The 288,358-nt window shown below is 41.1% G+C and overlaps 8 protein-coding genes and 1 long non-coding RNA gene across 13 annotated transcripts; 7 read left to right on the top strand and 2 right to left on the bottom strand.

Annotated features, from left to right (window-relative positions):
• Positions 1-4,358: 4,358 nt before the first annotated feature.
• Positions 4,359-14,539, top strand: LOC122671104. The gene is made up of 18 exons (XM_043868204.1): positions 4,359-4,573; positions 5,106-5,277; positions 5,365-5,414; positions 6,183-6,483; positions 7,039-7,227; positions 7,325-7,507; positions 7,659-7,901; positions 9,053-9,206; positions 9,296-9,358; positions 11,268-11,399; positions 12,043-12,128; positions 12,225-12,275; positions 12,375-12,455; positions 12,607-12,651; positions 12,961-13,016; positions 13,679-13,754; positions 13,859-13,999; positions 14,099-14,539. Exons 1-17 carry the CDS (start codon positions 4,389-4,391, stop codon positions 13,952-13,954), a joined length of 2,163 nt encoding a protein of 720 aa, XP_043724139.1. The 5' UTR covers positions 4,359-4,388; the 3' UTR covers positions 13,955-13,999; positions 14,099-14,539.
• A 1,415-nt stretch (positions 14,540-15,954) lies between these two features.
• LOC122670741 (chromophore lyase CRL, chloroplastic-like) lies at positions 15,955-22,276 on the bottom strand. The gene is made up of 9 exons (XM_043867717.1): positions 21,980-22,276; positions 21,823-21,872; positions 21,204-21,261; positions 21,075-21,110; positions 19,689-19,739; positions 19,115-19,207; positions 16,535-16,639; positions 16,308-16,400; positions 15,955-16,194 (listed from the first exon to the last, which is right to left on the bottom strand). Exons 1-9 carry the CDS (start codon positions 22,142-22,144, stop codon positions 16,048-16,050), a joined length of 798 nt encoding a protein of 265 aa, XP_043723652.1. The 5' UTR covers positions 22,145-22,276; the 3' UTR covers positions 15,955-16,047.
• Positions 22,277-30,449: 8,173 nt separating this feature from the next.
• Positions 30,450-56,562, top strand: LOC122671595. 4 transcript variants are annotated; one of them, XM_043868902.1, is made up of 10 exons: positions 30,450-30,655; positions 31,564-31,664; positions 48,170-48,608; positions 48,692-48,828; positions 49,361-49,474; positions 49,587-49,670; positions 53,189-53,333; positions 53,940-54,100; positions 54,604-54,733; positions 54,878-56,562. In XM_043868902.1, the coding sequence occupies exons 3-10, from the start codon at positions 48,288-48,290 to the stop codon at positions 56,186-56,188; spliced, it is 2,403 nt and encodes an 800-aa protein (XP_043724837.1). In that variant the 5' UTR covers positions 30,450-30,655; positions 31,564-31,664; positions 48,170-48,287; the 3' UTR covers positions 56,189-56,562. The 4 variants fall into 4 exon arrangements, with proteins under 4 accessions (XP_043724837.1, XP_043724839.1, XP_043724838.1 ...); XM_043868904.1 differs by lacking the exon at positions 31,564-31,664; XM_043868903.1 differs by lacking the exon at positions 30,450-30,655 and having other exon boundaries at positions 31,450-31,664.
• Positions 33,657-50,522, bottom strand: LOC122671596. The gene is made up of 3 exons (XR_006334368.1): positions 50,511-50,522; positions 47,175-47,180; positions 33,657-33,750 (listed from the first exon to the last, which is right to left on the bottom strand). It is a non-coding gene; the product is annotated as an uncharacterized LOC122671596 (long non-coding RNA).
• A 7,480-nt stretch (positions 56,563-64,042) lies between the features above and the next one.
• Positions 64,043-66,901, top strand: LOC122671103 (indole-3-acetic acid-amido synthetase GH3.17-like). The gene is made up of 4 exons (XM_043868203.1): positions 64,043-64,491; positions 64,601-64,702; positions 64,925-65,790; positions 66,237-66,901. Exons 1-4 carry the CDS (start codon positions 64,196-64,198, stop codon positions 66,899-66,901), a joined length of 1,929 nt encoding a protein of 642 aa, XP_043724138.1. The 5' UTR covers positions 64,043-64,195.
• A 13,728-nt stretch (positions 66,902-80,629) lies between these two features.
• On the top strand, positions 80,630-85,162 carry LOC122672911 (probable receptor-like protein kinase At5g18500). Its single transcript, XM_043870415.1, has 9 exons — positions 80,630-80,907; positions 81,735-81,955; positions 82,086-82,324; positions 82,812-82,938; positions 83,332-83,403; positions 83,615-83,801; positions 84,164-84,296; positions 84,628-84,912; positions 84,954-85,162. The coding sequence occupies exons 2-8, from the start codon at positions 81,802-81,804 to the stop codon at positions 84,889-84,891; spliced, it is 1,176 nt and encodes a 391-aa protein (XP_043726350.1). The 5' UTR covers positions 80,630-80,907; positions 81,735-81,801; the 3' UTR covers positions 84,892-84,912; positions 84,954-85,162.
• Positions 85,163-87,003: 1,841 nt separating this feature from the next.
• Positions 87,004-120,472, top strand: LOC122670861. The gene is made up of 4 exons (XM_043867872.1): positions 87,004-88,271; positions 90,806-91,377; positions 91,479-91,698; positions 119,068-120,472. The coding sequence occupies exons 1-4, from the start codon at positions 87,030-87,032 to the stop codon at positions 120,406-120,408; spliced, it is 3,375 nt and encodes a 1,124-aa protein (XP_043723807.1). The 5' UTR covers positions 87,004-87,029; the 3' UTR covers positions 120,409-120,472.
• A 2,217-nt stretch (positions 120,473-122,689) lies between these two features.
• Positions 122,690-125,820, top strand: LOC122670864 (succinate dehydrogenase assembly factor 2, mitochondrial-like). Its single transcript, XM_043867875.1, has 5 exons — positions 122,690-122,863; positions 122,968-123,063; positions 123,227-123,353; positions 125,349-125,417; positions 125,509-125,820. Exons 1-5 carry the CDS (start codon positions 122,760-122,762, stop codon positions 125,653-125,655), a joined length of 543 nt encoding a protein of 180 aa, XP_043723810.1. The 5' UTR covers positions 122,690-122,759; the 3' UTR covers positions 125,656-125,820.
• Positions 124,698-286,462, top strand: LOC122670862. Of its 2 annotated transcripts, XM_043867873.1 has the most exons (13): positions 124,698-124,829; positions 130,787-130,919; positions 134,987-135,040; positions 163,964-164,110; positions 185,970-186,023; positions 212,709-213,047; positions 225,434-225,607; positions 273,618-274,022; positions 276,768-276,860; positions 276,964-277,107; positions 279,609-279,716; positions 286,233-286,284; positions 286,361-286,462. In XM_043867873.1, exons 2-13 carry the CDS (start codon positions 130,794-130,796, stop codon positions 286,390-286,392), a joined length of 1,728 nt encoding a protein of 575 aa, XP_043723808.1. In that variant the 5' UTR covers positions 124,698-124,829; positions 130,787-130,793; the 3' UTR covers positions 286,393-286,462. The 2 variants fall into 2 exon arrangements, with proteins under 2 accessions (XP_043723808.1, XP_043723809.1); XM_043867874.1 differs by lacking the exon at positions 225,434-225,607.
• Positions 286,463-288,358: the final 1,896 nt, after the last annotated feature.

Below are 288,358 nucleotides of genomic sequence, written 5' to 3'. Positions count from 1 at the left end.
TTTTATTATTTATTAAAAATAATTTCAAGGGGGATCAATTTCATCAGAAATTAATTACTTAATCATGAGAAATTTTGTATTTTTTTCCCATTGTAATTTTTTTTTTTATTTGTTTATAATGATTGATTTCAGGAAAAACAGTTTCATTGATTGAGCATGCAACTCATATACTCATGTAAAAACATTATAAATTTTTGGAATTTGAAACAAAATAAAACTAGAGAACATGGTTTTGGTGCATGGTATGGGAACGGGTATCGACAACCCGCAAAACTGATACGATACTATACTGAAATGGTTTCGACCTGGATCAGCTGTATTAGACAAAAATATCCTTGAATTTCCTTTAAAAAAAACAAAATTTCTGAGCATTTTACACCTTGTCCGCACCATGCTACCGATACGGTATCGGCACGATATCGATATCGATGACTAACAAAACCGATACGGACGATACGATACCGATACTTAGAACCATGCTAGAGAAGAACTAAACCAAGGAAATGAGTATAAATTTAATAATCTTGTTGTATAAAAAGTATGAGACCCTGTGGTTATGCTTCATTTCTTACCAAAATAAATCATTGATTAATCATTAGTCTTAATAAAACTAAAATGTCTCTGTCATCCTCCCTGCTACCTCTTCTAATTAATATGAAATGAATTACTACTCATCCTCCTTCTATCCTAATCTTGCTTCTAGTAACAATAAAGCTCTTTGCAATATTATTATCAAGGTACTTCAAAGACTTTTCAATATGGGTTTGGTAACTTAATTGCATATTCTTATTATGTTTAGAGTCTAAAATGACTTTTTATAAAGTGGAGACATGGAGGACTCTCTCTCTCTCTCTCTCTCTCTCTCTCTTCCATTAATATTATGCCATCTAACCCTCAGCCAAGGTATAAACTATAATTGGTCAATAAAACAGACAATACTGAAAGAAGTATGGCCAAATATTTGACATGTGGCATACATGGTGTTCTCTTTCCATCAAAATGATATGGATTTAGAAAGTCTTTGGCTCCTTAATAGTTTTTCTTTTAGAGGGGGAGGAGATGTTTATCTTCATATTTTTTTTTGAGAGAAGGAGAAAGTTCTAAGTTGTGGTCTCTTGGGTTTGATTAGTGTTTAAAGAATGAGGTATTAGAGTTTAATTAATTCTTAATCCCGATTATAAATGCGGAGGGTAAATGATTCCGTTTGCATGATTGCTACCTTATATTTTTTGTGTGGTTAAGGATTCTCTGAAGAGAATATAGATCAATAGAATTTAAAACATTTGAAAACAATTGTAGACATGAGATCATCTCCAACGATATTAGATAAAAAAAGTTTGGGAAAATTACATGATTAGTTACTTTTGGGTTTTTATTTACAAAACTGTTCACCCTATGTTTGAGTTAATAAAAATAGACAAAAACAAGTTTAGTTTTACAAAATTAGACAAAACAGTGACTCTCCTTCCTTCCTCCGCAGTTTCCCTCTGAAAAAATCTCTTTTTTTTTTTTCCTCTGTTACTTGGGGTAGCAGAGAATGGCGGTGGCTGGGACAAGGGTAGGGTTGCAGGGAACGGAGGATGCCTGGTTGAGAAGGCAATGATAGGGGTAAAAATGTCTAAAAAAGTAAATGTGGGAGGGAGAGACAGTATTTTGTCCAGTTTTGTAAACCTTAACTTGTTTTTGTCTATTTTTGTTAACTCAAACATAGGGTGGATAGTTTTGTAAATGAAAACCCAAAAATAACTAATCATGTAATTTTCCCAAAAAGTTTTGGAGTGATATTCTCTGTGCTGGAGCATAGCCTACGCCCAGATGCATGAGCCTACCATTCAAGGGGGTAGGGTGGTCATTTTACCTACCCCATGTGTCTGGGCGTAGCCTGCAACACCGGCACAAAAAACATTTTCCCAAAAGTTTTTTTCTAGCAAGTTTCTTGATTGACTTCACTAGAAAGGAATCCTTAGTTAACAGACATATTTTTGTCATATGGCAAACTCTAAAAAGGTGTATCTAATGCACAAAGCTTCTGCCATTGCAAGGATTGGGGAATGTCATAATATGTGTAGCGTTACCTCTGCTTTGCAAAAAGATTATTTTCATAGATTCAATCCATGATCACTTGATCACAATGGAGCAACCTAGTCATTGCACTAAAGTCCACCCTCAACATATGGCAAACTCTATGAGGCTGAAATTTGGTGAACAAAGTCCCCAAGTTTCTTGACCACATCTAAGGTTTCAATTTAGGTAGAATTTATTTAGCAAAATGAAGCAATTGAAAATTTCTGAAGTACTTAAGAGATGCATGGATCATGAAGGGACATTTATGAACATTTGTGGGAAAGTAAATAATTGAATTTGAATATAAATTTGAAAATAACCAATCGGAACTATATTCCTTAAGCATTGAAATCAGAATTTCAAATCTTCCACGTGTCACATATATGTTTCAAAATCAGGAATTTTTTTTATTTTAATTTTCCAACAAAGGGTTTTTCGGGGGCGGAGAGAAATCAGAGAATATATATCTCCCACTATTTGCCTCTCCCTCACGCTGTTTAATCTTAATACAAAATATTATTTAAGATTTTGGGTACTGAAAAATAATCTTAAAGCATTAATTAATTAAAAAAATAAAGTGTACTGGTTTAAGTTTTTTTTTTTTTTTTTTTTTAATTTATTTTATTAAAATATAATATAAAATTTTCGAAGTCATCACAATCAGCAAATGAAAAAATAATATAATAAAAAAAGATTATAAAATAGGATAAGAGTATTTTTCAGCCATGGTTGGTGAGAGAAATTCCTTCTCTAAAAACTTTTTCCGTTGAAACATATGGAGATTTAAACTGGAGTGGAGAGACGTATTTCTCTGTTGATGCTTTGGAATCTTCTTCCATGATACTACATCATTTATAGACATCATCATAAATATATTTAGGGAGAATGTTCTCTCTCTGTCGTAGCACAGGCTGCGCCTAAGCATATGAGCCTGCCACTCAGGGGGTAAGGTGGTCATTGTGCCCACCCCGATGTGCCTGGGTGCAGACTGTGTTACGGCACAGAGAACATCACCCCATATATTTATTTATATAGACATAATCAAAATAATTTATCCATTAATGATACGAAATTACGAGCCATATCATTCTCGGCATAAAATGAAACATAACTAGGGGCAGACGACATGATCATTGCGCCCCCATAAAAAGGTGGAATTTCTAGGGGCGAATGGCGAGCCATCATTTCACCCACCCTGTGTCTAGGCACAGGGCTACGTACTTCACGTATCCAAGTAGTATTCCCTATCCTTAAAAAATATATTAGGTGAAAATTGAACGAATCAAAATCGAGGATCGAATCGATATGTGCCGATTTCGATTTAGATTGAATAGAAACCAGTCCCAAAACCTTCGAATTGACCCGTCAAATCTGGAAAAACAAAACCAGCAATCTGATCACAAAAACCCTAGAAATCAACCACTCTAGATTGTCCAGAATCGGGATCGGTCACAGTAGATTTTGATTATTGAAACAGTGATCCCCTACTTGAGTGAGATTTTTTTTTCCCACTTTCTTCAAAAAGAGAAGATATGCTTAAAATATCATTTTATAGAATAATTAATTCATCTTCTTGTCATTTGAAAGAAATCCACCACTCCAATTGGTCTTTTTCAAAAAAAAAAAAAAACATGAGATGAGAAATTACCGTTTCATTAAAATGTCGAGTAGTTATTACCGAAATCAATTTAATTATGCTTCTAGTTTAATTACGAGAAAAAGATTGTTACACCGCCCGTTGCAGCTTCCCTCTTCTACCAATGAGGGAAATTACGCATCTGACCAAAAAATAATAAGGGAAACCACGTGAGAATGATGTGAGAGGATCAACCAACCCACCACCTGTTGTCCCATTGTTGCCATTCATAAGGTAAGAAAGGGGTATTTATGTAGACAAAAGGGACAGTCATATATAGTTAACTAGTTGTACACTCATCCGGGTAATCTTTTACCCTTTAATTTTAGTGTTTTACAGTTTTTATGTTGCTGGGGTTAATTACACAGTGAAGTTAGGAGGGATAGAGATGTCTTTTGAAAATTTAATGACAGCTAAAGTCTATAATCCCCAAATACCCAATATGGCCAAATCCATGCCGAATTGTCCGAAATGTGCGTCGTTTGTTTCTGACACCAACCCCTACCATACCAAATCTTCAATTTCCAATTTTGAAACAAAGAAAGCTGCCTTTCTTCTACTTCTTCTTCCCCTCCACGATCCATTTATTTATATAAAACCCTAAAGTGCCATCACTTCTTACATTCTCAATCGATCAAATAAAATTTTCCCTTGCGTTTCTCTCTTTCGCCCTTTTCCTTTGGTTCCCATGGCTTCCATTTCAAAGTTTCCAACCACCACTTTGGCTTCTTATTCTTCTTCCTCCTCTCGCAGCTTCAGATCTTCCGAACCGAGACCTCTGGTTTGTTTCTCCGCCTCATCCACGGTTAACAAAGGTTTCTCCTCCTTCAAGCTATCCATTCGAAGGAATAATGTTCATGACCGATCCTTGATGTAATTTCTGCTACTTTTCTCCTTTCTCTCTCTCTCTCTCTCTCTCTCCTGTTATCTAGTCCGGAAGTTTCTTCATGACTGGTCCTTGGTGTTTATAAGTGTTGCATGTTTTCCTCTTTGATTTTTTGCGATCAAGATTTGAGGGTTCTCCTTTTTTTTTTTTTCTCTATTTCTTCTTCTTCATCTGTCATTTGCTCTGTTTTATCTAGTTTTATCGCATACCCAATTGCATGTCGTATTTACAGTGCTCACTGCGCATCAATTTTTTATTCTTTAATCGCACACTTCTCCTTCGCTACTTATTATTGCAGTAAGGAAATAGGATTAGCAAACCATTTTCTTCATGAAGATCTATGTGATGTGTAATACTAGGGCTGCGACATCCTTTAGTATTGGTATTTTCTGTTTCTTCATGAAATAAAGAGTACAATTAGATCTAGTGTTGGCATGCTATTACTGCTGTTTTCCTTTTCTTCTGATGTGTCTCTGGCATTTTGTTCCTTATTTTCACTCGAGTAATTTCCTACCACAGTGTTAGGTGCTCCCAACTAGATGGAAACGTTGCCCAGACCAAGAGAACCGTTCTTCATGATCTCTACGAGAAGGAAGGGCAGAGTCCTTGGTACGATAATCTCTGCCGTCCTGTCACAGATTTGTTGCCTCTGATTGCAAGCGGGGTTAGAGGAGTCACCAGCAACCCAGCGGTAAGTATTTCTCACCTTCTTTAGGAGCTGTTTGCATTCATCCCTTTGCAGTTCAGTATGACAATAGTTCAATGAATCTCATTTCAGATCTTCCAGAAAGCGATATCATCGTCAAGCGCTTACAATGAGCAGTTCAGGTAGTGTCAATAATTTTTCATACAAGAAAAATGTAACAACCTGGTTAATTGCACATTTCCTTCTTTGTAAACCAGAGGTTGTCTAAGCGGGTCGTGGCTTCACTTGCCACGGTGAAACCTGCTACGTCTGACCATTTACGTATTCATTGTAGAAGGATGATTCAGAATCAATGAAAGTTGGCACATAGCCATTAAATATTCTAGATATAACGTGGAAGCGAGCAGAAAAAGGAAATTGTGTTGTCCCTTACTTTCTTGTCATGCCTTGGACTTGCTTGCATGAACCTCAGAGCCCCCTGGTACAATCCTCTTGAGGCATTTGGACCCGGGATAACAACAACTTGGTGTTGGGACTTGGGAGTGGTCCTCAACAAGCATACTGACAAAGGGGAGAATTAAGTGCGTGGGTTTAGAGAACTCACTTGACTGGACTGTTTAGGGTCCATTTGGTTAGAAGTGAAGTGAATGAAAGTGAAGTAAAATCAACAAATTTTCTTAGTTGATCTGATTTTATTTCAATTCACTTAACAAATGGAATTTTATTCAACCTTACTAATTATTATTTGATGGTCATTCAATCGAATTTTGTATTTGATCACTTCGCTTCTAAACATATGGGACCTCTCTCTACATTTCTGGACTTAACTCCAAGCTATGAGTGTAGTCTCTTCAATCCCTTCCCCCACCCCTGCGGATAAGGAAAAGTGGGGGAACTCTGCCAAGCTGTTTCCATTATTTTTGTGGCTGAGCTTGATCTGGATTCTGCAGTGAACTTATAAAAGCGGGAAAAGACATTGAAGCTGCATACTGGGAACTTGTAATCAAGGACATTCAAGATGCATGCAAGCTCTTTGAGCCAATCTATGATCAAACAGATGCAGCCGATGGCTATGTGTCTGTTGAAGTTTCTCCAATGCTAGCTGATGATATGGAAGGTACTGTAGAGGCTGCAAAATGGCTTCATAAGGTGGTTGACCGTCGTAATGTGTACATAAAGATCCCTGCAACTGCAGCATGCGTCCCTTCCATAAAGGAAGTTATTTCACTTGGTATAAGTGTCAATGTAACTGTAAGTTCCTTTCTCCATATGCTGCTCTTTTACATAAATTTCCAACTGAACTAACATAAGGGATTGTCCTGATTTTATGGCCTTAATAGATTATATAATCAACTGGTGGTTAATAGTCTTGTAATTTGTGGGCTCCCTTCTATGTGTTTCATCACCTCCAATCGAATGCAACATACGGGATTGTCCTGATTTTATGGCCTTAATAGATCATATAATCAAGTGGTGGTTATCAATTTGTGGGCTTCCTTCTATGTGTTTCATCACCTCCAGTGGAATGCAACATATTTGGAGGGGGGAGGGGGGAGGGGGGAGGGGGGGAGGGAGAGGGGTGGTTAAAGACTGTTATTCTCCTGAATTTCTGCTGCTGTTGCATTCAGCCAGTTATATTCTAGCAGCAGCAGTGGTCAAAATTTACTTCTAGCAGCTGAAAGTTCCGTATGACTAGTACCATTCACATGTGCTTCAAGATCTAGATAAAGTTGTGTTAGTGTCCTGGAAGTGAAGTCTATACTGGAAGGATCTCTGACTGTTCTTCTTGCTTGTTCCATTGTACAGCTCATATTCTCCCTTGCAAGATATGAAGCAGTAATTGATGCTTATTTGGATGGGTTAGAAGCTTCTGGGTTGAGTGACCTCTCCAAAGTTACGAGTGTCGCTTCTTTCTTTGTCAGTCGGGTAGACACCCTTGTTGACAAGAAGCTGGAGAAAAATGGAATTCCTGAGGCTCTTAATCTCCGAGGGAAGGTAAGTTAAGGCATGTGTCTAGAATTACTGTTTGAAAGGGGATGAGCATTGCACAACAGGGTTTTCTTATTTGTTTAATTGTTTTGGCGTATTGTAGGCTGCAGTAGCTCAGGCAGCGTTGGCCTACCAGCTCTACCAGAAGAAATTCTCTGGTCCAAGATGGGAGGCTTTGGAGAAGAAAGGTGCCAAGAAGCAGAGGGTGCTTTGGGCCTCAACCAGTGTCAAGAATCCAGCATATCCTGATACCTTATATGTTGCTCCTCTCATTGGACCAGATAGTGTAAGTTCTCATTTATTTACTAAAAACAGATTAGAGTGATGAAATAATACAGTGGAGTAGAATTTGTTTTAGAAAGGAAGTTATGACCTGCTAAAACCTAACCTGCTGAGGAAATTGTGGATCTCTTATGGCTGTTCCTACATTGTCTCAGGTCTCAACCATGCCTGACCAAGCACTCCAAGCATTCATCGACCATGGTGCTGTCTCAAGGACAATCGACTCGAACGTGTCAGAGGCTGAAGGCATCTACAGTGCACTTGAGAAATTGGGAATTGACTGGAACGAGGTTGGGACCCAACTTGAACTTGAAGGTGTGGATTCTTTCAAGAAGAGCTTCGAGAGCCTACTTGGTACCTTACAAGAGAAAGTAAACACCCTTAAGTTGGTCGCACTGTAAGCCCAGTTGGCTTCGTCACAAGATCTCCTCTCTCTTTTTTTTGGTTGGGATGTCAGGAAAACTTAAAATAAATATTGCTTGATCACTCCTATTGTAGATAATCTGTCTGTTAGTACCGTTTAAAGGTTATTATTGTGTTTCATCGAGTGCCTAAGCTATAGTGTATTCTATCTTAAATATTCGAATTCGTTGGTTGAAAGTGTTTTATCTCATATGATTATATGAATATTCTCTCAGTGTAGAGCTAAAAAGAAAGACATGAATGCATCACGAGGCATAATAATTTATAGATCTGTGAGGTTGGCATTTTCTTAGAATCTCTCCTGGAGCCTGATTTCGTGCCTTCTTCCCTCCTCCATCGCAATTGAAACTCAGTGTATACAATCTGAAATATTGCACCAAATCAAGTTTGGGACTTGGGGGGCGGGATAGCAGGGAAGAATATAGAACAAAAATACTATAACCTTCATATATGAGTCAGCATTATAATCCAATCAGCTGTGAGGGAGAGACGGATATTTTCATTCCCCTACTTTGCAACAGAGAAGAGAGGGTGGTGGAGATGATTGATGAAGCAGAGTTTGGAGCGGCGGAAGAAGTTGGAAGATGCGAGAGAGTGGACCTCGTGAATGGAGGCGCGGGCTGCTGCAAGCCTTATCGATCTTACGCATTAATTAATGCCCACCTCCGACTCCGAGCCATGGTTGGCTGGTTGTCTGTGTGTGTTTATATGTGCGTGTGGTGTTGAGTTCCTCCATCTCACAAGTCACACTCGTCTCCCTCTCCTTATCTCGATTTGCCAAAGGAACTAAATGACCAATACACTCTACAGTGGAATGACAGTAATACCCTCAGCATACAGTAAAATTACAAAATCCCCACGCTTACGCTCCATTCCTGAGCTGCTTTAGAGCGTCCCTCTCTTCAACGCTTTAGGCAACAACTACCACTGTAATTTCCTACTAATCTCCACTACTCATTGTCTCATTGTAACAATGCTACTTGGCTTGCTACTTAATTGATTCTTCTTTAGGGAGAGAGGAAAGGGTTCTTGGGGAAGTACTGTTAAGAAAAAACAATTGAACGAGAGACACAGAGAGAGTTCAATTATCCAGCGCTCGGCTGAAGGCCGCAACAACCTCGGCTAGCATGTCTCCATTGTCTCCGAATTGGCATGTCGGCCCAAGGCTACCGGCAAATCGTTTCGCCCTCAGATCATCCTTTTTTTCACCATCGCTCCATCTCGTGCTTCCTCCTCCTCCTTACCAACCCATCTCCTCTGCTGCGCCAAAATTCTCTACGATTGACAGCAGGTTTTCTTCTTCTTATTACTTGTCTTTCTTGTTTATGCATATGGTTCATCGGTCTGCATCCTGAAAAATATTTGTTTTCGTGTAGGTATTCTTACAATAATAGAACCCATTTTAAGAAGTCACCTGATAATTCCTGTCCAGGTAATATCACAAAATCTCTTCCTTGCACTACTCTATTGAATTAGGCTATTTCTTTCCTGGTTCTTGTTGTTCTTCAGTTATATCTAAGATGGAATTGACCTTCCCTCAAGTGCAGTTGGATTATGGACACGGCACATAGTATTTCTGAGTTTCTTGTCTTAATTGATTCTCTGTGCTCTTCATGATTGTCTTTTATTGCACATTACTAATATCATTATTATCTGAGTGGGCGGTCAGGTGCAATACCCAAATCCAGACTGAGAGTCCCTCTTGGTCTCTTCCTTGCAATTATCTGTTGCGTTGATTTGCTGAAGAGGAACATTCTTCTTTCCTTCCTTTCTTGCCCTGGTTCCTGCTGTTTTCTTTCTTTTGTTAAGATAAACAGAGAATAAGAATATATGAACGCCCATACGAAATTCAGGCTTACGAGCCTTACATAGCTAAATGCCTTGTGGATATTTAACCCCCCCCCCCCCCCCCCCCCCCAAAAAAAAAAAAAAAGATTCCAAATGTCAAACAGCTGAAACTCCTCTTGCAGCAAAGCCAAATTGTGAGACAAGGTTTTGGAGGGTGAACTCCTTGATTGATCTACCCAATAGGAGATTAATTTGGGCAATAATCAAGCTTCCTTGCGACAGTTATAGTAACAGTGTGGTAGTGGATTCCCGCACAGGGCCTCTGTGAGATTTTTTATTTTTTAATTGATTTTCTCTGAAGTAAAACACAATTTTCAGTTACAACCATAAGCATTATGGACTGCACACTATAGTTTCTGTTCCTTTTGTTTTGCATTTACTTTCTTATCATGGTTCCTTCATAAAATTCATGTAACGGGAAGATTTTAAAGCAAAATCTTGTTCTTTTTGTACTGGTTTTACCTAAAATTTTCCTTGTATGTGGTCTTTACCTGAAATGCCTCTATATGAGTAGGTATTCCCCAAATTTCTGCAGGGCTACAGAATGAATAAATCCTAACATGTTAAAACAGGAGTTTGGATGACAGCAGATTTGTTCGACTAATTTTCTCTGTTGTGATAAGAAAGGGGGGGGGGTGGAATTCAGTAATTGTTCAATTTTAAGAGAGCTGTATACTTGTTTTCCAAATAAGTAGAGTCTTTATTCTTCTTCACAAATTATATAGAAGATCTATTTGTTAATAGGTAGGACATTTCTTTCTATCCCTTTGAACTTCATCCCTCACCATTGCTCAGTGATTATTAAATGACCAATTATCCAGCCAAATGCAGACAACATGCTACTTCTTTCATCGTCAAATATTTGGTTATTGCTTTCACTTGCACACCCTAGCATGTTGTGATTGGAGCCTGCAAGAGTATGTACCGCTTTTCTCCAGACTCCAAACTCCAAACGTAGGGTTCAACTGGATAACAATATCTCTTCTATATCTCCCAGAAGGATCCATCATACCTCAACTAATGTAAAGTAGTTTCATAGTACTTGAACAAGCTGCAGTTTATAGATATCACTTCTTAACCGTTCCATCATATTTTTTTTTCTTGGTCATAAATTATTAACCATTTTCATATGTTTTTTGGTCATAAAACTCTTGTTTAATTATATGAATCAGTGTTTTAGTTTCCGTGTGGACATCACCTGGTCATTAAAATCTTATTAATTTCACAGTCAATGAAAAGGGTAGGTTTGAGCCTGTACCTGGACTCCATACTCAAACAGAGCCTGACTCACAATGTTTTGTTTCATTCACAATATGTTGGTTCACATGGACGCTTTTATGCAGAACTCCATAAATGCATGGTTCAAAGTGTTTTGAAAGGCTTGAAGGTTGGATTAATTGAGTATCTGTGGTTGGCCATTGGTAGTAAGGTGGAATTTTTAGGTATCTGCAGGATAAATTTATCTCTGGATTTTCCATTTATTGGTTTTATAGGTAAAAATGGCTCCATTTCTAGAAATGCTTTTGAGAGAAGAGAAGTATTATTCTCTACAGTCGGGTTTCTAGCAGCAGCCATATGTGATGCTTTAAAGGATGGAATAGCTGTAGCATCTGAATTTGCTGACAGTAAGTTGCAACCTTACTTTCTTCTAATGTTCAATATTATTTGTGGTTGATGTCTCAAGTGACTTTCCTATTTCCTTTACTGTACATGCATGCCTCTGTGCTACTGTTGCAGTCTATGGTAACAGGGGTAACACTTGACATGTTTCATCCCCATTCCAATCTTCCTGCATAAGGGGAAGTGGCAATATTTGGGTGATACAAGAAATGGTGGTTGTTTATATTGTCTACATTATGTGTATTCCATCTGGACTAGTTAAATTGATGCAACCTCTTGTATATCTAGATCCAGTAGGATGTATTCTATCTGCCCAACCAATCCGCCACTTTTCACAATCTATAGGTACCCTACCCTGGTTCCAAACCTGTTTGACTTGGAAATTGGGATTCTTAAATCACCAAAATTTTCCATTAGGGCATCTGGAGCCAAAACATTATCATATACTCATCATGATTCAGGTAGGTTAACTCTAGAACTACAATGTTGATTATGTTCTAGTGGTCTTAGGCGTAGTAAAAAATATAACATTGTTATTAATGTTAAGGTGTCAAGGACTAACATTGACGCAGCATTTGTTCATCAGTGATTGTTATTAATGTTTAAGGTGTCAAGGACTTTAACATTGATACCGCATTTGTTCATCAGTGCCAGCACTTCGAGGGAAGGATTATGGGAAGACAAAAATGCGGTACCCAGACTACGCAGAAACAGAATCAGGTCTCCAGTACAAGGTCAACTATCCAAAAAAATGTTGTCAGTATCTATTTTAACAACAGAACTATATTTTGGTTGAGGAGTTCTAAATTTGGAATTTAAAAAGGATGCAGGACTTGCGAGTAGGCAGTGGCCCAACGCCAAAGATGGGGGAAACAGTTGTGGTAGGGCAGTGACTGATATATTCTACCTTAGTCTGATGTTTCCCCTTGTTGTATGAGGAGAAAAATCCTAAGCATACTCTCCCTATAAATGCATGCAAGGTCGACTGGGATGGTTATACCATAGGATACTACGGCCGAATCTTTGAAGCACGAAACAAGACAAAGGGTGGTTCTTTTGAGGTATTACAAGTTCCACAATTCTGATTCCTTCAATTCGGTTCTTTTGCTTGCACTTATCCACCTTTCTCAGTTGTTGAGCGTTATACATTTTCATCATCATTTGGTTCAACTCCTATGCTTTTTGAATAATATATATGGTGTTAACACACAGGGTGATGATAAAGACTTCTTCAAATTTACACTTGGATCTCAACAGGTAAGAGTTTTTCCTCTCTGCCCATTCTTTTTCTCTGTTTCATCCAACCATGGAGCTCTTGTTATGCTGACGGTTGTGAAAGGCTCTAACCTTGTGTATTTGGAAGGTTTGTATTTTTATAATGTGTGATAGGTCAGATCATGGAATCAGTATCTTGTGCTTTTTAATTTCTCAGGAGCTACAGTTTGCATAGTTATTACTGTGTGTGTTATCCTCGTTTCATTTATGCAGTACATTCCATCTGTCAATGGAATTTGATTGGACAGTGGAAATACTGTTTCCTAATACAGCTGCTTAATTCTTGAATAGGTAATTCCTGCTTTTGAGGAAGCTATTTCAGGCATGACTATTGGTGGCATTAGAAGGTGATACATTGTGCCTTTCTATATACTCCCTCCCCCTTTATTCTTTTTTATGTTTGAGGGCAAAAAGGTTTTATTATTGTATAATTACAGCAATGTATGCATATAAAATGCTATACAAGAGCCAAAAAGAAAACTGTAGTTGGCCACAAAAAAGGAAGGACATATCTCTCACCACAAACCATTGATGAATGATATGTCTCCATTAACTACCAGATCCCGGTCAACTCTAATCTACAAAAAGTAGGTGTGGCGTTACCCTCGGCCGGCAGATGTTGTTTGAATAAAGGGACGGAGGATGTTGATCACCTTTTCATAAGCCATTGAAAGGCCTTTGGAAAACTATCCAATCTCAAAAAAAAATAGTAGCTTTATCTTATTTCATGACAAGCCTTCCTTTGATAGGAATAATATGTGGCCTATTTCGAAGTTCGAACCTTCAAAATATGTATATAATCGAAACACACGAAAATATATGTTTACATCTCTCTTTGCTCACTGCTCTTAAATAGTTCTGATAGTGTTTCTTGTCATACAACTGTGTACATGCCATGACAATCAGGATAACAGTATTGAAATGGATATGTAAATACATAACATGAACATAAAACTCTAAAGAGCCTGTTTTCCGATACACAATTCACAGTCATTTCATGGTGATGCAGGATCATAGTTCCCCCAGAATTGGGATATCCAGAGAATGACTTCAACAAAAGTGGCCCAAGACCGACGACATTTTCTGTACTTATTACTTTATTTTATTGATCCTTTTCTTTCCTAGTTATATTCCAAAAGTTTTAAAAAAATAATAAAAATAAAAAATCAATTCATCATCTGTTCAACAGGGTCAAAGAGCATTAGATTTTGTGCTAAGGAACCAAGGATTGATTGACAAGACTTTGTTGTTTGATATTGAACTCCTCAAAATCGTTCAAGACTGATCACCATCAAGTTCACTTGCCTTGAGGAGATTGCTTCTAATCTTGGTTCATTTTCAGCTCTGTTTGGAAAATCATCTTTATTTCAATTGAGAAAGATTAGCTCCCTTGTTTAGTTCATCAATATGTTGATCTTCCTCTGTGCAGGGCTTGAGGCATAAGGATCCACTAAGTGCTAGTCCATTTACACCTAAACCATAGGAACACTGGGTGATTCATGCAACTCGAAAAGGTGCATTTTGGTTTTGCTCAAATCTCAAAGTGATGACCGTAAGTTTTCTGTTTCACATCAAGAGGCAACAGATGTCCATGTCTCTGTGTCTCCGGGCAAGCAGCACGCAAGAAAGAGGCTCAACAGCACGACATTGTTTCATTCATGTGGCAAGAGAGGAAAACTTGGAACACTACCCCATCAGAATGCCAAAAAACAAGTGCTTACTATTTGTTTTACTTTGGAACCACTTCAAAAAAAGTTTTATATAATTATGTCAGCATTCTCTCTCTCTTTGAATCATAGTTGCGGAGATCTCTTGTAGATTTCACAACATGCTTAAAATTCGATCGGTCATAGATTGATTGTTTATCTTATGGATCAGTAGCAGCAGATGAAACGTGAACTTGAAGAATTGACTTCTTGTTGGTTTTTCATACAATGTTTTTCTGTTATCAACAAACCTAAAACCCCTGAACTAGGGAACGAGTGGTTGAATTGAGTTATATTAGTTACTATTTCTCCCGCCAGCCACAAGTTGTGAATTGAGAGAAAGATTGAACAAAACTTGCAGAATCAGGTATCTATCATTCTGTTGCTCCAGAATATTAATTTGTTTAAGATTGGAAGTAAAATGATTATGGTCACAAATACATGTCTATTGTATTTCATCAGACGCCTCAAATTTTTGTCTCATAAGATAGAAGAGGTGATTCTTCGTTCCATTCAGTGGATAAGGGGTAGATGTCATAGAGCATAATTTCATGGCAAAACAGAGTAGGAACAATCATGATCTCTGAAAGATGCCTTTTACGTAAACCATGCCTTTCTCGCTGAGCTGAAGAGTTCCTCATCTGCTTGACCTGCTGACCATCTCCCTGAACGATGATCTTGTATAGGTACCCGTAGTTGTTGACCATCATCTTCACCTTGATCTTCTCCTTTCTTGAAGCTCACTTCCAGTGGTATACTTCTCTGCACAGCAAGAAAGGTTCTTCAGTCATATATATGGTTTATGACTGCAAGTGCAAGGTGCAAGACTAACAGAGTTTTGTAAAATTCAGGGGGAGAGAAGAGGGAAGCTTCGCTTACGCTAATGGGCTTAAGATGGTGCACCATCTATCTCCCACTTTAGGAATGGTTATAGTGAGAACAAGCACAACGCTTGCCAGGCTGATGCAAGTGCAGAACGTCAGCAATGTGGCTTGGCCCTACTTGGAACATCATCCCCACAAACGTAATAGAAGAAGGAAGATGGAATTTCAATTTCACTACATATTTACATCCTATTGATCAGATAGTCCCAAAATTGAAGAGAATTATCAAATATAAGGATGAAGAAAATCCAATAATTGAAGTCTAACATCCGAGGTGGATTTGTGGCCTAATTGTCAATACTGGATTTTCTTGCCGCTATAGTTTATCAACGTAAAGATAAAGAAAATCCACAAATCCAACCAGTTTCTGAGCCAAAATTACAACGGAAATAAATTATCTTTTTATTGATAGATTTCTTCAAATTTTATATTTTAAGTTGGACAGACACCATTACTGGATTCTGTGTCTTTATATTGATAAATTACGAAATCAAGCCAGTTTTGCTGGCCAAATTACGACGGCAACAGCTCCAGCATGTAGGATTGAGCCGCCTGAGTGCGGTTTAAGTTTTCCAGACAACGTTTCTTCACCATTGTATGATTCCGGATTCACAGAACAGTAAGCTGTTGAATTAGACACATCGATCAGAGGGCAGGAGAGTTTTTTCTAGCTTGAGTGAAAATGGTACTGAGGGAGTGAGGAAAAAGATGATGCTTTATAGAGAAATAATATATCTATCCTAAAAAATACTTCAAATTTACATGGCAAATGTAGCATCTACAAGTTATCATTCTTGATCTTGCACGACAAACGAACCCTCTATCCTTTGCTCCATGGAAGCTGGTGAGGAAGAGAAATTTAGAGCATACATATCGCTGAAACTCGAGGAAGGTGCAGGTTTGAACTCGTATGGGCCTCCCTTCACTCCCCAAACCTGTTTAACATGATACAATGGGAAAGGAAATATTAATTCAACTTTGAATCCAAAAGAAAGGGGAGTAGGGAGAAAAGAAAAGATAAACCAATGCTTGAGCAATCAAATCTAACTTGATTTCCATCATCTTCATAGCCCCTGTCCAAAGTCTGTATTTCGCCATTCTTCAGGACTGAAAGCTCAGATGTGCAATATGTCGCACCATTCTGTAGAAAGATATATATATATATATATATATATATATTTAGCAAAGACCAAATCTTGTTAGATGGAAATATTTCAGAAGTTCAAACAACAGACGCAATGTCAAGTCCAACTGGCAGCAAAGACGAAAGTTTACCCATGAATTTGGGAAGCCACCTGGTGGAGTTGAACCCTCATATAAACAGCGCTTTCCACGTTCACAGCGCTTGAGATAAATAGTTGTCAAATGTTCAGCAATGTCCTACATGTGATATAGGAAATGTAAGTATAAAACCCTTGAAACTCCATCTCAAAAGTAATTTCTAAAACAATGAATGCAAATATTTTGCAGAAAATTTTGATTATGAACATGAAAAGACTCTCAGAAGCAAAGTCAGCTGACTTCTCATAAGCAATACCCGAGGGGTGGCAATAGGTCATGTTTAGTCGCATTCCCATCATGTCAATCTTGAATTACCTCAGCCCTACCCAGACCCATTTCTTAACGGTCTCAAACATATCCCAGCAGTAGCACTACCATTTTGTTAACAGGTCATGCTTTGTGTCAACCCAAAACAGCATCTAGTTTTATGTCTGATTAGTGCCAGGCATGTTAGATTCATCATTCATGTCATAGACTTGTTTGACGTAAATTAGAATCAAAATTTCTCCATAAAAATGAAAACAAGAAGTCTTGAACTCCAAGCCTAATGCACAGATATACATGACTAAAACCACAAAGCTACACATTGTCGCAATTGCCACATGGCCGATCCAGACCTTGACCTGTCTAACAGTCGCAATTGCCACATCATCATGCCGAATGGCAGAACTGGAAGGCCATCAAGCAAGGTTTCCTAGTCGGGACGGTGTATGAAATATGAACCTAAACAAAAGTTAAACCTGTGCAGTGCCTAGATTAGAAGAAATGGCAATAATGCAACATCAATGAAGCAACTCGAATTGAGCTTGATTCACCTTGAACGATTTAACAATTAACATTGATCCTCATGATTAAGAGTAAGGTGACTGCCTCACTGACTCAGCAGTTGGCTGATTGCCATATTGGGGTGGTAGCTAGTCTAGGCATTGTGAAAATTTTGAAGTACTGCCTCAACATGAGCGTGTTGTTTCTTAATGTCTTCGATGAAGTCAAGAAAAGAAAATATAAAACAAAATAATCAGTAGATAACTCCAAATTATGCCTAAGAAAAACTCAATCAGCATATTAAGCAACAACAAAATGCAAAATGCAACAAAAATTTTGTAAGAAGAATTCAAGGCATCAAATGTCCTAAGAAGATAAATGACAAATAAAAATGGCACCCACTAACTAAACCCTAAACACATGGTACATCGGGAGTTTTGCCTTGCGTATTTTCGTTGAAAGATTGAGGTTTGCCTTGGATGATTCTAGGTGTATAAAAGAAACGCTCGTATATCTGATGTACATCCACCTTTGGCATGCAAAAGAAATACCCTTATACTATTGCCGACAAAAAGGGTGAAGACGGTACAACAAGATTTATCAGGTAACAAACAGTATGAGAGATTTTATTATTTACAACATGGAAAGACAGTGAGATTGGCGCAGAATGGACATACACTCATCAAGGTTGATTTGATTCACGTCATGAGGAAGACAAACAAATGATAACATGACATAGATAAACTATGCAATAAAAGCATGGAAACCCTAGACCATAATTTTACTGAAAAAAATATCACGATAGAGATGGGGAGGATTAGTTCAACATGGAGAAACAAGAACCAAGATGTGGTTGAGGGCAAAGAGAAAATTTTAAATCTTTCATGAGCAAGGGGATCTGATACAGGTTCCTGGATTTTTTTATTTTTTACGGGGAGGGGGAGGGGAATTCCCACTTAGTGATCATTTAGTGATTTGGTTTTAAAACACTGGAATCATTGGCAAAAGATAGCACCTTCACACGATTACAGAAGTGAATTAAATACATGGACCCTCATCAGGAAACAAGTCCCAATTCGCTTGCTCTGATTCTCTGCTTTAGATGGATAGCAACATAGACAAAAATAAAGCATCTATTGCTCTGTTATACTCACCAAACACCATAGCAATTCTCCAATTATTCCCCAACAGAAAATTGTAGATGTCGAAGTTTGACTTTGTAGCCATTATCACTGGAAAATATGTGGAGTTAACGAATATTTATGGCTTTGCTTATTACCAAAGGTTGCACTTCATCATGATCGTTTTTTTCTTAGACAGGAGGCAGCAGTTCCAACATAGACTACTCCAGAAACTCATCCATAACTAACAGGGCTCAGTGGAGAAAAGAGGGTGACATAGTTAAGTCAATGTGTTTTTGTTTTTTTTTTTTTTGGGGGAGGGGGGGGAGAGAGTACAAGTATTTGAAATGGCACAGGTGATAAGAAAAAGACAGACGTCTGGATAACATAACATAGGTTCACCCCCCCAGGTTCTCACAGACATCCTTATGACCTTATGTCCTTGTGCACGTAACCTTGGTTCTTTGATCCAACTACCATCTGAGCATTGAACCCCAAGCAAGTTTTGAGTATAAGATAGAATTTTCTCGAAACCCAAACTATAATTTGCCACAGAGATTGCACAGAAACTTCCAAATAAGTTTGTCGTGGAAGTTACTATCCGGACATCCTTCAACCACGCAACTAGCAGACTTCAATTCATGGCATCTTGGTTAATTAAAAATATGAGTCGAAGGTGCAGTATTACCCCAATAACTTCTTCAGGCAGTGGGCGCTGGTCCTTTGGCCTATCACAGAAGTTTTTGTACTCCTCTGCATCTCTAATGGCATATGAGCTAAGCTATTCAAGTGAAAAAAGTTGGAGGTTGCAATCAGTAGAGAACATTATACAATTTCCTCTGCAAACAACCGAAAATAAGCTCAACATATAACCAAAAAATAATAACACATTTTGAATTTCCAACTCCCTTTCCCCTCCCAAGTCCCAACAATCGAAAGAAAAATAGAAGAGAAAAGAAAAGAAAGAAGTTCCATGAACAATCCAAGTTAAAGAGTATTTGGCATTAGTTGGTTAAAAAAACAGAATATTTCAGGTCCAAAACAAAGCAATCTCAACAAATACAACAATTATTAATGATCGTTCACCGATAAAACAGTCTATAATGACAAAAGCACCAAATTTTCAACTTGAAATTGGGCATGCAACACCATCACAAAAGGCAACAGATTGAGGAAATTCCAAATAACAAAGGAAAAATTTGTAACACAATAGAACCCTGATTCTTAGTAGAATTAAATCATGAAAAATGATTGAATCCCACCTCAACGTCACATTTCATCTCTTTTGGACAAGGCTTCACCATAGAAAATCGCTGCCAAAAGGATTAAAAAAGAAAGTTGTTAGAATACTCTTTTGACTTTTTGTCCAACAAGAAGAAAAGAGAGGGGGGTAGAATTCTCTTCAAACTGCAAAACAAAACTACACCTGAAATCACAAAGGGTGCATTTGGATCCAGTATATTTAAGTATGGGAAAAGGAGTTGACGGCTGGAATTCCAATTTTGTTTGTTTGGATCTCCTAAAATTCTGTCGGTTGTGATATCCTAACAACCACAATATGCTGGTTTTTGGTCATTATAAAACTCAAGGGGGACTGTGTTTTCTCTTTTCAATTCCCAAAGCACCAGAGAAGCACATCAAAATACAAGTCCATTTGCCATCTTGATAACTAATCAACTAATTCACCCACCACTCTCTGCCTCCACTTCTTTATCTCCTGCATAACAGGTTAAGTATGGGAAAAGGAATTGATGGCTGGAAAATTACAATTTGTTTGTTTGGATCTCATAAAATTCTGTCATTTGTGATATCTTAAAAATCCAAAATATGCTGGTTTTTGGTCATTAGAAAACTCAAGGGGCACGGTGTTTTCTCTTTTCAATTCCCAAAGCACCCGAGAAGCACATCAAATACAATCCCATTTGCCATCTTGATAACTAATCAATTAATTCACCCACCTCTCTCTCTCTCAAGCATGAGATCAATGTTCAATATACTCTACACACTCAATCAGCCAAAAGGGAAGGCTTGTTTCACCAAGTGAAAGCAGTTAAGGAAATGCCAACAAAGCTACCACTGCTTGTACAACTTAAGCAAACTTCCCCATTCTCTGGATGCCTGTATTCTTTTTCTTCTTCATCTTCTCCTCCTCGTTTGGGTTGGATAAAGATGGAATTTTTATTTTTGGACAAAGAGAATTTTATTCAAAAAGGTCTGAGGAGAAACTCCTCAATTTGAAGAGAGGGAAATTTCAAAAGAAAAGGTAGACTTCTTTGCTAGAATTACATATTAGAATAGACAATTCTTTAGAGATTTGAATATCCATGATCCAAATGCATCCTAAAGTAAAATCAGAGAGCACCACTCATGTTCTTCTATATAAAAACATCCAAACATAGCCCCTCTTACATAATATGATATGTTTAAGGTTATCCTCTTAACAGTAGCTGATCAAAACAAACAGAAATTTGAAGGAAAAACAGGTAACTACACGACCCATGCAGCCCCCAAGAAGGAGGATTGCTCTGGACACCCTCTCAATAAACACTAGATAAATTTATGCATAGGCAAGGTGTTCCATATGCAACAATTGGGGTTGGGGGAGAATGTAAAGAATGTTGGATGGAATATTTAACCAACTACCATACCTGCCGAAAGGGCTTCTGAGGAGTTCTCCAAAATGCCTGCCATCAGAAACAATTCCCCTTCAAAATTATATACTTGTTTGCCCATCACAATGATGTAACAACAATGAATGGATGGGCAGTTACACTCACTTGTTCCAAATATAAGACCTTTGAACCGTCCATCTCGGCTGCTGGGCATGTAAGCATTCTGCGAGAGAAAGATCTTGGCTTTCAGTAAAGAGATTAATCTAGACAAAGTAGCCTCTTCAAATTGGGCAAATTGAAGAAATTTATCCGCCACTACAGTTTACAGAGATAGTTGCCGTGACAGTTTGAAATAACTTCATCATTTATTTACATAATTATACAGGTAAAGGCATAGCCAAATCAAAATTTCTTCTTCCAATGGAAGCCATTCTTTTCCCCTTCCAAACTAAGGCAGAAAAAGCATGCAAACACACTTCAATGAACGTTAACACTATATGGCTAGCAGTTACAGTTCCAAGTTCCAACCCAATTAGAATTTCAATCATGTAACTCTAGCAATTATGAACTAAATTAATAAATAAACAAACTCTCAGAAGTTGGAATATCTGTGCGTTAACGCTTTCAAATGTAAGAAGAAGCAAATCAGATGTCCACCGTCTCATAGTCTTATCGTCGATTAGAATATTACTGATTTCAGATGCAAATATAAGAAACCAACAAGCACTCAATCAGAAGTAAATTTGGAACTTAAAAACGTGGAGATTAACTAATTAATGTATACCTCAAATTGAAGTAATTATCTGGATCCCTGGAAGCTTGATCCCGAGAGAACTACAAAACCAGAAGGAAGTGGAGAAGGGTCGGATTGGGAACAGAACAGAATTGCTGCAAGTAAAAGGAAAACGAAAGAAAGAAAGACAGAGAGGGTGTGGATTTACCTTCTCACCGCTGAGGGAATCGGCGACAATTCGAGCATGATCCCATCTAGTGGTGGACTTGTTTAGTCTATTGAGTAGAAGTGCACCTCCAAGCAATACTAGCGTTTTGACAACCAAACCCCGGGCTCGGCTCCACCCTTGAGAATCCGAGCCTTCGCCCGTCATGATAGTCCACTAAGAATGACAGAAACTGGGGAAAGCAGCAGATGAAGATGAAGATTGAAGGACCCAACTTAGGGCCATCCCACTTCAAATCTCTGATATCTCTGGTCTGTCTGTGATTCTCAGAGTATCGCTAAGAGGGTTCTTTCAAATCTCAACAAAAGATCGTATGGGTTTTGTCGAATGAGAAGGAGGTGGAGGCTAGCACAGGATTGAGCAGAAGACGGTGAAAGACGATTCGAAGAGAGAAGGGGGATGGGGGGTTGTTGATTGACTCAGTTGGATTGGACTGATATCTCCATTGCAGCTTTGCAGGATGATTATGGCTAATTCGTTTTTACTGCTACCTTCATAAACCCTCCATTAGTTCAAATGACTTCAATTGCCAACTCAATTACACTGCGAATCTTTTTTTTTTTTAAAAAACAAAAACGATGCAATTGCAATCGTTGGTTTGGTTTGTGCATTATATGTGTGGGTGTGGGTGTTGTGTTTCGTCCTTTCCATTTTGTATTTTTCCTTCTTTTTTTTTTTTTTCTTTTCTTCAGGTGATGTTGCCCTCATCCCTTCCCTCTCTTAATTTTTTTTGTGGTAGAAACGTTGGTTTTTGAGGTAGGCAGGATTGGGCTTTCACTTCAAGATTTTAGGTTTTTTTTTATTTTTTGATAAAAAGCAAAAAAGATAAGATTAATCAGCAGAGGGTACAGAACTTAGAATACAAGCATTCTTAGCCAAGTTCTTAGCTATTGCTATACAAAGGCAACCCGTAGTAAACCTAAACTGTATATTTTGAGATCTATCAAATATATACATAAAGTGGTGGAACAAGGTCCAAGGCCATTGGCATTTGGTAGGAGATGGAAGGGCTTGGGTGACTCATTCCTCATCACACCAAACTTCTTTAATCTCCAATCCAATATAGGCAGCATGGTTCAACCCCTTACGCAAAGCAAAACAGTAATTAGCCAAGTCAGTAGTAAGTTGTGTTTTTCCTGCATCAAAAAATCTAAACGTGCCATGCACCAAAATAAGATAGGACCAGCCAGCCTCAAATAGTCCGGAATCAGTGAACCCTGCACATATTAAGATTTTAGGTTTTAAAACCTGATATCCAACAAGATTAGCCACCATCGATTCCTGACTCTTAGTCCATGAGAAATGCTTCTTTCTCCAACAGTTTTGAGGGTTTGTTGGTCTGTATAAGTTCCATGCATATGCACTGAAATGAGTTTAGGAATGGGGGTGCTTTTTTTTAACAATTGGGAATGGGATCAGTGAAATGGCCGATTCTGATCGAAATTGTCTGACACCAATCCTGATTTCTACCGATCTTAATCGTTATAGCATGGATCAAATCGGATTAGGCCGATTCCTAGTAAGGGTGTCAAAACCTAGTATGAACCGTTAAGACCGATCGAAATCGATAGAAAAAGCCCGGACCAAACCGAACCGATCCTTATTGGATTGGTTTTGGGCTGGAGTATTGCAAGACAGGCTGAAAATTGGACCGCACCAGACCGATCGATAACAAATCGAAAACCGAACCAAATGAAACTGATAAAAAAACATAGAGTATAAGGTTATGAATAGGTAGATTGATTACCCATTGATTTCAATATTAGTGAACAATTTTCTGATTGTAAGGGGAATTGTTACAAATAATTGAGCATGAGGTTGAAAAAAAGGCAATTGATTTGTAACCATGCTTCTTCCATTGATCTCCTTGTTTACTACACAAAATTAGTTGGTTATCCAAAATGATTTGATAGTAGGGTTCTTTTTGTGATTTCAATATTAATTATCTTCTCAGTGATTTTTCATTGATTTCAATTTTAATTACCTTCTCCTTACAATTAATGATAAATAACTATATGATTTGTAAAAATGATTTCGCTACAAACCCTATTTATCCATTGATTTGAATATTAATTATCTTCTTTACCAAAAAAAAAAAATATTAATTATCTTCTATTCTTCCCCATATAATTTATTCTTCTTTGTTTGAATTACAACATGAATTGATGAACATATCAAACCATTTTTCTTATTTGGGAAGGTGAATTGAAGTGTTTTTATTGAATCTTTCCTCACTACAAATTATGAATTTAAGATTTCATTGTGGCTCAAACCCGAAAGCAAACCGATCTAAACCGGTATTAACTCAATATTGAAAATACGAAATAAACCGAAACCGCACCGGACCGAAATCGAAAACCGAAGTTTCTTAACGGTTTGGTTTTGGTCTCACCATTTCGAGACCAAAACTGAGCTGAAACTACCGTTTGACACCCCTAATTCCTAGTCATTTTCTTTGTATTTCAACTTTGAATCGGATTGATTCTCAAGTAATTTCCAATTCCTGAGCAATTTTATTTTCACCCACAAAATAGCTTAGATTCGATTGGATCAGGCAAATTCAGGCCAATTCCAATCCGATTTGAACCCCAGTTATGGTTTTTAAAACGTTGTACCTTGTGCCCCAATCACTTGAAGATTTGAAGACTCTTTCAAAATTCGGAAATGGATAGGTTGAATTGGCTGGTTCAGATCGGAATAGGCCATGGCTGACGCTGATTATGGGCATTTTAGAGCGGACGATTCTATGGTTTTTAGACCGGATCGTTATTTTTTCAAATCTGAAGGGGCTAATTCTAGGGGTTTGGGGGACCAATTCTAACTGATCTGGGGAACCAACTCTACTCTGATTCCAAAGTTTAAAATCCTTGTATAAGAGTGTCTGTTTAGAGGTTCACCTCTATGAATCTACCTAGAGATACAATCAGTTGGGCCCGGCTGGGCTGGGTGGCGGTGGTCTTCAATCCTTAGCCCATGCCCAGTCTATTCAGACTCTAATTGTATTAAATTATATTTACTTAAATAATCATTATACTCTTAACTTACCACTCATCCTAAAATCAGGTATTCAAAAAAGTGGAGTCGAGACCAAAATAAGACAAAAAAACCTATATTCATATCTATAGGCTGGGCCTGGCTTGACTGCTCAACCTTGTCAAAGCCCATAGGCTGAAAAAACCAGCCTTGACCCTTAAATTTTGGAGGCCTTTTTGGCCATGCTTGTACCCCTAAATCTACCAAAATATTGCATTGGCTACATGATTTGTCGGGTTAATTTTAAAAATTCATGAAATCATATGCATAGAATTGTCTGTCCATGCAACTTTTGGGTTATGGGAGGTGTTTAAAACACTAGATTTGGATTAGCCTAGACCAATCTGGACCGGCCTTGGGAATCGATGTTTTAATACCATTTAGGGTTTTTCCGTATAAGGATCCCGATCGATCAAAATCAAGATCAACTCTCAGTTGATTCCAATCTCGATTCTTGATACCCCAGCTATAGGATATCCAATTAATAACAACCCATTCCATTGGTTGGACAGTAACATTAGTAGTTAAGCACATTGCCTTGTTATTTATAAGACCACATAGACGATATGCGCCCACATCTGATTTTTCGAGTCTCATGACAAATTTAGGGAAAAAGAACTTTGTCCGGGAGCATGGCTCATGTGCCCGAACATAGCATGGGGTGAAATGACCGCCCCACCCCCCATGAAAGGCGAAACTTTCACCCCTGTTGATGCTTGCCCACACACTCTCATTGGCCCTCCGTGCTGGTGTAGGATCCATGCTCCAGGACTGAGAACGTATCCCCCACAAATTTATTACATTCTTGGGAAAAGATTCTTCAACTGAGAAGGTACTCTATGTCTGTGTGTGTGTGGAACCGGTTCCTCTCCAACGCGCATCGGACGGTTGGGCGCACCCAGCATGCATTCCAGTAAGCTATATGTGCTGGAGAGGATTTGGTTCCCTCTCCTCCTCATAAGAAATGACCTTGCTACCTTCTTATGTACGAAGTTGTTCCCTTGCACCTCATTGGTGCTCTCCTCTATGTCACTTGCTCATAACCCCCTTCCGATATTCTAAAACAAAAAATTACATGTGAAGTAATATGATTTTTTTTCTTCTTCTTTATAAAGAATAAAAGAGGAAGTTTTCCTCCACCCATATAGGGACGATTAACCCACCATCCTAGGGTTCACAAACCCTTATACGATTTTAGTATGTTCCCAAAATACCCTCTTGATGCCCTCTCCCGTCCTGTAGTCAATGGGATCCCATTCACCATAGGTGGAAGAAAACTTGGTCCAAGAATAAATGTATTGTTTTTTTTTTAGCTTATAAAATGGTAAAAAAAATTGCATATTGTAGCAAAATCCATACATGTTTTGAAACTAAAATATCATAGATCTAAGGAAAAATCTTGTCATATTTCTGATACCAATTTATAACGCATATGTCGATTCCAACCAATTCTCAATCAAAATCAATGGAAGCCAATCTTGCGTCCAATTTCATGTTTTTCCTTGCCTCAACGTATTTCTTATCCATCATTTATATTTGTGTAAGTACTGTGGTCCTCTTCATGACGAGGTTTCCGCAGCCTCATTAGCGACAAATGATAGTATGGATAATATTCTCAATGTATGAGAATGGCATCAGGGGATTGGGGTCATACATTAAAATATATTAAAACAATGTGAAATGAAATCGCCACCTAGGGTTAGGGCCTAGGACCCAATAAGTCTAGCCCTCGTCTGAACAGAGTCGAGGAGACTCTACATGGTCTGACCAGAGGTTTGGGTAAGTAGTCAGGTTACGAGAGTGGGAAGGTGTTAGGCACCCACCTCGCCCGGATAAACCGGTCTTTCTACTAGATGCGTGTTTTCGAATATTCTCCCTTAATAATATATCTTATACTAACATGCAAGGCTAAGTTATGATGTACTAATCATGATAAATAAAGAAAAATCATTTTATATGTACACTAAAGCGAATTACTTTAATTGTTTACATTATGCCAAAAATAATAAGAAAGAAAGAGACAAATACCTGTCAAGAAATACAAAAAAATAATGAGAATCCACCAAGTATAAAATATGTGATGTCCCATAACTCAGGTAGAGACGGACAATTAGCTTGCCTCTCTCTTGTCGGACAGAGCAAGGACTATACGAGATGGGTTTCGTTACTCAGACTTCAGGCAGAGTAACGACTGTATAAGGGATTCTAGTTATCTGTATGCAGACAGAATAACGGCTGTGAAGGGGGTTTTTCGTTATCCGTACATTGATGGGACAACGAAGTTGCGGAATAAGAACCGCTCTTTACTCGAGTGGTTAATCGAAGGATCTATCCATACCTTTGGAGTCTCGCTCCAACAGACGCTCAAGAGGGAGAGAATCAGGGGGGAAAAAGGGGTAAAAAATGAGTTGGGAGGGTCTCTCTGCCCGAAAAACTCTGAAATGATGGGAGGGAGACCTTCCTATTTATAGGGGGGAGTGCCCCACAGCCTGGCCCGGATAGGTCCTCCACGGCGCCGTAGGCGACTTCAGTAGGCTGACTTCGAAAACCCTCGCGACGTCGTGGCTCCCTACACCCTTGCCGTGGGGGACCTCCACGGTGCCGTGCAACACTGTCCACGGTGCTGTGGATAGTGTGGTCCCCCTCTTTTCACCTTTTGGGTCCAAATGGGCCATTTTTGGGGTTCAGGGTGTGTCTGGGCCCATGGGCTTGGTCTTTTGGGGTTTTTGTCTCCCTTCTGACTCTTCAGAAAATTTTCTGTCCCTCCTTCAGCGTTTGGTAAAAGGGTCTTATAAGTCATTTTAGGGATGTTAGGGTGATTTGGTTTAGATGTAGGGACAAGAGTCATTCTTGAGAGAGATACCGATGTCTGTCCGTGTCTTGTTGTCATCATCGCCGGGGGGTGATAAAATTCAGTATCTACAACTTGATGAGGTTAAGGTATACGTCTCATGATATTGTTCGCTTTGGGCTGCCTTGAAGCTAGTTTAATGTCGCCCTCATGTTTTGTAAGGCCTCATGAGGGAGTGAGGACTCTAATCCTTATATGGACCACAGTCTTCCCTTCATTCATTGACGTGGAACTATCTTAGTTGTCCTTGTGGCTAATTTTTATTCACAATAGAGGCTCCTAGTGAATGGAAGAATGTGTTGCTATTTTTACCAGCTTAAGCAGGGGAAGTTAGCTTAATGTCGCCCCCACGGTTTTAAAAGGCCTCATGAGGCAATGAGGACTCCAATCCTTATATGGACCACGGTATTCCCTTCACTCATCAATGTGGGACTATCTTAGTCACCCTTGAGGCTAATTTTACCCACAACCGAGACCCCTCAGTGAAGAGACAAGTGTGTTACTATTTTTATCAGCTTGAGAAGTAGTTCCCACAGACAACACCAATGATGAGGTCAGGGAATACGTCTCATGATATAGATCCGCTCTGGACTACACGCCAAAGCTAGGTTAATGTTGTTCCCACGGTTTTAAAAGGCCTCATGAGGGAATGATGACTCCAATCCTTATATGGACCACGGTCTTCCCTTCACTCACCGATGTGGGATTATCTTAGTTGCCCCTGAGGCTAATTTTTACCCAAAACAATACCATTCCACTTTTGTCCCTATGTCTTTGTTGCATCAAGGGTCGTTTTTGTGGTGCCTCTCTCAACTTCAGAGGTTGGGCATTAGTTTCACAATTTAAATTCTATCTATGAAACATGAAATTTGATGAGATATTTGAGAATCTTAGGGAAAACTATGCAATCAAACATGACTATGAGGGTATTTTCCTAACTACAACACCCCACTTAAGTGTGGTTTGAAAACACAGATATTGAGATACATATTTAATGTATGAGATACATCATCATACATTATACATAATTATTATACATATGTATTATTATTATTATTATTATTAAATAATGTACGCAGTCTTACATTCTGCTTTTGCAAAGAGGTTATTTTCAGACTCGAACCCATGACCAGTTGGTCACAATGGAGTAAGGGTGTCAATGTGTACCGAGTATCGAGTACCGAAATCATTGTTGAACCGAATAAATTGGTACGGTAACGGTATGGGCCATAATATTAGTGAAAATACATCATACCGAACCAATACCATATTAAATCAGTATGAGCAAATGTGCAGTGTACTGAACCGAAACCATATCGATTGACATCCTTACAATGGACCAACCTTACCGTTGGATCGATGAAAGCCTGCTCTCACAAATTGCTCCCACTACTACTTATTAAATTAAACATCTGAATCCAATATATATATATATTTTTTGGTAAATAATCCAAATATTGAGATACATGTGTAGCTTATTATATAATATATAAGATACAAATATAATATATACTGAGATATATAATATATAGTTATTATACATGTGTATTATCGATTTGGTTCGGGAATAGGTAATTTGGTATGGTTCATACCAAACAGTTTTACCTTATATATTGAATCGTATCAAGGAAGATTTCTTTTCTAGATACCGAAACCCGATCGAGTCTTTTTCGATTTGATTCGATACGATTTTAATCGGTCAGTTTCGATACTGATATTCAGTTTCAGTTTAAAATGACACCCTTAATCTCTTCTCCCTCATTGGAAATAACATCTTTACCCCCAAAAGGGGAGAGATAGACCATCCAGGCAAAGAACACTCCTCCCACCCCCTCATTGTTTAAATTAAGAACAAACTTACTTGTAGATATGCTTATGATTTCTTTGAAAACATACTATAATCTTCTGGATTTAAAACATCAAAAAATAAAGAAAAATAGCAATTAATTAAACCTCATACTATCAAAATAATTAACACTTTTTGGTAGAATTTTGAGAATGATTAACTAGAGAAGAAGCATTAACCTTATTTCCTTCAATGAAACCAAGAAGTGATTTATTAACTAGATTGGGGGTGAAATGGAAATTCGGAAGTTGGCTTTTTTAGGGTAAAACTAGTATTCTAAATTTCTAACTAAACTGAAGAGCTATAGATGATATCTTTGGTTCTAGCTAAACTCAAGATAATTAATTTAATGTTAATCCATATTAATTATTATATTGTTTAATAAATTTTTTTTTTGGTTGAAAAATATTGTTTAATACTAGTTTTAATGAATATGATTTTGTTTTTTATCCAAGGAATTAATACTTTTTTATTTTTGATAAGAAAGAATTAATACTGACCTGATGGAAGGAAAGTGATTCGGAAAACACGATGGTTCGGGAGTAAACGCCCAATTAACCGTCGGATTAAAATCGGCATCGTCCTAATCAGGTAGACATTAAACCTTTAGATTCCAATCCAATGATTCAAATAGCGTTCTCATGTAAGGTAACTTTTTGCTTCTGCGCTAGAGTCTGATCTTTCCTTCTAAGTCTCCATGTCCTTTCGTTCTTTCTTTTCTCTTCTGTCACCTGTGTCGAAAGAAACGGATAAAACGGAAACCATATCAGTCGTTACATGCAACAGAGACTCCCTCTCTCCCTTCCCATTATTTAATTTCCATCGCAAGTTTCTTGTTTCCCACCCCTGGTTCTCTGTGCGAGTTCTTCTCATGCGTTCCATGATTCGATTATGTGACACTCTTGAGGAGCAATTGAATATGTTGCAGGTACTAACCTTGTTGTTTTGCATCACTGGGATTTCTAGGGTTGTAGTTCTTGGACTCCGTTCTTGTTTCTCTCTCTCAATTTACTTCTGCTGGTTGTTTTCTCTATTAGTGTTTCCTTTTCGTTTGGGTTTAATGCATGGATGGGATTTATTTCTTATTTATGTTTTGTATTTTTTCCATACGAGCTTTAGCTTTGTTTTTGAATAAGCTTCTTCTTGTTTCTTGGCTACTTCTTCTCGAACACTGAGAATTTGGAATCTTTGAGGAGCGTATTCGAGTACGCTCGGAATCGATTGAGCTCTCTTGTGGTGGCCTTAGTATATATTTCTCTTACTGTTTTTATCCGAGCTCTGTGGTACTAATGTAGTCGGCACTTTGGGTTACGAACGCATATGTTCATGTCAGGGAAACCATGATTAAAGCCACTGTTGTTGCTATAATCCTTCTTGGAATTTCTGTGAGACCAGTTTTTGTCAATTCCCAATGTTGTTTAGTTTTGTAAAGTTCGACTTCCACCTTTTTCAGTTTGGCAAGCCTTGAAGTTTTGATTGTGCAATCCTGTGTACCAGTTCCAGCCCACTAATTCATTAACCACGTACTAGTTGCCACCAAGAGAAGGAACAGCTTGTGTTCGTTTGGGTTGATTTAGGGTTGTAGCTGTAGGTTTTTTTTTTATAACGGTGAGGGGGAGGGGGTTTGGTTTCAGCCCAAAAGGGAGGGAAAAATAAAAAGGGGCAGAAATCCTACGTTTGAGATTGAATGTGGTCTGGTGGAAATTAAGAAAGATGTGCTTGCATCAGTTTTGACCTTTACTTTGATTTTTGTTCATGCTTTATGTTTTGTTACAAACTGTTCTTTTTACTAGTTCCTATCTTGCTTTAGACTTATTGATATGTTGGACTAATCAGATAATACTTCGCGAGTGGGAAAACCTTAGGCAACTATTTGGGAGAGAGTAGTAGTAATCGGCAAACTTCTCATGGATGGATTCACTAATTTCCTTGAAATGGTAACTTTCTTTACACTACTAACTGTCATATTATTTAGGACTGGATTGGATTTGGTAAGAAATTATGCATAAAGAACATCCACTCTTTTTTGGCAGTTTATGGCAACTTTTGTCAAAACTGGGGCTTATTTACTTCCATCATGAGGAGCTTTATTGGCTCATATCCATTCCAAATGTCAATGGTTGATTTCATTTGCTTGGTTTGGATGTTACTGCTCTTATTCACATTTACTGTATCCAATTAGACCAGCCAATTAATTGTTTTTTTTTTGGTTTCTGTATATCTATTCATATTTTTATTCTCCTAACTATAAACTCATGGTCTATTTCTTATTTTCTCTTTGTGAATTAAAAAAAAACAAAAATGTGGTTTGGCTTTGAATAGATATGAATGGCAAAACAAGTTCAATACAGCCAACCCCATTTAGATAGGAAAAAGCATAGTTGAGTATGAAGTTAAAATTTTGTCTATTTCCTATTTTTTCCTCACAAAGAGAAGATTTTAGTATGGTTATTCAACTTTTAAATTATTAATTAAGTTAAATGCACTGACCCTTTGCTACTTCTGATGTTCTTGTATTTTTCTTATGATTCTTATCTGCTTTGCTGAAATTTTCTGTACTTAAAGAGCATGGAATGGATATACTCATTGGGAGATGTGAATTAAGTGTCTTTCGAAGAATGAACAAAACTTTAGGCGTTGAAGCATGGTTATGAATGATTGAGTTGGACTCTCTAATTAGAGTTTGAATTTGTGAGCGGGGGAGACAAAAAGGATGGCTTTGGGAAATCGCCAATGAACTGTACTATATGCTCTTATAGAAAGGCATGAACAAATGTAGAAGCGTCAACTATGGAACTTGCAATGTGCAGTAAATGTTAACTTATGTGATATAAGCAAGGTTCTAAAACTCGGGTTTCGACTAGGTTTCGACCAGCTAGAAACCGAGTTTGTCTCGGTTTCGACCATATCTCGATCGAAACCTGGGACTTTCTCCAGGCTAACTCGAACTTTGGTTTCGAGGCCTAGAAGTTGTTTTTTTGCCCTGATTCTTGTTGTGCTGCCTAATTTTGACATTTTAAACCCAATCCAAGCATTAGTTTCATATATAGAACACTAAAAGTAATACTTGTGGTTTTGATCCAAGTTTGATACTGTATATTGTTCTTGGACATGTATCAAATAAGGTTTGACTAGAACATAACTCCTTCAATACAAACAAATCCAAGATTTCTTAAATCTGATTTATAATGAAGGTGTTATGTTTTGGTCAAACTTAATTTGGTGTACTCGAATGTTGTTTAAAATCGCTCTAAATGAAAATATTTTTTAGACATCAAAACAAATGAATATTTTACCGCACTTTTGGTTTTTAACAATGTTTTATCATATTAAGACTTATGAAGTGTTTAGATTTGAGAAAAACCCTAGCATTAGAAAGTTGAAAATTTCACCTACCGTCGAAAATCTAGTTTTTGTTTTTGAACTGGGGGGTTGACTTTTTTATCCTTTTGGAATTTTATTTTTTAACTATTTTTATTGGATTCAAATAGGGGGTATTTTCTTATTTATGAATAATATCTTAAGTAAATTGAATGATTTTAGGCATAAATAAGTGTCTGGCCTGGATTCTGGCATATATAAGTGCCTGTCCTAGTTTCCAACCATGTTTCCTCAAGTTTTGATGGGGATAAGTGACACTTATATAGGTATTCAGGTCGAAACTACGGAAATATGGTCGAAACATGTTGAAACCATCGAGTTCTGGTCGAAACCCTGGATTTTTTAAAATCACTCTTCAACTCATCTCTGAAACCTGTGAAACCGAGTTAACTCGATGATTTCGACAGGTTTCGGTCGAGTTCTTCTTCCATGGATATAAGTTATGCCCCCTCCCCCAAGATAAAAAAATGTACCAAGCGTTACTCAGTAATCTGTGGAGTGTCACAATCAGAGTCTGATTGGACGTATTTGCCACCGTCAGGTACTCAGATGGATACTTTGCCCAGTTTGAAAGTCCATACAACATGTATTGACATGTCTATCTGTAAAATTTATTTTTGCATCTGAGGGGAGAGTTGAGGTCTGTGGTGAAGAATAAAAAAAGAGTCACTTTTTAGAGAACTGGGTGCTAGCTTTGTGGGTCTATGTCCTTAATCAAATGAATTGTATCAATATTCTTTTGATGAATACTATTACCACTTAAAATTGTCTTGTATATAGCATCTGAGTTCTAATATCTGTTACTAGTTTTGGAGAGAAAGGAGAAGAAAAGAAAAAATAAACTGTAGGGAATTGGCGTGGTAGCTAGGTTGGACTACTTTCCTCTTGGCTATTTACTTTGAATCTTCTTGTAATTACCAAATTCATATGTAATGGATGTGGGATGATTCTAAGTTTCATTGAGTGAGTTAGGATCAAGCACATATAATGTAGAATAGCTAGGCTACAACCAATTCTACAGGAGGATCATAAACTCTTTAATAAAGAACAGCATCCAAAGGGTATTTTGAGGCTTTCTTGAATCAAGCAACTATGGTAGCATGAAATCTTCTATTGAATGAATGAATCCCAGCAGTAGTTTGGAACCTCAGTTGATCTCAAATTTGCAGGGAAATAAAAACCAGAATGGAAACAAAGAAGGAAATAGAAAATAGAGAAGAAGGATAGGATTGGATCGAGTATCCTATCGTATATATGCCAAAAGCTCCAGAGCTGATGGAACGGGTTAAATCAAGTCCTTTAACCTCTTCTATACTAGTCTGGCCCAATCTAGTGCCCATACACTAGATCAAGCCCCATTAGGCACATAACAGACCACCACACTTCCGCAGCTGTTGTCCTCGATGGCTCTCACTCTACACAACCCTCACTCTAGTGGTAGGTAGCCCTTCCCAAGTGGCTCCACTGTGCCCCAGGGTATCTCACCCTTTCAAGGCATCTCACCTCTCAACTGAATCACACAGCTTCATGAAAAAAACTTCTAACATTCATTATCTCAATCATCTGCTAATGGCTATTTATTTACAAATATATTTAAAGAAAACCCAATAAAAGTCCTAATCTATCTAGGAAATTAGATCTAACTAACCTTCTAATTACAGATTACAAATAAGCTAACTAATAAAACCAAAATAGAAACAAATCCCAATAGAAACCTAGCTAATAAAAGTAATAATTACAGCTGTAAGAGTCTTCCACATATTGGCAATTGAGTATTCAATTTGCATTCAATCTCCACCAGCTGTCATAGTCCCACTCGAACCTGGAATTAATCTTTTCTTTAATCTTTACCGCTAGGAATTTATCTTCTAGACTAATCTTCTCACAGCTGGCCATGAGGCCCACATGAAGTGGAGTTACCTCTGAAAAATATCCTCCTACAAATCAGCAATCTTGATTGCAATTAAATCTCCCAAATGTAACTGATTGACTCTTACTTTATTTCTGGAAATAAATCCCCTTTTATGCTGCTGGACGATATCCTCTTCAAATCTGGAAATATGCTAACTCAAAATCTATTTAAATCTGAAGATAATCTGGAACCAAATTCTAAATATCATATACAATTGGTCATATAATCGCGGGTATATAGATTTTTTTTATCTAACAATTTTCATTAGTGGTATAAGGGTCCTAAGCAATGTCTTTTGTGAAGCGACCCACAACTGCACCTCCTTTATGTTAGGGGGGGCACTCAAATGGAACTTCAATTGAATGCGGGTATCCAATCCCGCCGCTGAGTTATACCCCTTTCCTGCCCCCATCAAGAAATAGAGAAACTCAATGCCACTATTCCTGAACAACTTGGAGCCGAGCCTTCTTTTCGCACTATTACGGATATGGAAATAATGGGGAAAATGGGATTCAATTGTCAACTGCTCCTAGCGGAAATCTTCCCCAATTATGCTGTACGATAGGGGGGATGAACCTGGACAGGTTCTTGCTCATTCCTTTTGATATGCTCCTCAAAATTAGAAATCTGGTCCGCTGGAACGTGCTCCAGCCTCCATAAAACCAACCAAGAACCAGGCCACATCAGACCAGGCTGTCTCCCACAGCAATTCTGGAGTGGTTTTTGGGGCCTTGTTCCGGTGGCTACACCTGTGATCTACATCAACATAGTTCAAGAGATTGGAGAGTATCAAACTTAGGAATTCAGCCACAGATGGTCATGCTGTTTTATGTGGAGGTTTGGAATGGAACTGGTATCTTGTGGAGGACATTCATTGAGTATGATGAATATGGCTATTAAAATATATGGGAAAGCCTTCTAGTCATAGGTAGCCATTGTCTGGTGCTCTATAAAGTCATATGACGTAACATTTGGAGACTTTCAAACAACAAATCAGTGTATAGATGGGTGTTGGAACCAATATGAAATTCTGGAAGACAAATTGTGCGGAATCAGTCTCTTACGATTACCTTTCCTGTTGTATTCAGTTTAGCTTCTGAGAAAGGGGCTTTGCTGGCACAGGATATGGAGTCTGCCTGAGTTGGTTATCATGTAGATGGGGTTTAATCATGAGCATGAATCTTTACTGTGAGTTTGAAATTTACCAGCTTGGGTCAGTATTGGTATGGGTGAAGTTGACAGTTGGGTTTGGAACTTCTGTAGACCAGGAGATGTTTACAAATAAGTCTCAATTTGAAGTTGCTTCTCTTTTGGTCTATGTTGCGTTATGCTGCATGAGGCGCTTAGTCATTTCTTATCTGGCTTGAGGCTAAAGCAAAGAGATTGATTTGACAACATGGTTTGAGGTCTCACCGAGATCTCGCGGTTTTTATCTCGTGAGATCTTGGTTTTTATCTCTTTTTTTTTTTGTGTTACCGAGTCAAAACCTCAGGTGAGGTAGGGAATCAATAAGGTATCAGTTGAAATTTCGGCATCTTGCCGAGATTTCGGTCCAAAATCTTGTCTTGGTTGAAACTGTTACCATCCACTTGATATAAACACCTCAACTCGACAAGACTTCGAAATTTCGACTAGTCTCATCTGTCTCGGTGGGTTTTGACTGTGAATGCACAACCCCCCCCCCCCAAAATGCTGATTTTTTGATCAAATCTTACACAACCAAGCTTGGAACAAGTGGATTTTAAAAAAACTAAGGTTTTACTTGAATTATAGAAATTTCATTCCTATTTCTTATTTAAGTTGTTTTACTTGAATTATACGTGTTCTAAGTAAAGATTGTATTTAATTGTTTAAATCACTATACATATACAGCGTACACTACCAACCTAGGGTCCTTAGTCAAACTACCATTTTGGGTGTGATTTTTAAAAAACTAAGGGTTCCACCATGTTTATAGGGCCTAAAATAGACTGTCCTGCAAGTTTCATGACCTAATTAGGTCATATGGCCACCGAAACCAAGGGACGAAATTTGACATAAAAAATGCACCAACTTGGCCGACATCTCGCCAAGTTACCGAGACAACTTGGTTTTTTGGTTGACCGAAACCAGCCCAGACCTCAAACCTTGTTTGACAAGGCCCATTTTGATAAAGCTTGAGGAAGAGCTTATAAGAGAGAATTCTAAAGTAGGGTTTTAGAATCAACAAGATTCAGGAAAGCAACCAATAAACCTCCAAATAAAGGCTAAAGCCACGATGGTAGCAAGAAATACCATGGTACTAACTTGTGGTGTGAATCAATCCAACACCACCAAGGCTGTTGCACTAAAACAATAATATGACTTAGAGCTTGAAACAGAAAACTTTACTAGACAGAAAGATCTTATAGTACTGACTTCTTTATAATAATAGCATAACTTGGGGCCGTTGCTTGGTGGGATGGTAAAGGCTTAGGTTGCTAGTGTGAAGATGCAGGTTTGAGTCAAGGGTGATAACTCTGTAAAAATTGATGAAGTTAAGACCGGGGGACCAGTCCACCCTTCCAAAAAACCTTGCTAAATCGGGAATGTGGACTGGTACCAAGATTAGTCCTAGACAAGCGGATTGGATTTTAATAAACAACATGGTAACAATGAAAATAGGCCTTTCTTTTGTAAGATTATATGTCAAATGTCTGAACCAAAACATGTCATTGGTATTGGGATTGTCTCCTTTAATTTCACTTTCTTGATTGCTCGAGTGAAATAGATCCTTGACATAGTTTCTTCTTCTTCGCAACTCTTTATGTTTCACTACCTTTGTAGTGGGAAGAGGCTGCTTGTGTTACTTAACAGTATTGAACTCTGTTGGGCATGTGTAATTTATAAATTTTTTTGTAAGTGTGTCAATTTCCTACTTAAACATAATAATTATTTGTTAACAGGTTTTTCATTTTTTGAAATAAAATAATGTCGATTTTATACAACTCAACTCAGCCTTGTGCCCAACGAAATGGGGTTGGCTACAGGGAACATTTTTCTGCAATCATCTTTATTCAAAGCCTACTTTATAATTCATTATAAACTACTGATATTATTCTAAAGGAGTATGTATGTACTGATATTTTTCTCATTATATCTTCAACCTCTTTAGCTGACCCCATTTAGTTGGGATAGGCCTGAGTTGAGTTGTATATCTTCAACTTTTTTTTTTTTTTAAAAAGTTATATCAGCCTTTTGACTGAAAATGAGAATCAGAGGAGTGTTTTTTTACCAGTAAGTTGCATAATAAGAAGGTGGTGGCGTTGTAGTTCCTATTTTTTTGGTAATGAGTTCCAATACCTCTACTTTTATGTTGCAACCCTTTTTAATTTTTTTATTTTTTGCCTTGATTGAAGTGAGCGTAAAGGCCCTTGTATTGAGAGTGGATTATTAGATGAAGCAAATGTGACATTTCAATTTGTTGGTAATAAGCAGTGAAGGTGGAATGTAAGGTTGGAATTTGGAAACAGCACTGGGAATATCTCCAGCCCGATAAATTAGGACTTGTCATAAACTTGCTTTGCCAAGTTTGTGTAACTTTATTAAACTTGCTTTGACTTGTCATAAACAGGAGGAAATTTGGGAGAACCTCTTCCAGTATGCTGAGATTCGTGATTGACTTGGCATTGTGAGATTGATTTTATTGAATTGGGGATGGTTCTCTAGTTAAAAACTTTACTAGTTTACTGGAGACGACTTGAAGTACTCCACAAAAGGGATACCCTTGTGGGTTTTTCCTTTCTTCACTGCCTGATTTATTCTGTTTTGTTTCTTCTCTTTTTTCTGCTCCCCCCCCCCCCCCTCTCTTTTCCATGCTCACATTGTTTGGGGGTGAGATTCCAAGTAGTTTAGCTTGAATCCAGGTGGGGGTTGTCTCTGGTGTTTGGATCCAGTTTTTAGGGTGTGAAGTGATTGCAATTCACCTTTGTTTCTTTTCCTTTCCACCCCAACCCCCCCTCCCCCCTAAAAAAGGTTAAACTCCCAGGTTATAATTTCGTCAATTCCTTTCTCTATTGAAAACTTCCCAGGATTTCCCTACAGTGATCATCCCAACAGCTTGCAAGTTCAGACTGGGCAGGAAACTTCCCTGGATCTGAATGGTGTAGTTTTGTCCACCAAGATGAATTTAATGCAGTCCCAATAAATCCTAACCCAAGCTTAGGATTTAGGCTTAATGAAGCTGCTGAAACAAGGCGGAAATAGGCCTAAATTACTGTATCAAATAGGGAAGATATGGTACTGATTATAAGAACGATTAAGCTGCAGAAAATTAACCCAGGAATTCTGGCTTCTCAGAAAATCAGATTTATCTATCAGCTGAAACCATAAACAAAATTTTCTGATAGATGTAGGAGTGGGATTTGCCCCTCACAGACCCTGCAGTAGCAGGAGCCTCGTGCAATGGGACGCTCTAAAAAACAAAACAAAACAAAAACAAAAGTAGGAGTGCGGTTTTGCTTAATCTAACATTTATTGAAAACAGAGAATGGAAACAATAGGGAGTAGTGGGAGAAACTGCAGCCCAAATTTAATGACCATAATTAATAGAAGTAAATACCAAAATCTGAGAACAGAATGGAGAAAGAAATAGAGTAGAATGGAATTGTTTCAGAAATGACCAATCTGCTGAGATTTCACACTAAACAGGATAGGGAAAATTTCTCTCCCCTGAACTTACCTTATATTTACTCAAACTCCCCTGTGAGAAGTTTCACCTCGGATTCCCCCCCAAAAAGTGAACTCTAAACTCTCTTTCTCCCCTATTATTTTGAAATGGCCAAATTACCCCTACTTTTCACCTATTAACTGGTTATCATCATTTCTACCCATTTCTTATCTAAATTTTTATTGTTTTTAAATTTTTTCTTCTACTTCTTCCCGCCCCAACCCCCTCAATTCCTCCCTCACCCAGCCCCTGCTCTGCAAGCCCGCACAGCCCCATCCTCTCCAATGGGAACACCAAACAACTATGTGATGCAATCCCTGGGTCAAAAATACCCTATTTGGTTCGCTATGGGCCCACCCAATCAACAAAAAGGCTCAAACATAATAACCAGTGGCAATCTAGTAATATACCAGAAATCTCAAAGGGTTGTTAAGCGTGTTAAGAAGAAGGGACATGATAGGGATTGTTATTTATTGTCTAGGGACGAACTTGGAAGGTTTTGTAAAATTAGGATAAACTAGGATAATGGTAGATGTGAGGGGTATTAATGGGAACTAGACGAATAAAATAAGAAAAGCAAGAGAATCGTGGGGAAAAGGGAAAGAGACTACTGTCTTCAACTCTTAACAACCAAAACCAGTGGAACTTCAAAGGAGAGATCTCCTTTGATACTTCTTTGTTTGGCTTAAGATTTGAATGTTAGGTGGACGATGGACAGACCTCTCTAATGCAACCAAGGTTCAGCCAAAACATTAAGAGAAGAGAGGAGGTTTACCATCTGAAATCAGATCTGGGTGGTAGCTTGACTCAATTGGATTTGCAAGTTTACCATCTGAAAATCCAGTTACCATAGAAAAGAGGGAAGATAAATAGAAATATAAAATCAGAAGTATTAATAGAAGAGTGAAAATGAGATGTGAGAAAAAAAAAAGGGAGGAAGGGAGAGAAATATCAGAGGGAAGAAGAGGTCACACGACCAATGCTTTGTACCAACCGGCACCATAAACAACTCAATAAAATTTCATACTCAAATCTGAGTGAAAAAATGGTTACAAACATGTACTTAAAGAGGAAATACAGACTCATAATTGTAATATGAAACTGAAATTAAACTTGACTCTAACTTGCGCTTTAAAACTTAAATAAAACTTGGACTCAAACTCTATCGCCACTTAGCCTAAACTAAAAGAGAAGGTTACAAGATAAATCCAATTAATAAATCTAAAATAAATAAATAATTAAATATCCTACTGAACCCAAAAACCCAATTGGACCCGGTTCGTCTTCATATGGATTCTCCAACGGGTTTAGCCCAGTCCAAAAAATTGCTCCTGCATCACTGTGCAGTCTTCTCATCCTTGAACTTCACTCTTACTCATCGGTGGTCGATCTTCCTGATAATATTTATATTAATAGTGGCTCATTAATCCAGGTCACTGATGCTTACGATAGTAGGATTTTAGTAAGTCAGCCTTCTTCTTCTTCTTCCATGTTCTCTGGTAGCGACTAAGAGACCAAACCTTGTTGGGGATGACGCTCATGGTCGAAGGATGATTGTGGGCAGCTGGAGGCAGTGAAGGACAGACGGGTTTGACATTCCTAATCTTACCAATCTATCTCAACTCTTGTGGCATAGGATTTCTGGACACCTTTTTGCTAAAACATTTCCATATTTTTCAAACCACGATATGATTTCCCAAACACTTGAATCAGTTAGTTAAATATGTTTCTTCTTGCTTGTAATAGCCCCCACATGACCCCAAGTTTCTCCAACCATGTTGAAGCTCCTAGATAAGATGAAGGGCGGTCAAATCTTAATCAATCTTCTCTTGGCATTCATCCTCCTTCCACTTCTCTGTGACAGTTCATCTCTTTCATCCTCATGGTCTTGTACCAAGAAAAGGTATGCACTCAAAAGCTCTGAGAGCTCTACAGATATCTCGTATTTAAAAAAAAAAAATTCTCTGCTACAAACTTGAACTCTGATTCGAGTTTCCACTTGCCATCGAAGTTGAAAGACTTGCTTCCTTCATCCATTTTCTCTTTTATTTTTTTCTTCCCTTGTTCTTTGGTCAGTGAGTTTTGTTTTTTTTCTCATAGTTTGATATGTTAGCTGTGGTAAGCTTTACAAGTGTTAAAAACTAAAAGGAGATATTTTTTCCTCTGCTTCTTCCTCACGGTGATGGCCACATCTTCCAAATCTGTATCATTTGTCATGATGATGGGCCTTAACTGCCTAGATGTGTTCTGGCAGAACCTCTTCAACAGGCTGTGTCAGGAGGCGGTTTACGATGTCAACCGCAACGAACTCTCTTGGCTGTCAAGTCTCGGAGCAGGTGAACCGGTTATGCAACCACAGGTGGAATGCATGGAGGGGTAGCTTGGCACACAACTACTTCAATAATCTCTGGGTCATCATCTCCATTGTCGGTACTGCCCTTTGTTGCTTCTCACTTGACCTCGGAAGAGCTCGAGCACAAAGCAGCCGTCATCTCCATAAATTCGTAGCTGGGGAGAGGGTGGAGCTGCTGGGTTGCAGGGCAGGGGCAGGGGCAGGGGCAGGGACAGAGTGTGGGTGTGGGTGTGGGTGTGGGTGTGGGTGGGTGAGGGCGGGGTTGGGCGGAAAGAAGAAAAAAAAACAAAAAAAAATAGATAACTGGTTAATGGGTGCAAAGAAGGGGTAATTTGGCCATTTCAAAACAGCAGGGGAGAAGGAGAGGTAAGAGTTCATTTTTTTGGGGGGAATCAAAGGTGGAACTTCTGACAGGGGAGTTTGAGTAAATATAGTATAAGTTAGGGGAGTGATAGAAATTTTCCCAAAAGGGTATCATATAGAAGAAAATAGGAACCTGAAAACAGGGCACGCGAATTTGGGCCTGACCGCCTGGGCTTACTGGAACCAGCAGCCTTGGTCCTTTGGCTCCAAATTGGGTCCAATTTATGGAGCCATTGAAGAGCCAATGTGCCCGAACTCAGGTTTTCAATGCTGACAACCATTTGTTGCCACTGATATCTTTTCTTGGGATATAATCACATTCTAATGATTGTAATTATGATTCATTATTTAGGATTCTAGTGTATTCTTGCCTGAAGGTCGATGCAATAGGTTGCCAAATATCTGTTCTGCCATGTGACTTTACATGCTCATTCAACAACCAACATATCCTGAATGAAGAAATTAAAAGCTTCTGGAGGAACTTTGGTGCTGATATATTACACTAATGTAAAACGTGTTCTGGTAGCCCGTCCTGTAGCTCTGCTAGGAGAACATCTTTTAGGGTAGTTATTTGGTTTAATGTTTTGGGATCACATTTTGCACAAATGGCTGGAGTAATCATGGGATGGTGAGCATTTAAAGGGAGGGTGGAAAGTTGGGTTGGGAATTTTGCCCGTTATTGTTATCACCTCTGTTAAATATTGTATGGGGAAGGGGAGTCTTAGCTGTGCCGTGAAGGGGAGTGTGTAATGTTGAGTTATTGTCTTGTTTTAAGTCATTTACTCAGTCATTGAGTCTTTGTTTGTTACTTTAAGTTGTCTTTGTCTTTATTTGTAATTAAACTCTTTGTAGGTTTCCCAAATATAATATATATTGTGAGACTAGACCACGGTAAGGAAGATCCTAATTCCTATCATGGCCTAAGATTCTCTCCCCTTTTCTCCTATCGTGTTCTCTCTGTTCTCTTCTTCTTCAGAGATTCTAGTTTGTAATATCTGATTGTAGATCGATTCTTGGGCTTAAAGTACAGCCGCAGGTATTTAAAAGGATCTGGTCCATATGCCACCTAAAGTGGCCAGACCCTTGGGTCATCCGGAAAAGGATTCTGTCCAGCCGTGGCAGGAGCTGGAGCGTCCTGCCCCGCTAAACAACAGCAAAAACAGAGGTGGGGTGGTCATTTCACAGGTGGGTCCCACCTGGGCCCCACATGTGAATGACCAGCCCCCCCTGTTTTTGGGGTGGTTTCTGGGCCCCACCTGTGAAATGACCAGCCCCCCTGTTTTTGGGGTGGTTTCTGAGTGCTGGACCGTCCAGCTCCCGCCACGGCTGGACAGGAGCCAGGTCCGGGTCAACCAGCCTTGGCTGGGGCAGCCCAATGGGGCTTGGTGTTTTTGGCTCACTCAAAGCCAATCGTGGGGGACAGCTGGCTTGAGATTCCAGGTACCTTTTTACTTATTTACTTTCCTATTTTAAGTTTCAGCCTTTGTCTAAGTAGTTTTGACTTTAGCTTCCTAGGAAACAAGTCTCAATTTTTTTCCTTGTAAGAGACTTTCCATTCTTAGCTATTTCCTTTTCTGTTATTGTCAAGCACCACTATATATGTAATGGATCTTTTGGGTCCTCCCTCTATTTTATGAATGAAGAAAATATTTGCTTTGCGCAATGAAAATCTGTGAGAGGCAGTGAGGTCAGAGACCTCTGGGTGAGATACCCTTGGCTGTGATAGCTTTCTCCTTTCTTCCCCTTTCTCTTCTCCAATTGATACCTCTTTTTCCCCTATTCTGGTTTTTATTTTCCCTGCAAAACTGAGAGCATCCGACTCTCTAAACCACTTCTGTAATTCTATACTGCTACATATTGCTGATCAAAGGAGGTCTCATCCAACACCTGCAGTTCTGTGTTTTTGAAGGAATCCTGCTGCAACATTGACTCATCTGACCTGAGCTTCTATCTGATGCAGCCTCGTTGGAAGCTACGGATCGGGAGAGTCAAGAACACACTCTAACAGGTGTGTAACCGTGTAAAACGAACACAAGAACAAAAAGAAATTACAAGGGGGGAAAACTACAATTCTTCGAGGTTGTAGTGAAACTCTTTGTGGTTTCAAGGGGTTTAACGTGACTCTTCAAGGACACGGGAAAATTGCAACTCTTCAAGGATGCAATGTAACTTTCCAAGGTTACGGGGTAGAACACTTCGCGGTTCCAAAATACTCAACTGAGTAAACTTTCATTAATCAATTCTTCACCATTCTCAATGAGCAATGCTCTTACATTTATAAGAAACCAAAAACTTAATTTTAATCTCTAAGACTATAAATCCTACGGCTAAGATTAATTGCAAATTACATCAAAATAAAATTAAATATCAAAGTAAATCCTAATATAATGGACTCCTTAACAATTAAGAAATACTAATAAAATCAATAAAACCCAAATTAAGGAAGAGGGGGCTGTAGAAGCAATGCAGCCAAGGCTTGGATGCTTATCACCAAAACCCTTCCAAGGTGGCTGGGACCTTCATAAAATCGTTCAAGGCTATGTATAGATTTTATTCCAAAAATAGACAAGATGGGGAACTTCAAATTCAGGGGCAATTTGTTTGCAGCTAGATGATGATCTCGTCCCTTCATAAAAATCGTGAACTAGGATAGTGCTCCTTGATTGTGATCAACATATATGGAAAAGGAAGAAATAGGGGAAGAAATGAGATTCTTATCTCCTCAAAGTGACGGCTCTTCTTGTGGACTACATTCCAAAAAAATAGGGGAAGAAAAGGGCTCCAAAATCATTGAACTTGAGGTGGGGCTAGTACTCCTCCAATGCTTCCTCCAAAATTAATAACATCTTTCCTATTAAATAGGGGTGAAAGGATATCTTCAATCTCTAACTCTCTAAATTGTTTTGCAATAAAATAGGAAAGATCTTCCTTAGCGTGCTCCTCCAAAATATAATAGGAAAAATAGGAAAGTAGTGATCTTCCATAGCAATCGCTTGAGGTCCTCAAAAATAGGAAAGTTGAGTAAGCCTTCTCTAGGCGTGAACAAGGGAGATGGGCTTGAAGAAGCTGCCCACTTAGTCTTGGACACGGTTTGCTTGGCTTCTGATGTGGCCTTGAACTCAAGCTGGCTTAGGATGCATGTCTTGACCTGCATCACTATCTATCAAACTGTTGCTGATATTTGGAGGCTTGATTCCTGACACAAGACGATCCCTTCGATACTGATTTGAAGTAGATCTGACGGCTGGATTTGTCTGCAGCATATTACTTTCTATGTCTGAAATCTACCTTCTATTTTCAAGACCAGTTCTTATCTCAGTATGATTTGGAGGTTCAAACCACCACAGTAGGGCTGTACTTGTGATCCTGTCTGGAGTTGGGTTACTTCAATCTTTAGCTCTACTTTATTTTGTCACAACCTCTATTTGGATCTGGGCCTCTGGTTGGTTAGTTAGTAGGACTGACCCAGACTCATGGTGATCGAAGTTCCTGGATATTGGGTTGGTGTTGGAATGGAAATTCTTGGGTTAGGCAGGAAGGGGTAAATTTATTGTGGGGAGCTGTGTATATTCATCATGGGTTGGTGATGCTGGACAATCTTTTAGTCCCCTTTGGAAGTTTTTAAAGTTATACTTTTTTCTTGCTTCTACCTTGGGAGTTGAGTCTTCAGTTGTCACCTGGTGGACATCTTTTATGGCCGACCGTTCTTGGAAATGGCTAAATTTGCCGAAGATTTTTTTTTTCCTCCTTCACAAGTGTGCCTTTGGATGCTCTATTATTTTCTTGGGATGAGCTAACTGCCGAAACTGCTCATACTGCTTATGACTCTGGTATCTTTTTACTCCCAATCGAATTCTGTTCGATTTAAGAACGGAGAAAAAGTAATCTGCAGTCTAGCAAAAGTGCTTTACTCTCTGTCTCACAACCCCCCCCCCCATACACACACCAAACACAAAAATAAAATAAAAAGAAGAAAGGAATGCCCATCCCACACTGGTGTTCTTGGCATGATCAACTCATCTTCTGATACATTGGTCCTGTCACCAGCTTAGTTAGTAAATTCGCGTATTATACGCTTATCCTAACGTTTGATTCAAAAAAATGTATTTTACCGTATATATCCGTATATATGGTAAAAAAAACACATTTTTTACATGGCCCGTATTATACACGTATAAATACAAATTGAACACGTATAATACTTTTTAAACTTTAGGTTAGTTTGTTAAAAAAAAAAACAAAACTTAAAGAAGAAAAGATGCAAAAAAACCCTCTTCTGGTTTTCCGTCTTCGTCTATTCGAACCCTAGCCGCCGACTACCCCCATTCCATTCATCTTTGTCATCTCCGTCCATATCGGTTTTGGCCCATCTGCCACCTGTTCACCCACCTTCTCTCTTCATTCTGGACTTCATTGCAATCGCAGGTTCGTCGACCTTCTATCTGTCTCTTCCACATTTCTTTTAATCTTCTTGTATTGTTTCTTCTGCTTCGTTTTTATGGTATTTGGTTTTGGGAATAACAGCTTGGATCAGCTTTCTGTGATTGATTATGTTTGCTTCTGAGTAAATGGTTATAATGTCTGGCGGTTCATTAATTCTACCACTAAAGAAGATGGAACATCTTATTTTGTGTTCGTACTTTGTAGCACTCTGCTCTACTTCACTCCAATTTTGAAAGGAAGAATCAGTATTTCTTTTCCCTAAACCAATTGATGAATGAATTAAGAATAGGTAAGGTCTCCTCTTAAACATCTCTCTCTTCACTGGCATCTTAAATCGAACTTGGTGATTCCCTGTTTGATCCATCTTTGTGACAATGGATTACCACTATTTCTTAGTTATTCACTTATTCCTCTTCCCTGCTTTGGTTTGTTTATTTGAACTTGAATTTCGTAAAAGTGGTTAGGTTTTAGCAAAAATGTTCTCTTTCTTGTTATCCAGCATTGGTTGTTGATTTTAATGGGAAAAAGGGTGATATGAGGGTATTGGTGTTTTTTTTGTTGATTTTGATATAAGAGTGACCATCTTCATTTGGATGGTACTTCCACAACAAGAAAGGAACAATTTTATTCCTTGGATGCTATTAACTAGGATTTTGTTGCAACATGTGCTCTACTTAACTAGTTTTGCTGAACTTTTTAATAGGGCTCTGATATGTTAAATGATAATCTTATGAGATGTAATAGGGTTTCCTTTTGATAAAATCATTGTCTATATGCTATTATTTTGTTTACTAGGTGGTGAATGTCTGTTATATAGTGAATATATGCCCGTATTTTTGCTTATAGAGCGGCTGTATTAAACATGTATTAAACACGCACCGTATCATTGCCGTACACGTTTTATTATGCCGGATTTTTTAAAAGTCTATTGCCATCTGGTCCGTTTAATTCCCGTACGTATCCGTACCCGTTTGATTGCCGTTCCTGAATTTACTAACTAAGGTCACCAGTGCCCCAAAAATTCGTAGCATCTGAACTTTTCAGTTCTCTGGGTACTTTGTGCTTTTTACTGAAAAGTTGGTACTCATTTAGAGAGAGAATATTATTGTGATATGAACATAGGAATATGTGGAGAGTTTCAAATATTGTTGACAGATTTGGATTATTATTTTCTCTCTTGATTCTTAAACAAATTCTCCTTGCATAATCATGTTTTAGAGCTATACATTAATGAAAGGGAAAGCATAATGTCTTAGTGATTCATGGTTGAATGAGGTAATGGGTTTATGTGTTGCCAATGAAGGTCTTCCAGTATGCATGAAGAAGAGGGATGCACCTCAATAGGGATCAGAAAGGCACATCAAATAGTTTTCTAAAGCTCTGCCGGAAAAATTATTGCTATTTTAAGCACTTACCAAAGAATGGCAGCTGGTCAGCAAAAAAGAAGATTGAATGCTGCCAGTTTTGTGAGTGGCTATTTGCAGGAGCAGTACAGAGCAAGAAAGAGGAAGAATCTGGAATTAACACAAAATGTAACAGAGATAGACTCCCATATTGCTCTTAAGTTGGAAGAAAATCAAGTTAATCCCATTGCGAGGAGGGAACAGATTGGGATAGCTTGGAGGGACTTGGATCCTTTTATCGAGTCTGCTCCTCATCGCTACACGCCCTTAGCAGATGTTCTTTCTCTTCCTAAGGAAATTTTTGAGTTAGAGAATCTGACAAGGGTTCTTTCGTATGAGGTATTTATGGTTCCATATTTGTGCTTCTTTTGTTTCTTATTGTCTCAATATAAATATTTTTTATCTGCTTTGGAATTTATCAGGTTTGGGAGATGAATCTATCGGAAACTGAGAAAAAATTTCTAACTCAGTTTCTTCCTCAAGGGATGGATCAGGAGCAAGTTTTGCTCGCATTGCTTCAGGGGGAAAACTTTCATTTTGGAAATCCTTTCCTTAAGTGGCAAGTATCGATTCCAATACCTTCTAATGTTCACTTTTAGTCTAGGTTAATCTTTTCTTCATCATTTCATCAGACTGATATTGCCCTTGTTTGTTCAGGGTAATTGTAGATCATAACAAGGCCTTCTAGAGTTTTAATTATGGGTGATCTGTAATCATCATATTTAACCAGTTCGAATTAGTTTTTGAGGTGGTTGGTTGTGATATCTCTTGGCTATGTACATGCAAATTTTGGAGGACTTAATTTTTTATTTCCAATAACCAGAGTTCTTCCTTTTATACAAAAGGAGGTTACAGTATTGGATCTAATCTGTAATATTCCAAATATCATCGCTTTATCAAATTCATAATAACCTGGTGGTCAATGTAATTGTTGTATGTCAAAAAAGAGTACATCTTTACTTCTAATTATGGGCAACCTGCCAATGGCTTAGCAAATTTTTTCTATTCTGCATAACTGATATCTCAAGACTATGCAAGAAGAGAATACGGTGATGGGCCTTAACTTCATATTTGGTTTACTAATGTTGCAGGAGGACTTCACTTTGTTCTGGCAATCTTCACCCAGATGCTGTTCTTCACCAGGAATATTGTTTCAACGCCAATAAGAGAGCTTACTACTTGGAGTTACAAAAATATCATGATGAGTATGTTAATGTTAAGCTATGTTATTAAGGTCTTTCTATTTCTATTATTATAGGGTTGCGCTTTTGTGCAATTTTGGGAGGTTGTAATATAATTATATACTTCTTCTGGCAGTATTCTGGAGATTCTGCTTAACTTAAAGGAGACATGGGTTAGCGGCAAGGATACTGGAAAGCATATTGTTCAGAAGACATGGAAGTTAGTATTCTTCTTTTATATCTTTTTATGGCTGATATCTTGATTTCCATGGCAGACTTCTCAAAATTGGATGCTAGCTAGGATCCTTTATGGCATTGATTGAGTTAATTTCAATTTCTAAATAAATGAGAAACCTCTATATGCACACCAGTATCATATAACTCGTAACATTAATAGTTCTACCCATTTGTATCCCGCTCCCCCCCCCAAAAAAAACACACACTCCAAAAAAGAAAGACAGACTAATTCTCATAATGCTTGATAAGACGTGAGTACGGAAGCATTCACTTGATGTTCAGTGTGTTTGGAAGGAATTCTTTGTATTGACATTTTTGGGTAAATTGGCTGCTTTATTCATTGAAAGATATTGATCTTTACCAAATTACACTTTTAGTAAAAATGGGTTAGCAAATTGAACATGCTAAGCATACATACTTTCTGGCAGGAGAGTATTTTCATTATATTTAGGAGGAGAGGGAAATAATGGTGAGATCTTTTATTTATTTTTATTAAGAACAAACTTACTTGTAGATATGCAAGCGCTCACTAGGCATGTTCATTTTCTAATCTACTTGCATACGCTTTTGCGGTGTTTTTTGAATGGATCGTAAAGGATGCTACTCTGGAAGTCAAACATTTTTGTGTAGCTGATTTTGGAAGTCAGATGTTGGAATGGAATCACATTTAGATTGGGAGGGTGACTCAGGCTGTGATGTGGCCTGCCCAGCCCAACGTGGTTCAGATTGAAGCATGGTTTTCTTATGGACTGGCCTGAATTTCTCCCTACTTTATATGGTCCCCATGGAACTAAAACTCGCGAGATCTCGATGAATATCTCACTATTTTGAGAGCTCGAGACGAGATCTCAGGCGATACTCAATATTACCCCATCTCGGTGAGATCTTGGGTTGAGTCGAGAACTCGACCCAACCCAAATCTCGACCCTAAATCAAGCATATTAATTCTAGAATCTGGTGAGATCTCGTGGTTTTGGTCATCTCGGTGGGAAATCTTGGTATACAGACACCTATTTATGCAAACCTTTGTATACAAACACTTATTTATGCCAGAAAGCAGGACGAATACTTATTTATGCCTAATATCATTTAAACTTAAGATATTATTCATACATAAACAAATACCCCCCTTTGAATCCAATAAAAATAGTTAAAAAATAAAATTCCAAAAGGATAAAAAGTCAACCCCTCTGTTCAAGAAGAAAAACTGGATTTTCGGCAGTAGGTGCAATTTTCAACTTTCTAATGTTGGGGGTTTTCTTAAATCTAAAAATTCCATAAATCGTAATATGGTAAAACATTGCTAAAAACCATAAGTGCGGTAAAATATTCATTTGTTTTGATGCCCATTTTTTTTATTTATTTTTTCCATTTTGGGCGATTTTGACAGCATTCGGGCACACCAAATTAAGTTTGACTGGTACATAAAATTTTCAATATAAACCAGATTTAAGCAATCTTGGATTTGTTGGAAAGCTTTCAAAACTTTCCAACAAATCCAAGACTGCTTAAATCTGATTTATATTGAAAAAGTTATGTACCTGTCAAACTTGATTTGGTGTGTGCAAATGTTGTCAAAATCGCTCAGAATGAAAATATTTTTTTGGGCATCAAAACAAATGAATATTTTACCGCACTTTTGGGTTTTAGCAATATTTTACCATATTAAAATTTATGGAATTTTTAGATTTGAGAAAAACCCCCCTGGCATTAGAAAGTTAAAAATAGCACCTACTGCCGAAAATCCAGTTTTTGTTCTTGAACTGGGGGGTTGACTTTTTATCCTTTTGGAATTTGATTTTTTAACTATTTTTATTGGATTCAAATAGGGGGGTATTTTCTTATATATGAATAATATCTTAAGTATATGAATCATTTACTCAAATGATATTAGACATAAATAAGTATTTGTCCTGGTTTCTGGCATAAGTATCCATCTTGGTTTCCCACTAACTGAAAGTCCTATTTGGACTTTGATTTTTCAAAATCTGATAGTATCATTGTGTTTAAATGACCCAAAACAGGCTGTATACCAACTTTCATGACCAAACTAGGTCTAAAACCCACCGAAACCAGCCATCGAGTTGGAAAAAAAAAAGTACCCCAATTCTCCGAGATCTTGACCCAACTCGCTATTTAGCCAGGTCGAAACCTGTACTCGAGACGAGTTTTAGTTCCTTGATGGTCCCTAGAGACACATTTCTCTACTATGATATTATTTGGCATATTATATTAAAGTCCTCCCCTTTGACTTTGGAGCTTGTAGTTCTTGGGACCCAATTGATGCAATCAATGGTGTGACCACACCTTGTAGAGTTCTTCATCCTAACACTAAGTAACCTATTAAAGTTCTTCATCCTACACTATAAGTAACCTATTAATCTGGTCATCTGGATTTCATGCTGAGAATTGTGTTTCCTCACATGCAAATGATTCTAGTGAATCTTGGTCTTGGGTTACAGATGAGAAAGTATGCACTAGTAATAAACAAAATATGTCATTGAAGAGAAATGGAGAACCACAAGAAAGGTTTCTATAGTGCTTGATGGGAAACTTAGTTTGTCTCTACAATTCTGGGATTATGAATATTTCCTTTTGGAAGCGACTCATTTCTATTTGAACTCTATGATGAGAATATTGTAGTAAATGGTATTTTCTTCCGAAGTACATGAATTGGAATCAGACACACTCTATCTTGAGGGTAGTTTTGGAATGAGATGTTTATTCTGTTCTTTTCTAGCTTGTTCCAGAATATTGCCTTTCTTCTTAGTCTTAAGTTTCATAACATCAAGACGGATGTGTGATGATAACTTTCTCTGTATCTCTCTCTTGACATCATAACTTTAAGATTCCGACGCCAAATTTATGACAGGAAAGTGAAATTATGTCATGACATGAGCTGGAATAGAAAAAACAGCATTTTTCTTCACGAGCACATACTATACCCATCAGCTAGCACAGTGCATCTGATTTTTGTGGCATTACAAATTTTATTCTTTAGTGTTGCTCCGTTATTCTATATTTGTTTGGAGAATGGTTTTCTGTGTTTGTCTTCCTGACCAACTTGTTCATCCCATAGCATGGTAGGACTGGAAATATAATTCCTAAGAATGCCTTTCGTGTTAATCAAATGATTTGTTCTCTCTCTAAGCTTTCAGAATATTCGACACATCTATGATAGATCATAGAAGTAGGACAGAACTGGAGGTTGAATGCAGGCATTCTGTTTAAAGTTTTTTTGTCTGCCTGGATATTTCTGATTTGTTGGATCATATTTTTTTTGGTCCTGTAAACAGATCTGTCATTATTTCTTATTTTTGTTGGCTTGTGCTCTGGCGATTTTATGTTTTGTGATAAAAAAGTGATGAAACATGCTCTGAAGGTGTAGCAGTCTAATAGTTGTCTTGTGCTTGAAAGACTAAGTTGCATTCTTTATATTTGGCTGCCTGGTTTTTATGGTGAAAGGCTGAAAGCATCTAATTGGTGTTCTTGGGCTTGTAGGAAAGCATTCCTTGTGGACAGTCAGGAAAATTCATTGGCTGTATCAGAGAGAACAAGGGTCATAACAAATTCCAAGAAGGAAGAAAAACCTCACAAAAATCATATTCAATCCGGCAATGGTGCCAAGTATATGTCTTATTTCAAGGTTAGAGGATTGTTCATATTCCATGAATTGTATACCTGGGAGAAGCTGCATTGTTATCTCTTGATGTTCTTCTATTGGGGATAGCAATTTATTACTGTTTAATTGCGCTGTCACATCTCAAAACTTGTCTCAATGCATCTCTTGAGTTTTTTATAGATTAGCTGGTTAGTTCCAACTTTCCAAGACTCCTGTAGCTTGCCTCTTCTCTCACTCTCCCACTCAGTAAGTTATAGTCCAATTCACAAATTTGGAAAAGGAATGCAGAACAGCTGTGGTGCAGTTTGATTGGATTAAACTATTTGAGAGAGTGGACCAAGATCAATTTGGTTATTGAGTATTAACTGACAGAATGTTCCCTAGTTCTTAAGGTTTTAATATATTAAACCTTGAGGAGATCATCACTAGAAAATAAGTACAAAACCAAGCATTAGAGGGAGGAAAATTGCACTTATAATTGTAATGATATTCTCCTCAAAGAAAATTGGTCTAATGCTTGGTTTCTATATTCATATAAAGTTTTCATTATGGAAATTGTAAAGTCACAACCATATTTCTAGTCCTTGAGATTGAGATTCTTCTACTGATCTGCTTTTAATGCCATTTTAGATTAGCAGGAAGCAGCATCAACTTGTCAAGAGGATGAAACAATCTGGCGATGGAATTCAGTCCAAGTCTCTTAATCGTGTATTGGGTGACATCAAAAGTTTCCATGTACAACCATACAAAACATTTGAGGAGGAAGAAGGGAATAAGTTGCGTGACTACTGGTTAGTTTTCTCAAAAGTAACAAAGTAAAATATTATCCAAATCTAGATACTTGATTTTCATCTTCTGATGAGAAAATCTTGTTGTAATCAAAATTGGTGAAAAATAAGTTGTAACCCTTTTTTTTTTTTTTTCTTTTTGCCTTTTAGTGTAGTTCACCTCTTTTCTTTTAATGAGGGTAAAAACATGCCATTTCATGTGTACTCTTGAAAAGTGAGCATGACAATGGCAGCTCTTGAGAATGACTAAATGGTTAGTCACTTTCAAATTATTTTGTAAACCTTTTTCTACATCTGACTTAAAGAACTTTTGGGAATAAAATAAGGGGCAGTCAAAAGAAGGTTACAACTTCTCAAATCACCACTTTGGTTGCAACAAGAAACACCCTATTTTGATACTCCATACAATTCCCTCAAAAAATAAATAATTAATAATTAGATACTCTTATATTTTGATGCTCCATTTTATGTATAGTCTTCTTCCCCCTAAGATTGTGTATGCATAGGTTGGTATTGGTAAACAGAGATCTCCCAGCAGCTTTCTTAGATTGGAAAGAGAGACAGTTGAAGCAGCAGCAGTGGAGGTGTTCCTTGAAGCAAGAGATGGTAGAAAAGAAAATTAAATCTGCGGAAGAGGTTTGGCTCTGCTCTCTTTTACATTAATATTTCTATGTAAAACCAATTCATTAATGCCATTAGTATTATTAATATTACCACTTTTACATTTTTAACCGCAATTGCTGTGAATGCCTAATAGTATCATTTTGATTGGATGGTCAGGAAGAGGAGAGAGCTTACTGTGATAGCATGGTTGCCAGACAAAGAGAAAATGGAGAAACAGAAAATGAACCTAGCATGGATATGCAGAGCTCAGAAGATGATGATGAATCTGTTCCTCTATCAGCACACTATCATCCTCTGGAACGAATCCCCTCCCTTAATGGTCATCATGATCCCATGGAGATGCATTCTGAAGAGGGCAGTCAAGAAATCTTGAAACCTGAAGGTGCCCCTCCAAATCTGTCAGAGTGTTTAGGAAACATAAATCGAAACACAAGTCCTACAGAAGGTGCTGTTTTGCATGAAGTTCAGGTGTCTTCTTCCAAAGATGTATGGCCAGTCGTTGGCAATTCGGTTTTGCACTGCCACTCTAATTCTTTAAGACAAGGATACCCATTTGTCAGTGAGTTGTCACTACAACAACCAAAGCCTATGGAAGAGCGGGCAACTGGCTTGATTGATCTGGAATCACACATGGTTGAGCAAGATGCCAAGGAAGCTTTGCATATGAGTAATAGTGGATCATTCATCTGTTCTTACACAAACGAAGATTGCAACGAGCTTCTTCAACCAATTTTCAAGGGCCAGGGATTCTTACCATCTTACTCTCATGAGCACAAACAACAACCGATGTTACAGTTCTTGGCAACAAATGCCGGAGCAGTGGAAACTGGTCATCTTCCTAGGCATTTCCAGGAGCAGCAGCAGCTGCTGCTGTTGGAGCAGAGGGAGATGAGAGAGAAAGAGCTGTACATGCGGCAGATCATCCAAAAGGGCATGTATCCAAGTGGAAATAGATACCCTGTTCCAAGCCGTGAACTCTTCTCACCAGTCCAAGAGCAGGATTGGACCGTTGATTCCGTACATGCATCAACCCCTGTCCAGTCTCACTTGGCTGGTGAAGGATTGTTGGGACAGAACTGGTTTCAGGATGAGCATCGGGCGCATGGTTGCTGGTCTGCTCTGGATGTTTCTAGCTCCTCAAGCCGGTGCCTGGGAAATGGGAGCGCTGCAGATGAAAGCCTTTTCAGTGTGCTTTCCCAGTCCAACAAATTACAGCCCCATTCTTATAGTCAGGTCAGACTCACAGAACAGTATACTCCTGGAAGGGACTATATTGGTGGAGGAATTATAGGAAACAATGATGTATTCCCACAAATGGCCCCCCAATTCAATTACTTTAGTCGTGAAGCAACTGCTACTGCTGTCCGGAGAGTAAATAATATGCCGTGGATGAATACACAACATCAGAGTGCTGGTGTACATGATTCAATCGTGAAGTCATCATTTTTGAGTAACTGGGATCAATAGGGAAGATCCTGTGTACCCATGGATTCGGGCTGCCAGTACATGAACATGGTTCAAAGCAAAATAGGCAAGATGGACAATAACCCTTTTTTTCTGTTGAAATAGTGTAAAGCAAGTTGGAACAATGACCCAGAGCATGCGAGGGCAAGCAGTCCGTTGGTCCTGTAATTGTTTATTCTTTGTGGTAAGGGCTGAGGTAAAGAGAGGAAGCTGAAGATGCAAAGCATGGCCGGCGAAGTTCTGTACATATTTATACAATTAGTCAGCCCAACTCGGTATATATTTAGAGGGTGGGGTAGGGATGAAGTTATGACCATGATGAAGGAATAATAGAGAACTCAATTCTGTTGGAAATAAGCATCTTATACTTTTGCAAATTTCTTCTTTTGTTTGTGTTTGATACCTTTTTGATGTCGATTGGGGTGGGGTTGCCGGGTTGGGGAATGGGGAGGTAGTTTCGGTGAATTTTTCTTTGGGAAAATCTTCATGACACCTTGTAGAGTTGTCAACCAGATTGTGACCTGACTTTTTCATCTTCCCCTACTATGAGCTTTCTTAAGTAGCAGGTGAAGCCATAATTCCATTTATCCTTTATTGTGATGCACCTTTGCAAGTTCTCTCGTCTCGTACTCCTCTCCTCGTTGCTTATCTCATCAAGCACTGACATTGCATGGCTATGGACGTTTGGATACATTTTCCCTGACCTCTTGCAGGGTGAATTGGTTTTAAACAGTGTCGGCAATGGCGTCATTAACAATGACTTTGCAGAAGGGGGATGGTGAAATGATTTGGGCATATCTTCCTCTTCCTTTCTCGAATTGCATTTTCACTGTTTAAGATGATCCATTCTCTTCTCCTAGAGGGTTTAGGTTTTAGGTTCAGGTTTTAGTGGCTAAGGTGTAAAGTTATTCTTTGTTGTTCTCCGATGTGTATATAGTGGGTTTCAAATCCTCTTTGTTTGTTGGCATTACCGTTCAGTGTATTCAATGGAATTGTTTTTGGGGTTCACAGTGTGTTTGAAGGGTTGTTAAACTTGTTCTGTGGAATTTCTCGAGCATTCAAACAGGCTAAGGTTGTTTTCTATGTTATCTAGTGTTCATAACAAGCTACGATGAGGCTTTAGGTTCTAAAGATTCTTTGGTTTAAGACTTTAGAAGTATCAAAATGTTTGGGTTTCATGGAATAAAAGGGTTTTATCTTCAAATAAGATTCTGGGGATGTGTTGTTCAACCCTGAAGAGAGGTGAAAGGTGATGGTAAGAGTTATAGATGCACCCTTAAAACTCCCCCAGAAAACGAACCACTGGACTATGAGTAATTATTATATGAAATTAAAAAAACCCACAAGCATAAGCACAAGGAAGGACATATTAAAATGGCTCAATTGATTTGGGCCATCATTTCTCAAAGAAAAGCCAGCAAGTAAAGCTCCAATGGTAGAAGACCTAGGTGCACTCTTAGGAACTTTCCCTTGTGCGACTAGCAAGCAGTAAGAACCCCACATGGCTTCCCAACCACAGAAAAGCTATTCAGTTATTGATCTCAGCAGTGGCCAAAAACCCTAGAAAAGAGTGACAAACCAATGAGAACTGGAGCTTCCAATCAAAGAAAACCCTCATGCAATTTGGTCCCATCATTTATGTTTACTCTCATAGGGATTAATAATGTTAATCTGCTGGAGATTTTGGTAACAGACGCTTAGGGATTGCTCAATTAAGTAACGCAAACATGATTAATTAGTAAGTTGGAATAGATTTGTTGGTGGTAAACAGAAGATAAGCTGACTGGAACATGGCTTGGGTAGTTGGGTCGACAACTTAATCCATATCCTCTCCAATAAACAACTGAGGATTACTCAGGGCTTCAATTTGTTTTTAATTAAGCTGGATAAACCTATGATTAGGGGTACCAAAACCATATTATATGCCAGCAAGCAAGAGATTAAACCAGTATGGAAAACATCGATCAATATCGCCAGATCCAAGGCAAGAATAGTAATTGTGATGATGAATATTGCTATGGGATCCTCATTCCTCTGAGAAACATGCCACATGAGCAAAGGCTAGATCTGATGGACATTATATACTACTACTCTAACCTTTTTTTTTTTTTTTTTATTTACTAACTCTGTAGATTACTAGGAAATTAATTAACCAAGTCAATTCAAGCAGAAGGAAGCACATGGAACTGGGAGGCCCATTGAAATTAATTATTAAGAAATGATCAGCTTCACATTAATTTCCCAAATCCATCTAATAGAATAAGCTACTTAATTGGCATGGTATCATCCAATCAATGATCCAAAACTTTCTCCTAGAAGAGCCACATGAGAGATTGAATTACAAATGAAGATAGGTGTATGCTTAGATGTGAGGACCCTAAAAAATATTGCCTTTTGTGGTTGGGGTTTCACGTGAAAGCAACGATGGCACATCTGATCCAAGTAACCCGATGTGAAGGCCTATAAGGACTTGGGAAGCACCCACTGTTTAATGACTAGCTTTTAGGGTGCTTCTACATAGAGAGGAGATTGTTAAGGTTCCACGCGAAAGCAACGATCCCACATTGGACTTGAGTACCCTCTGTTTAATGGTTAGCTTTTATGCATGGTTAAATTCTGCTCAAGCCCCAACATTTGTCTATATGCCATAACTATTACCTCGTAGTTGTAATTAAGGTTCACAACGCCTCTATTTGTCTTTATATATCTATTGAGAAAGCCATTTCTTTTTTGCGATTGGACTCTAAAAGTTAACTTTAATCCTTCATTTTGTTTTTTCAAGAGAATATCCATTAATGTGTTACCTATTACATATAACAAAGCCTTGGAGGACATTCTAAAATTTATTTCCCTTTCTATACGTCATTGTATCTAGGAGAGTAGGTGACTGTGTCTGTACTCTGTATACATTATTAGAATTTAGAGATGCTGTGTTATCCACTAGAAAAGTATGAAATGGTGTTAGTTCTTGTTACTGTACTTTTAAATGCAGAAATTTAGAATTAAAAATATTGAGAGCTGTGATTACAATTGTAGCAAAGTGATGGGTGGCCTGTACCATTACATCCCACAATATTGCAATACTGCAACTTGAGTGATTAGCACATGCTAGCAATTTGGTGGATTGGAATCCTTCATTGTTATTGGATCTAGTTCATGGCATATTAGAAGTATAAGGCATTCTTTTGTAAACCTCTTTCTGATATGAATTTATCTGATTCAGAAGGAAAGGTCTTGCCGTTGCCTTGACCACAGACTTGGATACTGGTCAAGAGCCACCAAATTAGTGCACACAACACAACCTCCTCTGCTCCCACCAAAATCTTTCCTTTTTCCCCTTTTCTTTCCCCGCTAAAGAGAATCTTTAAGGTCCATAGTTAAATAAAAGAATAAACAGATCAATGTGAATTGCCCTTCTAAATCCTGACTCCAGATCCTCTGACCTTGTCAAAGAATGACAGATCATCAAACAGAAAACAAGTTGGGTGACTCGACTCTGTCATGAGTTTGTTATTAATTTAACAATCTTGGCTTGATAGCTAGAGATAGATGTATTGATTGAGAGAGAGAGAGAGAAAAACCACCTCTGGCCCTTGGCTCTTTCTCTCTCTCTCCATCTTTTGCTCCTCTTCTCCTGCCCTTTTCATGGATTCTCTGTCCCCTATGAAGACACTTTTTTTTTTTCTTTTTCAGTTTTGTATTTTAACCCGAAAATCTAACACAAACAAATCCAGCATATCCCGCTATGGGTGTGAGATTTATTTGTTTATATTATAAGGATAAGAGAATCTTGTGGAGTTTTTTCTGTCACTACCCACCTTGACTTTCTAAGAAGTTGTCCATTCTTTGCAACTTATCTGGCTTAATGTTTCACAGACTTGGTGGGTTGGTAACTAGCTTACCCACCTGCTTCCCATCTCTTCTTCCACCTTAAAGAAACACCACCACTACCACCACCACCACTACTAAGAGAAGTGTGCTAGCTTCTTTCTAAGATAGACCAGAAAAAGTACTTGAAGTCACTGCAAACTGAAATGGTAAATTAATGTTGCTTTGAAAGTTAAAATCTTAGACTGATGTGTATTAAAAATGTGATAGAAATAGTACCCAAGGTTGACAGCTTCTAACCATTATGAACTAAAATACTGCAGTCCATGCAATGGTTGAATTATAGGATCATTAGTTTGAATTATTGAACACTTTGTCTCACTCCGGCAGGTTATTGAGGAACAAACCCATGACCTCAAGATTGTGATCAGCCCCAAGATGGCCATTGAGTAGTACCCTACTCTCTAGTAGGGGTTATTGCATGATTTAAAATCTAAATTTCAGTTTCTTAATTAGCATGTCTTTTTTGGGTCTTCATGCATGCAAGTTGTTGATGATATCCCCCCAGAAAGAAACTTCCAAAATTCACTCCTCTTCGGATATAGCCTGTTGTGGGGCTCATAATATGAAACACTAGAACCTGGTGAGGTCATGGGAGATGTGTTCTTCATAGCATCCCAGGCCTCTAATTTCCATGTTTACTCCCACCTAGAAATTCCTTTAATTCTAGGCTTCTAGTTTGCCAGAAACGGATCAAGGCCCACCTTCAAATAATGAAATTTCCTTGCAAACTAAAAGAGGGGCTGGCAAGTGAGCTTCTCCATGATTGCCAATTTTCTCTATTCAACTTGATCACTGCCCGAATCTTATTTTTATGTATCTGTCTTCTACCCTCAGCTGCATGCTTGTTCTTGGATATTCTAGGATGTGAGTACTAATTATCTGAAATATAGTTTGCTGTCTAAACTTAGCTTACTATTTAACTTATTTGAACAGCTTTGAGGCTAATCTATTGGTTGGGTGGACGAATTTACACAAGCTCTGTCACACCCCTATCCCGACAAGGGATAGAATACAATATCAGGGTATGATTGAGATGACACGCGTCATCCCACCTCACCGCCAGGATCTCGATGCAGTGGCCAACTCACAGTCATAAACCAATATTACAATACAATAATATTAGAGTGCGAAAGACAAAGGAATATTACATTCCGAGATAGGTCAGAGTTTGCGGAAGCGTAAAAGAAATAACTATAAGATGTTCATTGGCTAATGATAATAAGTAACATAGTTACAAAATTCCTATGACCATCAAGTAGCTACCAAAAAGGTAAAACATAAAAGTTTGTACAAAACACAATGCTCAAAAATAATAAAACGGGAACAATCCCAAGTAACAGTATAGCCCGTAGGCACAATCATCATGGGCAACCATCGCCATGATCCTCAGTCACAGTCTCTGGCTCCACAGTAATCATCTGCATCAAAATCTAAAAAGAATGTGTACACGGGGGTTAGCTCCACCGAGCTAGTGAGAGAGAAAAGGGGATGCACAATCACACAATCACAAATAGTCCATGGTGCATGCTATTATTAATTTATTTATCACCTAACACACAATGCTAAGTCAATGGGTATATGCTACTGCAATAACTCGGGAAGACATTGTGGATCCTTCCATTCTCACCACAATGCAACCTCAATTATTACTATGGAGCCCGCGCCGTCGTAGTCATCACCACCCAGAGGCGACCGATAACCATTACTACCCCTGGCCTGGCCTCTCTAACTCTCCACAGAAGTGCTCGCTACCCAACACCTAAACCCCTGTTGGTAAGGGTCGTAGCATAGGAACGAGCCTAACCACGGATATACTACATGAATCCTATCGTGTTGAGAGGTACATCCGGTGTGTCAACGTCCCATTCCATCTAACACCCGGTACCAAGACAACACGGCGCATACTGATACAAGAATGAGATGCAATATACAATTCCACGTATTCGGGGTTCCGGTGCAGATTTCCGACCGTAACCCAACACAAATCCATATCATCCAAATCATCATCATCGAATAAGAATAAATGCAAATATGCAATCATGCTTGAATGATAATGTCATAATATAATTCATAAATGCATGAACAAGCAATAGTAAACAAGCTCCAACAGTCACCCAAACCCACTCACCAATTACTTCAAATGGAGTTTGTATAAGCGCAACGATTCCCGCTCAAAATCACCCCATTGCACATATGTTGGCGCCTATGGAAGTGAATAAGAGTGTGAGAGAGTGTAGGGGAGGCCTCATAGAGAAACCCCACCATTTACATAAGTTATAAGCTTTAAAAACTGCATCGGAGGCAACGTCGGACTCAGCAGGCCTGCCTCCGACCTTGCCTCCGATGCAACCCAAGTGCGATTTCAAGGTCTTAAACGCCCAGGGTTGTCCCATTTGGTTCTCTAAGCCTCAAGGGACTAGGGAGGGGGTGTCTTGGAGTCTATTTGGGTCTTAGAAACACCCAACATTCAAAGATTTAAGGGGGTTTAAAGGATCAAAAGCTCAAAAATCCAGATTTGGGGTTTTCTTTGGTGGTTGAAGCTTTAGAATCAAATAGATTCAGCAAGAGGTCAAAATAGAGGTCTTTATAGGATTGTAATGAAAATGGGATAGCATCCTACAAGGGGAAACTACACATGGCTCGAGCTAACCCTTTGGGTTTCCAAAAAGAAATCCCCATCTTGGGGCTGCAACCAACGAACCACCCAAGCTCAAACGAGCAAGGGGGGAAGAGAGAAAAATGGGGGAAAAGGGCACTTGGCTTACCTGGTTTGAGGTACACACGAGGTACCCTCTTTAAAGCTCCAAACCCAGCAGCCATTTCCTTCTTCTTCTTCCCTTCCTTCTCCTTCTTCTCCTCCTTGCCGCCTCCTCTCTTCAAAGCTCTCCTCTCCTTTCACGATTAGGTTAGGAAAGAGAAAGAAAAAAGAAAGACTAAGGAATAGTCTTACCCCTCTCTCTCATATAGAAATCACATTTATTGGCCTATTTGGATAAGGCCTCATAAGTGTAACCTAGGGTCTATTTGGGTAGGGTCAAACATGGCAGGGCACCAATAGCACCTTAGCCACAGGGTCTCACCCACAAGGGTCCTTGTTAGCAGCATTGGATGCAGGGTCGGAGGCAGCCAGTAACCTTGCCTCCGATGCGAGTAGGAAGGTGGTTCCCACCATAAGAGGTCAGGGCCTTTGGACCATACTTCGAGGGCTTTGAGAGGGCAGTAAGCACACAACAAAATTTGGTCAACTACTTACCCCTGACACGTCAAGGTGCAACCTCCGTGGTCCCGACTAGTTTCCACAGGCAACCTCGTACTATGGTCAATATAGCTGGGTTTGACCACCAGTGAGAACAACTCACCGGCATACGTGGCAGTGATAACTACACGTCACGGGGAAGAATTAATAATTAATTATACTCCCGGGGTGCGGGTATAACAAGCTCTTTCCAGTTTCTAGCCTTTATTTGGTAGTTTTACTACTTATTTATTTATCCCTGTTGAAGCATGACTAGATTATTATACTCCTAAGAAGCAGTAATTGGAAAAACAAAACCAGATATGCAGCTTTGACCCACAATCCCTGCATTAAATCATAGCCTACTAGGCAAGGCCACGTGTGTAGGACCTCCATAGCCTCTACCTACCTACATTTTCTCCTCCTTTTTACTACAGTTAGTATAATAATAATTTTTCAAAAGCAGCAATTCCTAAAATCCCCCTCCCAAATCAGTTATTTAATCATTCCTTCATCTTAACAGACGCTACTAAGAAACAGAAACTCAGCAGGAAGAGAGGGAAGAAGAGAGGCAAGACATCTTAAATATGAGAGAAAGAGGGAGGGAGATCAACAAGGGGCAGTATAGTTTGGTGGGAGTGTGAATCCTCCAAGCAGTCATTTGTTGATCTGCTTTAGCTAAGGAGGCTAGCTTTTCAATCCAGTTAACATGAAGAGAGGTTGGCACTCCCATGCATTCATGGTCAGAACTTGAAATATCTTTCTTTTGGGTGTGGAGTCATTTTTATGTTGAGTGAGGTCAGGGACAGGATCTTCAACTGCCCACATTGACTGAATCGATATTAAATTCGAACATTGATCTTCATCATCCTTTGAAATTAAAGATGTTGCTAAGTTGTGATCCTAATGACAAAGAAGGTAGTATGAAGCTTGTGGAGGACCTGACCATGAATGCCAATCAAATACAGCAACAGATACTAGAGGAAATACTAACACAAAATGCAGACACCGAATATCTAAGAGGGTTTCTCAGCAGCGGTTCCCGCTTCGATAGGGAGCTCTTCAAGAAGAAAGTTCCCATTGTGAATTATGAGGATATCAAGCCATATATCGAACGAATTGCCAATGGAGAGCCGTCGAAGATAATTTCAGGTCAACCCATCACAGAGCTTCTCACTAGGTATCAACCATCCATTCTTGATAAATATTAAGAACTGGGCATCTTTTCTTTCCCTTTTGTTTCTTGAAATTTTCTTAAACCTCACCTCAAGTCTCTGTCATTCTTACAGCTCAGGAACTTCAGGAGGACAGCCAAAGTTGATGCCATCGACTGCAGAAGACTTGGATAGAAAAACCTTCTTGTATAACCTCTTAGTGCCTGTTATCAACCAGTGAGATGCTTTTCCCTCTTTTCTTTCTGTGTTCTTTATTATTCATGTTAGTTTTAAGACCACAATTGTAACAGTGAAGGCATGCTTCTCCCTCTTTTATTTGTGTTCTTTTCTATTCATGTTTGTTTTCAGACCACAATTGTAACAGTGAAAGCCTGGCAACAATTGTCTGCAACCTTCTCCTTCCTTTCATACTTAATAGTGACTTTCATTTGATTTCAGGTACGTGGAGGGTCTGGACAAAGGAAAAGGGATGTATCTCATGTTTATAAAACCAGAAATTAGTACTTCATCTGGTTTGATGGCGAGACCAGTGCTAACCAGCTACTATAAGAGCAGTAACTTCAGAAACCGGCCTTTCAACAAATTTAATGTGTACACAAGTCCAGATGAGACCATCTTGTGTCTAGACAGCAAGCAGAGCATGTACTGCCAATTGCTCTGTGGTTTGATTCAGCGAGACGAGGTGCTCAGGGTGGGAGCAGTCTTTGCATCTGCTTTCTTAAGAGCAATCAAGTTCTTGGAGGATCACTGGCAAGAGCTGTGCACCAACATAAGGACAGGCCATGTCAGTGACTGGATAATAGAATCCAGTTGCAGAAACGCAGTATTGGGCATCCTCGGAGGACCCAATGCAGAGTTGGCTGATTTGATCGAGTCAGAATGCAAGGTGAAATCTTGGGAAGGGATCATCAAGAGGCTGTGGCCAAGAACCAAGTACATTGATGTTATAGTAACAGGGTCAATGGCACAATACATCCCCACACTTGATTTTTACAGTGGTGGACTGCCTCTGGTTTCAACAATGTATGCTTCCTCTGAATGCTACTTTGGCATCAATCTCAATCCTCTGAGTGAACCATCCAGTGTCTCCTACACACTTCTCCCCAATATGGCCTACTTTGAGTTCCTTCCTGTGGACAAAAACAATGGAGAAGAGGTTGAAGGAGTTCCATGTAACGTGGACTCAGAGATGAATTGCTCGGAAAAGGAGGACAATGAAGTAGGGGAAGAAAAGGGTGAAGCTGTCGATCTTACACAAGTGAAGCCTGGTCACTACTATGAACTCGTTGTCACCACTTTCACAGGTGAATCTTTCTTCCTCTTCATCTGATCTGACCCACATGCGCATATTTATTTATTTCTTTAATTTTTGAGTAGTGGTGTATTATCGACAACTATCGAGCACCTTCAAGCTCCGGTCACTGTTTCTATTACCATCACCAATGATCATTCTACATTGATAGAATTAGGGTTACTATTTATCTTCACTTGTACATAAGCTGAGTTAATCTGAACTGAAACTGATATTTATTCCATGGGTGGAGGAGGTTTAGAACCAGAAAAAATGGATTAGAAATCAGGTCGAGTTGGTCAGTCATTGGAATTTGAGGTCTGTAATAGATAAATTAGACGTAGGGGAGAGAGATATCCTCTCCTGTCTCCAGTCTTCCAACCTCTTCTGCAACTCTATAACAATCTCTGCCTTTTTTTGGTGAAATATAACAATCTCTGCCGATCCCTGTTTGTTCAGGGCTATACAGATACAGAGTGGGAGATATCCTAATGGTGACAGGATTCCACAACAATGCCCCACAGTTCCGGTTCGTACACCGGCAGAACGTAGTGCTGAGCATCGACACAGACAAGACCAACGAGGAAGACCTGTTGAGGGCAGTCACAGAAGCGAAGCACCTCCTTGACCCACTGGGCATCCTTCTCACCGAGTACACCAGCTATGCAGACACGTCGTCCATCCCAGGTCACTACGTGCTCTTCTGGGAGCTCAAACCCATCAGACCCAGAGGAGGAAATCCTGATCAGAAGCCAGAGATGGAGGTGGACACCGCTGTGATGGAGGAATGCTGCTCCACCGTCGAACAGTCGTTGGACTCCGTGTACAGGAGGTGCAGGAGCAGAGACAAGTCGATCGGGCCCTTGGAGATCAGGGTAGTAAGACAGGGCGCGTTCGATGCGCTAATGGATTTCTGTGTTTCTGGAGGATCGTCTATGAATCAATACAAGACGCCCAGGTGCGTCAAGACCAGGGAAGCAATCAAGATTTTGGATTCAAGGGTGGAGGGGAGATTTATGAGTAAGAGAACTCCTTCATGGGATCCTTACAGAGTGGAAGAAGCTAAATTGACATCACCCAGTATTGTCAATCAAGAAGTCTTTCACATTAACAATTTAACATAATCACTGATGATGCATCGAGAACAAACAGATTTGAGTGCCAATTATGTCTTGTCTACAATCAAATTTTATTGTATCAATCTTACATTGGTTAATCGTTTTTGTTTCCCCTCTCGATTCCTTTCTTCATGAAATACTAACACTGCTACTACCCAAAAAAAAAACAAAAGGGATTTTTAGTTACAAAAATATCCCTCAGTTTTAAAAAATTCAATTCTATATACCCCCTTGAGGTTCTAAACCCCCATTTCACTCGTTTATTACCAACAACGATACAAACAAGTGTAAATAGACAAAAATGCTTTGCCAAAAAAAAACCTGCCCATTTTCCCCAAATCCCTTAGAATCCGAAAAAAAGGGAAGATGAGTTGTAGGTATCCATCCTGGAATTCGATCTGAAGAAGAAGCTAATAGGATTCCAAAAATACCAGCAACTCATCTTCGGATTTGCAGGGGGCGGGAGCGGTGGTTCTTTCGAATTTGAATTTGAGGTTGGCATGGCAACAATTTCTGACCAGGGGGAGAGAATCGGTGAGGGTTAGGGAGATGGAGCAGACAGGTTGCTAAAAAAATTGGGGAAGTTGGGGAGATCTTTGAGATGGGTGTGAATGCTTGGAAGGAAGCAGAGAATTCTTCTTGTTGGTGGCCTTGGTGAATATCCAGCTTTGAAGGATAACTTGTAAGAACAGGATAAGAGAACCATTAGAGAGAGAAGAGAGATTGGAAATGGAATAATTTGAAATCAATTTGTCGGTTGAGCTTATATAGGTTGGGCTTTCATTGTTACTTTTCTAAAGGTCTGACAAGATCAAAACCAGGAGAGTTGAGTAACCATTGGAAGATATACTGCGCGTGAGAGAGATAGAGAGAGAGAGAGAGAGAGAGAGAGCACAGGGGATAGAACGAGGGGTTGGGGCCTTACCTGAGTCATCGGTCTTTGCTCGATGGCTAGAGTTCTAGAAATCAATTTGTGGGTTATTTAGCGCTTGAGATATTCAACCTAGAAAATAGTTGTAATTTTCTGTGTTCTGATAGACTGTCCAATAACGTCTTGTTAGGGTTTTCATTTGATTATTTGTTTGTTGAATCTGAATCCATTGAAGTGGATTTGCAGATTATTTACCTCCAAATATTCCTCTTCATCTCTTCACAACCAAATGTTCCAGGGACTTCCTCCAAAAATTCTTCTCCAAGTAGAACTGGTAGCATCGCTGGACGTCACACATCCGCTATTGTCAATCAGCTTTTCTCCAGAATGAATTTAGGAAGGATACCTACAACTCATCTTCCATTTTTTTTCCAACCCTAAACGATATGGGAAAGATGAGATGTAGGTTTTTATTTATTTCTTGCAAGGGTATTTTTGTCAGTTTATTTTTTATTTTTAATGTTGTTATTCATAAACTAACGGAATAGAGCATGTGTTAACTTTTAAGAACCTGGGGGGCATGCAGAGTTTTCTAAAATTGGGGGGTGTTTTATAATTACGGTGATATACCTTAGGGGAGGTATGTGAAAGTTTCCTCCCACAAAAAGAAAAAAGAAATACTAACAAGCGTTTAATTCTCGTACGTATACATACCCGTTTGATTGTTGTTCTCGAATTTACTAACTAAGCCTGCACATAGACTCAAGAATGTATGAAATTGCCACCCTACCCTCAAACAAAAGAGAGTGCTCTCATTGACCCCCACGCTGGTGCAAGGCTATATGACCAAGAAGCGATCTGTTGCCCTAACAATTAACAACATAACTGATACCTTTATGTTTTTCCTTGTAATATATTTGTCATACTATTATGTATTAAGTAACTCTAAATAAGCAATTTAAGTATGTTAAATAGATCCAAGTGGTTCTGATTTATCCGGTTCCCTATTGGGCTTTCAGTTTAGGACACGTTTGAAAAACCCGTTTTTGAACCGTTGTGTTCCATTTAACAATCAGTCCCAAAATCTGCTCCCAACGGGACAGGCCTGTTCCGTACCCAAATTGACACCCTTGAAAAGAGGTTGCAGGCCCAGCTAAATGGTGTGCCCAAATGCGACCCATTTGGTAGTTTTGGAGCACATCAAAATATGGACTGGGTTGCATATAAATGAAAACAAAAAACACATGGACTGGGATTTTTTTTTTGGTTAACACGAAGCTTGACTGATAAGGACTGGATTGGGTTCGTCATAAAGAAAACTAGAGATATTTTTGGTTGGCAGTCAGTAGGAATGGTTGAACCCAGGGTATCAAAATCAGGATTGGATCCGCCAAGGTCCAATTAGATTCTGGTTGATTCGGCTCCGCTGATTCCCTTTCGAAAACTAGAGATATGGTATATTTGGGCCGGTTTTTATCCAATTCTCATCGATCCTGATTTTGATCCGAATCCCAATTCTGGGTTTTTAACCCTGGTCAGCCCACCTAAATCACCTAGTTCTAAATGGTTTGTCGAAACAAGCAAAGCCCCTAAAAAAGATGGAGCAAGGTGTACTCAGTGCAAGACGTTCACGTTCCCGCTAACACGGGGTCTGGGAAGGTTTATAATGCATGCAGCCTTATCCTCACTTCACAAAGAGGCTGGTTCCTGACTCGAACCTTGCTATTGCGCCGAGGTCCACCCTCTTAAATACAAGTACTTATTTCCTGTGACTAACGTAGGTATCTCTAGGCCCATAGCCCATTAGTTAGAAAATGGGCTTACCCCAAATTACTGATCACAACTAATATATTTTTTTCCGGTAATGCGATCACAATCAATTGACTAATAGTACTTTTAAATTTTAGTAATAACTTAAGAATTAGCGAGGACTGATTGAATGACTAATTGTCTAATTGATTCATAAAATGACTCTTAACTAGGTAGGTAGGGCTTAGTCGAAAATTTCAATAATATTTGGTGAAGCCCACCATGTTCTTTCCCTGGTCCCCAAGTCCCAAAGTCCACCGGCTTACTCCTCTTCCAAAGTCATGGATTTTCCTATGTAGGCAAAAATTTATATGCACGGCCGTGCATAAAAACTTTTGCTAACAAATATATAAGTGTTTGTCAAGCAAACAGTTTGGAAAGGAATCTTGAAGCATATGCTTCATTTTTTTTTTTTAGTTAAAGGAATGATATGACAGTAGCGACGGATGTCTTAAAAATGATTAGGATTGATCACATATCAATGCATTCCATGTATGTTCATGCATATTTGTAGAACTTCGACCACCACTATTGTGCACTATTCTATAGTTCTGGTTTTTAAATATCTATTGGAAAATTTGTTTTGGCTAACATTTTATATGTGAAGTGTGAACAAGGGACATTTGGGGTCAAAATTGGACTTATGTTCTCTAAGTTGGCAGAAAAGGGATCAGAGTGCATCGATCATATTTGTCAATTGAGGGTGGGGAAGAGAGAGAGAGTGCTGACGTAACCTATGACAGTAAGTCTGAGACGTTTTTTCAATAAAATTTTGTTATTTGTATAAATATGTGAAGAGAGAGAGGAATCCCACATGCCGTGTATATATATATATATTGGTGAAGAGAAACTTATATATTATCCTGGTGTGTAAAACGCAAGGTATTTGATTTACAAAGGTCAGATAATTGAGGAGTGGATATGGCTCACGTAGTTCGATACACTATGGACATTGCCCTCCGAGTCAGGGAATCAATAATACTGTTAATCTCCCTAGAAATAAAGTGAAAAGAACATGATAAAACACATGAAGATAACTACCTGATGTCCTTTAGAATGGTAATAATCTCCAAGGAGGCTGTCGGCCTCATATTAGTCAAGAGAGATATCAATTCTTGATTATCAGACTCAACAATGAGATAATCAATTCCCTCAATATAGCCTTGAAGAACACCAGTTCGGATATCTCTAATATCCCTTTCGAGGCATGATCTTATATCTCGGTATCATATTGGCAAATATGTATTAATATCAATCAAACCTGATATCAATATAACACCGATACAATTAAAAAAAACATTTTGATACCGTGATTTAATCAATACATATCGATATCTGTATCATTATCAATAATCGGTATGGGTAATGATCGATACTGGTGCTAATACCATTATCGATATCGTGTGTTGCGGTCGAGATCTTTCGATTCAGCTCCATCCTGCACACAATAAAATCAGAAGATAGAGCAAGTGAATGTCCAAAATGAAATCCGAGGGAAGACTCTCCGATACCTAAGTTAGATCTCAGAACAAAACAACAATTAACAGAACCAAGAAATGTGGTTCTAGAGCTTTACAACCTCAACCAATCGAATAGTTCTCCGAAGACCGTTGCTCTCTCCTTCTTCTACTCTATTTATAGTGCCCTGCCTCTTCTTTTCTTGAGGATGCGTATTCCTTACGTTAGGTGGGAGGTTCTCACGGAACTGTTAACCGATTTTATCAGGATTGTTAATGATTGTATTCTTAATAGACCACGTGTAAGTTCCTTAGGCATGGTTCTGGCATGTGACGTCAGCCGAAGGTCCAATCGGTTTGAGAGGTCTTACTTCTTAAACCGTTTTCTGATCCCTCCTTAGTACACATGTCCTCGTGTTATTGGAGATAATATTCCATATGTATCACCCTGACTTAAAACCTTGCTTCCCAACTTCAAAGAAAATCACCAACAACTCAACAAGGTGAGGCCTACCCTAGAAATGACAAACAATGCGAATAATTGCCATGCCGTAGGCGCGCGGGATTAGCACTTCCGAGATATTTGTTTGAGTAAATTTCTCATTGCTGACCATGTTATGGTTGACTGGTTGTGCAATACCCAAGACTAAGAGAATGAGAATCCAAAGCATTCTATCATTTTATCATTTTATGTGAGTGTTATCATTCGCTTGATTTTTTATTAAAAAAAATAGACAGGGGGACTCATAGCCGAAAGCAACACATAGGTAGTCCTATACTCCTATTGTTTTTATTTTTTTAAGCTCGATTCCTTCATGTTATGATTTAAATCTTTCCAACAAGTCCTTTTTATAAGCCATATCAAAAGGGAGTCAAATTTGGTGGATTGATAGATCCTTAGATTTTCTATTCATAACTCAAGTTTCACATAGTTTTGAAAATCTAGGGTTCTTGATCTCTAAGATTTATAATGGTTGTTGGAGTACCGTAGACGTGTATGATCAAATGCATGTCAATACATGAAAGGGTAGTTGCTTGAATTAAACTATGAAATTTGTCAAGTTGTTTATCCAACCCATGACTTCTTTATCCAACAATCAGAATAGCCTCATCATCTATCCATGTAGGGTCTTTATGAACATGGTTCTAACTATTGGTATCATGTCAATGAATCGAGATAAAATACTAGTTGTGAATGAGGCAATCTAGTAAAACAGTTCGTGTATTCCATTATAGAGTATGAATCTATACATAGGAAGAGAAAACAAGGAAAACAAATATTGAGAGAATATTACAATCTGCAATTAAGTACAAGCTATTACAACTAACACTCCCTTCAAACTCAAAATGGTGAATGATATAGCATATGAAGTTTGGATAGTAGATATCGAAGATGCTTATTTTTGTGAGCCTTAATAAAATGATCCGCCGGTTGATATTTAGAGGAAGTGTGTGACAAGAAAAGTGTTCATTGACGATATTGACGACGAACAAAATGCTAATTAAGTTCAACATGTTTTTCCTTTAATTAAAGACCAATTAATTTCAATATGTTTTTCCTTTAATGAAAGACTTTATTGTGACTTATTTGAATCGCAATTTTGTTACCACAAAAGAGTGGAATTAGGTTAGTCAAGGAGACACCCAAATGTATCATGAAGAAACCACTACAGCTAAATAATCTCAGATGTAGTATCAACAAGGGCACGATATTCAATTTCATTACGAAAACGAGACACAATAAACTAATTATTGCTACACCATGAGATGAGAGTATCTTTCAAAAATTGACAAGAACCTATAGTAGACCGACAATCAGTAACATCACCAACCCAATCAGCATTAGAATACATCGAAGTTCGAGAGATGACGAAGCAAGGACGAGTATCCTTTTATTTATGTACCATTTAAATAACGAAGAATGTGTAGCACAATGTTAGAGATATAACGTAGTTAGAGTCATTGTTTGTTAAGTTATGGCCACCTGGCATAACTGCTCTTAGATAAGCACATGGGTGCACATGGAGGTTGTTACTTGTAACCGTTCCTAAGTTGCTTATAAATAAAGATGAAACCCAAGACGTAAGTCAAGGGGAGAACTTCTTTTTCAATTCTAACATGGTATCTTAGAGCAAGTCAATCCTTTGACCTTCTCTCTTTTTTTTTTTTTCTTCGCTGCTTTACTCTGTTTCTTGAAGATTCTCCTTCGTCATGGTGTCTCCATCTTCAACCTCTGACCTTTCTTCTCCTACTTCGACTGAAACTTCCCTATCTTTCTCCAATATTCATCATTTTCTCTCCATTAAGCTCTCTTCTTCCAATTATGTCGTCTGGCGTTCTCAATTTCTGCCACTTCTTCGCAGTTCCGGCCTGATAGGGTTTGTCGACGGCACTTTGCATTGTCCACCGGAATTTGTGATTTCTTCCATGTCTGCCTCTCCGGTTCTGAATCCTGAGTTTCTCACCTGGCAGAAGCAAGATCAACTTCTGCTAAGCTGGATTTTGTCCTCGTTGACAGAGAGTGTGCATTCTCAGGTTGTTGGCCTTGAGACGTCTTTCGAAGTCTGGACTACTTTTGCATCGGCGTATGCTTCTCACTCGCAAGCTCGAGTGGTGCAGCTGCGGATGAATTTACACAGTGTAAAGAAAGGCTCTAACTCCATGACTGAATATCTCTTGCGGATCAAACGAATTGGTGATGAGCTTACGCTTGTTTCGAAACCAGTCTTTGATGAAGATCTGGTGTTGTTTACGCTTGGAGGCCTCGGTTATGAGTTCTCGTCCTTTGTTACCTCTGTGGCGACTCGAGAATCGCCGGTGAAGATGAAGGATCTTCGTGGATTGCTTCTGAGTGATGAAATTCGTAGTGCCTCTGTTCTTCAAGATCTGACGAATTCCTCTGCTAATGTTGCAACCTCTTCCTCTGGGGCTGATCTCTCTTCTACGTCTCCTGCTGTAACCAAAGATCGGTCTCCAGTGCCATGGCAGGGTGATTCTACTTCTGGTCGATATGGTCGCGATTATCGTGGCTCTTGCGATTGCGATCGTGGTCGCAGCTATCGCGGTGGCAGTGGCGCTGGTAACTATCATGGTGGTGGTTTTGATAGAGGCACTCGTGACACCAACTCCTACTCTGGCCTTTATCCTTCGACTTGTTAGATCTATAATCGGCCAGGCCATTCTACAAAATTTTGCTATCAGCGTTTTATAACTGATCCTCCTCAGGCACACTTTACTGGCTTTCATGGAAATCATCAATCGTGGTACCCGGACACCGGAGCGACGCATCACATTACTCCTGACATGAGTGTAGTTCAATCTTCTTCTGATTACACTGGTGGTGACAGTGTTTGTATTGGCAATGGAACAGGTCTACCCATCAAACATCTTGGCTACTCTACTTGTTCTTCTGGTTCTACAAATTTTCATCTCAAGAACATTCTTCATGTTCCTACCATGAGGCACAATCTACTCTCTGTCCGTCAATTTGCTCAGGACAATTGTTTTTATTTTGAATTTCACCCCAATAATTTTTGCATCAAGGATCGTTGCTCGGGGAGTACCCTGCTAACCGGCCCAATTAGAGATGGCTTGTACTAGCTGAATCTCCGATTGTCCGTTGCATCTACTTCATCTTCCTCCACAACAGACTCATCCCCGGCTGGTTACTCTGTTGTTCGATCATCTGAGGTGCTTTGGCATATGCGACTTGGACATGCTTCACATAGAGTTGTGCGTTAGGTTCTTGCTACTCACAACCTCCCAACTGTGACCAGCCCCTGTGTTGTCTATGGAGGGCCATCGATATTATGTGTTGTTTGTCGATTATTTCACTCGTTTTTCTTGGCTTTATCTTCTTGTAAACAAGTTTGATACTCTTTCGGCATTTCAAACATCTAAGGCACTGGTTGAAAATCAGTTTGGGTGTTCAATTAAAAATTTTCAAGTGTGGGATTGCACATCGATTATCTTGTCCACACACCTCCGAACAAAATGGAACTGTAGAAAGGAAACATCGACATATTGTTGACATGGACTTGTCTCTTCTAGCTCATTGTGGGTTACCCTCTCAATTTTGGGGCCATGCTTTTGGTACAGCAATATACCTTATAAATCATCTCCCTAGTGTGGCGCTTGGATTCAACTCACCATATTTTCGAGTGTATGGGCATCGTCCTGATTATGAGTTTCTTAAGGCATTTGGGTGCGCTTGCTATCCTCTGCTCCGACCTTATAATCGCCATAAGATGGATTTCAGATCGGTTAAGTGTCTGTTTATTGGTTATAGACCCAGTCACAAGGGATATAACTGCTTTGATCCCTCCACTAGGAAGATTATAATATCGCGTCATGTTGTGTTTGATGAAAATACTTTTCCATCCTATTCTTTCTCTTCATTTGCTGCGCCATCTTTTTCTCTTGGACCATCTTCTTGGCCTTCTTTTCCTCCACAGTTGGCTCATCCAGCCGTTACTCCTTTGGGTCTCTCTAATTCTATTCCCTCTACCAGCTCCTCATCGGCCCATTCCCATACTGTATCTCGAGCTCCCTCCTCTACTAATTCATTTCGGGCCCATTCTGCTAGTGCCACACCACAGGCCCAAAACTGGATCTGGTTCCTTAAGTCAGGCCCCCACTGAGTCTGATTCGTTGAGTCAAGCCCATGGTCCCTCTCCACCTGGCCCACAAGAACTTATATCATTACTAGAGGGGCCCATAGGCCCATTACTGCCTCGTTCTGGGCGTACACATTCTATGGTCACACGGAGTCAAGATGGCACTCGCATGGCCAAGGTTCCCCCGAGTTTTCTAGCCATGAAGCACCCACTATCGATGGCTCTAGTGGCTTCTAATTCACCCATTATTGAACCAACATGTTACACTCAAGCTTCCAAGTCTGTTGAGTGGAGAAAGGCTATGGATACCGAGTTTAATGCCCTCATTTCAAATGGGACTTGGACACTTACCCCGGCACCACCACATCGTCAAATCATTGGCTACAAGTGGATATTCTGGGTCAAATATAAGTTTGATGGTACTCTCAAGAGGTATAAGGCACGGTTAGTTGCTAAGGGGTATACACAAGAGCATGGTTTGGATTACTCTGAAACGTTTAGTTCGGTAGTGAAACCTACCACCATACGTGTTGTTTTGGCCATCGCTGTCTCGCGCGGTTGGCCTCTGCGCCAACTTGATGTCACCAATGCAACCGAGGACATCTATATGGCACAACCACCTGGGTACAAGGATACCTATTTTCCTGATTATGTCTGCAAGCTCCAGCGGTCATTGTATGGCCTCAAGCAGGCCCTGCTGGCCTAGTTTCAGCATTTGAGCACATACTTGTTACACTTGGGTTTTGTTGGGTCCAAGACAGATACGTCTCTGTTCATTCGACACTCTTCTTTAGGCCTGATCTACATTCTCATATATGTTGACGATATCATCGTCACTGGGCCTTCTTCTACAGACATTCAACATCTTCTCAATACTTTGGCAGTAGACTTTGCTATAAAGGATCTTGGCACGGCCCGTTATTTTTTGGGCATTGAATTAATACCCAATACTGATGGGCTCTTGCTTTCTCAACAAAAATACATTTATGGGCTTCTTCAGCGGGCAAATATGCTTGGTGCCAAGCCCATTGCCACTTCAATGGTGTCTTCCTCTACTCTTTCCCGTCAGTCTGGGACACCTTTGTTAGATCCTTCCAAATATCGTAGCATCGTTGGTGTCCTACAATACGCGACATCGACCTGCCCAGACATCTCCTACCCAGTGAATAAACTTTGTCAGTTTCTGGCAGCTCCCACGGATGAGCATTGGCTGGTCGCGAAGAGAGTTTTAAGATATCTAAAGGGCACAATTCTTCATGGCTACAACTATTTCGCTCTTCTTCACTAGCTCTGACGGGTTATACGGATGCTGATTGGGCCAGCTGTCCTGATGACAGGAAGTCTACTGGGGGGTACTTGGTCTTTCTAGGGTCCAATCTTATATCTTGGCAGTCCCACAAGCAAACAACTGTGGCCCGCTCCAGTACGAAAAGTGAGTATCGGGCCTTGGCTCTGGCAACTACTGAACTCACTTGGATTCAATCTCTGCTTGGAGAACTACATATCTCTTTATCATCCCCGCGAACTCTATGGTGTGACAACATAGGCACTACTTTCCTCACGGCCAACCCAGTGTTCCATGTTCGCACGAAACACATTGAAATTGACTATCATTACATCCGTGATTTGGTTGCAAAGCACGCTCTACGTGTTCGTTATGTGTCTATGACTGATTAATTGGCCAATATTTTAACAAAGGGACTCTCCTCAGCCCGGTTTGCGCAGTTACGTGCCAAACTCAATCTCCGTTCCGGAGTCTTGAGTTTGCAGGGGGATGTTAGAGATATAACGTAGTTAGAGTCATTGTTTGTTAAGTTATGGCCACCTGGCATAACTGCTCTTAGATAAGCACATGGGTGCACATGGAGGTTGTTACTTGTAACCGTTCCTAAGTTGATTATAAATAAAGATGAAACCCAAGACGTAAGTCAATGGGAGAACTTCTTTTTCAATTCTAACACACAACAATAATGAATAGTCTAAGACACAACCATGAATTGACTGACTACATGAACAATATAAGTAATATCAGGTTGAGTGACTCTGAGATAAATTAAACTTCCCATCAGTGTGCGATAGAGCTGAAGATCAAAAAGAGGCTCTCCATCAATAGGGCGAACTTTGACATTAAGTTCAAGTGGATAGTCAAATCTCTTGCGGTCAAAAAGTCCAACCGTAGAGAGAATATTAGAAGCATATTTAGTTTGAGAAAAAACAAAATTGACAAAAATCGAAGTGACTTCAATACCCAATAAATATTGTAGATAATTAAGATCTTTCATCTCAAATTGTTAAGGGTAAATTATAAATCACCCCTTGGTTTTCAATCGAAACTTAGATCACCGCTGGTTTTTTAAAAAACTCAAATGTCCCCCTCTACAGTAACGGTGTTAGTCTGCTATTAGTTATTGGTGTGAAAGGACTATTTTACCCTTGTACTAAAACATTAGAATTAAATTTACAATATTACCCTTCGTTCATCTTCAACATTGGTCAAGGGTAGTTTAGAGATTTAAATTTATTTAACTGGCTGGCATCATCACTTAACAGCATAAAACTAATGTTAGAGACTAATTTGTCATTTTGGGGTCTAAATCAGGGGTTGGTTTGAGTTTTTTCAAAAACCAGGGGGTGATATGAGTTTTGATTGAAAATCAGGGGGTGTTTTATAATTTACCCAATTGTTAATGAAGAAAAGTGGTAAGAGCTTACGGCAAGAGTGACAGGGGTGGGGGCTGCGGCGAGGGCAACAAAGGGGTGGGGGCAGTGGTGAGGATAACAAAGGATGTTGGGGCGAGAGCAAAAAAAAGGTGATGTGAACAATTTAGAGATGGTGTTGTTGGGGCGAAGGCTGGGGTTGTTGGAGCGCGGGCAAGGGCAATGTCGACTGGTTGTAGTGGTTGCACTATAGGTCAAGCAACGAACGGATGGTGGCGGAACCTCAAATGGATTCCGACAAAGCAGAGGAAATTGGCTGGTTAGGAGATTCAACAGAGATGTGTAAGAGAGCGGATGGCAGTGGTTGCAAGTCCAAGTTGGAGATGGTGGACGTTGGTGGATGTGGTCACAAGAAGGCAGGTTTCATAGCAGCAGAGGACGTACAGAAGGTGGTGGTGGGTTTTAGGTCCAGGAAGGCAACAGTGGTTTCAGATAATGGTTGGAGATGGTAGAGAGGGGTTGAGGTTCTCTGGATGCAGAGATCCTTATCGCATATTTATGACTCTGATGGCATGTGAATGAGGCAATCCGGTAAAACGTCTTTGTGTTCCATTATCGAATATGATATATATTGAGAGAATGAATCTATACATAGCAAGAGAAAACAAAGAAAGAAAAATACATAGAAAACAAATATCAAGAGAATATTACAATCTACAGGTAAATACAAGCTATTATGCCATACAAATAAAAATACAAGCAATTACAGCTAACACCAGCCTTTTAGATGGTTATGTATTTTCTTTATCCATTACTGACTTATATACCTATTTCTTATCAAATTCCTGACGTGACTGACACATACAAGTATTGTTGAGCCCGATATCAATCAGATCGGATGTATCAACCAAAAAATGGATCAATTTTAAAACCAGGCCCGGAAACAGCCTGATAGGCCTGATTCTAATCGATTTGTATATCGACCGGATCAATACAAACACCGACCCAGAATACCTATAACCTTTTGTAACGAAAGATTCTTATATGTCCTGTCACTCCAGTGTATAAAACTTTTTTTTTTTTTTTGGGGGGTAGAATCCAATGTATAAAACTTAGGAGAATGTTTTCTATGCCGAGGGCGCAGGCTGTGCCCAGACACATGGGGATGACTAAAATGACCACTTTGCCCCCCTTGAATGACAGACCCATGTGTTTGGGAACAGGCTGCGCTGCAACACAGAGAACACCACCCCATAAAACTTATCTGTATTTTTATTTATTTTTTTAATCTTCTTTTCTCTCTCGAATCAATTTTTTTGTTTCCTGTTTAGGAAAGAATTAGGAAAAATGTCCAAAATGGATGGTGTCTGGTGTGGACTCCGTATGATTGAAGATAACATTTACCTTCGTCTCTTTCATAAATTTCGTTTTGCTGAAATTGATTCAAATTTTTTTTCTATTTATTTGATTGCCTATTGTTTATTTCTCAGTCAATTTCCAGTCTGTTTTTTGTGTCTTTGTTTTTTTTCCCTTGTTTACTTTGGTTAGATGCAGTTAGTCTGTTACAGTGAAGATGCCCTGGACAGTCCAGCCCACAGATTACATAATATAATATAATATTAATCATAAGTTAAATAAATAAATAAATAAATCAATGAAAACCCCTCCTTCTCCTCCTTCCAAGTTGCACTACCAGACAACCATGAAACTGCTTTACAGCTCACAAATACGATTTTATTTTATTTTATTTCCAGTTTCACTCCTGTTTTCCATTTATCCTATGATTCCATTCTCTTTCCCCTTCCCTCTACTCCATATAGTTTCTGTCTCCCTCCCTCCCTCTCAACATTTCGACATTTCTCTATCTAATTAAGTTTTTTTTAAATTTATTATTTGGTTTATATAATTTTCTATTCTTTTGTTATTCTAATCCATCTTCAGTTTGAGTTTTTCGTTTTTTTTTGTTCTTGTTTTCAGACTTTCAGTTCTGTTGAATTGAATTGAATTGGAAGTGAATTGGTGGTGGTGGTGGCTGGCTATTCTGTATTCACTAAAATTGAGAGAGAGGCTGGTAAACCCTTATTGTCTGTGTCGGCGCGAGGTCATTGTCTGTCGGCATTGTCGGTATTCGGCGATGATGATACAGAGAAGCCATTTCAATTAAATAAGCACAAGTACAGTAGTGATGCTTCAGACACAAGGGGGTTAGTTACAGAATTAGAGTAGCACCCCCCCCCCCCCACCCCACACACACACAGAGAGAGAGAGAGAGAGAGAAAGAAGTTGTTGCAGGTTCGATTCGGACCCGGCAACTCGAATTGGAAGTTCATGCCTGGTCGTAATCACTAATCTTCACTATTCACTACTTACTTGAGAGTAGTGGGTGCGGTTGTTCCTTTGACGCCCATCACAAATTTTTCTCAATCTGGGCATTATTTGATTTCTCGATCTCTGCCCAAGGCGATTCAAGATGGGAATGTGGATCAATTCTGGTCTTGTTTACGATGACGGCATTTGGAAAACTGATTAAATCCTCAGCAGCGGATGAAGAAGAGCTGTCTAAAGATCGCATTGCCTCCTTTGCCTGGGAAGATATTGCAGGTATCAAATTCATGTTCATGTTTATGTTTCTTTCGCTCTCAACTGCTATCATTTCTTCGACTGTTTATTATATAGTAAAAAAATAGAAAAAGAAAGTAAAAACTGCTTTTATCATTCTTCAGAAGATTTAAGAGGAGCAGATAGATATGGAACAGTTTGCAAAATTCGCTCTTTTAACTCTTCCCCCCCTTCTTTTTCCAACCTTATATTCCATATCAAACATCATTAACGATGACCTCCACTAATAAAATTAGCCTTTTAGAGTACTGTTTAGGTCTCATTTGAGTATTCCATTGCCACTTGCCAGGTGACTATGCACAAGACCTAGGTAGTAACTAAATAAATAAACATGATCCATTGAGCTTTTATCGCGATAGACTCCCTTGATCTCTCTATTATATTAGACGTAATATATTATATTACTTTGATCTTCATTCCATAGTTGATGGCGTTGTAATTCTGAAATTTTCTTGGTCCTTCAGTGGGTTTGTGTTCTGTATCATTTCTGCGTTACAGTCCACTGGCTTATGAAATCTGCAGATTTCGCGCCTGGATATTTAATGACTTGCATAAGCATGTCAATTTCACAAGCCTCTGAGCTATGTCAGTCCTGCCTTTCATTACTTGAATGAATAACAGATATTTTTATGTACTCCTTTGTATTATTGGTTTTGTTCCCATCAATAGAAAGGCCTTAGAATTGTGAAGATTCACCAAAATGTTGTTATTTGATCATACTGTGAAACCCTAATAGTTTGCATTGCCGTTTGCTACTTCTGTACAGTTATCTCCATTCTGCTTATACTGGGAATTCCTCTATATTCCAGGTTCAATGTATAGGGATACATACTCTGAGACTATCATTGCGCATAGCTGAAGTGGTTCCCATACCAAATGTCAAGGACTCTTGTTGCGGCATTAATTGGAGGTGCCGCAGGAGCCGTGGCTTTGGTGGGGATGGTAATAGTATTTCTATGGTTCTGCCTGTCTCAAAACAGGAGCGTTTCAAGAACCTCTGAGACCGGTTCATCTGATCCATCTGTTCAAGGTAATGTAACAATATTTACTTAAAAGAGGATATGGATTCAGGTGCACTTAATGTCTCTGGGACTAAACATCTTCTGCTTCTTCTTCCTCTTCCTTTGGACCATGTTTCTTTTCTTTGCTTGTGCTGACAGTGGGAAGAAATGTTGGAGTTGAGATGTCTTTAGCAGGAGGTATAACTCTTCCACCTGAGTCACGTGAAGCTAGGAGTTTTCCAATGGAAGATTTGGCTTTGGCTACAAAGAACTTTAGTGATATTAATTTGATTGGAGAAGGAAAATTTGGCAAGGTGTATAAAGGTTTACTTTATGATGGAATGATTGTGGCCATAAAAAAGCGACCTGGGATGCCAACTCGGGAATTTTTTGAGGAGGTAATAGCCATCTTTTTTCTACTACTACCTATTAAATTGAGGTTATGTTTCCCAATATGCATGTAGTTGGTTTGTCTGTCCAAGAATAATTTGAATTTTTAAACTGTCTGAAGAGTTCCTCTCTGAAGCTTGTGATTCTTTTCTCATCTGTTTTATTAGTTTTGCCATTATGGGATTGATTCAATATTGAGTCTCGTATCATCTTCCCACTTTCTTTTTCTTCCCCTTCCCCCCTTTCCTCCAGTTAAAGTGTCCATTGATTTGTTTACGAGCTTAGTTTTGGCATAAACTTGGTAATGATATTGATGATAAGTCAGCCTGTTTACGGAGTAAATTCTCTGACAATGTAAAAACTAATTTGAAATGTTTAAATCGTTGATTTGTTAACTATGTGCCTTTCTGTTTCCTTCCAGTGTTATATTTTGGGGCTTTCTTTGTAATTCTGTTATGGCCTGAAATATTGAGAACAGATTGCGTTCTGTATCAGGTGCGTTATCTGGCATCTATTCAGCATCGAAATCTTGTCAGCCTTCTCGGGTACTGCCAGGAAAATAGTCTGCAAATGCTTATCTACGAGTATATACCCAATGGAAGTGTTTCTAGTCACTTATATGGTAATTCTTAGCCATGCATACTCAAAATTCATTTTTAATATGTACTGTATGAAGTTATAGCACATAGTACTGGGGATCATGTTAATTGGCCGATAGTTGTACATACTGTGGATTGACATGAGAACAAACCGGGCCCTTTTTTGGGGGGATAGAGGGACTTGAACCCTCACGATTTATAAAGTCGACGGATTTTCCTCTTACTATAAAATTTCATTGTTGTCGGTATTGACATGTAGAATGAGATGACCATACCTCACACTTCACTAAATATGGAACCATGATCTACATTATATGTATTGTGTAAGACCTATATTCATTTTCTTTGAAATACTTGCATCTCCATTGGTCTATTCTCTGCATAATTTAAGAGTTTGCTTGTTTCCTCTTTTGTAGGTATGGGTCAGGTTTCCCATGAGAAGCTTGAATTCAAGCATAGACTTTCAATAGCTCTAGGGGCAGCAAAAGGTGATCCTCTGCAAAATCAGTGAGCATTGGTGGCTTTCCTAGTATATTTTATTTATGCTTTTTCTTAGTAACTGAAGATCTATAATGGGTCAGTGAAATGCTTTTGTAAACTTCACTCTAAGATTTGTTTCTTCCAAAAATATCTTCTACCGGATCAAAGACATCTCAGAGTAATTCTCACATTGTTCCACTTATTTATACTTCCATGCAGGTTTGGCGCACCTTCACTCATTGAGCCCCCGTTTGGTACATAAGGATTTCAAAACAGCCAATGTTCTAGTAGATGAAAATTTCATTGCTAAGGTTGCAGATGCTGGACTCCGCAATTTACTTGGTGGAGTAGATGTTGCAGGTCCATCTTCTCAAATGATGGCTGATGATATATTCCTTGCTCCAGAGTATTTTTTTTATCTCCTTGCAACTATTTATATTAGATTCGTATTTTGAGTACCCAGTATCTAGGTACTTGAGATATTAATAACATACATTAATTTGATTCACAATTAGTTGGGATACAGTTATGCTGAGTTGCGTGGAGTTGAGTTAATATTAATGCAATTTGAAATGCTGGTCTATATCTTTATTGTTAAATATAACATGATAGTGATATGATTGTACTATTTCACAAGGAACCTGACTCAGGTCGTCACCTGGCCAAATCAGATCATTGACTGGGATATTAAAACATAGGTGTTATAAACCTTTGGTTGTTCCTTTTATTTGATAAATAACTAGTTGTTTGTACTCTTGTAATATCTAGGGTGAAAGAATTTGGAAGATTCTCGGAAAAAAGTGATGTCTACAGCTTTGGGGTATTCATGCTGGAGCTGGTGGGCGGGCGCGAAGCAGATCAATCTGTGTCTTCTGAACCTGATCAAAACTTGGTTGAATGGGTAATTCACACTCTGTATACCTTGTTCTGATGATAAGATGATCCTTAACATCCAAATAGACCTCTCTTATGCCATTTCTGTGAGGTGGAAGTATTGTTTCTAGACTTTCTCTTCTCATCCTGATGGTAGTAGTTGGCCTTATATGGAGAAATTGATAGTCCTCTCCTTTATCTCAACTGGTAGATGAGATCTCCTACAAAATTCTTGCCATTCTTATAAAACTGCTGAGAAATGCCATTGCCACATATATGGAAAATTGAAGTAACTTTTTCAGGTCTCAGCTTAGTTGTAAGTTATCTGATAGTAAAGTCATTTGTCTGGCTTCTTGAAGGCACAAAATTATCAGGACTCGAGCAACATATCCTCAATCATTGATCAAAAGCTGGGCAGCAGTTTCACAACTGAAGGCATGAAAGAGTTCATACAGCTGTCCATCCATTGTGTGGACTTCTCTAGTGAAAGGAGGCCCAACATGAACCATGTGGTCGCAGAACTCGATCGGATACTTGATAAAGAAATGAACCTGACAACAGTCATGGGTGAAGGCACCCCAATTGTGACTCTTGGGAGCCAGTTATTTACTGCTACAAGATAAGAGAGTTATTATAGCTTTGCGGTATTATGTGATCTTTGTGAATTATTCTTTGAGATTTAAAGTATTGTTTATGTGATCTTTATTTATGTGATTTTTTTGAATTATTCTTTGAGATTTAGAGTAGAAAATCCAGCTGTTTGAAAAGTGTATAAAAGAACAGCTGTAAATTTTTATTTTTTTTTTAATTTCTTTTTTACCCATAAATGTATGAGAATTCATATTGTACAACATTAATTTTTTCTTGGAAATATCAGTTTGCAGATTGGAGTTAGTGTAGTTTTGAATTTACTTGTATAGCATACTATACTATATTATACTATACTATATTATACTATACTCTTTGGATTTACTTGTAAAGCATGCCATAGTGCCATACTATACTCTGAACTATCCATGTTGCATGCTATACCATACTCTGAAGTGAACTAGCCATGTCTGGGAATCACTGCTCAGATTAACTCCACATTGCATTTCACATCTTCCCTTAATAATATTAATTGCCCTTTTCTAAATTTTCAGTAAGTAGGAGGGGGAAATGGTTCTCTTTTATTCCCATGTTGCATAGGCAATCAGGCAAAACTTGCAAGGCTTCCACCTCAGCTATCATATGTAAGCAAGGTTTGATGAATCAGAATAAAATCGGGTGAATTATTGCTTGATTCGAATCGGAACAGTGGCACCCGATCCTGATTCCATCTAAGGTTATCGTTTCTTATGTAAAAGATGCTTGGTGTTTGAATTGTGGAACGCTCTCTCTCTCTCTCTCTCGCCAACTGTACTTATTAATATTATTTTCATCAAATTTAAAATATAAACCTTTTTACCAGGGGGAGTTTAAAATATGAATTGTGTTTATCTTCTCTTCACCCACCCCCCCCTCCTCCCAAAAAAAAAAAAAAAAAAAAACTTTTCTCTTATCTATTACCTAACATGTTTAGGGAACAAGGACTTACATTCCTTGTTTAGTTAAAATTTAGAAAAAATTGTAACCTAAGTGGATTGCAATTTTTAAGGCATTCCAACTAAAGGGGATTGTTTTGCCAATAGTCTCTGCTCGTTGATCAACAATGACAGTTGGATGAGAATGACTTGAACAAGTTGTATATTGAAGTTGAGCCTCTCTTAAACAATTCCAATTTTGTAGCAGTACCACAAAATGAATAATCATATTTGGTTTTAAAAAATCAACGGCTTTATGATGATGTAGAATACGGTCATTAAATTTTTATCCCATACTCACTCCCTATAAATTGTAGGGGTGGCATTCTCTGTGGGAGAACACGTGTAGGGGCCGATGAGAGTGCATGTGGAAGCATCATAGGGGTAGGATTTTTGACTTTTATAGGGGGTGTGGTGGTCATTTTGCTCCTCACTGTGTCTGGCATGGGTGGTACATTATTCCAAATAGGGAGAACTTTTCTCCAAACTTTACGAGTAATCTTTTTCTTTCCTCGCTAGCTCTTTTTGAAGAACAATACATAGACTATAGAGAGATGGAGGATAGCAAAAAGAGGAGATAAAAGAAATCTAAAAAATGTGGTTTGTAAACTGCTACAATAGTATTCACATTTCGAATCTGAGTTGGTCTCACATTTTTTGGTAATCACACAAATCACACGCCAATCCTAAAAGGTTAATCGGTTACAAACAAGTATATAAAGCATGTTTAAAAACTCATATTTTTAAGTTTCTTACTTGTTTCCTATCAGTTTGGTTCAATTTCTGGTTTCAATTGGGCCATTTGGTCAATTCGATTTTTACCAGTTTCCCGATTCTAATCAAACCAATTTCATTTGATCGTTTCTGATCGGTCCACCCGGTTTGGATTGGTTTTTTTTTCTTCTAAATTTTTTCAATTGGGTTGGATTTTGACATCCCTAGGTTTGAATTTGAAGATGCGGTCCTGGGGACCTGGACTGGTATGTTTGTCATGTCCCGGATTTGGGTCTGGTCTCTGGTGGGGCTATGGCCCACTAAGGTCCATTATCCAAAAAAGCGGCGATTAATTAATTAGTATTATTATTAATTTAAAAAAAGATTGGGAAGGTTTGCTGGTCATTTTACTGTCTTTCTTTTTTATTTTTGAAGAACTGGGAAAGGACTAAGGAGGGAGTGTGTGTCTTTGCTCCCGGCCCAAAATGATGCCGCCGGAGATTCAACCTCGCGTCAACCGCCCTATCATCTCCAACTCCGTCAGTGCTCCGACCTTCTCCACCTTGAAATTCAATGGCGGGTATTCACCCGAACGAAGCCTTAACCCTAGTACTATCAGTGTCAATGATAAAAGCAGAAGCAGTATCACCAAATCCCTCAAGAACCCTCGCTTCTCCCCTTCTTCCTTCCTCCACAACCTTAGAATTGCTGTTGCTCTCGTCCCTTGTGCTGCTTTCCTCCTTGACCTCGGGGGCACCCCCGTCGTCGCTACTCTCGCCGTGGGTCTCATGATCGCCTACTTCCTCGATTCACTCAGCGTCAAGTCCGGTTCTTTCTTCGGTGTCTGGTTCTCTCTCGTCGCTGCTCAGATTTCTTTCTTCTTCAGCTCGTCTCTCTTCTCGTCCTTTGGTTCTGTTCCTCTTTCCATACTCGCGGCCTTCCTCTGCGCCCTCACCAACTTTTTTATTGGAGCCTGGGCGTCGCTGCAATTCAAGTGGATTCAGATCGAGAACCCCTCCGTCGTTCTCGCTCTCGAGCGCCTTTTGTTTGCTTGCCTCCCGTTTGTTGCTTCGTCTCTGTTTACCTGGGCTACTGTCTCAGCTATTGGTATGAGTAACGCTGCTTACTATCTCATGGTCTTCACTTGTGTTTTCTACTGGCTATTCTCTATCCCACTTATCTCATCTTTCAAGTCGAAGCAAGATTCTGGTTACCATGGTGGTGAGGTTCCTGATGAAACCCTCATCCTAGGCCCCCTAGAAAGCTGTATCCATACTTTGAATCTTCTATTCTTTCCTTTGCTCTTTCACGTTGCTTCTCACCGTGCTGTGGTACTCTCTTCAGCTGCTGCTGTCTGTGATCTGTTTCTTCTTTTCTTTATTCCCTTCCTTTTCCAACTCTATGCCTCGACCAGGGGCGCTCTTTGGTGGATCACGAAGAATGCACACCAGCTGCACGGTATCCGTGTCGTTAATGGTGCAATTGCTATGATCGTTGTGGTAATCTGTTTGGAGATTAGAGTCGTTTTCTATTCGTTTGGACGGTATATTCAGTTGCCTCCGCCGCTGAATTATCTTCTGGTGACCATTACGATGCTTGGAGGAGCTTCTGCAGCTGGTACTTATGCCGTTGGTATGATTGGCGATGCCTTCAGCTCAGTGATGTTCACAGCTTTGTCTATCCTGGTCAGTGCGGCTGGAGCAATTGTCGTGGGCTTCCCTTTATTGGTATGCGCTTGAAAATGTTTATCCCTTGTTCTAGCTCATGTGTATTTGGCTGTCTTGCATCCGTCCATGGGCCAGCTCTGCAAACATTTGGTGTATGCTTTATCTGCATTGTATTATTGAATTGATTTTCATTTCCTGTATCGTGCTCGTGCAATAGATGTTGTTTATCTAGTCTCCCAGGTTTAATAAGGTTGCAGCTTGAGTTGCCTATCAGCTGGGTTTCCTTCATTTTACTATTGAAATTATGCCATTATGTCCTGTAATAAGATTCATTGTTTGCTTAAATTTATTGTCCATCAAATCTAATTGTTAATTTCTGAAGGATGGGAAGCCTATAGAGCATTTCTCATTTGGTAGGTTTCATCTGTCCGACCTGCTTTTTGCAAAGCTAGGCCACCAGTGGCATGCATCAGACAGGGGTATCAGCCCGTGCAGAGTCATTAGAGCTGATGACCATTAACTTTGAACTCTGGATAGTGTCTTGGGTGTTCAATTTATATTCGACTTAATTGTCCAGCCAAATTTGTTAAGAAGGATTTTTAGCAACCTAAACTTTTCATTCTTCGCTTAGATTGCGGTACCTTCTTTCAAAATCCATTCTAGCCCCTAGTGGCATTTCAGTCTTAAATTCCATTTCAATCTCTGCACTTCCTCTACTCCTATTCTGGTTCTATACCCAGCCGCCTTTTAAAACTGAAATCACTGCCTCCTCTTTTCTTCCATTTTTTTCTTTACTTAAAAGGCTCATGGATATAAACCTAGAACCAAGGGTTCTAGAGCAAGGATGACATGATGAACACAAGATATGGTGCTCTTTCAAATCAAAGATGCATAGTGGTTTCCCCTTCTTTTTATTTTCATATTTTTATTATGTTTAGTATGCTGAAAATACGTTTTAGTTTTTTCTGAGTCGCTCCATTTTCTCTTTTTTTTCAAGGAAGGTAATTAGTTGACAGGAATGGGCCCCACTTAACCAACTTATTGCTTCTCTTGGATGCTGTGTCAGTGCATCAAGGATGGAGTGTCACTCAGTAAAAAGTTGGATTTTGATTAGTTCAGGATTTAATCATTTATGTTTGGAAAATTTTGGAACAAAAAATTTGGTCCATGTTCATGAATTTTTTTATCAAATTTTGTAAAGATTTCAAACTTTGCATCCATTTCTTTATTTTTATTGGAATTTTTCAAAGATTTCGTTTTTTTGAGGGTCGTCACTTGCTGCGATGGCAAGGTCTCATTACCGCCAGTGCAGTGGCGCGGGTTGGAGTCCTGGGAATCAGCCTCTCTGTGAAGGGGGTAAGGCTGCCTACCATCTACCTCTTCCAGACCCTGCGAAACGCAGAAGCCTTGTGCACTGGGACAACCCTTTTTCAAGGAAGGTAATTAGTTTTGGATTCCCTCATATGGGTGGGGGGGGGGGAATTAACTCTTTTGATTCAACAAGTTGCTTAATATATGAAGGATACACTTACGCCTATCCCTCTAATGAGAGGGTTTGTTCGTTTATATTAAGCAAGCAAGTAGCTCTTGGTTCTCTTATCCCTTTTTATTTTCTCGCCATTGTCTTCTCTTTGTGGGATGGGTGCAGTTGGATGTGATTGTTCTGATTATATTTTTTGGGGAAGGTATTTGTACACGGGAGATTCTCCCATCAACTCCCTCAAATAGGGGACGGGGGAGGGGAGGGTTTTTATGTCATTTTGGGTGGGCATTTATGCCAATACGACTGCATTTAATGCAGGTTGTGCACATGCACAGCCGTGCATGAAAACTTTTGCCATATTTTTTTTTAATCAAATCCCTATTTTGTTTTTTTCAAAGCCTGATACATTTAAATTCTCATACACAACATAATGCCTAATGTTTGCATTTTTCCTAATTGATTGTTGAGCAAATAATGTAGGCCTCTATCATGGTTGGTGCTTTCAATGCAAGAATACAAAGGGATTTTTGACTCGTATATAAATATGTGTATTTCTAATTAATTATGGTGAAATTGGACGTCCAGCTGATAAGCCAACCTTCACAATGTGAACAGCTCATGATTTGTGTATACGCTATGGGCTTTATTAATTAGAGAATGCTGTGCCAAATATTAAAAAAAAAGTATTTTTACTCAATGAGATTTATGAAATTAGGGAATGGAATGTCTTAATGGAAAAGAACATATTTGCTCTAATTGATCTAGCTTTTGAGAAATAATTGTACATTTATGGTATATTTTTCCATCGTTGTCTTCCATGCATTGGCTGCATGGAAGACGGGAAGGTATTTCTATGATCCTCGCTTGGACCTTAGTATGCTTCAATTAAATTGGTCCCACTATGATGTTGACAAACATCTAAATTATGGTTTTAAAGATAAACTTTATCTACCCGTCTTATTATTCTCCTTGAATGTGTAATTTACTTAGATATTTGTTATTTTAATGGGTGAAAAAATTTTGCCTTGATTATCAGGAAAAAATATTTTATCTCCATGTGCATCAATTGGTTATGTAACACTAATGTTACTTGTCATCTTTGGCTTTGCAGTTTCTTCCCCTTCCTTTGGTTTCGGGCTTTTATTTGGCTCGTTTTTTCACGAAGAAAAGCTTGCCTTCATACTTTACGTTTGTCTTGCTTGCGAGCTTGATGGTTGCATGGTTTGTTATGCATAACTACTGGAATCTCAACATTTGGTTGGCTGGCATGTCTCTGAAATCAGTCTGTAAGCTGATAGTCACAAGTGTAATCCTGGCTATGACTGTTCCCGGTTTCACTCTTCTTCCACCAAAATTTTGTTTCCTGACTGAGGTTGGTCTGATCAGCCATGCGCTGCTACTTTGCTACATTGAGAATCGTTTTTATAATTATTCCAGTATGTACCATTATGGATTCAATGATGAGGTGATGTACCCAAGTTACATGGTTATTTTGACAACTTGTTTGGGCCTGGCTTTGGTGAAGAGACTGGTTGTTGATAATCGTATTGGACTTAAGGGTGTTTGGATCTTGACTTGTCTGTATTCTTCAAAGCTGGCTATGCTCTTTATTACATCAAAGTCTGTTCTATGGGCATCGGCTCTTCTGTTATTGGCCATTTCGCCTCCATTGCTTCTTTACAGGTATTGGCTTGTACTTTTTGCTTATTTGTTCTCTCCTCTTTCTATGCTTCTCTAATTCCATATATACATCTACTTAATCTATTTCTTACTCGGACTTGCAGGGGGAGATCAAAAGTAGATTCAAAAATGAAAACTTGGCAAGGTTATTCTCATGCTAGCATTGTGGCTTTTTCTGCCTGGCTTTGTCGCAAAACAATTTTTGAAGCTCTTCAATGGTGGAGTGGGAGATCTCCATCTGATGGCCTACTTTTGGGTTTCTGTATTGTTTTGACGGGATTGGCTTGCATCCCCATAGTGGCTCTGCACTTTTCTCACGCTCAGGTACTACTTGTCGCTATTGTGGTCTTGCTCTGTGCATATTTAAAAAAAAAAAAATTCAATTGATTTGTGACTTTAAATTCTCATTCATGGCATGACCCTATTAACTGAAGTTTAGTGGAACAGAACACTTTTGAACTTTATGACGGAATTGGAAATTCTAAATTTTAACTATACTTTTGATATCTGGAATGACTTGTTTGGGTTACCGTACGCAAAATTTAAGATGATCGATATTTCAAGGTGATGCAGTTGCATTAGGCATTAATCCTGTATGGATATCTGTATCCAAGCCTGGGAAACTTATGAGGTGCTTATTGTAGTCTAATGGCTTGAAATTGACCTTTGAGTAGTTATATTATAGGTTGGGTAATGTAGTACTGTTTTTGAAGATCAAAACAGTACCAAGAACAGAATCAAAATAGAGTGAATAAAATCTAGATTTAGGAGAAATCAAACAGAATTTTAGTCAGATGGCCAGAATGGTGCAAAATTCAGGACTAGTGTTTTTCTGGGGTGAATAAAAGAATTCATTACCTACGAAAGAAAAGGAAAAAAGGGGCCCCCAAGGGGGGAATTACAAGAGCCGACAGCTAACCAAAGCTTCAGCTAAAGGGAGCTGGAGCAGCAAGAGATACATTAGAGAGACCCCAGGAGATTTCAAAAGAAATGGAATCCCAAATCTGTTGATAAGAACGAGAGTTGGAGGTCCATTTCCTGATATTACGCTCCATCCAAATATGATTGAGGGCAGCACAAAAAACCATCTTCCCAACTGTGTCGCAAATAGAGGATCCAACAAAGGTCATATCAACCCAAACCCATTCTCTTGAGAAAGGGGGAATTCTTCTTTGAGTAGGCAGGCATTTGGTTAGAATACCTTTCCAGATGGCCTTTGAAGTAGGGCCCTCAAAAAACAGGTGAGTCAAGTCTTCCACATTGTTCCAACAAAGGCAGCAGGCAGTGGAGACCTGTATCTGATGATTGCGCAGAAAGGCCTAGGTAGGAAGATAGTTGGTGAAGACTCTCCAGGCTGTGAAACAATGGCGAAGTATATGATGCTTGAACCAGAGAAGATTCCTCCAAACAGCCGTCGTACCTTTCAACCGGATAAGATTCCAAGCTGCCTTGGAAGAGAACTTAAGCGAGCTGTTTGCTGTCCAAGAAACACAAATCACCTCTTGCTGGCAATCTCCTAAAGATGGACTGAAGGTCATTCCAAATAAGAGAAAGAGACAGGGAAGAGGTAGGGGGGGGGGCGCAATCATCATGATGAAGGATGTCCGCTACTAGAGCAAGCCTATGAAGACCTGAAGCATAAATTGTCCTTGAGGTGACTAGGTGTAAGAGAATTCCCTTAGGGTGCCAGTGATCCAGCCAAAGGGAAGTAGAGAGACCATCACCAATCTGGGAGTGGATAGAATGAAGAACAGGATGGCAGGACCAAAGAAGACCCGAATAAACCCAATCAACCCAAAGGCTTTTCTTTTTTGAGGCAATCTTCCAAATCAGCTTGATGATACCAGCAGTGTTCACATCTTTGATTCTTCTTATACCCAAACCACCCTCCTTTTTTGGGAGGCACACCAAAGACCATCTTAAGGGATGGAGAAATCTTGAGGATTTGGCGCCCTTCCAAAGGAAAGAAGCTAATAGAGATTCTAAGGACTTGAGGGAGCTCATAAATGCCAGACCAGTAGATATAAGAAGCCTCTAAGATAGATTTAATAAGCACCAACCTGCCTGCATAAGAGAGAAGCTTGCCTTTCCACAACCGAAGTCTTTTCCTTATAAAATCCAACATGGGGGTGTAATGATGAGCAGAGAGCCTGGCAGGAATCAAAAGATACCCTAGGTACTTGACTGAAAGGTGACCCTCTTGGAAGCCTGATTTCTCAAGAAAACCCACTTTGTCCATCTCAAAAACTCCGGCAAAGAAAAGAAGGGACTTGGAAGGGTTGATGCGAAGACCAGATAGCTCATGAAATTGCTGAAGACAAAGCAAAGTGTACTCAAGCGAGGTGATGGAGGCCTTGGAAAAAATCATCAAGTCATCAGCGAATGCCAGGTGGGTAAGCTTTAAAGCTTTGCACTTGGGCAAAGGAGTGATGAGTTGCTGATCGGTACAGATCTGGATTTGCCTAGTTAGGACTTCCAGAGCCAAGGTGAACAAGTACGGGGATAGAGGGCATCCTTGTCGAATCCCCACAGAAGCTCCAAAGTAACCCGCAGGACTGCCATTAATTAAAACTGAGAACTTTGGGGAGGAGATGCATGAGCTAATCCAATGAACAAAAGGCATAGGAAAACCCATCTTGAGCATAACTTGAGATATAAAGTCCCATCTTAGAGAATCAAAAGCCTTGTGAATGCCAATTTTCAATAGAATAGACGGGGCATGATTCTTCCTATCAAAGCCTCTGACTATGTCATTTCAAAGAAGAATATTGTTTGAGATGTTCCTACCTGGGATAAAAGCTGATTGGTTGTCACTAACCAGTAAATCCACAACACTCTTGAGTCTTCTGGCTAGGATCTTAGCAATAAACTTGTAGAGAAGAGTACATAAGGCAATAGACCTGAAATCGTTCATAGTTAGGAATAAGGCAAAGAAAAGTATGATTGACACCTTTGATCTGGCTGGGGTTGAAGAAGCAACTTTCAATGGCAGCAATAAGATCAGCCTTGATGATATCCCAGGTAGCTAGAAAGAATCCCATACTGAAGCCATCAGGTCCAGGAGCACCAGACACCTTTAGAGAATGAATAGCTTCCACAATTTCATCTTGTTAAAAAAACAGGAATTTCGTGAATGGCTTGAATGATCAATGAGATCAGTCAAGCTCTCTATTTATAATAATAATAATAAAAGAGATTACAAAGGGAAACATTGTTCACAACATTGTTCACGTGAACAGTGTCACAGCCCAAATTACAATTCTACCCTTGTTCAAAAGTACATAATTAAAGCATAAATAAAATACCAAAAATACCCTTATAATATCGGGTAACACATCTCAACACTCCCCCTCTTGTTGGGGCATAGATATCACACATGCCCAACTTGACTAGACTAGGATAAAATAACTTCCCACTCAACCCTTTGGTGAAGACATCAGCCAGTTGATCTCCAGACTTCACAAAAGGGATACAAATTTGCCCACTCTCTAACTTCTCCTTGATGAAGTCTCTGTCAATCTCCACATGTTTGGTACGGTCATGCTGCACTGGATTGTGGGCAATGCTAATTGTTGCTTTGTTGTCACAGTACAACATCATTGGAAGATGAATAGAACCATGGATATCAAGGAGTAAACTCTGAAGCCACAGTAACTCACATATGCCCTGGGCCATAGCACCGAATTCAGCTTCAGCACTAGATCTTGCCACAACATTTTGCTTTTTACTCCGCCATGTGACCAGATTTCCTCCAACAAAAGTACAATAGCCGGAGGCAGATTCCTATCAGGGTTACCACCCCAGTCAGCATCTGTGTAAGCCTCAATGTGAAGATGGTCATAAGGAGACAAAAGCATCCTCTTTCCTGAAGCTGACTTCAAGTAATGGAGAATACGAAGAACAACAGCCATGTGAGTGGAATAAGGATCATGCATGAACTGGCTCACAAGACTCACAGCAATGGCAATATCTGGTCTGGTGTGGGAGAGATAAATCAGCTTGCCCACCAATCGTTGATATCTGCCCTTATCAATAGGTTCACCATCATTCTCTTGCAGACGGGTAGTAGCTTCCAAGGAAGTATCACAAGGATGACAACCAAGCAAACCAGTCTCTGATAGTAAATCTAGAACATACTTTCTCTGGGAGAGAAAGATGCCTTTTGGAGCACGGGCAACTGCAATCCCAAGAAAATATCTTAGTTGTCCTAGATCTTTTATGTCAAATTCCCATCCCAAGAAAGCCTTCAGGTGAGAAACTTCATCTGTATCATTACCAGTCACAACTATGTCATCAACATAAACTATGAGAAGAGTGACCTTTTCTCCCTTTCGCTTGATGAACAGAGTGTGATTAGCATTACTCTTTTTGTATCCACAGGAGACCATGGCTTTATGAAACCTACCAAACCATGCTCGTGGAGATTGCTTCAACCCATAGAGTTCCCTTTTGAGCCTACAAACTTTCCTATGGGTCTTGTCAGAGGAAAAACCTGGAGGAACATCCATATAAACCTCCTCTTCTAACTCCCCATGAAGAAATGCATTTTTTACATCCAACTGCTGTAGGTCCCAACCAAAGTTGATAGTACAAGACTGTAAGACCCGGACAGTGTTCAACTTCGCAACAGGGGCAAATGTCTCCTGGTAGTCGATCCCATAAGTCTGAGTGAAGCCTCTGGCCACAAGCCTGGCTTTATATCTATCCACTGTTCCATTTGGCTTCTACTTGACAACAAATACCCATTTGCACCTGACTGGTTTCTTACCCGAAGGAAGAACAACTAACTCCCATGTCTCATTTTTAAGTAAGGTCGTCATTTCTTCCATCATGGCTGCTTTCCACTTTGGATCTGCAATCGCCTCCTGCCATTTCTGAGGAATAGAAACAGAGGAAAGAGAAGAAACAAATGCACGATAGGAAGGAGATAAAGCATCATAGGAAACAACATTGGAGATGGGGTGTTGGGTGCATGACCTAACGCTTTTACGAATAGCGATAGGTAAGTCAAGGGAAGGATCCTTACCAGATGATGTAGCAGGGTCTGGATCTGGATCAAGTGCAGACGATTGTGGAGGTGGTATGGTGGTGGTGGTAGTCTCAACTTGTCTTGTGCGCTCCCGGGTATATACCTTATCAACAGGGATTTGACTGACTGGTCTACGCTCCCCCTGAATAGGAGCCACTGTAGGAGTTGAAGTTACAGAGGGCTCCCCCTGAATAGAAGCCGGAAGAATAGCAGACACATCTTCAAAACCCTGATCCTGCTCCCCCTGAAGAGGTGTCTAGGAATAATATGACAAGGACTCATGGAAGACAATATCCATGGAGACAAAAGTACGACGAGAAGGTGGATGGTAACACTTGTATCCTTTATGGGTCGCAGAATAGCCTAGAAAAATACACCGAATGCTCCTTGGATCAAATTTCCCATGAGGATGATGATTGCGGACATAGCAAACACAACCAAAAACTTTGGGGGGAACCACAAAGGAGGAGGAACCCTGGAGGAGATCAACGGGGGAACGACCATCAAGGACACGGGTAGGCACACAGTTGATGAGATAAGCAGCGGTAAGAATGGCATCACCCCAGTACTGAGAAGGAACCTGCCGTGCAAACATAATGGCCTGGGCTACCTCAAGGAGATGTCCATTTTTCCTTTCAGCAACCCCATTCTGGGCAGGTGTGTCAACACAGCTGGTCTGATGAACAATACCATGTGTAGCCAATAAAGTTGGAACTGACCCTCTATGTACTCTTTGCCATTATCACTGCGTAAAATGCGCAAGGTGGCATTGAATTGGGTCTGAACCATACGATGAAATAACTGAAAACAGCGGAAGACCTCACTTTTATGGCTCATCATGTATATCCAAGTGGCACGAGTATAACAATCAATAAACGAGACAAACCATCGATGACCAGAAATGGAAGTACAATGGGCAGGCCCCCACTGATGTAACCTAGGTGAAATAAGTCTCACTTAGGACCAGGTTGTGTAATAGGTTGGCCGAATGGGCAGATTAGGGTAATTAGGGCAAAATTAGGGTTAGGAATTGGAGATTGAGTTAGGGCTTTATTGGGCAATGATCTGCAGGTTTTTAGGAGTCTATTAGGATAGGTTTTAATTAGGTTTGAATAGGAAATAGGATTTCAGAATTATTAGGGTTAGGGTTTTGGGTTTTGGGAATGAAAGGAGTTAAGGGATCTAGGGTTTTTAGAGGGAGACAGGCCAAAGGAGTCTGGCTGAGTGTCACAGAGGTAGGGGGAGGGTTCGGTTGAAGTTTGGAGGGATTTGGATGGTTGGTTAGGGCTGGGCAGTGTTTAGAAGCTTTTAGGGTTTGAGGGAGAACTAGGGTTTTGCAGGAAAATAGTTGCAGGTTAGGGTTCAGCAAAGGGAAGCAGTAAATCAGATAACATTTACTGGTTGCAGGTCTGAGATTGCAGAACAGTAGCAGATTGAACACTTGAAGAGGCCTCCTGACCTTCACAGTGCAAGGAGTCGCAAGATAACCCACCCTTAACCACCTTGAGTCCACTAGGATATAGGCTCGCAGAAGAAGCAGTGGCAGCAGCTTGAAGCAGCAGTTCCAGATCTGAAATCAGAGAATTTTTTGAAGTTTAAAGTTGTGGGGGAGCCTCCCACGATTTATCTATTAATAATAAAAAGAGGTGGCCAAAAGGCCTTACAAATAATCAAGCTTAAAAGCAATCCTAGTCAGATTAGGAGTTGGGATTCCTAATCTGAATCCTAATCACAAGACATAAAACATAATAGACTTATACTATAAATAGGAGTATAAGTTTAAACAACTAACATAACTAAACACCCATCCCTCTAAAATCGTGGAGGGGGAACTAAGAAAATATAAACATAAAAAGACTGTTTTAACCCCAACATAAAAGAACAAACAAGTAAAGGCTCCACGAAAATCAAAGGCTGCTCTTCTTCTTCCTGCGTGAACTTGGACCTGCATTACCCACACATCAGAATGAACCAAAGAAAAAGGAGGCTCACGTCTTTTATTTAATGAAGAATAACTGGAACGAGTCTGTTTGGCCAAAACCCAAGCCTCACATAAAAACTCATTCCCATTACAATGCTTAATCAAGCGCGGAAACAAAAGAGACAAATTACTAAGGGATGGATGACCAAGTCGACAGTGCCAGAGATGAAGGTCAGGGGACGAGGTGGACTATAAATGATGAGCTGTAGAGGAAGCCGAATGCAAAGTAGAAGGCTGACCCGGGTCAAGTAAGTAGAGACCACCCTGCATCTTACCACCCCCAATCGTGCGCCCCGTCTCCAGATCCTGTATGACACAATGAGAAAGGAAAAAAGTCAGTTTGCAGTTCAAATCTCTAGTTAGACTACTAATAGAGAGAAGGTTGGTAGAAAAGGATGGAACATGCAAAACAGATTTTAATGAAAGGGTTGGTGAGCAGTGTATGGAACCCTTCCCATTAATAGGAGAAAGGGAACCATTAGCTACTCGAACACTGTCTTTGCCAGAAGATGGAGAATAAGGATGAAATACATGGGAGGAGCCAGTCATGTGGTCAGTGGCACCGGAATCTATAATCCAAGGACTGGATACAACCGATGCACACAGACTACTGACTGGAGTACCTGAGGCAAAATTAGAACCAGGAGGGGCAGCAGGTGCAGATACCGTAGTGGAGGCAGCGGAAGAGGCCTGTAGCATGCGACGGAAAGCTAGGAGCTCATCCTGAGTAAGCCCAATGTCAGATGAAGGGGCAGCAGCAGTAGTAGTAAGAGAATCAGCCATATGAGCCTTGGGCTTAAACTTCCCACGGGCTTTCTTTTCCTCAAAATCAGCAGGCTTCCCATGGAGCTTCCAGCATTGAGCCTTAGTTTGATAGAGCCTGTTGCAGTGTTCATACTTGACAGGACCTTTAGGGACAGCAGTACCACCATCAATAGTGGTAAGAGAAGGAGTATTGGAAGCAACTTGCAAGGCGGATCGATCAATAGTAGAGGAATGCAGCATAGCAGCCCGACGAGACTCCTCATTATGAACCAAGGCAAAGGCCTGCTCTAGGGATGGAAAAGGGGATTGCCCAAGTACTTGCACCCGAATAGGATCAAACTCCATATTTAGTCCAGCCAAAAAATCATACACGTATTTTGTCAACGTGTTTGCGATAGGCAGCTAGATCAGTAGCAGTAGAGGGCTGATAGTCGGAGTAATGATCCAATTGCTGCCACATGTTCTTGAGGGCAGCATAGTATTTGGAGACAGAAAGCTCCTGTTGGGTAGTGGCATTAGCCTACTTTCTAATCTCATAGACCTATACATCATTCCCAGTACGACCATAAGTCTCTTTGGCACCATTCCTGATAGTATGGGCTGTGTCCAGTAGAAGAAAATTGTTTGAGATATCCCCTTGCATAGAATGGATCAAGTAGGACATCACCATCGCATCATTCGATAACCACTTGTTGAGCTGAGAACCCTCTTCCACTGGTTTAGTTGTTGTCCCAAGAAGATGGCCAGTGAGGCCATGGCCAGCTACTGTCAAATAGGTAGACCGAGACCACTTCAGGTAGTTAGAGCCATCAAGTTTGATTGGGGCAGCAAGGGGAAGAAAATCAGTCTGGGGCTGGCCATCAATGCCAGAAGAAGCCAAAGAAGAATCTGAACCAGTCATTGCAGCAGGTAACCAATCTTCAATAAAGCAGCAAACAGCCAAAAAATATCCAAAAAAAATTCTGGAATCGACCCCCAATAGAAGAGGGCTGTATTAGAGCAAAAAATCTCAGATATGTAGGCTGGGAATGATGTCGAATGAAGGCAGCAAGGGTGCCAATCAGATGCAGCAGGAACCAGCAGCCCAACCCCAAGATCGATTAATGTCAGGGTTTTGAAAAAAACCCTGAGAAGAGAGATCGAGAAGGGGCTGGGGTCTTCAACCAATCTAATGAAGTGAATAGGGGCTGAGAACAATATCAAATAAAGATCCCACAATAGAAGATGCAGCCGAAACAGATGTAGAGGCCTGATCTCCAAAAAAAAATAGGAACCTTCAAATCGCAGACAGTTCTTTAGCTCCACTTGATCCAAAAAAGAGGCATAAAAAGGGAGGTATGTTGGGGCAGCAGCTAGATCATTACGATCACCTCAGTAGTGCTGCCCTGATGGTAGAAGAAGAACCAAAAGAAAGGAAGAAAGAAGAAGGGAAGAAGCTCGATGGAGGGAAGGAGAAAAAAAATCGAAGGGAGGGAGGTGGGTTTTGAAAACCTAGATCAGAGTGTATTTGGCTCTGATGCCATGTTAACAAAACAGGAATTTCGTGAATGGCTTGAATGATCAATGAGATCAGTCAAGCTCTCTATTTATAATAATAATAATAAAAGAGATTACAAAGGGAAACATTGTTCACGACACTGTTCACGTAAACAGTGTCACAGCCCAAATTACAATTCTACCCTTGTTCAAAAGTACATAAATAAACCATAAATAAAATACCAAAAATACCCTTATAATATCGGGTAACACATCTCAGCACATCTTCTTTAGGGATAGAGCTCAGAACTTCAAGACGATCAGGAGGGATGAACTTGTTGAGTAAATGACTTTGAATAGGAACATTTCCCTCCATGGGAGCATTGAAGATACCTTTGAAATGCTGAACAGCCAAGTCCTTTATGTCCTTAACAGTAGTGGCAAGAGAGCCATCATGGGAAGTGAGCTGAGTGATGGAGTTTGCATTGACACTAGCTTTCACTGAACGGTGGAAGTAAGCAAGATTGGAATCACCCAAGTCAAGCCACTTAATTCTAGATTTCTGCTTGAGGAAGTTCTCTTCCCGAGAGAGCAAGGAGGATAGCTCAATAGTGCTCTCTTTCTCGGCTTCAGCAAGAAGACTATTGAGGTTGTCGGCTTGCAGCTGAATCTGAATAGAGGCAAGCCTATCTTTACAATCAGCAATTTGAAGAGTAATATTACCAAAAATGTTCTTATTCCAAACCTTGAGGGCTTCCTTGACATTGCGAAGCTTTCTGGAGAAAGCAATGAGGGGAGTTGAGAAAGCAAAAACTGGTTTGTTCCAAGCTTCCAAAACCGTGGGCTAGAAGGAGGGATGAGAGGACCACATATCAAAAAACTTATAGGTTTGGGGCCAAAAGAAGAGTAAGGCTGTATGGCAAGGGATATTGGGAATGGTCAGAGATGTTTGGGTTATCAAAGGTGGCATGAGAAGAGGGAAAAGAAGCTAGCCAAGCTTCATTGACTAATACTCTGTCAAGCTTGCAAGAGATGCGGTGGATACCAGCCTTTTTGTTGCTCCAAGTAAGAGGGAAACCCGTCCATCTAAGTTCGTTTACCCCAATGTCTTCAATACACCCATTGAAATTGTCCATAGCTTCCAAGTCTAAGTGGTTACCACCCTGTTTTTTCAGAACTGAATCTGATGACGTTAAAGTCACCCCCCAATCCCCAAGGGAGGGATCCAATGCTGCTGGCAATGGAACACAAATCAGTCCAAAGAAGAGACCTTTGATTTGAACAGTTATGAGCATAGATAACAGTGAAGAAAAAGGAAGTGTGGCCTAGGCAGTTAGAAAAACGGAGATGAATGAATTGGGAGGATGAGGAAAGAAGGGAGATGGAGATTTTGTAGGATCCCAAAGGATCCAAATTCGGCCATTTGGGTGGAAGGAATAGTTTGAAAGCAAAGACCAGCCAGGGTCAATAGACTTAAGGATTTTATCAGAATTTTGCTCCTTGATGTGAGTTTCAAGGAGACAACAGAAAGCAGAACGAGAAGAGCGAAGACGGGAACGAACAGAAGCATGCTTCGAGGCGGAGTTTAAGCCCTGAGTATTCCATAAGAAACCTTGGATCATTGGGAAAGAGGGAGAAGGGGCAGCGGAGACTCCAAGAGTCGAGTCATAATGGAACAAGATCTGGCTCCGGTGCCGACGCTTGTTGGAGCAGTTGAGAGGAGAACCAAAATTTGACTTGTAGGAAACCAGAGGGCAAAGAACACCAGGAGTGTCGGGTAAAGGGGAAGAGTCATCTGGGTTAGGTTGAGGACCCGACCCGTTAGAAAGTAGAGCTCATAGTTATCAAGGCGGGAAGGCGACCCTGGCATTTTAGAGGGTCAAAATTCAAGGTGACACCGCCATGGCGGCAAGGCGCCCGCCATGGCGCCCAAGGCATCCACGGCGACCAAGGAGCCTGGACGCCATGGCGACGCCTTGATAACTATGGTAGAGCCCGACCCAGGAATCAACAAGCCCAAGTTAATTGGGTCCAGGCCATAAGAAGAGGAGTTGCCCGAGAGGACCAAAGGAGGAATTGAAGAAGAAACGACAAATGAAGTGGGCCCCAACCGAGATTTGTCTAAAAAGCCTGAGGAGGAGTTTAACTCCAAAATGCCTCGCAAAGACAAAGCTCGAGAAAGTGAAGATGCAGAGACCGAAGTAGGCAAAGGGTAGGTTTCCAGAGGAGCCAGCGACAGACAAGCAGTCACAGAAGAGGTACCATCGCAAGAGCTAGAAAAGGGAAGCTCAGATGCTGTTGCTTCCGGCATCCGAGACCTGCTGCAAGGCAAAACATCGAATTGGAGCATTTCGGGGCAAGCGATAGTATCCGTATCATCTATGTCAGCAAGAAGACTGAACCTGTTCTGACCCAAGGAAAGCTGCTTGCTCGACCTATCCAAATCCTTGCTGGCCTCCGCCGGCAACGTCGCTGCACTGTGGAGATTCCGGTGACAAGATCTGGTTCTCCTCCTGCCACGAGACCTATGTCTTTGACGAATAGGGTTTGGATGAGGCAGAAGCTCCTCTCCGGCATTCGAAGGCAGAACATCGGCAGTCGGCGCCTCACCAACAGATGGAGAAGGTCGAGTAGAGGCCAGGGCCGAGGGGGAACAAAGCTTGGAGTCATGCCCAAAGGTTTTGGTCTATTCATAGTATGGAATAGTTGCTGGAAGTTTCAGATGAATCTACTGGTTGGATTTGAAGTTATGCAGCAATCCTAGTAATACTAGGATAAGGGTATGACAGTAAATTCACAAATCAGATCATTAAAACAAACAGTAGGATTGTATCAATAGATCAGAATTGAAGTGATGTATTAAATCTCACTAGTATATCAGAACAGTAAATTGATACAATAACCAGAATTGCAGAAATCCAGAATCTGGGGAAAAGGGTAGAATTGGAATAATCAAATAAAACCAGATCAGGGTAAAACTCTGATCGAGTTCTTCCTTTAGGGTCTAGAACAGTTCCTAAAAATTGGGAAATAATCCAATAGCTAGATTCCCTCAATTGAGATTTATGTCAAAAAAACCCTTGCGTATGTTTGTCAACTAGAACATGAATTCTAGAAAATTCAGAACTGTACTTGAATAATGGAAGGGAAGAAGTTGGAAGAATAATAAAAGATAGAGAAACACCAGGGCTTCACACCACAAGGTGGTTGGAAGGATTATCCACCAACCAGTCTTAATCAAACTCAAGGAGCCTTGATCACACACAAGGGGTTCTTCACGCCTGGAAGGGACAACAATAGCTTTTCATTAATCAAACTTTGTGTACAATGCTGGATCCCTTTACAGACTTATATAGAAAACTCAAATACAGAGTCAAACACTAAAAAGGATAGGCCTAACCCAATCCTTAACTTATAAGGTAGCCTAATTTGACTAGGAAACTAAAATAATGAAGGAAACTAACTCAAAACAAGACAGGACTTGTAGAATCCTAATCCAGCCTAACTTAAACACCTAATAACAATTAAAATAAAGAAATAAAGACACTTATTTAAAAAATTTCGTATGTCTAGCCTCTATCCATATTATAAGCCCATTAAAGTGGTCCATTGCAAAGAACCCATTGAACTAAATAAACCTATGTAGATGATTTAATCACATCAATGGGCCTTTTTTTTTGTGTTTCATTGTATTGGGCCTAATTTATGAGCTCATAAAGTGGGGATAAAGTCAGCACATGCGATTAGTTGTTAAGTTGACTGTTTGAGTTAGATTATGATACTTAATAGCTAGATAAAGTTCTGATTTGAGTTTATTTACTTTATTAGCATGATTGTGAGGCATTTTTTGAGTCAATTTAGGAATTTTAGAAGGTCTTTATAGATGATTTGAGTAAAGAATATGAGTGTTTTTTAAAGAATTTTGGTGCTATTGAGCAGTGCATACGGGATTGGTATCCTATGCCTGATTTCTTCTGTTCTTTTCTTCTCTCTTCTTCCTCCCAAGATGATCGATCTCATCTATTTTCCCTCACCTTCCATCGATCTGATTTCTTCCTTTATCAAATTTCCTTTGTCTTAGATTTGATTACAGTTTGACCATTGGATCTGCTTGCATCTGAAATCCATAATCTGGATTTTTGGACTGCATTATTTGGTATCAGAGCAAACCTGGATATGGATTTCTTTATGTTCAAGACTAGAGTTTGTTTGCTCATCGAAAAGCTAGCTATTTTATTCATTGATGAAGGACAAAGCGACATTTTTGTATTGCGGTTTTTAGTGGAGATATTATCAAAGACCAATGAAATTATCATTGAATCTGAAGATGATGTTTTTTGTTGAATATATAATTTCTCCGTATTTTGATGGTGCTTATTGTGAGGTGTTTGACTCTTCGAAACACATCATCGGAGTTGATCAACAATGGTTGGAAGCTCGACAGGGTGTTCTTGATCCTAAAGCAAATGTATGTATGTTGAAGCCCTCTCATCTACAATCATTGTTCGAGAACTCATTTTGTTTCGGTATTTCTGGCTGACCGAAATATCCGAAATATTCGAAATTTCGGATATTTCGGTCGAAATATTGTATTTTTTTGGTAAGTTTCGGTAGGTCATTTCGGTGGGTTTTAGGCCAAGTTAAGGCCTGAAACTTCATGGAAACCCTATTTTAGGCTATATAAACACATTTAAATGTTCAAATTGCAAAAATAGTCACCCAAATGGTGTTTTGGAAAAATAGTCACCCAAAATGGTGTTTTCGACACCGTGAAGTTGTAGATCGGCTTCCGGTGTCTAACATATATTTATTTCATCACAAACAAACATATTGATCATGCATTTCCTTAAAAAAAACCAATTTTGAGAATATGGTTTTACCTGGAATAGTGGAAAGGCTTCACAGATGTGCTAAGAAGTTTGAATCTTGTGTTCTCCAAGTGGTTCCGGCGTAGATGCGGCAAGGATTCAAATGGGAAGTGGAAGAATGGAGAAGAAATGAGCAAAAACCAAGCAAAAACCAAAAAACCAAAAAACCAGAGCTGTTTTGAAGTCTCGTTTCGACCGAAACTGACGAAATGTGGTCTTTTATATAAAGGGGTTTGACGAAAAATTAGATTTCGAGATATCACGAAATTTCGAGAATTTCGCTCGAGATATTGTATTTTTTCGATTCGAAGTAGCATTTCGTTTCGAGCAGCTCGAAATATTCGAAATTTCCGAAATCTCGATTGCGATTTCGCGAGATTTTGAACTATGTCTACAATACAATTTTGTTTTGAAAGGGTTGTAATAGGATAAGTGATAACTGATTAAAGTTAGTCAAAGCGACACTCACAATGCATCCACAGGAAAAGCCGAAAGGGTCAATGCAAGAGGAAGACCGCTCTAATGTGGGACAACAAATAATGGTCAAGGGAAACGAGATGGTTGTTATTGGTGAAGTAACAACAGACTCCACTGCAACGAAGGATGTTTAGCATATTTAATTTGTTATTCCCTGCATATTTTAAGTCGGGGATGCAACATTGAAGATTCGAATTTTTTAATGTGTTCGAGTTATCAACAAGGAACTGCAAGCATCCATTAAAATGTTATTCCTACCATTCTACAAAATTCAAGGGTGAGTTTTTCTCAACATCAGGGGAATTGATGCAGTTGCATTAGGCATTAATCCCGTATGGATGCCTATATCCAAACTTGGAAAGCTTATAAGGTGCTTATGACAGTCTAATGGACTGAAATTGACCTTTGGGTGGTTATATTATATTGTAGTGGACGTTAAAAGATTTGGGGATAGGATCCTATCTATCAAGCTGGTGCTAGACAACGAGGTTATCAACATAGTTAGCGCAAACGCGCCCCAGGCAGGATTAGGTGAGAGTGTTAAATTACAATTCTGGGAACACATGGATGATTTAGTGCATGGTTTTGGTCAAGGAGAGAAAATTATTATCGGAGGTGACCTTAACGGACATGTGGGCAGAGATCGTAAAGGATATGATGAGGTTCATGGAGGATATGGAGTTGGGGAGAGAAATGAAGAAGGGATCTCAGTGCTAGACTTTGCGATAGCGTTTGATCTGTGCATTGCAAATACCTGTTTTAAAAAGAGAGAAATATTTAATTACCTACAAGAGTGGACAACATGCCAGCCAAATAAATTTCTTCTTTACTAGAAGATCTGACAGATTATTATGTAAGGATTGTAAGGTTATACCAGGAGAGAGCTTAACTGCCCAACATAGACTGGTGGTCTTGGATATGTACCTCAGTATGAGGCAACGTAAGAAGGCGAAACAGGTTTGTCCTAAGATAAGATGGGGCGACTACAAGGAACTCTCTTAGAGTCATTGACCAATAAAGTGGGTTTACAAGGAAGGTGGGATTTTGAGGGTGATACCAACGAGATGTGGATTGAGATGACAACTTGTATTAAGAAGGTTGCTAAGGAAGTTCTAGGGGTTTCCAAGGGTATGCGTATGGGTCCTAGAGAGACTTAGTGGTGGGATGACGAGGTCCAAACAGCCATTAGAACTAAGAAAGTTTGTTTTAAGACTTGGCAAAGGATTGCGAGGCAGAGGATAAAGTGAGATACTATTGTTTCTACTAAATTCGGCATCGACGGCGTGAATTGAAGATGCCACAAAATGAATTGAATTAAAGAGTGGGTTCTACGTATGCCTATAAAATAGGCTAATAAGCTTCATCCATATACAACTTCTACGTTGTTTATAACTGCAACCCACGTTTGGTGGTAAATTGCGTAACTACCTCCATGACATCAATACCTCCACTAATACATAACTCCACAACATAGCAGGGAGATCAGAATCGGTTACTCCAAGATAGAACGACCGAAAGACATGGTGAGGCCTTGGTAGCCCAATCTAATGCCGTTTCCATCATTCCCATCATCGTCATTCTTGAATCAGGTATACATGGCCCTTTGGATTCGGAAGTTACGAGCCGTATGAAACCAAAAAATAAATTTGTCATACCATGTTTCATGTAGTATATGCTAATGTCTCCAGATCCGACAAGTGAAATCCCGATGTAGTTTTCATTAAACCGTGCCCCCTTGCTTGATTCAGTGGATTATGGCTTCTCCATGTTCATTCACAATAAGGCTTTGCCCCTAGTAGGTGACGACCAATAGAGGCTTGGTTATTGGCCGAAAAATAGGCTGTCGGCCATCCAAAACAACAGCAACAAGGTTGGTATGTAAATCGTGCCCCGTGACGATGGGTTATGACTTCTCGGTGCTCATTTACAACAGGATTTGCCCCTAGTTGAGCACCGTTCCTGTGCCTGATTCGGAATTGGATTCCCTTCATCGACATTTCTTCTTCTTGGCAATAAGATTCTATTCTGGCTGGTGTCCCACCGGGTATGCCAAAAATGTTTCCACTAAATTCGGCATTGACAGCGTGAATTGAAGATGCCACAAAATGAATTGAATCAATGAGTGGAGTCTACCATGCCTTGGTAATCCAAGGACTTTTCAAAATGCAAAGATTGCAATGCCAAGAAGAAGATGAAATCAAATTACTTACTTTACAGATCGTATTTGTTGAAGTCATTACAACTCTTCCAAATCCGAAACTGATGAGGCTTACAACTTGGTATGTATACTACCACTACTCTAAGACCAAATTGCGAACAACATAGAAACGAATTTGTTGAAGCCTTTACAACTCTCCCAGCCACGAACTATTGAAGCTTGTAACTAGATGATAATGACTGTCTTTTGGAGCAAGCCAAAAGACATATTGTCACACCCCGGCCCGATTTATAAGGGCCAAGTGTGACTGGATGTCTCTGTCATCCAACCAACCCACCAAGATCGCAATTGCAGTACCCTATTCACAAATACAGAATTAAATGCAGCGGAAGCAATTTAAATATAAGATTAAGACAGTAATAAGGAAAGCTAATGATAAAGCTGTTGTATATATACAAGTGAAGTTGAGTTACAAAGGTAGTCCACATATAGTAACCCAAAACCCAAAAAGCCTTATTTACAATAGTCTATACAAAAGTGTTATAACAAAAAGGGAAGGAGGGAAGGAAGTAGCTTGTCTGTCAGGCGGCTCAAGAGAATGCGCAGTCATCACACGAGCACGAGGCATCGTGCTCCACTACAAGAGGAGTATTAACTCCAAGAATTGAAGGGGTGTCCAAAGCAGAAGTGACTCCCACAGAACCAGCAGCAATGTCATTTGAAAATAAGGTGCACCACAGGGGTAAGCTCCACTGAGCCCAGTAAGGAAAAGCATGCAAACACATACAAATAGTCCCTGATGAATGCCCTAAACAAGCATGCTCCTAACATGGATACTAAGTCACATGAGGTATAAGTACTACTGTAATAGAATACTAGCCTCGGTCCCGGAAACGAATAACCAGATGTCGGTCACCTGAGCGAAAGCATTCTACTACGGTGGAGACCCGGCAGCTCAGGCATCATACATCTGACGCTAACGGACTCCCAGTGACTAACCCTACTGTTTATTCCCACACCTGAGTGTTCTACGGTAACATGGGACAGTGAATGGCATTCTGGAATTTACCCTTCGGACCTACCACGAGTTATCCAACACCTCTTCCCCTGTTGGTAAGGGATGTAGTACTGGGCAATGAAAATCCTGACTCAATGCAGTCTATCATGATGGCATGTGTATCAGATAGAATAATTGCAAGTTAACCAGTATATCAACACTATTCATATAATTCCAAAGTAAGTAACAGTGCAATGCAGTATGCCAATGCATCCTAATTCACAGGCAACTAACGCAAAGAATATAAAGCTATAAAACTACATGAACTAAGTCATAATTATGATGCATGACATGGCATACTCAACAAGATATAATTAAATCAATAAACACGCCAAAAATTAAGTCAAAATTCCCTTACTTGGTACGGCAGACTAGCCTAAGCCAATAAAACTCCAATGATCCAGACAAATCAGGCAAAGAACAGGGTATACAGCCCTAATTATCAAACAAACAACACATATTAGGTTTAGGAAGAGTCCTAGGTCAAACCCTAAGGGACCAATTCGACCAAAACACCAAAATGGGCAGCCGGATTCAGACTGCCAGAGGGTCGGATGACCGGCCCTAGGCCTGCAACTCCATCCGGCTGTCATGTCAGATTTGGGGTTTTTGCTCCAATTGCATGGATCTTCACATGCAAAGACCCAATTTCAGGTTTTTATCCTAATCTAAGGTGGGTCAATACAAATTTATGGTTTAATTTCAAAAACCACAATTAATTTGGGGGTTTTTGTCAATTAATCACAATTATCATTTTAGGTTTTAATAAACTACAAAGTTCAGCTGTAATTTGAAGAGCAACATGTAATTCACAGCTTGCAGCCATATCTGAACCAGAAATTTACTCAAATTGGGGTTAAGGCATGGGGTTTGGTCTCTTAAACCTATAAATGCTAAGGTTTAATGGCAGATTTTATCATAAACTCAATTAGGGATAGAGAAATTAGGAGAAAAATATGGGAACAGCAGGAATTTCAGCTTACCTAAGTTCAGCAGTGAGAAGGGATGAAGGTAGCCTTAGTATTGTGCAGCAAGGACTCCAAAGAATATCCAAAAGCTCCAAATTAGGTAGAGAAACAAATCCCCATCATGCAGCCCATCTCTTCCCTTCTTCTTCTTTTCTATTTCTTCTCTAAGGTTCTAAGGTCTGAATCGATTCCTTATGTTTTAGGATTTGTGAATAGTAAAAATAGGTTTATATATATATAGTGGTTTAGTTAAAGTATGTTTGCCTAGTTAAATAAAAAATCTGTTTTTATAATCTACTTCTTAAAGCTGATTTTAATTAGAATTAGTTTATTAATTATCTTCTTTTAAACATAAAATGATGTCAAGGGGAATTCCAAACACGGGTAACTACTGAAAATTGGATTCCCCACTGGGGATGCGGGTCCTACAAAGGTAAATTATTAATCTGCCCCTACAAACTCTAATTGATCAATATAATACAATATACAGTAGAATAATTTAGTACTCACAGTAGGTTTAAGAGATAGAAAGGTTCTGCATATGGTCCAGCCAGCAGATCCGACACAGGTAACTCTGGTGCAGGGTACCAGCAGGGTCCTCAGACTCCAGAATGGCAAGTTGGGAAGACTCCCTGGAATCCTCCATAGGTGTGTTAAGAGTTCGATCTGCATCCTCTACTGATGCAGCCCACAGCATCGAAGCAACCATGGACACTGAACTGGAACCTAAAATCACACAAGTTCCAAAGTTCAAATTTACAGTGGTTTTCACACATATTGCAGGATAAATCTACATTGCACTACTCTAAAAAAGAAAATAAAAGATAAAAGATAAGGACTTGTTTGATTTGATTTGTGGATCCCTTATTTGTTGCTGGGCTTTCTCTTTTATAAGCAGCCTAGTAGTTAAGGTAGTTCCTGTCAGCAACTGCTCTTATTCAAATTTGAAATTTGAATAATTCCCTGGGAATGGTTTGCAACCGTATTTGTTTAACCCGATTGTACGGCCTAGTGATGACCGAAATAGGGGTGTAAACAACGATGCGGGAGAAAAGAAGCTCGAAAGATTGTGGGGAAAGCAAGAGCGAACAAATATGATGACCTGTATGAAAAATGTAATGCTAGAGAAGGGAAAATTTGATCTATCGGATAGCTAAAATAAGAGAAAGGAAGAGTAGAGATTTAGACCACGTTAGATGCATTAAAAGCGAGGATGGTAGAGTACTATTACGGGATGCGGACATTTTGGAGAGATGGGATGAATATTTTACAATCTACTTGATGGAGCTACCTTGACTGATAGAATGGATTCGGAAGTTGAGAGGAATAGACCTGAAGCCAGCATTTGTCATGGACTTCTACAAGTTAGCGAGGCCGAAGTTAAAGAGGCCCTACGAAAGATGAGGGTAGGGAAAACCCCAGGACCGGATGAGATTCCAATTGAAGTGTGGAAGAGCTTACGAGTACGAGGGGTATCTTAGCTAACCAAGCTGTTTAACAAGATTTTGAGTACAAAAATAATGTTAGATCATTGGAGGAGAAGCACTGTAGTTCCAATTTATAAGAACAAAGGTGATATCCAGAACTGCAATAACTATAGAGGCATTAAACTAATGAGTCATAGCATGAAGCTATGGGAGAAAATCATTGAAGCACACCTAAGAAAAGAAACTGATATATCGGAGAACCAATTTGGTTTTATGCCAGGCAGATCCATGACTGAAGCTAATTTACCTTCTAAGGCTTATGGAAATTTTTAGATCTTACAAAAGGAACCTCTATATGGTCTTTATCAACCTAGAAAAGGCCTATGATAGAGTTCCTAGAGAGCTCATTTGACATGTATTAGGGAAGAGAAGGAGCTCAAGTAACTATGTGGTTATAATTAAGGACATGTATGAGGGCGTGGTGACAAGTGTCAGAATTGCAGAGGGCCAAAGTAGTGAATTCCTAATTACAATTGGGTTTCACCAAGGATCAGCTCTAAGCCCTTATTTGTTTGCACTCATCAGGGATGATTTAACCAAGCATATCTAAGATGAGGTCCCTTAGTGTATGCTTTTCACTGATGCTATTGTTTTGATAGACGAGACAGTGGAGGGGATCGCAAAGCTTGAGTTATGGAGATCTTGCTTGGAATCAAGAGGTTTTAAGTTAAGCAGATTAAAGACAGAATATATGATGTGTAACTTCAGTCAAACTAGGAGAGGTGATGATGTGGTGAAACTTGAGGAGTAAGAGATACTACCAAGTGAATACTTTAGACACCTGGGGTCAACGATTAACAATGAGGGTGATATAAAGGATGATGTTTCACATAGAATTAAAGTAGGATGGATGAAGTGGAGAGGTGCATCAGCAGTTTTATGTGGCAAACGCATGCCTAGTAAGCTTAAGGGAAATTCTATAGGACAGTAATAAGACCTGCGATGATATATGGGGCGGAATGTTGAGCCATTAAGAAGAGTAATATAGATAAGATGAGTGTAGCGGAGATGAGGATGTGCGGCAAGACCAGAAGAGATAAAGTAAGGAATGGTTGTATTGGAACCGAATCGGGAGTTGCACCAATCCAGGACAAGCTCTGTGAGAGCTGCTTGAGGTGGTATGGTCATGTCCAACGGAGACCCATGGATGCACCAGTAAAGAGGAGTGACCTGATTTAGTTTGAAAGAGCTAAAAGAGGTAGGGGCAGGCCTCAAATGAATATTGGAGAAATGGTAAGAAAGGATATGCATGTGGTAGGGCTCGACCCTAGTATGACCGCGGATAGAGTTGTTTGGAGGAAAGGACCTGTGTAGCCAAACCTTTATAGGGGGATGTTCATGGGATGCTGCTGTGATTATTGCTTAGACTTTTTCCTTTAGTAACTTTATTTTATCTTTTTACTTCCTTTTACTCCTAACTTTTGTACTTTTTACTCCCTTCTACTTCTCCTATTTCTATTATTGTCCCAACCTCGTCGGATCCATGTAGCCGACCCCATTTAGTTGGGATAAGGTTATGGTTGTTGTTGTATGAGTCCTTTTTAAAGTCAATTTAGGAATTTTAGGTGGTCTTTGTATATGTAATTCACCTCCCATCAATAAGAGATGATTTGAGAAAAGAACGTTAGTTTTTTTAAAGAGTTTTGGTTCTATTGAGCAGTGCATACGGGATCGGTATCCTATACCTGATTTCTTCTCTTCTTCTCTCTTTTTTCTCCCAAGAAGATCGATCTTATCTCTTTTCCCTCCCCCTCCATCGATATGTTTTCTTCCCTTAACGGCACAGTTGTTTTCTTTATCTTAGTTTTGGCTATGGTTTGATCATTCAGTGGTTCAAATTGTCTGAAAAGTGCTCAGACTTGATCTGAGTCAGTCAGACACTAACCCCCCCTCCCCTCCCCCCCCCAAAAAAAAAAGAAGCTTTTCTCTTCCAAAACTCACTTTTCAGTTCAGTTTACCAGAAAGAAATTAGGGTAGTGGATGGTGAGCCTTTGCACCAATTTATTTACTCCATTCTACTGTTGATTGGTAAATGTTGTACTGCAAAGTGCAAACTCCTAAATCTATTCGGTTTTATTGGGTTTTCATTCAAGGGTCATTTAGGTATGCTTATTTTATGAATAAGTGTGTTTATTAAATAAGGACGTATTTAAACCACTTAATTTACCCACCTATTTGCACTGAAATATGCTGTTTGGGAACATAATACCAAAATAAATTTTTTTTTTCCCATTTGCAATGAAATATTTAAGATCCATTTAAAGCACATGTTGTTCCCCCCTCTCTAAATAAGAGCTTGTGCAAATAAGAACTCATAAAAAGCTTCCCAGGGCTTGCTTAAAATAAGCTGAAATTTAGCTTATTGCTTAAGAAAATAAGCACTTATCTGGGTTTGCCAAAACTAAAAAATAAGCAGTTTCCTCCCCCCCCCCCCCCCGCAAAGTTGTAATCGCACTAAGCACTAATTTTAATTTTTAAGCCTTGTGAAATTGCCACTCGTTTTGGGATATGATATTGCAAGGAAGACCTTAACCACCAAAACCTGTTTTCAATTATCTTCTTCTTTTCTTTTCTATTTTGCCTCAACAGCAGCTTGTGTTTGCTCAAAAGCTGATTAAATCCCCCACCCTTTCCCCAAAAAGGTAAGGAAAAACAAATCTTCTAGGAGTTGAATAGAAGTATCAAATGACTCAGATTTTTTCCAAGGAAAAGAATTTCTAGGTCCTCTAGAAAATATCTTCTTCCTTAGAAAGGAAGAGGAAATTTCCATGATGCAGGAGCATCCTTGAGAAGAATTCCTGTAGTTTGATAAACCATTGGATCAATTTGGTGTTTATGAGAAATTGGTTATTTTTGTTAAGGCTTATATTTGGAAGGTCAAAACTCTTCCTTTTTGTGTGATATAATTGTCATTTGAAAGGTTAATGAGTTGCCTCTCCAACAGGACAAGATCTTGCAATTCCATTCTATATTAGGAAAGTTTTGATCAACTTTCCAAAGGAGTTTCAGTTTGTGACTGGATTACATAATTTAGTAAATTTGGTTAGATTGGTATTTGGTAGTCTTATCTTTGGTTTATTTCATAATTTAGTATTTTTGTTTGTTTAGGAAAGTGTTAAGCACTCATGGCCCATGGAATTTGCTAAAATTGCCGGTTGAGGAAAATTAGGAATTCTAGTGAGTCAAAAGGTCAAACACATGTAAGGAATTAGCGGCCTAGTTATTGTGTAGCATTATAAACGGTTTATTTTGAGTGGACTGGTTTGGCCTTTGGTTACGGTTAAGGGAATGGTTCTCTTTTCCAGTGGTTTTGTGGTCAAACACTAGTTTTGTTCATTGTAAGCAGTCAGTCCCTTGTCATTTTTTCTTTTTTAAATTTTGCTGTTTAATGTACTCATTGCCCAATGGTTTTGTAAATCTACGTGCATCATTCCAAGTTCAGTAATTATGGGCTTGGGTTGACAGTATTTTCTTCCATGGTATTGGTAGGTGAGGGTTATCCTCAATGGATTAGGCTGGTTGTTACTACTTTACTATCAGTGTAAATCTCACCCTCCCCCACCCCCCCCCCCCCACCAAAAAAAAAGAAAATGAAAAAAAAGAAGGAATCTTCTGTTGTGTTTAGGCAGCCTTAAGCCCTTAACACCCTGTGCCTGAGGACACACATTTTACATGTTATGGCTCATTTAAGTGGGTTTCTTGGTTTAGTTTTTGGTTTGACAAGTTTACAATGGGTGGGATTAGGGTTGGCCTTCCGGGCGCATCTAATAAACAAGCTTCGTTTGTGACTGTACCCCCGGTGTCCAACCCAACCCAAGTCCAACTGGTTACCAGCTGTAGCTTCACAAAAATTATCCTGGTCCATAGCATTTACTAGATGAACTAAAGAGGATAATGGATACTTTAAGGTCCACAGTCCAAAAGGATATAATACATATATATATATATATATATATTATATGGAAAAAGAGGGCGAGCATTGGTGCAACGGTAAGGTTGCTCCATTGTGATCAAGTGGTCACAGGTTCGAGTCTGGAAACAGCCTCTCTGTGAAAGCAGGAATAAGGCTGCGTACATTATGACCTTCCCCAGACCCCGCAGTGGTGGGAGCCTCGTGCATCGGGGTACGCCTTTTTTTATATGAAAAAAATCTTGTTGTAACCAAAGTAGGTGAAAAGAAGTTGTAACCTTACTTTTTTCCCCTTTTAGTATAAGAGACTGCTTTTTCCATGGGTAAAATCCTGTCATTTCACATGTACACTTGAAAAGGATGCAAGACAATGACAGCTCTGGAGAATGATATAATGGTTAGTCACTTTCAAATTATTTTAAAAATCCTTTTTCTACCCCTGACTTAAAAAACTTTTGGGAATAAGACAAGGGGCAATCGAAGGAAGGTTACAACTTCGTAGTTCACCACTTTGGTGTATACATATATAGGGGAGTGTCTGAATGACACCTCTACAGGTGTATTTAGAACTTGACACCTTTAAATTGCCCATTGTCTTATTCCCAAAAGTTCTTTAAGTTAGGGGTATAAACAGGTTTTAAGTTATGAAAGTGACATGTCATTATCATAAGGTATCATTGTCATGCATATGTTTTGATTACATATGTAAAATGACAATATTTACCTGCTTTGGAAAAAATTGTGTTATACTAAAAGGGCAAAAAAGTAAGGTCACAAATTATTTGACACCTTGAGGGGTGTCAATAAGAAAATCCCTATATGACATTTAGTAAGAAAAACTACAAATGACAAACCACGTATGTCAACCAGGCAACCAGCTGGAGAACTGTCATACCAACAAAAGTTTTTTACCAAGCATAAAAGCAAAATCAGTAACCAAATGAGCAGGAAAAACCACATGCCTATGACATAACAACAAAAAACAAAACTAGAAGATGAAATATGATCCAACAAAAATATTTGTCCAAACTTGAACGAGGGCTCTTTTTGTTTCATTGTAAAATATTTTCCTGGAAAATTATTATTCTTTATAAACTTCATTTATTTTTTTCCTACCATTCATCGTCTTTTCAGTTTGACATGACAAGGAAGCATGTTTAGTCATAGTAGAGTTGATTCAAATTCATCACTGAAATGGGCTTGTTTTATTAGGAATAAGTCTAGGGTTGGGTTGTATACATGTTGGGTCTGTAGTCCATTGGGTTTTCAATGTAATATCCCACTTTAATGGGGCTAAATTATGGGTATTAAGGCTGCATACGGGATTGCTTTATTAGGACTTAATTTCGTATGCTTTTTACTTTTAAGATGTTTTGGGTTAGTTCAATTGAACCGGTTCTATATGGTTCAAGTTAAGTTGCAAGTAATTGTTATTAATTTTTTTAGTTAGGTTAGGTTAGGATTCTATAAGTTCAGTCCTGTTTTGAGTCTGTTTCTTTATTATTTCACTTTCCTAGTCAATTTGGGTTACCTCATTAGTTAAGGATTGGGTGAGGCCTTCCCTTTTTGGTGTAGGAGTCTAACTTTGAGTCTTCTATATAAGTTTGTAAGGGAGGCCAGCATTGTACACGAATTTGATAAACAAAGTTGCTTCTGTTGCTATTGTCTTTTCCATTGAAGAACCCCTTGTGTTTGATCAAGAAACCCCTCATGTATGATCAAGGTTTAGGTTGGTGTTTGATCCAATCGAACCACCTTGTGGTGTGAAGCCCGAGTGTTTAATTTCTGTTTATTCTAACTCTTCCATCTTTCTTTCCTTCCATCGATTCAAATAAGTACTGATCTAATTAATTTCCTGCAATTCATCTTCTAGTAACTACTGTTCTAGTTCTGAAAATCTGGTTCTAGTTGAGATTTCATGTGCAAGGCTTTTTTGCATGAATTTCAGTTGAGAGAATCTGACCATCAGATAGATCACTCTCAATTTTTGAACAGTTCTTCAACTTCCCAATCCATACGGTCGGATGTGAGAACCCGGACATGAACCGTATATTGATACAGAGCCAGAGGGATAGGACTGCAATGCACAATGATAAGGAGGGGAAGAATTAGTAAAGATTGATTGATTTTTCGAATTCTGCCCTTGACTGGTCTCGAGATCTGATTTCATGATCTGTTTTGATTACTGTTTTCTAACCCATATACAGAATCAATTGACAAGTCAACCCTAAATTCTGGTCTCTGAATTCCATAGTTAATTACTGTTTTACCCTTATCCTATTGTTACTAGGATTACATCTATTTTCTGATTTAACCATTGGATTAAGTTCTAATTTTCAGCAAACATTCTCCTATTGATTTGTTAAACTCGATGGGAGTTTGGGATCATTCTAACCATCTGATTTCTTGTTATGTGAATTTTCCCTATTCTGAGTTTTTTTCTCTATGAAAAGATTTTCTTTGGCTACTGTTTTGATCATTCAAATTCAGTACTATATTATGAGTAAGGGAAAGAATTCAGCCATATGGAAGGTGTGGAGTCCCTCATGGGTGCCGATGATATCAATGATCAAGATATCAGTATATTACCACTTTTTAGCACTCAACCCAAAAAAAAAAACTTCGGGAAAAGATCCCTCAATTTAAATTGGAAGTTATTTTCCAACCTTTGTAATGTGTCATAGTAGAATATTCCCCCCCCCCCCCCTCCTCTCTTAATCCTTGTGCAATTTTGTATTGGTTTTTATCAAATCCTGAAAAATATTGTACTTTGAAACAAAGGAAGCCTGAGGAAAGTCCAATTCACCTGTCTCAATTTGATTATTTACGATGAATTCCTTGCTTCTCATAGAGCCCCTTTAAATATCAAAAAGTAAATTTCTCAAGATCTACAGCCCAAGGACAGTCATCTGGTGGATTTATCTTTAGATTCCATCATTTCTAATTTGATAGATTTCTCAATGCCTCAACTCTTAACCCAAGTGTCTTTCTCTAAAGGGCAATAAAAAAAGAGAATGTTCTAAAGAGTTAACCCATCACCACAGACAGTCGAATGTCTCAATGCTATTAAAATAGAGGAAAGGGCAGCTCTTACTATAGTTCCGCTGCAAAAACATTTCCAAACCCACAAAAAGACCTGAAGAATGCAAGTCATCTTTCAAAATTCCATTTAAATTTTGCAGCACAAGACCTGCTCTATTGCCTTTGCAAACACCCTTATAGCCTATTTAGTGGTCAACATTTCACATCAATAATTACAGATATCCCTGACATCCATTTCATTATTGAAATAATTCTTAGTCACCTCCAAATCCCTTTCACTTTTTTATTTTGGGGGTTTTTTTTTCTTTTGGGGGGGGGGGGGGGGGGGGGGTGGGGTTAAACAGTCTTGTTCACATTTTAATTGGCTAATTTTTTACATCAACAGTTGTGCTTGTTTAATTTTTTTAGTCCTTTGCCATCGACTTCATGTTTTTGGGTAATCTAATTCAGAGTGATTTATTTGCTTCCTATGCAGTCAGCAAAGAGATGTTTAGTGCTTGTGGTGGCAACAGGCCTGTTATTTATCTTGCTACAACCACCAATTCCTTTATCCTGGGCTTTCCGCCCGAACTTGATTGGGGCTGCTTATCAATCTGCTGATGACATATCCATCTATGGTTTTGTGGCCTCAAAACCTACATGGCCATCATGGCTTCTAATCTTGACAATCCTCCTCACGCTGGCAGCATTTACCTCATTCATTCCCATCAAGTACATTGTTGAGTTGAGAGCATTTTATGCAGTTGGGGTTGGTATAGCACTGGGAATCTACATATCTGTTGAATATTTCCTGCAAGCGACAATCTTGCATGCCCTTATTGTTGCAGCCTTGGTCTGTACTACAATCTTTGTAGTCTTCACCCATTTCCCATCTGCCTCAAGCACAAGGCTCCTGCCATGGGTATTTGCTCTGGTAGTTGCTCTCTTCCCAGTTACATACCTTCTGGAGGGCCAGTTGAGAGTCAAAAGCATCCTTGACAGTGGAGCTGGAGTGGCTGATGAAGACAACAAGCTCTCCATGCTATTGGCAGTTGAAGGGGCAAGGACATCACTTCTTGGGTTATATGCTTCGATTTTCATGCTTATTGCGCTGGAGATAAAGTTTGAGTTGGCTTCGTTAATACAGGAGAGGACCAATGACAGGAGTGGCATGCACAATCAATCGGGTCAGAGTACTTCAGCTGCCTTCCCTCCAAAACTTAGGCTGATGCAACAGCGGAGGGCCTCAACTGTGCCGACGCTTACGGTCAAGAGGTTGGCTGCAGATGGTGCCTGGATGCCAGCAGTCGGTAATGTTGCTACTATTATGTGCTTTGCTATATGCCTGGTTTTGAACATTAACCTGACTGGCAGCTCCAATCTTGCAATATTCTTCCTGGCACCAATCTTACTGCTCCTGAACCAAGATTCAGACTTTGTTGCTGGGTTTGGGGACAGGCAAAGGTATTTCCCTGTGACACTAGTTGTCTCAGCTTACCTAGTTTTGACTGGTATGTACAGGATATGGGAAGAAGTCTGGCATGGGAATGCTGGGTGGGGCCTGGAGATTGGAGGGCCAGACTGGTTCTTTGCGGTCAAGAACGCAGCCCTCCTTATCCTTACTTTCCCTAGCCACATCCTATTTAACCGTTTTGTCTGGAGCTACACTAAGCAGACAGACTCGATACCATTGATAACAATGCCCCTTAATCTACCATCCTTGATAATCACAGATGTGATAAAGGTTAAGATATTGGGGCTACTAGGAATTATGTATTCCTTTGTACAGTATCTAATCTCAAGACAACTACATATTACAGGACTGAAATATATTTAGCTGAGAATATATACTCTGAAATATGTTCAGATCAAATTTTCAAAAGAACAAGAGTCCAAAGTTTGCCCCAGTAGTCTCTTTTCTTCATTATTCTAGTTGCACACTGAAGAAATGATTCTATGGTGGGTTTGACTGTCACTTTGGGTGTTATGAATCATGAATATCTGTTTCCTGAGTTTCTTGTTCAGGTGCCAATACTCCGAAGTTGGTTCAATTCGTAACTTGTCAGGTTTTTCTGAACCATTAAATGTTGGCATTATTGTGAGGATAGCATTAACAAGGTATTCTTCTACCCACCGGGCAGGCTGTTAATGCATTGAAAAACAGCAGCACCCAAGGTTATAGGTATTGGGATCGGCTGGAATCGGCTGGTATCAAGTGTAATTTCAAAACTGAATCACTTTTTGCTCGATTCACCCGATATGTATCAGTGTCGAATCAATATTGGGCTCTGGCACTATCGATACCTAGAACAACCGTGGCTGTCCAACGGAAGAAAGTCAAGTGGTATTTGGTGGATTCTCAGTGTCTTTGAACTCTGAAAGATTCTAATTTTGTTAGAAATTTAGACAATGAACTTAGAAAAGTTGGGGAGATGCCATTTTTAAACTTAGAAACATTCTGAGACAATTCTTGATATCCATAACCTCCTCTCTCCGACTTTGGTTGGTCTGGCTGCCGTACAGTGGAAAAGAGAGTGGCTGCTTTGGTGGCCTGTGAGCATGTAGGGCTCAATTCGTCTATAGGAGAGAGAGAGAGAGACCCAACTTCATGTATACTTTCGGTAGAATGAAGTTTCCTGTGACAAATTTGACTTTTAAAAAACAGCTTAAATTTGGGTACTTTTGCAGCGACGTTTCTCTAATGGAGATCCTAATCCCTGCTGTTTAATTAAAAAAAAAATCTAGAAATGAATTAGCTGGCCTCTTGCACTTCAAAGAGGTAGTGAATACTAAACCGGAGAATTCCGAACTCCTAAGGAATAAACTGGTCCTCCTCTGGTATCTTTACAAGTTAATATAAAAAATATATTTTTTTTATTGATAAATTTGTCCAGGAACCATATCATCAATACGGGATCGACTAGGGATTGATAGGACTACAACAGGGTTGGGTTGGGTTGGGTTGGTAGGGCTTTTTTAAACCCCAGCTCAAACCGGAGTCCCTTAGTTGGGCCAATGTCCAGGCTCAGCCTGGCTCTGACACGGGGCTTGAAAAATCCAACTCTGATCGGCTGCCTACTCTTAGGGTTGGGTCAGGCTGGCCCTGAGCATGGGGAGACAGGAAGAAGATGCAAAGAAGAAGGAGATGAGAGTACAAGAGGAAGAAGATGATAGTTCTGGATCAGATATAGCCCAAGGCCTCAACCCTAGCCTGGCCCGGCCCTAACTCAGGGCTAGAAATTTCTAGCCTTGACACACCCTCAAGGCTAAGGTGTCTCAGTTGAGCCCCTATTTGTGCTCAGGCAGGCTAGGGCAGATAGAGCCAAACTTGCAACCCTATACTGTATCAATATCGGCCTTGGCCCAATACTGATATGGATCAATCGATATGACCAATCTGATAATGATACTTGAAACAATGCTTGCATGAGCCTATCTATCTACACGAACATGACCAAATTTATTGCAAAAACTTTTGCTCTCCAGTCAAATGCAAGACAATGGTCTACAAGAAATCTAGCATTGGTTGTGTAGCAGGGATCATAGAGCCTGAATCCTTCATGAAATTTTAAGAGTTTCTTGAAAATTATTGTATTTTCTACACTTTTATAACGTTGGGAAATTACAAAATAAAATTGATTTTTGGCTTTTTTTTTTTGTTTTGAAATGAACTATTATTTACAATATTTTGTTAATAATCATGTAAGTAGATTTATTAAATTCATTCAAATGTTCGTGAATGAACCTATTTCATATCTTTTTATTTTATCGAATAAATTCAAAATAATAATAAGATTCCCCCCCCCCCACCCCCCCATAAAAAAATTCTACAATTCTGCAAATAATCATGTGAATAAATTGATTTTAATCGATTCTAATCTGTCCCTGAGGCCGAATTCGATCCGGATCCGATACCGTTCAACCCTGGACCCTCACCTCCTCATGGTTGTGGTGCTGAGTTTGCCAACGTGCCGTTTAAACATTCATCACGTTGTGAACGTTGAGTTAGCGGTATCGTTCATTTGTTCAGACTGTTTGGCCCAAATTCGTAACGTTGAAGAGCAATTAAAAATAGGAAGTTCGATCGTTCTAAATATAAGAGACTTGACGAGAAGAAATTTCTTTTCTCAAATTCTCGATTGACAGACTTGAAGAAGAGAATCAGTAGTACGAGGCTTCGGTACAAAAATGGCGAACACTGTGAGAAGGACTCTGTTGTGCCTCCGCCGCCAGACCCTAAACTCGACGGCCATTCCTTACTACCGGACTTCGAATGCCGTCGCTCCTGTAAGGTTATTAATTTTTTTGCTAATCTACAGCTTCGGCCACCAACCCATCACCCTGTTAATTTCCTTGTCCCTCAAATTTTTTTTTCCCCTTTGCTCCCTTTTTACAGGTCTCACTTGGGTTCGGTTTCTCGCTTTTCTTCTGATACCCAGTCGTTCGACATTGATCTGTCCAACGAAGAAAACAAAAGGCGTACCTTTAACAGGTTTTTCTGTCTCTTCCCTTATTCCCCTAATCTAGCTCTTGAATTTATTTTTATTTGGTTTCATCTCAGAAGCAGTAGCCTGTTCGATTAAGGGCGTAATTTCTTTCTTCTCTCTCTCTTTTTAATTTTTTTATTTTTTAAACACTTTCTCTGTTCTGCATAGATTGTTGTATCGAAGCAGACAACGTGGGTTTCTTGAATTGGATTTGGTTTTGGGGAGCTGGGTGGAGCAGCATATCTCCTCCATGGATGAGACTCGTATCAAAGATCTCGTGGATGTTCTCGACCTGGTAAAATTGTGTTACTCTTTATTATATGTTGTTGTTCGTTCTTCTTTTATGGTTTTGGTTGGTAAAAGCAACTCTATGTTCCTGCACCCTCGCAAACAGATGGCTTTGAGTTCATGTTAATTTATTCTTTCATCGCACCTCCATCCATGTAGCGTGGTGGATTCCTTTAGAATTTTCCTTTTAACATGTTGGAACTGTTCTGAGAATAAATATTGTAATCTCTCGAAGAAACCTGGATTATGTTATAATTCTATATAACCCCGAATACCCCATGGAATGGTACTTGTTTCGAGCCTTGTCATGCACTCTCTTATTGGACCAGGTTTAAGTTGTTATCTCTCACAAAGGGTTTTTGCTGGCCTGACCTCTACCTGGGAGCCCAAATGCAACAGACAACATTGTGAAGTGGTACCGAAGACCAGTACCTCTCATATTTGAAGCTTATGTCCCAATTTTTCTTACTAGAATATCTTTATTGGCTCTCAGATTATGTAGAATTAATATGCCTTCTTGTAGTAGGAGCAATTTGCTCGATCTCAGTTATCAGACTAACAAGAAGAATTTAACAGCAACAAGAAAGGAAGATGGAAGACTGGAATACGGAAGATAGCTTGCTAAATGATAGGATGAGGACTAGAAGGTTGCACACTTCATCAAGCAATTGGTTTTTGAAAGTTAGGGTTTCATTACTACATAGGAACAACGAAGACAAGTAATAGAGTGGGAGGCAGAATGGCCATCCAATTGTAGGTTGTAGTTTCATAATCTATCCTTCATTAGCACGTATGAGTTGTCTATCTTGCAATCTGAGTTTGCTTATAACTATTCTTAGATTTGCGTTATTAGGAAAAATTGACCTGAAACTGTTATTGAAAGGCAATGTAATCATTTTACTGATCTTTTACCATTTCATAACATTGAGAAAACGAGTATAGAGCTGGAAAGATGGCCAATTTAAAACCTTAACTGGTTTTCAAGGAACTTAGAATATAGGTTGGGTTGATACTTTTCTTAATCTTCTAGTTCTAAAATTTAAAACCTTAACGGGTTGTGAAGGACTTGTCTACCCTATACATGGGACACAAGGTCAAAGTGTCAAGGGCCTCAGGGTGCCCAGACCTGATTGAGGGAAAATGGGAAAAAAGGAGAGGGAAAAAAAAGGGAAGGAGAAGAAGAAGATTTAAAAGAAAAAGAGTAAGGAAGTAAAGGGGTAGAAGAAGGGAGGGAAAAAAATACTCAGAATTGGCAGATATACTTTAAATTTTTTGGGAGGGAAAAAAATACTCAGAATTGGCAGATATACTTTAAATTTACATGCTTCGCTTCACTTCACTTCACTTCACTTCATTTCATATATTTCCCAATGACCCCTTAGCGAATAACTCAAGCTGGTTGAAAATTTAGTGTTAGCTAATTTCTTGGACCTACATTAGGCTGGTCACATTGGTGAGTTGACCAGGTGATATCTGTTGAGCCAAAGTGGCAACAAAAATAAAAAAAGAAGATTTTTTTGTGGCCCTGGTTTATTGTTTTAACTGGCTAGGCTCGTCAGTTTCATTGATCATGAAACATGTCTGGGTTATGCATTACTTTAACTTAGACAAAATGTCTCTTTGGTTTTGAAATAAACTAGTTCTGTCTTGATACCTGTTTCTCATGCCTGTCAGTCTTTTCTGGCTTCTAATCTTTGACCTCTGTTCTGAATTGATCCAAAGATAGAGAAGAACATGTTTCCTCATGTCTACTGGATAACTTCCTTAGTGAAAATGTGAAATTCAAGTTGATTTAGGATCCCCGAGACCTCTCTCTCTCTCTCTCTGTGTTTAGCTGGGAAACTGATTTATATTCTGACATAATGATAATAAAATTTACAGGGTAAAGAACTTCTTGAAATTCTCTAGGAGAGCTGCCTTGGTCTTTTCTTGCAATGAGTAATTTTGTTCATCGAAAGCTTTTAATCCTCTAAACGTTATCCATTTTGTCCTTGTTCCTCAGGAAAACCCCGATCTATGGAAGTGGCTTACGGGACAGGAGCAACCACCTGAGGCAGTGAGCAGCAATCCGGTGAAGAATTTTATGAATGACTGATGCCAATTTAGATGTTAGTGTTTGCTTCATGCTTTATTTCTTATATATCATTCAACTGTTAATGCAGGTGTTCACGGCCGTCCGTGACAAGGTTATGAACAACCTTGATAGCCATTCTGCCCCTGAGACAAGGGCACTACCTGGGCAACCGTGGGTAAGAGGATGGGATGACACGAAGAAGGGTCGGGACAGCCCCATTTCAGGAAACCAGTAAACCTTGGTTTACAATTGGAGTAGAGGGCGTAAGGAATTAGTTTTTGCAACTACTAACGAATAAAAGGATGCCTTTACATAACTAAGCAAATATTTAAATCTCTGGTGGAAATATATTAAGATATTGATATAAAAGGACTATAGCAGAATTGGAATCTTAGGTTGAGAATCTGTGTGCGATGGTTCCAAAGCTTATATTAAGTTGTTAACCGTTATAAGTGCTGCTACCTATTGAAGGTTGAAGTTATTGAGAATAAAAGATTTGTATTTAAGATTTCTGTTTTCTGATGAATAAGAATGTATAGTTTCAGTATGGTTTTGATGTGTACTTCTGTTGGCTAATGTGTCTCTGGAGGGGTATGTAATTTGTGGTGCTTTTTCATTGAGTGGTCGGTTAAAACTGAGAGACTAGTCTCCTTGCTAGGGTTCTAATTCAGCCGGAATCGGCAATATGGCCTCAGCTGATTTTAACTCAGCCGGAATCGGCCTGAACCCTAGAAACTCTTCTTGGATTAGCCGATCGGGATCAGATTCGGCCAAGGCCAATTTGACCAATTTGATTCCGAATTTTTGAACTCTGCTCCGAGCAGTGCTCCTAAACCTTTCTCTGTACCATGTTCCTTGTTGGGTTGGGTAGATTATGTTAAACTTACTGCTGGTATTGTATATGTAGATACGATTGGAGTTTTTCTTGGGCCAATGGTGAATGGAATTTGAGGAGATAAAAAGAGGACAGTCTGTCTTGAGTTGGAAAGGGTTTTGGTTTGATTCTATATACGTATGATGCATTAGAGACCCGTACAAGCCCACTTCTGGGATTCTATAAAAAACACACGAGGAATCTTAATCATCCAATCTCCCTTTGATTTGAAAGTATAGTCACGTGGAGCCTATGCTCAGACATAGGAGTATGCGAAATCACCCCCATGAAATAAAAATTCTCATCCAACCCAAAGGAGGCTGAGCTGATAGGAATCTTGTAGGGGTGGAAACACGCTCTCAAGGAAGGGATCCATCTAAAAGAGATTTGGATATCTACCTATAGTCTTAGTAATTTTTTGCGACCTAGGCTACAACCTTGTGCACCTTGGACAATGCTCTCTCCTTTTATTGAACTAGCTGAACTCACCTCTAACTTCATTTCTATACCTATCTATCTCCAGCTCAACTAATGGACAGTAGCCCTACGATCTTACATTTTGGCATCTCTTAGGACTAACTCTCCCTCCAAACCTTTCTTGTATGATGTAAATACTTTTATGGTAATGTAATGGTGGACTTTTTCTCATAAAAAAAAAAAAAATCTCATTTATGTTGATACCCCTTTGTCTATGTGGACCCTTATTGACCCCCATGCTAGGGCAGGGCCATGCGATCAGGCAGCGATCGCCCTCCACAACATTATTAACTCCACAATTCACAATGCTTTGTTGATTAAAAATGGTGTCCTTTATAATCTTCTTGGATCGAGAGCTGTCTACTCCACCGGCATTCCCAAGTCCGCCTCTCTCTCTGTCATCATTGCCCATGGTACTTGGACCCCTCTCTCCCCCTTCCCCCCTCCTTCTCCCGTTCTGGGACTCTCTCCCTCCTCTCCCCCCCCATCCCCCCCTATCCATGCGGACAAGACCATCTGGCGTCCCTCAACAAATGGCCTCTTCCCCTTTAATTCAGCCTAGAACCTAGCTAGACCCCATGCCCCACATGTCATATGGCATAGACTTATCTGGTTCAAAGGCCACATTCCCAAACATAGCTTTCTAGCCTGGAGAGTCCTCAGACTTTGCCTCCCAACCCAAGCCTTCCTTCTTCATAGAAAAATCCCAGTCTCCCCCTCCTGTATCCTTTGTTGGACTGGTCATGAAGACAGATCACCAATTTTTTGACTATCCTTTCTCTTCTACCATTTGGAAAAAAGCCTTTACCTTCATTTGGCTTCGCATTAGGAGACCTCTTCCCTTTGCCAGAGAGTGGCTTTGGTTGGACATGAGCTTTTCTGGGCAAACCATATGCGACACTGTTGGGCGACTTGTTTTTTGTGCAACACTTTATCATATTTGGATGGAAAGGAACCTTAGAAGATGGACCTCCAAATCAAGTTGAACGACCTCCAACTCTTGCTCGTTCAACTTGATTTGGAAAGCCATCTTCTTTGATGTCTCCTCCAAGCTTAGTATTTTGCCTTTGAAGGCCCTCCCGGATACCCCAACGAACATGCATATTGTTGTTTCTTGGGGTTTAGATGTCTATTTATTGTGAACCTGCTAGCGGGTTCGCTATCCCCACCCCCTCCCTCTCTTCCCCCTTGTATATTCCCCCCCCCCCCTTCTTGTCCCTTTTCCTTTTGGTAATACAATTTTTTATTCACCAAAAAAAAAAAAAAAAAAAAAAAAAAAAGAAGCTAAAGTGAACCTCTCTCCTCACATTGGAAGTCTTTTAAAAATAGAATTGGGATTGTGTGGCAAGAATTTGCAATTTAAAAATATCCTGAAACAGGAAGGCATTCCTGGCCTCCAAAAATAGCTCAACGCTGAGTTAAAAGGAGAACTTAGGCCTCTTCTAAAATATTCAACTCATTGGGTGGCAAGAATTTGCGAGAAAATCCATTCAGGGTTTTATAAGATCCACATGGAAAATCTCTATTTTAAAACCCTTTTACATGTAAGGCACGAAATATAGTCTTATGAAAGTTTAACTTACGATTTAAATTGAAATGTGAAATAATAAACACATTAAAAACAATTTAGGAGTATTTTCCAATCCATGATAAGTACACAGAATTGTTTTAGGAGGCATGAATCTACGTGACATAAACCTTTTAATACATTGACAACGTGGAATGATATAACTCAACTGAGTGTATAAGAGGAAAATACGTTTTTCCAATTTTTTTTTTTTTTTTTTTCTACAACTCTTTGGAAACCTGAACAATGCCTAATTGGGCTTTGGTTTCTTGTATGGCTCACATAGGAAAGACTTCTCATATGATCTTGATATTAATTTTTTGGTAAAGTTTTAAAGATGAATGCAAATCAAAAGGTACTGAGAATAGTTCCCAAGGCTAAGGATCTTCTTCCGATTTTGTTACCCATTTCACCATCTATGCCGAGTCCGTTAATATCTCTATGCTTTCGCATCCCATTGATAAAACTCCGTTAACTTCATATTGGATCTTTCTTGCCTCTGTTTCTTGAGTTGTTCCCTACAAACCCAAAGTTCGTATGCTGAAAAAATTGATTGTTAGATATAACAATGGCTGCCCATCCGGCTTATGAAACCCCAATTTTCGTGGAAAAGCAATGGTTTAAAGCCCTCAATTTAAATGTTTTTTCATGGTAATTAAATAGAAAATTTAAAAAGTAAAGTTCAATTCAAATATTAAATCCAACACTAATAGAAATGGACTAAAATGGTATACAAGGAAAACAAAATGGTACCATACATGGAAGGACAACGATGTCACTTTATGTCAGTAGGAGAGAGATAGACATATAGATGTTAGTATAACAACTCAAATATCATTTTGCTTATAACTTATAATGGAAGAAAATTACCATGATGTCAACATGGTTTTGTCTAATAAGCGAGACGGTAAATGTAGACGCCAGTCATCCAATGGCTCATTACATGAGAGGACATGATAAAAAAATCCCTACTCCGACATTGTGGTCATATTTTTCTTATTTTATAATTATCCAGACACCCTTTCCCCAATGAACCAAGATGGTAGTCTATTAACCGGTTTTGATTGAGGTTTCAAACTTATCATTGAAACCAGTTCAATAGTTCAATGGTTTATTATATTGGGTGGAGAGTGGAGACTATATTTATGAACACGGTCCATTGTTTGAGGAATTCATATCGGTCAATTCGTATCAATATCGATGGAGACCGATATTGATGTTTAGCTGATCCTGTATTGGTGGATCGATACAGACTAACGGTAAAAATGCAAAATTTTTTGATTTTTTTGAAGAAAGCGAAAATAAAATCTGTATGACCCAAACTGATACGAGTCAAGATCGGTATGAATTGGTATCGACCGAGACCCATACCAACATCGGTTACTAAAACCCTGACACGGTCTCAAGAATCGGATCGGCCAAAGTTGATATCGATTCTCATCGTTTTGGAGTAGTTGATTCCCACTGCGTTTAGGGTTCAGACCAATCGTGTCAGAATCAATTCTGATAGATTCCGATCCCGGTTGATCCCGATTCCAAATCTAATGACATTGTTTAAAAGAGTGAGTAGTGAGTAGTGAGTAGTGACTTGATCAGACTAGACTCTCTGGAGTACGGACTTCTTTGAGGTGACTGGATTAGAGTGCGGACGTTCTTTCTTTTCAGGATAATATACTGAGGAGCGGGGTAGGGACCACTCTTCTTTATATTCGCCACTTTACTGAAATTTCTTGGCTCATAAGTTTCCTACAGATTTTCTTCTTTGTAATTTCATTGGAGTTGGCAAGAGAAGTTTGCTGAGGAAGACTCACTGCGCACTTGCGCAGATAGGAGAGGGTTTAAAGAAAAAAAAAAAAAAAAACTGTTGGAGAGAGGTTTATCAAGAAATATCTGATCTGAACTGTTTGAGTTTGTTGAATTGGGTCTTCTTCATCATCTCCATTAACGGAAAATTTGGCCGATCAATGTCAATGGAAGCTTAGAATGCCATCACAAGCGTCGTTGCGGCAACAACAGACGACGAAAAAGAAGACGAGGAAGAAGGTACGGTGAAAAAGAAGAAGAAGAAGGAAGACATCTAACGAGCTTCTGTGAGATTTCTAAGTTGCATTGGTTACACTTCTCCATCCTCCAGTCCCAGAGACTTCGCATACTGAGACTGAGCGCGATCCTTAGGTAGTGAAGCGCGTTAGTGAAAGTTTGTCTCAATTTCTGCACCTTTCGCTTTCCCTCATTCGACACTTTAACGCCTTACCAACGACCGTCTAGCTTGTTTTACCTTTCCTTAAATTGCTTTGTCTCCGGCACTTTGGGGTTTCACTGCAATATTGGGAGGTAAAATTCAATTTAAATATTTTTTTTAAAGGAGGTTAAGTTTTTTTTGGTAGAAAAAGGAGGTTAAGTTGAAAAAGAAAAATTCCAACCAATGAATGAAACCGTCTATGTAGGTGAAATCATGGAGATCGACGGTCAGAATTTCCCGGAGATGCAGTGCAGTTGCGGGGCTGGAACTTGCATCGTTCATACATCAAGGACGGAGAGAAATCCTGGAAGGAAGTTCTATAGATGCCCTGGCATGCAAGTGAGTTTTAGATTTCTAATTTGTTACCTTTGTTCTGTTTTCATGGTTGTTCTAACTTCTGTGGCTATCGACGATCGGCGATCGGATCTTCCTTCTTGCTACCCGTTTTTGTTGCTTCAACCCCTCCTCCCCCCAAAAAAAAAAAAAAAAAAAAAACATTATTGTAGGATTACTAGCTGACGAAATCGAGCGGATGGCCTCCCTATTTTTTATCAATTGACTCAGAAAGCATACCTACCCAACCGGGCGATCCGGACTGCACATTCCCTGATGCCTTGAAAATCATGGAGATTGTCCATTTTGCCCTTTATTTTAAGGGAGAGATAAAATGTATTATACCTTTAATATTAAAAAAAAAAGGATTTTCTTATTCTTATTTGACCAATAATTTGCAATCCTAATTTTTTGTCCGCTTAATAAACTAAGTAACTATTTTTTTTTTTTTTTTTCTTTTAGTGATTATAAATTTTTTTCATTTCATATGTGTACTCAAAAAAATGTACGAGATAATGACAACTCTTGAAAAAGATATTACCCTCGACTTAAAGAATTGTTGGGAATAGGACAAGGGACAATCAAAAGGTTACAACTTCGTAATACACCTATAGAGATGACAAACAAACAGTGCTTGTAAAAATCTTCTAATCCAAGATTTGACATTAGCCATTGCTAATTTATTAAAAAAGAAAAGAAAAAACTATTTTTCAAGGTCGACAAATGGGGTTGGCTACATGGATCCTTGCCCTCCAATTAGTTCTATTCAAGGTCATATTTGAAACAAGCCCAAAGCTATGCATGTCTTTCCTCACCACTTCTCCTAAGGTCATTTTAGGAGAATACCAACATATTATAATGAACTAGAAAAATATACATGCAATACTATACATATCCAAGAAAAAACCAAAATTTCAGTATTAAAAGATAAGAAGACAATATAGTTGTCTTAATAGGATTAGTGTAGCCTAAACATTATAGAGAGATACAAAAGGGAGTGACTGTAAGATATGACACACACACACACATACACACACGATACCAATAAGAACACAAAAAAATGACAATCTAAGAAATGAGGAAGGAAAAGAAAGGTTCATGAGAGGCGGCGAGAGAGATTTGTCATTGGTAAGATGGTGAGAGACGAATGATGGATATGTATGAAGGTTTGATTGGGAAAAGAGCAGGAGTAATGGATGGATCCACTTAGGTTTGTGATGGATGGGTTTTAAGAGAAGGGAAATCTGGACAACAAAAAATGAGGATGTGAAATGGGAGAGAACAGGAGTAATGGATGGATTCACCTAGATTTGTGATGGATGGGTTTTAAGAGAAGGGAAATCTAGAGAACGAAAAATGAGGATGTGAAATGGGAAATGAAAATAGAGAAAGGACAAAGATCATGGTGAAAAGGAAAGCCACACATAAAAGAATTGAGGTAGTTGTTCGTGTGAGGGCTTCTCTGAAATCTGTAAACTGATATGAATAAGATTGTAGAATGTTCATCCTCACCTGATATGTTCAGCATATAGTGACAGGATGAGGACCATAGCGTACATGTATCCTTATTAAATTATGGTGTTCTCTGAAACATGGTCCTTGGCCCGACTGGGTTGATTGTTAGTGATTCTGCAAATGTTTGTCTGTCTATGTGTGAGAGAGTGTGGAAGGCCGGACATATAGGTCAGTAACTGGTTGAACGTTTGGTGGATGTGGGTGAGAAACTAAACTTGAGGAGGAGGAGTAATGTAGTACTGGTTTGAATCTCAAATCAGTAGCTAAAGCAAGATCCTTATTCAGGGGATACAGTTCAGATTAGCATGATTTAAAATAACAATAAACTAGGTGGTCGGATGGGCATAATGGGGGAAGTCTTGCTGAAAGTTTCAGACAAATTGGATGGGTAAAACAGAAGTTATGTCAATTCCTAGTGACAACAGGAGTTGGGGTGATAGAGAAATTTCGGATTCTGGTTTTAGTGTTTAGAATATGAAATTAATTTACTGATTTCAGGGATGATGTAATCTAATATCTGTAGCTTAATTAGGTCATGCAAACAGAATTGGTTATGGGTGATCGAAGTTCTAAACAGTGCTTTAATGGAGGTAGTGCAGAATAGGGAAAACAGAAATATATCCAAATCCAGCTGTTAGAACAGGGCCAAATTTGAATCGATTGCTAGACTAGGGTTTGTGACCATGTGGTAGAACATTCAGAAAGATCGGAGATCGGTTGGCTGGTTTGCTTAATCTTAAAAAAGGCCTTGTAAATGAAAGTCTAGAATCAGTAGTTCTAGTTGAGAAATCCAAGAACAAACTTAGATGTAATCTGAGTTTTGAATATAACGGATAATAAACCAGCAGCAGCAAGAGAGCAATAACAGTAGAGGATCCACCCACGCTTTACACTGCAAGGCGTCAATTGGATCAAACACCAACCCCTTCACCTTGATCACACACAAGGAAGCTTCAATGGAGAAGACAAGTTGCAGCAGAAAACTCAGAGAATAAAAATCGTGTGTGAGCTTTAGAGCCTCTACGCATTGTTTATTTATAATGCCCAAAACAGAAATTGAGTTGGACTAGGACATCCCCCCTAGCCGACTCTAATACAAAGCACTACCACTTAAAAGAAAACTAACCTGCGTATTCTATTAAATGGTGTGGACCCAACCCAAGTAAAAATAAAGTTAGGTAAAGAAATTAAATAGCTTCTTGAGTTACACCCGAATTGGTCCAGGTTCAATGAACCAAACCAAAGAAAAAAAACATAAAATAGAAACTACGTATCGAATCAGCAGCTAGGCCATGACTTGGCCATTCCCTTTAGCCTTCTTCCTACGTGATCTTGAGAGTTGTAACTGATAGCAATTGCGTAAAGTAATGGTTGGGGGGAGGATGAGAGATAGAGATGGTACCATGGTTAGGGAAGTGCAAGAGATAGAGTTGGGAAAAATTTAAGTAGTTTTGTTTACCCATTTTACCTTTTTAAATAGCTATATTATTTAAGTGTGTTTTTAGAAAATAAAAAATCAGTCAAGCTTCATAGATCTGGGAAAATAAGAATCCGCCTCCTTTAATATGATAGTGTCGATGTTATGATTGTTTGCCCTTACTGTTCATATGTGAACTTTGAAGAAGCAAGGTAATTGACCTTAATGAGTGAGATTCGAGTTTGTGGAGACTCATTGTATGAAGGAGACTTTGTCCATTAATCCTAATTGTTGCAATTATATGGAGATTTTCCCATTTGATTTATTATGTCCTTTGTTGTTCTATGTTTTCTATTTACTCACTCTAGAATCTAGACGTGGAATATATAATAAAAATCTTATCTCTGTTTGTGACAGTAACTAACACGATATATTATCCCGACACCGACTACCACCCAAAGATATTTTTCATTTATTGCTTTTAATTGTTATTCTAACAATTTTTATGGGTTTTTCAGTTTTTTTTTTTGATAAAACAATGCTTGCAAAAAGCCTTCTTCTAAGTCTATCTTTTACATAGCTTGCATATCCACGAGCACTGTATTTAAAAAAAACAGGAGTTCTCATACTTCCATGCTTCCATATGTTTTTATACTTGTAAGGGTTGCTCATGAATCTTCTTCCCTTTTAGAATCACCATTTCTTGTTTCTAAATAATATACATTTCTATGGTTTTTTGGATTGTTCATTGAGTATATTTTGCTTAGTGTGTTACCGTTTTAACTTTAATTATTAGTCATGCTGTTGACCTGTTGGGTGGCATGATTTTGCCATTTGTCCTAGCATTTAGTGTGGCTAGGCTATTTTGTATTTTGAGGCCCAGCTTTTTCTAGGTCCACATTGAAATTTGTGGAAAGTAAGAATAGGCAAGGCTCATACCATTGGCACAGCCTAATCTGGGTAGGTTGCATTGTTTTTGTTATGTGATTCTTGGGCCCGGCCATATGCTTTATCCCCTTGTGAGGCCAGATCTGAACTAATCCCAGATTATGATGATCCATTACACTATTAACTATCAAATTTGACATTTTAAGTTGATAGATGTGTGTATTAAAAATATATATTTTTTTTATTTCATTAGGGTAGAAGATGCGAGTTTTTCAAGTGGTGTGACATTGCAAGCCCATTGAAGAGGGTATAACCTTGCTCCCTTTAAACTCTCAATACTTCCACTATTATCTTTTGGAATTTTAAACTTTCACTGATTGAAAATTTTGGTCATTTATTTTTTGTTGAAAGAATTCCTGGGATCCATGAGCTACCTTGATATCTTTAATCTTTCATCCTATAATATTGTCTGGAACAATAGGTCATTGACCTTGTCCATGTTTTGGATGGGCTTGTTAGGTGATCCTTGCTGTTTAAGGTATTGTGTATTCTATTTATCTGCTCTTGATCAAATGGTTAAGGTCATTTAAAAGCAAGATGTTTCAGTTGTTTGGGTGTGGCTGATTCAAGATTTTGGTCACCTACTTGATGTTGGATTGGTGGTTTGAAGGGGCACATCTTTGTATTAAGTGCTGTATCAGAAAGGTTTTATTTCCTTAATGTGGCCATAAAATCATACTCTCATTGTGCATTCCTGAGTTGATTGAATTAGAAAGAAGAATAATTGGTTTCAGAGTGGTGTTTCTACATGGTTAGCCTAGATGGAAATTATGTCAAATCAGCATTGATTTGAGGACAAAGTAATATTTGCCAAGTTCGATTGAAATTTTCTGTGGTTGTGATGACATCTCTTTGTGTATCCAATTTTGTGGAATCCATGCCACCCAAAGTGAGAAGAATTGGAACTTGCATGTTGCCAAATAAAAAAATTTGAAAAATTTCAATTTGTTTGAGTTTAATTTGAAAGGGGAAAAAGAGAGTTAAAATTAGATGTTAACTAATCTGGCAGATGTTGAACTTGGTAAAATGAAATGTTGGAAATTTGGAATAACTTAAAATAAGATTAAGGAAAAAGATTGCTACGCTGCCCTTGTACAGATTCATTTATACCCTTCTCACGTAATTAACAGTGGGGCCCACAGGGACACACTCTCTCTCCTATTCTCACCATGTGGGCCCATGTGTACCCCATATGGATTATACCATTTTCTAACCCCTCATTGGTGTAGCATGCATATTCCTTTTTTACACTGCCCTTGTAGGAAACCCTCCCCCTTAAGATTATTAGGAAATGCACATTGAATGCTGAGATTATGTACTTGGATATAGACTAATAGTAAGCCTTGCTTTTTCTGTATTCAATATATAGGGAAGACGGAAACTGACAAGACTAATTTTTTTTTGGGTGGGGGGATTTGAGTTGTTAGCCATTAATATATCCAAACAGTTGGTGAGACATTTATATTAAAAAGAGTTTTTTTTTTAGTAGTACTGGTGATGTAAGATTATTTAAGATCCTTAACTGTTGTGCCTGCAAATTCACAATTCATATCACTCTTGCAATACACTGCAAACATGAATGGTATCTCATACAATTACAATTCAAACCACTATTGCAATACACAGTAAACTTCATAATTTCCTCAATGTTCACATTTAAGTTTGTTTCAATCATCTCCCCGACCACCATTTCTACTTAGACTTTCACCATGCCAATTCTTCGATGAAACAAAGGCTAGAGCAGGTTTTTCAAACTGTGATTTCTCACCGGGAAGGTTGTTTTCAGGCCATTTTTCTTGTCTCTTCACTCTTCAAGTAGCGCAAACCTCATCTATGGATGGAAGAGGGATTCTACTTATAATCTGCACCGTGATAGGTTCACATTCTGGATTCATACCACCAAGTAGAATCAGGATATGTTCCTTTTCAAAAACATGATAAACTTTGGCTTCATCTTCTGGGTTAGATGGCTGAATGTCTCTGTAGTGATCATATTCCTCCCAGTGACCAGTCTTCTTATTCTAATATTTAGAGGCGGACATCTCTCCTTGTTTCTTATTAATGATCTTTTGTAGAAGATGGTAGACCTTAGCGGTGTCATCTACCCTATCAAACGTTTGGGCAACACTGTCCCACATGTCTTTGACTGTGCATTAGATATCGACCTATTTCAGGCCACATGGAGAAAATCAATGTCAACCATGTCATAACAGTGGAGTTCTTCACCTCCCACTTTGGATAAGTAGGATCACGAAGGCTAGGTGGTTTTTTTAATCTTTCCATTGATATATTGTAGTTTTCCTCTACTTCTCATGGACAATCTTACAGCATGTACTCAATCCAGATAGTTTATTCTGGAACCAGTACCTGCGAGAGAGAGAGAGAGAGAGAGAGAGAGAGAGAACCGATAATTGCAGTATCCCTCCAACTTATGTATTAATAGCAACCGATAATTGCAGTATCCCTCCAACTTATGTATTAATAGAACCAAACCAGTCACAATCATAGCTGGAATAGGAAAGACAATCCTAGTCTAACTACAGTTAGGAAACAACCCAAAGAAGGAAAAAAGCAATCTAACATCTAGTACAACCTAATATAAGGAAATAACATTTAGGCTACATTTGATGTCAAGAAAAGAAAAGAAAAGAAAAGAAAAGAAAATTGAATTTGAGGAGAGAGAAAGACACATAAAACAATCATTGCATCATCATGATTTTTGTCTCATTATGTTTTTTCTTTTCTTGGCATCCAAACGTAGCCTTAAAGAAATAACAAATAAAAGCAACTACTTATTCCACGATAGGGACACTCCCCCTATCAACTTTTTTTTGTTTGTTTTTGGTGAATAAATAATTCATTACCAAAACCCCAAAGGAGAGGAGAGACTAGAGAGAGGGGCAGGGGAAAACTATACAAAGCCTCAAGCCCTACAAGCCCTACAAGCCCTAGAGGGGCAAGCTAGGAGACTGAAAAAGAGAGTCATCTAAGTCCCAGGAAACAACATTATGCCTGTTCCTGAGAGAATCTATAAGAGAAGCATGGCGAAGCAAGTGAAGCTTGGAGCTGACATCGAAGAAGATGGCTTTCCAAATCATGTCGAAAGAACGAGAGTTGGAGGTCCATCTTCGAAGATTCCTCTCCATTATGTGCGAGATAGCAGCCCCAAACACTAACTTACCAGCAGAGTTACAAATAGAATTGCCTGAGAAGGTCATGTCAAACCAACACCACTCCCGTGTGAAGGGTAAAGGTCTCCTACTACGGGTCCAGATGAAATCTAAAGCTTTTTTCCAAATAGAGGAGGTGAAAGGGCTGTAGAAAAAATAACACGTCATGTGATTGGCATAGTTGTCACGGCGTCACGACGATCCAAGTCGGTGGAGGGGTGTTTGATCGATATATTGGCACATCGCCCGCCATGGCGATCATGTCAACCATGTTAGAATTCTAATTAAATCCAAAGTTGAATGGCAAACTAGTAGATGAATCAATATTTATAAGAGCAATGGCAGAATTGTAATTAATCTGAAGTTGTAAATGAGTGGCAGAACTGTAATTTAATGGACTTAAAGAGAAAACTGAATGGGCTAAACAGAATGGCAATAGAGAATATAGGGGGTTTTATATAAATAATATAAGTTGTCCTTACTTGCAATTTTAAAGACTTAATGTCTTCTTCAACCTTGCAATAACACGATAGAAAGAAGAGAGGCAAAGAGGCGGTGAACTAGAGTAGTTCTAGCAGAGGAAACTCCTTATGAAGACGATTCTCCCTACAATTTTTGGAACAAAATTGCAGCCCTAAGGTCTGCCGATCCCAATGAGAAATAGCCCCAAAATTCTGCTGGCAACCGAATGGTGAGATCTGAAATCAGATCTGGCAGATGTCTTAGTTGCAGGTTACTTCGAAAAATTGAATCTCACAGAAGAGAGACTTCGGGATATGAAACCATAGTTGTCACGGCGGCTGATGGTCCAAGGCGGTGGAGGCCTGTCTAAGCGCTTAGGCGGTAGAGCGGCCGCCTAAGCGGTAAAGGCGGTCTAGTGTTAGTTTTCCCCCTCCCCACCCCAAACACTCAATACATGATGGCATGATGCGTCATAGTATCATGCCTTATATCATTAAAAATTAAATTTAAGCCACCTCAAGTCATCAAAATGAAAAATCATACATGCCACATAAAAATTAAGAATAATCAAACATCATAAATTAATTAAGAAACTAAAAGACATAGCACAAAATCACAAATGACTAATTAACATTCTCTTATTTAATATAGATAGAGAAGAAGCATAGATAGAAGTTACCAAGCAAAAAAAAAAAAAAACAAAAAACTAGAGAAGAAGTTACTGTTACAGACTACACTAGTACACTCTACAGAGAAGAAGAAGCATAGAACTATAGAAGTTAACAAGCAAAAAAAAAAAAAAAAGAGAAGATCAGAAGAAGTTATCGTTACAGAGTGAGAGTACAAAGTCTACAGACTACAGAGAAGAAGCATAGGGAGTAGAAGACTTACCTTGCCGGAAAGGTAGGAGGAAGAGGAAGCTAACTTCTTGTTGCCGGAACTGGAACTCTGGAAGAGTCGAGTTGCTGTTGGGGGGAAGCAGTAGCAGTCGTTAAAATAAAATAAAAAAAAAAGAAAAAAAAAAGGGGAAAACAGAGTTACAGAGAAGTAGAAGAAGAAGAAGAAGAAGAAGAAGACTAGGTAGGGAGTACCGGAGTAGGGACTTACCTTGCTGGAAGACAGGAAGATTCGAGTTGCGGTTGCTGCCTTGCCGGAACTGGAAGAGACGAAGAGTTGAGACGAAGAGTTGCAGACTTGGAGTTCCGCAGAGGGAAGAGATGAAGAGTCGAGGATTTTCGTTTCACTTTTTAGGGATTTGATGATTTCATCTTTTACCTTTTAGGGATTAGATTTTGAAGTTTTTAGTTTTAAAGCTAATTTATCCCATGTAACAGTGTACATTAGAATCCTTATACAGAAACCAATACAAATCAAACAAAAAGAATAAAAAAAAAGCATGAAAAAAAAAAAAAAACCATTAGTCATCAATGGTGGTCGACTTGACCATATGGCGTACCAAGGCGTCGCTTTAACCGCCTCGACGACGCCTAGATGGTCAGAGCGAACGCCATTCATGACTCGTAGTAAGCGTAGTCCCGCTTAGTGCTCATAATTCCGCTAGGACGCCAAGGTGGCAGCTAGGCGACGCCTTGACAACTGTGAATGAAACTTCCAGGTATGGATTGCCCAAGAAAAAAGAACTTATGGATCAATTCTCAGAACCAGTCGAAGTTTGTGTGAGGATCCTATGATGGCTTTCCAGAATCTGGTAGTACCACCCAGAAAGAAAAAAACTCAGAAACCAAGGCTAATATAAGAGATTTAGGGAAACAGGGAGTGGGTCTAAGGTTGGGGAAGAAACAAAAAATTAAAGAAGAAGAAGAAATCGAAGAGGGAAAGAGAGACGGGACGCCATGGCATAGGTCGATATGTACATTTCTCCAGCGCCAGGACGCCATGGCAACTATGGTGATCGGTGGCACCAGAGTCAATGACCCAAGAAGGGGCTGTGGAGAGTCCAGAAGTAGAGACCGGTAATGTTGTGGCAGAAGAATCTGAGTCTGCAGAATGAGTAGGAGAGTGGCCTAGTCGAGACATCATCCGACGTAATGCTGCAATATCCTCTCTAGAAAGGGAATCCGAATCAGTCTGTAGTCCAGGTGATTCAGTATCAGCTGTCATAGTGTGAGCTCTAGCCCCCCCTCTTCTACCACCAACAACACTAGTGGATCCACCACGCATACTAGGGGGTTGACCATGAAGAACCCAACATCTGTCCTTAGTGTTCCCCAGCTTCCCACAATGATTACATTTAAATCTTTCGCGACCATCTCCACGGGGTGGCCTTTGGCCTCTTCCCCCTCCCCTCCAATCACGATGAGAACTAGAAATGAGAGCAGATCTCTCCAATGAGGGTGCAGTATCCATGGATCCTCTTCTAGACTTTTAGTCTCCTCACTTTGTAAGTGTTGCACACCTCATCTAAGGATGGGAGAGGAGATCGCCCTAAGATCTGGAGTCGAATGGGCTCATATTCTGGGTTAAGTCCACCAAGTAACATAAGGATACGTTGCTTTTCAAAAGTCCTATATACCTTTGCCTCATCCTCAGGATCGGTCAAATGAAGATCCTTGTAGTGATCATATTCATCCTAAAGACCAATAACAGTGTTGTAAAAGGTAGAAATGCTTTGATCACCTTGTTTCATGGTGATGACCTTTTGAAGGATCTGGTATACATTGGCAGAATCACCAACTCGATCAAAAGTTCGGGAGACACTGTCCCAAATTTCCTTTGCCGGTTCCTTTCTCATAAATCTTCTACCTATTTCAGGTTTCATGGAGAAGATCAACCAAGTCATAACAGTGGATTTTTCAGTCTTCCACTTTAGATATCCTGGGTTTGTCATTATAGGTGCCGTGATAGAGCCAGTAATGTACCCCAGTTTTCCCCTGCTCCTCAATGACAACTTCACAGAGTGGGACCAATCCAAATAGTTGGTGTTATCCAACTTCACAAGAGCAATATGGGTATTGGGGTTATCATAAGATGACATAGTGGTGTGAAGACCACCCAAACCACCAGCAGAAGCTTCCAAAGGTCCACTGACCTTAGAGCCAGTCACAATTGGAGAACTCACGAGATCTCGGCGAGTTTCTCGGTTTTTTGAGAAACTGAGACGAGATGGGACATGATACAAAATAATACAAGATCTCGGGTTGACCCATGGAAATGACCCATCTACTATGTATTTACTTACCTAACTCGACAGAACTCGAAATATCTCGGCGAGATCTTGGATCTCGGGTCAAGATCTTGGGTTGACCCATGGAAATGACCCAGCTACTATGTATTTACTTACCTAACTCGACAGAACTCTTATATGCTTGCTATGGAGCACTATATGCAACATTACAACGACACTATGTCATGGGAAGACTGTGTGACACTAGCGGGAATTGAATACTTGATTCAAGTCAGTTTATGTGATGATAGTTTGTTAAATTATGTACAACAGAATACCATGCGGGTATTCTAGTCTTTTGGGTGTTTTATTTATTCTTTATTTATGTATTTATGAGCAAGGGTAGAAATGTAATTAGGGCTGTGACACTGTTCACATGAACAGTGTGGTGAACAGTGTCTTGAATAGTGTTTCCCCTTGTAATCTCTTTTATTATTATAAATAGAGAGCTTGATTGATCTCATTCATCATTCAAGCATTATTCCACAAACTTGTTTTGTTAACATGGCATCAGAGCCAAAATTTCTCTGATCTAAGTTTTCAAAACCCACCCCCTTCCTATCGTTTTTTCTTTCCTCCCCTTCTCTCGATTTCTTTTCTCTCCTTTTTTTTTTCCTTTGCTTCTCTTCCCTTCCTAGGGGCAGCACTACAGAGGTGATTATATGATCTAGTTGCTGCCTTATTCCCACCTCTGTTTTTCCCCTTTATGAGATAATTATTTGGTTTGATTGCTACTGGTTCCTGTCTGCGATTTTTGGAGTTTCCAGAATTTTGAAGCCCTAGCCACTACCATTGATCAAGGCTGGTTTTCTGCATATTGGACACTCATCTGCGATCTGGACCAGCTGCCCTCAGGCCTCTTTTGGTTGTTGAAGACCCCTCCTCCCAATCGATTCCTCTTTTTCAGGGTTTTCTAAAACCCTGATCATTATTGATTTTTGGAAATTGGGCTGTTTGCTGCTGTTTTTTTTATTGGAGCTTCTTCTCTTCATCAAGGACATCCTCTATAGGTTCCTGGACAGATTCGATTATGCTTCTTCATCAATTTTTTTTTTTGGATCCCCATCACCACATCGATCTCCAATTTTGGGTTCTCTTCCAAAACCCTGACATTGTCGATCTCTGTGGAAGGGATCTCTGTTGCTGCTGATTTTTTGGGAGCTGTTTTCCCTTCATATTGGCCCACTCGACCTTGATTTCAGATCTTGGTTTGGTGTAATTGCTGGTTTTTCATTCTCCACAGCCTTGTTGCAACTATGAGTGACTCTGCTGATTCCACCGCAATTTCTAATCAACCTGGACATGAAAAATCAGATTATCATACTTTTCAGCCCAATCCCATCAAACTTGATGGCAGCAACTACCTATTGTGGTCTCGGTCAGCCTCTTTTGCTATTGCTGGCCGTGGTCTCACTGGTTACAGTGATGGCACTATTCCCATGCCTGCTGCCTTGACTAACTAGCTTGCCAACAATGGTGTTCTCATGTCTTATTTGATTGGTTCTATGACTTCGGACATTGCACATGGGTTCCTCCTTTTTGATACAGCTTCTCAGGTTTGGTCAGCCTGTAAGGAAACGTACGGACAGCTTGGTAATGATGCATAAGTCTATGAACTCAGGAAGAAGGTTCTTCATACTACTCATGGGGACTTAACAGTCTCTAAATATTATGCTACTCTGCGCAACCTTTGGCAACAGTTGGACCACTTCTCTGATTACCAACTTGATAATGCGACTAATCTGGCTGCCTATAAGAAACATGTGGATAAAATCAGGGTCTATGACTTCTTGGCTGGGTTGAATGTTGAGTATGACCCAATTCGTGTTCAAGTGTTGGGCCATTCCCCTTTTCCCACACTTGAGCAGTCTTATGCCTTGGTCTCCTCTGAAGAAAATTGTCGAGCTGCTATGTTGCACCCTGCTGTCCCTGATAGATCAGCCCTCCAGACTACTGCCCCGGCTCCTTCTACACCAGTTGACACTCTCTCTGTGGGTGGTACTACTATCGGCACCATTACTTGTGAGCATTGTCATAAGCCTTATCACACCAAGGACAAATGTTGGAAACTTCATGGGAAGCCCGCTGATTTTGAGGCTAAACGGGTTGCCAAACGAAAACCAAAAACCAAGGCCAATCACTCTGAGTCTTTCATTGCAGCCCCTACTACTGACATTGGCCTATCTCAAAAGGATTTACAGGCATTCCTACGTGTGCTAAAGTCTTCCACTGCTGTTGCCTCTACTACACCAGCTACTGTCACTTTGTCTACTCCCTCAAGTTCACACTTTGCTCGGTCAGGTATTTCGTTTGGTGGTCATTGTGCCTCCTTCCCATCCTTGGATCATTGATTTTGGAGCTACAGATCACATGACCGGGTCTACTAGCCTCTTCCATTGTTATTCTCCTACCTCTGGGAAAGACAAAGTCAAGGTGGCTGATGGTTCCCTTTCCTCCATTTCTGGAAAAGGAATCATTAACTGCACTCCTTCCCTTCCTTTGTCCAATGTTTTACATATTCCAAATTTTACTACTAACCTTTTTTCTATTAGTAGTATAACTCGTGATCTTAATCGCAAAGTAACCTTTTTTCCTTCCCATTGTGTTTTTCAGGATCTAGACTCTGGGAAGATGATTGGATTTGGTAAAGTGCATGGTGGCCTGTACCTACTTGATGTTGGACGTCTCACTCCACCTCCATTACTACCACTACATCAGAATTCCTTAGTATCTTCTGAAATTTATCAGTGGCACTCTAGATTAGGTTACCCCCCCTTAGGCATCTTAGCATCTTTATTTCCTACTTTGGTCAAACATTGTGGTAAGACCGATTTCTTTTGTGAGGCTTGTGAAACAGACACGTTCATCTTATTCTATTTCTAATAAAAGGGGTTCTTCATTTTTTCAATTAGTACATTCTGATATTTGGGGTCCCAGTCGTAAGACTTCGGTTTCTGGTCACCGTTGGTTTGTCTCTTTTATTGATTGTCATTCTAGACACACATGGGTTTATCCTTTACATACCAATAGTCAAGTTTTTTCTTGTTTTCAACATTTCCATTACATGGTCAAAACTCAGTTCAATGCTACTCTCAAAGTCTTGAGAAGTGATAATGGGACTGAGTATACAGAGATTCAATTTCAGAAATACCTTGCTGCTAATAAGATTGTTCATCAGATAAGTTGTGTTGATACCCCAGCCCAAAATGGTGTGGCTGAAAGGAAGAACCGACACTTGTTGGAAGTGGTCAGGGCGTTGATGTTTTCGCGCCATGTTCCCTCCTAATATTTGGGGGATGCTATTCTTACTGCAACCTATCTTATTAATCGGTTGCCTTCCCGTGTTCTTGACTCCCGCAGTCCGGCTGATATTTTACATGGGAATTCCACCTTTGTGGTTCCTCCCAAAGTTTTTGGTTGTGTGTGTTATGCCAAAGACACTAAACCTCATGGCAAATTTGATCATCGTGGGTTAAGGTGTATTTTTTTGGGTTACTCTCCAACCCAGAAAGGTTATAAGTGTTACCACCCTCCTTCTCGTCGTACTTTGGTCAGTATGGATGTGGTCTTTCATGAAAGTCTTGCCTATTATCAGTCTACACATCTTCAGGGGGAGAATTCTGGTTCCAGTGAAGATGTGCTTGTGTTTCCTCCCCTTGAAATTGCTCCTTTGGCTGCTGCCTAGCCTCCTACCGCTGCTGCCCAGCCTCCTACCGCTGCTGTCCAACCTCCTTTGGTTGCTGCCCAGCCTCCTTTGGCTGTTGTCCCTTCATCTGTCGGGACTCCTTTACAGGGGGAGTGTGTAGGAAATAATGGTGGTAATGATCATTGTTAGGGGGAGTTGACTCCAGTCCGGAGAGCCATCAGTGAATTTCAGATGAGAAATATCATCACCTAGAAGAGACACTCTAACAGAGGGCATCAATCCACTGTGGCACTAATACCTATCCAATTGCAGACGCAGGAGTCAGATTCTCCTCCTCCTTGTGGTGAGACCTCTCCTTTCGATCTACCTATTGCTCATCGAAAAGGTACTAGGACTTGCACCCTGCATCCCATTTCTTGCTTTGTTTCTTATAGTTCTCTTTCTCCATCTTTTCGTGCATTTGTGTCCTCTCTTTCTTCTGTTTCTATTCCTAAAAACTGGCAGGAAGCATATATCGATGGAAAGTGGAAGGCAGCTATGTTAGAAGAAATGAGAGCTTTAGAAAAAAACAACCCTCCCTCTAGGAAAAAAAACCAATGGGATGTAAGTGGGTGTTTGTGGTCAAACAAAAGATTGATGGGTCTGTGGATCGATATAAGGCACGTTTGGTTGCAAAGGGCTTCACCCAAACATATGGGATTGACTATCAGGAGACTTTTGCCCCTGTCGTAAAATTGAATACAGTTCGGGTTTTACTATCGTGTGCAGTTAATCTTGGATGGGATCTCCAACAGTTGGATGTGAAGAATGCCTTCCTAAATGGGGAACTTTGTGAAGAGGTATACATGGATATTCCACTAGGTTTTTCTTCTGACAATAATAAAGGCAAGGAGTGGAAATTGAAGCGAGCACTGTATGGGCTGAAGCAGTTACCTCGAGCATGGTTTGGTTGGTTCCACGAGGCAATGACATCTGTTGGCTACAAGCAAAGTAATGCTGATCATACTCTCTTTATAAAGAGGGCTGGTGAGAAGCTCACTGTTCTTATAGTGTATGTAGATGACATTGTGGTTACAGGCAATGATGGGGATGAGATCAGCCGGTTGAAGAGGTTTCTTGGGTAGAAATTCGAGATTAAAGATCTAGGGCCGCTACGGTACTTTCTTGGGATTGAGGTTGTCGGATCTTCTAAAGGCATCTTTCTCTCCCAAAGGAAGTATGTCTTAGACTTGTTGGCTGAAACTGTTCTGTTAGGATGTCACCCTTCAGATACTCCTATGGAGGCTACTGTTCGTCTCAAAGAAAAGGAGGGTGAACCTGTTGATAAAGGCCGGTACCAACGCCTAGTGGGAAAGCTGATTTATCTGTCACACACTCGTCCAGATATTGCTGTTGCTGTGAGTATTGTGAGTCAGTTCATGCATGATCCCTATTCTTCTCACATGGAGGCTGTTCTTCAAATTCTCCAGTACTTGAAGTCAGCTCTTGGAAAAGGCATTCTTCTGTCTCCTAATGGTTACGTACGGGTAGAGGCATATACCGATGCTGACTGGGCTGGTTCTACAGATTGGAAGTCTATCTCTGGGTACTGTTATTTTGTAGGAGGCAATTTGGTCACTTGGCGTAGCAAGAAGCAGAATGTGGTGGCTCGTTCTAGTGCTAGAGCCGAGTTTCGGGCTATGGCACAGGGCATTTGTGAGTTACTTTGGTTGAAAGACTTGCTACAAGATCTTGGTGTTTCTGTTCATCTTCCCATGATGTTGTACTATGATAACAAAGCTGTAATTAGCATTGCACACAACCCGGTACAACATGATCGCACTAAACATGTTGAAGTGGACAGACATTTCATCAAGTAAAAGCTGGAAGAAGGGTTGATTTGTGTTCCCTTTGTGAAGTTTGCTGATCAGGTTGCTGATATCTTCGCTAAGGGATTATCTGGGAAATTGTTCCATCCCATTCTAGTCAAGTTGGGCATGATTGATATATTTGCACCAACTTGAGGGGGAGTGTTAAATTATGTACACCAGAATATCATGGGGGTATTTTGGTCTTTTGGGTGTTTGATTTATTCTTTATTTATGTATTTATGAGCAAAGGTAGAAATGTAATTAGGGCTGTGACACTGTTCACGTGAACAGTGTTGTGAACAGTGTCGTGAACTCGTGAATAGTGTCACTAATAGTGTTTCTCCTTGTAATCTCATTTATTATTATAAATAGAGAGCTTGACTGATCTCATTGATCATTCAAGCATTATTCCACAAACTTGTTTTGTTAACATAGTTGTAACACTGTTAAACAGTTTGATGTATCACTTTAACATTTCTAATTCTTATTTAAGTTGTTTAGCTATTAATTGAATGTTTTGCTTGCTTTTTATTACTAAATTATGTGTAGAGTAGGGTATTTTAGTACGTCATCGCCTACCAACCTATGATCCGAATTGAAATTCAGATTTGGACTTTGTTTTTGCAAAATCTGATAATGCCATTGTGTTTAAATGGCCTAAAATAGGCTGAATACCAAGTTTCAGACCTAAACTAGGTCTAAAACCCACCGAGTTGAGGCTTCGAGTCGGAAAAAAAAATGCACCAACTCGGCGAGATCTCGACTTGACTCGGTTTTCCTAAGGGCCAAGTTGGTACTGAGACCCGAGTTTTAGTAACCTTGGAGCTAGTGCCAGACATGGTATCAAAATACTCAACAAATCGAAATAGTGCCTTGCACAAATGGGGGAGTAAACTCTAGTTACTCTACCCAAACACAAGTAAGTAATCCAGCAAACAGAGGGCAAATACTCTACCCAAACAGTCTCAGCAGCGCACAAACAGAGAGTAAATCCTTGATAAAAACGAAAGCAAACACTTCATGTGCATCTCAACTTCAATCCACAACAACCAAAGTCCAAATAGGTGAAACATTCAACCAAGAGTGTTCATACCATTCATTACAGCCAATAAAACTCAAACATGGAGGGAAAAACTGAGTCTGGCTGGGCCTGGGGAGCATCAAAGAGTTGAGCTATGCTCCTCAACTTGCTCCTCTCTTCAACCGAGTGGTGGGGGGGTCTGAAAGGATACCCCTAGAACCAAATCTCATCCCAAAAGATGGGAAGATGAGGGAGAAACGAAAAAAACACTAGAGGCTGGCGGTAACTTGGTGTGTAGCTTCAAGGGATTCAGTCCTCTTCAGCAGCTTCTAAACTCCCTCCATCGTGTGTTGGTTTGAAGAATGGAACTCCAACTAATGTAATATGAGTAATACTTCACATAGTTTTTTTTTTAAAAAACCTGAATATTACTTGGGACCCGGGCCAGCCCCTAGCATTTTATTAAAAATAATAAATAATAAGAGCATACATGGGGGAGACATTCCACCTTACTCCAGCCCAAGGAGTACAACCACTCTTGGCCTCTGAAGGATCGAAACCTACCAGAACCGTACAGAAAGGGAAGAAAACACCATAAGCTATTTTCTGAGAACAGGCAGTCCAGCCCTGTCCTCCCGTAGAATAACCTGAAAATCACCCGTAGGTAGACCGTCCTGCTGAAAAGTGATGGACGACCCAGATCACAAGCAAGATAAGCCAACCAATCAGCCGTCCTATTATTTTCGCGATAAGCAAAGGACACAAGCTGGAGCAGTGGCAACTAAAACCAAATCCTCCTGGAACCAGTTCCACCCCTTCCACAAGTTACTCCTCTTATGGTTAACCATTCTGATAGTGGATGCGGAATCCGAGTTAACCACCAGATCAAAGAGACCTAAATCCTGGCACATGAGCAAACCATCCCTTAAGGCTCTTAGCTCTGCAATCGAATTAGTGCAAATACCATAAAAGTTAGAGATGACCGCGAAGACCACACCATTCGAGTCCCTGATAACCCCTCCACCCCCTCCATAGCCTGGATTACCCCTACAAGCACTACCCACATTAAGCTTTACTGAGGCGAAAGGTGGACACCAATAAACTGGTAGAGGCCGTTTCAGCTTGGGTTTTGGAGCCAAGAGGCCAAAACGCTGAAGAATTAAGCTGTCCCTTAAGGACCCCAACCGACCAACCTTGGAGGGCAACTGAACTTCTTTCATCCAGGCTTTAATGCGCTCAACTATTGAACCAGCAGTACGCCTACTTTCCCCATGCCTTCTATTGTTTCTCTCCTTCCAAAGCTCCCATACAATCAAAGAAGGCAGGACTCCTGTGGTACAAGCACTTAGGCTGTTACAGCGAGCCGACTCCTGCCAAAGAGAGAAACGACTTCTGACATCCTGTGAGATACGAGGAGAGATGTAAAAAATACGAGAGAAATAAGCCCACACCTTAGAAGCCATACCACCAGTAACCAGACAGTGATCAGTAGTCTCCTTCCGTGGATTTCCACAGCAGTTGCATTTGGAAGCCAAAGGAATGCCAACCGACATTAGAGATTCATTTGTGGGGATCTTTCCATTAAGGAGTTGCCAAGAAAAAAGGGCCACCGTCAAGGGTACAAACTGATTCCATATCCACTTAGCATATGATATCACAGGATAAACCCTCCGCAGTTCATTCCAAGCCGACCTAGTAGTGAAGCAGCCATCAGTAGAAGGGGTTACACTAAAACATCATTCCTGTCTGAAAGAGCAAAATTACCAAGGGTAATGCTATCTCTTATTGCAGCAAAATCAATGTGAGCTAAAATGTCCTACCTCCACGATCCATCCTCCCCCAAAGCATCCTTGACATACAAATCCGTATCCACCAGAAGACCATTGTCAACATAGCCAATCAAAGGGCCAGCCTCAGTCCAATCATCAAGCCAGAAGGATATGTTGCCAAAGCCAAGCAACCATCTCGAATTATCCATCAAGAACCCTTTAAATGCCAGAGTGTCACGCCAAGACTTTAAGCGAACTCCCTGCAACCCAGCCGGAGCAACATGAAAGTTTCTAAAGAATTTTGCCCTGAAAAAATACTCCACAGTGAGCGGTCAGAAAGGACCCTCCAAAGGCCCTTAAGCCTAAGGGAAATGCCAACATCCTCGAGGAGCCTAACCCCCAACCCCCCTTCTTCAAGTGGCCTACAAACCTTTTGCCAACACACCCAGTGCCTAAAACTTCCCCACTCCAAGCTTCCCCAAAGAAAATCGGCAAAAATTCCATATAACCTCCGAAAGACTGCCTTAGGCGGATCCAACGTAGCGAGAACATGGATGGGAATCGAAGAGAGGAAATGTTTTAAAAGTGTAACACGTCCTTCGAAGGATAAGAGCCTTCCCTTCCAGCTTGCCATCTTGTTTCTTATTTTTTTCAACAAGATCATTAAAGAAACAAATTTTGAGTCTTCCGGAGTGGAGAGGGGCCCCCAAATAGGTGATTGGGAATGACTTCCTTGCAAACCCAGTCACAGCCCCTACCATACGGGCTCTAGCCAAAGGGACCTTGTCACCCAAAATAAAGCAGCTTTTTTGCCTATTGACCAGCTGCCCCGAAAAGTCTTCATATCTGCTAATAAACCCCATAACTTGCTTGAGCGAGCTCTTCAAACCCCTAGTAAGATGCATGCCCCGCCATAAAAAGATTTTTTATGCCCTTGCTCTGCACCTCCTCTGCCAAAATAAAAAGAGCAGGTGATAAGGGGTCCCCCTGCCTCACTCCCCTGGAAGACTTGAAAAAGCCCGATTGGCTGCCTCCCAACACTATAGAGAACTAACAGTTCTCCACAGTCTTCGTGATTAAGGCAATCCAAGCCTCACTAAAACCAAATCTGGAGAGGACTTGCCAAAGGAACTCGCACTCTAAACGGTCATAGGCTTTCGCCATATCTAGCTTGAGGATCACATTACCCCCTCGAGTCTTCTTGTTCAAGTCTTGAGCAATCTCTTAGACAATGGAGATATTATCATGGATACACCTACCCTGCACAAAAGCACCCTGCTCCTCTGCCACTAAGGAAGGAAGCAACCCTGCCAGTCTGGAAACAAAGATCATGGCAATAATCTTATAAGAAAAGTTACAAAAGCTAATAGGACGGAGATCAGCCATTACCTTAGGGTTATCCTTCTTGGGAATAAGGACCAGATTTGCTGAGGTGATGCTTCTAGGAAGTGTCGCACCTTCAAAGAAATCCACTTCCGCTGCCCATACATCATTGTACACCACCTCCCAGCAAGTGGTGAAAAAATACCCCGAAAAACCATCTGGGCCCGGCGAACTGTCACTTGACAAGGAAAAAATAGCCCCCTTTACCTCCTCTAAAGAGGGGTTAACAGCAGAGCAACATTCTCTACGGGGATCGCAACTCCTCATCAATCAGATAGCCTTGAGAAGCAAAGATACCCGAGAAATGCCGCACCACCTCAGCCTGCACCCCATCAGAGTCGGAGACCCACGTACCATCCCTGCCTTTTATTCTGTTCACATTGCCCTGCCTTCTTCTGACACTAACCATGGAGTGGAAAAACTTCGTGTTTCGATCCCCCTCCTTTAACCAAGTTACTCTGGATTTTTGCTTCCAGAAAATTTCCTCCTGAAGCAACACCCCTTGCAGGACATTCCTGGCCTCCACAAGAGCCTCCCTGGCCTCATCACTGGCACCCAGATCAAAATCTGCTTCTGCCTTGCTGACCGAGTCCTCAGCATCCCTAACCTTCTGATGCACATTGCCAAAAACCTCCCTGTTCAACTTACTGAGAGCACCGCAAAGCCCTTTGAGCTTCAAGTACAAAACAAAACTGGGCGAGCCAACCACAGGTTTTTCCCATTGACCTTTACAAAATAAAAAAACCCGGGTGCAACAACCACATCTGCTGAAATTTAAAGGCTGAAAACGCACGGTTGCAAACAACAGAAAAGGAAAGCCAAATAGGTGCATGATCAGAGCACGTCCGATTAAGGTGGGTAACCTCACACCTGGGAAAAGCCCCAATCCGTGCAGCGTTCACCAAAAAGCGATCCGACCTGACCATTTCACTTCCTGCTCCTGTCTTATTATTCGACCAGGTAAAGATATTACCAACGTAACCTGCATCAATAAGGCCTGCGCCACTCACAAAACTCCCAAACTCCTCTAGAGACATGGAACACACAGGTCTGCCACCCACTTTTTCCAATAGGGACATAACAACATTAAAGTCACCTCCCACCTACCATGGGAAAGTGGTAGACCTGGAAAAGAGTTCAAGCCTTTCCCACACCTCCCTCCTCTCCATCACCGAGCAAAGCCCATGGACAAAGGTAATAACAAATGTTCCTGCATTGTCATCCACAGACTCCAGCGTAACAAACTGACGGTGTTCCTCCACAACTTTAATCTGCAACGAAGCTCTCCAAAAAACCCAAATCCTTCCCAATGCAATCATCCAATCCAAACCAATCCGTCGTATAACCACTCACGCCTTTGAATCTTGCGCTTTAGGCTCCGCAATAGCAACAATGTCAACCTTATGCATGTTTGTTAATGTTTTCAGCCGCCTAGTGGTAGGCTTATTCCCAATACCCCTTGCATTCCAAAATAAGCAACTCATTTAGAACCGTTTGGAGTGGAAACCACCAATCTCATCGATCTTGTAACACGCCGTAGGGACCCCTCTTTAGCTGGTCATCCCCGCTTAGCCTTCTTAATTTTCTTCCTCTTGTACACCTGGGCAGCACTGAAAAAGACAGGCCGAGAGGGCTGCCGCTTTCCAGCGCGAGAGCCTACTGGCACCAAACCAGAATTTTCCTTACCTAAATTGGCAAAGGTTCTGCGAATCCTTCCATCAATAGAAGCATTGAACGACTTAAAGCTCTCCAACAAAGCCTCACGGCCTAAGGCAGGCGTGGCAGCCAGATTTGTAACATGGAAGTTGTCTCTGGCCCTCACGGGCCTAGCTCTGTCATTAAAATAAGGCATAGAAGTATCGCCCACAGACTGCGAACAGTCAACAACCAAAGTGTAGTTAGCAGCACCCCCATCTCCTTTCACAATCGGCTCCATCCCCAGATTAGGCGCGACCATGTTTAGATCCCTTCCTTCCACGACCCCATCCTTCTTAGGACTTAAGCCCTCGTTCCTTTCGCAAGGGATTTTGCCATCTTCCAAAGGCTGAGGAGTAACCTCGCTAGCTGACCTCTCCACGGCAACACACCTCCCCTCCTCGCCAACGACATCCTCAGGCCGGCCTCCAACATCAACAGTTGGACCCTTTTTGGAAACCAGCACACTTCGAGGATCCACAGGCTGCTGCTGTAACCTCGCTTAGTCGACTCTCAAACTAGAGGACTTAGCTCTGATACCAAGTGAGAACTTGAATATGGATCGATTCTAGTAGGAGAGAATAGATTCACAGCACGAAGAAGAAGAAGAAGAAGGAGAAAAGAGAAGAGAGGTTGAGAGAATCGATTGTGAGTGAGTAACTCCTCAACTCATCTCCTTTCATTAACAAGTTCTTGTAATTACACAAGCCTCCCTAGGGAGGTAAAAGATAAAAAGAACGAAAGACATAAAATACAACTTAACATGACTTGTAACAAGACAATGACCAAAGTACGCTGTACCATACAAACTCTAACAGGTGGACACCACCCATTTGCTTTACTCCATTTCATTGTATGTGGCTTTCAGCAAGACACTTTGATTTTTCTCACGTGTGACTAGACTATGCCCATGTTTTTATTAAGGGTCAGTTGGATCTTGAGAATCTAAGCTACCAGGAATTGCTTTCGTTTATGTTGAATCATGTATCATTGAACTGCATCATGTCCGCCTTTTAGGTGTTAAATACTGCACCAGTGTTGAGTCCCATGCATCATGAACTTACTCGCTATTATTGGTATCTAAAATACCAGTCGACGGTGAGGATCCAATGGCAGAGAGGTCAATGAACACAAAACCTCGGTAGGAGAGGCGGATGAACACACAAGCTGGTTACAATGTTGGGACTTCATTGTAGGAGAGAGTCTGACTTGATGGAGTTTGATGGAAACCTCCATCTTTGAGATGCTTGGCCAAAGATTGATTAGGAGGTTGAAAACCTCTAGTTCCAAGCCTAAGAGGATCAGTGGTTCGTTTGGGTTTTTGGGGTGGGGGGGGGGGGGGGAAGAGAGCTTTCGTTGATAGAAAAGTCTTCGAAAGAATTGGATGGGGTGCAAGATTGTGATGTGCAATTTCTTTCGTTTTCCACCATTGCTATTATGTATCTTTTGTTATTGGGTTGAGTTTGCCGTAAGGGGGAGATTGAAGTATTGGAGAGAATGAGAGAATAATTGCTTGTCTTCATTGATAGATAAACCCCTCTATTTATAATAGAGGGGAAATTACAAATAGTCTAAGCTAGGCGATGTGGGATTAAAACCCACACAGCCGACATAAGCTAAATACACTTAATAACATAAAAATACCCCAAAAGGACCAGAATACCCCCATGGTATTCTGGAGTACATATATTCTAATACTCCCCCTCAAGCTGGATTGTACTAATATTAAAGAAAAAAGATCCAACTTGGACTAAAGAAAAAGAAAAAGAAAAAGAACTCATCTCCATAACAATGCTAACACTCCCCCTCAAGTTGGCGCATACAAGGTACTAATACTCAACTTGAATAAAATGGGAAAAGATAAGTTGTAGCAGAATCCGGCTTCAAGATGAATGCAGCTCCCAAATAAACCTTCAAGAACTTGTAAAAGTAGATCTTCAAAACTTGGGCAGGCTTGATCAGTAAACTTTCACCAATCTTCAGTAGCTGTCCAGTGTGATGAATCTCGGACTGATAATCTTGAAGATAATTGACTAGGATAGTAAGCAGATGAATCAGGCAGCAGTAAAGATCAAGTAGCGGAAAAAAACAACCCAACTGTAGAACCTCATATAGGCAGGCAATAACCAAACATCTTCAAAATTTTAAGACCAACCTCTCCCTTGCGGCAAACTCAACCCAATAACAAAGTAGATACCCATTGGCAATGGTGAAACCTCTGACCTTCTATGTTTTGCACCAAGTGTTCCTGCAAGTTCTGCTTTCTGCAATGGCTGCAGGTATACCGTATATAATCCCCCCCTCACGTGTAGTACACTTGGACATAACAGGGATGATGTAAGATATAGGGCAAAACATAATATTCCAGAATTTTCCAACAGCTGCCAAGGGTAATGGAAAAAGAAGAAATGGCAAAGAAGAGAATACTATTAACGTCCAAGGTGGTTATGGGTTATGCCAAAGGTATGTTGTGGGAGGTAGTGAAGGGAAAAAAAAGCAATGGGATAATGAAGTACGAAGTAAATAATGCAACATATAAATCTCCAACCATCTTCAAACGATTAAACAAACACTGTTGATGGAAACTCCTGCAGGGGAGAAACTCCTAACTCCAATATTCAAATCTGATAAGTATACAAATCTGATTTGAAGTAAGGAAAGGCTCCAATCTTCAAACAAGGAGGAACAAGTGTGCAAAAAACTCCAATGTATAAACTCCCACATGCGAAATAGAACTGATGAAGATATCTGGACAGCAATGGATGTAAGAAGCTCAACAAAAGTTGGATCAGATCTGAATTAGGGAACAATGGTAGGATTCAAGCTCCAAAGTGTGCCGGATATGAACCAGAAAAGCTTCACATAATTGAATAGGTTCGTAGTTGCAACCAATAACCGTGGAACACACTGTTGTAATCCCAAATAAACTGATCTCCAGGGTAGCAGATTCGAGTCTTCAATAATGAAAGAAATTCGATCTCCAATAGTAGGAAACTCAGTCACAATACTAGGGCAGCAGTAGTCCACATAAAGGCTGCAGTAACATGTCAACCAGTCAAGCTTACAGAAGCCAATCAATAACACCAGCTAGGTAGGTATTAAAGCTCAAAATAACCAGCAAATATAAGATAAATAACCAGACAAACCCATAGGTAGTTGAAGCAGCCAGCCATATAGGAACAAGTAAGAGAAATAGGTTGATAATTGGAGAAACCGAGCCATAAGAATGAACCTGAATTTTTTCCAAATATAATTGATGAATGATGCTGAAATATGGGTTGAATACTCCTTTGATGGTTATAAAACTCTCCTAAAAAAATCAGCAAGAGAGGACTGCCCTAACCCTTAGATCGATTATAGTCAGGGTTTTCTAAGATCGATTGTAGGGAAGGGGGCTTCAACAAAAGTGATGATGACTTATCAAAGGTGATGTCTTCTGGTAATAGATGCTGACCTCAACTGCGGGTATGGATCTCCAGTTTGAATGACCAATCTCCTTGGTGATTGAGACTTGATCTTCAAGTGGGAGAAACACCAAAGTGCAGAAAAAATAGGGCAACAGCTATCTTGTGTAAAATAACTTCTTCAAGCCATGAATAATTGAAGTAAATTTCCTCTCTTGATAGTAGAAACACCTCCAAAAAACTCCAGCAGCAGCAAGCAACCCTAACCCTAACATCGATGTGTTAGGGTTTTGTAAAACCCTGAAAAGGAGGATCGATTGGGGTTAGGGGTCTTCAAACACTTGGAAAGGGGCTAATACTGAGGTCGAGTGGTCCTTGTAGTTGGAGTAATCAGCCCTCAAAAAATTAGCAAAAACTGAAACCTATAACCCTAATTTCAATTTGAGTCAGGGTTTTAGCAGGTAACCAACCAAAAATAGCAGGTTGAGAAGGTTGTGCTGTGAAAACAAATCCAGCCATCAGAAATTGTCCAACTTAGGTCGAGTAGAGCTTGTAGTAGTAGGGAATCAACCCCAAAAAATCAGCTGCATCTGAAAAGGGAAACCCCAAAATCGATTGGAGTCAGGATTTTGAAAAACCTTGGCAAGTTGAGATCGATTTGGGTATGGAGGCTAGAAAAGTTAATAAAAGATGGAGAGAGAAAAAACAGGGAAGGAAGACTATGGAATAGGGTAGAAGAGTGCTGGAAAAGGTTGCATAGGAGGCTCCAACAATGGAGGATCAATCTTCATTAGGTAGAAATCAGATCTCCAAAAATTCTGGACTGCTCCAATATCGCAGGTATGGCTCCAGCAGATTTCGAACAGAATTTTTTTAATAAAAAAAGGTAGAAAGGGAGGGGGGCAGCAACTAAATCATTGGTATGCTGTATTTACCTCATTAGTGCTGCCCCTTTACAAGGTTGAGAAGAAGAAAACAGAAGAAGGAGAAGCCGAGAAAGGGAGAAGTTGATTGAAGAGATGGATTAGGGTTTTCTTTCTCTTTTTCTAACCTAGATTAGACCAGCTTTGATACCATGTTGGTAGAATCGTGGGCTAGAAAAGAGAGAATGAGAGAATACTTGCTAGTCTTCATTGATAGGTAAGCCCCTCTATTATGGGTAAATTACAAATAGTCTAAGCTAGGCGATGTGGGACTAAAACCCACACAACCGACATAAGCTAAATACACTTAATAACATAAAAATACCGCAAAAGGACCAGAATACCCCCATGGTATTCTGGAGGACATATATTCTAACATTTCATATCCATTTATTTCATAAATTTCAAAACCCTAATTGATGGTGCTTTTTTAGCTCTGATAGTCCAACTACGTGTTGCTACTCATGATGGCTACATAACCCCTTTAGCAAGTTATGGCATAGAGGATTTGAATCCCTTGGATAAAAAAGAATATATAGTCCTGAGTCCTGACCATAGAAAGGGAGGGGACTTCCAATTGATGGGGTTATTGGTTGCAAACATTGATGCAGTATCAAGCCTGAAGAAGATCCCTCATGTTATTTTTGTCCACATCAGAAGTAGATCCAAACTGCAGGGCCAAGAACCAGCCTCAATTAAGCCCAGACATGGGTTAAGCTGGTCAGGGTTAGTTCTTGTGATATTATTGCTGGTGAGGCCCATTAAGTTGACTCCAAAGAGCTACCAGACCTGAGTTTAATTTTCTTAAAGTGTCTTTTCATTTTTCTAGGCTTAGTTAATGAGTTGACTTCTTTTTCTAGTTGCTTTAATTAGACTTTTCAGTTTTCAAGTTGGGTTTTTTAAGTTTTCTATGTAGGAGTCCAAGAGTGACATCATCAACAATTACAGTTTCTGGATTGGTTTCAATGGTGGCTTCCACACTAGAATCTACCACACTACTTCAGTAGGAGCTTCTTTCACTGGATCTGCCTCAGGTGTTGACTCGGTTGGCTCTTTATGTTTTTGCACTGGTGTAGTCACCTCTGGCTGTAGTCCTTTCAGAACTTAAGTCTTGGACAGATGCAAAGGCCTTAAGATACATATTTTGTTAAGAGGATCAATTTCACTTCTGCGCAAACAACAAGAAATTGAGAAGTAAGTCTCCCCTATGTGGGAACCTGCCTGAACTCTCTCCCCTATGTCTGAACACCCTGGGGTGGTGCCGTCACCTCCCAGGGCACCCCCTGATCCTAGGCCTTGGTCCTCCCTTTTCTCAAACCTAAGCCCCTCATCTCGTGATGGCTTTCTCCTCCACTTTGTCCGTCCTACCATCATCGGTGGCTCCAAAGCAGCCCACTATGAAGCCGATGTCCTCTATCTTGAAGCTAAGAAATAGGACAACTGCCTTGTAGGGCATTTTATGGGAACTCGACCCCCATTCCCTCTTGTCAAAGCTTCCCTTTCGAAGCAATGGAAAACAAAGAGTGGTTTTGAAATCTACCTGCTAGACAATGGAGTTTTCATCTTCAAGTTTTCTGAAGTAGAAGACAAAGGTAGAGTTTTGGATTGAGGCCCTTGGAATGTCTGAAGAAAACCTCTCTTCCTCCAGTAATGGAATCGCTACCTCCAGCCGCATTGCCTCGATCTGAGCTTGCTCCTTCTCTGGGTCTCTCTCCCCAGGCTCCCTCTGCAATTCTGGTGTGAGGAGGGCCTCAGCGTTATTGGCTCGGTCCTTGGAAACCCTCTCTATTCCGACGGCAGAACCAAACTGCAGGATCGTCTCCCCTTCGCCAGAATTTGTGTGGAAGTTCCAGCAGATGCTCCCCTGCCGACTTCCATCCTTGTAGTTGATGACGAAGGATTCTCCTTCAACCAGGCTGTCCACTATGAATGGACCCCTCCTCAGTGTTTATCCTGCAAGGTGTTTGGCCATTTGACCGGAAAATGCCCTGCTGCTTGGCATGGCGCCTCCACTGAAGATCCCTTTGCAGTGAAAGTCTCCTCTGTTCCGCCTTCTTCTTGCGAGAATCCCATCCATGCCTTGGAGATTTTCCCCAGCCTGTTGCCTAGCAGTACCTTAGTCGAGGTCCCTGGTTTGAAAATCATATCTCCGGTTGTGACGGTTTGCAGAAGTCTCCTCGTCGTGGATGGGGAAGAAATCACGACCACAATCGTCCCTGTTGTGACCGGAGTAGCAAGTTCAAAAATCGCGACTCCAGTTGTCCCTGTTGTTACTGGAATAGTAGTCCATGCCTCTCTTCCGCTAGCTTCTGCTCTTCGCAATCTCAATCGTGGTCGGGGAAGAAGCCGCTACCACAGAACTCGCTGGAAAGGCCTTCCGGCTTCGATTTCTCCTTGCCTGCCTTCTCTCTCTGTCCTAGTGGTCCCCACTGCAACAGCAGGGTCCAAAAGGTTCTCCATTCTCCAGTTTGCCAGCCTCTATGACGAATAGTTTCCTCCTCCCCGATCTGCTGACCTCCTCTCTGCCTGTAGCTCCTGTAGCCCCTGTTGAATCTGCCATCCTCCCTTTTGTCTTTGCTAAGTCTGTTGCCCCTTTGCAGGTTTCCCCGCCGCCTCTTGGTATCTCCGTCTTCCTCAAATTGTTGCCTAAGGGATTTTCATCCCCTAGGCCCTCTCTCTCCTGCAACCAATGTCACCCCCCTCCTAATCGACGTAGTCCCCCTTTCAATCGATGTGGTCCCCATTGCGTCTCCTTCTCCTTTATCCTGTCCCTTTCTAGCTCAGTCCTCTTCTGGTCCAATTGGTCCAGATTCCTCTTCGTTTTCCTAGCCCTCTCTGGCTGGCCCATTGGGTCCTAACGGGCCTGTTCCCTCCAATCCCTCTTCCCTTAATTCTTCCCGTCTTGCCCTCCCTTCCACTTCTCAGTCTATCCTCGTTCTTCATCGCCGTAACCCCAGCTCCCCTCCTTTCCCTAGGAAGTGTCCTTACATTTCTTACTCCCTGCACGGCCCGAAGTTGGATTCGACCCTCAATTCAGATTCTAGAATTTGCAATTTAAGTGGTGAGACTATTGACCCGGGTTAGTGGGTCGTCTTTGAGCGGGGATTGGCTCTTCGGTTTTTGGTTGGGCTGGCGCTTTGTCCTTTGGTACGCTTTTTGGTTGGGCTTAGGCCTTTGTATTGTCCTTGCCTTTTGGTAGGGCTTAGTGTTGGCTTTGCTTGTGTCTCCCCCCTCCCCCATTTTTTTCTCCTCCCTTTGGTAATTGAATTATTTATTCATCCAAAAAAAACTTCTGCGCTCTTCCAACCAATCACGACCCACTTGGATAATTCTCTTTGAACTCGGAAAAGTTCGACACCAAGCGCTGTCATAATATGTGGAAAGTCCAAATTCAACAAGGACTCGATCGTCAAGTGTGATGACTATCACACTATTCTAACTACTTAAGTTGATCCTTAATGTGCTAGTGTTTAATGTTTCTTGTTAAATTCAAAAGAAGAATCTACCAACACTACTTCAGTTGATCCTCTTAATAGTGTGCTAGTCAACTCATAATATTTGGAAAGTCCAAATTCAACATTGATGGAGGTGCATCTTGTTGGGGGTAGGGCTCACTTTTTGATCTTACTGTACATGTGGTGATGTATTTGCCTCCATAATGTAACTCGATCCAACTGTGCGGATATGATCCGATCAGATGTTGGGTATCTAATTAGTTGGGCACATAAACTTCAGTAGTTGGCTGTGCTCTCTCCATTATTTTCTCCCTCTTCTATGTTCTTTTTTGCTTTGGTTTTGTCCTTTCATTATTGGTTGTCTTGGCGTTTCTGTCACGTGGAGCCATCTGTTTTGCGTAGTTTAATGCGGTATTCATTATGGTGTAAAGTACAGGGTGTGTTTTCTCATGAAGTCATTATGGTAATCATTCTGATTCTCTCCCATTCATGATAGATGTAAGATCAGCTATCAATTAGTCATATATTTTACCCCCAAAAAATTGTGTAGATTATCAGTCACTAGATTCATCTCCGAAGACTTTAGCCTTTGTAATTTAGGAATTTACTTCGTATTTTATGTTTTAGTCAGACTAGAAAACTAACTTAAAGATGTGAGGTAGAAATTGAAAGTTTTGGGTTTGACTTGTAATGGATATCTGAGGTAATCTATAGGGCTTCCTATATAAGTCCTACCTGGATAGTAATGTGAAAGGAGTCTATAAATAAGGGTAGAAGGGATATCTGTTAGCACAGGTTTGTAATGGTTTTTGAGTTGAGGTTTCCTGAAATATAGGAAGAAATCTGTAGTCTCTTATTTTCTTCGGTTACTGTTTAAACATGAAATGGTTGCTTGGGTTTTTTGCTCTTGGAGTTAACATCATGATTAGCTGCTAGAATTTCTATTTAAAGTGTGTAATCGGGGTTGTGTTCCATGAATATTCCGTGGAACTGTGTACCGTGGCATCATGTCTAATAGCTTAGTTATAGTTAGTTGTTATGTCTCTTTAGTAGTTTCCTTAGATGTAGGTAGTTATTTATTTCTATTGTAATTAGTTTTGTTAATCTTCGACTATTATTATGATCATGGTTCAAGGTGCCGGTTTTGGCCAGGCAGAAAACTGAGTTGGGCTGAGATCTCGGTGATTTGGTTCATTTTTTTTTTGTTGAACTCGTTGCTTGTTTTAGTGGGTTTTTGACCTAGTTAGGTCATGAAAATTGGTATACAGCCTATTTTGGGCCATTTAAACACAATGGCACTATCAGATTTTGAAAAATCAAAATTCAAATAGGAGTTTGACTTTGGACCCTAGGTTGGTAGGTTATGACGTACATGGTCTCTAATAGGGCCTATTCTACACATAATTTAGTAGTAGAAAGCATAGAATTAGTGTAAAACAACTTAAATAAGCATTAGGAGTGTAAAAATGTAAAATACATCAATCTACTTCAAATCACTACAATCTTGTTGTAGATCAATGTTTCCACGAGTTTCTTGGAGTAACCCGGCGATTTTCCGTCAAAAAATGGGGAGAGATCAATTTTTGGAAGTCCACAGCTTTTCCTACTAAGATGACTGAGACCTATCGAAATCTCGACTGGTCTCGGTCGAGATAAGGGCCTTGTATAACTGGGTTTGGTCTGGTTTCGGTCGAACCGAGATATCGATCGAGACACAAAATCTCGGTCGAGTCGATGTCTTTCCCCCCCCCTATAAGGTCTTGTTCGAACCTTAAAAAAAAACGAGATATTACTGAGATCTCGGCGAGACCTTCTTTCATGAGTACGATCCCTACTAAGCATAGTTGTCACAGGCTCGCCTGGTTTAGGGGACCCAAGGCATTGGAGGGGTCTAGACGGAAGGTGTCCAAGGCGCTTGGACATCTAGGCAACGCCTTGACAACTATGCTACTAAGAGTTGGTTGCTTGATTAATATGAGGGAGAAGCTGTCCACGATACAGGCATTCCATTCAACTCCATCGTGTTTTAGCTCTCTGTCCCTCTTCTCCATCTCCATCGTCTCTCTTTCGATTCTCTTCTTCTTCACAGGTTCTGGTTGTTGAAGTTTTGTCACATGGTATCAGATTTATTAAGAAGAAGAAAAAAAAAAATACAGAAAATAACTTCAATTTTCATGGAATGCATTTTCTGACTGTATGATTGTTTCTTGATACCTTTTTGAATTCCTTGTATGAATTCAGTTGCTGGTATCTCTCCATCTTATGTTTTGTTAACAATGCTGGTTTAGAGAGACTTCTCAACTTCTTTTCATGGCTCGAGAACTCACGAGATCTCGCCGAGTTTCTTGGTTTCGTGAGATCCCGAGATGAGAAGCCATACGCATTCTAAAATTACACTTTCTCGGCGAGATCTCGAGATCTCGGTATTGTCTCGGTACACATTTTTTCCAGTTTTTTTTTTAGTTTTAAAAGTTCAATATCTCGCCGAGAGATCTCGGTATCGGGTTAGAACATGGTTTTTACCCATTTTAATTGCCCATTTGACCCATGTGCCCATTTTTATTAAAAGAGGGCAATAAACAGAACTCGGAAATGTCAATAGTTCAGTCCATAGCTCTCTAAACAAAGGGGAAAACACTCAAACAACTCTCTCCCTCAAATTTCTTCCTCTTTCTTTCAAATCTTGGGTGGATTGCATTGTTTGAAGTGAGATTCAAGTGCTAAAGTGAAGATTCAACTCCAACACTCCAAGAATCATCACCTATTTGTAGGATTCCAAAGTAAAACTCATATTTGGACTTGTTTTTAGGCAAATCTGGGCATGCCATTGTGTTTAAATGGCCTGAAATAGGCTGGATACCAAGTTTCAGACCCAAAATATCTGTAAACCCACCGAGTTGGGGGTCCGAGTCGAGATCTCGACTCGACTCGGTTTCTGGCTTGGCCGAGATGCCACCGAGACCCGAGTCTTAGAACCTTGCTTCTTTTAACCTCTCGTGATTTAGGTTGCGACTCTTAAGAATAAAGAATAACCTGTTTGCATCCTTTTTTCCACTTTGCTTTGGAGTTTTTGTAATAAATAGTCATATGACCTGTATTTACGACTAAATTATTTGTTTACTGCTGGCAAAATATTTCTTTCCCCTTTCTAAAGGAGGGTAAATTGAAAAAGAAAAATCCAAACCAATGAACGAAACCATCTATGTAGGTTAAATCTGGCGTCGAACCTATGGATATCGATGGTCAAAGTTTCCCAGAGATGCAGTGCCCTTGCGGGGTAGGAGCTTGCATTGTTCGGACATCATGGACAGAGAAAAATCCTGGGAGAAAGTTCTATGGTTGCTCTGGCATACAAGTGAGTTGTAGATTTCTTTTTGCGCTTCTATTCTATTTTCCTTGTTGAAGTTAATTTATTGTTCTAACTTTTGTGGCTATTGGCGATCGGATGTTTCCTTTTTGCTAACCATTTTGTTACTTTATTGTAGTCCAACTGTCCCTTGGGATAATTACCCATGTTTGTTGCTTAGAAAAAAGAAATATATTATTGTAGGATTACTAGTTGAGTAAATCAAGCAGATGACCTCCCCAGTGTTTGTCAATTGTCAATCGACTAAAAAAACCTACCCACCAAACTGGGAAATCCTGACTGTGCTTTCCTTGATGCCTTGCAAATCATAGAGATTGTTAATTTTGCACTTTATTTTAGGGGAGAGATAAAATGTAATATATCTTTCATATAAGAAAAAAACTTCTAACCCAATATTGATTTAAGCTATTGCCCTTTTATTTGAAAAAAAGGAAGTAAAAACTATTTGTGGTCAACAAACTTAGGATATTTCATATCTTTTGATGGTGGCTTTACATGATGTTTGGATTGAGAGTATAATTGGCATATTCAAAACATTTTTATGGTGAAGGGTAATAGAGAAAAAATTGAGGGCAAAATAGACAGTCATAAAGTCTATATGGCACCAAAATGGGATGATTTGTTGATGTGTAAATGGAAGAGGTTAAGAAGACTAAGCTGTCTGATGCAGCACCAAGTAGGAAGAAGAAGAAGAAGTCCTGACTTTAGGGCTTAGTTAGGTTTACATTCTAGTATTTCCATTCCATACTTAGGTTATTTTCTGTTAGTTAAATTGAACCGGTTTAAATTGATTGCATCCAATTGGTTCAATTGGGTCAATTTAAGTTATTTAGCTAAGTGTCTTTAAATTTAAGTTATTAGGGGTAGATAGGTCATTTTACTGTTTTAAATTATTAGCTTTAATTTTTTTTGGGGGGTGAATAAATAATTAAATTACTAAAGGAGAGCACAATTACAAGAGCCCCTTAGAAGCAGCAACAAAACAGCCGGCACAAAAAACAAGCCCACAGTTAATGGGGTCTGGGCCAACAAAAGAAACAGAAGGGAGACCCCAGAATGCAACAATGAGTCTGTTCCTTGGGGTATCAAGACAAGAAGATGGAGGGGCAGATGACAATTTCGCTTTAATTTCAAAAGAAATGGAGTCCCAAATCTGCTGGTAAGTCCGAGAGTTGGAGGTCCATTTCTTGATATTCCGCTCCATCCTAATATGATTGATTGTAGCACAAAACACCATTTTTCCAACCGTGTCACATATGGAGGAGCCAGCAATAGTCATATCAATCCAAATCCACTCACGTGAGGAGGGGAGAATTCTTCTAGGGGCTGGCCAGCATTTGGGTAAAATGCCTTTCCAAATGGTAGCCGAGGTAGGACAGCTGAGGAAGAGATGGTCAGAGTCTTCCACATTGTTCCAGTAGAGGCAGCAAGAGGGAGAGACTGAGATCTGGCGATGGCGCAGGAAAGCCTAGATTGGAAGGTAGTTGGTGAAGACCCTCCAGATCGTGAAGCAATGGCGGGGAAGGTGATGTTTGAACCAAAGAAGTTTCCTCCAAATGACCAAATGACCTTTCTGACGAATAAGATCCCATGCTGCTTTAGAGGAGGAGGATGATGTGTTAGTCGACCAAACAATACAGTCCTCCCTTCCCAAAGGTCTTTTAGTGATTGAGTGCAGGTCATTCCAGATACTAATAAGCAAAGGAGCCGTAGAGGGGGGGGGGGCGCCCATCCTGCTTGATCTAAAATGTCAGCCACCATAGAGAGCTGATGGAGACCCGAAGTATAGATGAGTCTAGGGGGGACAGAGTGCAAGAGGATCCCCCTAGGATGCCAGTGGTCCAGCCAAAGATAAGAAGAGAGACCATCCCCAATCTGAGAACGGATGACATAATGCACCAGGTGGCGAGAAGCTAGGATCTTTCGCCAAACCCAAGAAGCATCAGAAGAGGGCGATGCAGTCCTGACAGAGGGGACCCGAGTAAATCCAGTCGACCCAGATTCTTTTCTGTTTTGTAGCAATTTTCCAAATTAGCTTGATAATGCCGGTCAAGTTCACTTCCTTGGTTCTTCTAATACCCAAACCACCTTCCTTCTTAGGGAGACAAACAACAGCCCAACGAAGAGGGTGCATAAATCTTGAAGGTTCGGAGCCCTTCCAAAGAAAGGCTGCCAAGAGAGATTCCATAGATTTGATGGTGGCTTGAGGAAGACCATATATGCCTGACCAATAAATGTAGGAAGACTCCAAAACTGATCTGATGAGAACCAACCTGCCAACATAAGAGAGCAATTTTCCTTTCCACAACTGATGCATTTTCCTGATAAGATCCAACGTCGGGGTTCATTGACGAGCTGAGAGCCTAGCAGGAATCAAAGGAAGCCCCAAGTACTTGACTGGAAGCTGCCCCTCTTGGAAACCTTATTTTTCTAAAAAACCAGCTTTATCTTGCTCAGAAACTCCAGCAAAGAACAGAAAGGACTTGGACGGGTTTCTGCGGAGGCCTAAAAGCACATGGAATTGCTGCAGACAAGTCAAAGCTGACTCAAGGGAAGCAATGGAGGCCTTTGAGAAGATCATCAGGTCATCAACAAAGGCCAAGTGAGTTAGCTTGATAGCCTTACACTTGGGCAAAGGGGAGATATGCTGAAGGTCAGTGCTGATTTGGATTTTTCTAGATAGAACTTCCAAAGCCAGCGTGAAAAGGTAAGGAGATAGAGGGCATCCTTGCCTGATTCCCACTGAAGCTCCAAAGTAACCTACTGGGCTGCCATTAACCAGGACTGAGAACATAGGAGAGGAGATGCAGTGGTGAATCCAGTTGACATAAATTGAAGGGAACCCCATCATGGTCAGCACTTGAACCATAAAATCCCATCTAGGGGAATGAAAAGCCTTGTGGATGTCAATCTTCAAAAGAATAGCCGGAGAATGATTTTTCCTGTCAAAGCCTCTAACAATTTCATTGCACAGGAGAATATTATCCGAAATACTTCTTCCAGGGATGAAAGCTGACTGGTTTTCACTGACAAGGAGATCCACAACACTCTTAAGCCTTCGAGCTAGAATTTTGGCAATAAACTTGTAGAGCAGATTGCAGAGGCCAATGGGCCTGAAATCAGTCAGAGCTGAGGCACCTTCTTTCTTAGGGATAAGGCAAAGAGAGGTGTGATTTGCTCCTTTAACCTGGCTAGGATTGTAGAAGAAGCTCTCTATAGCCCGGATAAGATCCATCTTGACAATGTCCCAGCAAGCAAGGAAAAAGCCCATACTAATACCATCAGGACCAGGAGCTCCTTTCACTTTTAGAGAGCGAATAGCAGCCACAATTTCATCTTCCTTAGGGATGGAACTCAGGATATCAAAGAACTCACATGGCAGGAATTTGTTAAGCAAGGATGGAGGGATAAGGCCTTGATCTTGAAGGGGACCACTGGAAATATTTTTGAGGTGATTTACTACCAGGTCCTTTATGTCTTTGACTGTAGTGACAGTAGTACCATCAACAGAAGCAAGTTGAAGAATGGAGTTGGCATTTATTCTAGCTTTCATTGACCGATGAAAATAGCCTGTGTTTGAATCACCCAATTCCAACCATTTAATTCTTGATTTTTACTTGAGAAAACTTTCTTCCCTAGAGAGCAAGGAGGATAGCTCGAGAGAGAGCTCTTTTTCTTCTTCAGCCAACGGACCATTAAGGTTATCAGATTGAAGCTGGAGCTGGATAGAAGATAACTTGTCTTTGCAGTCCAAAACCTGCTGTGAAATGTTGCCAAAAATGTTAGTATTCCAATCTTTGAGGGCAGCCTTGACATTGCAGAGCTTCTTGGTGAAAGCAATGAGGGGGGTAGAGGGAGCAAAGACAGATTTATTCCAAGCTTCCTGCACCATGGGTAAAAAGGTGGGGTGGGAGGACCACATGTCGAAGTACTTGAAAGGCTTTGGGCCAAAGAAAGTGGTGGGCTGAATAGCTAAAGAGATGGGGGAGTGATCTGATATGTCGGGGTTGCCAAAAGAGGCCAGGGAGGAAGGGAAGGTTGACAACTAGACTTCATTAACCAAGACTCTGTCAAGCTTGCAAGCAATGCGAAGGTTACCAGCCCTTTTGTTGCTCCAAGTGAAAGGGAAACTGGTCCACCTAAGATCATTCACTCCGATGTTTTCAATACAGCCATTAAAAGAGTCCATGGCTTCTATATCCAAGTGCTCACCACCTTGTTTTTCAGTGCCAAATCTTATAACATTGAAATCTCCTCCCAAGCCCCAAGGGAGGTTGCCAACTTGACCAGTAATGGAGCGCAGGTCAGACCAAAGATGTGAAAACCACTAAAAATTTAAACTTTGGAACTTGTGTGATTTCAGGTTCCAGTTCTGAGTCCATGGTTGCCTCGATGCTATGGGCTGCATCTGTTGAGGACATGGATCAATCCCTCGACACAACTATGGAGGATTCCAAGGAATCTTCCCAACTTGCTCTTCTGGAGACAGAGGACCCTGATGGTACCCCGCACCAAAGCTATCTGTGTCGGATCTGCTGGCTGGACAGCATGTAGAACCTTTCTATCTCCTAAACCTACTGTAAGTATTATTTACTTATATTTTATAATGTATTGTATTGATCAATTAGAGTTTATAATGGCAGACTAGTAATTTACCTCTGTGGGACCTGCATCCCCAGTGGGGAATCCTATTCCCAGTAGTTACCCGTGCTTGGATTACCCCTGATGTCATATGACATCATTTTACATTTAAATGAAGCTAATTAGGTACAAAATTCTAATTAGAATCAGTTTAGAGAAGTAATTTCAGAATCAGTTTTTGGCTCAAGTAAACAAACAGCCCTTAGTCATGATATCTATATAATCAAAAGCCATTTCACTATTCACTATTCTAAAGACTTGAAGAAAACGATTCAGCCTTAAGAGAAGAAAATAGAAGAAGGTAGAAGGAAGGAGAAAGGAGAAGAAGAAGGAAAGGGAGGGATTCCTTTGGGGCTGGTTCTCTCCACCTGAATTTGGGAATTGGACTGCAGTTTAGTCATCTTGCTGCATACAATTGTGCTGTCTACAACTGAATTCAGAGATTATACACAGGTAAGCCCTAATCTGAATTCTTCCCCTCGTCTCTTTCTCTAATTCTCAGCCTAAACCATGCCCTAAACCCTGTTTCAGTCATTAAAGCTTAGGAAACCAAGCTTAATTAATTAATTTCAGTATATATTTAACCTGTTTTGGGTTAATTAGTGGTCAGCTATACCTGAAACCTGAAGGCTGCCCCCTTAGGAACCCAAATTCTGGCTGAAATGATCAATTGCCAAACCCTAGGAACACCAATTTGGGGTTTATTTGTTTTTTTTTTTTGGGTGAATAAAAGAATTCAATACCAAGGGAAGAAAGAAAAACAAGGGCCCCCAATGGGGGAAATACAACAGCCCATGGCTAAACTAAGCTATCAGCTTGAGGCTGCTGAAGCAGAAAAAGAAACATTTGGGACACCCCAGGAGACAACAATAAGCTTGTTCCTGGGAGTGTCAGTACAAAAAGGAGGAGCTGACAATAGTTTGGAGGAAATTTCGAAGGAAATGGAATCCCAAATCTGATGAAAAGACCGAGAATTGGAGGTCCATTTCTTGATATTTCGCTCCATCCATATATGGTTAATGGCAGCACAAAAAGCCATCTTCCCAACAGTGTCACATATAGAGGGGCCTCCAAAGGTCATATCTACCCAAATTCATTCTCTTGAGAATGGCAGGATTCTTCTTTGGGCAGGCCAGCACTTAGAAAGGATACCCTTCCAGATGGCTTTTGAGGTAGGGCACTCAAAGAACAGATGATCAGAGTCTTCAATGTTGTTCCAACAAAGACAGCAAGCACTGGAAACTTGGATGTGACACCTGAGCAGGAAAGCTTGAGTAGGATGACAGTTGGTGGAAACTCTCCAAGTCATGAAACAATGCTGAGGGATGTGATGCTTGAACCAGAGAAGCTTCCTCTAACCAGCCATCGAGCCTTTGAAACGGATATGGTTCCAAGCAGCCTTGGAAGAGAATTTCCACGAGCCATCTGCTGTCTAGAGGACACAGTCGCCCCTAGAAGGCAGCCTTCTTTGGATGGTCTGAAGATCATTCCAAAGGAGCGAGAGAGGCTGTGAAGAGGTAGGGGGAGGGGCCCAATCATTGTGATGAAGGATGTCTGCAACCAGCCCCATCCTATGAAGACCTGAAGCATAGATCGTCCTTGGGGTGAAAAGATGCAGAAGAATTCCTTTAGGGTGCCAGTGATCCAACCAAAGGGAAGTGGAGAGGCCATCTCCTGTGGGATTGGATGGAAGGGAGGACAATGTGGCGGTATTCCAGGATCTTGCGCCAGACCCAGGAAGCATCAGAGGAGCCAGAAGCAGTCCATATGGAATCTTGTCGAAGGGGGCCCGAATCAACCCAATCAACCCAAATGCTCTTCTGTTTTGAAGCTAACTTCAAGATCAGCTTGATAATACCAGCCTTGTTTACTTCTTTGATTCTTCTAATGTCCAGTCCTCCCTCCGTTTTTGGGAGGCACACAGAGGCCCAAGAAGTGGGGTGGAGGAATCTGGAGGATTCAGCTCCCTTCCAAAGAAAAGTGGCAAGCAGAGATTCCAAGGTCTTTATAGTAGCTTACGGTAGCCCATAGATTCCGGTCCAATAGATATAAGAAGCCTCCAAGACAGATCTGATAAGGACCAGCCTACCTGCATAAGATAGAAGCTTTCCTTTCCACAGCTGCAGTCTTTTCCTTATGAGATCTTACATGGGGGTACAATGATGAGCAGTGAGCCTAGCCGGAATCAAAGGAAGGCCCAGGTACTTGACAGGCAGGTGTCCCTCTAGGAAGCCAGATTTGACTAGGTAGTCCCCTTTGTGTTGCTCAGAAAGACCCGCAAAGAAGATAAGGGACTTGGAGGGGTTGATGCGGAGCCTCGAAAGCTTATGGAATTGCTGCAGGCACAGCAAGATGCACTCAAGGGAGGCAATGGAAGCCTTAGAGAATATCATCAAGTCATCAGCAAAGGCAAGGTGAGTAAGCTCCAAAGCTTTGCACTTGGGCATAGGAGTAATGAGCTGTTGATCAGTACGGGTTTGTAATTGCCTAGAGAGGACTTCCAAGTCCAAAGTGAATAGGTAGGGGGAGAGAGGACATCCTTGCCGAATTCCCACAGAGGCTCCAAAGTACCCCGCAGGGCTGCCATTGATAAGAACCAAGAACTTTGGGGAGGAAATGCAATAGCTGATCCAGTGAACAAAAGGCATAGGGAACCCCATCTTGAGCATGACTTGGGAGATAAAATCCCATCTTAAAGAATCAAAAGCCTTATGGATGTCTATCTTCAGAAGCATAGCCGGGGCATGATTCTTCCTCTCAAAACCTCTAACAATGTCATTGCAGAGCAGAATATTGTCAGAGATGTTCCTTCCTGGAATGAAAGCTGATTGGTTGTCACTGACCAACAAGTCCACAATAGTCTTGAGTCTTCTGGCTAAAATCTTAGCAATAAATTTGTAGAGGATATTGCATAAGGCTATGGGCCTGAAGTCATTCATAGCTGAAGCACCCTCCTTTTTAGGGATAAGGCAAAGGAAAGTATGGTTGACTCCTTTGATTTGGCTGGGGTTGAAGAAGAAGCTTTCAATGGCAGCTATGAGGTCTACTTTGATGATGTCCCAGGTAGCAAGGAAGAACCCCATGCTGAATCCATCAGGCCTAGGAGCACCTGACAATTTGAGGGAATGAATTGCTTTCAAAATCTCATCTTCTTTGGGGATAGAACTCAGAACATCTATGTGGCTGGGAGGCAGGAACTTGTTGAGCACATGGTTTTGCAGAGGAGCATTTCCCATCAAAGGGGCATTGAAGATGCCAGTAAAGTGCTGAACAGCCAGGTCCTTTATGTCCTTTACAGTAGTAACAAGAGAACCATCATTGGAAGTGAGCTGAGTGATGGAGCTAGCATTGACATTGGCCTTGACTGAGCGATGGAAATAAGCTGAATTTGAATCCCCCAAATCAAGCCATTTGATCCTAGACTTCTGCTTGAGGAAGCTCTCTTCCCGGGAGAGCAAAGAGGAGAGCTCAGCAGAAATGTCCTTCTCGGCCTCAGCGAGGGAAATATTGTGCAAATCTGCCTACAGCTGAAACTGAACATTGGCAAGCCTTTCTTTACAATCATTGACTTGAAGAGATATGTCACCAAAGGTGTTCCTATTCGATAACTTGAGAGCTTCCTTGACATTGCGAAGCTTTCTTGAGAAAGCCTTAAGGGGAGAGGAAAATGCAAGTACAGGTTTGGACCAAGCCTCCAAAACCGGGGGTAAGAAATACTTGAAGGGTTTGGGCCCAAAGGTGATGTAAGGCTGGATGGCAAGGGCTATGGGGGAATGGTCTGAAATGTCTGGGTTATCAAAGGTTGCCTGGGGGGAGGGGAAGGAAGAAAGCCAAGCTTCATTGACTAAAACTCTATCCAGCTTGCAACTGATACGATGGCTGCCAGATCTTTTATTGCTCCAAGTAAGAGGGATGCCTGTCCAACGAAGGTCATTGACCCCAATGTCATCAATGCAAGGATTAAAATTGTCCATTGGCTCCAAATCAAGGTGGTTACCCCCCTGTTTTTTAGAGCTGAAAGGGATGACATTGAAGTCACCTCCTAGACCCCAAGGAATATCTCCAATGCTGCCAACAATGACACGCAAATCATCCCAGAGAAGGGACCTTTGGATGGGGTAGTTGAGAGCATAGATGGCCGAGAAAAGGAAGGAAGAGTGGCCTAGAGGATCAGAGAAGCAAAGGTGGATGAATTGCGAGGAAGAGGAAAGGAGGGAGATGGTGATTTTTCTAGGATCCCAGATAACCCAAATACAACCATTCGGATGGGAGGAATAATTAGAAAGGAGGGATCAACCTGGAGCGATGGAAGAGAGAATTTTAGCTGAGCTTTGCTCCTTGATGTGAGTTTCAAGGAGACAGCAGAAGATTGGGCGAGAAGAACGAATCTTGGCACGAACAAAGGCTTGCTTGGAGGCAGAGTTGAGGCCTCGGGTATTCCAAATAAGGCCTTGGATCATTGAGAAAGAGGGAGGAGGGGCAGAGGGGACTCTAAGTGTCGAGCCATAACAGACCGAGATCTGGTAGCATTGCGGTGCCTTTTCTTGTAGGAGCAATGGCGAGAAGACAGGCCGGAAGGGTAGTTTAGCTGAGTAGCAGGGGTATCGGGTGAAGGAGAAGAAGAAGCTGGGTTAAGGGGCAAGGATGGGTTGGGCAAAGAACCCGACCTGTTTACAGAATGGGTTAAGAGATGGGGTAAGGTTCTGGCTGGCCCAAGAACCGAAGAGGCTAGGGAAATATGGGTCGAGATAGATGGGGCTACATTTGAAAGGCCCTCAGCATCAGTGGGTCCCAGAGAAGACGAAGGAATAAACCCTGTCGTGGCATTTATATCTAAAAGGCCTTGGAAGGACTAGGCCCGAGATAACATCGCAGGAGCAGAGGTAGGTAGATGGAGACTTCCCAAGGGGATCAACGAGGGCAGAGCTTCAGTCACGATGGAAGAGTCAGCGAGAGAGCTAGAAAAGGGAATGTCTGTTGCTGGAACTTCTGACATCCTGGATCTGCTGCGAGGTAAGACATCAAAGGAGATCTTTTCGGGACAATCGAGGACCTCAGTGTCGTCATCGTCAGCCAAAAGGCTGAATCTGTTCTGAGTTAGAGCAGCCTGCCGGGGAGCCCTGATAGGCTCATTTCTGCCATTCGCCAGCGTCGCCGGAGCTTTCAGAGTGTTCCGGTGGTTGGATCTGTATCTTCTTCTACCCTGAGACCTTTGACGGTGATGGAGAGAGCTTTGATGAGGAGGATGTAACTCGCCAAGAGTCGTAGACGAAGGCTGAACATCTGCAGACGATGAAGTTCCAGCAACAGAGGGCTCGACCGAGGGAGGGGAACAAAGCTTGGAGTCGTGTCCAAACGTTTTACAGACTGAGCACTAGGGAGGCTTCCAGTCGTAATGGATTTCTTGCTCGAAGGAGTAGTCGCCGCCTTCTTTGACAGTGATGAAGGTGGGGAGCACATCTTGTGCAGAGACTTCCACACAGAGCCTTGCAAAAGCCAGGCGGTCTTTGCGTCTGGTCCTTACATCAGAGAATAATGGTTTACCCAATACAGATCCTAGAGAGCTGAGTCCATCGGTGCACCAGTAATGTAGAGGCAAACCAGGCAAGGTAATCCATAGGGGGATCGAAGTTAGGTCCAGTCGCCGAAGTTGCAGATGAGGATGCCATTGGCGGAGAAATATTGGTTTCTTACCAATCAGCTAGGGTCCCCCTTCTAAGGCTCGAAGTTTGTCAACAGCAGAGGAAAACTTGAATAGGAAAAAACCATTGTCCAGCAGAGAGACATCCAAGGATCCTTGGGGTCTCCACTGCTTGGAGAGAGATACTTTGACAATGTGGAATGGTGGTCGCGAGCCAAGAAAATTACCTACCAAAATATTTTCCCAAAGCTCGACTTGTACTCTAGAACAGCAGCATGGCAAACAACTACCTTGGTCGAGCCATCCAAGGCAGGAGAGACAAAGTGGAGAGGAAGGCCATCAGATGAAGGAGCAGAGTCCGCGTTGAAGAGAGAGGACCAAGGAGCGGGAGAGGGGAGTTGGGGGTCAGGGGAGATGGGGACAGGGGAGGGAGGAGGAGAAGAAGCAGGGTTGGGAGAGGAAGACGACATCTCAGAAAGAGATTCAGCCGGAGACATGGTCAGTCAGGCCAGCCAGGAGGATCGGCGGGGGGACTAGCCATCGAAAGTACACAATTTATTGTACCTCAGAGCAGAGAAAACAGTTAGAACTGGATGATGAGGTCCAAAAATAATTGCCCCTCAATGTTTGGCTTCAATTTAGGGTTTATTCATTAAATCCCTAAATTTATGATAGTTCTTAAAATTGATTCATCAAATAGGCATGACCCACCTTAGAATAGGCAGGCTTAGAACACAAAATTGAAGCCTTGCATGTCAAGATTTGGGGCTTATAGTCAAAAGCACCAATTCTGCCTTTTGGACTGGATGCAATTACAGGTCTGCAATCGGTCGACTGTAGGCTTTACTCCTTGAATCCGGTCCAATATTTTTGGACCAAATTGCCCCTCAATGTTTGGGTTTGACCTGAGCTTATCCCTGACCGTAATATGTGATATTTTATGTTATTTTAGGACTGTTTTTGCCTGTTTCTGTCTAGATTGCTGGAGTCTGCTGCCTAGACTAGATTGTCATGGCAGGTAAGGGAATTTGACTTAATTTCTTGCGTGTATATTGACTTAATTATTTCTTGTTCAGTATGGCATGTCATGCATCATAATTATAATTCAGTTCATGTAGTTTTATAGCTTTATATTCTTTACACTAGACTGCATATGAATTAGGATGCATTAGCATGCTGCATTGCATTGATATTTACTTGAAATTGTATAAATGATGATAATGGTGCACTGGTTAGCTTACAATTGTTCTGTACATACATGTGTCGTCATGATAGACTGCATTGGGTTAGGATTTTTCATTACCCAGTACTACGTCCCTTACCAACAGGGGAAGAGGTGTTGGATAACTCGTGGTAGGTCCGAAGGGTAAATGGAATGCCATTCACTGTCCCATGTTAGCGAGGAACACTCTGCTGTGGGAATAAACAGTAGGGTTAGTCACTGGGGGTCCGTTAGCGTCAATTGTATGATGCCTGAGCTGCCGGGTCTCCACCGTAGTGGAATGCTTTCGCTCGGGTGACCGACGTCTGGTTATGTGTTTCCGGGACCGAGGCTAGTATTCTATTACAGTAGTACTTATACCTAATGTGACTTAGTATCCATGTTAGGAGCATGCTTGTCTAGGACATTCATCATGGATTGTTGTATGTGTTTGCATGCATTTCCTTACTGAGCTCAGTGGAGCTCAGCCCCGTGGATATCCCTATTTTTCATATGATGTTACTGCTGCTGTTTCTGGTGCTGCTGTGGGAGTTTCTTCTGCCCAAGACATTTCTTCAGCTTATGGAGTTGACACTCCTTTTGCAGTGGAGCACGATGCTTCGTGTTCGTGCGACGACTGCGCCTTCTTTTGAGCTGTTGCTAGATCAGGCCTCTTCCTTTCCTTTTTTGATTATACACTTTTGTATATAGTTTACTGTAGATAAGTCTTTTGTTTTAGATCACTGTTGTATGGAACAAGTCTTGTAAGTCAGTTCTCTTTCATATATATATATATATATATATATATATATATATATATATATATCACAGCTTATTACTAGTTGTCCTTTATTACTGCCTTAATTCTATATTTAAATTGCTTCCACTGCATTTAAATTCTGTATTTGTGAATATGATTGCGAATAGAGTACTGCACTTGCGATCCTGGTGGGTTGATTGGATGTCAGAGACATCCAGTCACACTTGACCCTTATAAACCGGGCCGGGGTATGACAAAAGAGGGGTCCTATGAGAGGGGGAGTTGAGAGCATAGACTACAGGGAAGAAGAAGGAGAAGTGGCCTTGGCAGTCCAAAAAGTTTGAGGTGCATGAATTGAGAAGAGGAGGATAAGAGGGATATGGAAATTTTGTTAGGATCCCATAAAACCCAGATTCGACCATTGAGATGGGAAGAGTAGTTTGAAACCAGCTTCCAGCCAGAGGCAAGGGAATTCAAAATTTTGGCCGAATTGTGCTCTTTGACGTGAGTTTTAAAAGACAACAGAAAGAAGCTTTGGAGGAGTGCAAGCGAGAGCGAACCAAAGCTTGCTTTGCAGAGGAATTAAGGCCCCTAGTGTTCCACACCAGCCCTTGGATCATTTGGAAAGGGGGAGGAGAGGCAGCAAAGGCTCATCGAGCCGGGAGAGGACAGAGCGTCCCAGAGAGGCACTGCGATGTCGCCGACGGTAAGGGTGTTCTAAAACTAGGAAAGCCTTGTAGGAGTGATTGAGAGGAGCCTGAGAAGAAGGGGAGTTGCAGGTAACCGTCAGGACAAAGCTTGGCGGAGATAAAGAAGAAGAAGGGGAGGGATGGTTCGGGTTAAAAAAGCTTTGAGGATCCGGGTCAAAAGTATCCTGGGTACCCGAAGAGGAAAAGTTAAAGAAAAGGTTGGCTTTAAAAGGGCTAGGCTTAGAAGATGCAAGTTCAAACGTGGTTATCAAAGGGTCAGCCAAGGGAACCACGGTGGGTAAGCTGACAGGGCCTAAGGGACAAAATGGGAGTTGGGGCCCACAAATTGGGGGGGAGTTCCTTCTCGCAGACATAAGAGGGGAAGCGACCAGGCAAACCTCATCAGCAGAAAGCGCTTCACCATCTTTCGAGGGCTGAATTAGAGAGTCCAGCGGCAGTGACACAGATGTAGACAGATCCTTGCCAGGGGAGCCTAGAGTGAAAAGAACTGCTAAGGTGGTCTCTGACATTCGAGAGCGGCCTACGAGGAATAGCATAAAATTGGGGTTTCTCGGGGCACTAGCAGGGATCAGAGGGTGCAAAGTCTTCAGCAGCATCATCGCACTCTAGGATGCTGTACTTGTTCTGCAGGGATTGCGACAGGGCCAAGGAAGCAGGAGGACGATGGTTGCTTCGGCGATGCTTCTGACGGTTTATTGGGAGGCTTCTAGTTTTTGATCTGCCACGGTGCCAAGATCGACCATCAGTTTGGCCAGTAGAAGGTGGATGCACCGGAGCCTGCGGCAAGAGAGCTTCTATCAAGGACTCAAGGGCATTCCAGTCGTGGGGGCCAAAACAGCTTCAGCTTCAAGAGAAGACTTCGGGAGACAGAGATCGGAGTTATGGCCGAAGGTTTTATAAACCAAGCAGTGTGGCGGCTTCCAATCTAAATGAACTTCTTGCTCAATGGAAAACCCATCGCCCTCTTTAACTGTTATGAAGGTAGGGAGAGGCTCGAGAGCTGAAACTTCAATGCAAATTCTCGTGAAGGCAAACCGGTCTTTACGTCTGGTTCGCACATCGGAGAAGAGGGGAGTACCAAGCACCGAGCCCATTGCACTGAGACCGTCGGTGCACCAGTAGTGAAGAGGGAGCCCCGGGAGAGAGACCCAAATCGGAACAGAGGAGAGATCCAGTTTTCGGAGTTGCAGAGATTGATGCCATTGGCGAAGGAAAACAGGCTTCTTCCCTACAAGCTGAGGCCCACCCTCGATGGCACGGAGCTTGTCCAGAGCAGAAGAAAACTTGAAGATAAAGAATCCGTTGTCGAGGAAGAATACATCCAAAGAACCTTGGGCATGCCATTGTGTAGTAAGAGATTGCTTGACGACCTGGAAAGGTGGTCGCGAATCCAGGAAATGTCCAACAAAGCAGTTTTTTCACAACTTTGCCTCGTCAGTTAGAAAATCAGGGGGACAGAGAGCAATTTTTGCAGAGCCCTCCAAAGACGGGGGAACAAAGTGTAAGGGGGCAGGCCATCATGGGATGGACCAGAGGGAGAGGCGAGAAGAGAGCTCCAGGAGACGGGTCGATTTAAAGCAGGTGGGGAAGTGGCAGGAGAAGAATGAGGCGAAGGGGATTGTCGAGAGGGAGACGGCATGGCCAGACGGCAAGAAGAAGAGAGGGAGAAGGAGTCAGTCCAGCAAGAGAGGCCGGCAGACAATTTTCGGCGGAGCCCCGGCGGAATCTAGTGAAGATGACATCACTCACCAGTCAACTGTTAGCTTTAATTTTAATTCCTTCCCTTCCACGATTTATCAAGAGAGAGGTTATTTTGTTATAGGATTTGGCCATTGGCCCTCTATTATAAAATTAGAAAATGTGGGAGTCTCCCCCACAGTTTATTTGAATTAAAAAAGTCGAGCTTTGCTTGTTGGCTGCCATTGTTGCTGCTCCTTGCTCCTTTGTGATTGTGCATCCTTGTGGATCTCAAGGTGGAAAGGGATTGGTGGAATCCAATTGACTCCTTATGCCGTGACGGCTGGGAGGATCTTCTTTAGCTGGAAGGTGGTTCTATCCTTCTATCACATAGCTGCGGCCTCCATTGAAGATCTCCTTCAACAAGTAAGTTATTTGATTAATTGTTAGTCATCCCTTTCTTCTCCCAATCCTTCACAGTCTACCCATCATTCCCCTTTTTAATCTTATTTGAATCCCGTCAAAACCCTAAGTCTCCATTAATTCCCATTGACCTCCATAAGCCCTAGTGTTCTAAATTCTGTCCAGCCATATCCTATCACCCAAATCCCCTCAAACTTCAGACATAACATCAGTACATTAACCCCTCCACTCGACCTAGCCTTCTGCCCCATCTTCAATAGCTAAACCCTAATTCCCCGTCATCTCCACTAAAACCCTAAATTGTCAAAAACCTGTTCAGACCTAATTAGCCATCCAATTCAGTCCAAATTACTATAGAGTCTTCCCTTTACTGATTAGAGCACTCGATCCCAAGCCCAGACACTAAACGCCACTCGAAACCCAAAATTCCATTGTTTTCCTAAAACCCAAAACCTAAACCCTAACCCTAGAATTTTAGAATTTTAATTTTCTGTTTAAACCTATTTAAAACCTATACCATTAGCTTCCTTTAGACCTGCCCAACATTATCATATATCACATTCACTCATTCCCCTTACCTATCCCTAATTTTGAGTTAAATCAGCCTATTTGAACCAATTGGCTGATCAATTTCAGAACCATTGTACACCTGGCCCCTAGTACGATTGCCTCCTATTTAGAGCTACATTAACTTGGTATCAGAGCTGTGGATCAGCATGGTAATCAAGTATTGAACCCACTTACACATCCAATGGCTGCTATGCTAGGGCTGTTTCAGAAATTGGCTGCTGAACAGAGGGCTGCAACTGAAGCCCAGAAGGCTGCCTCCGATGCCATCATAGCTAGGGTGCAGTGAATCCAGTGATTGGAAGAACAAAGAGTTCCCCTTAATAGAGACAGCAACTTACCCATTGAAGAAGACAGGTAACAGCTCCATTTAGTGGTACAAAGGCTACCTGATAGAGATGGGAGTCCCAGAGATGATTATAGAGGTCACAGAGATGGACCCAGAGTTCACAGGGACAGGTACAAAGATGACAGAGATGACAGAGATCATTATAGAGATCATCAGGTAAGAACCAGAGGTACAACTAGGGTGCAGCGATTGGAAGAACAAAGAGTTCCCCTTGATAGAGACAGCAACTTACCCATAGAAGAAGACAGGTACCAGCTCCATTCAGTGGTACAAAGGCTACCTGATAGAGATGGGAGTCCCAAAGATGATTATAGAGGTCACAGAGATTTACCCAGAGTTCGCAGGGACATATACAAATATGACAGAGATGACAAAGATCATCGGGACAGAACCAGAGGTACTCGTGAGCCTTCCTGGGAATACAGAGATCGAAACAGAGGTTACAGAGACAAAGATAGAGAAGACCGGGACAAAAGTAGAGGTCGCCAGCCCACTTTTGAGGAGTACATGGGATCCTACTTCACTGGACACCATGGTCCTAATCGGCGCTACACTGACAATCAGAAGGTGAAGCTTGAGTTGAAAGAATTTGATGGTGATCCTGACCCTTAGGTATTTTATGACTGGCTTGCTGCCCTAGATGATTACTTTGACTGGTATGATCTGTCTGAAGAGAGGAAAATGAAGCCAGTCTGTACTAAACTTGTTGGACCAGCACGTGAGTGGTGGAGAACCACTGAAAGAGAGATGGACTTTGATGGTATTGTACCTCGCACTTGGGAAGACATGAAATACGACCTGAGTAAGAAATATTTGCCAAGGCACTTCAAGTCTTAGTTATAGGATCAATTCAACTCCCTCCGCCAAGGGACCATGACTGTATCTGAGTACATGAGGGAATTCGATGCCCTTTCTTCTCGTACTAGCATTAGGGAGGAGGGCATCCAGATGCTTTCCCTGTTCAGGTTGGGTTTGACAAGTGAAATCAACAGGGCAATTCGGGTGGTTGAAGTAACAGACATTCGAGATTGCTTTGAGAAGGCATTGAAAGCAGAGGAGCTACTAGCTTCAAGCAGACAGACGGGTTCTACTTCCAAGCTGGCCTACATCAACACTAGCACCTCACAACATGGTCCTTCTATAGGCAGCACCTCTCCCCCTGCTGTTCCCCCACATGTTGATGATTAGGGCAAAGCTGCTATGGGATGTAGAGACCCTTTCACTTGTTACTACTGTCAAGACAAGGGGCATATTGCTAGGGACTGCCCACACAAGAAGAAGTCCATCAATGTAGCTGAAAAAGAAGGAGCCCATGATGATGATGAAGAAAGGGTTCGATGCTTATTCTGCTAATAATGATGAAGATGCGGCTGCTTATTTTGAAGACGAAGGTAATGATCCAAGAGGTGTTCATGTGATGCTTCAAGAGACTGCTGTCCAGCAAGAATTCCAGCCTTCTCCATCCGTCAAAGAGCTGCTGTCCACCTACAAGCTTGAGCCATCTGCTGAGGATGATCTTAAGAGACTTGATCCTGATTTGAATGACTATTCTATGATCTCCAACCATTCATCGGAGTTGAATGCTTTTAAGTTGGGGAGAGTTGATGTAGCACCAAGTAGGAAGAAGAAGCAGAAGAAGAAGTCCTGACATTAGGGCTTAGTTAGGGAGCCATAGCTTAGGTTTACATTCTAGTATTTCCATTCCATAAGTTTATTTTCTGTTAGTTAAATTGAACCGATTTAAATTGGTTGCATCCAATTGGTTCAATTGGGTCAATTTAAGTTATTTAGCTAAGTGTCTTTAAATTTAAGTTATTAGGAATAGATAGGTCATTTTACTGCTTTAAGTTATTATCTTTAATATTAATTCCTTCCCTTCCACAATTTATCAAGGGAGAGGTTATTTTGTACTAGGATTTGGCTATTGGCCCTCTATTACAAAAGTAGAAAACGTGGGAGGCTCCCCCACAGTTTATTTGAATTAAAAAAATCGAGCTTTGCTTGCTGGCTGCCATTCTTGCTGCTCCTTGCTCCTTTGTGAGTGTGCATCCTTGTGGATCTCAAGGTGGAAAGGGTTGGTGGAATCCAATTAACTCCCTACGCCGTGACGGTTGGGATGATCTTCTTCAGTTGGAAGGTGGTTCTATCCTTCTATCACATAGCTGCTGCCTCCATTGAAGATGTCCTTCAACAAGTAAGTTATTTGATTAATTTTCAGTCATCCCTTTCTTCTCCCAGTCCTCTACACTCTACCCATCATTCCCCTTTTTAATTTTATTTGAACCCCATCAAAACCCTAAGTCTCCATTAATTCCCATCGACCTCCATAAACCCTAGTGTTCTAAATTCTGTCCAGCCATATCCTATCATCCAAATCCCCTCAAACTTCAGACATAGCATCACTACATTAACCCCTCCACTGGCCTTCTGCCCCATCTTTAATAGCTAAACCCTAATTTCCCTTCATCTCCACTAAAACCCTAACTAGTCAAAAACTTGTTCAGACCTAATTAGCCATCCAATTCAGCCCCAATTACTATCGAGTCTTCCCCTTACTGTTTAGACTTTAGAGCACCTGATCCCAAGCCTAGCCCCTAAACACCAGTTTAAACCCTAAATTCCACTGTTTTCCTAAAACCCAAAACCCAAACCCTAACCCTAGAATTTCAGAATTTTAATTTTCTGTTTAAACCTATTTAAAACCTATACCATTAGCTTCCTTTAGACCTGCCCAACATTATCATATGTCACATTCACTCATTCCCCTTACCTAACCCTAATTTTGAGTTAAATCAGCCTATTTGCCCGAATCGGCTGATCAATTTCAGAACCATTGTACACCTGGCCTCTAGTAGGACTGCCTCCTATTTAGAGCTACATTATTGTCATATGAAATTGACAAATTGTAAATGGAGTCGTATGAGACCGGGGAATGTCAAATAGTAAAACTTATCTTATCTAGTAATTAAACTTTAGGAAAAGGAAGCGCACAAAGCCAGTGTGCAGATTCTTGCACATGTCCTTTCACATCCCACCCATGGGTTCCACACCCTCTCTCCTCAATAAATGCCCACCCCTATCGGTTGATTTGTCACCCTCGCCTCCTATTGGTGCGAAACTGCACTCTGGCTTCATATGAAACCCTCTTCCTTAAACGTTGTACATTTTAACTGTATTCCTTGGATTTGAATAGAAAAATAAAACAACAACAACATTGCCTTAGCCCAACTAAATGGGGTCGGCCACATGGATCTTAGTTCTCCAAACATCTCTATTCGAAGTCATACATTATACTGGGCCTAAGCTAAGCATGTCTTTCCTCACCACCTCACCTATGGTAATTTTAGGCCTACCCTTGGCACTTTTGCTTCCCTCAAATTGAATCGAATCACTCTTCCGTACTGGGCTTCTGAAGGCCTCAGTTGAACATGGCCATGCCACCTCAAACGACTCTTTCGAAGCTTATGTTGGATCGGAGCACCATCTTCTATTTTTCCTTTTTTTTTTCATTGTATGGTACTGTGTTTTGCTACAAGTTCTACGATTGAAGAGTAAATCTGCTGCTGAACAAAGTAATCGATCTCCTATTCTGTCCAGCAATTGAATATCAATTTTCAGTATCAATTCTGACCTATCATCGATCCTACTGTAGAGTGGTTCCTAGTTAAACTGCCTTCTACATTAGGCGTAGGTGAGCTCTACCTTAGGCTATTCCACACTATATTTAGAATACATTTAGTTAAAGTAGAGGTGTAAAACAACTTAATTAAGCGTTAGGAATTAGAAAACATCAAATCATAAACCATTTAAGCATTAGGCATCATATTCATAGCCTAGGCATCCTGGTGCCTTGGTCAACTTGGGCCCCTTGGGTGCCTAGGCGGGTGCCTTGGACGGCTAGTTGGTGTCATATTGATTTTAGGCCCTCTCCATCACCTTGGGTTGCCTATACGCCATGACAACTATGATTCGTAATGATACATGGTGATTATGAATATGTTCAAGCTGTCCGACACTCCTTTGTTAATAATTGTTAGAAGCTTGGAAAGAGACATAGAATAAACAAATACAAGTGTAAGTGTGTAACCAGTCCTACCATTTGAGAGTAGCTAGTATTGAAACTTGTGTCGGGCCGGATGATCAAAACGACCATGTTGTGGTTGTTGTCCAATCAAGCTTGTGACAAGTCCTACCATTTAGGTATTTTTTACCCAAAACTGTTCTTGAGATGCAATGTAGCTCACTCTCTTGATGTTGAAGCTTCAATCTTGAATCTCCAAACTTTTTAATCTTTAGTTGATGTGAGATTTGCCAAAAAAAAAAACGCCAAATCCCTCACTTGGAGGTGTTTTTCCCTCACAGCAGAGCGAGAGAGGCGAGATTTCGACAATGCCTTTTTATAGCATTGGTTTGGTCTGGTTTGACTCGAGATCGAGATATAATTTGAGATCTCAGTGAGATACCGAGATCTCGACTGAGATCTTGCACAAATCCTGTATCGTCTACCGTCTCGTCTTGAGACTTCATGAAACCAATTTTTTTATGAGATCTTGTACTATGAATGGACCACGAGTAGGCCTGAAATGACACTAGGAGAAGTGGTGAGGAAAGGTGCATAGTGTAGGACTAGTAACAAGTCTGGCTTTGACTAGAGCTGACTGGAGGAAAAAAGATCCATTTAGGCCCTATTTAGTTGGGATAAGGCTCGGTTGAGTTTAGTTGTATAAATCGGTCGAGGCTCATAGATGTGGGAAAATAGGAACCCACCTCCTTTAATATGATAAAATCGATGTTATGGTTGTCTTCCCTCACTGTCCATATTTGAACTGTGAAGCAACAAGGTAACTGACCTTAATGAGTGAAAACACGAGTGTATGGGGACTCATTGTATGAAGTAACTTTGTTCATTAATCATAATTGTTGCAATTATATGGAGATTTTGTTTTGTCTCTAATCCACCTTTGCTTATCCTTCCTATTTGATTTATCATGTCCTTTGTTCTTCTATGATTTCTATTTACTTAGTCTAGATGTGGAAGATTTAATCTCTGTTTATGACAGTTACTAACACAACATATTATCCAAGACATGTGACTATCCAGAGACAATTTTCATTTTTTTCTTTTAATTGTTATTCTACAATTTTTATGGGTTTTATAGAAATTCTTGATAAAACAATGCTTGCTAAAAGCATTCTTGTAAGTCTGTCATTTACATAGCTTGCATATCCATGAGAACTGTTCTAAAAAAAATGAAGAGTTATCATATTTCCATGCTTCCACACATTTTTATACTTGGAAGTGTTCTTTTTTTTTTCTTTCTTATCTTCCTTTTTGGCAGGCCTTAAGGAGAGTTGAACATGACCCCTTAGTTGTGAGGTGTGGTCCTTCCCAATGGAGCTACCCTCTTGGGGTTTATATACTTGGAAGTGTTGACCAATTCTTGTTTCTAAATACTATACTTTTCTATGGTTTTTTGGATTGTTTGTTGAGTATAGTTTGCAGGGTCTTACCTTTTTAACTTTAATTATTAGTCATGCTGTTAACCTGTTGGGTGGAATTATTTCGCGATTAGTCCTAGCATATTGTGTCGCTAGACTAGGTTGCATTTTGAGGCTCAAGTTTTTCATAGGCCTACATTGAAATTTGTGGAAAGTAACCATAGGCAATGCTCATATCATCTGGCCCAGCCCAGTCTGGGATTGCATTCATTGTTTTTGTCTTGTGATGCCTGGGCCTTGCTATATATGTGATTCCCTTGTCAGGCCAGGCCTGAACTCATCCCAGGCTGTCTTGATCCATTACACTAATAACTATCATATTTGACATTTTAGGTTGATTTATGTGTCTAATATATTTTTTTCCTTTAAATTTCTTTAGGGCAGAAAATGCGATTTTTTCAAGTGGTGTGACAGTGCAAGCCCATTGAAGAGGGTATGCCCTTGCACCCTTTAAATTCTCAATGCTTCCACTATTATCTTTCGGAGTTCTAAACTATCGCTGATTGAAAATTTGGTCCTTTATTTTTTGTTGAAAGAATTCGTGGGATGCGTGAGCTACCTTTATATCTTTAATCTTTCATCCTGTAGTATTGTATGGGACAATAGGTCATTGACCTTGTCTACGTTTTGGATGGGCTTGTTTGGTGATCCTTACTATTTAAGGTATTGTCGTTTTTGTGTATTCTATTTATTGGCCCTTGATCAAATGGTTAAGGTCACTTAGAGGCAAGATGTTTCAGTTTCTTGGGTGTGGCTGATCCAAGATTTTGGCCACCTACTTGGTGTTGGATCGGTGGGCGAAAGGGCACATCTTTATATTGACTGCTCTATCAGAAAAAGGTTTTGCTTCCATTTTGTTATCATAAATCATATTCACATTGTGCATTTCCTGTGTTGATTGAATTAGAAGAAGTATAATTGGTTTGAGAGTAGTGGTTCTACATGATCTCCCTTCCTTTTAAATTTCCCATACATTCGGTAGATGGTAAATTATGTCAAATCGGCACTGATTAAGATGATATGAGGATATGGTAACTTTTCTGTGGTTGCGATGGAATCTCTTTGTCTATCCAATTTTGTGGATTTCATGGCTCCCCAAGTGTGAGGAATTAGTCCTAGCATGTTTTCAAATAGAAAAATTTAAATAATTTTGATTTGTTCGAGTTTAATTTGAAAGGGGAAAAAGAGGTAATATTTAGATGCCGATGTTGAACTTGGTAAAATGAAACGTTGCAATAATTGAAAATAAAAACATTATTAGGAAATGCACATTGATTTAGAGATTACGTACATGGATATAGTAAGCATTGCTTGGGCTGTATTCCTAACAAAGAAAAAGAAAAAAATAGAGGGAAGACGGAAAGCTGAGACTGACATGACAACATTTTTTTTCTTTTTTTGGGGGTGGGGGGGAGAGGGAGGGACTTGAGTTGTTGGCTATATTAATATATCCCAGCAGTTGGTGAGATCTTTATAATAAAAAGCCTTTATTTTTTTTATAGTACTGGTGATGTAAGATTATTTAAGATCCTTAACTGTTGTGCCTAATGGAAAGGTATAGAGATAGCAAGAAGGATCTTCATATGGTCTTCATTGACCTGGAAAAAGCCTATGACAGAGTCCCTAGAGATCTAATCCAGCATACTCTTGTGAAGAGAGAAGTGTCGAGTAAATATGTGCAGGTAATTAAAGATATGTATGAAGGTGTGGTGACTAGTGTATGATCTATGGGAGGTCAGGGCAAGGAATTCCCGATTACGATTGGGTTACATTAGGGATCCGCCTTAAGCCCTTATTTATTTGCGCTAATCATGGACGAAATAACCAAGAGCATTCAAGATGAGGTCCCATGGTGTATGCTTTTCGCCAATGATATCGTTGTGGTGGATGAGACAAAAGAAGGGATTAACGCTATGTTAGAGCTTTGGAGAGCAACCTTGGAAATAAGAGGCCTTAAGATTAGTAGAACGAAGACAGAGTATATGATGTGTAATTTTAGTCACAATATGATAGATACTGATATGGGGTATTGCAAAGTGACTATTTTGGATATCTGGGGTCTATCATAAATAAAGAAGGTAACATAGAGGATGATGTTTCATAGAGAATTAAAGTGTGATGGATGAAATGGAGAGGTGTGTCCGGAGTGCTATGTGATTGATGTATTACATTGAAGCTTGAAGGAAAGTTCTATATTACTGTTGTTCGACAGGTCATGATGTATGAGGCAGAATGTTGGGCTATTAAGAAGTGCCATATTGATAAGCTTTGTGTAGCAGAGATGAGGATGTTAAGATGGATATGTGGAAAAACAAGGAAGGACAGAGCACGGAATGAAGATATTAGATTGGACTTGGGGGTAGCCCCGATCAATGACAAACTATGAGAGAGTCATTTAAGGTGGTATATTCATATTCAACAGAGGCCGAGGGACGCCCCAGTAAGGATGAATGATATGATTCTGATTGAAGGAGCTAAAAGAGCTAGGGGTAGACCTAAAATGACCATAGGAGAAGTGGTGAGGAAGGACATGCATAGGCTAGGGCTTGTCCCAAGTTTGACCTCGGACAGAGCCTATTGGAGGGCAAGGATCCATGTTGCAGGCTCCATTTAGCTGAGATTCTCTTGACGGGCTGAGCTATGCCTATTTCCCTTACTATCTTTCATCTCTCATTTTTCTATTTATTTCCCATCTTTATATATAGTTAGAACTCTGCTTTCCCTGCTCTGTTTTGCTGGGATCCATGTAGCCGACCCCATTAAGTTGGGATAAGGCTGAGTGTGTTGTTGTTGTACTGTTGTGCCTGCAACTTCACAATTCATATCGCTCTTGCTATACGCTGCAAACATGAATGGTATCTCATACAATTTCAATTCATACCTCTATTGCAATGTACTGTAAACTTTAATGGTATCTTTCACAATTCCAAAGTTTCAAGCAAGGTAGTCGTGAAGGTACATAGTTCCAACCAAGGTTCTAAATCTCGGTTTTGAGGCCAGTTTTGGCCAGCCCCAAAATAAAGATATGCCACGTTTCGACTATATCTTGGTTAAAACCTGGTACTTTCTCCAGGCCAACTCAAAACCTTAATTTCCAGGCCTAGAAGGGGTAAGGCTGCGTACATTATGACCTTCACCAGACCCCGCAGTGGCGGGAGCCTTGTGCATTGGGTACGCCCTTTATTATTCATTGTTAACAAAACAGCATTAAGAGAATGGCTTGAATGATTGATCATCAAGCATCTTTATTTATAACTTTAAAGGAGTGGACAAAATTACAAATAAACCCCTACATAACCGACTCCACTAGCTATGGGGAAAAATAAAAAATGCCCAAAATACCCTTTCGGGTTACATAACTCAATACTCCCCCTCAAGTTGGTGCACAGATTTCAGACATGCCCAACTTGACTAAATTAGGATGAAACAATTTTCCACATAGCCCTTTAGTGAAGATATCAACAAGCTGATCACCTAATATCACAAAAGGTATACAAATCTGCCGACTTTCTAACTTCTCCTTGATGAAGTGTCTGTCAATCTCCACGTGCTTGGTACGGTCATACTGCACTGGATTGTGAGCAATGTTGATTGCTGCTTTGTTGTTATAGTACAACATCATTGGATGATTGATCGAGTCATTGAACCAATCAAAATTAAACCTAACTAAACACTAATACAGTGGAAAGTACGGGTATCGAACTATGGGGAACAGAGGCTAAGTTGCACGAAATTAAATCAAGTCTAAGATGAAACTAAAAACACAAATTAATTAATTTAAAGTTAACACTAGCCACTGATTAAAGCGAATAAAAGATGGTGAGAAAATACTAGTTTTAGGTTGAATCAACTTTAATTTAGATTCATTACTCAATCTCTCTCATATTCGACTCATGGCGACTACAAGTCCCATGACAACCACAGAAAATAGGGTCCCTTCTAGGTATAAAGTATCTTGGCGAAATTGTCGTCCGATCGCTACAATGAATCGAAAGTTCAAAGAACTCGGGTACGCACAATCCACTCAGGTATACCGTATCATTGATACGACCACATGAATCCATTCAATACCATTGCTTGGTAGGTTAACTTGAATCACAAAGACAAATTATCCTAACTAGATTTAAACATGGTTACACAAAAATTATAATGGGATGCCTAAGTTTTTTCCAAGCAATCAATAAGAAAAGAGAATGAATAATTAAATCATCTTTAAAGTATCATCTTCCCAAAAACAGCAGCAAGTTTAGTTACTCATTTAACATGAATTACTAAAGAGAAGTTATGGATACAAGCCAAGAGAATTAGAGGGAAGAAGAGAGTAGAAGCAATGGCAATTCAGGTGTGTAAAGGTGCTGAATGGTGGCGATGGTAGATGCTCTTCCTCTTCTTCTTCTTCAAGCCTTCTTCTGCCCAAACCAAGAACTTCAAACCCACACAGCCAAGAACGAACAGCTCCACAGCCAAGATCGTCTGCTCTCTCTATCCATTCCTTTGTTGTATTTTTTTTATTCCCTTATTGCCTTCTTTCCCTTATCTTGGTTCCTCCATTTATGGAAGCAGAAGGGGTAGAATAGGAAAACCGTGTGAGGGAGTTGAGAAGGGGATCTCTGATTGCCTTAACAAATCACGATTCCTTTCTTGTGAGAATCCCCTCTCAACTTGCCTTCTTAAGAAACATATCCAGCCAAAACGTGTTAATGAGAGAGGTAGGACCGTGAGAGAGGAGTAGGAGAGGAGAGAGATATTTTTTTTTTCTTTTCTTTTCTTTCATCACATTTTCCAACTTTGCCATAATCCATTTTTTCCCCATAATCCCTCCTTCCTTGAACCGAATTGACTCGACCCAATAATTAAATGTTAACCATTTAATTTTACTGATGCAATGAGTCCAATATCGACTTTTCTTAAGAAATCTCCTCTTTGTCAAATTACGATAATGCCCTTGAGATGACGATTTGCACACATGCAGACCGGCCCAGCTGGTATTGAACATCCAAATCGGCTAAGGGGGCTGATTCTATCATTGATTCATGCTTTTCTCCTTCCAGGTCTGCAATCATAGAAATCACATAGCAATATCAAATCCTTCATAAATATTCAAATAAAAACAGTAAATAAATAGTGATTTCTATCTGAGATTACAGCCCAATCACACTCCCCAACTTAGCCTTTTGCTCGTCCTCGAGTGAAAGAGAATAAAGAAAATAACTGACTTGACTCTCTGGCTCATAAATAGTCTATATACAGATGATACATTCAAACAGATAATGATAGTTTACTATTGCACATCAACTCATAGGATGCTTGGCTCATGGAAACACAAGAGCTAAGCAACGAACGAGGACTTCTCCTAAGCCGTCAAGCGCTCACTTTCTGCTTTTTCAACCCACTGGTTCACCATGTGTGACATCTAAACCTTTTACAAATGCATATGCTAGCTTGTGTAATACCTCATAATACATGTGGCTCACTTATTTTTCTCCTTTTTTTTATTTTTTTATTTTTATAATTTTAATTACGTGAATCTCAGATCCGTGCAATGTTCTGGCCTTTTAAGCTTTCTAGAAGGCTCATGTAACGAGCTTTAAGCCAACCACTCCCAAGCCAGTTGACTTTAGGGGATTGAGTGTGAAACACTACTCGGGCTTCCTCACTAGAACCAAAAAGGCTACAAGCCCGAACTGGTTTCAAGAATACTAGTAATAATAACCTAACTGGTCACTCCAACCGTATTACGCGAGACTCCGGGCTTGTGGCCTAGATGCCCCGGTTACTAAGTTGAAGCAACAGAACTAAACTCATGATTTTTATTTTTTCTAATTTTTATTTTTAAGAAAGAGGATGCAAACACAATTAAGCAGTGATCTGCATAAACATTCAAAATATCACAAACCGGGTAGACCTATTTGTTTAGAAGCATTAAGCAAGCTCACAAATGACAGTTAGGGAAATAACGGTTCAATACTTAACACTGTGTTGAATTAATTTTCTCACAACCTAGAGTCAAATGCACTATAAAGTAAACGTATCATTATAAAAATGAGTGCATGAAAATTTTTCAAGAATATAGGTGAATCAGAGAGTCATATGCAGAAAATTTTCAAAATCCTCCCTCCCCAACCTAAACGGCATTGTCCCCAATGACGACTAGAAATAATATAAAGAGAAAAATATGGGAAACAAAGGATGAGGAACGAAACCACCTGGGGTGTGGATGTACGGCAATGAGTGACATCACTGGAGATAACAGCACCATGAGAATTTAACTCTGCTACGGGAGAGGCTATACAAAATAAATCAAAAAAACACCAAACAATGTAAAAAGGAAAACAATAAATACGGTAAATAAAGGAAACGTGGGCTGCCTCCCAAGAGCGCTAAGTTTTACGTCTTCAGCCAGACGCCAGTAAAGCTCAGGGTAGTCCATCAAAAGCATGATCATAATCCACATCCACTAGGTCCAAAGACTCAATTAATTGGCCATCAGCAAGGCCATCAACATAGGGTTTCAGTCTTTGACCGTTAACCTTGAAAGTTTTCCCGTTCTGTGGATTCTTGATCTCAATAGCACCATGCGGGGCAACAGAAACAACCACAAAAGGCCCATCCCACGGAGATCTCAATTTCCCTGGGAATAAACGCAATTTAGAATTAAAGAGCCAAACATGCTAATTCGTCTGAAAGGACTTCCGAACTATGTGTTTATCATGAAATGCCTTAGTTCGGTCCTTATAAATGCGTGAGCTCTCATAGGCATCATTGCGCAACTCCTCCAATTCAGATTGCTGGAGACGACGAGTGGAACCAGCCTGAGTCATATCAAAATTAAATGTCTTTATGGCCTAATATGCTCGGTGTTCCAACTCAATCGGAAGATGACAGGCCTTACCGAAAACTAATCGGTATGGAGACATACCTATAGGAGTTTTATATGCAGTTCGGTAAGCCCACAAAGCATCAGTTAGCCAAGTAGACCAGTCCTTACGGTCCGGTCTAACTGTCTTCTCCAATATCCGTTTTATCTCTCGGTTCGATACCTCCACCTGACCAGATGTCTAGGGATGATAAGGGGTGGCCACTTTGTGGTTATTAGAGTAATTCTTCAGTAAAGCCCCTACCCTCCAATGTCGAAAATGAGAGCCACCATCACTAATGATGGCCCTGGGAAATCCAAAACGGCTAAAAATGTACTCCTGAATAAAAGGGATAACCACCTTATGGTCATTGGTGTTCATAGCCTTGGCTTCTACCCATTTCGAAACATAATCAACTGCCACAAGAATATACTCATTATCGAATGAGGCAGGAAAAGGGCCCATAAAATCGATACCCCAAACGTCGAAAATCTCAACCACTATGATAGGGCTTAGGGGCATCTCATCACGTCGGCATAGATTGCCAACTTGTTGGCATCTCACACACGCCTTGCAGATGGTGTGTGCATCCCAAAATAACGTGGGCCAATAGAAACCAGACTGTAGTACCTTGGCAGCAGTCTTCTTGCCACTATAGTGTCCCCCACTGGCGAGAGTATGGCAAAACGATAATATGCTCTGAAACTCACTCTCAGGGATACGACGACGAATGACCTGGTCCGAACAGTATTGGAACAACTCTGGATCCTCCCAGTAGTAGTATCGCACAGTAGAGAGAAATTTATCTCGAGCTGCTTTATCCAATCAGGAGGTAACTGTCCAACAGCGAGATAGTTCACTATAATTGCTTACCATGGCGTTGGTTTCGACGAAATGGAAACAAGTTGCTCATCAGGGAAAGTTTCCCGAACCAACTCCGGTGTGGGAGAGGAATCCAGAAGAATCCGGTATAAATGGTCCGCTACAACGTTTTCTGACCCCTTCTTATCCCTGATCTCCAAGTCGAACTCCTGAAGGAGAAGAATCCATCAAATCAGCCTTGGCTTGGTGTCATGCTTTGAAAGGAGGTGAGAAGACTATCACCTTCGAGCCCAAAAGATAGGAGCGAAATTTATCCAGGGCAAAGACCACCGCTAGGAGCTCCTTCTCAGTAGTGGTGTAGTTCAACTGAGCATCAGACAAGGATCTACTAGCGTAGTAAATAACAGATGGCTTCCCATCCACCCTTTGACCAAGTACAACACCCATGGCATAGTCAGAGGCGTCACACATGATCTCAAACGGTAGAGACCAGTCTGGTGACTGGATAATAGGTGCTTTAGACAATGCAATCCGAAGGGTATGGAAAGTATAAATCATCTACCTTCACAAGAACATCCTCTAGAAGTCCACGAAGTCTTTTCACAGAACGATCAGCTAACTGAAGTATGACTGCAGTGGACTTTAACTCTCCTAATCCAAACTTCTCGAAAACGAACCAAATAAGATATTCACACTAGCCCCCAGATCCAGCAATGCTTTGTCAATGGAGAGGTCTCCAATGACACAAGAGATGAGTGGTGCACCAGGATCCTTCAGCTTGGGGGGTAGGTCAGTGATAACTGCACTTACCTGTTTTGTGAGGTGTATGGTTTTGGGAGTTTGGTTCCTCAGTTTACGCTTCTGAGTGCATAAGTCTTTCAGAAACTTAGCGTAAGCTGGAACCTGCTTGATTGCATCCAATAATGGAAGGTTGATGTTGACTTGTTGAAACAAATCCAACATCTCCTTCATCTTCTCTCGTTACTTCCCAAATGGGGGGGAGGATGGAGTTTTGAGAGCATCAGGGAAAGGGACTCGGAGTGTATACTTATCCGGTTGAGGTCCCTCCCCAATTGGTCGCTCATTCTCCTTCTTAGTATTTTCCTGGGAATGGACCAAAGAAGGTGTAACGGTTCTATTCCCATCAATGAGAGGCCTCAGTGCCTCTGATTCAACTTCTGCCTGGGCTAGGGTTGACTCTGCTGGTGTGGTCTGTTGAGGGGTATTAGAGGGGAAGTCCTCGTTGGTAGGTGGTGTGTCATGTATTTCCACCCTCTTACCATTCCTCAACACTCTAACCGACTGGACTTGTTCCTTACCCCTCCCTATTTGAACATTATTGGGGTTCCCAATAGGTTGGCTTGGTAGTTGGCCAGTCTCTCTCTTATTGAAAGCTTCAGCAAGTTGACCAATCTGGGTCTCTAGCTTGCTGATAGATTGAGTGTGGGAGTGCAATAATTGGTTGTTGATTCCCACTTTCTGGTCAATACCTTTCAACACCTTCATTACCTCACTCTCAAAAGATGGGGTATGTTGAGGTTGAGAGTAAGGTTGTTGTTGTCCACCCCTATAGGCATTAGGTTGGGCATTGAACGGTGGCCTAAAGGGTGGATTAGGAGGGTTTTTCCATGAGAAATTGGGGTGGTTTCGCCATCCTGGGTTATAGGTGTTGGAAAATGGGTCGTTACCCGGGTTGGCAAAACCCTGAGCGGCTTGTACCTTTTCCTGGATAAATTCAGGATATTGTGCTGCTAAAGAACAATCGGTCACATAGTGATTCGAGTCAACACAGAGGGCACAAGCTTCAGCTTGCTCAGGTAAAGAAAATCCCCTTGAGATTGATGGGGGTTGGGTAGGTCCTGACAGCAGGTAGTCCATTTTTTTTTGACAGCAAGTCAACCTGCGCCTTTATGTCAGCACTTTGGTTGATCTCATAGAGTCCACCTTTTTTCGGTTGCCCAAGAGTAGGGACTTCAGTCCTTGAGGCTGAAGCTCTGTGTTGGGAGTTTTCACTCAGGGTCTCAAAAAGATCCCATGCTTCATTCTCGCTCTTGTGCATAAATGTTCCTCCACAAGAGGCATCCACCATCTGACGATATTGGTCACTAAGACCATCATAGAAGCACTGTACCAATTGCCATTTCGGTATAGCATGGTGGGGGCATTTCCGAAGTAGTTCCTTTAGTCTTTCCCAATACTCATGAAATTCTTCACCACTATTCTGGGAGAAGGTGGTGACGGCCCTTCTAATGGTATTGGTCCGGCCTATTGGGAAAAACTTCTTCAGAAACTGGTGTTGCATTTCTGCCCATGTGGTTACTTGTGCAGAATCCCAGGAGTGCAGCCAATGCTTGGCTTTATCTTTAAGGGAAAATGGAAATAGCAACAGTTTTAGGGCGTCCTCTTGGAGGTCTTGGATTTTTACTGTAGAGCAAATTTCCAAAAACTTATCCAGGTGCTTATAGGGCTCTTCATTATGATGTCCATAGAACGATGGCAGCATCTGGATAATGTTTGATTTAATTTCATAATGAGCAGCCGCAATTGTAGGTAGCCTAATGCCGGTTTGGGGTTGGTATGCAGTTGGAGTGAAATGATCACTCAGTGGCCTGGCCTGGTCACCCATCCTGATACGGTGTCTAATCCTCCTACAGGTACGTTCAATTTCGGGGTCAAAATCTAATAGGTTACTTACCAAACATACAATGACCCAACTAAACTAGGCTGGGACCGAGCATACAAGTGTATAAACCTAGCTATCGGGGTCCAAACGTAGTAAGTGTAGGGTCGAATGTCCTAATGTGGGACCAATCAAAATAGGGCAACTAAGCTCGTGGGACCGCACATACAAGGGTAACCTATACTAAAAGAAAAAGAAAATTACAAAAGTGGTAAAGAAAAATTACAGACTAAAATTAAAATGAAAATTACAAATGTAAATTAAAAACTAAAATTAAAACTGTCCTAAAAAAAATTAAAAATGAAAAGTTTAAACTACCCTAAAAAAAATGAAATCCTAAACTAGCGCAGATCCAAGCGTATCAAGGTCAATCCTAAAGTTGAATGGGACCGAAGCATACAAGGGTAACTAGGCCAGCGTGGGACCGAATCATACAAGGATGAAATTAGCTACTAAAAGAAAAATAAAGAGAAAAGTTAGAGAATATCACAGAGGCTATCCGGACTGCATCGGTGTCTTTTTGAAGGAACCAAATCCAGCTGAACCGTATCCCCTCTCAAACAACCTCCAGGGATTCAATACCTACAGCAGAAAATAAAACCGTGAGTCTATCACAAATACTAAAGACAAATTTAGAATGAATAATAAAGTAGGCTATGTTAACACAAAAAAAAGAAATCAAAATTAACGCTATTGTAGGCTGTTAAACTAAGAGATGCAAAAATCTGAAATACCTAAAACGAAAATCAGAAATAAAGATTAACACAAGCTATTGAAAGACATTAAATGACTCGATAAAACTCTAGCAATCGTGCTCTAGTTCCCCGGCAACGGCTCCAAAATTTGATCGAGTCATTGAACCAATAAAAAATAAACCTAACTAAACACTAATACAGTGGAAAGTACGGGTATCGAACTACGGGGAACAGAGGCTAAGTTGCACGAAATTAAATCAAGTCTAAGATGAAACTAAAAATGCAAATTAATTAATTTAAAGCTAACACTAGCAACTGATTAAAGCGAATAAAAGATGGTGAGAAAATACTATTTTTAGGTTAAATCAACTTTAATTTAGATTCATTACTCAATCTCTCTCATATTCGGCTCATGGCGACTACAAGTCCCATGACAACCACAGAAATAGGGTCCCTTCTAGGTATAAAGTATCGTGGCGAAATTGTCGTCCGATCGCTGCAATGAATCGAAAGTTCAAAGAACTCGGGTACGCACAATCCACTCAGGTATACCGTATCATCGATACGATCACATGAATCCATTCGATACCATTGCTTGGTAGGTTAACTTGAATCACAGAGAGAAATTATCCTAACTAGATTTAAACATGATTACACAAAAATTATAATGGGATGCCTAAGTCTTTTCCAAGCAATCAATAAGAAAAGAGAATGAATAATTAAATTATCTTCCCAAAAACAGCAGCAAGTTTAGTTACTCATTTAACATGAATTACTAAAGAGAAGTTAGGGATACAAGCCAAGAGAATTAGAGGGAAGAAGAGAGTAGAAGCAATGGCAGCAATGGCGATTCAGGTGTGTGAAGGTGCTGAATGGTGGCGATGGTAGATGCTCTTCCTCTTCTTCTTCTTCTTCTTCTTCAAGCCTTCTTCTCCCCAAACTGAGAACTCCAAACCCACACAGCCAAGAACGAACAGCTCCACAGCCAAGAAAGATCCCTTTTTTATTTTCCTTTTCTCTTTTTTTTTTTTTAATACAACCCTTTCAAAAACGTCTCTAGCAACTTCCCAATCCCAGCCAAAATCGTCTCCTCTCTCTATCCATTCCTTTGCTGTATTTTTTTTATTCCCTTATTGCCTTCTTTCCCTTATCTTGGTTCCTCCATTTATGGAAGCAAAAGGGGTAGAATAGGAAAACCGTGTGAGGGAGTTGAGAAGGGGATCTATGATTGCCTTAAGAAATCACGATTCCTTTCTTGTGAGAATCCCCTCTCAACTTGCCTTCTTAAGAAACATATCCAGCCAAAACGTGTTAATGAGAGAGGTAGGACCGTGAGAGAGGAGCAGGAGAGGAGAGAGATATTTCTTCTTTTTTTTCTTTTCTTTCTTCACATTTTCCAACTTTGCCATAATCCATTTTTTGGCCATAATCCCTCCTTCCTTGAACCGAATTGACTCGACCCAAGAATTAAATGTTAACCATTTAATTTTACTGATGCAATGAGTCCAATGTCGACTTTTCTTGAGAAATCTCCTCTTTGTCAAATTATGATAATGCCCTTGAGATGACGATTTGCACACATGCGGACCGGCCCAGCTGGTATTGAACATCCAAATCGGCTAAGGGGGTTGATTCTATCACTGATTCATGCTTTTCTCCTTCCAGGCCTGCAATCATAGAAATCACATAGTAGTATCAAATCCTTCATAAAGATTCAAATAAAAACAGTAAATAAATAGTGATTTCTATCTAAGATTACAGCCCAATCAATGATGAACAGAACCACTAAGATCTTGGAGTAAACTTTGAAGCCACAATAACTCACAGATTCCATGGGCCATAGCATGGAAGTCTGCTTCAGCACTGGATCTTGCCACAACATTCTGGTTTTTACTATGCCACGTGACAAGTTTACCTCTTACAAATGTACAATAACCTGAAGTAGATTTCCGATCAGAATTACCACCCCAGTCAGCATCAGTGTAGGCCTTATTACGAAGATGATCATGCAGAGATAAGAGAATTCCTTTTCCTAGAGCAGACTTCAAGTAATGGAGAATACGAAGAACAACAGCCATATGAGTGGAGTAGGGATCATGCTTGAACTGACTGACCAAACTTACTGCAAATGCTTTGTCTGGTCTAGTATGGGTGAGATAAATCAATTTTCCCACCAACCGTTGAATCGTTGATAACGTTCCTTATCAACTGGATCACAATCCTTCTCTTTCAGACAAGTTGTAGCTTCCAAAGGAGTATCACAAGGGTGACACCCTAGCAAACCAGTCTCTGAGAGTAGGTCTAGGACATACTTCCTTTGGGAGAGAAAAATACCTTTGGAAGAACGAGCAACTTCAATCCCAAGAAAATACCGTAGCTGTCCTAGATCTTTTGCTTCAAATTCTCGTCCCAAGAAAATCTTCAGGCTGCATCTGCATCATTACCGGTCACAACTATGTCATCGACATAGACTATACGAAGGGTGATCTTATCTCCATGACGCATGATGAACGGGTTGTGATCAGCATTACTATGTTTGTATCCTACAAAGGTCATTGCTTTATGGAACCTACCAAACCATGCACGAGGGGACTACTTCAGCCCATATAATGCCCGCTTCAGTCTACAAACCTTCCCATGAGTCTTGTCACAAGAAAAACCTTGAGGAATCTCCATATAAACTTCTTCTTCCAGTTCTCCATGAAGAAAGGCATTTTTTATGTCCATTTGCTACAAATCCCAGCCTAGATTGACAGCATATGATAGTAAAACCCGAACAGTATTCAACTTAGCAACTGGGGCAAAAGTCTCCTGGTAGTCGATCCCATAGGTTTGAGTAAACCCCTTGGCCACAAGTCTGGGCTTGTATCTATCTACTGACCCGTCCATCTTCTGCTTGACAACAAATACCCATTTACAGTCGACTGGTTTCTAACCCGTAGGAAGAACCACTAGCTCCCACGTCTCATTTTTGGATAAGGCCTTCATCTCTTCCATCATGGCTGATTTCCACTTTGGATATGCAATTGCCTCCTGCCACTTCTGTGGAATGGAAACAGAGGAAAGAAAAGACACAAAGGCACGATAGGAAGAAGACAAAGAATCATAGGAAACAACATTGGAGATGGGATGTTGGGTACAAGACCTAATGTCTTTATGAACAGCAATAGGTAATTCAAAAGAAGGATCCTTACCAGATGGTGTAGCAGGCTCTGGATCAAGTTCTAACGATTGAAGAAGAGGTACAGTAGTGATGGTAGTCTCGACTTGCTCCTTATGCTTTTGGGTGTAGACTTTATCAACAAGAATCTGACTCACAGGTCTACACTCCCCCTAAACAGGAACCAAATTAGAGGTTGTAGTGGAGTTTAGAGGAGAAGGCTCCCCCTGAATAGGAACCGGTAGTATAGCAAGTACATCTTCAAAACTTGGATCATGCTCCCCTGAAGAGGTGGCTGAGAATAATATGCTAGGTGTTTGAGTTAAAATAAAACCGCAAGCGTACGGGTCAATCGTAGCTACAGGTCGAACACGAGGAGATATACGCCACTCTATTTAACTAACTTAAAAGTAATGCAAAGTGAACCAAATTAAAGTGTTAAATTAAACTAATTAAACTAACGAAAATCAATGCATCCCAACTCATAAGCATCTAATAAAATTAAGGGATTAAATCGGCGTCCTAACACATGAGCATCTAACCTATCAAACTAAAGCGAATTGAAAGGAAAAAAAATGCAGCCACACATACTAACCACATAAAAAGAAATAAGGGAATAAAAATGCATCCACAAACCACAACCATATAAAATTAAATAAAAGAAATAGAGGGAGAAGAAGAAGAAGATAGAGAGAGATAGAGGAGATGGAGAATGAGATTGAGAGTTTAGATAGTAAAACCTGGATGTGCGTGCATGAATGTAATTGAAAAGCTTGAATACTTGCATAAACTTACCATGGCCTCCTCTTCTAAATCTTCAAGTCTTGTCATCAACTTAAGAACTTAAACTAGAAGGCTTAAAACCTAAGCTAGAATTAAGAAATTACAACCCAATTAAAGACTTAAATTGAAATTAAAGCATAAACTAAACCTATTATAACCATTAACTAAAAATCATAAAAGCAAACTAGAACTAAGAAAAGCCAAAAATCACAAATTAGAAGGAGAAGAAGAGAAGAAATTTCACTAAGTGAATGAGCAAAATTTACAACAGAGGTAGGGGGTATTTATAGGGGAAAGGGGAGAAGAGGGAAGTGTAGGAGAAATATTCCCTAACAAAAGAGAATATTCTCTTCTCCTTCCTCCTTTACATTGCCTTGAATCCCAAGAAAAAAGAAAAAAAATTGAAAGGAGAGAAAAGAATATTGTTTACATAAACCTTCTATTTCTAGAAAAGTAAATTTCTAATTCTAACTTGTGCTTCCTTTTGTTTGTAGATATCTTCTCCAAGCAATAAAATCAAAGCATCTTTGATTTTTCAACCTTCCATAAATGAGAAAATATCTTTCAAAATAAATCTATCCCAAGTGAAATTTTAGGAATGCCCTTGAAAAGTTGGAGGAGAGAGATAGTGATGACTAGGATTCCACTCAACCAAATAACAAAATCCCCAATGTGTCCTCTAAAAATCGTGGGGCATTAAATGCAGCCCATAAAAATCATGGACATCTTGTGGGCCTTCAAATTAATGGAATCTAATGGCAATGTGGGTCCCTCCATGTGGGTAACAGTCCTTCTCTCTCTTCAAGAATGTAAAATTGCCGAAACAGACCTGTACTTACAATAGATCTCCACCATTGCTTAGAAATATCTTCTATAATGTCAAAAATGTCCTTGGGCAGTGGTAGACTGACTATGGGCTTGCACTACAGCTCCTTTCTGACCCATTATCCTTTCTTGGGCTGAAAAGAATAATCAACTGTACGGTGGGCTAGACGAATGCGTACTTACGTTCCGTCACGTCCAACTTGCTCGAAATTTAGTCTTCTTTATAGCCATGGAAGGAAAAATGGCTACTTTACGTGTAACTTGGGACATGTAGCTCCCGATAGTCCAGAATAGCCCAAAACCTAAAAAACACAAGAAAGCACCAAAGTAACTCTGTCCAATGTGGTAAAATGTATGCTTTATGCCCTAAGATTTCACACATAAATGTGCTCATCACTAGGGATTCATGAAAGAGAATGTCCATAGTAACCAGAGTACGCCGAGTAGGAAGGTGATAACATTCGTATCCTTTTTGGGTAGTGGAGTTGCCCAAAAAGATACACCGAATGCTACGAGGATCAAACTTGCCATGAGGATGATGTTTGCGTGCATAACAAACACACCAAATATTTTTGGTGGCACCACAAAGAAGAACCTTGGAGAATGTCAATAGGTGCACGGCCATCAAGAACTCGGGTAGGCATGCGATTTATGAGGTAGGCAGTGGTAAGGATAACATCACTCAAGTATTGAGAAGGGACCTGCCGTGCAAACATAATGGCCCGAGCAACCTTTAAAAGATGACGATTCTTTCTTTCAGCCACTCCATTCTGGGCCGGAGTGTCCACATAAACCTGTCTGATGAAGTATCCCATTTTCAGCCAAATAATTTTGGAACTGACCCTCCATGTACTCTCTACCATTGTCACTCCGCAGAATTTTTAAGGTTGCATTGAATTGGGTCTGAACCATACGATGAGATAGCTGAAAACAACAAAATACCTCACTTTTGTGCTACATCATGTATACCCAAGTGGTCCGAGTAAAGCAGTCTATAAAGGAAACAAATAGTTAAGACCAGAAATGGAAGCACGATGGGAGAGCTCCACACATACTACTGATCTAAAGCAAATGGAGAAACACTTCTTTTATTCATAGGAGATTAACTGGAACGAGTGTGTTCTGCCAAAACATAGGCCTCACATAAAAACTCATCCGATTTACAATTTTTGGCTAACTGAGGAAATAAAAAAGCTAAAGTTCTAAGTGGAGGATGGCCACGCCAATAATGCCATAGATGGAGATTAGGAGATATTGTTGAATGTAACTGATGAGCTGAAGAAGAGGCTGGCGGAAGAGAAGCCTAACCTATGTCAATTAGGTGGAGACCACCATGTACCTTACCACCCCCAATCGTGTTCCCTTTCACCAGATCCTGTATGACACAATGAGAGGGGAAAAAAGGTTATTTGTAGTTTAAATCTTCGGTAAGACTACTAATTGAAAGAAGATTAGTAGAAAAAGAGGGAACATGCAAAACAGAAGATAATGTAAGTGTAGGAGAGCAACGAATGGAACCCTTTCCATATACCATGTTAACAAAACAAAATTAAGAGAATGGCTTGAATGATCAATGTGATCACCAAGCATCTTTATTTATAACTTTGAAGGAGTGGATAGAATTACAAATAAACCCCCACATAGTCGACTCTACCAGCTATGAGGAAAAAAACAAAAATACCCAAAATACCCTTTCGGGTTACATAACTCAACATTCATAAATAAGCAAATTCCCCCTGCCATTGAATCTAATAAAAATAGTTAGAAAGTCAAATTCCAAAATGATAAAAGGTCAACCCCCTAGTTCAAAAACAAAAACTGGATTTTCGACACTTGGTGAAATTTTCTACTTTCTAATGGTGCGGTTTTTTCTCAAATTAAAAAATTCCATAAATCTTAATATGGTAAAAATATTGCTAAAAAGACGGAATGGTAAAATAATAATTTGTTTCTATACCTTAAAAAATATTTTTGTTCAAAGTGATTTTGACAGCATTCGCGCACACCAAATAGAGTTTGATCAAAACATAATTTTGTCAAATAAAGCTACACACTAGTCACAAAGAAACTATAAAGCAACAGACTATGTTTGTTCTTCCTCTGTCCCATAAAAACTGTCCTCTTTGTGAAATCCATTATAAATTTGAACTTTGGAACTTGTGTGATTTCAGGTTCTAGTTCAGTGTCTATGGTTGCCTCGATCCTATGGGCTGCATCAGTAGAAGATGCAGATCAATTCTCTGACTTACCTATGAAGGATTCCGGAGAGTCATCTCAGCGAGCCATTCTTGATTTTGAGGGTTCTGCAGGCTGCCTGCATCTGAGCTATGTATGTCAGACATGCTGGGATGCACAGATGCAGATACTCTCCATTGCATAGCTTGAGTTGTAACTTGTAAGTATTATACTATTCCTATATGTTTATATATAGTTTATTTGTTTAATTTATGTATTAGGGGCAGAATGGTAACTATCACTTGCGGGACCCACATCCTCAATATGGAATCCAGTTTCCTGTAGACTATACACACTGGCTTCCCATTGATGTCACATCCCATCACCCCAATGACTTAATTATAGCTAATTAGATAGTTAATTTATAGAAAATCAGATTATAAAAACACATTCTAAAATCTGTTTTTGTCTAACTAAGGCAAACATGCCTTAGTCAATACACTAGTATATAAAGAATACCTAGCCTAATTTTCATTTCATTCTACATCTAAACCAAAATCGATTCAGCTTGGGAGTTGAGAAAAAGAAGAGAAAAGAGAAGGGAAAAGAAGGGCTTACACTTGGAGTTTGAGGCCTAGACTTGGAGGTTGGTCTTGGAATTGAAAACTGGGGCCTGCCTTCATCAATTATATCTTCAGTTTCAGGTATGCCTGGAATATGATTGCTGTACCTGATCCTTCCTCTTTTCTCTCTTAATTTCAATTGGGTTCTAAACCCAAGTCAGTCCTAAGCTTTGGGGATTGATAAGAACTTGACCAAACCCCCCCCAAATTATTCTTGATATTGGATCCAATTTGATCCAAATAGAAAGATACCCTGAATTTCTCTTCTTCTCCTTCAATTATAGTTGAATCTTATACCCTATTAAACCCTAGCATAGGAAATTAGATTAATTTGAACAAATCCCCAAATTAAAATGTGGTTTTAGGTTTAATTAACCCAATACTACTAACCCACCTTAAATAAGGCCTGAATTATGAAATTGAACCTTTGCATGTCAAGATCCATGGGAGACAGCAAAAATCCCCAAATCTAGTTTTTAGACCGGATGGAGTTGCAGGCTTGCAACCGGTCGACCGCAGGGTCCCTGGTGTGAATCCGGTTCACTATTTTGGCCCAGTTTTGAACCCAAATGTTAGGGCTTTGACCTAGGGCTCCTTCCATAACTAATTGATGATGTTTTATGTCTATCTAGGACTGTTAGACTCTATCTTTGTGTGGTTTACTTGGAGTTTTGGAATTCTATCTGGCTAGACTAGTTTGCTATCTCAAGTAAGGGAATTTGACCTTAATTTTGGTGTGTTTGTGAAATTAAATGCTGTTTTGTTAAGTATGTCATATCGTGCATCATTCCTACAACTCTGTTCATATAGTTTATTAGCTTTTAGTTCTTTGCATTAGATGTGCATGATTTAGGATGCATCTACATATTGCATTGCACATATTATTGTTCTTGGAACTGTATTGTTTATGATGATGTTACTGGACAGCTTATTGTATTACTCTTATTGAAACATATGCCATCATATTAGACTGCATATGGTTAGCACTGGCATAAACCTAATACTATGACCCTTACCAACAGGGGAGAGGTGTTGGGTAACCCGTGGTAGGTCCGAATGGATGATTCCGGAATGCCATTCACTGTTCCATTTCCGAAGAACATTACAGGAATGGGAACAAACAGTAGGGTTAGTCACTGGGGGTTCGTTAGAGTTAGATGTTTGATGCCTGAGCTGCCGAGTCTCCACCGTAGTAGAATGGTTTTGCTCGGGTGACTGACGTCTGGTTATGTGTTTCCGGGACCAAGGCTATCATTTTATTACAGTAGTACTTATACCTTATGAGACCTAGAATCCATGTTAGGAACATATTTAGTTTAGGTCATTCATCATGGACTATCTGCATATGCTTGTATGTTTTCCCTTGCTGGGCTCTGTGGAGCTCACCCTTGTGGAATTCCTTATTTTCAGATGATCCTATTACTGTTGTTGATGTTTTTGTGGGAGTTTCTTCTGCTCTGGACCCTCCTACAGCTCATGGAGTTGATACTCCGCTTCTTGTGGAGCAAGATGTCTCGTGCTCGTGTGACAACTATGCTTTCTCCTGAAGTGCCTGACAGAGCAAACTATCTCCCCACTTTTTGTTTATAAAACATTTTTGTATACCTAGCCTTATGTAGATGTATCTTTTGTTTTGGGTTACTGTGTGAGATTATCTTGTAACTCAAACTTCACTTAATATACATAGCTGCATTATCACTAGTCTTCTTTATTACTACCTTTATCTTTAGTATTTAAATTGCTTCCGCTGCGTTTAAATTCTGTATATTGTGATAATTGTTGTAAATAGGGTACTGCACTTGCGATCCTGGTGGATTGGTTGGATGTCAGAAACATCCAGTCACACTTGGCCCTTATGAACCGGGTCGGGGTGTGACACCGTTTAAAAAAGCCCAAAATTTGAGGAGGTACAATCGAGACAATCAATCCATTAAAAGCAATTTGCTTTCCAGTTTTGCCCTCCCATAACTATTTACTTAAAAGGGTGTACCGTGCATAAGGCTCTTTCCACTACGGGGTTTGGGGCATGGTTTAAAATTTCATTTCGATAGGCCATTTCGGTCATATTGAGACGATCGAAATTTTTTGCAAAATATAACAAAAGCAAATATGGTACAACATAATAAGCCTCATATGTGCCTATTATTTTATACATTTCCTTTATTTTTCAAATCAAAACATAATATTTTTCCTTATTTTCCCTTTTGTTGAAAATTTTAAATATTTTTATAATTTGGAAATTAAAATAATTATTTATTGGAAAAAAAAATTTCCGACTCTTTAAGGCCATAGCCAATGGTGATTAACATATTTATAATTGAGCCCCATCCAATTTATATTAGCCCTAATTTTTTCATATTTTTGTTATTGGAAATCTAATTTTTAAACTAGGAAAATAAAAATAAAAAGATTCCGACACTGTGAGGTTGTAAATCAACCTACGGTGTCTGACATAAAAAAATTACATCACCAAGCAAGCAACAACAACAAACTCAGCCCTATCCCAACTTAAAGGGGTCAGCTACATGGATCCAAACACAACGAAGGAAAACTAAGGGGAAAAAAAAAATGGATGGGGACAGAGAAGAGAAATGGAAAATGACAAATGAAAGATGCAATATGAAAGATGAAAGATTGTAAGAGGAAAGACGCCCAACCCAGCACGGCAGGAAAATCTCAGCTAATTAAATGACCAACCAATAGGTATTTATCATGTTTTTGCAAAAAAAAAAAACTTTTTTGGGAAAAATTGTTTTACTTGAATCTGTTGAATGTGGTCAAATCTTCACCAGTAAGCAGCAATTGATCACTTTGGAGTGATGTGGCAGCCCCCAACAGTGTATTCCAGCAATCGATCTCTTTGGAGTGATTTTGCTGTTTTGTGCAAACTGAGACTGTCCTTGGTGGGGTGGACACTGCCCATTTGCTTTACTTCATTTCACTGTATGTGGATTGCAGTAACCTATAATGCACGTTTATCAGTGGATTTTTTTTTATCTAAGACCTCTATTGGTGTCACGACCCAAACGCAGATACAGATAAAGGTACAGCCCTCACAGGCGCTGATCAACAATCGATAATCATTCACAAAATCATGCATAAAACAAACTCATCAAATTCAAGTCTCAACAAAAATAATTAAATCGTAAATCTTAAACCCCAAAATGTACCTACTGGTGGCAATCTAAGGTATGTCCTTAATTTAAACTTCAAATCACCCTATCAGAGTTTACATAAAGTAACTTGCTACTACATCCATCTACTAAAATAAAAACAAATTACAAGAAAACTTTGAATCGCCCTCGAACTCCATGGCAACCAGTACCTCCATTCTATCCCCCTTTGAAATGTCAAAATTAATGGGAAGAGCTCAACAACCCAGTAAGACAAAAAATAGTAAGAGTACAACACCACAAAAAAAAAAAAAAAAAAAAAAAACCAAACATTCACGACAATTAAATCAAACACTTTTTAAATTTTCTCAAAACAACATTACTCGATAAAACACTTGCTTGATATCCCAACACATTTAATAGAACTTTGTCATTTGAAATCACCCTTTTATCACTTTAGTCGTCACCATGGTTCGAGATCTCGTCGAGTTTCTCGGTTTCATGAGATAGCAAGTCAAGATAGGAGTCGGTTCCTAAAACTGCAATATCTCGCCGAGATCACGATTGCCATTTCTCTGTTTTTTTTAGTTATAAAATTTCAATATCTCGGTATCGAGTTATATGGTTTTTTACCCAGTTTTCATGACCCATATGCCCATAGGCCCATTTTTTTAAAAGAGAGCAATGTACAGAACTCGGAAATCTCAAGTTCTGTCCAAAGCTCTCTAAAGTTTAGAGAAAAACACTCCAAGAGCTGTCTTGCTCTCAAATTTCTTCCTATTTCTCTCAAATCTTTGGTGGATTATGATGTTTGAAGTGAGATTCAAGTGGTAAAGTGAAGATTCAACTCCAAATCATCACCTATTTGTAGGATTTCAAAGGTATTTTCTAATTTTTCCCAAATCTATTTTTTTCAAAAAAAATTGTGTAATACTTGTTAGATTCATGTGGTTTTGATATATGTTAAACATATATAGAGTACAACTCGTCGCCTACCAACGAGTAGAGTAGGTTGTTTTAGACTTTTAGTACGACTCGTCGCCTACCAACCTATGGTCCAAAGTAAAACTCATATTTGGACTTGTTTTTTGGCAAATCTGGGCATGCCATTGTGTTTAAATGGCCTGAAATAGGCTGGATACCAAGTTTTAGACCCAAAATATGTGTAAAACCCACCGAGTTGGGGGTCCGAGTAAAAATAAAAAAAAAATTGCACCAACTCGCCAAGATCTCGCAGAGATCTCGACTCGACTAGGTTTCTGGCTTGGCCGAGATGCCACCGAGACCCGAGTCTTAGAACCTTGGTCGTCACTGAGGGAAACAGACTGCCACCGCCCATAACACGAGAGGAACATGGCCCCCTTATAATCACTTGCGATCACTTACTGTTGTCACCCACTTTATGACTAATTATACACCACTGACAACTCATTTTTGCACCGTAGATATGATTTCCGTGGCTCCACGGAATACCTCTCTGGTGGCTGACTCTCTACGCACGGGGCAATCTATTTACCCTCAAACACTTACGATCATACAATCACTTACGATCACTTACTGTTGTCACCCACTCTGTGATTAATTATACACCATTGACAACTCATTTGTGCATAGTGGGTATGATTTCTGCTGTTCCACGGAATACCTCTCTGGTGGCTGTGACTCTCCACCGGCATAGGGTAGTCTATTTACCCTCAGACACTTACATCACATACTACTCTTTAACACCCACACTTTTAAACACTCTTTAACACCCACACTTTTAAACACTCTTTAACAATCACACTTTTAATATTACACCAAGTGAAAACATAGGTAAAAGTCTACAAGTAAGATCCAAAACTACTTTCTCAATCACTACACATAGATTCCATCATCCCTAGGATTCACTTACAGAATCACATGACACACTTGATCACTATTGAATCTCTATACATCGACAAATACTATGCAAATCACTATAATTCAGCATATCACGTTCAATGACAAACATTCCACATAAAACACAAGTCAAACATATCACGCACACACACACACACACACACACACACACATGTGGTGTACACTCACTATAATCCACTTACCTTAGTCTGCAAATATGTTATCCCCACCCTCTGAGTTCCAAGTTTCTGAAAAGTCACTATCTGCAATTATAAAGCGTTCCCTATTAATCACCTAATCCACAAACCAAACTGTTTCTACTTCCCCAAAATTTCAGCATAAGGTCCACAAATCAAAATAGGCTGAAACCTTGGTCGAAAATTACACTAGGTCGTACTAACACACACCCAAAATCTTGTTTATAAACTTTGGACAGATTTAAGCTAATCGAGGAAAAACTCAAATCTGGCACATAAGACAAATAAAAAAAAGAGATTTCTCAATCGCAACTGCAAATGACCTCAGAATGGGCACAAATCAGAATCGAGTTTCACCCCAGGTAGGCCAAAAAAACCCCAAAATCTCTTCCTAATCTGACCTACATTGGGTCCAGCGATTTGGGTCCCAAGTATAGTCCCAAAACCCTAAAACAGAATAGGTTTTCGATGTAGGGAAAACCAGAATTTAAACCTAAAACAGAAAAGGTTTTCGATGTAGGGAAAACCAGAATTTAACTCTAAAACAGAGGTTTTCGATGTAGGGAAAACCAGAATTTATCCCTCAAACAGAATAGGTTTTCGATTTTGGGAAAACAAGAATTTAATCCAAGTTTTGCTCCCATCAGATGTTATGGACTTCTAGGTAATGCATTAGGTTAGAAACAGTGTAATTCACATACGTGTAAAAACAGAAACATTAGATAAATCCAATCTGATCATAGATTTCAATTATAGATAAAAATTAGGTCAAAACCCCATTCAATTAGGGTTTCTAGGTGACTTGTTCTAGCAGGAATTTAGGTGGCCAGAATAGAGGGTAAACAGGATCGAGTCTCATTCCATGTGAGAACCATCTACGTTCTAAACATCAGCCACAACTGATGGCCTGATACACCAATAATAGTGTGGATTGGGGAAAAGAAAATCTAAGAGTTCCTAGGTAGGAAAAGAAATCACAGCACACAATAGATCACTTACCTGTTTTGGCTCTAATGTAGAATGGAAAAGAAAGCAGCAGCAGCCTTTCCTTGACAGCAGTTCTTCTTCCTCCTTCTTTCTCTCTTATGATCTCTCTTTTTTTGTTATTGTTGTTGTTATTCTCCTCTCTCGATCCCTTTCCCTTTATATGTTTTCCTCTCCTTTTTCTTTCTTGCGATCTCTCTCTCTCGCAATATTCTCTCACTCTCTCCCTATCTCTCTCCCTCTCTTGTGTGATATTTTCCCCCACTCCCCATCTCTGTCGGTCTCTTCTTCTCTCCCTCTCTTTTGCGATATTCTCCCCCATCCCTATCTCTCTATCTCTTTTTCTCTCTCACACGATATTTCTGTCCCTTTTTTTCCTTTTTTTTTAAGACCTACTCTCCTATTTTATCTCTACACTCTAGTCATTTCACGATTCTGAATCTCCCCCCTTTCCATGGTTTATTTGATAGGGTGGGGCCCACCAGCCTAAGGCTGAAATAAAATAAAATAAAAGATTTGATTAAAATGTCCACCCCCCCCCCCTAAGACTTGAACCTAAGACCTCTAACTAACTAAGGTCACAACCACTAGGCTGGCCCTTTAGTTATTCTTTTGTGTCTACAAATTTAATTTAAGTAGAGGTTAAAAGAATGGGAGGATAAAAGAAAGGTATCCCTAGGCTTCTAAATTTCTGGGGCATTACAGTTGGTGCTTAGAAGTGAGTCTGATCTTTACTAATCATAACTCTCATCCTGTGATCTTTGCTAATCACATCATTGTTACTCTATTGTAGGAGTGCCTTCCTTGAGAAAGGCTTATCCGCTTATGTGTAGCTGTTGGATGTGCACTTTTCTTTGTCTTTGTTTGAGCAGATTACTAATTACTACATACACGGTTTAAAGTATTAGTCTGTATTGTATTGTATTGGTATTGGTTGGTACCGATATGATACATACCGATACAAATCTTTTTTTTTTTAAAAGAAATTGTATGTCTCGATTGGTATCATACTGTATCGGCCAATACGGACCGATACTTTAGATACGCACATTAAAGGGTTCTGTGAGAGTATCGATACATATCAGTATGTATTGGACGAAACGGCTCAATACAGACTGATACGGCTCTATACATATCGATATGGTCAATATCAATCGATACACGTCAATACGGCCATTAAAGGCCCATGGTATGTATTGGACGAAATTGCTCGCTACAGACTAATATGGCTCTATACATACCGATATGGTCGATGTCAATCGATACACGTCAGTATGGCCATTAAAGGACCATGCGACTATCAGACTATGATTTTGTTTTTGAGATCAGAAATTGAAGGAGATTTCACATAAAAAGGTAGGTTTCAGAAAAATTTGATCTTGATGTTTCAATCGTGCTTTTTAATCCTATTTTTGGCTATAAATCGATAGATTTAAGTAAAACTTAGTTGATGCATCAAACTTAATCATTTGCAAGGATTTTTACTCAAATCGATGAAAGTCTCTTGTCTCGTTATACGTTGTTTTCCATTTTAGTGTTTATGCATGTTACATGTTATATATTGCTTATTTGTATTGTTTTTTGTTCCAAAAGTGTGTTTCCATGTGTATCTTGATCATTTCCAGGCATATTTGTAGCGTACGATACATATCTCCGATACAATGTCTCTTAAAATCGCCCTTCCGATATGATACCCGATGCCGATATTTCAAACCTTAGAGAGTTTTGGGTTCGAGTTGTAATGGATTTCTAAAGTAATCCTTAGGGGTTTACAATATAAGTAGCTCTATCTGAATAGTAGTGTAAAAGGAGTCTATAAATAAGGGTAGTAGGGATATCTGTTAGCACAGGTTTGTAATGGTTTTTGAGTTGAGCTTTGCTGAAATATGTGAAGAAATCTGTAGTCTCTGATTTTACTTGGTAGCTGCTTAAACATGAAGTGGTTGCTTTGGTGATCTGCTCTTCCAGTCATTATCATGATTAACTGCTATAATTTTCATGGAATGCATTTGCAGACTAGTCTGATTGTTTCTTGGTACCCTTTTGAATTCCTTATATGAATTCAGTTGTTGATGTCTCTCCACCTTATGTTTTGTTAACATTGCTGATTGCTGGTTTAGAGACTTGTCAACTTCTTTTAACCTCTCATGATTTAGGTTCATAGGTTGTGACTCTTTAGAAGGACGATTAACCTGCATGCATCCTCCCCCCACCCCACCCCACCCCACCCCACCCCCTTTGCTTTGGTTTTTTGTACTATTTTCTGGTGGTAAAATTATAAATATGTATGGTTTTGTATTTACTGTTTCATTTAGCTGTGTAGGTGATTCTTGAGTCTGAGATTGCTGAATTAAGCACTATCCAACCAATGGTAAACCCGTGTCAGGCACAATTGGATGATTCCCGGAACAACTCTGTGAACCATCAATCTCCTCAGATAGCACAGAAGGATATGTGTTTTAATTGTAACAAATTTGGTCATTGGGCTAGAGACTGCCCTGAGAAAGCCAAGACTAAGAAAGAGTTGCCTGCTGTCAGATCTTTTGATGGTCAATATTTACCTGAGATGGAGTGCCGTTGTGGTGTGGGAACTTGCCCCATTTTAACAGCCAAAACTCCGGAAAATCCTGGGAGAAAATTTTATAGGTGTCCTGGTAAAGATGTGAGTATAACTACTCTGTTTTCTCTCTTTGTGTGAATTTTTGTATAACAAATGGAAAAATCAATTCACAAGAGGCAGCAGTATAGAGGAACCAGTGAACCACTTGTATCATGACAAGGCCCAAGTCAATCAGGGCCTAAAAAATTATCACATCTCTACTAGAACATAGCTTGTGCAAAAATTCTATCTCACTACTCCCTTTTTGACTAATTTTTTAGCAAGGAAAGTAATATATCTATTTTTTCTTTCATCTAAACAAGATATGTTTGAAGTAAAGGAGAAAACTCTGATCTACGTAATCTAATTTTACGATCTCCTCTAGCCTGGTTTTTCCCCACATGTATCAAACAACCATATTGTGAGAGTCCCTCTCTTCCAGTAAATCTCAAAAGCCATATCAGTTGGCTTGCTTAAGCTCCTATTGCCATGCTTCCATCTCATGCTCAAATCTGTGATCTGATGCAATATTTCAGGGTAAAATTACATCTGGGGTAACTAACGTTTGGAGAAACTATGTATGGGGTACCTCAGGTTTGATACATTATGTTTTTCAGGTACTTCTTTTCATATTTCCAACTTTGGCCATGCCACCATCTCTTCCTCTTGTGGTAGTTCTTGCCGAATTAATGTGGAAAGTTTACAAGTCCGAGGACAGTGCTATTGGTTGACTGGGTATGTCGGATTTCGAAGGGCGGATTGGAGAGGTTGAGAAGTTTGTGAAGACAACGTTCAAATGATGCAAGTTCAGGTTGTGGTTGTGGTTGTGGATTGAAAGTTGATGACGGTCGAAGATTAAGGGACACTTCTAGAGAATGAATTAAAGAAACTGGTGTATATGACTGATGGAATTGACAGGTCTTTGAGTGAGTTGATGGCTGCCGGCTGGTATCATTACTAAGGAAGTTTTTAGCGGTTTTCAGACAAGTTGAAGAAGAGTAATAGATTGGAGTTTGGATGTGTTGAATGTTCATGGATTACCCATTGATCCGTGACCTGGACCCGGATACATTAAAGTGTCCAGGTTCATTATGCACATGTTGCACATGTGATTTGACTAGGATTTTATTACCTTTATTGTAATGATCTTTGATTATAAATAAAGAGGCTGTGGGCACATTGTTCATAAGCCATTATTCAAGGATTTCAACATGGCATTAGAGCCAATCCGAGAATATGGGATCTAAAAATTTCTTTCCTTTTTTTGTCTTTTTTCTCTCCTCTCCATCGTGAAGTCACCCTAGCAGCAGCACCTCCACCAGTCTTACACCAGCACTCCACACCACCGCCAGCCTCCCGCCAGCCCTCCGGCAGCCTTTCCCCACCTTTTTCACACCACCGCCTCCCTCCCGCGGCTCTCTCTCTCTTTTTTTCCCGCCTCCTTGTGATGCTTTTAGGCCCTCCCTTAGTGGTGAGTTGTCTCCCACCAAGGGCTCTTTTTTTCCCCTAAAATTTTCCCTTTATGCAATAAACAAATCTGTGATTTTTTTTCCATTATTATTTTTTTCTAACCAGTCACCATGCCTGCCAACGCTGACGTTACGTCTGCATCCTCTAGCCCTGACGGCACATCGCAGCGTGGCTTTCTTCCTTTTCCAGCCAGTCTTATAAAGTTAAATGGGGCCAGTTACCTCCTCTGGTCTCGTTCATGCTTGTTTGCAATCGGTTCCCGTGGTCTCTCTGGCTACGTCACTGGAACCTCTGTCAGGCCTGCTGAAATTGGTTCTGCCCAAGATCGGTGGGAGAATTTTAATTTTCTGGTTATGTCCTATTTGGTGAATTCCATGGAACAACAGATTGCCGGACGTTATCTTCTTCTCGATTCGGCGGCCAAGATATGGAAAACAACCAAGGACACGTATTCTCAAGTTGGGAATGCCGCTCAGTCCTATGAATTTCGTCAAAAGATTTACTCTACCAAGCAATTAGAGTTGTCCCTTTCGCAATATTATAACACCATGTGTACTCTGTGGCAACAGTTGGATTTTTGGGCACCTTTACGGCTACTAGTGCTGCTGATGCAACGGTTTACAGAAAATGGGAAGACGGTCTTCATGTTTTTGATTTTTTGGCCGGGCTCAATATTGAATTTGATCTGATCCAGTCTAATATTCTGAATCGTGATCCTCTACCTACTCTTGAGCGGGCATAGGCAATTCTTTTTGCCAAGGACAGTCGACGTATAGCCATGTTTAATCCTGTCCCTCAGGAACGATCGGCTCTTATTTCTGGTTCATAGTCTTCTGCCCGTGGCAATACTTCCTGTTCTGTTCCTAGTGATGGGCCATCTGGGGATTGCCCTCCTATTAAATGTGATCATTGTGGAAAGAAGTGGCACACAAAGGATCGTTGTTGGAAGCTACATGGTCGCCCTGCCGATACTCGGGGCCGGAGCAGGGGTGGTTCCAATTGGTCTACTGGCACACGTGCAAATCAGGCATCCGCTGAAGAAGAACCTGCGCAGTCTTTTTCTCAAGTTATGGCTGAACTTAATCATCTCAGGGATATGGTGACTCGTTTGGACACCTCTTCTTCGGCAGCTACAGCCTCTTCATTGGCTGCCTTTGCTGTTTCTGTGCCTTCTACTACTCCTACTACTCCTTCTCCAGGTATTTCATTTGGTGGGAACTGCTCCTCTGTCATTCCCGATTCTTGGGTGATTGAGTCTGGAGCAACCGACCATATGACAGGTTCTTCATCTCTTTTTTTCAAGTATTTTCCTTTATCTGGTCATACTAAAGCCTGTGTTGCTAACAGATCTCTTTCTTCTATCTCGGGAAAGGGATCTGTACAGTCCACATCTTCTCTTTGCCTTTCCTCTGTCTTGCATGTTCCAAAATTCTCTACTAATTTACTTTCAATTAGTAGTATAACCAGAGATTTAAATTGCAAAGTGACCTTTTTTCCCAACCATTGCTTGTTTCAGGACTTGGAGACGGGTCGTATGATTGCATGTGGTAAAGTGGTTGGTGGTCTTTATGTGCTTGATGGTGCGCCGGCAGCCTTGACATCTCTGTCTTCCTCTATTGAATCTGATTCGGCAATTTTGGAGTTGAATAATTGGCAGAAATGTTTGGGCCATGGGTATAAGGGTTTTATCTGATCTTTTTCTCAGTTTGGTTAAACGATGTAATAAATTTAATCTTTCTTGTGATGCTTGCATTTTGCCAAGCAAACTCGGACGGTTTATCCTATTTCTGATAGTAGAAGTTTATCACCTTTTAATTTGATTCATTCTGATGGTTGGGGCCCTGCCCGGTGTGTTTCTACTTTTGGCTTTCGTTGGTTTGTCACCTTCATTGATTGTTGTAGTCAGACCACTTGGGTCTACTTGATGCCCAATAAGAGTGATGTTTTTTGCTGTTTTACCCTATTTCATAAGATGGTTCAGACCCAGTTCGATGCCAAGGTACGAATTCTTCGGTCTGACAATGGCAAAGAATACATGGATGGTGCCTTTCGGTCATACTTGGAAACTCATAGGATTATCCATCAGACCTCTTGTATGGATACACCTGCTCAGAATGGGGTCGCGGAACGCAAGAACAGGCATTTACTTGAGATGGCTCGATCTCTGATGTTTGATATGGCTGTTCCCCCTCGTTTCTAGGGTGATGCGGTCCTCACAGCCACTTATCTTATTAATCGACTTCCCTCAAGAGTCTTAGGAGGACGCTGCCCGTTGGATGTTTTATTGGGCTCCTTGACTTTTGTTATACCACCAAAATTTTTTTGTTGTGTGGTGTTTGCCCGAAACCACCATGTTCATGGCAAGTTCGACCCAAAGGGACTTCGATGCATTTTTCTTGGCTACTCGGCTACTCAGAAGGCTACAAATGCTACCATCCTCCAACCAGAAAAATATTTGTTACCATGGATGTTGTGTTTCGTGAGTCCGAGGCCTACTTTTCATCACCGAAACCTCTGTAGGGGGAGATCATAAGTGCAGATTCAAAGGTCCCATTGATTGTTCTTCTGGATGTTCATGTACCTATTATAGAGGATTCTTCTGTGGAATTGGAGGATGAGATTACAAGTCAAGAACAAGAAATGGGACAGATTGAGCAGCAACCAGTTCAAGGGGAGAAAGATTTGAAGAATTATTCTCAGGGGACGTTTTTTCCTCCTCATGGACCATTGTACAAAGAGACCACTACCACACTACCTACTCAATCAGCACCTGTTTCGAGTTCTCCCACTCATTCTCCTGGTAAGCCTCCTTATGATCCCAGTTTGGATTTACCTATTGTTGTTCGGAAGCAAAGTGTAGTTGTACTCAACATCCAATTTCTAATTTTGTATCTTACAACTCCCTTACTCCTTCTTTCCTTACCTTTATGTCTTCGTTATCCTCTGTTATTATTCCTAACAATTGGCAGGAAGCAATAGTAGAGCAAAAATAGAAGGATGCGATGCATGAAGAAATGCGTGCCTTAGAGAAAAATCAGACCTGGGATTTGGTAATTCCTCCATTAGGAAAGAGACCCGTTGGCTGTAAATGGGTATTTGTTGTGAAGCATAAATCTGATGGTTCAGTTGAAAGGTATAAAGCAAGGTTGGTTGCCAAAGGGTTCACTCAAACCCAAGGAATCAACTATCAAGAAACCTTTGCTCCTGTGGCAAAGTTGAATACAGTGAGAGTCATCATTTCCTGTGCTGTGAATCAAGGTTGGGATCTTCAACAACTTGATGTGAAAAATGGTTTCTTACATGGAGAGTTGGAAGAAGATGTCTACATGGAGATACCTCCGGGTTTTGCCTCACCACACACTCAGGGAAAGGTGTGCAAATTGAAGAAAGCCTTGTATGGCTTAAAACAGTCTCCCCGGGCTTGGTTTGGTCGTTTCCATAGAGCTATGGTTTCTAATGGATATCAGCAAAGCAATGCTGACCACACGCTATTTGTTAAAAGGGTGGGACTGCATATCACTATTTTGATTGTCTATGTAGATGATATAGTGATCACCGGAAGTCATAAACAAGAAATTCAATGGTTGAAGACCTATTTGGGTACCGAGTTTGAGGTCAAGGACCTGGGCAGGTTGCGGTATTTATTGGGAATAGAGGTTGCCTACTCTACTATAGGTATATCTCTTTCTTAGAGAAAGTATACTCTCGATTTATTGAAGGACACTGGGATGCTTGGGTGTAAACCTGCTGATACACCTCTGGAACCCATAGTTAATTAGTTATCATGGCGACCAAGGAGCATGGATACCATGGTGTCGCCATGGCGACGCCTTAATAACTATGCTGGAACCTAACACATACTTGAAGAGTAAGGATGGTGATCCTATTGATAAGGGCAGTTATCAGAGGTTGGTTAGGAGATTGATATACTTGTCTCATACCCGACCAGATATTGCATTTGTAGTAAGCGTGGTCAGCCAGTTTATGCATGATCCTCACTCTTCTCACTTGGAGGTAGCATACCGAATCCTAAGGTACTTAAAGTCCTCTCCTGGTAAAGGAGTCCTTTATTCCTCACATAGTCATCTCCGGGTAGAAGCTTATATTGATGTGGATTGGGCAGGCAGCCCTGATGATAGAAGGTTCACCTCTGGATATTGCACCTATGTTGGAGGAAATTTGACTACTTGGAGAAGAAAGAAGCAGGCAGTGGTTGCTCGGTCAAGTGCTGAAGCTGAGTTTTGAGGCATAGCACAAGGCATTTGCGAACTTCTTTGGCTCGAAGGACTTCTACAAGGTCTTGGATTGTCAGTTGACCTTCCAATGAGACTCTATTGCGACAGCAAGTCCGCAATCAGCATTGCCCATAATCCAGTCCAACATGATTGCACCAAACATGTTGAGATTGATCGGCACTTTATCAAGGAAAAACTGGAGCAAGGGGTCATCTATGTTCCGTTTGCTCAGTCTAGTGATGAAGTGGCTGATATTCTTACCAAGGGAATTGGTAGTAAATTATTTTGTTCTATTGTTAGCAAGTTGGGCATGTTTGACATGTATGCACCAACTTGAGGGGGAATGTTGAATGTTCACGAATTACCCGTTGATCTGTGACCCGGACCCGGATACATTAAAGTGTCCAGATTCATTATGCACATGTTGCACATGTGATTTGACTAGGATTTTATTTCCTTTATTGTAATGATCTTTGATTATAAATAAAGAGGCTGTGGACACATTGTTCATAAGCCATTATTCAAGGATTTCAACATGGCATTAGAGCCAATCCGATAAGGACCAGTCTACCTGCATAAGAAAGGAGCTTGCCTTTCCACAACTGCAATCTTTTCCTCATGAGGTTCAACATGGGGGTACAATGGTGAGCAGTGAGCCTAGCCGGGATCAAAGGAAGGCCCAGGTACTTGACCGGAAGGTGCCCCTCTTGGAAGCCTGATTTGTCAAGGGATTCCACTTTGTAAGCCTCAGAAAGACCCGTAAAGAAGATGAGCGACTTGGAGGGGTCGATGCGTAGACCCGATAGCTCATGAAATTGCTGCAGGCAAAGCAGAATGCACTCAAGGGAGGCAATGGAAGCCTTTGAAAACATCATTAAGTCATCAGCAAAAGCAAGGTGGGTAAGCTTTAAAGCTTTGCACTTCGGGATAGGAGGGATAAGCTGCTGATCAGTATAGGTCAGAATTTGCCTAGAGAGGACTTTCAAGGCCAAAGCGAACAAGTAAGGGGATAGAGGGCACCCTTGTCGAATCCCCATAGAAGCTCCAAAATAACCCGCTGGACTGCCATTAATAAGGACCGAGAACTTTGGGGAGGAGATGCAACAGCTGATCCAGTAAACAAAAGGGATAGGGAATCCCATCTTGATCATGACATGAGAGATATAATCCTACCTTAAAGAATCAAAGGCCTTGTGGATGTCAATCTTCAGAAGGATAGCCGGGCTATGATTTTTCCTGTCAAAACCTCTAACAATATCATTGCAGCGCAGAATGTTGTCAGAGATGTTCCTTTCTGGAATGAAAGTAGATTGGTTGTCACTGACCAACAAATCCACAACAGTCTTGAGTCTTCTGGCTAAGATCTTAGCAATAAATTTGTAGAGGATATTGCATAAGGCTATGGGCCTGAAGTCATTCATAGTTGAAGCTCCTTCCTTTTTAGGGATGAGTCAAAGGAAAGTATGGTTGACTCCATTGATCTGGCTGGGATTGAAGAAGAAGCTTTCAATGGCTGTAATGAGGTCCACTTTGATGATGTCCCAGGCAGCAAGAAAGAAACCCATGCTAAAACCATCCGGCCCAGGAGCACGTGACACTTTAAGGGAATGAATAGCTTCCAAAATCTCATCTTCTTTGGGGATGGAGCTCAAGACATCAATGTGACTAGCAGGGAGGAACTTGTTGAGCAAGGGGCTTTGCAGAGGAGCATCTCCCAACAAGGGGGCATTGAAGATGCCCTTAAAGTGCTGAACAGCCAAGTCCTTTATATCCTTGACAGTAGTAGCAAGAGAACCATCATTGGAAGTCAGCTGGGTGATGGAGTTTGCATGGACATTTGCGTTAACTGAACGATGGAAGAAAGCAGTATTTGAATCCCCCAGATCAAGCCATTTGATCCTGGATTTCTGCTTTAGGAAGCTCTCTTCCCGGGATAGCGAAGAAGTGAGCTCAGCTGAAATGGTCTTCTCGGCATCAGCAACGGTAGCATTGTGCATGTCTGCCTACAGCTGAAACTGAACAGAGGCCAACCTCTCTTTGCATTCAGTAACTTGTAGGGAGATGTCACCAAAGGTGTTCCTATTCCAAAGCTTGAGAGCTTCCTTGACATTGCGAAGCTTTCTGGAGAAGGCTATAAGGGGAGTGGAGAAAGCAAGCACAGGTATAGACCAAGCATTTAAAACCGTGGGTTAGAAGGAGGTATGAGAGGACCACATGTCAAAATACTTGAAGGGTTTGGGCCCAAAGGAGATGTAAGGCTGGATGGCAAGGGCTATGGGGGAGTGGTAAGATATGTCTAGGTTATCAAAGGTAGCCTGGGAGGAGGGGAAGGAGGTGAGCCAAGCTTCATTGACAAGCACTCGGTCCAGCTTGCAACTGATACGATGGCTACCAGATCTTTGTTGCTCTAAGTGAGAGGAAAACCTGTCCACCGGAGATCATTGACCACAATGTCATCAATGCAAGTTATAAAACTGTCCATAGCCTCCGAGTCAAGATGATTGCCACCTTGTTTTTCATAACTAAAACGGGTGACATTGAAGTCGCCCCCCAGACCCCCAGGGAGAGCTCCGATACTGTTGGCAGTGACATGCAAATCATCCCAGAGAAGGGTTCTTTGGATGGGGCAGTTGAGAGCATAGATAGCAGTAAAGAGAAAGGAATCAAGGCCTAAGGGATCAGAGAAGTTAAGGTGGATGAATTGGGAGGAAGAGGAAAGGAGGGAGACAGAGATTTTTCTAGGATCCCAAATAACCCAGATATACCTGTTCGAATGGTAGGAATAGTTTGAAATAAGGGACCAGCCTGGGGCAATGGACGAGAATATTTGCTGAGTTTTGCTCCTTGATATGAGTTTCAAGGAGGCAGCAGAAGACTGAGCGAGAAGAGTGAATTCTGGAACGGACAAAGGCTTTCTTCGAGGCAGAGTTTAGGCCTCGGGTATTCCAGATAAGGCCTTGAATCATTGAGATAAAGGGAGAAGGGGCAGAGAAGATTTGCTGGAGTTATGATGGGGCTGAACAGCAGGTGTGTCGGGTGAAGGAGATGAAGAAATTGGGTTTTGGGGCAGGGATGGGTTAGAAGAAAGACCCGACCCGTTACTGATGGGTATAAAAAAAAGACCCGCTAAGATAGCTTGGGCCGAAGTAGAGGGGTCTTCGCTCAAAGTACCAAAACCAAGGACATCGTTTGTAGTGGGCCCCAAGGATGACGTTGGAAGGAAGCCTGACGTGGAGTTTATCTCCAAAAGGCCAAGGAGAGACGAGGCTCGAGATAAAGTCGCTGAAGCAAAAGGAAGCAAAGGAAGACTTCCCAGGGGGAGCAGCGATGGCAGAGCTACAGTCGCGATGGGGGGGTCAACGGGAGAGCTGGAAATGGGAATATCAGGGCCTGGGTCGTCTGACATTCTGGACCTGTTGCAAGGCAAGACATCAAAGGGGAGCTTTTCGGGGCAATCGAGAGCCTCTGTGTCATCGTCATCAGTCAAAAGGCTGTATCTGTTCCGACTTCTGAGTTAGAGCAGACTGCAGAGGAACCCTGAAAGAGTCATCGCTGCCAATCGTCTGCATCGCCGGAGCTTGTAGAGGGTTCCGATGACCAGATCTATTTCTTCTTCTACCCTTGGACTTGCGACGGTGACGGAGAGAGCTATGGGGCATAGGGGTCATCCCTTCCGCAGCCGACGGAGAAACACCAACAGGCAAAGTAACACCAGCATCCACCACTTCAGAGGGCTCAACCGAAGGAGGGGAGCAAAGCTTGGAGTCGTGCCCGAAGGTTTTGCAGACTGAGCAATGGGGCGGCTTCCAATCGTAGTGTATTTCTTGCTCAAAGGAGTAGTCATCTCCTTCTTTAACAGTGATGAAAGTGGGTAGCTCATCTTGCGCAGACACTTCCACGCAAAGCCTAGCATAAGCCAGACGGTCCTTGCGTCTAGTCCTCACATCGGAAAATAAAGGCTTGCCCAAGACAGATCCCAGAGAACTTAACCCATCGGTGCACCAGTAATGAAGTGGCAAACCAGGCAAAGTAATCCAAAGGGGAATCGAAGTTAGGTCCAAATGCCGGAGTTGAAGGTCATGATGCCACTGCCGGAGAAAAAATGGCTTCTTACCAATCAGCCAGGGGCCCCTTTCTAAGGGTTGAAGCTTGTCTGCAGCAGAGAAGAACTTAAAAAGGAAGAAGCCTTTATCTAGTAGAGAAACATCCAGGGTTCCTTGAGGTTTTAACTACTTGGAGAGAGAAGCTTTGACAATATGGAATGGCGGGCGTGAGCCAAGGAAGTTACCAACCAAGCTATTTTCCCAAAGCTTGACTTCAAAGTCCAGAACAGCAGCAGGGCAAACGGCCACCTTGTTCGAACCATCCATGCCAGGGGAAACATAATGGAGAGGTAAACCATCAGAGCAAGGAGTAGAAACAGGGTTGAAGAGAGAAGCCCAAGGAGCAGGAGAGGTTAGATAGGAAGCAGGGGAGGAGGGACCAGGAGGGGGAGGAGGATGAGAAGGAATAAGGTTGCAGGAGGAGAACAGCATCCCAGAAGGAGATGCAGCCGGAGATTGAGCCAAGAGGGCCAGCCAAGAGGGCCGGCAGGGACTCCGGTTCTTGCTTTATGATTAGCAGTTGTTCTTAGATTATCATTTGATAAGCACATTAATTGTATCCCAAATCTTTAATCTTAAATTCTTTTTCCTAAAGCACATTAATTGTATGTTCATTAGGAAAAGAATTTAAGATTAAAGATTTAGGAAAACTTAGGTATTTCCTTGGTATCAAGGTTGCTCGCTCTTCTCACAGTATCTTGTTGTCTCAAAGGAAGTATAACCTTGACCTTTTTTCAGACAGAGATGTTAGGCTACAAACCTACAAATACACCCCTTGAGGTTAATGTTCATCTCATGAGTAAGGATGATGAACCAGTTGATAAAGGCTGATATCAGAGATTGGTTGTACGTTTGATCTATCTTTCCCATACTCAGCCAGACATCGTTATGCTGTAATAAGCTTGGTCAGCCAATAGATGCATGATCCCTACTATACACATTTAGAAGCTGTGTTTCGAATCCTTCGTTATTTGAAGTTAGCTCCTGGGAAAGGTATGCTATTTTCTTCCCATGATTACATGCGTGTAATAGCTTTTACTGATGCTGACTGGGCTAGTTCTACTGATGACCGGCGATCCACATAAGTAAATTTGTTGGTGGTAACTTTGTTACCTAGCGTAGCAAGAAGCAAGCTGTGGTTGGTCGACCTAGTGGTGAAGCAGAGTTCGCACGATAGGCTCACGATATTTTTGAATTGCTATGGCTTCAAGGTCTTCTCTAGTATCTTGGTGTTGCAGTTCAACTCCCTATGATGGTATGCATAGTTCGAGAACTCGCGAGATTTCGTCGAGTTTCTTGGTTTTTTGAAAAGCCGAGAAGAGACTGAAGGCGATTTTCAAAAGTGTCATATCTCGCCGAGATCTTGGATCTCGATTCGATATCTCGTTTGAACCATTTTTATTAACAATCTAGTCCATATCTCGCCGAGGTCTCGGATCTCGGGTCAATATCTCGGTTTGATCCATTTTTAATACCCATCTGCCATTTTAATGGCCCCTCTACCATTTTAATACTCACCTATCGTACTCTCTCTTAGTCTCTTCTTCCCAAAACCCCCCAAATGTACTCTCTTAGTCTCGTCTTCCCAAAATCTACTCTTTTCTTCCCAAAACTACTCTCTTTCTTCAATTTTTGGATGGATTTCAAGCCTTGAACTGTGATTCAGCTGCACAGTTGAAGATTCAACTCCATTTTTACAAGAATCATCACAAATTTGAATCACAAACTATGTGTAGAATAAGGTATTTTAGTACTTTGTCGCCCTCCACGCCTACAAACCTATGGTCCGAAGTGAAACTCATATTTGGACTTTGTTTTTGCAAAATCTAATAGTGCCATTGTGTTTAAATGGGCCTAAAATATGCTGAATACCAAGTTTCAGATCCAAACTAGGTCTAAAACCCATCGAGATTAGGCTTCAAGTCGGAAAAAAAAAATTGCACCAACTCGGCGAGATCTCGACTCGACTCGGTTTTTCCTAGAACCAAGTTGGTACCAAGATCCGTGTTTTAGAACCTTGATGCTATATTGTGATAGTAAATCAACCATTATTTCATCAAAGAAAAGTTAGAACATGGTGTTATTTGTGTTCCTTTTGTAAAATCTAGTGATCAGAGTAGGTGTTTTTACTTAGGGACTTATTATTAGGGTTTCTTATCCAATTATAAGCAAGTTGGGCATGTTTGATATCTATGCACCAACTTGAGGGGGAGTGTTGTAAATTGTAATATGGGTATTAAGGTAGATTTGTCCCTAGGGGCAGTACTGTACTTGTACCCTATTCCATTCTATTCTATTGTAAATAAAGAGCCTATGCCTCTGCCAATTGACACGTCATCATTCCCCAAATCCCAACAATTTCAAATATCACAGATGCGTTTGTGACGTGAAATAGCTAAAGAGATCTAGCATTCTGCTCATGAGATGAATTAAGTGATTACAACTTCCTTTGGGAACCCATCAATATGTACAGTGATATTTTACTGACCAAGATGGTCTTAGGAGTCATATTTGTGAAGTCCTTCGCAGTTTAGTTTATCATCTCTTCTTGTGAGCCTTAACTTTTCATTGTGTATCATTTCACATTTTCTTGTGTTATATATTATCGTAGTGAATTTTTTTCATGATTTGAATTGTTCAGGGTGAAGATTGTCACTTTTTTGAGTGGTGTGACGTTGCTAAAGTTGATCAGAACTGTGATGTTCCTCAATCTTCAAAACCTAAGTGTGCTTGTGGGGCTGGAATATGCCGTATAGAAATAAAAAAAGATGGGAAAGATGTGGGTCAGAAGGTCTTTGTTTGCCCGATAAAAAAGGTATAACTGCAACCTTCGACTCTTTATAGTTAATAATTATCTGATAGTCTTGATGCTTGTATTTAGTTAAAACTTTTGGTATTCTTCATTTAGAACAATTTCCTGGTTTCTTGATGTGCTCATTCATGGTGACCATGTAACCAAGGTTCGAAAACTCGGGTCTCGGTGCTAACTCGGACCCTTGAAAAATCGAGTCGAGTCGAGTCGAGATCTCGGCGAGAGCTCGCCGAGTTGTTGCACTTTTATTTTTCTCGACTCGAAGCCTCGTCTCGGTGGGTTTTAGACCTAGTTTAGGTCTGAAACTTGGTATTCAGCCTATTTTAGGCCATTTAAACACAATGGCACTATCAGATTTTGCAAAAACTAAGTCCAAATAGGAGTTTCAGTTAGTAGGAAAGCAGGACAGACACTTACTTATGCTAGAAACCAGGACAGACACAGGACAAACACACTTATTTATGCCTAATATCATTTAAGTAAATGATATTGCATTTACTTAAGATATTATTCATAAATAAGCAAATACCCCCCTATTTGAATCCAAGAAAAATAGTTAAAAAATCAAATTCCAAAAGGAAAAAAAATCAACCCCCCAGTTCAAGAACAAAAACTGGATTTTCGGCGTTAGGTGCAATTTTCAAACTTTCTAACGCAACTAGATTTTGACAGCATTCGTGCACACCGAATTAAGTTTGACCAGTACATAATTCTTTCAATATAAATCAGATTTTAGCAATCTTGGACTTGTTGGAAAGCTTTGTATACTTAGCAATCTTGGACTTGTTGGAAAGTTGTGTTTTGAAAGCTTTCCAACAAGTCCAAGATTGCTAAAATCTGATTTTTTAAATTGACTTTTTAACAATTTCATTTACTTAAATGATATTAGGCATAAATAAGTGTCTGTCTTGTCTGTCTTGGTTCCTGGCATAGATTCCTGACATAGATAGGTGTCTGTATACCAAGAATTTCCAGCAAGATCTCGAGATCTAGCACTCATGTAAAGGACCTAGATGGGCATTTTCCTATGTCAAACCGATATCTCGGAGAGATCTCGCCGTGATCACAATATCTCGCCGAGATCTCGCCGAGAAAATGCACTTTTAGAATGCGTATGTGATCTCGACTCGAGATTTTGAAAAACCGAGATCTCGCGAGTTCTCGAACCTTGCTTGATGTAACTTCCGTCCATAGTTGTCAAGCCGACTAGGCAGCCGAAGGCGTTGGGAGGGTGCCCAAGGATTTCAATACCGCTATTTGGTATCGTATAAGAAGGGTGATTTTAAGAGACATATTGTTATGTATCAGAGAGATGCAAGATACGCTAAAGATACCCATGAAAAATAGTGTTAAAACACTATAAATATGCAATACATGCAATATATCATGTAGAAGAAAGAAAACTGAGTATGATGAGACGTTAGTATTAAATTGATTGTGTAAAAAATTATTTATCCACCTGTGTCCCCCTTTGGATAGTCTGCCGTATTAGAGCTCTTGTATGATACACACATTGTTTCCACCCTTTCCTATAAGGTCGGCCTTTTAGAGGAAGCAGTTTCAACATTATGTAGTGTTGGTTGAACCGTGGGTCAGAGAGAGGAAATAAAATAATGGAATTGCTTGTATTAATGAGAGAAAGGCCCCTCTATTTATAATAGAGGGGAAGTTACAAATAATAGAAGCTAGGCGATGTGGGACTAAAACCCACATAGCCGACATAAGCTAATAACACTTAATAACATAAAAATAACCCCAAAAGGACTAGAATACCCCCTCGGTATTCTGGTGTACATTATTCTAACACTCCCCCTCATGCTGGATTATATAAATATGAAAGAAGGAAGATCCAGCGTGGACTAAAGAAAAAAACTCTCTACTAAAGAAAAACTCTCTCCATAACAATGCTAACACTCCCCCTCAAGTTGGCGCATGTAAGGTACTAATGCCCAACTTGAATGAAAAATGGGAAAAATAAGTTGTAGCGGAATTCAGCTCCAAAAGGAATGCAGCTCCCAAATAGACCTTCAAGAGCTTGAAAAAAATAGACCTTCAAACTTGGGCAGACTTGATCAATTGTTACCAATCTTCAACAATTGTCCAGGGATGAATCTCTGACTGATAATCTTGAAGGTAAGTAACTAGGGCAGCAAGCAGCGGAAACAACTAAACTGTAGGACCTCACATGGGCAGGCAATAACCAAACATCTTCAAAACTTTTAACACCAGCCTCCCCCTTACGGCAAACGTAACCCAATAACAAGGTAGATACTTATTGGCAATGGTGAAACCTCTGACCTTCTATGTTTTGCACCAAGTGTCCCTGCATGTTCTGCTCTCTGCAATGGCTGCAGGTATACTGTATATAATCCCCCCCTCACGTGTAGTGCACGTGGACATAACAGAGATTCGGTTAGCGATAGGGCAAAACATAACATTCCAGAATGGTTCAGTGGCTGCTAAGTGTAATGGAAAAAGAAGAAATGGTAAAGAAGAGAATACCATTAACTTCCAAGGGTGTTATGGGTAATGCCAAAGGTATGTTTTGGGAGGTGGTGAAGGAAAAACAGCAGTGGGATAATGGAGTAGGATTAACTTGGGTAACATTGAAAGCTCCAACCTTCTTCCATCAATCAAACAAACACTTTGAATGGAAACCCCTGCAGGGGAGAAACTCTTAACCCCAATATTCAGATCTGAAAAATATACAAATCTGATTCGAAGTAAGGAAATGCTCCAATTGGCAAGGCTTGTTCAATCTTCAAATAGGGAGGAACAATTGTGCAAAAGATTCCATGGTAGAAAATCCCACATGCTAGACAGTACAAAGAAGATATCCGGACAGCTATGAATGGAAGTAGCCTCAACAAAACTGGATCAGATCTGAATTTGTAACAATGCTAGTATGCAAGCTCCAAAGTATGTCGGATATTAACCAGAAAGGCTCCACATGACCGAATAGTTTCGTAGGTGCAACCAAAAGATCGTGGAACACACTGTGGTTATCCCAAATAGGCTGATCTCTAGGGTAGTAGATTCGAGTGTTCAATAACAAGAGAAATTCGATCTCCAATAAGAGGAAACACAGTCACAATTATAGGGCAGCAGTATTCCACATGTAGGCAGCAGTAACACATCAACTAGTCATGCTTACAGAAGCCAATCAATAACACCAGCCAGGTAGGTAGTGAAGCTCATAATAACCAGCCAAATAAGATAATTAACCAGCCAAATCCATAGGCAGTTGAAGCAGCCAGCCATATAGGAACAAGATAAAAAAAACAGCCTGATAATTGAAGAAACCAAGCCAACAGAATGAACTGAAATTTTTTACAAAAAACCTGATGTAAGATGCTGAATAATGGGCTGAATACTCCTCTGATATGTATAAGACTCTCCTCAAAATATGAGCTTGATAGGAAAACCCTAACCCTAAAATCGATTGTTGTCAGGGTTTTAGAAAACCTTGAAATTGAGATCGATTTAGGGAAAGGGGGCTGTAATTGCTGATGTAGGCATGTAATAGATGCTGACCAAGGCTGCTAGAATGGAACCTCTAAGGTGAACAATCAATCTCCAGTAACAGTGAGACCTGATCTTCAAAGGGGAGAGACTCCAAAAAATCGCAGAAGTAGAGCAGGGCAGCATCACAGCACAACACCAGCATAAAGGACCTTCTTCAAGCCTTGAACTGATGAAGGAGAGTTCTCTTTTAAGGTAGAACCACCTCCAAAGCACTCGAACAGCAGCAAACATCCCTAGCCCAAATCGATTTTTATCAGAGTTTTGGAAAACCCTGAAAAGAAGATATCGATTGGGGTAGGGGTCTTCAAAAAACTTGGATAGGTGCAATATTGAGGTCGACTGGTCCTTGAAGTGGGAGTAATCAACCCTCCAAAAATTAGCAAAAACTGAAACCTGAAAGTCAGGGTGTTTGGCAGATAACCAAATTAGCAAGTTAAGGAATTTTTGCTGTAGAAACAAATCCAGCCATCAGAAAGGGTCCAAACTTAGGTTGAGTAGGGCTTGTAGTAATAGGGAATCACCCCAAAAAGATCAGCTACATCTGCAAAAGGAAACACCAAAAATCGATTGGAGTCAGGGTTTTGAAAAACCCTGACAAGTTTAGATCGATTAGGGTAGGGGCTGGAATAAATAATAATTGATGGAGAGAAAGAAAAGAGGGATGTTAGGTGTAGGAATAGGGTAACATTTGGCTGGAAAAAGGCTGCACAGGGTGTTCCTCTGTTAGAGGATCAGGTGTATCGAAATCTGATCTCAAGGAGGGAGGAACTCCAAATCGCAAAAAGCTTCCAGCAGGTTTTTTAATAAAAAGCGATGGGAGGAAAAGGGGGGGCAGCACTAAATCATCGACATATGTTTACCTCATTAGTGCTGCCCCTGTTTTTTTGGGCTGAAAGGGAGAAAAACAGAACCAGAAAAAAAACAAGAAAAAAGAAGAAGAAGAGAAGATCGATTGGAAGGAAGGAGGGAGAAATTAGGGTTTTTCTTCTCTCTAACCTAGATCAGACCAGCTCTGATACCATGTTGGTTGCACCGTGGGTCAAAGAGAGGAAATAAAATAATGGAATTGCTTGTATTAATGAGAGAAAGGCTCCTCTATTTATAATAGAGGGGAAGTTACAAATAATAGAAGCTAGGCGATGTGGGACTAAAACCCACATAGCCGACATAAGCTAATAACACTTAATAACATAAAAATAACCCCAAAAGGACCAGAATTCCGTGGGGGTATTCTGGTGTACATTATTCTAACATGTATAAAGAATGAGGATTTTACATAGAATAATAGTCTGATACTATATAGAGTTGCGGGGTGGTTCAAACTTGGAGTTGGAAGTGGTTTTTTTTTTTTGGCGAATAACTAATTCATTACCAAAAGGGAGAAGGGGGGGGGGAGCTATACAAAGAGCCGAAGGAGTCGGGCCATCAGAACGAAGAAGGGAAACATCAAAACCCCAGGATACAACAATATGCCCATTGCTTAGGGTATCAACAAGAGGCTTAAGGGGGAGCATGTGAAGCTTGGAGCTAACATCAAAGAAGATGGCTTTCCAAATCATGTCGATGGAGCGAGAGTTGGAGGTCCATCTTCAAAGATTTCACTCCATCCAAATATGGGATATAGCAGCCCCAAACACAAGCTTGCCCGTGGTATCACAGATTTTACTACTTGAAAAGACCCTACTCAAGAGAGAAGAGGAGGGTGGGGGAGGGGGAGGGGGAGGGGGAGACCAGTATCCAAGGGAGATGATTGTGGTGGGGTAAATTTAGGAATGCCAATGGAATAAACCGAGCGAGCACCAAAGATATTGTAGAGGACTCCAAGGGGGTGTTAGTGGTCAACCCAAAGGGAAATAGAAGTCCCATTGCCTATCGCTGAGGAGGTAGTTGAAAGGGCTAAGGGGTGAAGGAGGATCTTGTGCCGAACCCAAGAGGGATTGGCGGGAAGGGGGACCGTCCAAATGGAGTCCCACTTGAGAAGGTTGGAGTAGACCCAGTCAACCCAAATAGAATCTTGCAGAGGAGATTTTCCAGATTAGCTTGAGAATGCCAGCAATGTTATCATCCCGAATTCTACGAATGCTAAGGCCACCTTCGGATTTTGGGAGACAAATGGAAGCCCAACTAATTGAGTGAAGAAATTTGGAAGATTCCTTATCGTTCTACAATAAGGAGCAAAAGAGGGATTCCATGGCAGAGATGGTGGATTTTGAAACACCATAAATACCGCATCAGTAAATGTAGGAAGATTGAAGGACTAATTTGATCAAAACAATCTTACCTGCAAAGGAAAGGAGTTTTCCCTTCCAAAGTTGGAGTCTTTTACAGATGAGATCCAGCATAGGGGCATGGAACTAAAACTCGCGAGATCTCGGTTTTTCCCAGGGTTGAGACGAGATGGCATACGAAAAAAAAAAGTGCAATAACTCGAGCGAGGTCTCATGAAATCTCGAGTTCTCGACCCAAACTCCTTTATATGAATACCAGATCTCGAGATGTCGGTGGGAAATCTTGGTATACAGACACCAATCTATGCAAAAATTGGTATACCGACACTTATTTATGCCAGAAACCAAGACAGACACTTATTTATGCCTAATATAATTTTTACTTAAGATATTATTCATAAATAACAAATACCCCCTTATTTGAATCCAAAAAAAATAGTTAAAAATTAAATTCCAAAAGGAAAAAAAGTCAACCCCCCAGTTCAAGAACAAAAAATGGATTTTTGGCGGTAGGTGCAATTTTCAACTTTCTAATGCTGGGGTTTTTCTCAAATCTAAAAATTCCATAAATTTCAATATGGTAAAACATTGCTAAAACCCAAAAGGGCGGTAAAATTCATTTGTTTTGATGTCCAAAAAAATGTTTTCATTTTAGAGTGATTTTGACAGCATTCGCACACTCCAAATTAAGTTTGATCGGTACATAACTCCTTCAATATAAATCAGATTTAAGCAGTCTTGAACTTGTTGAAAAGCTTTCAAACAAGCTCGTATTGGATGCATGGTCTTCTTCATTTGTTTTGATATATATATATATATATATATATATATATATATATATATATATAAATTGAGAGCCATTTTGGCAGGTTTAGGTTTGAGTTCACATGTTTTGCGATGGAGACTCCCACCAGGGATGCCCTGCCCCCTGATCCCCAACATCGCCATGGGGTTTCTGGTGGTGGGGCACCCTCCTTTGCTGCTATCGTGTCTCACTCGTTGTCGCTCCCTGCGGTAGAGGTTGAGATTAAGAAGGCATCGTCTCATTATGGGTGTCCTGCGGTCTTCTTCTCCAAAGACGAGTTGGTTCGATCGGAGGGGCCCTTTACGACTTCTCTCATCGCGAAGTGCAAGTATGGTAAGCCGTCGCTGTTTGTCATCAAGGATTGCATTCGCAAAGTGCTGCACTTACAGGGGGACGTGGTAGTGTCGACGTTGGATCCTCGGCATGTCTTGTTGCGCCTCTCTTCTCCGGCACATTTCGTCAAGGTGTGGATGAAAGAACAGATGCACATCCAAGGTTTTCTTTTCCGTTTTATGAAATGGACTGCCGACTTTGTTTCTGGTTGGGAGTCCCCCTTCGCGCCTGTTTGGATTTCTCTGCCGGAGCTGCCGGTGAATTTGTATCAGGGGAATTTCTTGTTGTCAATCGCAGGGGCTGTGGGCAGGGTTTTGAAGGTGGAGGGCACAACTGCTAATTGCACTCGCACTGTGGCAGCGCGAGTTTGTGTTAAGGTTGATCCGCTTGTGCGTTGCCGCGAAGGTTTGGGTAGGTTGTGGCGGCAAGTGGTTTCCATCGATCGTGGTTTTGAGAAGCTGCCCCTCTATTGCAGCCATTGTTCAAGATTGGCCATTCAAATGATTTGTGCAGAAATTGCAGCGGACGAGGCCGATGCTGCAGCAAGCCGGCCGGTAGGGGACTGCAACAGCGGGTGTTGTCGAGAGGGAAGAACTGCGACGGGGTCTTCATTCCTCATGGAGAAGGCACGTCTCGCAGTGCCGCTTAGCGTAGAGGGTGTTGGAAATCAAGTACAGCGCAGAGAAGGACCTTGCGTCAGGAGAGGGGTCGCTGGAGGCCTTTGGCAGGAGACTCTGTGGAGGCCCAAGCGTTTGAGATACCCGATAGTGGAGGGGTGGAGGCACCAGTGAGGAGCAGTGAGCCTTATTGGTAGGGGCAGCGAACAGGCGTCGTCCCTAAGCGTAGGCTGCAGTGTCTTCCTGAGCCTTGTGCTCCCGTGGCCAGCGGGCTCGCAGCGATAAGCAGGTATGGAGAGTCAGCAGTGGGGCCTTGATTGCTTTGTTTTGTAGTGAGCTTCGTGGTACCTAGCCACGTTTGGGGGCTGCCAAGAGCAGCGACAGTGGTGCGTGACAGGCCTTCTTTTTTCGCGAATGGTGTTGCCCCGGCAGGTTCAAAAGATGACTGGGCAGATCGTGTGTTATTGATGGAGAGTCTCAGGGCGTTCAATGCCACGCTTACAGGGAGGGTCAACAGGTTGGTGGAGCGACTGGCTGAGTCGCGGTTGGAGGCTGACCCTAGCCCCACGAGTGCCGAGAGCCTCGAGCGGGGGCTGGTCGGAGGGGACGTGGTCGTAGGAGGCACTTGCGGCCGAGGGCACCTAGCCTTGGGCAGCCTTAGTCTATAAACGCAAGAAAATTAAGAAGGCTGCAGCGGGAAGGAGGAACAGAGATGGGTCGCAAAGAAGGGTCACGAGATCGATGAGATCGGCGATTAGCGGCGTTATAATCGACCAATGAATTGCATCTTTTGGAATGCGAGAGGTGTTGGTAATAAGCCTACGTGTAGGCGGTTGAAAGCTCTTGTTTGCTCTAATAAAGTGGACTTGGTGGCAGTGGCTGAACCAAAGGCATAAGTTTCAAAGGCGCAAGTGGTTAGGGGAAGGATTGGGTTGGACTCAATGTTGTGTTCGAACAGGATTTGGGTCTTTTTGAGGGCTTCGGTGCAGGCTCGTGTGGTGGATGAAGGCAACTAGTTTGTGACTTTGGAGTGTATGTGGGGTAGTACAGGCTCCTTTCTCATTTCTTTTGTGCATGGCTTTTGTGAGAGGATGGACCGAAGGGGCTTGTGGGAGAGGCTACAGGAGTTCTCCTGCATCGTATCCACCTCCTGGGCGATGGGGGTGATTTTAATGTGTTATGGCACGGGTTGAGAAGGTGGGCGGGAGGCCAGCTTGCTCTCTCTTGCTGGAGGACTTTGGAGGTTTTGTTAATAAGGCGGCGCTTATAGATGCAGGATATGTTGGGAACATGTACACCTGGTCTAACAACCAGGATGGTGCTGGTAGGGTGATGGGTCGGCTGGATAGATTTTTGGTGAATGCAGAATGGGCTAATGTGTTTACCAGGTGCTCAGTGACACATTTTAGCAGGACTTGCTCTGACCATGCGCCTCTTGGCCTCTCCTTTGGGGTGGAAGGGCACCATCCTTCATCAGGGTTGAAGTTTCAACAGATGTGGCTCCGACACCCTGAGTTTCTTTCGCTTGTGAAAGAGCAGTGGGATAAGCCGGTGCTAGGGTCTGCCTTGAATGTACTCTTCTTGAAGCTTAAAGGGCTTCGCTCTGCCCTCCGTAGCTGGAACAGGGAGGTGTTTGGCAACATACATCAGCGTGTTAGGGATGCAGAGGATGCAGTGTGTAGGGCGGAAACTGAGTTTGACTCACGTGATGAGGAGGCGACCAGGGCAGCTCTGGGGAGGGCTAGGGATAATCTTTAGGAGGTGTTGTTGCAGGAGGAGATATTCTGGAGACAAAAGTCCAGGGTTCACTGGCTTAAGGAGGGGTACCGCAATACAAAGTTTTTCCACTCGATAGCCAATGTCAGGAGGAGAATTGCTTGTGTGGAGCGCATCAGAGGGGCAAATGGCGAGTTGATCTCGGATGTGGAGTGGGTGCAAGAAGAGGCCGTGCGACATTTTTCGGGAATTTTTACTACACAGGGCTGTGTAATGGATGAGGGGTTGTTATCAGTGATCCTTGAGGTGGTGTCCGAGGCTGATAATGCTGCCCTGCTAGTGGTCCCCTCCTTTGAGGAGGTTAGGGGTGCTGTCTTTGCCTTGTCGGCGGACAGTGCTCCTGGGCCTGATGGGTTCTCGGGCCACTTCTTCACAGCTTGTTGGGAGGTGGTAGGGGCAGATGTGTGGGCTGCGGTGAAGGAGTTTTTTGCAGGTGGGCCTCTCCCTAGGAGCTACACTGCTGCCAACTTGGTCCTGATCCCTAATATGGACAATCCGGAGGTGATGGCTGATTTGAGACCTATTAGCCTATGCAACTTCTCCTACAAGGTTATTGCGAAGATCATGACCTCTAGGCTGGCGGGTCTACTGCCTACCCTGGTGGCGGAGGAGCAGGGTGCTTTTGTGCAGGGGAGATGCATTCATTATAACATTTCTCTAGTGCAAGAGGTTTCGCACGAGTTGAACAGGAAGGCGAGGGGGGGAAATGTGATCCTCAAGTTAGACATGGCCAAGGCCTATGATCGGCTTGAATGGGGGTTTCTATGGAGTGTGCTCTTGAAGTTTGGGTTCTGTAGGGATTGGGTCAATCTGGTTAGGCGGACGGTCGAGAATTGTTGGTTCTCGGTAGTACTTGGGGGCAGGCAATCTGGTTTCTTCAAATCTACCAGGGGGGTGCGACAAGGGGACCCCCTGTCGCCTACGCTCTTCATTTTGGCAGAGGAGGTGCTTAGCAGGGGAATCAAGGAGTTATTTATGGAAGGTCATGCCACCTACTTTAGGTTGCCGAGAGGGTGCCTGGGGATCTCTCACAATCTTTTTGCTGGTGACACCATCATCTTCTCCAGGGGTCTCAAGGGCTCTCTTAAGCAGATCATGGGGTTTCTCTCTAGGTCTGAAGGCTTCTCTGGACAGCTGGTCAACAAACAGAAGAGCTGTTTTGTGGTTGGGCACAAGGCTACGCCTGCCCATGTTAGGATGGTGGGGGCAGTTATAGGCTTTTCTCAAAAGGCACTCCCTATCACTTATTTTGGAGCCCCGCTTCATTGTGGTAGGCTTAAGGTTTGCTTCTTTGATGTTCTTATTGATAAAATCAATAGTAAGGGGGCAGGTTGGAAAGGTAAGCTCCTCTCAGCGGGGGGCAGGGTTACCTTGCTGAAGCATGTTCTCTCTTCCGTCCCTATCCATGTCCTGGCCACGTTGGACCCTCCTAAAGCTGTGTTGCGAAGGCTGTCTGGCATCTTTGCTGACTTTCTCTGGGGAACCTCGGAATGGGGGAAACGAAGGCACTGGGTCAGCTGGCAGAAAGTGTGCAGGCCGCAGGAGGAAGGGGGCCTTGGTGTTAGGTTGTTGGACGAGGTGGGGCTCTCTTTGTGGCTTAAGGGTCTCTGGCGCGTTCTGACGGAGCATTCTTTATGGAGCAGTTTTTTCAAGGCCAAGTTTTTCAAGGGCCTCCATGTGGTGCTGGTTGACCCTCATGGGGTGACTTCTAGGGCTTGGAGGAATGCGCTGGCGTTTAGGGGAATGATCTTGGAGAGATCTCGGTGGCTGGTTGGCTCTGGGAATGTCTCTTTTTGGCTGGATAACTGGTCTGGGGCGGGTCCTTTGATTGATGCAGTGGACAATGCCCTTCTGGTGGATATTGATCTGCGAGTGAAAGATGCTGTTGAGGGGGATGGCTCTTGGAGACAAGACATCTTGGATCACATTGATGATGAGGCCATCCGGCAGGCTATCGTCCAAGGTAATGTTCACATCTCAAACAGGCCAGATGTTCTAGTATGGGCACCGGCTAGTGATGATCGCTTTTCAACCAAATCGGTCTGGAATGAGATCAGGACGGTGGGGTCAGTTGCTGCCTATGCAAAGTGGATATGGAACCCCTCGCTCCCAACCAAGGTGGCTTTCTTCTCTTGGCAGCTTTTGAACGGCAAGATACCTACGGAAGTTACCTTAATGTCAGTTGGGATTCCCTTGGCCTCTCGTTGTTACTACTGTCGCTCCCCCCAAAGGGAAACTACTGATCACTGCCTAATAGGTGGTGTTACAGCGGCTGAGGTGTGGAGATTCTTCTCTTGCCTTTTTGACTTGGTGCCTCACCCAGGGCAGGATGTTAGGGGTCGGCTAGCGCTATGGCATGGGTTGGCGAGCTACAAGTGCATCAGTGATTACATTGTGGGGCTCTTGCCAACTTTGATTGTGTGGGAGCTATGGAAAGAAAGAAACAACAGGAGGCATGGGGAAACTAGGCGTACTGCTGCCACTATCATTGATCATGTTAGAAGGTGGGTGAAAGAGCTCCCAATCCCCTCACAAGTGGGCAAACGTGGATCTACAAGGGATGGGCTGATTCAGCTGTGGTTCGAGTTTATGGTTCCGCCGGCCAAGGCCTCTTGGCCTATCCCTGTTTTTTGGTGCCCCCCTTCTGTTGCTGTCAAGCTAAATGTTGATGGAGCCTATCAGGGCAATCCAGGGGTCGGGGGAGGAGGGGGAGTCATCCGGAATATTGAGGGAGAAGTGCTGGCAGCTTTTTCTAACAGCTATGGGATGTGTACTATTGCTATTGCAGAGCTGAGGGCTCTGAGGGATGGCCTCCGCTTATGCCACGATCGGGGATACGTAGATGTGCTTGTTCACTCGGACTCAGAGACCACTGTTACACAGATAAACCATAAGAAGTGTAACCTGTGGCAGGGGTGGTACTGGTTTGATGAGATCCTCCAGCTAATGGCAGCGACTAGGGCGACGGTGACATTTGCTTTCAGGGAGAGCAACAGGGCCGCTGATTGGCTGGCCAAGCTAGCTTGTGCTTCGCAATGCTCCATTACCTTTCAGCCGAATAACTTGCCGCTAGGCGGCTTTCGATGTATAGTGAGGGAGGATAGAGAGGGCTTGCCGGTCCTTAGAGCTTAGGACATGGCATGTTCTTGTAAGCTGTATAGCTTTGGGTTGGGGTAAGGCGGGACGTCCCCCCCTGTATTCGTTATTCTTTGTTGGCTTAATAAAATCTAGGGGCTGGCCCGGGTCCCAGAGAAGTTCGGGTTTAAAAATAAAAAAAAAATTGAGAGTGATTTTAACAGCATTGACGCACACCAAATAAGGTTTGATGGGAACATTACTCTTTCAATAGAAGAAATCAGATTTAAGCAATCTTACATTTGTTGAAAAGCTGGTTTTGTGCTATACCTAATACAAAAAGTCTCATGTAAAAATAAAATCATTTGACCAGTCAAATTTCTTTGAGAACGTGAACATTTCTCTAAGAAAATAGATAAAATTTATATATATAAGGGAAAATATCATCCCCCTCCCCTCTAAGTTTGCCTAATATCAATCTAGTACCCAAGTTTTGAAACAATCTTCCCCCTCCCCTACTTTATAAAGTTACTATCAACTGTACCCTAACCGTTAAAAACTACCATTAATTGATGACGTGGACAGGTCCAATTTATCTAAAACCCCAAATTATCCTTAATTTATTTTAATTCCATTTTTACCCCTCCAATCCCAAAATCCCCGCTTCTATGGCTTTGGCTGTAGCAGCCATCCCCAAACTTCACACCCCCTTCCCCTTCCCTTCCCTTGCTACTCGAATTTACCTGCGACCGAGAGACCGCAGCAGAAAGGCACAATGACTATGGATGTCACCATATACTTCTCTCTTCTCTCCCGCTCCAATCTCACCCTCTCAGTCATGCTCGAGAATATCGTCAACGACGTCTTCACCTGCAGATTTGGTAATACTAATAGAAAGCGATGACGAAGATGGGTTTTGGTTTCGAATTGAGAATGAATTGGATGTTCACTCGAAATGGAACTAGATTCCCCTGAATACTTACAGAGCTGTTTTGGAGATTTATGTGTCGTTTCATGGAAATGATGAGTTCTGGTACTCGAACCCTTCCGATGCTTACATCAAACTAAACAACTTGCCCATAGGTCGAGGTAATGGAGATTTCAGATAACAGAAAATCAAATGGTCAGAATAGATTTGAACTCAAATCGAGTTTAGGAAATCAGTAGTAGAACAGTTGCTGAGAATTACAGAGCAATCTTATGGACAGATCTGAAATTAGAAAATAATCCAAGTTGAGCCAGAAATTAGGGAGTAATTTGCCGAATCAGATCAACAAATAACAATGGGGTATTAGTGATTGACTAATACTGGAACCAGGAAGTAAATCTGAGCAAAAACATAATACTAAAACCAAAATCGATTTAACAGCAGGTTTTTGTGACGATCGATGCTGTTTTTGTTGGGTCACAGACCCTTTTCCCTGTCATATTTACCGGAGGAATCACTCCGTTGTTCTGGGTACCGCTTGTGGCAATTAGGGCTTTCAATCTACCTTCGTATGACATCGATTTAACCCCATTTCTTGGCCTACTTTTGGATGGAAAAGATCATTCTTTCGGTCTCGAGTGACGAATGGCATTTCATTTTGGCTTGTGGATGCAAATTTGCACATTTGGTTAGATCCCGAGTTGTTACTGTACAAGCGAAGTCTGTTCTTTACCAGGTTCCTCTGTCATTGCAGCGAAATTAAAAAATTCACAAACTTGATGTATCATTCAAAGTGAATGCAAAGAGAGAGACACATTTGTCTGATTGGGCGATAAACTCAGGGCAGATCAAAGTTTGTGAGAGAGAGATAACACAGAATCGAGGGTTTCAGATTTGAAATCTGGAATGATTGGATTTTTAAAGAGGAAGAAGAAGAGAATGCAATCGTCGCTGGGAAGAAGAATTGAGGGTTTCAGATCTGAAATCTGGAATGATGGGGTTTGTTTTGTTTAAATGGCAAACCGATTTGGTTTGGTAAACCCAAACTGGTTCAGATTGGGTTGAATACATTCGACCGCCTTTACCTATCACTTATCCAACCTTTAAAACAACGGTAATATAGTCTTTTCATAAGCAAGAGGGAAAGACATATGCTTTCTATAGATATTAAAAAGGGTAATTTTGTCTTTACACATGTTTTTTAAACAGCGTTACATACTTAGGGTACGGTTGGTAGTAACTTTATAAAGTAGGGGAGGGGAAAGATATTTTTCAAAACTTGGGTACTGGATTGATATTAGGCAAACTTAGAGGGGAGGGGGATGATATTTTCCCTATATATAACTATAAAAACATTTTCAAACCACAAGAAAATGCCACCGGATCCGGGTTTGCGTACAATCGAGAGCAATATAATTATTTATAGATAACATCATGTTTTTCTTTACCCAAAAAAAAAAAAAGATAACATCATATATTCTAAGAACAATATAAACCAAATGTGAGACTAGGTATACCATGATAGTAACCAATTCCAAGAACATTACAAACCCAACTGTATGTTTTGATTGTTTCAAACTTCCAACAGCTTATTTCTTCAGTTCAGCTGTCTTCTAGTTCTATGGTGATTTTTGATGACTTGATGTGACTTAATGTTGAGTTTTGATGACTTTTTTTTGGGTGAATAAGAATTCAATACCAAGAAGAAAGAGAAAATACAGGGCCCTCAAAGGGGAGCAACCAAACAAAAAATAAGAAACCCCAGCATCAGCTTTGCTGGCTAGGGGAAGAAAAAGAAGCAGAGGAGAGACCCCAGGAGACAACAATAAGTCTGTTCCTTGGGGTGTCAGTACAAAAGGAGAGAGGAGCAGCCGAAAGCTTCGAACGAATATCAAAGGAGATGGAATCCCAAATCTGCTGGTAGGATCTAGAGTTGGAGGCCCATTTCCCGATATTGCGCTCCATCCATATGTGATTCAAGGTAGCACAAAAAGCAAGCTTTTCAGCAGTGTCACATAGCGATCGGCCCCCAAAAGTCATATCAATCCAAATCCATTCCCGAGAGAAAGGAAGAACTCTTCTAGGGGCAGGCCAACATTTTTGTAAGATGCCTTTCCAGATTGCTGCCGCAGTTGGACACTCGAAGAAGAGGTGGTCAGTGTCTTCTACATTGTTCCAGCGAAGGCAGCAAGAAGAAGAGACAGGGATGTGGCGATGCTGCAGGAAGGCCTGAGTAGGGAGGCAATTGTTGAAGATCCTCCAGGCCGTGAAGCAGTGCCTAGGAATGTGATCCTTGAACCAAAGAAGCTTCCTTCAAGGGGCAAGAGGACCCTTGTGCCGGATGAGGTCCCAAGCTGATTTGGAGGAGAAGAGAGCAGGGTTGCTTGCCAACCAATTTACACAGTCTTGGCTGCCAGAAGGCCTTTTAGTGATGGAGGAGAGATCGTTCCAGATGCTTGCAAGGACCGCAGAGGAAGAAGCAGGAGGAGCCCAGCCGGATTGATCAAGAATGTCAGCCACCAAAGAAAGCCTATGTAGACCCGAAGCATAAATGATCCTAGGGGTGACCAGAGGAAGGAGGAGACCCTTTGGATGCCAGTGATCCAGCCAAAGATAGGAAGAGAGCCTGTCCCCAATCTGAGATTTGATGACATGGCTGACCAAGTGTCAGGAGCCTAACATTTTGCGCCAAACCCAAGAGGAGTCACTAGACAGAGAAGCCGTCCAAATAGAGTCATGCCTAAGAGGCCCCGAGTAAATCCAATCAACCCAAATGCTCTTGTGCTTCGAAGCGATCTTCCAGATTAATTTGGAGATACCGGCCATATTCACATCCTTGATTCTTCTGATGCCCAACCCACCTTCTTTCTTCGGCAGACACACAGCAGCCCAGGGGATAGGGTGGAGGAATCTAAAAGTATCACTACCCTTCCGGAGGAAAGCAGCCAAAAGAGATTCCAAGGCCTTTATAGTAGCTTTCGGCAGCCCATAAATTCCAGACCAGTAAATATAAGAAGATTCTAAAACTGATCTGATGAGGATCAATCTGCCCGCATAAGAGAGGAGTTTGCCTTTCCAAAGCATAAGCCTTTTCCGAATGAGGTCAAGCATAGGAGTGCAGTGATGAGCTGAAAGCCTGGCAGCGACCAAAGGGAGACCCAAATACTTCACTGGGAGATGACCCTCTTGGAAACCAGATCTGACTAAGAATGGAGACTTGTTCTGCTCAGAGATTCCCGCAAAGAACAGGAGAGACTTAGAAGGGTTGATGCGAAGCCCTGATAACTCATGGAAGTGCTGCAAGCATAACATAATAGACTCCAGAGCATAGTTGTCACGGCGTCACGGCGATCCAAGTCGGTGGAGGGGTGTCACGTCGATATATCGACATGTCGCCCGCCATGGCGTTGCCATGGCGAGCATGTCGACCATGTTTTATTTTTTATTTTCTCTATTTTTAATGTGTTAATAGATGTATACTCAAGCCATGTTTTATTTTTTCTCTATTGTTTCTCAAGTTTTAAGAAGAAAATTCAGAAATCGAAGAAGAAATCGAAGAGGGAAAGAAGAAATCGAAAGAAATCGAAGAGGGAAAGAAGACAGGAAGAAGAAATCGAAGAGGGAAAGAAGACAGGAAGAAGAAATCGAAGAAGAAATCGAAAGAAGAAATCGAAGAGGGAAGAAGAAATCGAAGACAGGAAGAAGAAATCGAAGAGGGAAAGAGAGTCAGGAAGAAGAAATCAAAGAGGGTCGCCATGGCGTAGGTCGCCATGCAGCCCTCTCCAGCGCCAGGACGCCATGGCGACGCCATGACAACTATGCTCCAGAGAGGCAAGGGAGGCCTTTGAGAAGATCATTAGGTCATCCGCAAAAGCCAAGTGAGATAAGTTGAGTGGTTTACACTTCGGCATAGGCAAAATAAGCTGTTGATTAGTGCAAATTTGAATTTCTCTAGAGAGAGCTTCCAAGGCCAAAGTGAACAAGTACGGGGAGAGAGGGCAGGCTTGTCTTATTCCCACAGAGGCATCAAAGTAACCAGCAGGGCTGCCATTAACAAGAAGAGAGAACTTTATGGAAGAGATGCAAGCCTTGACCCAGTTTACAAAGATAGGGGGGAATCCCATCCTGGTCATCACCTGACAAATGTAATCCCACGTTAAAGAATCAAAGGCCTTGTGAATGTCTATCTTCAGGAGGATGGTATCCGAGATGTGCCTTCCTGGGATGAAAGCCGATTGGTTGTCACTGACCAAGATATCAACAACACTCTTGAGCCGCCTAGCAAGGATCTTGGCAATGAATTTGTACAAGAGGTTGCAGAGAGCTATGGGCCTGAAATCATTCATAATAGACGCACCATCCTTTTTAGGGATATGGCAAAGGAAAGTGTGGTTGATACCTTTGAGACCTGGTAGGGGTTGTAGAAGAAGCTGACAATAGCTGCAATAAGGTCCCTGCTTGATGATATCCCAGGCAGCTAAGAAAAATCCCATACTAACGCCATCTGGACCGGGAGCACCTAAAACCTTAAGAGAGTGAATGGCAGCCACAATTTCTTCCTCATTTGGAATGGCACTCAAGGAGTCCAGAAGAGCCGCAGGGATAAGTTTGTTGAGCAGGCCATTCGGGATGCGGGGAGAGGACAGCTGGGGGCTGGAGAAGATATCCTTGAAATGCTGAACAGCCATACCTTTGATGCCTTTCACAATAGAGACAGTAGTACCATCCTGAGCAATAAGGTGAACAATGGAGTTTCCATTAACCTTGGCCTTAATAGATCTGTGGAAGTAGGTAGAGTTAGAGTCGCCCAACTCTAACCACTTGATTCTGGGTTTCTGCTTCAGAAAACTCTCTTCTCGAGCAAGCGAGGAGAGCTCAAGAGAAAGAGCTTTCTCTTCAATAGCTAAAGCTTCATTGCTGTGATCCAATTGCAGCCTAAGCATAGTACTATATCTCGCGATATATCGGTATCTCGGGCCTACCGAGATATCCGAAATATCCGAGATATCGCGAAATATTCCCGAAATATTGCATTTTTTCTGCAATATTTCGGGGGTCCATCTCGGGGGGTATTTGGCCATATTTAGGCCTGAAACTTCATGGACAGCCTTATTTAAGCTTAATAAACACATTTAAACCATAAAATTGTAAAAATGTGAATTCAAATTGGTGTTTTGGGCTTGCACCCTTGATTGACATACGGTCGCCGACATTAATGTATAAATAGTTAAATACACATAGATTAATGAAATCACAACTTAAGTTACAAATTACAAGTGCTAAACTGCTAATAGTAGTTGCTGTGCCTCCCTGGATCAATCCCACTCATGCCTCGCTGGAGTCGACGTCCATTGCTCTCTGTTTGAATGACATATGTGGACCACGGTATAGAATCGGAGAAGAAACGAGTGTAGTCATCCACAAGTGTCACGTAAATGGAATCATCAACAGTCTGTAGGTAACCTATCCTAGGATATAAACTAGGGTTACCAATCGATCCAGTCCGTGAAGAAGATGATCCACTGTGATATGATGTTGGCACCGCGCAAGAGGCGATGGCATTGGCTGCATGTATGGTGGTGAGGTTGGTAGCTAGGTCCGCTAGGTATGCAAAGATGTTATCTACAAAAGATGATCCAAGATGTCCTCGGACTGGACGTAGTCATAGTCTCCTACCCCACTAAACTCCCATATGATGATGATCCATATCCATATCCACCGTAAGGTTGTGATGCACCATAATCCGATGCCAATGGAGTGGCATGTGCGTCAAAAGATGGGGCACGCCAATGTCCAGCGGTCCTCCCTCCCTATCACCCATACTCAAACCACCAACAGAGCTAGATAGGTTATCAATGTCCATGTGATCAGTTGCAATCGTGTTTTGTCGACCCTACGCTCTGTTGTATGTATGTAGGGGGCCTCTCGAGGGTGGGGTGCGGGGCACGTGCTCCGTGGTCCGTATCTTGTGTGGCATGATCAAACCGTGTCTCTCCGGTGAATCGGAGTGGGTCTACAGGTGCCGAATCCTGGGCCTCCTGGCCTACCACATAACGCTCTCGCATGCCGTCATATTCTTCACCAGCATCACCACCACCAACATCACCACCACCAGCATCACCATCACCACCACCAGCATCACCATCATCACCATCATCATCATTTGAGGACTTAGACCAGTCTTCATCATCAGCAACATTGCCACCAGTGGGCTGGAATGGTATGGGTGAGGCTTCCCTTGCATGTATCTGACCCTCGTCAGCCATATACTCGTCCACATCAGCACCAATCTTAGAAGCTATCATGGGGTCGGGCCTACCTCCCTCCTCATCCAACACTGGCTCACCTCTATCCCTCACCCAATCCACAATAGGGTCCTCATCGTCTGAGTCAACTTGAAAGATGTCAGCTAGATCAATGGTGCCCCTCTGTCCCTCATGTCCCATGCGTATGTGTTGCAGTTTCAGCCTCAAGTTGTAGCCTCTAAGTCATATTACCCCTAATTATTTCCTATTTTAGTTGTAGGAAAATGAATTTTTAAAACCAGAAAAAAAATAAAAAAAATACATATGGGAAAAAAATTTCGACACCGTGAGGCTGTAGATCGGCCTCCGGTGTCTAACATATATTAATATCATCAACATCCAACAACATTTGTACAAAGTTTTTTTAAAAAAAATAGTTTTAGAGAAATATAATTTACCTTAAATAATGAAAATAGGCTTGGATGATGAGCTTAGATGACCCTCCGATGTCTTCCCGGCGACAAGGAGCTTCAATGAGGCTTGGAAGGGAGGAAGAAGAGAGAAAATTTCATTTTCAGCAGCTCTCGGTCGAAATATCGACCAAGAGCTGCGAAATATGAAATTTATAAGGATTTTGAATGTGACACTATTGTCACTTTACAATATCTCGCGATATATCGTGATATCTCGCGATATATCGTGAGTTCCACGATATATCGTCGAAATATCTCGATATATCGACGAGTTATTGTACTTTTTTATTTCGACATTGTTTCGTATCTCGGTCATGTCGAGATTCACGAAATATCGCGATATATCGCCGATATTTCGCGAGATTTTATACCATGAGCCTAAGTTGGATAGAGCCCAGTCTGTCCTTACAGTCCAAAACCTGCAAAGATATGTTTCCAAAAGTAGAGGAATTCCAATCCTTGAGAGCAGCCTTCACATTTTTGAGCTTTCAGGAGAAATCAATGAGGGGGGAGGAGAAAGAGGGGAGGGGTTTTTTCCAAGCTTGGAGGACAGTGGCAGAAAAGGAGGGATGAGAGGACCACATGTCAAAGTATTTGAAGGGTTTTGGACCAAATGAAGTGGAAGGCTGAATAGTGAGAGAAATGGGGGAGTGATCAGAGATGTCGGGGTTGTCAAAGTTTGCATGGGAGGAAGGGAAGGCTGAGAGCCATTCTTCATTAACCAAGACCCTGTCAAGCTTGCAAGAAACTCTAGAAGGGCCAGCTCTTTTGTGGCACCAAGTTAGAGGGAACCCAGTCCATCTAAGATCATTAACTCCCAAATCCTCAATACAATCATTGAAAGAGGTGATAGCTTCCAAGTCCAAGTGATCACCTCCCAGCTTTTTATGACAGAATCTTATCACATTGAAATCACCTCCTAGACCCCAAGGGTGAGAACCAAGCTGCCCAGCAATGGAAGAAAGGTCAGACCATAGAGGAATTCTCAGGGAAGGGCTGTTAAGGGCATAGACCACGGTGAAAAAGAAAGAAAAGTGGCCCAGGCTATCAGAGAAGGAAAGATGAGCAAACTGGGAGGAGGAAGACAGTAGGGAAATGGAAAGTTTTGAAGGGTCCCAGATAATCCAGATTCTACCATTTGGATGATGGGAGTAATTGGAAAGAAAGGACCAGCCAGGGGCAAGCGAAGACAATTTTTCCATGGTTGGGCTCCTTGATATGGGTTTCTAAGAGGCAGCAGAAAGAGGCACGAGGCTGACGCAGCTTGGAGTGAACAACAGCCTGTTTAGAAGGGGAGTTCAACCCCCTGGTGTTCCAAATGAAACCAAGGATCATGAGGGAAGGACAGGGAGAGGCAGCAGTGGCTCACAAAACCTAGATAAAACAGATCTCGAGCGAGTCTCACTGTGGTGGCGCTGGCAGTAGGAGCAGTGGAGGGGGGAGGGGGAGATTTTCGAAGGTAACAGAAAGCTTCGATGAGTAGGGGAGAGCAGGGGATCGATTTCGGGTGGAGAAGGAGCTCCAGACGGGTTATAAGCACCGGGTTGAAGAGAGACCCGCGAACCCAAGTGGGGTGGGGGGAGCTCACTTAAGTTGGATGGGTTAAGCCGTGGGTTAGACGAAATCGAGCCCAAGGGAAGGGATTGACCAAGGGGGTCAACTGAGGGGTCTTGAGGGCTAAAAGAGGTAGAGTCCACAGTGGCCAAACATAAAGTGTTCTTCATCGAGTTAACACCAAAAGGGCAACTCACAGTAGCAGTCGCTTCGAGAGGCGAAGACGAAGTCAGGGCTCTAGGCATACCGGCAGAGGAAGACGCCAAAGGAGAAGAGCTCAGAGCAGCAGGCGAGGCATGAGAGCCAGAAATGGAAACATCGGGGGGAGCATCCTACGACATCCTGGATCTGCTTCTGGGCAAGACATCAAAAGAGGGCTTCTCGGGGCACGAGAGAGGCAAAGGATCCTCTGCATCTTCGTCAGCGGCAAGGACGCTGAATCTGTTCAAGCCAGAGGAGGAAGGTTGCTGGTTTGGTTGACTTAGCAGACAAGATCTCTTTCGGCGATTATTCCGGTGACAGATCCTGTGGCGAGTGAGACCACGGGAAGGTGATTTGCGATTTGACTCTGCCAAGGCGGATTTAGAGCTTAAACTGGCGTCAACAATGGCAGGCTGCAGCGAGTGCTCTCCAACAGCAGAGGAGATGGGAGAGCCTGATGGTTCTCTGGCAACCGCAGCAGGGCCAAAGGAGTCTCCATCCATCCTAGAAGGAATAGGCAAGGAAGGCAAAGCTTTGGGGCTGCATAGTTGGGAACCATGACCGAAAGTCTTGCAAACCTCACAATGAGGGGGTTTCCATTCGTAGTGCAACTCAATACAGCCGAGACCTCAATACAGATACGAGCATACGCTAGCCTGTCTTTGCGGCGAGTTCTGACGTCCAAGAAAAGAGGGGTACCCAAGACAAAGCCCACCAAGCTGAGGCCATCAGTGCACCAAAAATGCAGAGGCAAGCCCGGCAAGGTAACCCCGAGAGGGATGGAGGTAGGATCGACACGCCGGAGCTGAAGATGCCGATGCCACTGGCGTAGAAAAATGGGCTTCTTACCAACGAGCCAAGGTCCACCCTCAAGGGCGCGAGCTTTATCAGAGGCTGCTGAGAATTTAAAAATAAAGAAGCCATTATCCAGAAGGTAACAGTCTAAGGATCCCTAGGGTCTCCATTGCTTGGAGAGGTACAGCTTTACCGTGTGGAATGGAGGTCTGGAGCCAAGAAAATGGCCGACTAAGTAGTTCTCCCAGAGCTTGGCTTCAGTATTGATGAACCCCAAATAAAGCTGGCCAATCGGAGTCCGCCACGTGGCGAAGTGGCTAGGTGAGCACCCCTCAGCGAACTCCCTAGGGCGAACTCCCTTGGGCGAACCCCCTTGGGCGAACACCCCCTTTGGGTACGGACCCATATACGCGTGAACGGGTGCAGACAACAATCGGGATACCACCGCCTCCAACTGCAAGATACACAGCCTCCAAGACTCCAGGTCACCGCCTGCCAGTCAACGTAGTCAGAACGGACTCATGCACGCGGAATCTATCTACAGTCTATCCATCCAAGACACCAAGTCCATCGTGATACAATGTCTCTAGAGAAGACTACTTATCAAGAGTGAGCCTTGCTATCCAAGGACTCTATCTACTATCAAGGACACCTCACATCAACTAGGACTCTCCATACCGCCACCCCCTACTATAAAAGGGAAGGTACTCTATCTCATCGACCATCTTGAATTCTATTCACTCATTTGTTTGCTCAGAGAGATCTAACTTAAGCATCGGAGAGTCCTAGGCCGAAACCACACCGGTTCTCCTTTGTCACCTAGGGTCTTTTGCAGGTTATAGCACTCCAAGGACCACTGAGCGATTTCTTGACGTAACAGATTGGAGCCGTTTATGGGAACAACGCTAGCCAACGTATCTACTAGCTTGTTTCCATAATTGTTCAACAATGGCACCACAAGGCAAGAAGACCGCTCCCTCCACCAGCAATGCAGCAAGAGGAGGGGGCGGATCACCTCCTCCAGAGAGCTCCCGTCGCAGAGCCAATGGCCCTGACCATGTCTCTCTGGAGAGGGAGATCCCGGACGATGATCAAGTTGCAGTAGTCAAACCCAACAACGAAGTAGTGGTGGAGGTAGTACCTGACCCCAACGCACCAGCAATTATGGGTCAGATCAATGACCTACAGCGCCAGATCCTCGATGACCGACGACTCTTTCGAGACTACTTGAGGTAGCGGGAGACGTCCTAATGCCGTCGGACATCGCCAGCGTCAAGGGCAGAGCCTGTACTTCGACAGGAGCCGAACCCTAGGAGATCATCCCGTAAGGGTGAAAGGTCAGAGAGATTGGCAAGGCAAACCACCCCCACTCCCCAACAAGGGGGGCCTTAGTATCCCCGGAGGACGAGGGACCTCCCAGTAAGGTCAACTCGTGGATGGACACCAATACCCAGAACGTGGGTACTTAGCCCAGAGAGATCCATCAGGAGGTCTGTGTTCCAAGGTCGACTAGGAAGAAGTCAGACACCAAGGCGTAGCCAGACCTACTGAGAAGAAAGCCTCTCCCGATCACACTAGGGTTTGTCAAGACGTGACCATTTACCATCCCGCCAATACTCACGGCGGGTGAGGACGTCGAGGAGAGGATGTGAACGAGGTCGCAGTGAACGTCCGGCAGAGCGGGAGACACGGGGTGAAGAGCTCGACAAAAGACTCCGAGAGTTGGACGAGAAGTTGGAAGGACTGAAGAAGCAGACTAAAGGCGAGATGCACTCAATACCTGGACAACACCCGTTCTCAACAAAGATCATGTCAACCACACTCCCCTCCAGGTTCAGGTTACCCACCTTCGAAATCTACAGTGGTACCATGGACCCTAATGACCACATCAACTATTTCAATGGTATGATGACACTGTATGGTGGATCAGACATGGTCTCCTGCCGAACATTCCCTGCATCCCTTAAGGGTGCAGCTACTTCCTGGTTTTCCAGACTACAACCAAGGTCGATAGGATCATTCGCAGAACTGTGCGAGCAATTCGTAACCCACTTCCAGAGTAGCGTCAAGCAGAAGAAGACCAAGGTCAATCTATTGAACGTGATACAGAACCCTGGGGAGTCCCTCAGGGAGTATGTTAGTAGGTTCACTAAGGAGTCCCTGGAGGTCCGAGACTTAGATGACCAGACCCAGCATGCAGCCTTGGCTGGGGGTATCAGGGACCTCGACTTGATCAAAGACCTGGCACGTCATGAGACCAGGACCATGAGGGAGCTTCTGGAGCAGTGTAACGAGTTCGTCAACATGGCCGAGGTAGTGTAGGCTAGGAAGAAGGTGATCGAGGCCAAGCCACAAAACAACAAGTGGTCAGGGCCAGATGACCGCAAAGAAAGTAAGAGGTCGAGGACTGAACGTCGATAGGAGAAGAGCGACCACCCATCAGGAAGGACGGACCGTCGCCCAGAGAGGAGTGAACGAGCAGCCAGTCCAGAGTTCGCACCTCTGAACACTACCAGGTTTCAAATCCTCATATAGATCCAAGACCGTGACCTACTCCGTTGGCCACAACCCATGCTAGCAGGACCCGAGAAGCGTAACCCCAACAAATACTGTCTCTTCCATAAGGAGAATGGACATGACACAGAGGACTGCTACCATCTAAAGAGGGAGATAGAAAACCTTGTAAAAGCAGGGAGCTTGAACAAATACATAAAAGGGAGACGTGATGCCCGTTCGAGCCAAGGAGGTCGAGGTCGTGACCAAGAAAGGGAGGAACCAAGAAAGGAAGAAAGAAGGACAGATCGAGATAGAGAGAGAGACCGCACAGAAGAGAGAAGAGATGCAGCAGAGCCAAGTGGCACTAAGGGAGCCCCCATCCTCGCCATTCTTGGAGGACTAAGGCAAAAGTCTATTAGAAAGGCCAAAGCCCATGCCAGGTTCGTGGGAATAGCAGAGAAGCCAAGCAAAGTGGCCAAGACCGAGACGGTGATCTCCTTCTCGGATGAAGACTTGGAAGGACTAAGCTTTCCACATGAGGATGCCTTGGTAGTACAGGTGGAGGTAACCAACCGACCTGTACACCGGGTGTTAATAGATACAGGAGCCTCAGTAGATGTACTCTCCCTAGAAGCCGATTGATAGTTCGGGTTCGGAGACAATCAACTCAAGCCAGAGCCCACCTACCTCCATGGGTTCTCGGGTGCCACTGCCTCCATCAGGGGCACTATAGAGCTACCCGTCACCTTTAAAGAACATCCTCGGCAAGTAACCATCATGGTGAACTTCATGGTCGTCAAGTCCGTGGTGTCATTCAACGGCCTCCTAAAGTGAACATCCCTGATAGCCCTTAGAGGAGTCGTGTCGCCACTCCACCTGAAGATGAAGTTCCCCACTGACAGCGGAGTGGGCGTGGTTCGAGGCGATCAGAAGAAGGCCAGAGAGTACTATGCCACCTTCGTCAAGAGGAACAATGGTAACACCCAAGGAATGGTACTGTGCATGGAGAACTTGGTCAGCGACCAGAGGGATGAATGGACAGAGAGAAGAGGAAGACCAGTAGCAGACCTCATCCCATGGCCGCTCAGCAAGGACGACCCTTCAAAGGTCGTACAGGTTGGCTCACTGTTGAGCAAGGAGCAGAAGGATGAACTTGGACACTTTCTCCAGGCTAACATGGATGTCTTCTAATGGTCGACCTCTAACATGACAGGCATACCACGATCTATAGCAGAACACTGGCTACATGTCGATCCAACCAGGAAGCCCATCCAGCAGAAGCGACGTAGCTTTGCCCTTGATCGACAAGCAGCTATCACGAAAGAGGTCGAGAAATTGAGCCAATCTGGGTTCATCAGAGAGGAACAGTTCCCTACCTGGCTCGTGAACGTGGTGATGGTACCCAAGCCCAATGGGAGGTGGAGAATGTCCGTCGACTTCCCCGACTTAAACAAGGCAAGCCCAAAGTACAAGTACCCATTATCCAGGATTGATCTGCTGATCGACGCTTTCGCGGGACATGAGATGCTGAGTTTCATGGATGCCTACTCTGGTTACAACCAGATCCTCATGTATGAGGATGATGAATCTTACACCGCCTTCCGAAATGACAAAGAGAACTACTGCTATTGTGTCAAGCCGTTCGGACTAAAGAATGCAGGGGCCACCTACCAGAGGATGGTCAACAAGATGTTCGAGGAACAGATAAGGCGCAACATAGAAGTGTACTTGGATAACATGCTCGTCAAAAGCGTTCAAGCCCATCAACACCTAACCGACCTGGAAGAAGCATTCATTAGACTAAGAAGGAACCAGATGAAGCTAATCCCTGCAAAGTGCGCCTTCGAAGTAACGTCAGGGAAGTTCCTAGGGTTCATAGTCTCCATACGCGGCATAGAAGCCAACCCCTCCAAGATCAAGGCCATCCAAGAGATGGCACCACCTCGAACGGTCAGGGAAGTACAGAGGTAGAATTGAAGGATCGCCGCCCTTTCAAGGTTCGTGTCACGGTCAGGAGACAAGTGCCTACCATTCTTCAAGACTTTGAAGAACCTCCGAAGTCCTAAAGACTTTGCATGGACGGAGGAGGGCCAAAAGGCGTTCGAGGAGATTGAGTACTTGGAGAGCCCACCGCCGTGGGCGACTGGCGAGCCCAAACCGAAGAGCTATAGGTTTGGATCTACACATCAACGCCTACCAGGGAAGGAAGGAGGCTAAGGCCCACGACCCTAACACGGCGCCGCGCTACAAGTGGGCGCGATGGGAGACCCAAGTACAGGTCAAGGGGATTCGGGTAGGGGACGAGCCCCACTAACCGTCCGTAATGACACCCCTACGCGTGTGAGGAAGCAAAGACAATATTTTCGTGCCGCTGCGCGCATTATCACCCTCAACCGCATGCTTACCAACCTACCACTACATGCGGTGGTAGATATCCTAGGCTGATCAACAACATCGTGGAATAGGCACTTCTGTCACTGCTGCTTATGACTACTTCACCAAATGAAGGCGCTGCTCCCGCCAAAATAACAGAATGAAAGTGGAGGGGTTTCGTCTAATGACGACGTCCATCTACCAGGGGTTCAAACCTTTCGGTCGGGGCAACAAAGATTGGCATACATCCACATCAAAGAAGAAAGAATCAAGTACTTCACAATCCGAGAGAAAGTAAACATCACAATCCAAAGGTTCAACATCCAAAGAACACAAAGCTCGTGTGGAGCATCTCGATGGAGGAGCGGTATCCGACCCAAAGCCAGAGGACATCATGCAAGCCACATTTAAGTATGAGAGACGCTCTCCTAGTGCAGCAAAATCGCACCCTCCCCTCAAGTATCACAAGCATTCTCCTCGAGGAGCACTTTAACCCCAAAGAATAAAGCCTCGTGGATCAGCTGCAATGACCTAGGGATCTCACGAGAAATCATAACCTGGGTCTTCTCTAACGTGGAACCACCAAGTCCCCGATGCCTCGCATCATATATCTCCCGGTCAGATTTATAAAAGTACGCAGAATCCCGAGAGATCGGCCGACACGCCGCTACCTCTCTCGCTTCCCCCGCCTCGTATAGCTCAACCTCGCGATCGGCCTCATGGGACGAAACTCCTCCTCCAAAGCACGGACTCTAGATGAACTCGAGCCGCCGTCGCAGCAGGGCCATCCCCGAGCCCTCCGTGGACAGACTCCCAGACAGCCACAAATCTTCCCCAGCGGCTTACGCCTCAAGCTCCCTTTCCATACCAGACGCGCCGCCACCGAACTCTCACTAAAAGCATGACCCCTGCACGTGGAGCACCGCCGGCAACAGCGGAAGCCTCCGACTCGCGAAATTAGGGCATGGCCGCTGCGGTTGATCCTGGGAATGGCAGGGGGAAGGAATAATGGTCTAAAAGTAAAAAGACAGAGAAGAATCACTCTCAATGTAAGCCATGACTGGTGAGAGGCTCTACGTAAAGGCGTTTCACTAAACCCTCGAATCCACGTAGCTGCCTGCCAGGAGCCTCCCGATATCCAATCACTTCCCAAGATGATCTACGACAAAACAACGCCGCTCCTCCCCCGAAGATCCACACAGAGCAAGCTCCAAAGGGGAGGAAGTCGGGCAACAGCTGGGCCGTACTGGGCTAATCTAAGAAGAGACTATCACCCGCTCTCTAAAGGAGCGTGCAGCGCGTATGGGGGGGGGGGGGGGGCGAGACGGAGGAGACGCTCCGTGGAAGAATCATGCGTGCGCCTCGGGCCTCTCACCGTACTGTAGGAATCGTAGTGACACTTTTCGCTGGGTCCAACAACTCGCGAAGGAGAAGAAGTAAAGCAGACGTGCAGTACACGGCCAAGAGTGAACCATCCCCAGTGAGAGGAAGGCCGAATAGTACTCCTTCCGCAGCTGGGAGCGAAGACATCAAGATCCAACATGATTTTCACTACACAACATCTAATCAAAACACAAATCAAGTCGACAAGCGGGTACATGAAGAAAATTATATGAAAGCAAAATGCCAAAGAAGCCAAATATCTACCAGGCCTCGAATCTCCAAAGCGGCATAAGAAAGCCTCGTAATCCAATCATTTGACGCCGAATCCAGTCGTGATCCCCTGACACTGCTGGAGGGGACTCACGCTCAAAGTCGCTAAACTCAGTGGGGGAGGTTCACACTCGACAACAATGGCCTCTCACAGATCGTAGCGCACATCGAAAATTAAGGTAGTGCTAGCGATCCTCCGTGCCTTACCGAGTCCAGCGATCCCCACAAGAGGATCAACCAAGCAAGGACCCTTAGGAGGCGACGCACGGGGAGCTGGGTAACATCCACCTTCCCCTTCAACACATAAGTAATGTAGAACAAGGGACGGTGGCAAAGACGCCCCAACCGGGCAAAGAACCCACATAAAAGTTTCTCTAAAATTACCCGCAAGAGTTTGGCAACACCTGCCTGTGGGGCGATGATACGCTTCCAACACCAACTCTACAAAGGGAGCCCAAAGAAAATGTAGTAGAGGCGGACCCATCCCCGTGAGAATAGGCATGGTCAGGTCCACATCAAGAGGGGATTTACAAAGTCCGAGGGGCCACATGGGGGGCGACGAGCCCTAGCCTTACAATGTCCTCCGCCCGGACTTTATCCCCGCGAATGAGACTCAGGAGGAAGCAACCGACAATGATGTCAAGACAGTAAACCCTCGAAGCGATCCTTAGCTTATTGTTCCCAAAGACCCCACCCCCTTAGGCACGACCCATCTACCCGCCACCAAAAAATAATAATGCCAAAAAAAAAAAAATGTACATCAATCCTTAACCCCATCCCACCCACTTGCACCCATGTGGGGTAGACATCCTGGCGAGGACTTCACCGCAACATCGTGAATAGGACCTCGAAGGTAAAAGCGAGTACAAAAATCGGAGCGGGATCGACGAAACTAAAAGATGTGGAGACTACCGCGATCAAATGCAAATGGGTTAAGAACCCCGCGGGGCGAGGACCTGCGAATCAAAAATAACGAATGAAATGGAGAAGTTTGTCCACAATCCAGACGACGTGAGTTAAATAACAAGCTCATCTACCAAATGGGGTTGAAACTCAAGCAAATAATGCAACAAAAATGATCACAAAAGTGCTACATCCACACACCTCAAAGGAAGAAAGAATCAAGAGAGAGAGGAAGTAAAAATCCGGAAAGGGAAGAAAGTAAACAATAAATAAATCCAAAAAGGTTCAACATCCAAAGAACAAACAAGACCGACTGAAGAGGAGATTATTCAATCGATGGAGGGGAGCGGTACCTACTTATCCAAAGAGCGAGCCCCAAATAAAGCTCTCGGGCTGACTCTATATACCGCGTGAACGGGCGCGCAGCATATCTCACTATCAAGGACATCTCACATCAACTAGACTCTCCATTACACCGCCACCCCCTACTATAAAAGGGAAGGTACTCTATCTCATCGACCATCTTGAATTCTATTCACTCATCTGTTTGCTCAGAGAGATCTAACTTAGGCATCGGAGAGACCTAGGCCGGAACCACACCGGTTCTCCTTTGTCGCCAAAGGTCTTTTACGGTTCTCACGGCACTCACGAGGACCCGAGTGATTTCTTGCAACAAGTATTAAGCAGTTCGGGAGCAGAGTGCAAACTTTGAAGAGCCAGCAGAGTTCGGAGGGACAAAATGGAGAGGGAGGCCATCTGGGTGAGAGCCAGCTCCTGGAGAAACGAGAGAGCTCCAGGAGACAGGCTGAGGAGGCAGGGGAGAAGACAGGGGAGAAGCAGGCAAGGAAGGGGAAGGTGAAACAGACTGAGAAAGGTGGTGGGGCAAGGGGAGGAAGGCAAAGGAGTAGAAGGCAGCATGGGGGAAGGAGGATCAGGCCAGCAGGGATGGCCGGAGCCGGAGGAGGAACTCTCTCTTCATTCCACAGAGTTTTGATGACTTGATGTGGTTTAATGTTGATTTTTGATGACTTGATGTGACTTAATATTGAATTTTGATGATATAAGGTATATATTGTAACATACTAAAATAATGTTAGAAAAGAGGGGAAATAAAAAGTTACACTAAGTTAGGGTTTTGAAGGATGTGAACCGAATGTAGTCCTAGGTCTCCTTCTCGAGATGGCCTAAGCTCCCATGACCCAAGGATCCTCCCTCCCCCTCCCTCCCATCTTCTCGTTCCTCCTCCCCCTTTGGTAGTTACCCTACCCATGGGCTGTCTTTGTCCTCTCTGTTCGGCAACTCCAAGTCTCATTCTCGAGATGGCTTTTGACTTCACTTTGTTCCCCCACCGTTAACGGCACCTCCAAGATTGCTTATTGTGATCCGACCCTCCCGGTCAATAGAGCTCGCAAATGGGAATCTTGCCTCGTAGGTCATTTCATTGGTAGTCGGGTCCCCTTTTGATTGTCAAATCCTCTCTTTCCAATCGTGGTAGCTCTAGGTTCGAGAGACTTTTATGCTTGAAATGGCTTCTTCATCTTCAAATTTTCTCGACGACCTGACAAATCTCATGTGCTTGAGGGTGGTCCATGGAATGTTGGTAGGAAGCCTATCCTCCTCAAACAATGGGATCGGCACGCGCTCAACAAGCTTGACCTTAGCTCTATCCCTCTATGGGTTTCCTTGCAGGGCTTCGCTCCATTTCTCGGTGTGAGGATGGTCTCAATGATGGGCTCGTGCTGAAAGCCTCTCTTCTCATATGGAAGAACAAAGAAAAAAGGTCGTCTTGCCTTTGCCCAAATCTGTGTGGAAGTCGCCGCTGATGCTCCCCTTCCATCTTTCATCACGGTCTCTGACAACGAAGGGTTCTCCTTCCAGCAACATGTGAGCTTCGACTGGAACCCCCCCCCCTTTGTGCTTCCTATCGAGTGTTCGGTCACTCCCAGAGTAAGTGCCAACTCTGGCCAAACCCATCTCCCATTCCCATCTCTTTTAGAACTCTCCCGCATCGCCCCCCTTGAGCCTCCTATTCTCACCGTCTCTCCTTCCATCAAACCAGTGATTCCCCCCTATTTTACCCTCTTTCGATCCCCTCCTTTTCTCTTACTCCCTGTACCCTCCCCCTAAAGCCTACTGTCGTGGCGGTGATGGTTACCTCTCTCCTCCCTCTCTAGGTCGCCGGCGGCGGCGATCTAAATCTATTTGTGGCCTTCCCTTAGCTCCTCCTCCTTGTCCAATGGTCTCTAGCGGTCTTTGGACTGCTGGTCCCAACCATTTCCTCCCTTTGGAATCGGTGCCTGACTCCTCTTCTGCTACCCCTGTCACTCTGACCTCCTCTTCTGTGCCTTTGGCGATGCCCCCTTCCTCTGTTGTAGAGCCCCTTTCCTTTTCCGATGTCGAGTTGTTTTCTCCCTCTGTCGCCTTGGCTTCTCCTTCTCCCGACATTTCTACTTCTATCCCTCCCATTTCCTCCCCTTTTCGTTTTGGGATTTTCACCTACCTCAATGGGCTTTAAAAGCGTTTCCTATCCTCTTTGCGTGGTCCCCTTCTTGTGGGCCCCGTGGTGAACCCCTCTCCTTTCCTAGGCCCATCTCCCCCTCCCTCCCCTCTTCCGCTATTTCGGATTGGCCTTTTGGACCAGCTGGGCCCAACAATCCAATTACTCCTTGTATTTCGCCCCTTTGCTCTAAACCTGTTTTGTTGGCCCACTCTTATTTGGGCCTCAGTTCTTCTTCTGATGCTCCCCCCTTCGAGCCCCAGCCTAATGCTCCCCCGTTACTTCGTGTTTTCCATCGCCGCAACCCTAGCTCCCCTCCTTTCCCTAAGATTCGCCCCTACATTGCCTACTCCCTTCCCTGCGCTGAGAAGATCTTGCCTCTAAGTTCAGTTACTAGAGATCATGTTTTCTGCTGTGCGACTGTGAATCCGGGCTAGAGGTCTTGTTTCTCTCAGGTTGTTTTCGGATTGTCTTGTTGGTCCTTTGTTTTGGTTTGTTTAGTGAGTAGTTTTTGAGTGGGCCCTTGCCTTTGTTTATGCTCGCCCTTGCTGTTTTGGCGGGTGTTGTATTTGGTTCGCGCTTGTTCCCTCCCCCCCCCCCTTCTTTCCTTTGGTAATGAAATTATTTATTCATCCAAAAAAAAAAAAAATACACTTAGGCGCCTTGGTCGCCTAGGCAACATCTAGGCAGACGCCTTGTTGCCTAAGCACTTAGGAACCCCTCCACTGCCTTGGGTCGCCTTGACCACTATGCTTGAGAGTGCAAAACATGATCAAAGCAAACACAACCTAAAACTCGTGGTGGTAGAGAAAATAATGGTGTGTCGGGAAAAACAATAGATTAGGGTGATTTGTTACCTAAAACAGAAGAGGGCATCCCATTGATCCCAAAAATGACTAGGAACATTCATATGAATCATTAGAGACCGAGCAATCTTCAATAAGTGTCTATTTTTGCGTTCAACAGCTCCATTTTGTTGTAGGGTATATGAACAAGTGGTTTGTTGAATCATGCCATAATCAGAACAAAAGGCGGAAATTTCACGTTTAGTATAGTCTAGTGCATTCTCAGAATGGAAAACCATTATAGAAATACCCAGTTGAGTCTTTATTTCATTGAAAAAATCTTTAAACACGTGCGAAAAATCATAACGATCCTTTAGCAAACACATCCTAGTTAATCGGGATTCGGGAATGATCATCCACAAAGGTAACAAAGTAAGAAAACCCTAATCTAGTTTTGACAAGACGAGAGCTCTAGATGTCAGAATGAACTAAAGAAAATAAAGATAAGACTTTTTGTAACATTACGAGCCGGAAAGGATGGTCAATGATGTTTCCCTAACTCACATGCTTCAGACTCCAAATGAGACACAAACTTGCAACTTGGAACCATATGATGAAGTTTGGAGAGAGATAAATGTCCTAACCAAAAATGCCTTCAGAGAGGAGAATATTGGTATTAGCAGCCATAGAAGGTCCAGTGCCATGCAAGTAATAAAGTCCAGCTTGCTCAAGCCCAATACCAATTGTCCTCCTTGTCTGAAGATCCTAAAAAACACAATAGGAAGGAAAGAAGGTAACAAACAATTAAGAGTTTTGGTTGGTTAACTAACAAAAAGTAAGTTTACTGGTTATTGGAGTACATAAAGAATAGAAGACAAGGTCATGGATGCAATAGGGTAAACCATACCATGACCAGTCACATTAATGGAGGAACCATCAGGAGGGATGATAGGAGAGGAATTAGATGCTTTTGAAAACAAAGACCAGAAGTCTGACTTACCAGTCATATGAGTAGAGGCATTAGAGTCAATGACCCACGAAGTAGATGTAATGACGCAGCCCCTCTTTTGGCATGATATTGTTCGCTTTGGCCCATGGGCCTCACGGCTTTAAAACATGTCATACCGTAGATGAGGCTACTCTTTATCAATATGTCAGGATCTCCTTCGTTAGCGGATGTAGTACTAAGTTTGCACCCCCTCACTGTGTGACGACCCCAAACCCAGATAGGGTAAAAAGTCTGCCCTCACGGGCATTAATCAGAAATAACCTTTCACATTTGTATAAATAATTCAACTCCCATAGAATTCATATATACACAGCGGAAGACTTAATATTATTGGAGTTGGGATTAAGACTCATACATGGCATATATATAACACTAGTGGCACTTGAACAAGTATTACAAAGCTCTGTGAATTTAAACCTTATTGCAAAACACGTTCTTTGTCTTTCTCACATCATAAATCCTATTGTTCACAAACACTTCTCTCAATCTTTTTCCCTAGGTTGGTGTACCATGTGCACTCACAATCCAAATAGTCTAGAGTTGTACACACCTCTCCTTTGAACTCATCATCTGAAAAGAATATTTATAACAAGGATGAGCCAACAGCTCAGTGAGGAAATCATGGTACAATACATTCAAGCGTTCATGTGCTTTCATATCAGTAATTCAGTATACAAATATGCATACAACATTCTATTGTTTGATTACGTCTTAGTCAATATTGTGAAATACCTATTGTCCACATTATAGTTGAGGTTAGCCTGGCCTCACATCACCTATTCTACTCAAGTATCCTAGTCTCTGCAGTTTAAGAAGAAATGACGCTGCATTTCTTGGATAGACCACATGACCATAAGGACATGCTCTATCATTAATTTTTCTAACTAAACCACATGTCCAGAATGATCATGCTCTAGAATTACTAACGTATAACATTTTGTACTAGACCACATGTCCCAGAAGGAACATGCTCTAGAATTATCATCGTATAATGGTCTGCACTAGACCACATGTCCAGGAGGAACATGCTCTAGAATTACCATCGTATAATGGTCTGCACTAGACCACATGTTCAGGAGGAACATGCTCTAGAATTACCTTCAAATAATGGTCTACACTAGACTACATGTCCAGGAGGAACATGCTCTAGAATTACCATCGAATAAAACCTCATCCAGTGCATAATACATCATCCAGTACATAACCCCTACTGGAAAGGGACGACAGTCACAGGGTAGTGTGTTCTCATTTACTTTCATTAAATTGATTTCTTTCTCCTTTCTTTCTCATAAGTAACTCATAATACTTTCATGTCATTCAATGCACTTGTTATGCATTGTCTCACATTCTATAACATGCTTGAACATCATCGTTATCATATAACAATTCATACTAGCTCAAACATTACATTGCATTCAAAGAACATTTAAGAATATCTCATCTCATTATTAAAAACACATATTCTTCTCATAATCTTTAAGTATGTAACATATCCATCTGTGATACTTGTATTCTTTACATTCTTTACATACATACTTCTATACATATTAGGTAACATTCTAATAACATACCACTTCATATATATACTACTATACAACCATCATTCAATAACCATGTTTCCCTCATTTAATCATTAAGAAAATGATATCATACATATTTTCCTCATATCATTCATTGATTCATTCATGTATATCACATCATATAATACATATCCATGTTCCTTCACATCCATATTCATCTACATACATATAATCCTTCATAACTCTTTTATTCAATTATAAAACAGTACTTAGATATCCCCCTCACATCATTCTACTCATACATGTATGGCTATGTAAATCAACAGTAACCAGTCATACCAATATACAAATACATACAACCATATACATATGAGTCCCTCTCAATACTCATATACATATTCAATCGATGATACAAACATATAACAACACATAATGAATCCCTCACATTTTCAACATAAAGCTATTAAATCATATGAAACTGAATTAAATATAAACATTCTTATAATATTTCCTCATAAATATAAACACACATTTGTATAATTATAGTACATTACAGCATATGATCCCTCACCTTTAATCAAGAACACCTTGGAAAATCAGGTACGCTCCTCACTTAGAACTCTGAATTCTTTTCCCCTTCTTTAATCTTCTTTCCCTTCTTTCTAACAAATTGACTAGGTAACACAGCAATCCTCTAAGCTTCCTGCTCTTCTTTCTTTGGTTTCAGCAACAAAGTTCCATCAGCATCCATTTAATTACACTCTCAATTCAGTACCCATCAATAATCCTCAATCCCTTTACCTTCTGTTTTTTCTTTCTTCTTCTTTTCTTCTTTTCTCTAAGCCAGCAGAAAACTCAACAGAGCAGAGCAAACCAGCAACACTGAAATGTTTCCACCATATGAACCTGGGCTGACTTAGGATAATAACTTGGTCAAAGCGCTTCCAACCAAGGTACTAAAACTCGGAACTCGGTACCAATTCGGTCCCTTGAAAAACCGAGTCGAGTTGAGATCTCGCCGAGTTGGTGCATATTTTTTTTTTACTCGAAGCCTCAACTCGGTGGATTTTAGACCTAGTTTGTGTCTAAAACTTGGTATTCAGCCTATCTTAGGCCATTTAAACACAATGGCACTATCAGATTTTGCAAAATCAAAGTCCAAATAGGAGTTATGTACCGGTCAAACTTAATTTGGTGTGCACGAATGCTGTCAAAATCGCTCTGAATGAAAATATTTTCTCAGACATCAAAACAAATGAATATTTTACCGCACTTTTGGTTTTTAGCAATGTTTTACAATATTAAGATTTATGGAATTTTTAGATTTGAGAAAAACCCCAACACTAAAAAGTTGAAAATTGCACCTACTGCCAAAAATCCAGTTTTTGTTCTTGAACTAGGGGGTTGACTTTTTTTCCTTTCGGAATTTGAGTTTTTAACTATTTTTGTTGGATTCAAATAGGGGGGTATCTGCTTATTTATGAATAATATCTTAAGTAAATGAAATACAAAATCATTTACTCAAATGATATTAGGCATAAATAAGTGTCTGTCTTAGTTCCTAGCCTAAATAAGTGTTTGTATACTAAGGTTTGCATAGATAGGTGTCTGTATACCAAGATTTTCCAGCAAGATCTCGAGATCTGGCACTCATATAAAGGAGTTTAGGTCGAGATTCTCGAGATCTCGAGAACTTGGTGAGATCCGAGATCTCGAGATCTCGGTCGAGTTGTTGCACTTTTGCAACTCGTATGCCAACTCGTCTCGGTTTCTCAAAAAACCGAAAAACTCGCCGAGATCTCGCGAGTTCTCGAACTATGCTTCCAACCACCTTTACCTTCTTGTGCTACATGTCATCCTACATTAAACAGCTGCCACCTCATCCTTCTTCTCAGCACCATGTGGCAGTCCACTTATGCCACCAACCTCCCTCTCCTTGTGGCTGCCACATATCAGCCACCTCCTCCTAGGCATGGTTCAAAATTTTGCGATATATCGCCGATATATCGGCATATTTTGGAAATCTCGACACTATCGAGATGAGATGACCATACGAAATGAAAAAAGTCGACATTTTATGACATTTTGGTATATTTCGGTATGTCACCGAAATGTTACAAACCATCACGTGATTCTTTAAAGGGTTGGCTATAAAAACAAAATCTCGGTCGAAATTTCGACTAAGACTTTGCAGAGATTCTCTTTTGGTCCTCTTTTTTTTTGTCTTCCACTCTTCCAAGCATAGTTCCAGGCTTCTTCCAACTTGTTCTTCATCATTTTCGACGGATCATCGCTGGAAACACGTCAGAAACACCTCCTAGCACATTTGTGAAGGATTTTTCACTGTTTAAGGTAATTTTTTTTCTCTAAAATTATTTTTTTTGAAAATACTATGTTCAATACTTGTTGGATGGTGATGATATTATTATATGTTAGACACCATAGGCTAATCTACAACCTCACGGTGTCGAATTTTTTTTTCCATATGTATTTTATTTTTAAAATTTTTTAATTTAAAAAATTGATTTTCCTACAAGAAAAATAGGAAAAATTAGGGGTAATATAAATTGGATGGGGATCAATTAAATACCGTGGTCCATGTATGTCCTTCAGACAGAGAGCAATGGACGTCGACTCCAGTGGAGCATGAGTGGGGTCGATCCAGGAAGGCATAGCAATTATTACTAGGATTTGTTTTATGACAGTTGTGCGTTGTGACTTGTGAGTTATGACTTTGTGTATTGACTATTGAGTATTGAACTATTGACTACTATGGAGTTTATGAGTTATGACGAACTAATGCACTTGTGATTTTATGAGTTTAAAGTTTAAACTAAAGGCTACATGGGGTGATTTGTTCAGAGCCAAATACTTCAAAAATATTCACGTGTCACTTGCGGGCCCTGTTGGGGCTGGCTCTATATCTTGGCGCAAGACTTTGGAGTTCAAGGGGTTCGTGCTGGAGAGATCGAGGTGGCTGCTTGGGGCTGGCAATATCTGCTTCTGGTTAGATAATTGGGTGGGGGTTGGCCCATTGATTGATTTTGTGGATAATGGGCTGCTGGTGAGTCTGAATCTGTGTCAACGATGCGGTTAATGAGTTGGGGAATTGGAGGGAGGATATTTTAGACCTTATCGATTCTGAGGAAGTAAGGAACAGCATCACTCATGGGAATTTTGTGCTTTCAGACAAAGATGATGTTTTGGTTTGGACTCCGGCGAGTGATGGTCGATTCTCTACTAGATCGGCTTGGAACGAGGTACGGCACACGGCAGCTGGTATGGCCTTTGCGAAATGGACTTGGAACCAAACGGTGCCCCCGAAGGTAGCCTTTTTCTCGTGGCAGCTATTGATGGGCAAGATCCCCACTGACGATTCTCTGATGGCCCTAGGCATCCCATTGGCCTCTAGGTGCAATTGTTGTGGACAGCCTCAGAGGGAAACGACAAATCACTGTTTGGGCCCTGGTGGCACGGCTACCAAGGTCTGGGCCTATTTTTCACAGCTACTTGACATACCCTTCTTGCCCTTTTAGGATGTTAGAAGCCGGATGGTGCTTTGGCAGGAGTCAGGGAGCAGCAAAAACCTTAGCCAATACATCATCAGAATAATACCTAGTTTGATTGTTTGGGAGCTCTGGAAAGAGAGGAACAACAGAAGGCATGGGGAGAGGGCCCGCAGTGCCCATACCATTATTAAGCACATCAAAGATTGGGTTTGTGAAATGCAGATGCCCACCAAGATTGGCAGGCTAGAGTCCAGGAGGAATACCTTGATCCTACAATGCTTTGGGATGAAGGTCCCAGCTGCAAAGCTGAATCAGCCGCTTCCTATCTATTGGTGTCCCCCATTTCGTTCAGTTAAGCTTAATGTGGATGGGGCCAGCAAAGGGAACCCCGGACTTGGTGGTGGGGGAGGGGTGATCATGAACATGACTGGAGAGGTGCTGGCAGCCTTTGCAAAATTCTATGGGGAATGCACCAACTCCATAGCTGAACTCAGGGCACTCATGGATGGTCTGCGGCTTTGTAAGGAGCTTGGCTTTACGGAGGTGATAGTAAACTCAGATTCGGAAACCACGGTCAGTATAGTCAATCTACAGAGATGTAACTTGTGGAAGGGATGGTACTGGCTTCGAGAGGTCTTGGGATTGATTTCACTGATGCAGGCTACGGTATCATTTGCATTTCGGGAAAGCAATAGAGCGGCGGATTGGCGGGCTAACCATGCTTGTGGTACAGGATCGTCTTTCACCTTCCACCAAGGTAGTCTGCTTGGCGGAGGCTGTGCTGGTATTATTAGAGAAGACAAAGCAGGAATGCCGGTCTTTAGGGTCTAGCAGTTCTTGATTGTAAGGGGAACGTCCCTAAGAGAGTGATTGAGCGAGTTTGAGTTTGGGTGTGGGGTAAGGCGGCATGTCCCCCCCTTTTGTATTCTTTGATTCCTTATTTTTTTTTGGATATAAATAAAGTCTAGGGGCTTACCCGGGTCCCAAGTAATATTCGGGTTATAAAAATAAAAAAATAAAAAGAAAGCTACATTTGACTTTATTTTTGTTTCATTACTTTGTATAAATTTCTTATTATGTCTTTTAGCACTTATACAATGTATATTTAATTATTTATACATCGGGGTCCGACTGTATACTGTCAATCAAGGGTACAAACCCAAAACACCACTTTGAGTTCATTTTTTTGCAATGTGAAGGTTTAAATGTTTTTATTTAGCTTAAATAAGGGTGTAAATGAAGTATCAAGCCTTAATATAGCCAAAAACCCGCCAAGATGGAGTGCCGAAATATGGGAGAAAAAATACCATATTTCGCTGAAATTTCAAAATATTCGGAAATCTCGACCAGCCCGAAATGGCGAGACGAGATGAAATTTCGAACTATGCTCCTAGGCATGCATATGATGTCTCCCAAGGCCACCTCCTCAACCATGTGGCTGTAACTCAATTTTTGCCATCTCGTCCTCCTAGACTGGCTCTCCAATGCCACCACCACCTTGGCCATGCAAATGGTGGTTGTTTAAACTTGGTCAAACAAAATGGCTGACCCTTGGTTACAGCTCAACCTTATGCCATGTGGCTACTAACCATGCCACCACCTCATCCTCTCCATGCACCATGTGGTAACCCTGAAGTAGGACATTGTTAAGAATAGGAGTTTAAGGGGTATTCTTGTACATAATCCCATGTATTTTATGTTTCTTCTATTATTTGTATAAGGCCAGGGGCCCCTGTGTAATTTATTATTCTTTTCAATATAAGCAAGTTTGTCTCTTGTTTGAGACACAACAGATTAAACATAAACCGTATTTGCTCTTCTCTTTTCCTCTCTTCTTCTTCTTCTTCTTCCTTTCTAAAACTGAACATGGTATCAGAGCTCACTCTTCCTGGAGTTTGAAGGTGTTAGAAGGGTGTTTAGTAGGCTAAGAGTTGGTTTCTCCTCTTGGTTGTTGCCGGAGTTTGAACTCAAACCTACGGTTCTTCCCAGATCTGTTTCTCTCTTGTTTCTAATCCAAATGGAGAGCAACCAAGTGCTCTAGTTTCGTTTGGAGGTCACCTTTCTTCCCATTGTGTCATCTCAAGCCATTTGGGAGCATCCAAGGGACAGGAGTGAATCTCGGCCAGGACTATTCTGCCTTTTTTTCTGCCAGCCAGAGTGTGGGATTGGCCATAGCTCTTCAATAGAGCTTTGTTTGGGAGTTTTTTTGGGCTACCTACTATCGTTTCTTGGTAGGGAAGATTATTCCTTTTTACTCCGCTGCTGTTTGATGCTTGTGTGAAGTTCTACAAGTTATTTCAAGTTTTTTGGTCTAGTTTGTCTCTGTTTTTTTCTGCTGTTTCTTGGGAACCAACTGTTCTTGCTTGAGGTGCTGTTGGTTGCTTCTCCCAAGTGTTTGCTTTGAAGCCACAATGGGTGAAAAAACTGTTGGGAGTGTTTGCTTTGAAGCCACAATGGGTGAAAAAACTGTTGAGACATCTGAACTCCCAACTATTGCAGCAGCCTTGCCTCTCACTCCCCTTATATGAGAATCCAAATGTCCAGCTTCCCATTGTCAAGCTTGACAGTAATAATTACTTGGATTGGTCACGGTTAATGAAGCTCATTCTTCGGAGTAGGAGGAAGTTGGGATATATATTTGGGAGCTTTGAGGCCCCTTCCTCTGCTGACCCAGGTTACTCCAAATGGGAAACTGACAACTCCCTTGTGATGACTCGGCTCATTTTTTCAATGAAGCTGGAGATTGGAAGAAGGTTTATGAGCAAGGAGACTGCCAAAGATATTTGGGATAGTGTTGCTCGTATTTTTGATAGTGTGGGGGACTCTACAAAGGTTTATCAACTTCTCCAACAGATTGTTAGCCTACGCCAGGGTGACAAAAGTATCTCTGAGTACTATAGCCTTGTTGTAGGACTTTGGGAGGAGTATGATCACTACAGAGATCTCCAACTGTGTCCTGTTGATGAGCCTAAAGTGCATCAGTTGTTGGAGGAGGAGAGGGTCCTGTTCCTTCTTAGAGGTCTTAACTCTGTGTTTGAACCCTTAAGGGTACAGATACTTGGCCAACCAAGTCTTCCCTCCCTGGAGGAGGTGTGTGGTTATTTACAGAGTGAGGAGACCCGTAGAGGTGCTATGGAGACCACTCCCACTGTTGAGCGTTCTGCTCTTGTTTCATCCACTCCACAGGACCGTCCTCCCTTCACTAAGGGGGCTGGTAAAGGTCGATTCTCCTGTGACTATTGTGGCAAGTCTGGGCATGAGAAGGAGTTTTGTTGGGATCTTCATGGGAAGCCATCCTCTACTGCATCTGGAGGACAGAAAGGACAGAAGAAGAATGGGCCTAAAGCCCATGTTGGGGTTCATGAGTCTGATCCATCCTCCCTCTCCAATGAAGACATAGCAGTTTTTCGTCGGATTGTAGCACAATTGGATGGATCCTCCTCTGCTGCTATCACTACTTCCACTGCTCTACAGATCTCTACCTCTTCTGGCACCACTCCCTCGGTCATTGACTCAGGGCCACAGATCACATGACTGGTAGGTCTTAGCTCTTTAATTCCTACTTTGTTTGTTCTGGAAAAGATAAGGTAAAAATTGTTGATGGTTCCCTTTCTTTCATCTCGGGTAAGGGAGATATCCAAGTTACTCCATTTATTCCTTTGAAGTCTGTCTTTCATGTTCCCAACTTTGCTACTAATCTTCTTTTCGTTAGCCAATTGACTAAATCTTTGAACTGCTTTGTCACCTTTTTTCCTACCCATTGTCTCTTTCAAGATTTGGTGACGAAGAGGGTGATTGGCAGTGGACGTGAGACTAATGGATTATATGTTCTGGATACTTGTGCTTCCCCTGTGACGACAGCTCAATCTTATGTGTGTAGGCAACATGGCGGATGTACACAAGAGGATATTTTGCTTTGGCATCAACGTTTGGGACATCCTTCTTTTTCTGTTATGAGAAAAATGTTGCCACATTTATTTACCTCTTTTCCTGTCAATCATGTTTTTCATTGTGAACCTTGTCTTTTTGCAAAAAGTTGTAAGACAGTTTATCCATCTTCTAGTAATAGATCTATTTCACCTTTTCACATTGTTCATACTGATGTTTGGGGTCCTTCCCCTGTTACTTCTTTACTTGGCTTCCGCTACTTTGTCTCCTTTATTGATGACTTCTCTCGAGTTACTTGGGTTTGTCTTTGAAACAAAAGAGTGATGTCTATGCTGCGTTTAAACACTTTTATGAGGTGATGTATACTCAGTTTCAAACTCGTATTCAGATTGTCCGTTCTGATAAAGGTGGAGAGTATATGTATGGTGGTTTGGAGTCCTTTTTTTCTGACCATGGCATTATCCACCAGGTGGCTTGTGTTGATACCCCTCAACAAAATGGGGTTGCTGAAAGAAAAAACCGCCACCTGCTGGAAGTAGCCCGGTCTCTTTGGTTTACAATGCATGTTCCAAAAACCTTTTGGTCCGATGCCTTACTCACTGCGGTCTTTCTTATCAATCATATGCCCTCCAGTGTCTTGAACTTCAGAGTACCTCTTGAGGTCTTACCCTCACATTCTTCTTCTTTCTCCCTTCCCCCAAGGGTCTTTGGTTGCATCTGCTATGTCCATATTAGCAAATCTGCCCGCACTAAATTGGATCCTAAGTCCTTGACGTGCCTCTTTCTTGGGTATTCCTCTACCTCCAAAGACTACACATGTTATCACCCTCCTACCCGTCGGTGGCTTATCTCCAAAGATGTCTCTCTTTGAAACCATCCCGTATTTTCAGTCACCTCTTCAGGGGGAGTGTCGTGGTGGTAAAGTTGAATAAGCTCCTGAGTTTGTATCCTTTCCTTCCTCCTCTCTCGTCCCTATTTCTCCATTTCAGATTGACAAGGGAAAGAAAAGTTCTGAGGATACTGTTGTTGAGGGGGAGTCTCCGAGTGCACAGGTGAACAGAGAACAAGGGGAGCTACTTGTGTATACAAAGGACAAGAGAAATCCTCCTTCATGGCTTCCTATAAAGAAGACCTGCCAAAATCCTCCTTCGTCTCCTCATCTTGAGCCTCCATCCATTGAGACAGGTATTCCTTCTTGTTGGTTGAACCGTGGGTCAAAGAGAGGGAATAAAATAATGGAATGGCTTATATTAATGATAGAAAGAACCCTCTATTTATAATAGAGGGGAAGTTACAAAATAAAGTAAGCTAGGCAATGTGGGACTAAACCCACACAGCCAGTATAAACTTAACACATTAAATAACATAAATAATACCCCAAAAAGGACCAGATCTTCCTATTGCTCACCGCAAAGGAACTCGAGCTTGTACTAATACCATTGCCAAGTTTGTCTCCTATGATTCTATCTCCCCTACAGGTGTTGCCTTCACAGTGGCTATCTCCTCCATCTCTATTCCTAAGAATGTAGCAGAGGCCATGGCTGATCCAAAATGGAGAGAAGCAATGAATACCGAGATGGTGGCCCTTGAGAAGAACCACACTTGGGATCTTGTTGAACTCCCAAAGGGGAGAGTTCCTGTTGGATGCAGATGGGTATTCACAGTCAAGTTCAAGTCTGATGGTACTGTAGAGAGATACAAGGCGAGACTGGTTGCTAAGGGCTATACCCAGGTGTATGGCATTGATTATCAGGAAACCTTTGCTCCAGTGGCCAAGCATAACTCCATTCGGGTACTCCTCTCAATGGCTGCAAATCTTGATTGGCCATTATACCAGCTTGATGTAAAGAATGCTTTCTTACATGGTGACTTAGAAGAAGAAGTCTACATGCACTCTCCTCCTGGGTTCAAGCATCTTAGTGGCAATGGAAAAGTGTGTCATCTTAGGAAGGCTCTTTATGGCCTTAAACAATCTCCTAAGGCTTGGTTTGAGAGGTTTAGACAAGCTATCCTACAAAATGGATACACCCAAAGTCAAGCCGATCACACTTTGTTTATACAAAGGAAGGGCAGCACTATTACAGCTCTTATTGTATATGTTGATGACATTGTGGTCACGGGAAACAGTGAGGCTGAAATCTCAAAGCTTAAACTTTACTTGGCTCGGCAATTGAGATCAAAGATCTTGGTCCATTGAAGTATTTTCTGGGGATTGAAGTTTCAAGATCCAAGCAAGGGATCAATGTTTGTCAGAGGAAGTTTGTCCTTGATCTACTTACAGAGACAGGGTATTTAGGGTGTAAACCAGCCTCCTCCCCTATTGATCGGAATCACAAACTAGGAGAAGATTGTGGTGAACCTCTTGTAGATGCTGAAAAATATCAGAGATTAGTAGGCAAGCTAATCTATCTTTCCCTTACCCGACCTGACATAGCCTATGCTGTCGGCGTGGTAAGTCAGTTTATGCATGCACCCAAAATGGGACATCTTGATGCAGTTTATAAGATCCTCAGATATTTAAAGTCATGCCCTGGAAAAGGTCTTCTCTTCTCTAGAAATGGTCACTTGAGGATTGAAGCATACACTGATGCTGACTGGGCTGGATCTATTTCTGATCGAAGATCCACTTCAGGATACTGTACTTTTGTTGGTGGAAATTTGGTTACTTGGAGAAGTAAGAAGCAACCTGTGGTGGCTAGGTCGAGCGCTGAGGTAGAATTTAGAGCCATGGCTAACGGAGTGTGTGAAATCTTGTGGCTGAAGCGACTTGTTCAAGAATTGGGATTTGAGACTGTTAAACCTATGAGTTTATATTGTGACAACAAGGCAGCCATAAGTATTGCCCACAACCCAGTGCAACATGACAGGACTAAGATCTTATCAAGGAAAAGATTGAGTCAAAGACCATCTGCACCCCTTTAGTGAAGACAAATGAACAAGTGGCTGACATCTTCACCAAAGGACTTAGCACTCATCACTTTGACTGTTTATTGAACAAGCTGGGTATGTATGACATATACCACCCAGCTTGAGGGGGAGTGTTAAGAATAGGAGTTTAAGGGGTATTCTTGTACATAACCCCATGTATTTTATGTTTCTTCTGTTATTTGTATAAGGTCAGGGGCCCCTGTGTAATTTATTATTCTTTTCAATATAAGCAAGTTTGTCTCTTGTTTGAGACACAACAGATTAAACACAAACCGTGTTTGCTCTTCTCTTTTCCTCTCTTCTTCTTCTTCTCCTTCCTTTCTAAAACTGAACAGACACATGGTCCAATAATGCTATGCCACCTTTAATCCCTCATTAAAAGGCTGTACCCAGTGCACAAGGCTCCCGCATTTAGCAGGGTCTGGGGAGGGTCAAATGTACGCAGCCTTACCTCTGTTTCTAAAGAGGCTGTTTCCAAGCTTTAATCCCTCATTAATCCCCTTAATAATAGGATTTACTTAATTAATCATATTAATCAAATACAACAACAACAACTCAGCCTTATCCCAACTAAATGGGGTCAGCTACATGGATCCTTCCAAACAAAACAAAGTAGAAAAAAAATGAGATCCTCACAAGTGGAAAGGAAAGTAAGAGGAAAAAAAAAAAGATAAGAAAAGTGAGAAATGAAAGTAAGAGGAAAGAGGATAGCCCAGTAAATCAGGGCCATACTCGGAAGTACTGCAGGCTTATGTGGAGTAGAATGAAAGAAGTGTAGGAAGCTTGAAAAGAGCCGCATGCTGCCAATCTAAGGGCCATCGGGGATGTTTGCTGCCAAAGACATTCCATCCTACTGTTTTGGCATATTAGTTAGGTCCATAGAAAAATTGACCAATTTATTTGTTTTCAAAAAGTTACGTCGACTATGATCATCTATGAAAGAATTTGTGAACAAAGGCTAGTCTTTGACTAACTCTTAAATTACCCCTCTACAGGCTGGCAAAGAAAAATAATGGAAGTGACAAATAAGTAACAAAACAATCACTGTTTTGGTCAAGGATTCTTAAAAGCAACCCTGAAGTCAACAACTCCAACCAATCTTCCATTTGGATTTCACAGGCAAAAATGCACTGAGCTCCAAACCCAGGCAAGAAGCACCTGTTCCCCCCATCCACCACCAGTTGGGCAAAAACATGATTCGTGGATTAGGGAGCCGGCTTCATTTGAGAGTGGTATATGTAGGCAATTTCTTATTCGCTATTGGCAAATGCTGGAACTGATAATACCTAATAATGGCTTTGACAAATTCTGTCATACTTAGGGCCTTGCTATCACCAATTTGTCACATTCACATGGCTTCTGATGATCGACTTATCATGAGATAATGTGATATCAAACAGGCTTCTAAAATTGCAAATAATTTTGACGTGGTTATTTTTGTCTTTCCATATTTATTTCACATGTTTTGCAATTAAAATATGCAAAAATTGCATTGTCGTAGATTGGGATCAAAGCGACAAGTTAGGTTTGAAGTTGTGAGAATAGATACTGAAAGCAATATGAGGGATTTTTTTTTTTTTGTTAGTCTCCCCATCTCGAAAATTTAGAAATGTAAGAGTTGTCCTGATGGAATAAATTCTTTGTACAGTCCATGATGGTCTTGGTCTCCTTGAATTTATGGGTTTTGATTCTTGAAAACATTCAATTTTGTGGATATTAGGTCTCTAATCCATATGTTATTATTGACTTAGCTCCTTTCAAGCTGCAACTACAGATTTGTTTCACCATTTAACGTCGTTGGATATCAGTATTTTATTGAAGATAGCTTTTATATTTTTTGTTTTGCTTTTTTCTCATCTTTGTTTTCTGATTGAAGTATATCTTGAGATCATTTCAGGGGCAGGGTGCTTGCAGTTTCTACCAATTTCTGGATTCTCCCCAAAAGCCTGCAAATTCTATCTGTTTAGAGGAAACCAATGCTTTCAGTTTGCGATCAGTGTCAAATGCTCAGGAAGTTAATGACTCAATCAAAGATCTGGGAGGCAGTAAACTAGAGAGAATGTTACCCTCTGGGTCGCCAAAGAAACCTTTGTCCAAAGAATGTGGTATGACAGTGGAAACAAATGGATTGGGTTCTAGGGTTCTCGATGCTTATTTTCTACCGGTGGAAAGTCTGAGGTTAAATAAATGTAGCAGTGCTGAATCTGATGCCAAACTTGTGGAAAGTACCCAGTCTGGTAAAGTAAGGCAGAGTCAGAAGGATTGCTCTGGGTCACCTGGGGCTTCCTTCAAGTGGGTAAAGGTGAGGTATTGCATAATTTATTGTTTAAATGCCATCATGGTTGCTCGATCATTGTATTGACATTCTTATCTCATCAGTTAAGGAATTTTGTTAGGGTTGTACATGGTTTAAAACAAGTTACTGGATGGATATCCCTTATTTCAATATGCTCTGGTAGGATTAGAGTAGCAATTTGTCGGGCCACGTTGGAACCAAAACAAGCCTAGCACAGAGTATAAGGGCCTGGAGCTTTTGTTTGACTTGGCTGGTCAAACTCTGGGACTCATTTTGTCCCAGGACCCCCAAAGTGGGGCACAATCCAGGCCTTGGGCTGTCGGGCTCTCTCCAAATTTGAATCTGTTTGAAACATTTAAAATTTCACAACGTACTCTTCTGTATCTTTTAAAATATTTATTGTGAAATTTAACAATAAATAGAGTTGAATGGTGAAAGAGGATTCTTGTAGCTGACCCTATTTAGTTGGGTAAGGCTTTGTTGAGTTGAATTGACTCAACTGGGTTGAGTTGTGATGTTGTAAAATCCCAAATAATTGTAAACCAGGAGACCTGAACCCGTAGCTGTCAAATATTATCAGAATTAAGCAGTACACTTGAACCCTTAATTGTTCTGTAGTTTCAAAATAAAAGTTATTTAAATTATATTGTTTTGTAATTCCAGTAGTTCCCTACTACGTCAAAATACTAGGAAGTTGTAGAAAATTCTTATTTAAAAAACTGTGGATTTTAAATGTTTTTTTTTTTTTTTTTTGGTGAATAAAAAATCTATTACCAAAGCAAGAGGAAAAGAGGGGGGGAATATACAAAGGAAAGGAGAGAGGGGGGGGGGAAGAAACTAACCCCAGACCAAACTAGGAGGGAGGAATGGGGCCGTAAAAGAGCACTATCTAAACCCCAGAAATCAACAATATGCATGTTCCTTGGGGAGTCAAAAAAAGGCTTTTGAGGGAGAAAACTCAGCTTCGATGAGACATCCGAAGAGATGGCTTTCCAAATCGAGTCGAAAGACCGAGAATTGGAGGTCCATCTCCTAAGGTTCCCCTCCATCCAAATATGGTAAAGAGCGGCGCCAAACACAAGCTTGCCAACAGTGTCGTAGATAGAACAGCCAGGTAAAGTCATGAGCAGCCATAGCCACTCTCTAGCAAAGGAGAGGGGTCTCCTGCTGCGAGGCCAAATAAACAATAGGGATTTTTTCCATATGGTAGAGGAAAAGGGGCAAGCAAAGAAGAGGTGGTCAATGTCTTCGGAACTGCTCCAACAAAAGATACAAGAAGGGGAAACAGGGATTCTTCGGTGGAAGAGGAAGGCTTGGGTGGGAAAGCAAGGTTAAGGGTTCTCCAGGCCATGACGCTATGGCGGATTGGCAGGGTATGTGACCTTTGAACCAGACTAGCTTGTGCCAAAGGATAGTAGGGGCATGAGTCCTAACAAAGTTCCAAGCGGATCTAAAGCTAAAAAGGCCATTTGGGGAGGGGAGCCAAGTAACCTTGTCCGCATGAGTTGCCGGGGGGGGGGGGGAAGGGAATGCCAGATCTGGGAGAGGATGAGGGGAAGAGGGGTGGGGGGACTAAGAACCTTGAGAGATAATGGAGGAGAGGGGGGCAGATTTGGGGATGCCAGATGAGTAAATAGATCTAGCCCCAAAAAATTTATAGAGGACCCCATTAGGGTGTCAAGGGTCAATCCAAAGGGAGATGGAGGATCCATCAACGATAGTAGAGGAAGTGGCTCTAAGCGCCAAGGGACGGAGGAGGAGGTTTGCACCAGACCCAGGAGGAATCCGAAGGGATGGGGACGGTCCAAATGGAGTCATTTTTTGAGGAGATGGGAGTAAACCCAATGAACCCAAATGGAGTCATCCTTAGAGGAGATTTTCCAAATAAGCTTCAGAATACTCGTAGTATTGGAGTCGCGAATACGGCGGATGCCAAGGCCTCCTACAGATATGGGAAGGCAAATGGTTTTCCAGCTAACTAGATGGAGGAATTTGAAGGTTTCTTTCCCATTCCAGAGGAAAGCACAGAAGAGGTTCTCCATGGCTTTAATGGTAGATTTAGGAAGGCCAAAAATCCCAGACCAATAAATGTAAGATGATTGGAGAACCGATCTAATGCATTCAAGCCTACCAGCATAGGAGAGAAGTTTGCCTTTCCAAAGCTGGAGACGCTTGCATGCATTGTGATGATGTCTTTCAATCAATCCTTATCCAAGCAGAATGCACTTCTGAATACACAGTAAACTAGTTTTCTTCAACCAACTTTTACTGCAAATTGCCCCAGGTACGGAGACAAATATGGCCTCATCAGTTTGTATTTGGATTTAATGCATGACAAGTTGGTGTTTTATCCCAACAAAGCTGCCAGATTTTGTTATGTCTCCTCTTGTCATTGTCTAAATTTTTGTAAGATGAGTTTATTTAGTTGACCAAATGTTGTATGGTAATGGTGAAGATATCTACATCGCCAGTAACATGGAACCTCTGGCATTCCTCTTCTTTTTTGGTATTCACTCAAATATCGGTCATCTATTAGATTACCCTTGTATAAAGTGTACATTTTTATCGGCAATTTATTTTAATTTTAATGGCAATTGTTAATTTGACTAATGTGAATATAGAATTTTTGTCCAGTGATATCAGTCTAAGTGCCTGAAACTTTCCAGAGCTGATTTTTGCTGTATTTGCATTCCTTTTATTGAGCCTTTTTGGTGAACTAAAAAATCTGACTTCCATGCATATGATGCACAGCTCTCATGTATTCTTGAGTTTGATGGTGCTTCAAAAGGAAATCCAGGTCAAGCTGGTGCTGGAGCTGTACTACGAGCCGAGGATGGAAGTATCGTATGCATTACCTAGGACACAACTTTTGTTTTTCTCCAAGAAATATATTTGAAAATATTCCTCGAGCACCATTTTCAGCTGTCAAAACTTTCATCTTGTGAAGGTATGTCGATTACGTGAAGGAGTGGGCGTTGCTACCAATAATGTTGCTGAGTATCGAGCTTTGATTTTGGGATTGAAATATGCTCTTAAGAAAGGGTATACACAAATTCATGCCCGAGGTGACTCCCAACTGGTTTGTAAGCAGGTTTGTCATTTTCTAGCTATTTGATTTTTTTTTTGTTATCTAACAACCAATTTATTATGCACCCGGCCAACAATGTGAAACTATTCAAGTGTACAAGAGTATTTGTAGGATTTTAATGACCGTCATTTCTTTGCTTGTAAATAATACTTGGGGAAAAAGGTTTTTCTTGTGAATGTCAGATTACACTTCCGTCATTTGATTTTATTTCTTTTCTATTTAGTTTTTATTATTGGAATGCATTATTTTTCTGAATTTTTTTTTGATAAAGGGTTATCTTGGACATGCTTTTTTAATGATTGCTGGATTGTACAGCCATATCTTGTGAGTTATGGGTTATGTGATTAAGAAGGTTAAAATTACACAACATATTATCTACTTTTGAAAATTTAAAATTCCTGAGAAGGAATCCTGGCATATATTTTGCATTTAAATATGATGTTCTCTGTATGGAAATTTATGTCATGCCCACCAAGCTGTGCCTAATCCTATTGGGTTAGCAGATGATCTTTGATCATCACTTCACTCTAAGCTTAGATTTTTATTTTTATATTTTTTTATAATAAACTGCTTATGGATCTTCCAGGAGGTGCTGATGACAGCAATTGAACTTAAAGCTGTTGACTTTTGGCCTTATTGAAGCTGTTTCTATCAAGTTTAGCTTTTATTATTGTGACAAATCCAAGAACTGAAACCAGTATCTGCAAACGTATAAGAGAAAAGAGACAAGAAGAAGAGAAAAAAGGCTGTCCGTACGGCTAGACTAGATTAGATCTAGTCTAGCCGTACAGCAGCATGTTTATTTATAATATAAATTTTGCATAATTAAAAGTAAGGACAATTACCCTAATGGCATTAATGACAATACTTTTGAAGAATTACAAATAGCCCCCTAACTGGAAAAGTAGCATTACAAAATATCCCAACACTGATTTCCTAGGATTTTAAGGATCTGATCAATCTTGAATAGATTCTGCATTGACACTGCTGTTGTGTCTGTAGCAAAATCAAATATCACCAACCAAAATCTAGAAAGAAGAAGAGAAATGAGAGAGAGAGAGAGAGAAGATGAGAGAAGGGAAAAACACTGGCCACAGTTTGAGAGTGAGTAGAACACTCAAACTGTGGATGGGGTGATCTATTTATTATGATTAAAAAAAAAAAGAATTACAATTTGGGTCCACCACTAGAACCGACATTAAGTAAAATAACAAACTACTACCCAAAACACCCCTCAAGGAACCGTCATGTACTTAACTCCATAAACTGACACTAATATTTTAACACTCCTCAAGCTGGGGCATAAATAAATCCTGGGCTCTAGCTTGGAACAACTAGAACAGACATAACCAGCAGAACCAAATTTGATAATTATATCAGTTGTAAAAGCCCATGACCAGCAACAACACGAGTTGTAGAGAACAAGAACAGTTCTCTAAATCGAGAGCAGTTTAGTTACTTATAGATAAGATCATATTTTCTAAGAATAGTATAAACCAAATGTATGTTTTGATTGTTTCAAACTTCCAATAGCTTGCTTCTTCAGTTCTGCTGTCTTCTAGTTCTATGTTGATTTTTGATGACTTGATGTGGCTTAATATTGATTTTTGATGATTTTATGCGACTTAATTTTGATTTATATGATATGATGTGGCTTAATGTTGATTTTTGATGATACAAGGTATATATTGTAGCATACTAAATAATGTTAGAACAGGGGAAATAAAAAATAACACTTGGGCGCCTTGGTTGCCTAGGCAACGCTTGGGCAGGCGCTTTGTCATCTACGTGCTTAGGCACCACTCCACTGCCTTGACAACTATGATAAGCTAAAATATCAGAAGCAGTTATACACCACTCGTATACAGCATCAATGAGAAATCCTAAAATTGCCACATCAATAAATCCGATCTTCATGATATACTGTGGTTGAGTGTAATGATCAATTAGAAGGAGAAATCCTCCAAGATTGAAAGGATCCAATGGCTAAACCATGAAACAAAATCTAATATAATAAACCAGAATCTATGAAGAAGAAGAGGAGAAAGAGAGAAGTGAAAAGAAGAAAGCACGCTGTTGATGGCACTAATAAATAATAATAATCTCAAATAGTGTCCAAGTACATATCTGATTACTTTATTAACTTTAACCTAGTGGATGGTGTTTTTGTGAGGCTATGGTTCGATTCCAGCCAGCTTTCCACTAGAGAAGTGATTGTGGTGATCAGTTTGTTCTTTATCTACTTTTCTGTCACAGTCGGCTTCAATTTTGGAATGGTGATTGGTTATGGTTCCCCCTACCACTCCCCCTCCCCCTCCCCCTCCCCCCCTAACTTTCATCTGGGAACTCCTGTTTCAATTTTAGAACTCTTAAAACATCCTAAATATTTAACCATTACGACTTACTGTTTAAAAAATGTAGATGCACTACTATTTTCATTCTACTGGGATCAGCATTAGTTGCAAAGTTTCAGTTCTTATTACTGAATTTTCTTTCTGGTACAGGTCGAGGGTCAATGGAAAACCAAGAACCCAAGCATGTCCAAGTTGTGTAATGAGGCCAAGGAGCTAAAGGATAAGTTTTCATCTTTCCATATATACTATATTGCCCGGGTAATTAATTCTCTCCTTTTACTCTTAAAGTCTAATATATTAATTTTCTCGATGATCCTTGATAATCATTGTCACACCCCGGCCTGGTTTATAAGGGCCAAGTGTGACTGGATATCTCAGACATCCAACCAACCCACCAGGATCGCAACTGCAGTACTCTATTCGCAATTTCATTCATAATAATCAGAATTTAAATGCAGCAGAAGCAATTAAATAAGGCAATAAGACAGTGATAAAGACGAACTAGTGATAACAGTTATATTTATATGAACATTTATGTACAAGAGAGTTACATTGGTGATTCACAAAAGGAGTAACTCAAAGGCCCAAAAAGACTATATACAATAATTACTACAAAAGTGTTATAACAAAAGAGGAAGAAAGAGCCTGATCATTCTGGAGGATCAAGAGAACGCGCAGTCATCGCAGGAACACGAAGCATCGTGCTCAACCAGGAGAGGAGTATCAACTCCATGAGCAGCAGGAGAGTCCTGAGTAGGAGGAATCCCCACAGAAACACTAGCAGCAACGAGAGTAGCTTCATCTATAAGAAAAATAAGGATATCCACGGGGATGAGCTCTCCACTGAGCCCAGCAAGGGAATGCATGCAAACAAACATAATAATTCATGATGCATGTTCTAATCTAGCATGCTCCTAAAATGGATACTAAGTCTTATGAGGTATAAGTACTACTGTGATAGATGCTAACCTCGGTCCCAGAAACACATAACCAAACGTCGGTCACCCAAGCGAAACCATTCTACCACGATGAGGACCCGCCAGTTCAGGCATGACACTAGGCAGCCCCTAGCAGACCCCCAAAGACCAACCCTACTGTTTATTCCCACAGCGGAGTACGCACGCTAACATGGGACAGTGAATGGTACCCTGGCATACCCTTTGGCTGTACCACGGGTTGTCCAACACCTCTTCCCCTATTGGTAAGGGACGTAGTACTGGGTAATGATATACAATCTAGCCCAGTGCAATCTATTCATGATGGCACATGTGTGGATAGCTGAATTATAAAAGTACAGTACTTCACCATCAATAATTCACAATAACAATAAATATCAATGCAATGCAAGATGCCAATGTAGCCTAGTTCACCTGCAGATTCTAGTGCAATAAATACAAGTTAAGAAACTATATGCATCTGAGTAGTTTTGATGATGCATGACATGGCATTCAGAACAACAGCAAATTAAAGTGATGAACACACCAAAAATTAAAATCAAAATTCCCTTACCTATACAGTAGACTAGTCCTAGCCAAATACTTTCCAAAAGATCCAGTCAAGATAGAGAAAATACAGGAATTACAGCCCTAAATCACATACAAACAACATCCATTAGGTTCAAATAGAAGCTAAGGGCAAACCCCAAGATACTAGGGCAGCAGGGGCACAAAAAGGAGCAGCTGGATTCAGGGGGATACAGGGCCAGACATCCGGCCCTAGGCCTGCAATTGCATCCGGCAACCAATTTCATGTTTCAGACTATATTTAAGGTGGGTCAACCTTGATACATGTTTTAATTTCAAATATCATAATTAATTTGTGCTAATTAGTTGTTTGATTACAATTACCCAAATAGGGATAATTAATTTGATCAATTCAGCTAGGATTTGGGTTCCTAAAGTGGGAAATTCAGGTCACAGGTAAGTCTGAACCAGTATTTGGTTCAAAATAGTAATTATATACTGTAGATGGTCAATTAGACTTACCAATTTTAAGTTTTAATGGCTGAATAGGGACTAGGAGGCATTAGGGATGAAGAATGGAGAAGATAGAAGTGGGAATTGCAGAATTTCATGGCTTACCTTGTTACAGCAGTGAGCAAAGATGAAGACAGCCCAAGTCTTGTGCAATAAAGTCTCCTATAGAGGTTCCCAAGCTTCAATTTCAATTACCAAACCAAAGCCCCAAGTATAGAGCTCCCTTCTTCCTTCTTTTCCTTCTCTTTTCTTCTTCTCTAAGGTTCCCAAGCTGAATCGTTTTCTCTCCAAGTCTTTAGAATTGTGAATAGTGATTTTTAAGAATGGGTTTTATATATATAGTGGACTATTTAAGGGCTGTTTGTTTAGTTAAGTTAAAAATCAGATTCTAAAATAGATTTTAAAACAGATTTTAATTAGAATTTCGTACCGATAATCTTGTTCTAAATATATAATGATGTCATATGACATCAGGGATAATCCGAATACGGGTAAATGTTATGAATAGGATTCCCCACTGGGGACGTGGGTCCCACAGAGGTAAATTGACCAAAATACCCCTATAACTCTAGTTGGTCATACATAACACTATAAAATACATTTAAATTATACTTACATCGAGTTTAATTAAGGGAGAGGTTCTGCATAGCCTCCAGGCAGTAAATCCGACACAAGTAACTCCGGTGTGGGGTTCCACAGGGGTCCTCTGACTCCAGAAGGGCAAGTTGGGAAGAATCCCTGGAATCCTCCATAGGAGTGTCGAGAGATTCATCTGTATCCTCGACCGATGCAGCCCATAGCATCGATGCCACCATAGACTCAAAGCTGGAACCTGAAATCACACAAGTTCCAAAAAGTTTAAATTTATTGGGAATTTCACAATCATGACCAGTGTTTTGCCCAGGAATCGATAGTTTCTGTCTAAGCATGTTTATGGAAAGTAGATGCTTCTTTCTAAATATCATTACACGATCTACTAGATCTGTTGTGGAAAAAAGCCAATCTTCAGGTGCTAGGTCAATCGGATAGTTAGATGGTTTTTCCTTTTGCTTTGCCAATCCAGTTAATAATAGTATTGAGTGGAAACTCTCTATATTATCTGATGGCTTGGTATTGTGCAAATTTAATAGCTTCCTAAAAGAATCATGGGAAGGACTTATATACTTATATGTTCTAAACAAATGTGAGGTTTCTGAATCTACAGTGTGCACATAATGACTATGACATTGAAATGGAGATTATCTGTACTCTGGTGGCCTGTGGAGTTTATTCATACTGTAGCATGTTTTCCTCTTCCCCCCTCCCCTTAATTGGTTGTCAGTGAGTTATCTTAGTTCATATTTGTATCATAATTGATGTAAACTGACTGTCTAAAGCCATCCACCGGTGTAGGGATTCTTCCCTACACCAGCAGGAGTAGCCATGAGTAGGTGTAGGGGGATTCCCTACACCCGCGATTTATATTGCTGTTTTTATTTAATCTTTTTATTGAGTTGTAATTCTAGTTTAGAATTCCTAGTGCAAGTTGAATCCTAAATTAGAAGTCCTAGTAGCATTCCTAGTTCTGTTTTGAGTCCTAGTCATGTTTGGAGTCATAGTTAGAGTTTGTTTTCTTTCCAGCCTTAAGGCTATATATATGTAAGAGCTCAATTGAGCCTCCCACGATTTATGAATAAGAAAATTTGTTTTTATGCATCCACTGTCCTGAGATAGGCTGTGAAGGTGAGGCTGTCACTGTCTCTCTCCTTTGAATACACTCCAGTTTGTTCAAGTTCTGCTACAGCCGAGTATTGAAACCTTCAAGTACAGTTGCTGGAATTTGTTGCAAGTCCCAGGATCCTTCATTCAGCAAGTAAGTAAACATCCCAAACCCCAAAACCTTCTTCTCCTAATCCTCTAACCTAACCCTAACAACCCTTCATCTCTAGACAGCCATTCATAACCTAAACTCTGCCCAGCTTAAATCCACCATCAGGAACAGACCAAACTTGGACCGAATCTCCCTCACACTCTTAGGGAAACTCGATCCAAGACCCTGCCCTAACCTCCCATTATAAACCCTAGATTTCTACATTATTCCCTTTTCAAAAATCCATAAACCCTAAACCTATTCCACTGCCCATTCAAGTTTACATACCGAACTTCATCAAAACATCCCAGGACCCTCACTGGAAGATTTCCCCACATCAACTTACCCTAACCCTACTATCAAACCCTAAACTTCTCTAAACCCTAACCCTAATCTGATTATTTCACCCATTCTGCCCTAGCTGATTATGCTAAACCCTAGCAGATCCTGGTTCTGGTTCTAGTTGGTATTACACCTATCTAGAATTACATTAATAATACCAAATATGTAAACCAGCAAGAGAAAGAGGAAGAAGAAGTGAGTGAGTACGATGGAGAAGAGAGAGGGAGAGCTAGAGCCACGATAGGAATTTTCTTTCTATCATGGACTAGACCCTTCCTTTATATTACCAGGTAACCAACTCTTAGTAGGTTTCCTACTAAGAGTAAGTCTCATTACAGTAGAAGGAAATAACTAAAAGGAAATCACAAACTAATTACAACTCAACTACTCGGCATAATCCCACAATACACAAAAACCCTCCCCCTCAAGCTAGAGTATATATATCTCCCATACCCAACTTGGAACAACCATTAAGAAACACAGGCCGGAACAACACCTTAGTGAATATATTGCCAAGTTGATCGCCTGAGATACTGGTAATTTAATTTGTAGCTTGATTATCACAATACATCTTCAGAGGTTTAGCAACTGAAAACCCCCAACTCTTGAATGAGAGATTTCCAACAACAACAGAGCCTTAGCCCAACTAGATCCTTGCTCTCCAATCAGCTCTTTTCAAAGTCATACATGATATGAGGCCTAAGCTAAGCATGTCTTTCCTCACCACTTCTCTTATGGTTATTTTAGGGCTGCCCCTGGCTCTTTTTGTTCCCTCAATCTGAATCAAACCACTCCTCTGTACTAGGGCATCCCAAGGCCTCTATTGAACATGGCCATGCCACCTCAAGCGATTCTCTCAAAGCTTATCATGAATCAGGCCTACTCCCGACCCAGCTGTAATATGGTTATTCCTTACTTTATCCTTCCTAGTTTTGCTACACATTCATCTCAACGTTGTCATCTCTGCTACACTGAGAATGGGAGAATCCACTGAATCTGCAGTCTTCAATGAGGATCCACTGAAATGAATCAAAAGCAAGGTAGTAATGATCTTCAATTGAACTTGGTAAGTAATAAAACCCTAGTTTTCAATTGAAAACTACATCTAGGGTTTAATCTGTAACAGTATGCAGCATAGGGTGCTGCACCCCTTTAAGAGAAGCTTGAGAAGACCTTCAGACCAGAATCTGATTCAACAACCAACTATTGGTTGTGCTCTGATACCATGTAACAAAATAAACACAAGAGAACCAATGCCGAGAGGGTGGAGAAGAGAGAACAGGACTGATGTTATGTTGGATCGAACTAGTCAGTCCCTCTCACAAACTTTTATTTATATATGAATCCAAAGTACAACCAAAGATTCCTAATCCTAGTAGGAATCATAGAAACAAAATTAGAAACATACTAGGAAACCAACTAAGACTAGGACTAGCTAACACCTAATTATAATCATAAAGTGAGTCACCTAGGAGCTAGGTATCTCAATTAGAATAAGGAATATTCTAATCAAGATACTCTCTAACCCTAGGAGCTCGATATACATATACTTAAACAGTAGTATTAATGATGGAGTCAACATAAGGAATGGTTTTTCCAAGCACTATCCAATGATGTGGAGAACTGATGCAACTTCAGCTGGCAACACTGTCAAAACCGCACCCAAAGCAGGGGACCTGCACAATAATAATTTTGATGAAATAGTGGCCAAACGACGTCATCTTCACATGAAAGGCTAGATTCAGGTGCAAAATGATAGAACACACCTATCCTAGAAGTTTTGGTTAATTTGAGGAGATTAGAGCACCCAAATTACCCCAGGGGTGAAACAGTCACTTTTCATCGTATGATTTCTGAGAGCAATGCCGGACTCGATTCATCATTGTGTGGAGGGTTTTTTAGGGTGACAAAATTCAGTGTCTATTCGGGGATAAACAGATTTATAGGCTATCTTCATGGGAGCTTTGCAGAATCCAAGCCAAGGTGGAGATTATTGAGAGTTGATGTCTTGTATTCTATGGATTAGGTTGTGGGCTGCCTCCAAAGGGCCATTAGAAGCCTGTAGGACATTTTTAGGGTTTACATGGGGGGTATTATTGGAAGTTTGTCTCTCTTTTTATCCCTATAAATTGTTGCGATGGGGTGTTATTAGGTTTACTGGGAATTCTTTGTAAACACGGGGAGGCATGAGTAAGACATATTGTAACTCTTTCTCCATTGTTAGTGAAAACTGCTCTCATCTTTCTGTGGACATAGGCACCTTGCTGAACCACGTAAATCCTTGCGTTGTTGTGTGATTGATTGCTCTCTGTTTATTGTGTTTTTTGGATCTTGAATAGGTTACAGTTTCTACAAGTTGCTCATTGTTAGTTTGTTTTCAGTGTGTTGGTGTTGATCTTTTGCGTCCCATATTTTTTTTAACTGTTGACTTTAGTTGCTTTCTTTTCTATGTAAGAATATTGATCCATTAGCGGTACAAGAGACCCAGTGGGGAAGCGGACTTGTTTCATTGAGATGTTATTATGCTTGTCTGGTTTTGATTCAGCTGTGTTTTTCATGTTCATCTGCGTTTTTGTGTGGCTCATATATCTTTTCGTCTTGGTTAAGGATGCTAATTGGGAGGCTGATGCCCAAGCAAACTTGGCTGTGAACCTCGTTGGTGAGGCCGCTGAACCCTATGTCTGAAGTTTTATTAATGATATCCTGAAACGTTAACACAAATTTTACTTCTTCAGATGGTGAAGTTCAAGAGCTGTGTGACTACTAACTGAACTAATGAAAGGCAGCTGGCGATATTTAAAACAGTTTATGTAGAGAATACAGGCAGTAGACGGTGAAGTTCAAGAGGTGTGCAACTACTAGCTGAACTAATGAAAGGTGGCTGGGGGTATTTAGAACAGTTTATGTAAGATAATACATGAGATAGATGCATATGATCCTGTATTATGTTCTCAGCCTAAATCTACCTTATTGTAGGATACAGATGTGCTAAACAAACCAAAGCAGCTCTACATTTCTATTGTTGTCTTGCCAAAGCTACATACAGGTTATGTAGTATGCAATCGTCCTATTCTAAATTTTTGGGAGTCAGCACTGATTGATCTGTGATGGACAACAAGTTTGACTCTGCCAAATGTGTATAATTTTGTGATTTCTTCAATGTTGGCTGTTGTGTGTGTGTATTGTGTGTAATCATCGTAGCAGTTTAAGTTCCATTGTGGAAGAAGGATCACTGACAGCCGACGTTGTTGAAATTCCAAATCACCTTGCATTATTCTTGGCAACAACATGTAATTTGTAGCTTGGTAACCTGATGTGTCTGTGCCGGGGTTCCTGAACAAAGAGGTGAGAAGTGTATTGGTAACTCTCTTTTTGACTGATTAACAATTGTCTAGTACTTAGTTTTGACCGACTAATTAGGTGATCTATCAAATTTATGTTTTGGAGTTTGGATGGCTTTAATAAATTTCGGTGTGCATTGTGGTTAACCAGGCTAAACGTGCAGTGTGTTTAATCTTTCTCTAAATATTCATGTGGTGGATTTGGTCCCTTCGATGAGGATGAATTAGAGTGGTGAGTCTAGAGTATTAGACTTCAAAGTTGTCAATGTAGAAGCGGAATCGAATTGAACTTGAGAAAAATTATTCGGTTTTGACTTTGAAAAAATGAAACTACATTTGAGTTGATTCGGTTTTGGTTTTAGATTAAAAACTGTTGATTTGTAGTGAGATCGGACAAAGTATCTTGTGTAAACTGAAACTGAACTTAAACCATACAAAAACTTAGTAGGTTTAAAAAAACACGAGTTTTAGAGGTTTAGTTTTTATTTTATCCCTTCCACCTCCTCCTTCGATCGTCACTCCGTTCACTTATCATCTGCTTCATCTTCAACTATCACTATGTTCACTTTCTCTTCTGTAGTTTTGCACTTTGCTTATTTCCTCTTTCTAGTCTTACTTCTCAAGGACAGTACGAGACAATGAAATAAACAAAACTGAATAAGATTATTTAGATTGTATGCGAACCGGGTGAAAATGGGGGGGGGGGGGGGGAAAAAACAAAACAAAAACAAACCGAATAAAATTAGTTCGGTTTTGATTTGAGGGTATGAAAAAGTATTGGATTTTGGAATGATTTTGATTTTACATATTGTATCCTGAACCGAAGTGGAGGAAAGAAAGAAGAAAAAAAAACAACAGAACCAAACCGATTGACACCCCCCTTATTAGAATAGAGACGGGTTTGGGCCGAGGGGTGTTCGAAGAAGCCACAGTAGGTAGCTAGGTAGGTAGAAGTCAAGTCAAGTCAAGCACACAGCTACAAAGACCCACGGCCCACTGGGGATTTCTTTTCTTATGTTAAATAGAATGTCTGGGCCTTGGCCTTGGCCTTGAAATACTGACCAAGCCCATCCGAATTCTAGGTAGAAGAAGAAGAAGGAAAAAAAAATCTCTTTTGGTCTTCTGGATTGGAAACCCGAATCGTGAGGCACGCGAGTTTTTTTATTTTTCAGGGAAAATTCAGGACTTTGGGATTATTTTTCATTTTGGCTTTTGGCAAAGTAAAAGTTTTTATAATTAGAATAAAATTTAATGTAATGGGTTGAGGACTCAGTGCTCAGCTTTACGCTACAATCTACTGCGGTGTACACCACCCGATCTAGTCTAGAAAGAATCTGAAGATATCGGAAAAGAATATCCGAACCAGCCAGGAAACACTTTATAGGAAGAGAC

The sequence above is a fragment of the Telopea speciosissima genome, chromosome 8 (genome assembly GCF_018873765.1).
Source record: "Telopea speciosissima isolate NSW1024214 ecotype Mountain lineage chromosome 8, Tspe_v1, whole genome shotgun sequence".
Taxonomy (NCBI): domain Eukaryota; kingdom Viridiplantae; phylum Streptophyta; class Magnoliopsida; order Proteales; family Proteaceae; genus Telopea; species Telopea speciosissima.
This window is presented reverse-complemented; position numbering and strand designations above follow the sequence as displayed.

What these genes read in the sequence shown, in the direction of transcription:
- LOC122671104 (XM_043868204.1), top strand. Translation starts at nt 4,389, where the DNA reads ATGGCTTCCATTTCAAAGTTTCCAACCACCACTTTGGCTTCTTATTCT. An exon ending in GCTTACAATGAGCAGTTCAG is followed by an intron (nt 5,415 to 6,182) that starts GTAGTGTCAATA and finishes TGGATTCTGCAG; the next exon opens with TGAACTTATAAAAGCGGGAA. An exon ending in AGATGGGGGAAACAGTTGTG is followed by an intron (nt 12,276 to 12,374) that starts GTAGGGCAGTGA and finishes AATGCATGCAAG; the next exon opens with GTCGACTGGGATGGTTATAC.
- LOC122670741 (XM_043867717.1), bottom strand. Translation starts at nt 22,144, where the DNA reads ATGACGGGCGAAGGCTCGGATTCTCAAGGGTGGAGCCGAGCCCGGGGT. An exon ending in ATTCCCTCAGCGGTGAGAAG is followed by an intron (nt 21,873 to 21,979) that starts GTAAATCCACAC and finishes CTGGTTTTGTAG; the next exon opens with TTCTCTCGGGATCAAGCTTC. An exon ending in CTCAGAAGCCCTTTCGGCAG is followed by an intron (nt 19,740 to 21,074) that starts GTATGGTAGTTG and finishes TCCTTTTGGCAG; the next exon opens with CGATTTTCTATGGTGAAGCC.
- LOC122671595 (XM_043868904.1), top strand. Translation starts at nt 48,288, where the DNA reads ATGGCAGCTGGTCAGCAAAAAAGAAGATTGAATGCTGCCAGTTTTGTG. An exon ending in TTACAAAAATATCATGATGA is followed by an intron (nt 49,475 to 49,586) that starts GTATGTTAATGT and finishes TTCTTCTGGCAG; the next exon opens with TATTCTGGAGATTCTGCTTA. An exon ending in AAATTAAATCTGCGGAAGAG is followed by an intron (nt 54,734 to 54,877) that starts GTTTGGCTCTGC and finishes TTGGATGGTCAG; the next exon opens with GAAGAGGAGAGAGCTTACTG.
- LOC122671103 (XM_043868203.1), top strand. Translation starts at nt 64,196, where the DNA reads ATGTTGCTAAGTTGTGATCCTAATGACAAAGAAGGTAGTATGAAGCTT. An exon ending in ATCACAGAGCTTCTCACTAG is followed by an intron (nt 64,492 to 64,600) that starts GTATCAACCATC and finishes TCATTCTTACAG; the next exon opens with CTCAGGAACTTCAGGAGGAC. An exon ending in TTAGTGCCTGTTATCAACCA is followed by an intron (nt 64,703 to 64,924) that starts GTGAGATGCTTT and finishes ATTTGATTTCAG; the next exon opens with GTACGTGGAGGGTCTGGACA.
- LOC122672911 (XM_043870415.1), top strand. Translation starts at nt 81,802, where the DNA reads ATGTCAAGGACTCTTGTTGCGGCATTAATTGGAGGTGCCGCAGGAGCC. An exon ending in ATCTGATCCATCTGTTCAAG is followed by an intron (nt 81,956 to 82,085) that starts GTAATGTAACAA and finishes TTGTGCTGACAG; the next exon opens with TGGGAAGAAATGTTGGAGTT. An exon ending in AGCTCTAGGGGCAGCAAAAG is followed by an intron (nt 83,404 to 83,614) that starts GTGATCCTCTGC and finishes ACTTCCATGCAG; the next exon opens with GTTTGGCGCACCTTCACTCA.
- LOC122670861 (XM_043867872.1), top strand. Translation starts at nt 87,030, where the DNA reads ATGATGCCGCCGGAGATTCAACCTCGCGTCAACCGCCCTATCATCTCC. An exon ending in TCGTGGGCTTCCCTTTATTG is followed by an intron (nt 88,272 to 90,805) that starts GTATGCGCTTGA and finishes TTGGCTTTGCAG; the next exon opens with TTTCTTCCCCTTCCTTTGGT. An exon ending in TGCACTTTTCTCACGCTCAG is followed by an intron (nt 91,699 to 119,067) that starts GTACTACTTGTC and finishes CTTCCTATGCAG; the next exon opens with TCAGCAAAGAGATGTTTAGT.
- LOC122670864 (XM_043867875.1), top strand. Translation starts at nt 122,760, where the DNA reads ATGGCGAACACTGTGAGAAGGACTCTGTTGTGCCTCCGCCGCCAGACC. An exon ending in AAAAGGCGTACCTTTAACAG is followed by an intron (nt 123,064 to 123,226) that starts GTTTTTCTGTCT and finishes TGTTCTGCATAG; the next exon opens with ATTGTTGTATCGAAGCAGAC. An exon ending in TCGTGGATGTTCTCGACCTG is followed by an intron (nt 123,354 to 125,348) that starts GTAAAATTGTGT and finishes CTTGTTCCTCAG; the next exon opens with GAAAACCCCGATCTATGGAA.
- LOC122670862 (XM_043867873.1), top strand. Translation starts at nt 130,794, where the DNA reads ATGGAGATCGACGGTCAGAATTTCCCGGAGATGCAGTGCAGTTGCGGG. An exon ending in ATAGGTGTCCTGGTAAAGAT is followed by an intron (nt 213,048 to 225,433) that starts GTGAGTATAACT and finishes TGAATTGTTCAG; the next exon opens with GGTGAAGATTGTCACTTTTT. An exon ending in GAGCCGAGGATGGAAGTATC is followed by an intron (nt 276,861 to 276,963) that starts GTATGCATTACC and finishes CATCTTGTGAAG; the next exon opens with GTATGTCGATTACGTGAAGG.